This window comes from Notechis scutatus, chromosome Z, assembly GCF_049901735.1.
Source record: "Notechis scutatus isolate UNSWTSFEM ecotype Mainland chromosome Z, rNotScu1.2, whole genome shotgun sequence".
In the NCBI taxonomy this organism is placed as follows: domain Eukaryota; kingdom Metazoa; phylum Chordata; class Lepidosauria; order Squamata; family Elapidae; genus Notechis; species Notechis scutatus.
Window position 1 is genome coordinate 58,144,017 of NC_142025.1, and position 288,358 is coordinate 58,432,374.

Here is a 288,358-nt window from a genome sequence, read left to right on the forward strand (position 1 = left end):
CTTTCTGGCAATTCCCCCAAGGTCTGGCTGCACATCGTGGTCTGGTATCTCCAGTCTCCAGAGCCACTCAGGTTCAGCAGTCCCGTCATCCTCCATTCGAGGATTGTGGTCCTCGACTCCCTGGTTGAGGTCACTGGACGATCCCTCACCGACTCCTGGAATGAACCTTGGCTGCCAAGGTCTTCCTGCAATTCAGGTTTTTGGAGACAGGTTACTCGGTGCAGACTTTGGGCCATGCGCCTACCTAGTGCATGATCTCTGCCACCTCTTCTGCCACCCATTGGGTCTTTTTCGGTGACAGAGTGCTGCTGGAGGCTGGGGAGGTCAAAAACAGGCCAGGTGGGGTGTCCATGCAGCCCATTTTGGCTGGTAGAGTCACCATAAGCTGGACCTTTGATACTTCCAGCCAGTCCCATGAGCCAGATTTAAGCACCTTGTGAGCTGGACCATCCCATGCGGGGATTTGTCCCCTGTTTTATAGCATAAATAGCTCCAATTGTTTTCCTTACCTTTATAGACAAAATTTTAATTGTGACATTGAATGAAACCAGATTTTAAGGTGACTGTCAGACTGTGCTCCTTCTAAATCCCAAGAAAGAAATACTCAGACTCCATGCTGTAGAGCAGAATTTATCTTTTACTGGAAAATGAATGGTAGCAAACAGAATCAATTCCGAAACTAAAATATTAGGGTAAAATGCATATACAAAGGGATAGAATTGCTCCCTCCAGAGATCAAATGATTCTTCCAATTAAAACTTCTGAATAGGATCATGTGGTCATCTCTAGGTGATGATGAGGCTACTGTCAGTGACCTTGACATATTTTGATAAAAGTTCGCAGTTGCGCATATAAGAGGACAGAGGTTAGTGAGAAATGGAAAGTTACAACAAAGAATCCCCCTCCCTTTTCTTACCCAGCAAAGGAATGCAAAACACCTCCTGTCTTCTTCCCTTCGAAGATTCCCCCTCCCCCGTTTCATGACAGCCGAAAGAGAAGTAAAAAGCATAGCAAGAACTGAGCCATATTTAGGAGCGGAGATATCTTGATAGGTAGGGATGGATATCTCTTGAGGCTGACAGGTGACATAGTAGAATTATGAAATTTTTGCCATACTTAATTTCATTTTAATTTTGGAATCTATGATTTACTTTTACATTGTAATTAGAGATAAATGTCTGCAATGCAAGATTATATATGATCTATAGAGATTACAAAGAGAAATTAACTTTTGAAACTGTTGAATGAGGTCATTTGGTCTTCTTTTTTAATCTTTCCTGAAATAAGGATATCTTTATCCTTATTTCTGCCACAGTTATAGTTACATAGACCAGGGGTCTCTTTTGCTGGCTGAGGAATTCTGGTAGTTGAAGTCCACAAGTCTTAAAATTGCCAAGGTTGGAGACCCGACACAGACAATTCTAAGGAAATATCTTCTTAATCCTGGATGAGGAAGTTGATGAGGGCAGTTCGAGGAGATAAGAAAAACTTTGTAATTGTTCTTCCTTGAAGGTATTCACTCCCTAGTTCACTTTGAACAACCAGTTCACGTACTACTTCTGCATCTCGGGATACTTGTTGGGGTACTTTAACTTTACCACAGAGTTTATTGTTGATCTGAAGAGAAAGAAAAAAACAAAAGATGAAAACTGAAGAAGGAATCTAACATTTCTTACTTTTGTTTTAGCTTCAGTCAATTTATGTAAGGTAATTCTCAATTAATGACCCTAATAGGGACTGGAATTTCTATCGCTAAGCAAAGTGGTATTTAGGCAAAGCATAATTACTTTGGTAGTTAGATAGTTAGGCAAAGGATATATACATGAAATGCTGGTTCTGTTCTGTTCTAGCTAGGCCCAGTGAACTCCCTTCAGCATAAAAGATTCCACCACCCCGCCACATTTGCCTTCACTTCAGCTTTTCCACCATCCTATCTTCCCCACCATATCCGTCCCCTTGGATGTCATATCCTCCACTGCCACTGCCTACCCCTGCCCTCCTGATTTTTGCCATCTTCTTCCTTCCACTACTATCCTAGGATCTAGACCAGGGGAGTTAAACTCAATTTCATTGAGGACTGCATCAGCATTATAGTTGCCCTCAAAGGGCCAGTACCTGGGTCACCATGACTAGGTGAAACAAGTCAGGATGGAACAAGTTGCAGGATGGAACCCTGACACATCTCTGTAGAGCAAGAGGAAGAGGCAGGGGACCAGCACACCCTGGTCCTGCACGAGGGAAGCTGGTCCTTCTCAAAAGGGAATCCCAGTTTCCAAACATGTGTGATAAGGTTGCTGACCTGGGGCACTCTTCCTGCATGCAGCTTCCCCACCACCCCCTCCTCCTCTCCAGAGATCTGCCAAGGCAGAAGTTGGATTCAGAGGAAACCGCTTCCTGTAAACTTCCTTCTCCGTGTGTCATCCTCTGCTTCCTGTGGGGGCTAGACAAGGCTGGAAAGGGGGATCTGGAGGTTTCCAGCAGAGGAAGGCAATATGAGGGCAAACACCAAAACTTAATCCAACAGAGGAGTTTTGCTGTCCCTCTCAGGCCACGTGGAGGACTCCTGGATGGTGGCATGGGCTGCCCAGAACTCTGGGCTGTGGAGGGCAAGCAACTAGTATGATTCGCGAGCTCCTGGGGCACTGGGACTCCGCAGCCCAGCCCAGCCCTGCTTTTCTGAGAGGGTGCCCAGCTGCACTTACCTCCTCCTTAAGGCTGCTGCTGCTGCTGTGCTCATTCTCCTTGGCCAGGTGGGTGCGGAAGGGTCAGAGGGAGGCTCAGCTTTATAACCAAACAACCTATTCCTCAGCAATAGGATGGGAGACCACCAGGAAAGGCCAGGAGGAGGAGGCAAGGCATGACAAAAGGGCAGCAGGATTGCTGATGGCCAAGTGCTAAGGCAGGACTTTCCTCAGACTCTCTCTCCCTCTCTTTCCAATGTCCTTCCTTCCTTCTTCATTCTCATTCACATCTCATTCCTTCCTTTCTTCTTCCCTCCGTCTCCTTCCTTCACTGCCTCCCTCTTTCTAATTCCCATCTCCTTCTTTCCACTCTTCCTTCCTTCCCTTCCTTCCACCTTCATCTTCTTTCCTTTCTTCCCTTTATCTCCTTCCTACTCCTTCCCCCTTTCCATCTTCCTTCCTCCTTCCCTCCCTCCCTCCTATTGCATTTCTCATTAGGTTAAAGACAAGCCCCTCTTCCCCATCACCCACTCCTCCCTCCTTGCTGCGCTATCAACTGGTTAACCTGCCTGCATATTCTGACATAGCTGGTTAATCTGCCTGCATATTCTGACGTAGACAACTTTGAGAGATTGAGTCTGTACCATCTTGAAGACATATTTGTCTGAAAAGTCTTTTAGAGGACAGCCTAATATAAACGAAGGGAAATGTTTCTAATGACAACCATTGGTCTACCCTCCTGTTTGAAAGGCAAGCATTCACATATCTTATATATATATATTTTCTGAGGTTCTTGCGGGTATTTGTATGTGGATCTTTGGTTATTCGGGTTTTCTCCCGCGTAAGATTGGAAGTATCTAGGCAACGTTTCGATGAAGTCTCATTCATCATCTTCAGGCTTGTGTCTTCTGCTCTGTGCTTCTCAGAGTGATGTGAGCTTGCAGCTGCATCTTCCTTTTAACTGCTAGTGGGGTGTGACTTGATTGGGTGGGGGCTTGGCTGTGTTCTGATTGGGTGGGGTGTGTTCTCATTGGTTGGGGGTTTGGCGGTGTTCTGATTGGCTGGAGGTGTGTTCTGTTCAGGTGGGGGCTTGGTTGTGCTCAGGTTAGTCTTAGTTGCTGGGGGATTTGAGCTGGTGAGCTGTGATCTTGCTGTTTGGCTTCGAGTTCGTGGTCGTGCCGCATCTTCATGGTGGGGGTCAGTTCGCTTCATGTATGGCTCGGAGGGGTTTGAAGTGGGTAGTGATGCAGCTGCAGTGCTGCTTCTGGTCCGTGGTCGTGTCTCATCTTCTGTGTGGGTGTGAGTCTGCTTTTTACGTGGAAGTGTGGTGGTGGCATCTTGTGTGGCCCTCATGGGTGTGGGTCTGGTGTCATTTTTCATGTTACGTACTCGCCTGTTCATGAGGGCGGGTTTCCAAATGGCTGGTAGGCGGGAGGTGTCATCTCTTTTATTCATGCTGTGTGGGCGTTTTCTATCTCTATGGCTTCTCTGATTATTCTGTTGTTGAAGTGTTCGGTTTTGGCGATAGTTCTGGTATTTTTTAAAGTCAATCTCATGTCCTGTGGCTTTGAGGTGTTGGACCAGGAAAGAGGTCGGTTCTTCTTTTTGATTGAGTTCTTATGTTCTTCAATGCGTGCACTTATTCTTCTGTTAGTTTGTCCAATGTATGTGGTGGGGCAGGCGGTGCAAGGGATTTCGTATACTCCTTGGTTTTCTAACTCGATTTTGTCTTTAGGGTTTCTTAGGATGGTGGATATTTTTCTGTTTGTGCAGAATGCTGTTTTAATGTTGTGTTTTTGGAGGATCTTGCTGATTTTGTCTGTAGTGCCTCATTTATTATCTTTTATTTTATAAGATAAAAAATAAAATAGACTGTTTTTTATTTATTTTGTAAAATGAATTTGTATAGTTATTTATTTTAGTCTCATTTCATCTATAAAATTATTTTTTGAAAAAAGCTTTGCAATAAAGTCTGGAGCTACAGTTACATAGATGTGTCTTTCATTATGTCTACTGCACAAATCCAAAATTTGTGGCAACTTTTATTATACCATTTTCAGTAGGTTGGCTAAACTGTTAGCTAAATATGATCAGGGATAGAACCAACATCAAATGGAAATAATGGGGTATGTTATGCCAACTCAGACCAAATTACAATTGTCTAGGAAAGCAACATATCATTAGCCTGGGATACCAGATAAGTAGAGAGTTGTAGCCTAGAATACCAATTCCTTTTTGGAACCTTGTTAAAATCAATATTTGGATTTTCCTATTTGTCATGTGTGAAGAAAGAAGTCTAATCTTGTGTATGCTGCCAAAAAAGCAATTTGTACCAGATCCCATTGCCCACTCATAAAATGGAGACCTGTACTACTTCAAATTTTACAACTCTCAGTATTTCATTTGTTGCCCATCCAGGAATAACACTGGTGTCAAAGGGGAACTCTGTGTAAAGGTAGTCTTCACTTACCCATTCAACAATTCAACATTGCAACAGTACTGAATGAATGGTATTTATAACTGATGCTGAATCATGTGATTATGATTTGGGCATTTGGCAATAGGCTTACACTTAATGCTTGAAGCATAGCTGCATGATTGTCATTTGAAATCTTTCCAGCTGACAAAATTAATAGGGGATTGAGGAACCCAATTGCATCCTATAAGTGAAGAACTACTGGAACAAACTCTCTTCCCTCACCATAATAGATTGAAACAACCAATAGTGCAGTTGTTCGATTCCTTACTTTGTTGATTATTTCAGTCTGTTATAGTGAGGGAGGAAAGTCTCTCCCAACAGTTCTTCACTAATCAAAACAACCTTCCCTCAAAAGCACATCTAAGCACTTCCTTGGTGTTCGCAAGCCAATGCTCTGAGATTTCTCACATGAAGTGACTGCAGCAAATCTGTGACTTTGTTAGCAGAGTGCTGTACACAACACACAATGATGATGCCTCTCTAAAAATGCCCTAAACAGAGCTTCTGAATAAGTCTGTTGCTGGATACTTTGTGTCAAGATTGAACCACTTTGCTTCTTTCAAACCATAATGATTTTCTTCAAACTTGCCAATGAATTGGGGGGAAGGAAGGGAGAAATGGAATGCCTAGAATGTACGAGGAGATTGTGAGAGCATAGAAATCATCAAGGTCACCACTGAGCTGTTGGAGAAAGAGATAGATTGTTCCCATAACAAATGGACGTCTCATAATTGGACAATGTGATCACCCAGAGATGGGGAGAAGGGGAAGCTATTTTTTTAACTAGGCAAGCATTTGCATGGGGAAACCAGAGCTGGTTTTGCTTGTTCAGTACCAATATGGTATATCCAATAAAGTTTTACTTTTGGGAATTCAAAGCTCTTGAGAGTGTTTCCTTGTTTTGGGTTCACTGGTTGACATTAAACCAGCTTTCCCTAACTTAACGCAGCCTACTTGGATGCCTCAGAGAGAGCTGTAACCTAACAATGTCTGGAACAGAGCAAAAAACTGAAGCTGTAGCAAAACCTAGATTACTGCCTCCTTGGGAGGCACTGGCAGCCACCAAAGAGGGCTCCACAATGCAGACGGTGATGACCTGAGCAAGGTGACAATGGAGAAGACGGAAAAGCCATCTGTGCGTGAGGAAGGAGTCATGGCTGGATCCACTTGTGATGGTCAAGAGGAGTTGGGAAGGATCCATTTGTGATGGCTGAGAGGAGTGGGGAAAGCAGCTGAATTGGAGTTCCCCTTGGTCCTGCCCAAAGTAGTGACAGGGTAAATGGAAGGCCCAGAGGCTGCAGAATGGAAAGAATCGGGGGAGTGAAAATTCTTAACAGAATGGCTGTAGTTCTTCTGTGAAGCAACTGTGCGAAAGTTTTATCAGAATGGAAATATGGAAACCAGCATCTATGAAATCATCAGTCCCAGAAGCAAGTCTTGGGACGAGCCAACTGTTGGTGACCCTGTCCCTCTCTCCATCCCAACTGGGGAGTATGGCACAAGGAGCTGTGGTTCCCCAAGGGGTGGCTGCTGTCCCTCCTGCAGCTGCGGGAGAAGCCCAGGGGATCCCTGCAGTGTTAGGAGCCTAGGCTCAAGCAGTCCCAAAGGCAGTGGGGCTGTCACTGGGCTATGTGCTGGTTTGGGATACCAAGAGCCCCACCTCTGAAAGCCATGTTTGATATGGCCAGAGAGGCTAGCCTACTTCCTGAACCAGCTGTGGAACTATTTGAAATGATAGGGAGCAATGCACCTGGATGAAGTTGCCCGAGTGAACACGATCACTTCAAATCTAGAAGACAAGGCAGATTGGGTGATGTACCTCCACAATGAAGGGGAAGCAGAGTTGGCAAATGTGGATGCCTTCCTGGAGGAGCTTCAAGCCAGGTTTGGAGACCTTGCACAAGCCACACAAGTGGAATCCAGGATACATGCCATAAGACAAAGGAGTAAGTCAGAATACATTTGGGAGTTCTGCAGCTTGGCTGGGAAGTTGACAGGAATGCTTGCTAGTCTACCACTTCCAAGACAGATTAAACAAGGAGCTATACCAGCTAGCAACCACAGTGGATCTAGACCTGTTGGGAATACTGACAACATGTGGCTAATGAGGCTTGGCCCCGACTAGGCCAAGAGAGACATCAATGTGCAAGGGACCAACAGCTCCTCCTGCTACCCCAAAGAGAGCCCATGGTGCCTGCTTCTGATGTGAAAAAGAAAGTCATTGAGCAGCTAATTGCCCATGGCAATGCCAAAGGGTGCGAGCTAGCCAAAGGCCAAGAAGGCACTGAGGAAGGGAAAGGAGAAGATGTGGGTGGTGCAGTTGGTTGTGAAGGTTTCTTCCCCCTCCAGTGAGGGGGAAGGAACTCCAATCCCCAGCAAGCACAACCTGTTCTTCTACAAGAGTGATAGTGAAGGGGAGGAAAATCCAATGATAAGTGGAATCCTTGCCCCTTTGACTGCCCGGGTGCCCCACTCAGGAGTGAGGGGGGCCTTCAGGGCCCTGGTAGACTCAGGTTGCACCCATTGCTTGGTTAGCCTATGAAACTGTGGAAAAGATGGGACTGAGACTGAAAAAATCAGTTTGAGCAAGTTGATGGCTCCCTTACTGGGGTTGCCTGCTATGTGCAAAACATAACCAGTAACCCTGAAAGCAGGGAGCCAATGAGGAAACTACCTGGTTCATAGTAACCCCAAAACTGGCAGAGACCATGATATTGGGGTTGGCATGGCTGAAGAAGTAGAATCCAGATGTTGACTAAAGGACAACAGTTGGTGCTGGAGGAGTATAGTGGGCAGATTGCAACGCATGGGGGGATACGCAAAGGTAGCGAAACACCATTGGTGGGGAGGGGAAAGATAGAACCAATCCATGCACTAGCTAAGAGTGGCTAAGGGGAAGGGCCATCCCAAAGGAATACGAAGACCTAGCTGAAGCATTCAGCAAGCAGGAATCAGATGTACTTCCTCACCATCACCCCACTAACTGTGCCATTGAAATATTGTCAAAGGAGAAATTACCCAAACCAAAGATGTACTCATGACCCCAAGAGAAATGGAGGAGATCAGGAACTTTGAGGATAAAAACCTAGTTAAGGGCTTTGTACAACTGGCGAAATCTAGGATGGTAGCTCCAGTACTCTTCAAAGAAAAGAAAGATGGGTCTTTGAGTTTATATATAGATTTACAGGGCATCAATGGTGTCTGTGTGGAAAACATGTACTCCTTCCCCTTATGAAAGACATGCTGGGATACCTGGCCAAGGGAAGGGTGTTCATCAAGCTGGACTTAAGAGAAGCCTAATACTGAGTGAGAATAAAAGAGGGTGATGAGTGGAAAACCACTTTCAATTATCTCTTAGGGGATTTCAAATTCTGGGTGATGTCTTTCAAATTGCAGGGAGCACCTGTGGTGTCCACGCAACTAATCAATGAAGAATTGTATGAGCACCTGTGTTAGGGGACTTTGGTGTACCTGAATGACATACCCTTTTATTTTGCAACAATGGAAGACCATGCAAAGTTAGTGCTAAGCAAACTATTGAAAGCCAAGCTCTATGCTAAACTATCCTAGTGCGACTTCCACAAAACCAGTTTAGAGTACTTGGGGCATCGTGTGTCCAATGAGGGGGTGGAGATGGACCCCGAAAATGTGAAAGCCAACCTCGAGTGGGAAGCACACACACCCTTCCGGACTAGGAAGGAACTGCAGTTTTGGGGGCTTTGTCACCCAAACTAGGCAGCTAACTAGGCAGCAGTTGTAGTAGCCCAAGATGAAGGCAGATGTGGAGGACTATGTAAAGGGTTGTGCTACTTGCGCCACTATGAAGAGACCTGGGAAATCCCTAGGCCTCTTCCAACAAGTGGCTGACCCTGGGAATAAATTGCCATGAATTTCATAGTTGAGCCCTCAGAGAGTGGCAGAAACACAGTTATTTGGAATGCGTTTGATCTATTTTCAAAATAAGCCCATTTCATAGCCTGTTTGGGGTTGCCCTCAGCCATAAAACTAGCCAAGATGTTTATAAAGCAGATATATAGGCTACATGGGGTGCCCTACAGAATTATTTCAAATGGGGAGTCCAGTTCATGGCTAGGTTCTGGAGTGAGTTCCTATGGGAGATAGGGTCCACCCAGGGGCTCAGCTCAGTTTTTCATCCAAGCATGAATGCGGAATGAGCGAACGCCATGGTAGAAGAGTACTTTAGGTGTTATGTAGACTACTAGCAGACTAACTGGGCAGAATTGCTGTCTTTTGCAACAACGCGGTGCACAGTAGCACTGGTTTGATCCCTTTCCAGGTCACCAGCAACATGAAATCTGTCCCTATGAACCTCCCTCCTCCATGTCCCTGAATGAATGGATGGAATAATTAAAACAGGAGTGGGAAGACACACAGCAAGCCTTAGTCGAAGCAGCAAAAAACTACAAAAAGCAAGCCAATAAACACCATTCCCCTCACCCTCCTTTCCAGGTCAGAGACAACATATACTTGCCAATAAAGTATCTGAAATTAAGGTTGCCAAGTAAGAAACTGGGTCTGAATTCATAGGGCCTTTCCCAATAGTGAAAGTGATAAACCCTGTAACTGTTCTGCTTAGACTCTCATGCTTGCTAGGGAAAGTGCATCCAGTATTTCATAGCAGCCTGTTAAAGCTGGGTGCAAACTCCCAGGTAAGACCGATAGACTGGGCAGCCCCGAAGCCCATCATAGTGCAGGGAGAAACCCACTATGAGGTTAAAAAAACCTTAGACTCATGTATGCATTGGGGTCACTTGCAATACCTAGTGTCAACTCGCAAAACTTTCCTGACCTGCTCCTGAGTTGCCATAGGCAGGGGAATGGGAATCGTGCCTCACACCTGCATCAAGAAATTCACACCTCAGTCAAAACAAGACACAGCTTAGCCAGCCGAAGCCAAAACTATCTCCACAGAGACGTGCAAAAGCTGGAGGGAGGGACTTCTACGACCCGCAAAATTGCTTTGTTGGGGAATGTGACTGGTGACACACTTTGAGGGGGAGGGAGAAACAGGGTTAGAGGCAAGGTGCGATTGGGTGAAGCCAGAGCTGGCTTCAACAAGATAGTGCTGACATGGTGCTTCTAATAAACAACTGGATTTTTCTTGCTAAATGGCTTGGAACTCTTAATTTTATTAGGGCATTGGTTGGAATTCTGGCACCTATTCCACTGGAAGGGATACCCCTCTCTGAAGCACCTGGGTAAAAAGCTGGGATGTAAAAGCTGATAGGTTAATTAAGCAGTTCCATGACAAGTACCCTCACAAGCCTAAGGGACCAGCTGGGGGAGGGAAGGGGAGGTTGAAGATGATGCAGATTAAACTCCCTTTAATTTTCTTTTGCAGGAGGTCCTCTTCAATTGAGGGGGGGCAGCCTGTCAGCCCAGAAGCCATTTTGAGCTGAAACCATTTTGGGAGTGTCTTCAGGGCTACCATAGCAAGGGTGGTTGGAGCTGTGAGAACATAAGAGGGGAAATAGAGATAGCTGAGGATGTGTAGCCAAAAGAACATTCTTTCCTGTGGGAGCCAAGGATGCTTCACCAGGATGCATGGACCAAAGCCAGCCAGGATGGTGGGTATGACCTGGTTGGACCATGTGATGAATGTATGACCTGGGGGAAAAGAACTTGGGGGTTTGATTTGGGTGGGGAAAACCTCGGGTCCTTCAGAGTCAGGTTTTCCCAGATGTGCCTATATGACACGCCTAATAAATCTATACTTTGAGGAATATGCCTGCCTTGGAGTTTTGATTCCATTGAGTGCGTTAACTGGAACCCTGACAGTGTCAGGCATACTTTACACTAGAATTTCCTTCTGTAGAAGGTATATAAATATAAAGGACAGATCTATGTCTCTACATGCTTGAATGTTTACTTATCTCCATCACGTGACATATTTCTTGTAAGCGGACAAAACAAAAATGACTGACTAAAAGATGCGTTGTTCTGAAGGGACAAAATATTAAACACAGATTGCACAGGTGTACATATATGTAAATATATTCTATATCTATTTGGGTAAGAAAGTATATTTAAAAAGTAACTTCACTCATTATTACAGTTTTCTCTCTACACCTTGCTTTACATTCTGTGCTGTTGACCTTCTACATCAGGGCTGTCAAACTCCTAGCCCACGGGCCGGATGCGTCATGCGCTGGCCATGCCAATGCCTGATTTAGTGAAGTGGAAAAAAGTCCTGATATGTCACATAATGCTGCCATGACGACATGAGCTTGACACCCCGTTTCTAAGTGATGTCCCCCAAACAGCTCCTAAAATCATAAAAATAAGAAATACTTTCCAAAAATGTTTTGCATTTTGAATTTGCATTTAGGTACTTTACTAAACCTATTACTGCAGGGAGATACATTTTCATATTAATGCAACTTAAAAAAATAATATGCAGTAGTCAGAAAACAATAAATAGTTATTTAAGGCAATGGATTTTTAAGCACTCCTCACTCTCCTGAGCTTTAGCGGAAACATATATTTTGGGAGGTAACAAAGTCTAGTGGTCTCTATTCCAATCTGTCTGCTTAGCTTCAACAATTTGACAGTACTACGGTAAATTTTCTAAGACAACGAGCAACAAAACATATGTCCACATACTTCCCCACTTAATTTGAGGTGGTGAGTATTCAAGAATATTACACATAACTTGTTGGTCACTCTTAAAGTAAAAATACATTTACTCACCAGTACTGACACTTCTACTATGTCTGGCAGTTGAAAATATTCAGGATCTACAGTGGGCCAAGGCTGCTGCAGTACATCCATGTCCCAGTGATGATGAGTACACAGTTTGTCTGGAACATGTGATACTCCTGAAATGCAGTATCAATAGATTACTTACATTTAGGGAAACATATTTACAGTTTGTTTACTTATGTTTTTCAGATGCTAGAGTGAAAATGCTGATAGTTGTTTTATATTGATGGACCAAAAACTGAACATTCAAAGAGTATAAGATTACCATACATTTAAAAAGTAGGAGGTGAAAAAAATATAGAAACATTTTACCATTAGAAAATCACACATTTAGTTGATGACACTGTGTTTTTAAAAAAAGATTATAAAACATAACCACTAGATTTAATCCTAGAAGATAAGAAAATATGCATTCCTAAATTTACTTTCTCAGAGATATGGGATTAAATTAAATGGTATAAAAAGAGGCAAACTGCAGACCCAATACCTTATTTGGAGCTCTCAAGAAAGAGAGGGACCAAAAATGTGGACCATTTTTGCTTTTTAAAAAAAGTTTTGGAATATTTCATAGATTTAATGATTGTCTTAAGCCTTGTAGATTGTCTTCAGCCTTGCACAGCACTTAAAGAACAAAAAATCAACTAGAACAATAGAGGCAATTTTCCCCGTTCCTTTAAGATTCTGCAAGGGTTAAAGCATTAATTTTACTACTTCTGCAATCCAGAAGGAAAGATTAAAAGACGATGTCTTTCTATCTCCTTTTTTTGGCCCTTTCTCTCCTTTTCTTTTTAAACTATTATTTCATAGTACAGGCAATAAAAGGAAAAAGATTAAGGATAACCAGTTGGAATATTAGCAAAACTGAGGAAATTAGAGGCAGGATCCCATGTTAGGACATCCCTTTGGATTTGAGCACTCTGTGCCCCCACAGAAGGGAATTCAAACAATTCCATGCCTATGTGCCTTTAATAATGGAAGAACTATTTGCCTATATTATCAAAAAGTACTTTAAATATAAATTACTTCAGAAATATAAAGAATTTATTTCTTGTTAATTACTTTAACCTTTTAATTTAAAAGGTATGTTTCTCAACTTATTTTCTTTTAACCCCCTCCAAAACAGCTAGGGCTTCTTTTTGGGAGGGTATTATTCCCCCCCCCCATGTACCGGTATGAGGCAGACGGCGGGACAAGCGGTCCCTTGTGCCAGCTTCCCTAAGGGTTGCAGCAGGCCATCTCACCATCCATGAAACAGCTGTTTTGCAGTCACCGCTCAGGCCATCTTCAACAAGCATGGCCACTTTTGCAGCTGATTGTTGGCCACAAAAGCAGCAGGAGGCCAAGCAAAGCACTCCATGCACTTCGCACCCTCCTTATCTAACCATAATGGTCACAGCAGGCAATTCCATCCACGGAACAGCTGCCTCGTGAGTACCTCTCCAGCCTCCTCCTCCAGCAAACGAAATGTTACCGCAGCTGCAGAGGTCTCCTTGTGCAACACTCTGCCACAGCTTCGGAGCAAACCTCTTTCTTTCCTGCACAAGACTGGAGGCTCTGAAGTCATGGAGGGAGTGTTTTTTGAGGTGCGTCTGTCCTATCTTTGAAAGGACAATGTGCAGGAAATCTCCCCCTTGTAGATTGTCCTTTCAAAGAGGAGTTTCACCATGACAAAGAGGTGACAGGAGGCATCGGGTTGGGCTTTCTTTGCGAGGGGAACAATCTGGCAAGTGAGAGATATTGTATCCCAGGATTGCAACACTGAAGGCTCGGCAGGAAAATGGGGAGTGGGATTTTCCTGCTTATCCTCCTTTTCTCAATCTGTGCTGCCCGACGCAGAGCTGATAAGAGAACTGCAGCGCCTGCTAGGGCCTGAAGAGTGCTGGGCTCAGCATAGCTGTAAGCCTGATGCCTACAGCACTGAATAGGTATGTAGGCCAGTGCTCAGCAGCCCAAAGGTGGCAGCAGGCAAGACAGCACGGACAGCACGGCTCCTCATGGGATCTGCCACAGCCAAGAAGTGTCCCAGCAGCAGCTGGGCCAGCAGGAAGGGTGGGTGAGAAGCTCCCTACCAGCCAGGCACTGAAACTCCGCTACTGCTACTGGGGAGGGGGGTGGAGAGAGAGAGAGATCTGATCCAACCTTGGAGGGCTATGGTGATGTGTGCTCTCTCTCTCTCTCTCTCTCTCTCTCTCTCTCTCTCACACACACACACACACACACACACACACACACACACACACAGAGAGAGAGAGAGAGAGACAGGTCCCTCACCTCCCCACAGCCCCTCCAAGGCAGCCACATCCCTTCACTAACCTGCTTTCCAGCTCCATTCTACACTGCACATGCAGGGCAAGAAGTCTGTGGGATTATGGTAAAAAAAATAGTTGAGATCTTCCAACTTGATGAGTTTTTTTTTTTCATGAGAAGTTGGAAGGTCTGAATTATGGTTTTTTTTTAAAAAAACCAAAGTCCCACAGACTTCTTGTCCTGCATGCACAGAGGAGAACAGAACTGGAAAGCAGGTTAGTGAAGGGATGTGGCTGCCTTGGAGGGGTAGGGGTGTGAGAGAGACGTGTGTGTGTGTGTGTGTGTGTGTGTGTGTGTGTGTGTAAAAGAGAGAGAGAGAGAGAGAGAGAGAGAGAGAGAGAGAGGGAGGGAGGGGAGGGAGGAGGGGGAAAAGAGGGGATGTCATGCGATCCCAAATAAAGAACAATCAGTAGAAAATGCGGCGGGGGGGGATTTTCCTGTAGACCATTCTTTCTTTGGGATTGCAGCAAAGACGCACATCCCAGGAAGGCAATGCTGAAGCTTCAGATGGAGCATTTTGGGGACATGTGTCTGTTCTGCGATCCCAATTGGTGGGAAAAGGGGGGGAGGAATTTTCCTGTGCAATCCTGCGCAGGGAAGGAGGAGGTTTGCTCCAAAACTCTGGCAAGCATTGTACTGGGAGACCTCCTCGGGTAATATCGATATTGAATTGCACATCTTGCTCCAGTGAGAGGGGTGTAGGCAGGAGGCTCAGCAGCCATGGAAGATGGTATTTCGGGATGCAAAGGAGGAAGGGGTTATTTCTACCCTCTCCTGCTGCAGGGCCACTGTGGAACTTGTGCAGGGCAGTGCGACTGCTGGCAAAGGGACCCTGGCAGGCAGGCAGCTGGGGAGGTGATCTGGAGATCTGGGCTGAGTTGCCTGGCCCTTGCTGGCTCAGCTGATCTGTGGGCTGCAATTAAGGGGGCGAGCCTCCATGAGATGACTGGAGAAGAGAAAGGCTGTTTTCTGTGCTGGCCACACACACAACCCTTCACTAGGGCTTATTTTTGGGGGCAGGGCTTGTATTAGACCCACCCCAAAAATCAGGCTAGGACTTATTTTGGGGGTAGGTCTTATTTTGGGGAAAATATGCTACAACTTGGCTATAAACACACATAATTTAAATGCTGAATACTGTAGTAACAGTTTATAAATAAGTCAAATGAGAATGAAAAAAAGTGTAATCAATAGCTCAACTTCCAGAACATTAAAATAAAATATAGGTTAAATAATATGGAAAAAGTCTGGTAGAGATTAATCTAATTCAACCTAGTGGACTATAAAATAAATTAGTTGGTGAATAAAAAGTATATCTTCTGGTGAACCACAGATTGATTAGTAGTAGATTGTCAAAGAAGGCTGATTGCTTGGTAGCATGACTCATCAACCCGAAATCTTAAATTATACTGCTGTAATGAATCCTAGTGTTGTACTCCAACCCAATTGTTTCTTAATTCTCGGTGTATTTTTTTTCTTACCATGTTTCAATTAGTGGATTTGGCAGTTCTCCTTTTTTTTAGAAAGAGATTCTACAAGTTTATGGTTTGTAAGTCACCTTATCAGGGAGATGGGCTGCATCTATATTTAATAAATAATTTTGATAAAGTTTGACCACCATCTAATTCACATAAATTCCCTTAGTTTCCAATTTTGTCGATGTGCTGGAAATTTGTTTGGATATAATTGTGCAGTAAACATTTCTCAGCCACAAAATAATATTAAGACAGAATGACATTCATCTTGAAAGTAGTGCTGAAAAACCTAATATGAGATACATATTCTTTCTGTTTGTGATTTCTCTAATGCAACTGATTTTTAAATATAATTCGCAATTTGTACTGGAAAAAAACTAGTTGGATAAAACTTCATGCAGAGCTGTAATTCTTTCTAACTGCTTCCAAGGGCTATTCAAAGCCATAAATCACTTTGCACTAATTCACAGTAGAAAAGTAGGGGGGGAAATATTGCTATTTTTTTTCTTCAAAAAGTCAGAAAGAAATAATTGAACAGAAGAAATATAAGTAGAATTTATTTTGTCTTGTACATTTTATCTTGTTTATAAACCAAAAGCCTGGTTTATTGTTTTTATTCAACTATATTATATACCATGTGAAATTAAAGAATTACAGATTTGTTACTTGCTAATAGCTATTCTTCCCTCATGAAAAACAGTACATGTGACAATTTTTAGCACAATCTATGCCTCATAAACAATAGCCCTGTGGACAGACTCCTTCCAAACAGTATACATTTTAAGCTTCTTCTTTTAAAAAAAATATTTTTATTAAATGTATTTCATCATATTATATCACTTTTACAATCTTTGCAGCATTCCAGCATTGCTGATATTCATACACACACACACACACACACACACACACACACACACACACACACACACACAATCAATTACATTCCTTTTTCTTCCTTTAACTATAATACATTGCCATTAAGTTTAATATATTTCTTCAAATACCTTTATATTTAATTTTATTTCCATGTGTCCCCTCTTTCCTTTAATTCTAATGTTAGCCTATCCATCTCCGAACAATCTAACACTTTTTTATTACCATTCCCTCAGAGGGCATGCTGTCCTGTTTCCAGTTTTGCACAAACGCAATTCTGGCTGCAGTCATTATATGCAATATAATATATTGAATTTTCTTACTATAGTTTCCTCTTATTATCCCTAGTAGAAAGAGTTTGGGTTTTAATTCAATTCATTGACTCGTGATTTCTTTAGTCATTTTCTTATTTTGGTCCAGTACTTTCTAGCTCCCGGGCAAGACCACCACATACGAAAAAATGTGCCTTGGTTGTGTTTGCATTTCCAACATTCTGCAGAACTATTTGGAAACATTTTCGCCAATCTAACTGGGGGTAAATGCCAACGATAAAACAGCTTATACAAATTTTCTTTATAAGCTTGGCTGCCAACATTGTTCATTTATAGTTTTTTCCTCATAGTTTTTCCCAATGTTCTAATTCAATATTATAGCCAAAGTTCTTTGCCCAGGCTATTATGGTTTCTTTGACCATTTCTTCTTCCATTTTAAATCTCAGGAAATAGTTATATGTTTTTGTTATCATTTTCTCCTCCATCCCCTGCATTATTTTGTCGAGTTCTTGTTGTTCCTTATAAAAGCCATATTTTTTCTAAATCCTTTTTTTTATCTTGCCTGAATCTGCAGATATGGCCACCGATCTATACCTATTCCTTGTTGTTTTAACTCTTGGATTGTTTTTAACTTCCCTTGGGCATCTAATAGTTATTTAAAACTGGTATTTTCATATAAAGATTTTTCTTTATTTTCCCCCAAACTCTAGTAGAGTGCCTCTCACTTGGTGTCTCTGGAAATAGGTGTGTATTTTACTTTTCCCTTCCCAAATAAATCCATGCCACCCTAACTGCAAATTGTGGCCTTCTATTGTCAATATCCTTTTGTTGTTTAAATTTATCCAGTCCTTTATCCACATCACAGCCACTGCTTGATAGTATAATTCCCAATCTGGGAGTCCAAAGCTGCCTTTACTTCTGCTATCTTGTAGTAGTTTTAGTTTTATTCGAGGTTTCTTCCCTAGCCAAACAAATTTAGAGTTACCTAATTTTATTGGTACCACTTGAAATAAGCATAACATTTTTGGTAATACATTTATTTTAATTGTGGCAATTCTTCCAACTAATGATAATGGCAGTTTCCCCCAGGCATCCAAATCTTTTTTTATTTGTTGGAGCAATTTATTGTAATTGCCTTCTTTTATTGAGGGGCATCTTGCCATCAACCAAATTCCTAGATATTTAAACTTTTTAGTTATCTGTATTTCCAGTTTCCTCTCTAATTCCTTTTTCTGGCTATTCGTGAGGTTTTTAGCTATTATCTTTGTCTTATCCTTGTTTGTTTTGACTCCTGCCACCTTACCAAATTCTTCTATTTCTCATATTAAATTGACTATTGTTTTAAGCTTCATATAACTAGTAGTAGAGGAACTGAAAGTCCAAGAAACAGCCAGGAAACAAGCAGTTGGTGTTCAGAATTGAAACTAATCAGTTCTTGCTCTGTAAATTGCTTAGAAAATATTGGTGGGCAGTTTTGCAATATTTGGGGAAAAAAGCGGAGCATCAGAGCAATAATAAAAAGAACCTAGAAGTGTTCCCCTCGAATGCTTGAGTAAAAAGAATTCCAAAGATGTCAAGTAAAATTTTCACCTTGGTAGGAGAAACTATTTTTATACCTTCTTTTCAAAGCCTGGCCTAAATCAAGGTAAAAGCTGAAGAAAAGCCCCATTGGACATTTAAATAAAAGCCCACATTTCAAATTGAGAAACCTTATTAATATAAATGGGTTTGCTGCTTTGTTGTGGCTTTTAGTGATGGTTCTCTGTTTCTGAACCATTTTCAGGTATCTGACTAGGTTAATATCAACAGATAACATTGCCATGTTTTCAGCAGCAATATAATATCATTCCATATTTATACACGAAATCACCTACTACTATAAAGTTTCTCATTATACAGCCATCTCTTAATCAGCATCTCCGATCTGATATAGTCCATATTTATTTGAATAAAATGGCCATCATCTCCAGCTGATATAGTTAATAGGTATGCTAATCAGCATAATGAGATTTCTAAGCCAAAACATCTTCCAGGGACCAATTTCAGGCTAACTTATACAACCAACTGAATGTAGTTAATTCAACCACTGCATTTAGAATTTTATTCCTGTTTTTTTGCCAGTTAAGCAAATCAAGAGAATACTCCTCTGAGTGTTCTAATACCAATGGGAATGATCGTTGTCTTTATTCTTGTTTTATTGATTGTTGTGAGCCACCTAAGATCATTATATGAGATAGGTGGCCATACAACTAACTAAAAATAACTAACTAAATTCATAAATAAAGTTACCTTTCCAGATCTCTGAAGTCAGGTGTGGTGCCAATGGAGCCAGCATAACAAAGAGAGTTGCCAGAGCATCTTCAAATTCTGCACTGTGGATGATAAGCTGTTCAGAGGCTTGCTATGAAAGGAAAGAATGAAGAAAATGGATTTTGTTAACTGTGGGAATAAAATTAAAATATTAAGTTTGTAATAGCATACTGTAGCATTTGATATTAGATAAAAATTATCTATAACTTTTTTTTCATAATAACATGATGAAAACATTGTAGAATCTAGTTCACAGAAATGTCAGTATTTAGTAAATTTCAAAGAATGCTCCTGAGGACCAATTCATAACAATAAGGCTTCAAAAAGCAAGCCAGAAATAAGCAAATGTGAAAGATACATTAGGCAAAACGTGTACAACTGGCTTGGCCTGGGTTTTGTGGAATTAAATAGCTAGAATTGCTCAGCCGTAGGGAATTTGGGAAATAGAAAATTCTCATATCTTAAAGTTGCTAAAGTTGAAAAACACTGGTAGATAGTCATGGAATTAAAAAATGTGAAGGAAAAAGTTTCTCCCATTCCCAATATTGGAGGAATTAATAAACAATGACACATTTGAATCTGGCTTTCTCCTGCCCTAATCCTAGTGAAAGTGATGAACCAAGGACAGGAAGTAACAAATTAAAGCCAACTCTCAAGCAAAGCTATATTAATGGATCAATTTCTATTTCTCAGTACCACCTGTGTAAGCAGTGGACTTTTCCCCTTCAACTGAAAAGAATGAAGTTCTGAAAACTAGGTATTTCAAAAGGAATCCTTTATTAAAAGGAAGTGAATCCAGTACTAGTGAAAGCAGAGTCTAAGGTGCTTCCAGGCGTACAGGAATAGATAAAGGGAATTAGAACCTCTCCCCTTATTTAGATGTAGATTCAGTAAAACAAAGAACCAACATGTTAATTCCTCCCTCCCCTTTCCTGGGAACGTAACTTAGAAGAGTTTCCCAGGGAGTATCTTCAAGAGGTGGAATTTTTATGGTCCCTTCTCCTCTTGCTATCTCTCCAAGAGGTGACAAGTTTCCAGCCATCTGGCTCCAGCCCTCCAGTTGTATATCATGTGCAGTTATACAGATTCAATATAAGATTTAATATATTCAGGTTACATCAAAAAGGATTACTTGTACCAACTTCCATTGAAGAATGGCAGATACACGGAACTGACAACCTATCTTTCAGGAGAGTTGGGAGTACTCTACACACTGCCAAAGAACCCTTGGAGGCACAAGAATATACATCATAAAAGCACCAACTTCACATGCAGGCTTCCGCATAATTACATTATTTCACTTTTTGAGCATTTGTATATGTAAAAACAGAATAATTTCACATTTACATATTCAATATGGGTGGAAAGGAGGAAATAAAAAAGAAAAAAAAAATCTGCTTTTTTGAGACCAAGTGAGAAATGATGGAAGTCATAGAAATCACCCAGTCAGGCAAACAATTCAAAAGCTGGTAAAATATGTTTTTAACCAGCTACAGCATTGCTTTAACGGAATAATTTTATTTTATCTATTCAAATAACACTCAATGGACAAATTTACATTGTACTAAATACACACAAAATGGCTAGAATGGACAAAGCTGTATCATGTTACTAGCAAGAAAATAAGCTTTAATCAGTGAGAGCAGTTCAATTCCATACAATAATTAGAGTAGAAATAAAAATTCTAATTGTAGAATATTTCTTTCTAGCTGCTAAGAAAACATGAAGTTTTTCCAGTGTTGTACTTGAAATACACATCAGCCCTTTTCTGAGCTATACTGTGAGGCTGATGGTCTTACTACGAATCATATTATCAAATATTTTCAGCATGTCAATTGTCTCACTAGAGGCAAGAATACTTTAGACCAGTGTTTGCCAACTGGTGGGCCGTGGAAAATTTTTGGTGGGCTGCAGAAGAAATGGCCCCCGAAAACAATTAATCTGGGCTGCATGGGAAAACAAGGCTGCTCTGCCCACATGGCCCGCCCACCCGCTGATTCCCACTCTTCAGCCGAGAGCAAAACTTACCTTGACTGAGACTGAGCAGTAGAGAGCCACGTGAGCTGGAACTGGAAGGTAAGACCAACGGCAGGGGAGGGAAATCCACCCTGGGGTGGCTTGCTGACGATGGGAAAGAAAGGTGATTATGAACTAACTGAGCGATTACACTGATACACAGGGGTATCAGTGTAGCCGCTCGGTTAGTTCATAATTGCCCTACCCGGGAGAAGGGGGTGCTGGAGGAGGAGGAGGCAACAGTGGTGGAGAACAAGCCAGGCATTAAAGACCCGGGAAGAAAGGCAGCACTGCTGCTGCTGCTTCTGCCAGATGACTGCAGCAAGTACCCGTTGCCACTGGTGCCGAGAGGTGAGCATGCTAAGGCAACTTGGGCGCTACCGCTGCAGCGGCTTTGCCTGCGTCTCTGAGGCTTCAATGTGGAGAGGCAGCAAGGACTGGAGGAACCGAGAGATGCGCACGGATCTGTGTTCCTCTGTGTTCCACCTGCTTCCAGGTGGGCGGAAGGGAGAAGGAAAGAGAGAGAGACAGGTGGGAGAAATCCAAAGCTGGAGAATTAATGGGGAGAGCTGACAGGAGGAACTGAGAGATACGCATGGCTCTATGTCCCTTTCCTTGCCTCCTCCAGGCACCTTGTGGTGATTCTTTTGAATCCCAGCAGTATTAAATCCTCCCTCTTTCCCCCCAAAGAATGAAAGAGGGCCTTCCTTTCCCTTCACTCTGCTCCACAGTTCCCAACCTTGCCCTCCCAGGACAGCCCCCACTTGCCCCCTGCCCCACCCTCATTCAGCCAGAATGCTGCCTTCCCTCCCCAGATGGGCTGATCCCATATTCCAGAGCTGTAGTAGTTACAGGACTGACCCTTTGGTCATCCCGGAGCAGCTGCCCCAAAGGGCCAGTCCTGTGGCTACTACAACCCTGGAATATGGGACTGACTTTCCCACCACCATCAGTCTTCCCATCTTCATTTTCCTTCACTCAGACTGACCAAGCTTCTTGAGAGAAGGAACACAAAAGAGGTTCCTGGAAGGCTGTATGCCTGGAGCGGGTGCTTTCTCTCGGGCCTCCTGCCTGGAGGCCAAGAGAAAGTACCTGGTCCGGACACACAGCACCCCAGCGTCAAGCAAGGTTGAGGTAAGTTTGACCTTAACTTTATTTTCTTTAACTGTAATATTTGATGGCATCAAATAATTTGATTTTGACAACTATCATTTCTTATTTGGTTTTAGATTCAAATGGTTTCCATGATGAGTGAAAAAAAGCAAAGGAATATTTTACATTTCTTTAGCAATATAAAAGATAATGTTACTAATGATAATAGTAACAATAACAATATGTGTACTTCACTTAACCATGAGCTGATCAGAGCCTCCACAGTCCTCATCAGGCACCATTAGGAAGAACACTCAAACTGGAGGCAGAAAGAAGAAAAAACTCAAAATATTAAGAAAATATGATTTGGACTATTTGAAATTTGGATTTATTCAAGAACCTGGTAGTGAGCTGGATCCACGGCCGCTTTGTGTTGCGTATTCTGAGAGTTTATCCAATGAAGGCATGAAACCTTCGAAACCCAGAAGACATTTGCAAACAAACCCCTAGTTTTAGCCAACAAACCACTGGAATATTTTCAAAGAATGCATGAAAATATGCAAAAGCAACTAATTGCTTTAACAAAAATGAAGATAAGTCCTTATTAAAGGTTTCTTTTCTGATAGCACTTCAGACTGCAAAAAATAAAAAGCCATATATAATTGGAGAAGATTTAATTAAGCCTTGCATATTACAAGCCTGTGAAGAAATTTTGGGAAAGCAGGCTGTCCAGAAACTGAAAGCAATTCCTATGTCTGCTAACACTGTCAAACGCAGAATTGAAGACACGGCTGAAAATATTGAAAATCAAATTATAAAAATGGTGAAAAATGCACCATTTTATGCAATTCAACTTGATGAATCAACAGACATAAGTAACAAGGCACTTCTTTGTTTTGTGAGGATTGAGTGTGAAGGAGAGTTACAGGAAGAACTACTTTGCTTGCTCAACTTGCCAGGTAGAAAGCGCGTTGGGCTTACCTGAAATGCATCTTCTAGTTGTACAGGAGGAGAATCCAAAGTGTGGGCTGTCTCCTGCTTCCTTACTAAAAGACGGAGTCAATCAATGTTTAGTCAAGCCCCCTTTCCACTGCGCATGCCCAGTTTTTGATGAAGGCTGATGATTGACTTGGAGAGTTCTTTGGTGCTCGTTCTTGATCGTTCTGAGCTCGAGACTAACTATCTAAGGGTGGGATTTGGATTCTCTTCCCATACAACTAGAAGACGCGTTTCAGGTAAGCCCAACACTCTTTCTCAATTGTACGGGTTGGAGAATCCAAAGTGTGGGATGTACCCAAGCTAATTGTCCTGAGGGTGGGCCAACTCCTTGGCCTGAGCCCCCATCTCCATGTGAATTCTTTGTAGCACTCTTCTTCCAAAGGATGCTTCTACTGATGCAAATGTATCCAGTTTATAATTTCTGATGAATGGAGATGGTGATGACCACGTTGCTGCCCTACAGATCTCTTCAATCGAGGCCTGTGTGTTCCATGCCACTGATCTGGCTGTACTCTTGGTTGAATGTGCCGTTATGTTACCCGGCAATTGCAATGATTGGCTTTCATAAGCTTTTGTGATACATGTCTTCCATCTGCCTATGGTAGATGGTGAAACCCTTTGTCCCAACGAACTCGGTCTAAATGAAATGAACAATGCTTCCATTTTTCTAATGGGCCTTGTTCTCTTAATATAAATGCGTATAGCTCTCCTAATATCCAAGGAGTGCCACTTCCTTTCTAGGCTATGGACCGGTTCTGGGCAGAAGTCTGGTAGTACTAACTCTTGTGCTCTATGGAACGTAGAATTGATCTTTGGGATAAAGGTTGGGTCTAATCTTAATACTACCCTATTTGGGTGAACTATACAGAGGTCCTCCCTCATGGATAATGCTGCCAACTCTGAAATTCTTCTGGCTGATGTAATGGCTATTAGGAAGGCCACCTTAAGGTTGAGTGAAGGTAGTCCTACTGACCTCAGCGGTTCAAAGGGCTCAGTCATGAGCGCCCTTAGCAAGTCCCAAGTAGGGTAACTGTGTATCACTGGTGGCTTTAGATTGGTTGCTCCCCTGATGAACATGCGGATTAGGGGGTGTCGTGAGAGGTCCCGCAACCCAACACTGAAGCTATCGCTGCTACCTGCCTCCTTAATGTGTTAGGGGTTAAACCCTTCTCCAGGCCTTCCTGGAGAAAATCCGGCACTTGAGTAGCTAACACTGTGGTTGGATCTATTTGTTTCTTGGAACACCAGGTCCCAAATGCTCTCCAAGTAGCATCATAAATTCTGTTGGTTGATGGTCTCCTGGATGCCTGGAGTGTCTGTATTACCTTGTCTGAGCACTCTAAATGCTTTAGTGTGGTCCTCTCAAGTGCCATACGGTTAGTTGCAGCCATTGTGGCTCTGGGTGTCGTATGGCTCCCTGACTCAGTTCTACCTTGTCTGGGGAATTCTCCATGGTCTGGATACCAACAGATCTACCCAGATCCACATACCAAGACCTCCTGGGCCAGTGAGGTGCTACCATTAAGACCTCCACCCCCTCTTCTATCACTTTCTTGATTACCCTTGGTATCAAGGGGAGTGGGGGGAATGCGTAGAGCAAACCCCTTGGCCATACTCCTCGGAGCGCATTGGTTCCTTCCGCTCCCTGTGTTGGGAATCTTGAGTAGAATCTCGGGAGTTTTGCATTTGCTGGCGTTGCAAACAGGTCCAGGAGTGCTCTCCCAAATCTGTGCGACAGTTCCCTGAACAGGTCCAGGTGTAGGCGCCACTCTGAGTGGTTGACCGTTGTTCTGCTGAGCCAATCTGCCTGAAAGTTTTCCACTCCCGATATGTGATCCACCCTGATCGATAGAAGGTGCGTCTCCGCCCAGTGGCCCAATCGCTCTGCTTCTTGCATGAGCGCTAGGGAGTGAGTACCTCCCTGCCTATTGATATGAGCCTTGGCGGTCACGTTGTCTATCAGGATCAACACATGCTGTCCCACTATCACTGACCTGAAAGCTCTTAGAGCCAGATGAGATGCCCTGAGCTCCAACCGGTTGATGTTGTTCTCGAGGTCTGACTGAGACCACTGACCCTGTGTAATCTGGCTCTGACAGTGGGCTCCCCAGCCTACTAAACTTGCATCTGTTGTGATGGTCAGTCGGGTGGGTTCCTTGAACCCACATCCCCTCATCACTGCGGGTGATCTCCACCACTGGAGTGACTGCTTCACTCTGGGGGGGATTTGTACCTTGCTTCCTGTATTGCCCTTGCTTGCTCTTTGGTAAGGTAATAGGAACCACTGCAATGTCCTTGTGTGCAGCCTGGCCCAAGGTACTATCGAGATGCACGATATCGTCTTCCCTAGTATTTGTGACACCAAGTCCAGGGACACCTCCGGAGTTGTGCTCACTTGATTTATTGATGACCTTATGCTGTCCTACCTTTCCTGTGACAGGTAAACCTCGCAGGAGTTGGTATCTATTACAGCTCCTAAGTGTTCTAAGTGGCTCTTTTTGAAATTCACCGAAAAGCCATGCTCTATATCGTGGTTTCTAGATCTTAGAGTTGACGTTGACTGTATTAATATGTCATCTAAATAGCATTGGACCCGTATGGGCTTTGACCTGAGGAAAGCTGCTACTGCTGCCAGGCCATTGGTGAAAGTCCTCGATGCTGAGGACAGGCCGAATGGTAGAGGCCTGTACTGGTAGTGTCTCCCTGCGTAACAAAACTGCAGAAACTTCTGATGCCTCCTGGTAATAGGTATGTGTAGGTAAGCATCTGTGAGGTCTACTGATATCAGGACATCCCCCTCCCGGATGCTCCCTAGTAGAGCTTGCTGGGACTGCATGTTGAATCTCCTGTATACTATGTGCCTGTTTAGTAATTTGAGATCCAAAATTGGTCTCCACCCCCCCAATGCCTTCTGCACAACAAACAGGTTTGAATAGAATCCTTGTCCCTGTTCGTTCTCTGGCACCATTTGTACCGCCCAAATGCCCAGCAGATGTTGAACTGCTGTTTCCATAATTACCCTTTTGGTTCTGTCCCTTGGCATTGGGCATCTTCTGAATGAGCTCAGGGGTATGGAGATGAATTCCAAAGTAGGCCTTTTCTTAATGTGTCTAGGACCCACTTGTCTGTTGTAGTCGACACCCATCAGTTAGTGAATAGGCCCAGCCTCCCACCGATGGGCGCATTGTTCCGGCCATCGCTTTGTATGCCGGAAGGCCCTAAATCCTGATCTATCTGGATGTCTAGTAGGGGTCTGTGTGTAGTGTCTCTGTGTGCATGGGGAGTGGTTGAAGCCACCCCCTGAGATAGGAAAGGGCTGTTGCCGTGTATATGGAGAAGGTCGCCTATCTGCCTGACCAAGTTTCCTGGGTAAGACCTTCCTCTTGTCCTTGGTTTCAATCAGTAATGGCTCAATGGCCTCCCTGAAAAGTTTGTCCCCTTTAACTGGAGCTGATGCCAGTTTCCATTTATGTTTCAGATCTGCCTGCCAGTGGTGGAGCCAAACAAGTCGCCTTTCAGCCACTGAAGCTGCGATGGCCTTAGTTGCGTACTTGACCCCATTAAGTGTGGCGTCTGCTATGAACTCTGTTGCAGCAGTTATTTTGTTCAAATCCTGTTGCAATCGAAGATCGCCAGGTGGCATCCTTTCCTGCATCTGTTCAATCCATATCAGGACTGCTCTGCTGAAAAATGATGCCATGGACGGTGCCTTTACCACCCATGCCGTGGCCTGGTGAACTTTTTGTAGGGTCTGTTCTGTTTTCTTACTCTACCCTTTTAGACCATCCTCAGCTTTGTTAGCCAACACTGTAGCAGACATGGAGGCTTCCACAAGGCTGTCTATCATGGGAACTGGGAATAGGTCCGCTAGTTCTGCATTATAAAATTTCCTCTCATCCCCCCCTGGCATTGGGAAAATAACTGGTCTGTCCAACTGACCTTCCACCACTTCCCTGAACAATTCAGGTGAAGGTATGGATTCACTTTCAACCTTGGTTCTAGCAAAAAAAAAAAAAGCTATCTTTGGGATCAGATGATTCTAACTCAGACTCTTCTGTCCTTGTGATTCTCCCCAGGCCTGTTGCTATCTTAGCCTTCCCCAGCAGCATCTTAAACGAAAGATGGTGACGAAATAGACCTGTGAACATTGGGAGTTTCTGGTTCATTAGTTTCCTCATCTGAGAAAGCTGACTCCCTATATTCTTCCTCTCTTGAAACAGAGACCTCACTGTGAGTGTCTGATCTACTGGAACTGTCTCCCTGGAAGCCCAGTTCCTCCCTTACTCCTCCTGCTTGAGTAGAATGATGATGAGCATCCCATCTCCTCTCATTATGTATCAGGCTGGGTCTGTTACCCTGACTGTCCCTGAATTCTGCCATCATCTCTTTCATCATAGCCCTCATTTCCTCTTTAAAGGACTGTTCCCTGACTTCCGATGCTGTGGAGGAAGAGCTAGACCAGTGATGAAAAAGTGCTTCCGGTGAGCTTTCTACCCGGAAAAGCTCACCGGAAGCACTTTTTCATCAAAAAAAGATGGCGGCGCCCAGCAAGCCAGCGGCCCAGTAGGACTTGTTCCACGGACCGGTGGTTGGGGACCCCTGAGCTAGACTCTGTTGAAAAATCTCTTTCTCTTGGGGGAGGGCTCTTCATTGCATGCCTGAGAGCATTGTCTTTCTGATTCACTCAATCCTTCGTTCACACAAAGAGCAGGCTGAAAAGGCTGATCTTCAGTGCCCTCTAGTGTTGTGCTCCTTTCCTGATACTTTGCTTTCATTGGTTTGCCTGTTGAAGCGCAGGAATTTCCATTCTTCTCCGCCTCCTTTTCCGCCCTTGGGAAGCATTTTTCAATGGCCCTTTGCCTCCTTAATGCCTCCCTCTCATCTGCCTTGGACACCCTGCTGAGAGGCCTTTCTGAAGTTCTCCCAGCCTCTCTGGGTTCCTTTGTGTTTTGCTCTCTGTTCAAACTGGGGCAGGGGATTCCTGTTCCTCCAGGCTTGCCTCTGTTTCAGAAAATTCGGCCATAGTCTTTCCCTTTGGCTTTTGCTGATAGAGTATACTCAGACCGGCCTGAGCATGGACTCTAGCCTCCCTTTCTCCTGGGTAGGCTTGTGTGGCTGTGATGGAAGCTTGCTCAGCCTAAGACTGAGTTTGCCCCCAATTAAAGAGAGCGCTGGAGGCTTGTGTGGCTTCTGATTTGTTTAACGAAGGCTTTGGGAAAGCTGAGTTAATTTTCTCTCCTTCTTTGCTAGCCGATCGAGAGCCCGCCCGCTCTTACTGAGGCTGCTGTTGCTTATTCTCTTAACACCAAACAGCTATGTGGGCTTTCCCGTCTTGGGATGAGGTTCCGGCTCTTTCGCTTACTCACGGTTTGCTGACTTTCACTCTTTCTCTTTTCTCTCTTTTTTTCTCGAAGAATCCAAAGCATTGATCCTATATTTTCTGTCTTTCTTTCTGAGCACTCTCTCCTCGTGTCCTCTTTGCATGAAGACGGAGTCAAAAACTGGGCATGCACAGTGGAAAGGGGGCTGGACTAAACTTTGATTGACTCCATCTTTAAGCAAGGAAGCAGGAGACAGCCCACGCTTTGGATTCTCCAACCCGTACAACTGAGAACAACTAGCTCTGAGATTTTTGAAGCACTGAACAGTTATTTCTTTGAATACGGAATTGAATGGAAAAAATGTATTGGGATATGTAGACAGTGCCGCAAACATGACTGGACATCTTTCAGGAATTGTTGCAAAGGTTAAAAAAATTGGTCACCCATACATTTTGTCAACACACTGCATTATACATCTTGCGGTGAAAAATATGTCCCCAGAACTACATGAAGTATTATCAGATGTTATTAAAATTGTAAATGAAATTCAATACAAAGCACTCAATTCTCCAATGTTTGAGGCACTTTGTGAAGAAATGGGTTCCGAGTATACTCATCATCTTCTTCATGCTGAGGTGAGATGGCTGTCAAGGGGCAAAATACTAACCCGACTGTTTGCCCTGCGCGAAGAAGTGAAAGTATTTTTCTGCCAGCAAAATAATCCAAAATTTCAAGAACTCTTGACAACGATGAGTGGGTAGCCAAGCTTGCATACCTGGCAGATATTTTTCATTGTTAAATGAACTAAACTTATTTTTGCAAGGACAATTTCAGGACGTGTTCAAACTACGAGGTAAAATGGATGCTTTTCAAAAGAAAATATTGCTGTGGCAAAAGTGGTTGGCTGAAGAAGATCTGCATTTTTTTTCCAATTTTTGATGGGTATATGAGAGAGAAAGATGTCAACTGGCAGGTAGTAACCATATTTCAACAGCACTTACAGTCATTCACAGAATCTTTTGGTCATTATTACCCAAAGAAAGAAGATCCCAGACACGACAATATGTGGATAATAGATCCATTTGCGGCAGGCATTGAAAAATAGCAATTAAGTATGCATGAAAAAGAAACCCTCATCGATCTATCATATGACGACCGTCTCAAAGCTAAATTCCATTCATTCATCTCAAGGCCTCATTTCTGGCTCTCCGTAAAAAGTGAATACCTATTGCCGAGTGAAAAAGCAATGAAAATTTTGATTCAGTTTTCAACAACATATTTGTGTGAAAAGACATTTTCATCTGTCACAGCAATTAAAACTTGGTACCAGTCTTGTCTTGAAATAAAAACAACTCTCTGTCTTGCAGTAACATCATTGGAGCCAAAAATCCATAAACGTATTTCAAGCAAGATCCCTGTTTTGGATCATCACTACACAACATTAAAAGATGCTTATCAGTCTTTACCACGAGCAGCTGTGGGACACTCTGATCATTGTATGATTCACCTTGTACCTCCTTACAGACAAAGACTTAAAACCATGAAACCAACAATTAAATAAGTGAAGACTTGGACTGAGAAGGCAAAGCTAAAGCTACAGGTTTGCCATAATTGCACTGATTAGAATGTGTTCGAAGACATCTCTGCAGACTTGGATGAAGTCACAGATACTGTAACATCATATGTCAGTTTCTGTGAAGACCTATGTGTGCCAATCAGAAACCTGAGAATATCAGTAACAATAAACCTTGGTTCACTTAAGCAACTACGTCATACCAAAGACGAAGTCTACAGAAAAGTTGATAGAATATTGTACAATCAGGCCAGAAACGTATTAACAAGAGAGATCAGAGCAGCAAAATGAAGCTACTCTGAAAAGCTAAGGAATCAGTTCTCAACAAATGAACCAGCCAACATGTGGAAAACTCTTAAAAATATCACTGGTTACAGCAAATCTCCTTCCCATGCTGAAGGAAATCAACAACTGACAGATGACCTGAATGTGTTTTACTGTAGGTTTGAGAGAAAACTACTGCCACCCATCTCCACAATCCCCATCTCAGACAGACCAAGAGCCAAGTCTCCTACAACCTACCCCATCCCATTGGGCCCACTACCTCTGGTCATTACAGAGAATGAGGTGTAAGTCTATTTCACAGACAAAAGCCAGAAAAAGCCCCAGGCCCAGACAACATAACTCCTTCTTACTTAAAAGCATGTGCTGAACTGGCCCCCATCTTCAGCCGCATCTTTAATAAATTACTAGAGATGTGCTATGTTCCTTCTTGCTTCAAACGCTTTACTATCATCCCAGTGCTGAAGAAACCTTCTATTAAGAAACTGAATGATTTCATTCTATAAAGCTTTATATGCCAAAATCATTGAACTGGAAAGGAAAAATATTTGTATTATAGGGGATTTTAATGCTGTAGCAGATTATAAAAAAAGATTATAATGGGGGAATAAGAAGAGAAGGGAAAAAAAAGAAGAGAAAATAACCTAAAATTTGTGTAGAAATGATTAAAGAATTAAATTTAATAGATGTATGGAGAAAATTAAATCCAGATAAGAGACAATTTACTTTCTACTCAAATCCCCACCAGTCATGGTCGCGCATTGATATGGCATGGATGAGTGGAGATCTAGTAGAAGATATGACAGAAGTAGAAATTATACCGAATTCTTGGGCAGACCACAACCCTCTTAGAATCAACTGGAAAGGTAAGAAAAAATCAAGAAGGTGGACTTTAGATTCTCAACTATTAAAGGACGAGGAATTTATAAAGAAACTTAAGGAAGAATTAACTTTTTATTTTAAAGAAAATAATAACCTAGACACAACTATGCAAAATTTATGGGATGCTATGAAAGCCGTCATATCGGGAATTATAATATCTTACACTGCACAAAAAAATAAAGAAAAACATGCTCAACATAACAATTTATACCAAACAATTAAGAAACTAGAATCCGAATTACAGGATGCCTCACAAAATGTTAAAATACAAGAACAATTGATTCTCTATAAACATAAACTCAATTTAATGGAACAGGAAGAATTGATTAGAAACTTGAAAGCAACCAAGCAAATATATTTTGAACAAGCAAATAAGCCTGGCAGATGGCTCTCTTATAAGCTCAAAAAAGAGAAAGAGAAAAGAACCATCTACCAACTACAAGATGAAAGTGGAAATTATCAACATACAACAGAGAAGAAAAAAGAGATTGCACATAAATATTTTGAGAATCTGTATAAGAAAGAGACAGTAGATGAAGATCAGATAAGGGAATATCTAAGAGAAAAAAGAACTCGAGAAATTAACGATGAGATGAAAGAATTTTTGACGAAGGACATATCTATGACAGAATTAAAACAAGCAATTAGAACCCAGAAAAATAAAACCCCAGGCTCTGACTGCTTCCCAGCAGAATTTTATAGAGCAATAGAAGAATAAGTGGGACCAAGTGAATTTATATAATAAGATATTATTATCTGCTATAATGCCAGACACATGGAGAGAATCACTAATTCTGCTAATCCCGAAGGGGGATTCAGATGCCAGAATGATACAAAACTATAGACCAATTTCTTTGCTGAATGTAGACTATAAAATATTTACTATTATTGCTACTAGATTAAAGGAAATTCTGAATATTATATAAATCCAGACCAAAATGGATTTCTCCCAAATAGACAAATTAGGAACAATTTAAGAATAATAATGGATAGTCTGGATTATTATGAAGTCCATCCGTGGAAACAGGTAGCTCTTTAACTATTCCAGTTAAATTAGAAAAGACCTTTTTCGATAATCTTAATAAAATGACAGCAAAATTTATCTGGCAGGGTAAAAAACCCAGAATAAAAATGAAATTACTACAAGATATGAAGAGCAGAGGAGGCTTTGGATTGCCAAATTGGGAATTATATTATAGTGCAGAAACATTAGTTTGGCTAAAAGATTGGATTAATTTAAAGAATAAAAGAATATTAGCTATAGAAGATCATAACCTTCAGAGGGGATGGCATGCCTTTCTTTGGGACATAGGACCCACTAAACAAAAATATTTCCACAGACATCTGATTAGAGATTCGTTGATATACAATTGGATCGAGGTTAAAAAGAAACACTATATCAAAATCCCAATTTGGCTATCTACAATGGAAGCGACAATCTACCCAAATAATTTAGATCTGAACAAAATGTTAAAATATAAAGACTTATTGGATACAAATGGAAATTTAAAAACAATACAAGAGCTCCAAGAACAAGGGCTACGAGTAAACTGGTGGGCTTATCTCCAAATACAAAGTCGATATAAAAAGGATGTAAAGGAGTATGGAATATACTTGAAACCTCAACAATTAACACAAAATTTTATTAGGCCCAGATAAAAAAAATATTACCAAAATTTACAAGTATCTCCTAGAAGTAGAATTAAAAGAAGAAGTAGTGAAAGGATGCATGATCGCATGGGGTCAAAATATTGGTCATAACATAGTTATCAGATTGGGAGACTGTGTGGAATAGAAATCACAAATTAACAAAATCAGCAACATACAAAGAAAATGCATATAAAATGTTCTATAGGTGGCACTTATCCCCTTCGAGATTAGTGAAAATGTACCCTAAAATGAGTTCCATATGTTGGAAATGTTAAAAAAAAGAGGCAACATATTATCATATCTGGTGGTCTTGTCCAGAGGCCGAAAATACTGGCTCAAAATCCAAAATTGGCTACAGGAAATCACCAATGAACAATTAGATCTAGAACCAGAACTCTTCCTATTGGGGATCTTCAAAAAATAATAATACATAAAGAGTACAAAATTCTTATTATTACACAAACTGACTGCTGCCAGGATTGCCTTTGCCCAATGTTGGAAACAGCCATATACACCTGTAGAGGAACTGGTTAAACAAAAAGTTATGAATTGTGCTGAAATGGATAAACTAACGCTGAGTTTAAAAGACAAGGAAGCTTCACCATTTTATAAGGTATGGGAACAATGGTATAGCTGGATAGATCGGAGACAGATTAAGGATAAGTAATTATTAAATTTAGAATATAGATAGAATAAGAATATAATTATGCACAAATTAATATTTGTAAATATTGCACAAATGATTGTTATACGATAAGCACAACAAACAGCTATTATTGAATTATATATTTTTAATGTAATAAAATTCAATAAAGTTTATTTTAAAAAAAAGAAACTGAATGATTTCAGACAGGTTGCTCTAACAGTTGTAGTTATGAAGACCTTTGAAAGGCTAGTGCTGGCCCACCTGAAAACCATCACAGATCTGCTGTTAGACTCCTTGCAATTTGCCTCCCGAGCAAATAGATCAACAGATGATACTGTTAATATGGCTCTGCACTACATTCTACAACATCTTGAACAGAGGTGGTATTCAGCAGGTTCTGATCAGTTTTGGAGAACCGGTAGCGGAAATTTTGAGTAGTTCGGAGAACCAGCAAATACCACCTCTGACTGGAGATTTTACAGTATCCTTCCACTGCCATGCCCACCAAGCCACGCCCATAGAACTGGTAGTAAAACAATTTGAATCCCACCACTATCTTGAATCTCCAAAGACCTATGCAAGGGTCCTCTTTGTAGACTTCAGCTCAGCATTCAAAATCATAATTCCAAATATTCTTGTAACTAAACCAAATCATCTAGCTGTACCTGACCACACTTGTAAATGGATCATAAGCTTCCTAACAGACAGGAAGCAGCAGGTGAAGGTAGGCAAAATCACATCAGATATCTGTACAATTAGCACAGGAGTTCCCCAGGGCTGTGTGCTCTCTTTATTTCTCTCTCTATATATACCAATGACTGCATCTGAAAAAATCCCTCTGTTAAAGTACTAAAGTTTGCAGATGATACAACAGTGATTGGACTCATTCTAGACAATGATGAATCTGCATACAGATGGGAAGTTGAACAACTACCTTATATTGCAACCAGGACAATCATGAACTAAATACACTCAAAACCGTAGAAATGGTGGTAGATTTCAGGAAACACCCTTCTATACTACCACTTCTTACAATACTAGACAACAGTTTCAACAGTAGAGACTTTCAAGTTTCTAGGTTCTATCATATGTCAAGACTTCAAATGGACATCTAATATCAAAAACGTCATCAAAATAGCACAACAAAGAATGTTTTTTCTGCGCCAACTCAGAAAGCTCAAACTGCCCAAAGAGCTGCTTATTCAATTTTACAGAGGAATTATTGAGTTTGTCATCTGCACCCCTATAAGGGTCTGGTTTGGCTCTGCAACCAAACAAGACAGACACAGACTTCAACGGATAATTAGAACTGCAGAAAAAACAATTGCTACCAACCTGCCTTCCATTGAGGACCTGTATACTGCACAAATCAAAAAGAGGGCTGTGAAAATATCTATAGACCCCTCACATTCTGGACATAAACTGTTTCAACTTCTACCCTCAAAATGACACTATAGGGCACTGCACACCAGAACAACTAGACACAAGGACAGTTTTTTCCGAATGCCATCGCTCTGCTAAACAACTAATTCCCACAACACTGTCAACTTATTTACTAAGACTGTATTACTATTATTTCTCTACTACTAGATTATAACAACACTTCCTAGTACCTATCTCTCCCCACTTATGACTATAACTATGTTGCTTGTATCTTTACAATTTATATTGTTTTATTTGTTTCCTAGTATGATTTGATTGCTTACCTATGACTATCACCAGGGGTGGGATTCAAATTTCTTAACAATCGGTTCTGTTGGTGTGGCTTAATTTGTGGGCATGTCTTGATGGTCATGTGACTGGCTGGGTGTGGCTTGGCGGTCATGTGACTGGCTGGGCGTGGTCAACTTGACATCACTCACATTGAGGGGCACTTCTCTCCTGGCCTCTCGTGACTGTGCAGATGCTGCAACATCGTAAGTGTGAAAAATGGTCATGTCACTTTTTTCAGTGCCATTGTAACTTTGAATGGTCACTAAATGAACTGTTGTAAGTCAAGGATTACCTGCACAAAAATACAAAAAGCTTCTTTGCTTGTAAAAAGCTGCCCTAAATAGCAATCATTAGATTAAAAATACCTGCAAGCCAGAGTTACATATCAGGCAGGGTGCCAGAGCACCCTGAGGAATTAAAATAGTTAAAATGCAATGATAATTAAAATAGTTAAAATGCAATGACAGCAGCCAACTCCTGCTCATAAAGTGAAACTCTTCAGCAGAGAGGTAATTTAAGCTCTCCAGAAAGAGCATGCCCAGGAGAAGCAATCCTTAGACCCATTTGCACCACTTAAAGATACCAGCTGGTCTCACTCACCTCACAAGATATCCTAAGGAAATCATCCAGATTTAATGAAAGATCACATGTCCCCCAGAAAGGCAGTAAAAAAGATCAGTGCCAAGCTTGCATCCTGCCTCTTGGAAGTACACCCCAAAAAGACAGTGTCAGATATGCCCTCGCCCTTCTTGTCTTCTTCTTCCTCTTCTTTGTATTGGGTTGCCCCTCTAGCATACCGTATATACTCGAGTATAAGTCGACCCGAATATAAGCCGAGGCACCTAATTTTACACAAAAAACTGGGAAAACTTATTGACTTGAGTATAAGCCGAGGGTGGTAAATGCAGCAGCTACTGGTAAATTTAAAAATAAAAATAATTAATTTGGGAAACGATCTCACTATCATGAAAGGTTTAATTGATTCACTAACCCAAAAGAAGATGATGATGACAGCGGAGGCAGGAGTCACTCTCTTCCCCTCCCCGGAGGCCCCTGAGTCAGGAGTCACTACCGCCGGCGCGGCCCCAGTCCTGCCGCCTCGGGAAGGGAAAGGCAAAGCACTTTTGCCTTCCCTTCCCGGCTGGGGCTGTTGGGAGTCGCTGCCGCCGGAGCGGCCCCAGTCCTGCCGCCTCGGGAAGGGAAAGGCAAAGCGCTTTTTGCCTTTCCCTTCCCGGCTGGGCTGTTGGGAGTCGCTGCCGCCGGAGGCCGCGACTCCACACCATTTTTTCAGAGGGATCTGACTCGAGTATAAGCCGAGGGGGATTTTTTCAGCACAAAAAATGGGCTGAAAAACTAGGCTTATACTCGAGTATATACAGTAATCGTCCAGCTATTAAACTGGTATCTTCAGTATATTTAAGGTTCTTGATGATTCTCTCCATTTTTCATTCTAGTGTTTACTTCTTGGCTCCAGCATTTTTTGTCATGTATTCGGCGTATAAGTTAAATATGGTATAGTATCTAATGGTATCTAATTTTCTGTTCTGTTCCTTCAATAAGCAGCTGTCATGTGGTAAACCCTATTTTTTTAAAGGATATCTAGAATTTATTGTAGTTGACACTGTTAAAAGCCTTAATATATCAATAAAGCAAAAATAGAAGTTTTTTTTTTTCAAGAACTTTCTTGCCTTTCTCATTATCTGCCCTCTTCTGAATCTTGCAGTTACCTTTTCATAACGGAATCGTTGTATAATGAAGATGAATGACAGAAATGATGAAACTCTGTTTACTTTACAGGAAGGGCCTGTTGATTAGGACAGTATTTTGGCGATTCATCATCTTCCTAAAGGCACACTTGATATCTAGCATTGTTTTTGGCACAAAATTCCTTCATTCGAGTTTTCAAAAGATTGCTTAAGCTAGTCTGTATTCTATTTAACTGCTTTTATTGTTCCATCTTTTTAACATTTTAAATGATTTAATATTAATTCATTATTATCTACGCTAGCTGTGTATACGTAGAACAGTGGAGTATAAATAGTCAATACCACAAAACTTATTTCCAAATAGTGAACATTAGAAAATAATATTGATGATGCGCTGCTGTAAATTATCACACACTCTGATTAGCTTCTAGAATATGATTTACCACTTTTACATAAAAATAGTAATTTTTAAACTTTGCTTTGACATTTTATGCCTTCATTTTTTGATCATTAACTTTCTGTTAATGCCTCTGATAATTTCCAAAACACAACTTGCATTCTTTAAATAATAAGAAATAAATAGCCATTTTCTGAAAGATATCTGAAGTGTTATCTCTCTTCCTTTTTTAAAATAATGTTGAAAAATGCTAATAAGATCTAAGTGACTTTGTCAGAGAAAAACACAAGCAAAATATCACCATGAATTATCAATAACTCAATATTGGATTATTAGTTCCTAGGACAACAAATCAGCCCTCTACCTAGACTAATTCTGCTGGATGCAGTCCCATTGATTCAACTGTGGCTGATGCAATAACCAAAGACTACAATACAAACAAACAAGTAAATAAAGGAGAAGGATGAGAATCAAAAAGCTTGCAATTTTATGATGCTGAACTAATATAGCAAACATATTTCCTAAGTTTGGATTTAGACAATATTTTAATGACCAAAATAGTTATCTTTGATTTCTACAGTCCTGTGTTGGTTATTTTTCTAAAACCTCTTTGGTGCATTTATGTCCATAGCAGGACTGAAAAGCAACTGTAGGTAATTGTTACTTGTTTGATACCTTGTATTTCATTGAAAAACTCCAGGGGCACAAGGGATGATTTATCCTGCTATTGTTGCCTACGGATTTTGCAAAATAAACTTGAGAGAAAGAATGGCCAGATATCACACAGAGGGCTACCATTGAGGCTCTCGCCAGGAAGGCAAGCACGGAGGCAGCGCATCCCGGAATTGCCACTCTCCCCCGGGGAGCGGGGGGGAGGAGGGAAGAGAGCAAAGGGAGAGAAAGGCAATGGGGGGGATTAAAAGAGCGCAGCAAAGCAATAGATTGGAGAGCAGTGGGGCAGGGAAAGGAGCACACAGCGCAGAAAGCAATGGGGAGGAGTGGAGAGCAGTGTGGGAGGGAGAGCAATGGGAGAGAAAGGTGAGCAACAGGGGGATGAAAAGAGCACAGCAAAGTAATGGATTGGAGAGCAGTGGGGCAGGGAAAGGAACACACAGCGCAGAAAGCAATGGAGAGCAGTGGGGGCGAAAGCAATGGGAGAGAACGGTAACGGGGGGAAGAAAAGAGTGCAGCAAAGCAATGGATTGGAGAGCAGTGGGGCAGGGAAAGGAGCACACAGTGCAGAAAGCAACGGGGAACAATGGAGAGCAGTGGGGGCGAAAGCAATGGGAGAGAACGGTAACGGGGGGAGAAAAGAGTGCAGCAAAGCAATGGATTGGAGAGCAGTGGGGCAGGGAAAGGAGCACACAGTGCAGAAAGCAATGGGGAGGAATGGAGAACAATGGGGGGAAGAGCAACGGGAAAGAAAGGCAACGGGGGGATGAAAAGAGTTCAGCAAACAATGGATTAGAGAGCAGTGGGGCAGGGAAAGGAGCACACAACGCAGAAAGCAACAAGGAGGAATGCAGAGCAGTGTGTGTGAGGAGGGAAACAGCTCCTGGGCAGCAGAGAAGCAGCCCAGTTGAATCCTATTTCTCTCTGCTGCTCAGGATTGTTTCCTGAAGCGAGGGGGACTTCGAGCAGCAGGTGACAAAAGCAGCTGCTGATCTTTCTGGAGCCAACAGGAACCTCTCCATGTGTTCCCAGCTGGAAGGCAAGTGGTGGTGGTGGGGGAAAGATGACAGGCAGCAGCGGCAAAATGCAAGTGGTGGTAGGAGGAAGGGGCAAAACAAAAGGCAAGTGGTGGTGATGGGGGAAAGGTGACCGGGGCTTGCACTTACCCAGGGAGATTATCAGATCAGGCGGGGCCGCAGTGAAAGGCAAGCAGCAATGGCTGGTCTGGTGGGTAGACAAAGGCAAGCTACAGGCATGTCGCACAATGTTGTGCATGTGCAACAGGGACTGACTGGGCAGGGAGCAGAGAGTTGAATAACAAAAATACAAAGAAAACATAAGGTGACATTACTCACTATTAGCACATGGAACATACACATACTTCAAGAGAACCCTTAGCAGATCGACCAGAAAGAAGAACAGCCCTAGTTGCCAGAGTGCTCGCAAGATTTAAAATTGATATTGTGGCCCTGTGTGAAACTCGTCTAGCCAACAAAGGTCAGCTCACAGAAACAGGAGGTGGTTATACATTCTTCTGATGTGGACGCAGCAGTGACGAACACCATGAATCTAGAGTAGGTTTTGTGGTTAAGAATCATCTTGTCTGAAAACTTGCCAGTTTTCCCAAGGGTGTGAACGATCATCTCATGACATTGCATCTCCCACTACTGAAAGGAAAACAGGCCACACTGATCAGCGTCTATGTACCCACAACGATGAATCTGGATGAAGTAAATGAAGTGCACAAACAAGCTGATTTTACTTAGCGATTTTAACTTGAGAATAGGATCCGATCACGCTGCCTGGGATGGTGTCATTGGAAAAAATGGAATTGGTAAATGTAACAGCAATAGCCTATTACTACTGAAGACATATGCGGCATATGTTCTGATTGCCCACTCGCAAAAAGATATCCTGGATGCACCCATGCTCCAAGCACTGGCATCTTATTTATTATGTCATTGTGTGGAGGAAAGACAGACAGGATGTAAGGGTGACCAAAGTCATGCCAAGTGCTGACTGTTGGACTGACCATAGATTCATCATCTCCAAATGAAGCTTTCACATCAAGTCAAAGAGATGTCCACAGGGAAACAAAGCTGTGATGAAATGTATCAATGTCAGTAAACTGAGGAACCCCAATACAGCAGCTTCACTAGCAAAAGATCTTGACAACCAACTCTCAGAGCTGCTATTAGAGGGAAATGCTGAGAAGGACTGGGAACGTTTCTGGGATATTGTGTACTCTTCTGCACAATATCTTGGGCCCTTACACAGGAAGCAGCAGGACTGGTTTGACAAAAACAATGAAGAGATCAAGACCCTACTTCCTGAGAAGCACTGCCTTCACCGTGCTTATCAGAGCAACCCATTGTCAATAGCTAAGAAAAACACTCAACAACACTTGCAGGACCGTACTGAGCAAGCTTCGCAAGATGCCAAAGCAGATTAAATTCAGAAGTTTGCTGATAGAAACGATGCCTAAAGGTTCTACGAAGTCTTCAGATCCTTGTATGCACCTCAGCCCTCACAGAGCTCTCTTGTATTGCACTCAAATGGTGCAACAGTCATTACTGAGAAGACTCTGATTCTACAGCATTGGGCTGAGCACTTCTGATCCATACCGAACTGTCCATCTTTCATCAACAATGAGGTGATCGACAGAATGCCCTAGGTGGATACCAACCAAAGCCTGGACACTCCATCATCAAAGACTGAAACCCTACAGGCCATCAGACAGCTGTCCAGTGGCAAGGCCCCAGGATCTGACATGATCCCTGTGGAAGTCTATAAGGATGGTGGTGCAGTGCTTGTCGACAAACTCATTCATCTGTTTCAATCCTTCTGGAATCAAGGATCCATTCCTCAGGAATGTACACCTCTACAAGAGGAAAGGGAATCAATATAAGTTTGCAATAATCATAGAGGAATATCACTGTTTTCCATCGCAGGCAAGATCCTTGAACGAGTGTTGCTGAACTGCCTGACTGACCACCTGGGACAGGGTCTACTACCTGAGGTTTTTGTAAAGAGGGTGGCACTGTGGACAAGATCATTAGCTCCAAGAGAAGTGTCAAGAGCAGAATCATGAATTGTACACCACCTTTGTGGATCTCACCAAGGCTTTTGACACTGTCAATCGCAAAGATCTGCGGCACATCATGTTGAAGTTTGGGTGCCCTGACAGATTTATCCTGATGGTGCATCCGTTCCAAGACGGCATGATGGCTCATGTTCTGGACAAGGGAGAAGCTTCAGAGGCCTTTCCGATTACAAATGGCATCAAGCAAGGGTGTGTATTGGCACTGACCCTGTTCAGCATAATGTTTTCAGCTATGTTGTCATATGCCTTCCAGAACAGTTCCTTGGGAGAGCCTGAGATATAGGACCAACGGAAAACTGTTCAACTTGGGAAGACTCCAGGCTGTCACCAAGATAAAGGAGACTGTGCTACAAGACCTCCTTTTTGCTGACAACTGTGCCCTGAATGCTGGATCAGAGCAGGAAATGCAAGCCAGTGTGGATAATTCACAGCAGCATGTGACAACTTCAGCTTTTCATTAACACAAAGAAGACCAAAGTGATGCATCAGCCAGCTCCGAAAGCCCAATAAGACCCACCATCATAGTGAAGGGACAAAAGCTGCAAGCAGTAGACCAATTTACATATCTTGGCAGCACCTTCTCCCGCACAGTGACAATTGACATTGAGGTCAACTGCAGAATCACCAAGGCAAGCTCTGCATATGGCAGACTACTGATCAATGTGTGGGACCATCATGGAATAAGCCTTGTTATAAGCTCAAAGTCTATCAAGCAGTAGTGCTAACTACCCTGACGTATGCCAGTGAGATTTGGACTGTATATAGGAGACAACCATTTCCATACAACCTGCCTCTGCAGACTTCTCAGGATCCGGTGGCAGGACAAGGTGCCAGACACAGAAGTCCTGTCCAGAGCAGGCTTGCCATCAATCCACACCCTGCTGATGAAAGCCCAGACATGCTGGGCAGGCCATGTTGCAAGGATGCCAGACCATCGCATCCCTAAACAGCTCCTCTATGGTGAGCTGTCTCAAGGAAAGCGATCACAAGGTGGACAAAGGAAGCGATACAAGACACATTGAAAGCCTCCTTCAAGTCCCTGGACATCGACACCACCTCCTGGGAAACCCTGGTACAAGATCTATCGATCGATATGGCGCACATTGATCCACCAAGGCTGCCAGATATTTAAAGACAAAAGAATTACTATAGCACAAAAGAAGCAAGCACTCTGTAAAGCTACAACTGCAAATGCTACAACAATGGTGTCCACATATTTCTGCATGACATGTGCAACCCGTTAAGATGTCAAGGTCCTCTTCGAACATGATGGATGAACATCAACATACATACACACAAAACTAAACAGTATGCCACATGTATTGATACTATATATTACACTGGATCCTTATTGTACATTGAGGGAATAAACAGACTTTTTGTAAAATAAGCAAACTTGCATAGCATACTTACCAACAATATGTTACTGAGGCCCATCAGTCGAGAAATTATGCCATTAAACAAATAATCTTCCAGGAAGTATTCTGTTACCTAAAACACAAAAGCAAACATTTTCTTCAGTTAACTTAGATCACAACAGAAGTTCTCCATCAAAAGTTTTGTTCTCTATTTTTAAAAACATTTGACACCTTTTATAGACTACCAAACTAACAGCAGCATATACAATCAATGCCTCTTTGATTTTAAAGCAGTATTTTAACATTAAAAAAAACCTAAACCAGTTGAGTTTTGGTTAGACTCCCTTTAGACTAACTACTAAGGGCTATTGGGGAGAGGGGGACGAGACACAGCATTCTACATATTCCATAATTAATTGTAGTTTGTAGAATAAATGCGTTCATATTCTTCCCCCCTCCTTAAAATATTAGCCCTAAATTGGCTTTAAGTGGTAATCTTTAAAAGACAAAGATAAAATAAAATAAAGGCAACTTAATATTCCTGGCTTTGGAGCAAGACAAAGATGATTGCTATCTGGTAACATTTGAGATATCATTACAATTGTTCTTCATGACTATTTTGGGTGCTACAACATTATGGAAGAAATAGGAACATGTATGATATGTATGAAATAGAACATTGTTGTTATCTGCATCAACAACTACAAAGCAATAACTGATTTTCACAAAACATTCTCTAGTTTTCTCCAAAATAATGGTCTTCAGATGTTCTGGACTACCACTTCATGATGAACTGTGTGCTGGATTGTGGAAGGTAGCACTTCCTGCTATGTCATATCTAGCCTTGTTACATCTGTGACATTTTTATTGTCCATTATAGAACCAGACCAATTTCCCTCACTTTAGAGGGATGTTTTACTATAGAAATGCGCCCTAAACAAGTAAAAAAATTTACATCTCTGTTGCAGTTTGATTTTAGCCATCAGTTAAATATTGCTAAAATGTTTGGACTAGGCAGAATCTCTTTCCAACCTGAGAGACAGTGAAGTTCTTCTGTGTCCAAATATGTCTGGCATTCAGTTTATCTTTCTGGTTAAGTAAGTGAGGACTTGGTAGTGGACCAGAATTTCTGGCTTCTATAAATTTAGTTGCTAGGTGCCAGATGCGAGTTTGCCATCGTAACACTCCAGGGATTGCATCAGCTAAAAAAAAAATGATAGGAGACAGAAGCTTTCATTAGCTCATGTTAAGATAATGATTTCAGCTAGGGGAAAAAAAAAGAATAATTCTGTCCTTTTTTTTATAATCAGTCATTAGTGCCACTTTTTAATTTTAGAACAAGTAGAAATAGTCTTATTTAATTGGGATAAAATGATATTCAACGTTTAATAATAAAGCAGCTACTAATTGAATTTAAAATATTCTGATTTTTTCTTTCTTTCTTCAGGCTTATGGTTTAATGTTAGGAACCTTTTACCGGAGTTGTCCACTGTAAGTTAGATAAAAAGTGATGTCTAAACCAAGTGCTCTCTTACCTTGGAAATTACAAAGAAAAATACAGATTCAAGTAGTACTGCTTACAAAGAAGGAAGATAAGGCATTCCGCATTTTCTACAGAATTAAAGAATGTGAGCGTATAACAGTTCATATCCTCATATCTGAGTTGCTTTTTTATAGATCTGCTTCTTAAACATTTCTGCATAATTACTGAAAACAATGGTTCTCCTTCAACCCTCTAATTCTCACTATTGTACCCTCTGGGAGCATACCTAGTATGTAAATGTTGAAGATCCTTCTGCTTTTTGAATTAATGGCAAAGTGCAAAAATCTGTGGTCAACCAATCCCTATTTATACATATTTGTTATGCAATAAAAAACAACGTATCCTGTGTGGGGAACAGAGCCATCTTCAGATTGCTCAACTAAGATGAGGAAAGAATGCTGGGACTAATGTCATTAAGGCACTATGACCTCATGAAGAAAATAGTTCCAGAGGGAAGGGGTTGATAAGAAGTCAGTCATCAAGCAAATAATTCCTCTCCCCAGTTCCATGAGGATTATTGGGTTAACTTGCAAAGTTAATTGCTCATCTATGACCCTTGTATGGCTTTGTACAGACAGAGAAGCAACAATATGGTTTCAGATCAATGAAGGAGTTGTACATAGAAAGAATCTAAATTGATACATCCTGTCAGCAATCCAAAACACAAAATTTCAGGAACTACATTTATATATGAACAAATATTAATTTCTTCTTTCAAAAACACATCTACTTCTGTTTTCAGTAACATTCAAAATATCTTCAAAATAAAAATCACATACACTCTAATGACTTTTTTCCAGTATGCTGAACTGTATTTCCATGAGCTGGAATATTTGATGACAGAGAATTAAGGTAACTAAATTCATAGTACACCTGAAAGCTGCTTGGGGAAGCCTGATATAGAACATTTGTGTCTGGCAAATATTTGGAATGGAAAGGGCCAAGAACGTGTGTTTGGGCCACAGGTTAGAGAAGATTGCTAGAAAGAGAATTGGATGTCTTCTTATGGCAACTCCTAAATAACACAACTATAACTAACAAAGTATGAAAATAGCAAAAAGGTTTAATCTGGGGATTTTGTCAGCATTTTGAAAATATAAAAAGCATTTTGCAACAAAAATACCAATTTGATAGCGGAAGAATTTGGGTTTTGAGAAGGATTCTTACTCTTTGCTTCCCACAAGATATCCTGCTCTGGAGGGGCAGTAAAGAGGATGTATAGCCGGACTGTATCAATTCCATACTTCTCAATTATATCTTCAGGTTCAATTCCATTGTACTTGGATTTGCTCATTTTGTCCCATGACACCTGCAGTTTCTCTTTGCTTTTTGCATGAATAGGTTCAGGACCTAAATATATACACCAAGAAAAATATTAGATATAACCTCAGAAACATTTCACATTAAGAGCTGATTGCTTTAAATCCTTTGCTGTACCCATGTTCAAATTCAAGGTCATCTTCAGTTAAGCAGGTTGTAATCATATTGGCTGAGCTTAAAGAAATGACTGGAGGAATTAAGTTTTCAAGGCAGCTCTTTTGAATAAAAAAGTGGATTGTTTATTCTCTTCTAGGAATTTTTACTATGCAATGCTTAGTAATGCTTGTAATGCTTGCAAGCTACTATACACAAGAGATATTAATTTTTCTTACTTCAAATTCAATCATGTACAAAAAAGTTTGTATTTAGATGTAAAGATTATAATAATTAAAAAATGTTTCTTGCACATCATTATCACACCCACCTTTCCTGTGATGGGTAGCTCTCATATGAAATATATTACCCCATGTAATGATTGTCTAATGTCCCACTTATAACAATTCATATCTGGTTCATCCCTTGAATATCAGTCCCAATGATCTATGCTTTTAGCAAGATATAAAAACCCCACAAACTTCACAATTTAACTATCTGCAACACCTTGATCAACAATGGTATTACTTTTTTGATCCTATAGAAATATAACCAAATCATCAGCGAAGGCTCTCAAATTATTAACTTCTTTCTTAATATTTATACTTCTTATTTTTTCATTCTGTCCGATATCTCTATTCAAGATTTCCAAAAGCAAAATAAACAGTAGAGGGGACCAAGGACATCCTTGTCTTGTACCTTTTGAATTTTACATGAATTAGTTAAATCACCATTAATCAATTAATATTTGGATGGCATAGCTACTTATGGTATGACAAAAGTAAAGTTAATGTTGATTTTAATAACCATTTTGTTAGACTAAGAGTTTGTAATAAAAATAAAACAAGGCTCTCTACAAAGTTGCTTCTTTGGGTCTCACCAGAGGAAGCTATTTTTAGAAAAGAAATGGTGGCAAAGCCAGATTGGCTGACATATGGTAAAATGTTATCTTTTAATTCTGGTGACCCAGTACTAAAGCCGAGGAAAGAACTTGATTATGCTTGCCATTGGTTTACTTATCAGCAACTGAAAGAAAGGATTAAATTGGGATAAAAAGTGCTATGTTTTTTACTTTGTTAAAAATGAATTGGAACTTTCATTATGTGGCAATGATGAACATTTTATTGCTAATATTTATAAAATTTTATTGAAATTGAATTTGGAAAATGAACATGTAAAAAATACTGTATGATTCAGTGGGCAAGGAATTTTGGATATAATGTGATGCTTGAACAATGAGACAATATGTGGATGAAGGCTTTAAAATTTACATTAAATTATAATCTAAAAGAGAATTTCTATAAGATGATGTATCATTAGTATTTAATACCAAATAAGTTATCTAAGATGTGTCAGAGTATATTCATGAACTGGAATAGAGCTTAGTAACAAAGTCAGCCAATGAGAGCTGAATTGGGAACTGAGAGTCTGGGTGTGGCTTAGCTCCGTGCTCAGCTGGAAAGTGAAACTATCTTGCTTGCTTGCTGAAACTGATATCTGCTCTGAGCTGCTGCTGCTTTTGCTTTACGCTACTTTGAAAGAATCTACAAATGATATTGTAAACTTTACTCATATTATTATGTTTATCAAGAAGTAAATAGTCTTGCTAAATCAGTCACCTGTGTGTTTTCTGGACTTGAATTTATGCTGCAAACTCAAAAAGATTATGGGTCCAGCCAAAACCAGAACACATGTAAAGATTGAATTGTAATTTAAGCTGAGAGAGACTGTCTGTGTTTAAAAGGAGAAACAAGGCAGAGAAAAGCTTTGCAGGATGGCTGACAAAATTAAGGAGACCTTTCTGCCACATTTGGGTCAGAAGAATTATATTATTTGGGCTGCAAAGATGGAATGTTTCCCGAAAATAAAGGAATTGTGGGATATTGTTGAAAACCCACCCCAAGCACTCTTAACTGCTGCAGATCAGAGGCAACATGATAGAGCAATGGCTTATATCATCAAGTTTACAAGATGATCAGCTTATCAATGTAGCTGATTTAAAGACTGCAAAGGAGGTCTGGCAGAAATTAAGGACTGTACATGTGAGTATGTCAGCATGCAATATTGTGCAACTATCAAGGAAGTTATACAGAGCCAGTTTGCAACCAGAAGAATCCAATGAGCAGCATCTAGTGAATAAGCAAATGTTGTTTGTGGAGTTAGAACAGTGTGGAATGCAGTTTCCTGAATCTCAGAAAGTGCTTTTGGTTTTGAACAGTCTGAGTGACTTGTGGAATATTGTTTCTGCAGTGTTTGAATGCAAACCAGAGCAGGAACTGCGTTTAGAAGCTCTTAAAGCGTGTTTACTAGCTGGAGAGCAGAAACACCATTATAGAAAAAGCCAAGGAGCAGAATGGAAAATTCCAGACTGGCTGTCTCCAGAGAAGAGAAGAACAGCAGGGGATATCAGATTACAACTCAGCAACAGAAGAGGTGCTTCATTTGTAGACAAACAACTCATTTAAAGAGAGACTGTTTGCAAAGAAGCAAGTTGCAAAGAAAAAATTATTTGCAAGACAGAAGAAGCAATTTGCAAGGAAGATAATTAGCTGATGGACAAACTGCTGTGGCAAAAGCCAGCAATTGTAATGAGAGAAATCAATGGCTAGTTGATAGTAGAGCTAGTCAAACAATTCTTAGTAATTCTAAATTGCTTTACAGGATGGATGCAGCTGCTGGAGATGCAGTAGCCTTGGCAAATGGCAAGAAGGCTAAAGTCATTGGAAAAGGCAGTGTGCAAATTCCATATCTGGAAACAAGGTTCAACAATGTTTTGTGTGTGCCTGAAATGGAGCATAGTTTGCTGAGTGTCCCTAGTTTAGACAAGCAAGGATTTGAGACCACATTTGTAAATGGGAAGTGTCTCATAAAGCAAAATGGCATACTATTTGCAAAGGGCATAAAGCAAGATTACCCTATATGTGTTGCAGGAACAAAATGTTTGGTGTGCACAAACATTTAGCAATGTGGCAAAACATGATTCCTGTGTTCATCTTTTGCACCATAAGCTTGGCCATGTCAGCTTCAAAGTTGTTCAAAAGATGGAACAGTTTGTGGAGTTCCTCCAATAATGATACTCTATATGCAGTGCTATATGGGAGAAAGCCATCTCTGGCACATTTAAGGGTGTTTGGAAGCAATGCATGGGTGCATATTCCAAAAGCAATTAGAAGAAAGGGACAGCCAAAGGCTAGAAAGCTTAGGTTTATGGGCTAGGAGCCAGGCTCAAAGAGCTATTGCTTTAGCGATGGGGAGCAAAATAATAGTGATTTCAAGGTTTGCAAGCTTTGCAGAGCAAAATTGAAACATAATCGATGCAAATTTCTGGAATGATCCACTTAGTGATGGTGATCCATTTAGTGATGGTAACTCTCTTAGTGACAGTAACTCACTTAGTGACAGTATCAGCATTCAGGGAGGAGAAACTGAACAAGACATGAAGCAAGAGAAGGTTGAAACACAGGAGCAGTCAATGCCATGCAGGTCAGAGCGATGGAACAAAGTGATTCCACCTGACAAGGTATTCTGCTAGTAAAATTAAGGTGTGTAATGTATGGTATGAGCCAGTGGTGGTATTCACAAATTTTTACTACCAGTTCTGTGGGTATAGTATGGCTTGGTGGGCGTGGCTTGGTGGGCATAGCAGAGGAAGGTTACTGCAAAATCTCCATTCCCTCCCCACTCCACTCACCTGCTTTCCAGGTCCGTTCTCCTGTGCAGGGCAACAAAAGACAACCCAGCCAATCAGCTGGGACTCGGGAGGCACAGAAGAGATGGGGGTGGGGCCAGTCAGAGGTGGTATTTGCCGGTTCTCCAAACTACTCAAAATTTCCGCTACCAGTTCTCCAGAACTGGTCAGAACCTGCTGAATACCACCTCTAGTATGACCCAAAAAACTATAAGGAAGTATTGACATTACCTAAAATTGAACAAGCAAAATGGAAAGTCATGGACAAAGAAATGAAATCCATGGGAGACCATGAAGTGTTCACATCTGTGACTTTGCCACAGGGTAGCAAAGCTATAGGATGCAAGTGGGTATACAAGAAGAAACTACTGAACAATAATGAGATACAATATAAAGCAAAGTTAGTGGCATAAGAGTTTTCACAGATGAAAAATGTGCACTATGATGAGGTATTTGTGCCAACTGTAAAGCATCAGACTGACACTAGCGTTGGAAGCTGCACGTGGCCATAAAATTTGGCATTTTGACATAACCACTGCATTCCTCAATGCAGAATTAGAAGAAGAAATTTACATGGTTCAAGCACCGGGGTATAAAAGTAAAAAGCCTAACATAGTGTATAAATTGAACAAGGCCATTTATGAGCTGAAGCAGTCAGCCAGGAATTGGAATCTATGTTTAGATAAGATATTGAAAGGTCTTGGGTTCAAGAGCTGCAAGGCTGATGGATGCATATACACTGGAAAGTTAAAAGATGGGGATTGTCAGCTGTTAGCATTTGTGGATGATCTTTGCTTCATTGCAAAGTATGAATCACAAGTAAACGAATTAGCTAATAAGTTGAAGAAGAAATTTGAATTGAAGAATTTGGGAGAAATAAAAAAATATCTCAGTGTGGAGATACAAAAAACTGAGAAAGGTGGTTATATTCTCAATCAATAAAGAAAAATTGAACAGTTGTTGGAGAGATATACCATGAAAGATTGTAATACTGCTCCAACACCTATGAGCACTGATTTTCATAACAGTTTGGGTGAGGACAAAAGTGAAGCTTTCACTTTCACTGTGATCAAGAGATATATCAGTCAGCAATAGGGAACTTGTTGTATCCGTCACAATGATCCAGACCAGACATAGCTTGTGCAGTAAGCATTTTGACTTGCTTTACTGCTGCACCAACATAATTGCATTGGATGGGTGTAAAAAGGATTCTGAGGTATTTGAAGGGAACTGTAAATGTGGGTCTTCAAATACAGGTATCTGAAGAATATTAAAGGTTTATGTCTATTCCAGTTATGAAGGGAGGAGCGTCAGAGTATATTCATGAACTGGATACAGCTTAGTAACAAAGTCAGCCAATGAGAGCTGAATTGAGGGCTGAGAGTCTGGGTGTGGCTTAGCTCCATGCTCAGCTTGAAAGTGAAACTTGCTTGCTCTGAGCTGCTTCTTATGTTGTTTCTTATGTTTTTGCTTATGTTACATTGAAAGAATCTACAAATGGTATTATAAACTTTACTCATTTATTATGTTTATAAAGAAGTTAATAATCCTGCTGAATCAGTCATCTGTGTATTTTCTGGACTTGGATTTATACTGCAAACTCTAAAAAGATGTATAAAGGCACGTGAAATGAATGTTGGAAGTGTAAAAATAAATAAGGGACTTTTTATCATCTATGATGGACATGTGATAAAGCTAATTTTTTTTGGACTATTCATATTTTAATACAGAAAATTCTGAAAACGGAGATAAAAATGAAACCAGAACTTTTCTTTTTGGGTCTAATGGAAAAAGAACTGAACAAAAAATTGGAACTTTTTACTATATATATTGACAGCAGCAAGACTATTGCATGCACAAAAATGGAAGAAACTTACTACCATGGAAGAATGGCTGCAGAAGTTGATGGAGTTGGCTGAAAAGGCAAAACTGACTATTTGGATTAAAGAAAAGAACATAAGTACTTTTGTTTCTGCATGGAAACTGCTTCTGAACTTCGTGCTTGACATGGAAAAGAATGAAACTCTGACTTTGGGTTTTTACAGATTAGACTGATAGATCTTTATAGAAATGACTTGTTCATACTATTATGGAAAAGCAAAAAGTGATTTGATGTTAAGCCTTATTTTATTGTAACAGAGATAGTCGGAGGTCAATGCGTCTTTTTCTCCCTCCCCCCTTTTCTCCCTTCACTTTCCCTTCCCCCCATGCTCTTCTATTTACTTTTATATTTTGTATTTTATAATACTCTATAATATAACTTAATAAAAGTGTTTTTTTAAACAATGGTAGATATTATTGTGCATATCTATGGCAAAATGTTTCATTTGTACAACCCCAAAGTTGATATATTTGATTTAATGTGCATTATATTTAAATGAAGAAAAGATATCAAACTTTTATCCCTAGTCAGGTATTCAACAATTTTTCCTGATGTGCTTGTGCAATCAAAGCGTGATCAGAGCTGCTGTCTCCCTATATATACTGATGGGGAGGTTGGCTGTGTTGTCATTTCTTGATTGGTTCATGGAGTTGATGTTTGCAGATTGTCTGGCTTTTTCGTAAGAACATGTGTGGCTGAGGTATTAGCTGTGTGTCTATCAGCCTCCTGTGTTGTAACGACCTGGGTAATGGGCTGTGTGATGACCTTCTGAGTTCTATTGTTTTGACATCCTGGGTCTTGTGCTGTAATCTCCTGGGTCATAATGACCTGGGTCATGGGCTGTGGGATGACCTTCTGAGTTCTATTGTTGTGACATCCTGGGTCTTGTGCTGTAATTTTCTGGGTCGTTGGCTGTGTTGCAACATCCTGAGTTTTGTGGTGTAACCTCCTGAATTCTGTGATGTGATATCCTGAGCGGGTGGCTGTGATGTGATGTTCCGGGTTTTGGTTTGGCTCCGAGTTTGAGGCCTGGATATGTGTTCATGGCGTGTGTCCATTTGCTTGGTTTGGGGGTCAGGGTGTGTGGCAGCTGGTGATGCAGCTGTGGTCTGGTTTCTGGACGGTGGTTGTTTTTCATCTATGGGATGGGTTTGGGTTTGAGTCTGGTGAGGGAGAATGATGGTTGTGTCATATGTTGTTTTGGATCCGGTGTTGGTTTTTGTGGCCGGGACTCGTTTGTTGATAAGGGCTAGTTTCCAGATGTCTGGTAGGTGGGAGGCATCATCCCGTTTATTCATGTTTTGGGGGTGTTTCTCTATTTTGATGGCTTCCCTGATTATTCTCTTGTTGAAGTGTTCAGTATTGGAGATTAATTTGGTTCCCTCAAAATTAATTTCATGTCCTGTGGCTTTAAGGTGGTGGAAAAGGGAGGAAGTGTTTTCTTCTTTTCTGGCTGCGTTCTTGTGTTCTGCGATGTGTGCATTTATTCTCCTGTTGGTTTGTCCAATGTATGTGGCTGGGCAATTGTTGCATGGTATTTCATAAACTCCTTGGTTTTCTAGCTGGATCTTGTCTTTGGGGTTTCTTAGGATGTTGGCTATTTTTTGGTCAGTGCAGAAGGCTGTCCTGATATTGTGTTTGTGGAAAATTTTGCTGATTTTATCTGTGGTGCCTTTGATGTAGGGGAGGAGGGCAATACCGTTGTCCTGTCCTGTGTCTCGGTTTCTGGGGGGTGTCTCCCTTAGGATTAGGTTGGTAATTGTGCTTCTTTGGAATCCGTTGGAAATTAATACGTTAGTGAGGGTGTGTAATTCTTTTCTCGGGTGGTCTTTGTCGGCTAGGTGTTTGGTTCTGGAGATGAGGGTCTTGGCTACGGACTTGATCTGTGCAGGGTGGTAATGGGATTGTGCGTTTAAGTAGTGGTTGGTGTGTATTTTCTTCCAATGGATGGTGTGTCCTAGGGAGCCATTGGTTTTTTTGTAAATTAAGACGTCCAGGAAGGGAAGTTGGTTGTTGGCTTCTGTTTCCATGGTGAACTGTATTTTGGGGTGTAAGCTGTTGGGGTATGTGAGGAAGTTGTCCAGTTTTTCTTTCCCGTGTGGCCAAATTATGAAAGTATCATCTACATATCAAAGCCAGAGTTTGGGTTTGTGTTCGGATTTGTCTAGAGCATTGGTTTCAAAGTGTTCCATGTATAGGTTAGCGATGACGGGTGAGAGGGGTGATCCCATAGGTGTTCCTTCTATCTGTTTATATCTTTGTCCATTGTAGATGAAGTATGTGTTGGTTAGGCAGTGGTTGGTCAGATCTAGGATGTGCTTAGGGGGGTTGTATTTGTTTTGGATGGCTGTCAAGGCTCTCTCTCATGAAAGATATGCTGTCTCACCTAGCCAAGGGAAAAGTCTTTACTAAATTAGACCTCAGTGAAGCATACTACCGAGTCTGCATCAGGAAGGGAGATGAATGGAAAACAGCGTTCAACTGCCCCCTAGGGAGCTTCCAATTCAAGGTCATGCCTTTCAGACTACAGGGCCCCCCAGTGATGTTCATGCAGTTAATAAACGAGGTGCTACATGAACATCTTTATAAGGAGGTCCTTGTTTACCTGAACGACATCCTCATCTACAGTGAGACAATGGAGGACCGCATACCCCAGTCCGCCAGGTAGTGAAAAAACTTCTGGTGGCAAACCTGTATATCAAGCTGTCAAAATGTGAATTTGACACCAAGCTGTCAAAATGTGAATTTCACCAGACTACCTGGGCTACCAAGTTTTAAATGAGAGCATAGCGATGGACCCAGTCAAAGTATAAGTCGTCCCAGGCTGGCATCCCCCTCACACCCGCTGACAGCCACACAGTTTCCTGGGATTTGCAAACTTTTACATGCAATTCATCCCCTTCTTCATGAAAATTGCCACACCCCTGACAGACCTCCTGAAGGTGGGGACGGGACGAAGCTCCACCTGGGACAACCTCTAACTTGCCAAAAGGCATTTGAAACATTAAAAGAACTCTTTGTAAAGGAACCAGTGCTGAAGCATCCTGATCCCGAACAACCCTTCCTCACCCAAGCAGACAGCGTGGCAGTGGGAGCAGTGCTACTCCAAAAAATGACCAAGGAAAATTACAGCCCTGTGCCTAAACCTCCCATAAACTCAGAGTGGTGATGGGCTGCATGGAAAAAGAGGCTTTTGGGGTAAAATGAGCACTGGTAACATGGTGCCACCTACTGGATGGGGGAAAGAAACCATTTGAAGTCTAGACTAACCACAAAAATCTGGAGGCCCTTAGGACCCCACAGAATCTATCACCCAAATAAGTCTGCTGGGCTCAATACTTCAACCGATTCAACTTCGTGCTGAAACATATTCCAAGAGGGAGGAATTTCCTAGCTGACGCCCTCTCTTGCATGCCCCAGCACAAATGCAAATTGGAGGAGGCAGTTGTCGCCATCATTTCCCCTACCCAAACAGCAGTCCAAGTGATCACTGGCATGAAAAAAGATGTGGACAGTTATGTGAAAAGTTACACCAAATTTACCACTATGAAAAAATGATCAGGAAAATTCCCTGGACTGCTGCAACCGATGGCACAGTCAACGAGGCCATGGGAGGAAATTGCAATGGAGTTGCCAAAGAACGGGGGGAACATGGTGATTTGGATGGTGATTGACTTATTCTCTAAGCAGGCATGCTTCATACCCTGCAGTGGACTACTCTCAGCCCACCAGCTAGCCAAATTGATCCTGAAGCACATCCACCACCTGCATGGAATGCCATGAAGAATCATCTTATGCAGAGGTCCAGTTCACGGCTAAGTTCTGGAGGGAGTTCCTGCAGTCTCTTGGGTTTTCCCAGGGCCTTAGCTCTGCTTTTCATCCAGCTACCAATGGGGGGTGGGGGCCAGAATGTTTGAATGCCATGGTATAGCAGTACCTGAGGTATTAGTGAACTATCAGCAGTCCAATTGGGCGGACCTCTTGCCTTTCGCTGAGGTCACGTACAATAATGCTGTTCACATGGGACTCAGTCCATTCAAAGTAGTGAGCAGCATGGACTTCATCCCAATGCCAGAATACCCAAGGGATTCCCTCCTCCTCAATCAGCTTGACAGACTGGCTGTCAACGCATGGGAAAATGTCAAGAAGGTGCTAGCTAAAGTGGTGCAGACCTATAAGAAACAGGCAGACAAACACTGAGCCCCACAACAAACATTCCAGCTGGGGGGAAAGGTCTACCTCTCCATAAAATACTTGAAGTTAAAACTCCCCGGTAAGAAACTATCCACTATTGACCTCACCCCATTCCTAAGAGGTCTGTAAGGGGCATGTATAAATGCACAATCGTGCCTACAATCCCTGTCCTTTTGTCCCCATTTATTCATACCTATTTCCTGTATTCTTACTCATGTTTATACTTATACCTATTATCTTGTAAGCGATTGATAAATCAAATAAATAAAAATAAGTTCATCATTCCCCATAGTGAAGATTATCAACCCGGTCATCTTGCAATTAAAATTGCCCTAACTTCTAGGGAAGACCTAGTATTCCATAGTAGCCCCTTAAAATCCGTGGTCAGGTCAACCCTGAGATCACTACCCTGTGAGCTCCTGGACCCAGTTGTCATAGGGAGCCAAATGCAATGAACCCTTGACTTGAGGTGACACAGGAGACAGTTCCAACACCTAATCAAGTGAAAGGGCTATCCCTTATCAGAGGCGACTTGGGTAAACATCCAAGCTGACCACCTTCTAGCTAAATTCCACAAAGACAACCCAAACAAGCCTGGGGGGAGGTCACACCCCTAACATCTATACTTGTACTCAAACTATCTTTGCTTTGCAGAGGTTGCCTTCAGGAAGCCGAATGTTAACTAGTGAAGCATCCCTGACCTGCTCTTGAATTGCCATAGACAAGGGGGATGGGGAATCAAATCTCACACCTACATCAAGGAACTTGCATTTCAGTCAAAACAAAGCACATTCCAGCTGGCTACATCAAGGTTATCTCCATGGAAACCCACAGTGGCCGGAGTGACTTCTACAATTTGTGAAATTGCTTCATTGGGAAATGTGACTGATGACACATCTTGGGGGGAGGGGGAAACAGGATCAGAGCCAAAGCGCAAATTAAGTGAGGTCAGAATTGGCTCCACTTAGTCCATGCTGACATGAAGCTCCTAATAAATAACTGGATTTCTTTTGAAGCTTGGCCTGAGGCTCACAATTTAGTCATGGCATCTGTCAGAACATTGACAGTGGACTTGATCAGAATCATTTAATTAGCAAGTGTGTACTGACTTCTATTTAACATCAGTTCAAATGTAATTGGTTAATTCTGAAGACAGCTACATCCCTTCTTATAGGAAGATATACACACGTATGCAAGTAAGCTCATTATTATATGTTTTTTTAATTTTTATTTTTCCCACTAAAAGATTTCAGTTTGTTTTTTAAATTGAATTATACAACTTATATTAAAGGTTGAAAAATTCTGAATTGATTTATTTGGTCAGGTTTTTTTTTTAGATCTCAACAATCTGGCTTTTAACAGGGATTTTTTATACCCACTGTATCTAAAATGATATCATATCTGTACCAACATCACTAAAGGTATCATGAAATTAGAAAGCTTGTGTCAAACCTGGAGCAAACCATTATATCAGAGATGCTGTAAACCATTTCAGATCAACTATTGTTCAGCATGACTACTTTGCTTGTTTCAGATTTTACACAAAACAAAATCCAGACAGATAAGTAGGGCTTGCTAGCACACATTCTCTCTTCATTTTGTGCCTTCCCATATAAATTTCTAGCACAGAATATCCAACTAAACTACCACTGACATTTTTATCTTTCCTTATCTCCCTGTTAATTTCTATCAAAAGTCCAAATACACTTTTTCTTCAGAATCTACTCTCCCTCTCAGTTACTACCAACATCCCATGTGGCATATCACACTAGGCCCTCTGCTAACAATTATTTTGGTTCCGTTCTGCCCAAAGCAAGTGTCTCACGTATCAAACATGAATGTTTCAATTCAGGCCCACATCACGGAAAGCTAACAGTTCCCATGAAAAACACTTTACACATTGCTAAACCTCACTTACCAGAAAAATCAATTTCTTCTCTTTTCAAATACTTGCCCATTTTTGGTAGCTTGAATGTTTGATTCTTGATTAGTCCTTGAACTAAGAGCTTATGAAAAGGTTCTCTAACGACAGAAAAATGTTGAAGAGGTCAATATACATTTCAAGAATAATTATTTATATAATATTGATGATGGAATATCACAATAAGCATATAGCAAACAGAATTTTGGGTTTTCCAAAGTCAACTATACATCAATATATTTGAAGGATTTTGAACTGGGGAAATTAGAGAAACGTAATATGCTCATTAACTAATGATTAGAAACATAAATGCAAAAGTATAATAAAATTGGGAGCTATTCAACTATGATATACATTACCTACCTTTCCTAATTAGGTGCCGTGCAAGTCTATTGTTCTACAATTTCCATATTTCTTAGCCAACTTGACTAAAGATATTTTGTTACACAGACAGTAGTCTGCCCAATTTTTAGACAGTGAGCATTCCTTGTTGGATAATTCCAACTCTGAATAGCAGGAAAGACTCAAGACTCAAGTCATGAAAACTGTCCCCAAGAACTCTTTTAATCAGATATCCTTAACTCAGATTCTACTCCATTTCTTGCTGTCCAGTGCAAAAAACAGATAAGTCAGGAGATGAATGCTAAATATTGAAGGCATTTCAATGAATTCTTAAGTAGATAAAGATATGCAGTTGGATGATTTTAGTAAAATAATATAATATAAAATAATGCATGAAATAATACAGTACAATTTTCCAAAGTAATTAGTAATAATTGGTGGAATTGATAAATAGCAAAAGGAGAGATTTCTTTTTATACACAGATATTTTGACATTAAAGATCAATCTAAAACTTCCAACCTTTACATGGAAAAGTCAACTTAAGGTAAGATTTTATATATATATATATTTAGATAGCCAGTTTGGTCTAGCAGTTAAGGCATTAGCTTATAAAACAATAAATGATAGATCAAGTGTCAACTTAGCCAAGAAAGCCAGCTGGGTGACTGGCCAGTCAGTTTCTCTCAGTCCAGCATACCTCACAGGATTATTATTGTGGGGAAAATAGGAGCAGGAAGGTGGATACGTTTGCAGCCTTTGAATTATTTGTAAGAATACTAAGGGATGCAAATAAATAAATAAAATAACTCTTCCAGCTGTTAATTTTTCAAGAAATTTTTAACTTTTATGATATAGTGCAGATTCACATATGTTGATTCAAGCTAAGTTTTCAGTTTGTGTTTGCCTGAAGAAATTGTTACTTGTAAAAGGTCAAAATATTTTACTATCTTGCTATAAAAACAAAGTCTTGTTTGTAAAAACGAAGAAGAGAAAATAATGAACAACAGTATAAATAGAGTGCTTTTAAATGTATGAAAATCTGGAACCAGGTGAAACTGAATTATTAGAAACTCTGTTTCCTAGTCCTACTTCCATTTATTGTTTCATTCATTAGCAGTTATTTATTGATAATATTACAATTAGAGTTCCATTTCCTGGTTATAGGAAAAGCCACAAGCTAACTGCTTGGCAATTAATTTAGTGGAAAAAACTGCTTCCAATTTTAGTCATGTTATATACTTTAACACAATTCTGGACTACTATTATTTTTTTAGGTAGTTAATTTTGTATCACTGTTTATCCTTTACTAGCTTTGATATAGCATAGTAAATAACTGGGACCCCTTTTTTGCTTGTTCTCCTGAGTAACAAATGAAATTACTTAACATGGAATTTAAAGAAGGAAAAAAATAAAACAAAAGAAAAACTTATATATAGATGATACATTCTACGTATATGTAGAATGAAGGTACAGATTTTTATTGTTAAAGAGGAATGGAAATCTCCCATGTTAATCCTAGTTCAGAACAGTTAACCAGAATCTTTCCCATCAAGATACAGAAGAGGGAGATGGATACAAAGGCACCTCATTGGGCTCCCTGGATGATTTCCATTATAAAATATGAACTTACCATCTAAAGATATAACATAAAAGAAACAAAATGTGATTGGGCCAAAATAAAGACACTAATACCGTGTTTCCCCCCACACTCCTTTTTCAATGCCTTTCTCCAGATGATCTCTTTAGACAGTAAACCTTTGTAAAGACGAAGAGGAACTAATGAATAAAGAACATGAAGACTTTTTTTAAAAACCAAAAATGTACATTAACTATCCCTAGAGCTCTTCATGCAAAAGAATGGGCAAGAAATCCATTAAGAAACAAATTGTGTAAATGCAGTGAAAGAGAGAGTACTTTTGGCATAGTAGGCAATCTCCACTTTGCTTTTTAACCTCTGATTTCATGCCCTCTTTATTTCCATATAAGTCAATTTTGTTCTCCCCCCCCCCTCACTCACACATACAGAGAGAGACAGAGAAAGAGACAGAGAGAGACAGAGAATTTATATTTTGCATTTGCTGGAAGACAAATGTCAAGTTTCCAGGTGATGAAATCCATTTAAAAAGAAAAGAGCAAAGTCAGTCTTCCAAAACCATTTCTTTTATTTAGGAAAGCATCAAATTGGCAAAGTCATTACACATTACAAATTCAAAGGAATTACACCACATAATATTGGAAATTAGAAACAGCCCCCAAACATCACATTCCTCAATAGAAATGAATCAATGTTGCCTGGTGTCATCAATCTCTACCTCCAGGTTTCAGCCAGGTCAGTTTCTCTTCTCATGGGAAGGAAAAATCACCTAGCCTAAACAAACTTCACTATTTCCACTGCTCCCACCTTAGGAATGTGGCAAGCCTGAAACCCTCTCCCTCGTAACCAGCAAAGAGAAAGAGAGAAAATTAATATATAATAAGGCTAAATAAAATCGCTACGCATATGTCAATTTCGGTCTTGACAGGCTGCCCCCCCTCATTTGAAAAGAAACTCCTGCAACGACACAGAATACACAAAGATTGAAATTAGGTTAAACACAATAATACAAAATGCAATTTAACTTCCTCTGCCACCCGCAGAATTCATTTTGGGCTTGTGTGGATATTTTTCATGGAATTTTTTCACCAGTCTATCAGCATTAACTTTCCAGTTATTTATCCAAGTCGCTTGTGAAATGAGATTGCTTGTGAAGCCTTTCTAATAAATTAAATATTGAAATTTTCCTCTGAAAATCCTAGAGTCCAAGATTTTCTTAACCTCATAATGCTCATGCCCCACAATGAACAAAGGCTTCAGAGCCACACATTCTATTGACCTCAATGAGGAAATAACAAATGGCTTTAACAAGCTATTATGAAAAACCGGATGTACTTTTCCCAATAACCTAGGGAGATTAAGCTTGACAATTACTGGGTTTATTACTTTAATTATCTGAAAAGGGTCTATAAATTTTGGGCTCATTTTCTAGAAGGTAAGTATAACTTCAAATATTTAGTTGACAAATAAACTTTATCCCCCACTTTAAACTATGGTTGCTGTGAACAATGTTTCTCAACTTGCATTTGTGCTATCTTATTCAAAGTCTTTTTTGTGTTTTCCCAGGACTCCTTAATTGCGTCCATCCATTCAGTTGCTTACATGGATGGGGGTGGGTGGGGCAGGGTCCCTTGGCAATTCATGCATGGGAACGAACTCCATCCCAGTATTAATCTGGAAAGGAGTCAGCCCAGTATTGCTATGCACAGCACTGTTATAAGCAACCTCAGCAAAAAGCAGTAAATCAACCCAGTTGGATTGTTGGTAATTTACATAACATCTTAAATATTGACCAATAATTTGATTATTTTTTTCAGACAATCCATTAGTCTGTGGATGGAATCCAGAGCTTAATCCTTGAGAGGACCCAATAGCTTTTATAAATCCCCTCCATAATTTTGCGGTGAATTGAACCCTTCTATCTGAAATTATCCTGCGAGGTACTCCATGCAATCTAAATATATATCATTAACAAACTTTTTGGATAATTTCCTGGCTGATGGTAGTCCTGGACACGCAACAAAATGAGCTTGTTTGGAAAATAAATCCACAACATTCCAAAAGACTGTGTTCCCCCCACTCTCAGGTAAATCTACTATAAAATCCATCCTTATCTCCTCCCAGGGTTGGGATGAGTCTGCTACAGGTTGTAATAATCCTGGAAGTTTTTCTGGTCTGGTTTCATTGTGGCACAAGTGGCACAACTCTTTATATAATCCTCAATGTCTTGCTTCATTTTGGACCACCAAAACTGGTGTCTTCTCATGTGTAGAGTTTTTAAATACCCAAAGTGTCCTGCTTGCTTTGAGTCATGACTTTTCTGAAGTACATGAAGATGTAAAGTTTTGGGGGCATATAGTTTAGAATCCATCCATGCTACACCCTCCTGTATAGTTAATAGATCCTTATTTTCTTGATACCAAGTATCTGTTGTTAATTCATTTTGTAACTTCCTGGACATTTCTAATTTGTCTTTGATTTTTTGGGTTTGTGCTTGTGGCTGCATGATTACTTGAACTGTCTCTTGAGGAGATGGTGGAATAATTGGGTGAAATACTTCTCGCTTACTGTCAAATTGGGGTTTCCTAGATAGTGAGTCGGCTAGTAGATATTCCCCCTATGGTAGGTACTTCAATTGGAAATTGAATCTTTTGAAGTATTGTGCCCATCTATCTTGTTTAGGAGTTTTCTGAGTGTTTTTAGAGCTTCTAAGTTTTTGTGGTCTGACCACACTTTAAAAGGAATGTTGCTGCCCTCTAAAAACTGTTTCCAAGTTAGTAAAGCCCAATGAACTGCATAAGCTTCCTTCTCTCATACAGCCCATCTTCTTTCAGTGTCTATGAGTTTTTTGGACATATATGTGCAGGGTTACAGATCTCCTTTTCCATTTTTATGTAGTAGAACAGCTGCAACTGCTATGTTACTAGCGTCAGCTTGCACTATAAAAGGCAATGCTGGGTCAGGGTGTCTTAGAATGGGTTTCTGTGCGAAATGCCTTTTTAACAATTCAAAAACTTTTTGGCATTCTAGAGTCCATTTAAGGGGTTGTCCAGGTTTTGCCTTGGTTGCACCCCCCCCCCCCCAATTTTTAATAGTTCTGTTATTGGTAATACGATCTCTGCAAATGAGGGGATAAATTGCCAGTAGAAGTTTGCAAATCCTAGAAACTTTGCAGCTGTTTGCGATTCTTTGGTGGTTGCCAATCCAGGACTGCTTTCCCTTTTGCTGGATCCATTTCTATCCCCTAATTTGAAATGCAGTAGCCAAGATGATCAAGTTATTCTTTATGGAATTCACATTTGGATAATTTCACATACAGCTTTGCATCTAAGTCTTTTAAAATACTTTTCTCACTAATTTGATGTGTTCTTCTAAAGTTTCGTTGTAAATGAGAATGTCATCAAAATAAACCAGGACCCCTTTATACAGATATTGATGTAATACTTCATTTATCAGCTGCATGAAAACCCCGGGGGCTCCTTATAATCCAAAAAGCATTACTCTGAATTGAAAACTGCCAAAGGGGCAATTGAAAGCAGTCTTCCATTCATCTCCTTCTCTGATGCGGATTCGGTAATATGCTTCATGGAGATCTAATTTGCTAAACACTTTCCCTTTTGCTAAGTGTCCTAACATGTCTTTCATGAGCAGTGGGGGGGTACTCACAGAATTAATCCTCTTAAAATCAACATATAAACGTATCCCCCCCTCTTTTTCTTTAAAAAGCATGGAGGGTGGTCACTCTGAACTTTGTGGTTTGGATGAAACTTGGTTTTGGTAATTTCACCCCCTCTATAAACTCTATTGCACAGTCAGTGTTGCGATGGGGGTGGGTGGGTAGCACATTGCATTTCTCCTCACTGAAGACTTGAGCCAGGTCACCGTATTGGATTGGGATTTCAGGAATCCCTGGGGTTGATCAGCCAATGCTATTGTTGGATCATCCTGGCTCCTCTGTAATTTTGAACTATCCATTTGGCTGTTAATTTGTTCAGGAAGTGGCTTGAAACCGAGTGCTAATTTAATTCTCCTATAGCCACCCTCCCAGTTTATATTTGGGTGCCATTTGTCTAGCCAGGTGAGAATCAAGATTGCTGATTGGGTCATCTTTAGGACTACTATGAACCAGATTCTCTCCCAGTGCTTCCCTATGGTTAGTTTTTTTTCGGTGACTTGCGTAGCTGGACTTCACCCTATCATGGATCCATCCACTTGTTGGAATCGAATGGGGGTAGTTAACGGTTTAGTTTCTATGCCTAAACTACACAGTCTCGGGACTGATAAGGCACCGCGAACTGCCAGTGTCAATGATAATTTCTATGGGCCTTTCTATGCCTGTGTGGGTAACAGTCAAAGTCCCTTCAATTTTAAAAGGTTGAATGGCTCCACTTACCATCAGGTCATCTTCTTCGCTGTCTGCTTCTTGAATAATGGGCAATCCTGCTGCCAGAGTTCCCTCCCCAGTAGGTTGCTGGGGATTAGGGACCACAATGGCTTGGCACACAAATGTGCTCTTTTCAGGAGGTTTTCTCAGTGCCTTTTTCCCTTTAAGGGGAGTGGGTGCTCTCACTTGAGGTACTGGGGCTGGTGCTAAGCACTCCGAGGCACAATGCCCTTGCTGGCCACAATGGAAACACTTCATGGAAGTCAGGGGGGCTGCTGTTTGATGCCATTCGCCTTGGCGTGGAGCTGAGCCGAGCTGTTTTTCAGCATTGCTTCTTCGGTGCTGAGTGCGTTGTCCATTAATATGGCCATTCGATACCACTCATAGGTTCTATCCACGGGCAGTCCATGGCAAAGGGAGATTTTTAACAACTCCTCATGCAGGCTTTTTTGGAAATAGTGCACAAGTAACCTCTGAGATCAATGCCTGAGACTAGTACCCAGGCATTTGAACTCAAGCACTAGTTCCTTTCTGCCTGATGCTTTTTATTTCTGCTTCTGCCTCTTGGGCTCAGGAAGAATCCTCAAAATGTGACTGGAGCTCCCTCAGGAAATCATCCACATTGGTTAATTCAGGAGCACCTTCATCATTGAGTTGGATGAATCATTTGGATGCCGCCTCCTCCAAATTGTCTCCAAGGAATTGAACTAGTTGTGCATCATCATGGAATTCATCTCCAAGCCTGTCGATGTAAGACCATACTCTGTTCAGGAAAAACTCAAGTTTACTTGCTGTTCCATCAAACATGGTTTTAAAAGGTGTTGGGGTGTTTGTACATGGTGCTGATTGTGGCAGGAAAGGTGGGGCTGCAGCTTGGGCTGCCATCATTTGAGCTTGGTCTCGAACCCATCCTCTGCCTGGATAAAACACCCATCCCAGAGGGATTTGGTCAGCTGGAGGTAGACAAGGGGTGGAGATCGTTCCTCGATGGATTCTTTGTGGACTCCCCCTCCCAGTCACCCCTCTCCATTCCTATCTTGGGGGCAAACGGTATAATGGTGGTAGATCTCCAGCAGCGGTAGATCACCCTCTTCTGGGAGATAATTCTCTCAACAACTGGATTAGACCGAAATTGGACAGGCTGGAAGCTCATGTTTCACGATCTCTCTGGGTGGGCATTTGCCTCCTTTGCTGACTTCTGCTTTCCCATCCAATGAAGAGCTGCTCCAGCTGGTCAGGTAGATCCTTGAAAGTCTGGCTGCACATCGCCATTTGGTACTGCCATTCAGCCGGCTCACTGTGGTCTCCCATAGGTCCTATGGGTCCAGTTGCTGCTCTCCATTCTAAAATTGTGGCTCAAGACTCCTAACTGCAGTTAACAGCCGATCAATGAGCGGGTCAGGAAGGGTTGACTGGCCAAGCAGGTCTCTTTCCATCCGTTGGATACCTGCACTTCCAGACCATTCAACTGGGGATTTTGGGCAGGCCCCTAGTTGGCACGCAATATCCTCCACAACTGCTGTTACTCTGATCGCCTCCTGGGGAATCTGTTGGGAGGTCTGCTGCTGAACCGGCAACTTAACACAATGGCGCCTGCAGATTTTGCACTCCCGTTGCAGTACTCCTGGGTCCCGTCCTTCTGCCATCTTCCCTGAGTCTTTGCTGTTGCCCAATTCTCTAGGTAAACAGCCAGGGCTCAGGACCATGAATAACAATCCCCAGTTCAGGATTATGTTTTTGAGAGATCCGGAATAATGTCAAGTTTCCAAGTGATGAAATCCATTTAAAAAGAAAAAAACAAAGCCCATTTTCCAAAACAATTTCTTTTATTTAGGAAAGCATCAAATTGGCAAAGACTCTTGTAATTCCAGATCTGATACAACCTGGAATTACACCACATAATATTGGAAATTAGAAACAGTCCCCAAAAGTCACATTCCCCAATAGAAATGAATCAATGTTGCCTGGTGTCATCAATCTCCACCTCCAGGTTTCAGCCGGGTCGGTTTCTGTTCCCACAGGAAGGAAAAATAACCTAGCCTAAACAAATCTCCCTATCTCTACTCCTCCCACCTTAGGAATGTGACAAGCCTGAAACCCTCCCCCTGTAACCAGCAAAAAGAAAGGAATATACAATAGGGCTAAATAAAATGGCTATGCATATGTCATTTTCGGCCTTGACAGCAGATTGATGTCGAAAACACTGAATAGGTCAAAATTACTTTAAGACAGGGGTGAAATTCAACCACCTTGGTCCACCTCGGGCAAGATGGTAGGGACAATTTGAATTGGTTCGCTGAACCAATAAAAATCACCCTTGGTTGGCCCCGCCCACGCTCACTCGGTTACCCGCAGCGTACCTATGTCAACAATGGGGATGGGCTGGTGGCAGGTGAACTAATGTGCGCAGTGAGGGTAGCAGGCAGGAGATTGTGGCATTGATTGGAGCCCTTCCCGGGTATTCCCTGGCCTGCGGGGGGAAGGTGCTGTCAACCTTCAAGAATCTTTCTTCTGCCTGTCTTTCCGGCTGCCATAGTAATGGGGGTGGGGGGGGGAAGGAAGGTTACATTAGGCTTGGGGGGGGAAGTGTGCTGGAGGCTTGAGCTGGTAAAACTTGGGAAAGCTTTCTTGTTTATGCTTACTTGCTTACTGTGCAGCTGCAGCATTCTATCTATCTAGGCCAAGGTCCAAGGCCAGAAGTCTGCATCACCACCTGAAGATGCCCCACATGGCATTATACATATCTCAGATTGGATGGCCAGTTTGAACTATTGTGTGTGGGAATGTTGCCATAACTTTGTATATGTGATTCTCGTGCCTAATTTCTCAGATCTTGAATTACTTTGATGCTACCACTTGATTTCCAGTAAAAGTCCTTTTCTCTATTAACAATTGAATATAATGGTATATTTCTTGGATTTTGAACGGAGACAGCCTGACAGATGCGGTCTCCCGTGCCCCCCCACCCGACTTGCAATGCACTCACTGCCTCTCTAGCATCCGCCAAGCCTCCTCCCATGCACTTCTCTTCCTCCTCGTCAGAAGTGCTTGCACGCCCAGCAGAGAGGCTTGGCGAGTTCCAGAGGGGCAGTGAGAGTTTTGCAGCTCCTGGGAGTGGGGTTCGAGCCTCCCACTCGCAACATCTTTGACTGAGGGCATTGCTGGCAGCTACTTCCTGCAGCTCAGGAGGTCTGTGCTCTTCCCACTGCTGCTCAGCCTCAATGCACAGAGGCAGGAAGCAGCAGCCACAACACAGGTTTCTTAGGGAGACTGCGGGATTGCCCCACCTCCCCGCCGCATCTGGTCTTTAGTACATGGCCGCCGGATGTCAGATTCCCACCATCCAGCACCAGTTCAGAGGTTTCTTCCCCCCCCCCCCACGACAAGAGAGAGAGAGAGAGAGAGAAATGGAGGGAAAAAGAGAGGGGGGGGGAGAGAGAGAGAGAGATGAGGGGGGAGGGAGACAGAAAGAGAGAGGAGAGAAAAATGAGAGAGGAGAAAGACAAAGTTGAGAGATGAGATGAAATGAGGTGAGAGATGAGAGAGAGGCCAAGTGACATCGACTTGGCCACGCTGACCCACCCAGTCACATGACCACTAAGCCACGACCATAGAGCAGGTAGGGAAAAAATTTGAATTTCACCCCTGCTTCAAGAGTTTCATATCTGAATAGCATCTTCCCAGCCCTAGTCTAACATTAACAAATGCATCATATTGTGGTGAGATTAGACTATATGCTTTTCTTCATTACTACATTCTAGGAATTAGGACTGCATATCCCTCTCTTCCTAATCAGGTTTGCTTACTTTGCCTTTATCACCTCAATGGGACTAGTGGTCTGAGGAGAAACACTGCATATATATATATAAATCCAATATATTAAGCTTATATCTCATAGTTAGTTCCCTTGACTGTATGGTCAATGCCATGTACTTACTGTGCTTTTGTCAGCCTCTGCTGACATCATCAGAGTATTAAGCTACCATTACAGAGATCTTTGCCTTTATATACCATTAATCAATTTAGCCCTTGCACGCATAATAGGCCCTCTCAACTGCCTCCCATCCACAATTAGCTCTGTTGTTTTTGCTTCCGTCATGTTGGTCAAAGGAGGCTTATCTCTTGTTGTTGCTTTCTGCTATGCCGCCGACCCAGCCTGGAATGCTTATCTCTAGGAGGTGATGTTAACATGCCAGCTATTACAATTTGTTGCTTTGTTTGTGACCTTGTAGTTGGCCTGGCTCGTCCTTCCTTATTCCTGTCTGCTATAACTTGAGGCAGCTCTGCTGAGCTCCTCTGTATTTGGACAGGCCTGGCTGTGCCTTCATAGGATGACTCCACATGCCTAGGGATGGGGGGTGCCATTGGTCCCTGCTCCCCAATGGGAAGAGGTCCCTGCTCCTTCTGCAGGGTTTTTCCTTTCTTAGTAAGAACATTAAACATAATTTTAAGTTCCAGAGATTGCAGGATGTCTGCTTCTTCTTTTACAAGTATACCTGGAACTCATATATTTAGAATAGTTTGAATGATATTTTTAAATATTAAATATGTTTATGGATACGTGACAATAGTAGATGATAGACAAATATTTTGGAGGAGAAAAAAAAGACATCTTTTGATTCTCTGTTAAATACAGTAAAATTATTATGTATATTGTTGCATTCATCTGTGAGAAAGTGGGCAATGATTGGGCAATAATTCATTATGTGTGCACATGTGTGTATTGTATGCTCAATCAAGTGTGTAGGCATACGTACACATGAACATACTTTTACATGCATATTTAGCATATTTTCAGAGTTGCATCTGATTAAGGATAAAAGCCACAGGTATTGTAAGACTGACATTGCCCTGGCTGTACCACTTACTTGTGTTTAGTCATATTCTGATTATGACAAAAATGACTGAAAAACCTGGCAAAATACAAATGCAAAACTGCATGCTCCTTTCCTCCAATATACAGATCAACAGGCATCCAGTAATCAGCCAAATCTTTATCAAAAGGCCTAATAGAAAAAAACAGATTTCATTAAGAAATAAAAATTGTTAAAGAAGGTTAGAATCGTTTCAAGTCATAACACTTCCTAAAACATTATTATCCTGATTTAAAGGGTATTGTTAATTTGAGACTGCCATTAGGGGAAAACAGGAATATATATTACAACAAAATCTATTCTGAACATTCACAACTTCAGCTATAACTTCAAAGGATAGTACTTCCTTTTTAAGTCACACTCTGTATGTGGCCTTGAATAGTAAAGGAGGTCAAACAGTTCTGTAGGAATTATCCAGATCTATGCTTCTGGCAGGTGATCAATCTGCTCATTCAGGTAAGAATATTTATAGAAGTAATCATTTAATGCACAGGAATATGACTGTAAAAGTACTAATTTGATGAAAGGTAAAAATTTGTTCAGAATTAGACACACACACACACCAACAGTAAACTAGGATTAACTAAATATTAACACAAAATCATTTCATTAGAATAAGTACTCTCCTAAACATAAATGGTGCCTTGTGGATTAAGAACAAGTACCAAATCCAAATTATGTCAGAGAAAATTGAACAGATAAGGATAGATTTGGGAGATATTAAAATAAAAATTGCTATTACAAAAAGGTGAAAATCTGAACTCTCTTAAAGCATCTTTAGCCACCTGAAATTTGATACAACACATTCAGGCAACACAGCTACACAATATCATGTGTTTCTCTTTAAACTTGCTATACAAGGAAAACAGAACATGGAAAAAGATGAGGTTCTAGTTTTAGGATGAATAGCTCCAGTTTATTAAAGTTTTACTAGTTTCTTCAATAACGGTGTTTCAAGGGAAACCTCCTGAAATAATTAGAGGATTGTTCTATGTTTATCTGTTCTTCATTTGCTATTGATGGATTCTTTGAGATATGGCAGATTGTGATATGGAAGGCTGCAGGGGTGGGATTCTACCAGTTCGCACCTATTCACAAGAACCGGTTATTAACATTCTAAGCAGTTCGGAGAACTGGTTGTTAGAAGAAATTACTGGCCTAATCCTGCAAGGAAGGCAGGAAGGAAACATTCTGGTGTTACTTACAGAAACTGCCTCTCCATTAACCCTTATTGCATTCTTGGCAGGACTAGACTTCCTGTCTCAGGAACGTCTCTGGAGTTTTTTTCCTTCCTTTGCTGGTACTTTGCTTGTGTAGAGTGACCATTCAAAGTTACAATGGCACTGAAAAAAGTGACTTATGACCATTTTTCATACTTACAACTTTTGCAGCATCCCCACAGTCATGAGAGGCCAGGCGAGGAGATGTGTGCCTCATGTGAGTGATATTGAGTTGGCCATGCCCAGCCAATAACATGACCACCAAGCCACGTCCACCCAGTCACATGACCACCAAGCCATGCCCACCACCTAAGCCACGCCCACAGAACCAGTTGTAAAAAATTTGAATCCCACCCCTGGAAGGCTGGCTTGGAAAATGCTGGAAGTGTCTAATCCTTCTGCCTGTTCACTTCACACACATTATATGCTGCAATCTATAAATGCTACCAATCCAAAAAAGCTTTGAACTGTTTTTCATTTGCTTTGATAATTTTACTACTCTATTTATTCTGCTGAATATTTTTTACTAAACAATTCTATCAGAGGTATCATTTTCAGAAATGATCTCAAAATGGAGGTGGTAACATGTTTTTGAAATCTATCTCTGTGAAATTTAGCAGATGATAACTTGCTACAAATCTCATCCAATTCTATTTTTATTTCAAATAATTTCAAATATATTTATAATATTATTTTTTCTGAATTTAAATAAGTTGGGTCCAAAACACTTTCCCTAAATTAGCTCTTGAGAATCTGGAAAATTTTGACAACATATACACTTCCAAGGGGGAGAGGTCCACAAGAGATAAGATTATGACATTTAAAGCAGCCAGACTAATCCTTTTATATTCTGTGTTTGCACTGAAGCCAATAATAACAGACTCACAAAAGATTCTCCTAGAAGAATCATTTTTTTGAACTGTGCTTCACATAAGTTGAAGACAAGGAATAGAAATGTTAGCTTCCACCTGGGGTTATAAAAAGACTTACCAGCCTATATATAACTACATGTAAATGTAGAATGAAAAATATACAAATTACTTACCTTTCAGTATTATGAGGATCAGTGTACCTTAAATAATACCAAGCTGAATCAACAAAGGTATCCATTGTGTCAGTTTCTCTCCTTGCAGGCTTCTTACACCTGACAATAAATTATAATTAGTATTTCCAAGGATTTATTAAGATAAAAGGGAGTAGGAGTGGGGAAAGGGGTCTGTTTTTTAAGATGGGAGAAAATACATAAGATCCAGACTTTGGATTACTATACTCTTCCCCACCATCTAATTCTGCTAATATAAGCAAATGGAGATCTAATGAGATGTGAAATCCTCAGGTCCTTGCTGAGGAAATCGGTAATTCAAAAGTATTCAAAATATTCCTATTATGATTAACAAAATAATGGATCCCCATCTTGACATTTATTGTATTTTATTTATTAAACAAATTTATACAGTTGCCCAACAGTTTGGCAAACTGATTAATGTTCTGAAAAATCTGTATTTTCCGGAACACATCTTTCCAGGTGGGGGGAAAAAACCCTCCCCAAATTCCCAGTGGTGGGATTCAAGCCAGGTTGCAGGCAGGTCCCACCGCCTCCACAAAGGCCAAGACACTTCTCTCCCAGAGTGCAGTAGCCCCGCAGCCAATCCTGCACATGGCTCCAGGAACTGCTCTCCCGAACTGGCCCTGCAAGCTTGCTGAGTGCAGAGACAGCGACCCTTAGCAGGGGCTTTCTAGCAGGGGTGGGGGGAGAGATGCCTTCCTTGGGAAAAGCAGACTAAGCAGGGGCAGCCCTGTGGTGCTTCTTCCTCCCCATCTGGACTCTGCTGGATTGCGGACAAGGGAAGCCACCCCCCTAGGGAAAAGCTGGCCAGGGGAAATACCCGGAGAGGCAGGGGCATCCCAAGCAGGGAGAGTGGCCTTTCGTCGCCCCAAGTTGGCAAGGAGGGGCAGGCCCTGCTTTCCTCCTTAACGGGCAGGGGGAGAAAAGGAAACATGCTTTGCTGAACCCGCCTCCCCCTTCTTGTTTGTGCCACATCTGCGGCCGCCCTGCAGGCGGATCACAATGTTTTGCTCTAGCGATGCCTGTGTGAGCAACCCAGGTTGGGCAACCCAAAGCCCTCACCGTTGCTCCCTCCAGAGACAGCTGACCAAAATGAGCCTTCTTGGGCCTTCTCCTGCCGTCCATTATGGGGGTTAGGAGATCAGCAGCGTTCCCTGATTTCAAAGGCCTCCTTCTAATATCCAATCAACTCCTCTTCTTTGGGAGGTGAAAGACCACTTTGAGGAGGAATCCTTTAGTTGGGCTCTGTGGGCACAAGGGACTCACACGCACCCAACTGAGAGCTGCCCATTTGCTGCCTTAACCCTTCCTGCCCTACCTTGGCCAAACCTGTCATCAAACTCAGCAGAGGAATCAGGAAAGCCACTTTTCTCACTGGCTTGAGACTGGCTTAGCCGCCTACCCACTCCAGTGCCAGGGTAGATCAGGAGAGGGGGTCACATAGTACAACTGTCTCCAGTTCCGTTCTCAGGGGGAGAGAGAAAGAAGGAGGGAGAGAGACTTTTGGCTTCATGCTGGAAAGCAGCAGAAGCAGAAGTCTTTCTTTCTCTCCCCCAAATTTCCCCAGAAATTAGTCTTTGTGAGAATTGTCATGCCGGCACAGCCTCTTGGAGTGGGATGCTTTGCAGGATCCCAAAGATTCATTTCTGATGGAGTTTGGGGGAGAGAAAGAAAGACTTCTGCTGCTTTCCTCGTGTGCAGCCAAAAGCAGAAGAAGAAAGAAGCAGAAAGAAGCAGCCTGGTGGCCAGGCCAGGTGCGTGGGGGCAAATTTCCTCCATCTGCCCTTTCTTCCCTCCCCTCACTACATGCTGTTCACAATGCAAGCGATGCAAGCCTTGTGTTCCCATGGGCCATGTGGGTGGCGCAGCCTTGTGTTCCTGTGCAGCCTGGATTAATTGCTTTGGGGGATCCTTTGGGGGTGACATTTCTCTGCAGACCACCAAAATTTTCTCGCGGACCACCAGTGGTCCCCAGCCCACTGGTTGGCGACCACTGAACTAAACTAAATCAGCTAGCTGTAACTGACCACACCTGTAAATGGATTATAAGTTTCTTAACAAACAAGAAGAAGGTGAAGCTAGGCAAAATCACATCATGTACCTGCACAATTAGCATAGGAGTCCTGTTAAAATACTGAAGTTTGCAGAGGACACAACAGGGATTGGTCTCATTCGAGACAACAATGAATCTGCATACAGATGGGAGGTTGAACAACTAGCTTTGTGGTGCAACCAGAACAATCTTGAACTAAATACACTCAAAATCATAGAAATAGTGGTAGATATCAGGGGAAACTCTCCTATACTACTACCTCTTTACAATACTAGACAATACAGTATCAACAGTAGAGATCTTCAAGTTTCTAGGTTCTATCATATCTCAAGATTTAAAATGGACATCTAATATTAAAATTGTCATCAAAAAAGCAAAACAAAGAATATTCTTTCTGTGCCAACTCAGGAAACTCAAACTGCTCAAAGAACTGCTGATTCAGTTCTACAGAGGAATTATTGAGTCTGTCATTTGCACCTCTATAACTGTCTGGTTTGGCTCTGCAACCAAAGAAGACAGACACAGACTTCAATGGATAATTAGAACTGCAGAAAAAACAATTGTTACCAACCTGCCTTCCATTGAGGACCTGTATACTGCACGAGTAAAAAAGAGGGCTGTGAAAATATCTACAGATCCCTCACATCCTGGACATAAATTGTTTCAATTTCTACCCTCAAAACTATGCTATAGGGCACTGCACACTAGAACAACTAGACACAAGAACAGTGTTTTTCCAAATATGATCACACTGCTAAACAACTAATTCCCAGAACACTGTCAAACTATTTAGTAAGACTGTATTACTATTCTTCTTCTCATCCTTCCTATTGCCTATGTCTTCCAACTTGTAACTATAACCATGTTGCTTGTATCTTTACAATTTATATTGTTTTATTTGTTCGCTAGTATGATTTGATTGCTTATTAGTAATCTATGACTATCACTAATTGTTGTTTCTTATGATTCTTGATGAATGTATTTGTTCTTTATGTACACTGAGATCTTATGCACCAAAGACAAATTCGTTGTGTGTCCAATCACACTTGGCCAATAAAGAATTTCATTCCATTCCATTCTCTTGTTCTGTCTGTTGAGACCACTGCCACATAGACCATTAAAATCAATTAATTGTGTCTTGATAATTTTAAATAATCTCTCCATTAATCATCTTATTATTCTAGTAATAAATCAGCATCAGTTGCCATTGGATTTGTAATGGGAACTAAGTACAGCTAAATTAATATGTACTCACCCTTTTTATTGGAAAGGGCAGGCAACAAGATGCCTCCATATATTCTAATTTATTCCATGATTTCCAATTAGCATGGCCAGCAGCAAAAAACTTATGTTATTGTAGCCAGAGCAATTAGATTTTTTTTAACATCTTAAAGAATTGAATAAGAGAGTGCCCCTGGACTACAATTAAAGAAGTAAGGCACAAAGGGGAAGCAAATTTTTTTATTCCTTTTCCATCTCCAGAGAAAGCGATGAGGAAAGCGAAAATACAATAATTTACACTAGTTGAAAAAACTTTGACAAGACTTTATTTTAAGAAAACTGTACTGGTATTTCAGATATATCAAGCAAGAACTTTATAAAGTTTTTGTCCCCCCCCCTTTTTTTCTAATATACATACACATACACACACACACACACACACACATTTCATTATTTTCTTCACAACTTTCACTGGCTATACAATATATTCAGTGATGGGATTCAAAATTTATTACTACTGGTTCTGTGGGCATGGCTCAGTGGGCGTGGTGTGGCATGGTAGGGTGTGGCAGGGGAAGGATACTGTAAAATCCCCATTCCCTCCCCACTCCTAGGGGAAGATTACTACAAAATCCCATTTCCCCCCATCGCACCAACCTGCTTTCCAGCTCTCTTCTCCTGTGCAGGGCAACAAAAGAAGACCCAGCCAATCAGCTGGGACTTGGGAGGCAAAAAATTGATGGGGTGGGGCCAGTGAGAGGTGGCATTTGCCGGTTCTCTGAACTATTCAAAATTTCTGCTACCGGTTCTCCAGAACTGGTCAGAACCTGCTGAATACCACCTCTGAATATATTGGAAGAAGTGGAGAAGCAGAGCAATAGTGCCATCTAAAGGCAGGAATGAAAATTACAAGGCGAAGTTATAGAATAACACAGACAATAAATATAACCTTGGAGCTTGAGAACAAAGCGATAAGCAGCTGCTGTTGGACTAAAGATTTCAAAGAGAGAGCGAAACTCTGATACTGTTTTTTCTTCTTGTCTTGTTTGAAGAGTGTAGCTCTTGGAGCTTAAAGCAGCAGATAAAAATAATAGAAAGTGAATATCTCCTTTTTAAGGTTTGTGTTTTGGACTTTGCCTTTTTGCTCTGTGCACTCTCTCCTTGGATATAAAATAGCTGGTAGTGAGCTTTTGGGAATGGTGGGCCTTTTTGGATTACAATCTTTGGTCATACTTCCTATAAAAAATGGATTAGGGTTTGAAGAACCCGAAGAAAAGAAGAAATTAAAAGACTGATAGTAATCTGGCTTGATATTTGGATTATAAATTTATACAATTAGAACTATATTTTTTTGGAACCTACTGGGGGAAAGCAGAAAACAGAAGAGGAACCATCTGGATCTTTAGTGGATTATAACTATTGAAACACTCTGAAATATTTTAAAATGAAGAAAACAACTTCTGCACCATCCTCAACTTCATCATTGGCAGCCCAGATGGACAGAGAACTCTGGACACTCTACTGCAACAAGAGAAGGCAAATACAGTGCAAGAAGAATTGAAACAGAGAACATTGAACAAAGAACGTGCCTAAAGAACAGGGAAAACCGATGAAAAAGTCGAGAACATCCAACAAATGATGATGAAGTATGATGAGAGACTACTAAAAATTGAAGAAGATAAACAAAGAGATAAGAAGATTGGAGACATTGATACCAGATTAACTGTGGTTGAACAAGATAAAAGTGGTATGCTGAGATGGGAGATGGACAGATCAGAATTTTATCTTAGATTCCAAAACATAGAGGAAGAAAAAGGACAAAATCTAGCTGAGATAATGATAGAAATATTGGCTGAAGCTTTGGAAATAACTGAAGAGAAGATGATGGATGGAATAGATGAGGTCTATCGAGTCTTCACAAGATACGCAATGAGAAATAGCCTACCATCAGGTTTACAAAGAAAGCCATTAAAACGCAAATATTGCAAGTGGCAAGAAAGAAAACATTGAAATATAAAGATTAGGAGATTGTGGTTTTGAAACAAGTACCCAGAAGAGTGAGAGAGATGAGAAGAGAATACCGATTCTTGACCAAATTGCTACTTACAAAAGAGGTGAATTATAAATGGCTGATTCCAGAAGGTTTAATGTTCACATGGCAAGAACAGAGATACAGAATTGATTCAATTGAGAAAGCTGAATCATTTTATTCAGAATTTTTCAGAGGGAAAGAGGAAGAGGCAGAAAAAGAAATTTCACTAATTGAATTCCAAAAGGACTGCCAAATGACGACTGAAAAAGAGGAAGGTGCAATAGGTGGAAAGGAGGAAGCCAAAGAACAACGTGAACGTCCACGAGAGCTGCCAAACCTAATTATAAAATATAACCATGGAAGAGAAAAAATTGATTACAATTAATATAAATGGACAATTCAGCCGTTAAAAGAAGGAACTTTCCATAAATTAGAGAAATTAAAATTTGATATAATCTGCCTACAAGAAGTACATATTAAAAAGCAATATGAACAATTGTTGATACAGCCAAAACTAGGGAAAATATTTACCTCCTTGACACAATGCAAGAAAAGAGGAGAGGTTTTATATATTAAAGAGACCATTTCAGCTAAATTGATTTATACTGATGACGACGGAAGAATACAAATGGTGGAAATAATGGATAATAATACAAAAACACTCCTGATTGCAATCTATGCCCCGAATGACAAACAAGAAGAATTTTATAAAAAATTACATATGAAAATAATTGAACTGGACTATGCTAATATAGTTATGATGGGAGATTTTAATGGAATTGTAGACAACAAACTGGACTATACAGCACAGAAAACAATAAAGCAAAACAGAAAGACTCTCCCTAAATCTTTTTTTAAAATGGTAGATGAAATAAACTTAAAAGATACATGGAGAGAAAGAAATGCTAAAACTAAACAATACACCTTCTACTCAAATAGACACTTATCATGGTCCAGAATAGATATGATATGGATGTCAACAGAATTGTTAGCTTATATTCAAGAAATAAATATTGAAAAAAGTACTTGGGCAGATCACAATCCAATGACAATTAAATGGAAAGGACAAAGAAGAAGATCTAGATGGACGTTAAATAATACTATTTTAAAGGAAAAAGACTTCACACAGTGGGTGGAGAAAGAACTGCCTTTTTTCTTTAGAGAAAACAAAAAAAAAGATACATCAATCCAGAATATACATTGAAGGCATATGCCAGAGGCTTGATAATAGACTATACAAGGAAAAGAAATACCATGAAAAGATTAGCCTCTAAGCTTAGCATTAGAGGATGAGTATAAAGGACTTGAAAAAGAGCTACAGAAAATGCCACAGAAAAAGGACATTAAGTTAAAAATGAATATAACCAAACATAAAATGGGTCTAATAGAAAAAGAAGAATTAGCACAGAAAATTAGAGGTGCTAAACAGAACTACTTTGAAGATGCAAATAAACCAGGTAGATGGTTAGCATATAAATTGAGAAAGGAGAAAGAATCAAGGAAAATATTGCAATTAATAGATGATCAAGGCCAAGTTTGCTATGGTAGTAAAGAGAAGAAGGAAATCATTCGAGACTATTATGGGAAACTATACACACAAGAGAATATTGATGAGGAAAGAGTCAAACAGTACCTACAGAATGCTAAGTTACCCCAGATACCTAAAGAGATTGAAACAATGTTAGAAAGCAATATAACAATGATGGAGTTAACTGAAGCACTCAAGAAGCAAAATAATGGAAAGGCACCAGGCCCAGATGGACTTCCGGCAGAATTTTACAAAACATTACAAGAATCGTTGAATCTTCCATTGCTAGAAGTTATGAATGAAATTATGTTAAAGAAGAGGATACCTAAATCATGGTCAGAAGCTTATATTACACTTGTTCCAAAAGAGGAGACCGATCCATTACAAATCAAGAACTATAGACCTATTTCCCTACTAAACGCAGGTTATAAAATTTTTGCTTCAATATTGGCAGAAAGACTTAAAAAATACTTAAATAATTTTATCCATCCTGATCAAAATGGATTTCTGCCAGAGACAAATTAAAGACAATATGAGAGTAATCTTGGACACTTTGGAATACTACGAGGCACATCTTGAAAAACAAATGGCTTTGATATTTCTAGATGCACAGAAGGCATTTGATAATGTGAATTGGCGATTCATGTTATTACTGCTGGAACAGATGGGCTTTGCTAGAAAATTTATTCAAGCAATAGAAGCTATATATCATAAGCAAACGGCAAAGGTAATGATAGAGGGAGAACTGACAGACTCTATTGATATAAGAAAAGGAACAAGACAAGGGTGTCCACTATCACCTCTGTTGTTTGTGTTAACTTTGGAAGTGCTAAATAGAAATATTAGAGATGAAAAGAATATAAAAGGGATGAAAATTAAAAAGGAAGAATTTGCAGATGATCTGGTTTTTATCTTAGTGGGTCACTAGAAACAGCACCAAAATTGATAGAAAAGATAGAGACATATGGAAAGGTGGCTGGTTTGAAAATAAATAAAGATAAGACAAAGATCTTGACAAAGAATATGCTATCAAGACAAAAGGAAGAACTGGCAGACCTATTGAAAATTCAGGTCACGAATAAGATCAAGTACTTGGGGATATACTTGACAGCAAGATGCAGTACACTAAAAGAGAATAATTATATCAAACTTAAACAGCAGATAGCGCTAGATTTGGCGAAATGGGAAAATTTACAACTGTCACTAATAGGGAGAACATCAACAATCAAGATGAATATATTACCCAGAATTTTATACTTGTTTCAAACAATTCCAATTAGACTTGGAAAAGACTATTTTGAAGATTTAAATAAAATTGTGTTGAAATATATATGGCAAGGTAAGAAAGCGAGAATAAAGTTAAAACTTTTGCAAGATGCTAGAATAAGAGGAGGATTTGGTTTGCCTAATTGGGAGTTGTATTACCAAGCTACAAATTTGATGTGGGTTAAGGAATGGATAACATTAAGAAATACTAAATTGTTGACATTAGAAGGACATGATCTGCTGTTGGGGTGGCATGCTTTTTTATGGTATGAAGGAACTAAAACACAGGGGTAGTTTAGAAGACATTATATATGCGAGTCTCTGTGGTTAAACTGGGAGAAGATTAAAAGACAATGTTATTTGAAAATTCCAGTCTGGCTATCGACTATTGAAGCATTTTCTTATCCTATAATATACAAAAAGGAAAAAACAGTTAGATATGGTGAAATATTAAATGAAAAGGGTGAACTTAAATCTAAGCAAAAACTAGAGGAACAAGGTATAAAGATGAATTGGTTTTCATATGCGAAATACATTCAAGGTATGATAAAGATTCTAAAACAGAAGGTTTCTATGATAAACTGACTGATTTAGATAAGATTTTGACAGGTACTGTCAAAAGGTGATTTAAAAATTGTATGGATATTTATTAGAAATTAAACTAGAAGAAGAACAAGTAAAAGAAACTATGATTGCTTGGGGGAAGAATTTTGGATATGGGATTGATCTAGAGAAATGGCAAAAATTGTGGTCTCAAAATTATAAAATGACAATGTCAACAGCATATAAAGAACATTTGTATAAGATGTTTTACAGGTGGCATTTCCCCCCGACAAGAATAGCAAGAATGTTCAAGAATAAATCCAAAAAATGTTGGAAATGTCATCAGACACCTGGCTCATATTACCATATGTGGTGGACTTGTGCGGATGCTAAAAAATACTGGACTAAAATCCACATGTGGTTGGAAAAAATGACAAAAAAAACATATAGATTTGAAACCAGAGATATTTTTATTGGGAATTTTACCTGAAATATATAGTAAAGACTTGAAATACCTGATTGTAAATGTATTAACAGTGGCTAGGATTGTATTTGCTAAAAACTGGAAAAATGAGAAAACACCATCACAGGAGGAAATTATTAAGAAAATATTGGAATGTGCTGAAATGAGCAGAATGACATTTGAAATTAGAGAACAGGATGATAAACAATTTTATAAAGTTTGGGATCTATTCTATCAATGGTTAGACAATAAAGTATAGTAACAAAATATGTAGACTTTTAGAAAATACTAAATATATAAAGATGTATTCTTTCCTTATTATATCTACAAAATGATTTTAGGATAGATTTCGGATGATAATATGAATTGTCACAAAACAAATTAAGTAAAATATGACTATTTCCTAAAGCATGAATGAATAAAAGTATAGTCAAATGATTGATTAATAATGATACTAATGTATTTAGTATTGGATTGAAAATATGAGATCATATACAATGTAATTGTAATTGAAGACTACGAAATGGAAGCACAAAACAATTTGTAAACCAACTGGCACACTGTATGTACATATATGGAAGATGGCCGGATGTTTTTATGTTTTGTTTGTTTACGTTTGTTTTAAAAACCAATAAAAATTTAAACGAAAAAAAGAAAGAAAAAAAATAATAGCAGAAAGGTTGAAAAGATTTTTGAACCAATTTATACACCCAGATCAAAATGGCTTTTTACCTAAGAGACAGATTAAAGACAATATGAGAATAATTTTGGACATGCTGGAATATTATGAAGCTCACCTGGAAAAGCAAATGGTGTTGATTTTCTTAGACGCAAAGAAGACCTTTGAGAATATGAGTTGGCAGTTCATGCTGGCACAATTAAAAGAAATGGACTTTGGAGAGAGGTTTGTTAAAATGATTGTGGCATTATATCATAAACAAACTGCAAAATTTATGGTAAATGGTGATATGACAGAAAATGTGAATATCAAGAAGGGTATGAGACAGGGATGTCCCTTGTCACTATTACTATTCATTTTGACCTTGGAAGTATTAAATAGAAATATTGGACAGGATAGGGAGATAAAGGGCATGGAAATAAAAAAGGAAGAGTATAAGATACAGGAATTTGCAGATGACCTACTTTTTATTTTAGAAGAGCCACTGGAAACAAGACCTAAACTACTAGAAAAAACAGAAGAATATGGTGAAGTGGCAGGACCAAAAATGAATAGAGAAAAAACTAAAATGTTAGTGAAGAATATTATAGATAAACAGAAAAAGGAATTAATTAAGAGACTGGATATTCAGATTACTAAGAAAATAAAATACTTAGGGATTTTTCTAACAGCCAAATGCGTAATGATTAAGGAAGATAAGTATCAGAAACTATTGCAACAAATCAAGACAGATTTGGAAAAATGAAAGGTTTGGAATTATCATTAATAGGAAGAGTAGCAACAATTAAAATGAACATATTGCCATGGCTACTATATTTATTTCAAACAGTCCTGATAAATTTGGGGGGAAAATATTTTGAGGATCTTAACAAAACAATATTGAAATTTATCTGACAAGGGGAAAAAGCAAGAATTAGCTTAATTCCACAGGATGCACGAGTGAGAGGGGGTTTTGGACTGCCTAACTGAGAACTATATTACCAAGCCACGGCCTTAACATGGATGAAAGAATGGATAGTACTGAGGAATTCAAGACTGTTGACTTTGGAGGGGCATGATTTACAACTGGATTGGCATGCATTTTTTTAGTATGGGAAAAACAAGACACATGGTTACTTTCAGAGGCACTATATAAGAAGCATTCTAATGTTAACATGGGAGAAAATTAGAGAACAGCATTATTTGAAAGTACCAGTTTGGCTTTCTACCATGGAAGCACTTAATCATCCTAATATTTTTAACATGGGAAATACTGTAAGAGATAATGACATTTTAAATGAAAGGGGTGAGCTCAAAACCAAGCAAGAACTGGATGAGCAAGGGATCAGTATGATTTGGTATTCATATTTGCAAATACAGTCGAGATACGAAAAATATGTTAAAACATATAGCTTTTATAAAGAACTGACAGAATTGGATAAGATACTAACAGGAACAAAAGAAAAGCTGATAAAAATTGTATAATTACTTGGGTATTAAACTAGAAGAGGAACAAGTGAAGGAGACAATGATAGCATGGGCAAAGAATTTTGGTTATACAATAGCACTTGATTATTGGCAGAAACTATGGGATAGAAACTATAAGGTAACAATGTCAACCATATAAGATGTTTTATAGATGGCATTTTTGTGCCAGCAAGGTTGGCAAATATGTTCAAAGATATATCAGCAAAGTGTTGGAAATGCCACCAAATACCTGGCACATACTATCATATGTGGTAGACAGGTACCAAAGCTAAAAAATACTGGACAAAAATACGTTTATGGTTGGAAAAGATGATACAAAAGCATGTTGACTTAAAACCAGAAATATTCCTGTTGGGGATCTTACCTGAAACCTATAGTAAAGAGAATGTATATTTGATTATTCATGTACTAACTGCAGCGAGAATTGTATTTGCTCAAAACTGGAAGAGGGAACAGATTCCTGTTGAAGAAAATATGATTAGGAAAATACTAGAATGTGCAGAAATGAATAATTTAACTCTTGCAATTAAAGAAAAAGAGCAAAACTGAATATTATAAGGTATGGGAATCATTCTATCAATGGCTAGAGAAAAAAAATATGAAAACTAGATATAGTTAACAGACTAGTTAAGAATGTTGCAATATAGAAGATAGCTTAATAGAAATAAATAAGTTAAAGAGTAAAGGGATAGAGATATTAAGTATATTGAGACAAAATTAGAGAATAATACCAATGTAATGAATATGATTGTAATTATCAATTGTATTGCACAAGATATTTATTTCCAGATGACATGTCATCAAATGGAAGAAGATATGTTTGTAATAAAAATAAAATAAAAAACTTTATGTAAAAAAAGAATTCCCTAATGCTGAACTTCACCTCACTACCAGTATTAAAAGAAAAAAGCATTTTATGTTTTTGCTCTGCTTATTGTCTGGATTAATTATACCACTTTGATATATGGCAATTAATGTAATAAAGAAAATTACAAAAAAGAGTTTACAATTTTAGGTAAGAGGTAAGAGATAAGACCAGCGCCCCCAGCCCCATAGCAATTTGCGGTCATGAGAGGAAGCATGTAGAAGGTTGTTTAATACAATTTCTGAGCTGCAGTCTGAATTGATACAATGGGAGACATTCCATGAGAATGCAAAAGCAGTCTTCAAGGTAACTAAGGGCAAATAACAGCAAACAGCCTGCAACAGTTGTAACACTATTTCTTAACAAGGAACAGTTGTCCCCAACAATGCTCAGAAGAACCCTTTATTACTTCTTCCCAATCCAAGTTAATATCAGGGCCTGAAATCTGTTTTTCAAGTTAAGCATAAATTAATCCTCTTTTATAACAAAATTACTATGGTCTAGGTTGTCCAGTAACATTTTTACATTAGCTATGTTTTTAAAGGAAGACAGCTACTGACCATAAAAAATATGAATTTTTCAACATTGCCAGTGTTGGAACTTCACTTTTTATCTCAAATGCAAGAATAAATAATGAGTTGTATAGAGTTATTACCAGAAGGAATCTATTCAGAACCGCTTTGAACTATCAAGAGAAAGTGACAGGTTTACTGCCTCTGTGTTCTGAAGTGTGAATGGTCACTTCAGATCACTTACAGCTCTGGCAAGACAGCTTAACAATACCAAATTCATCATATCAGCTCTGCTGAGAGCAGTGTTCCATAATGCACATGATGAAGAAACAGTCTCCCAAGGATTCTAGTCTTTTCCACTCACCAACCTCATGGTCTTAAAAAGCACAGATTTAATTTCCTCAATGAATATGCAACGTTCTGAATCTGAATTATATTCTTATAGATCAAACAAACAAGAATTTTAAATGTGCCCTGTATAAAATCCCTTTCTAATTCAAATGCCCCTTATATAGAACAGCAGTAGGGGCTCAGACTGATTGTAAAAATATAAGGCAACTCATTCATTAAAATTTTCTAATTCGGAGACAGTCATTTGGAACACAAAGCAATAGCTTTTAGGTTCCTATGTTTGAAGAGTAAATACAGCAAATACATTTTTTTCTAGACACTCTAAAAATTGTGTTTGTAATATCTTGCTGCAAATAAATGAACGCAGATCTTTAATTTCTACAGTTAAAATAATAAAAAAGAAGATGGTAATGGTTCTTCCTTAAACTCTAAAAAAGATTTCTTCCTTTTTTTGACAGTTGTTTAACCTTCCAAAATGCAAAAAAAAAGTACAGTAGTCAACAATTTTCTCCTAGACAAACTATGGTTCAAAGATGTAATGTGTAAACATAAAACATAAACCTAAAAGGTCAGTGCATAATATGAAGGACTAGCTCGATACCCGTGCTTCGCTATGAAACTATGTGGTCGGGCTTAGTTTTTCAGGAGGAAAATAAGGGGAGGAAAAGTCTGCCTTTCCCTACCAGCATCCATTGGTATTCATCTGGCTAGCGTCCTGTCAGTATATGAGAGAGTTGAGGGTTGTTTGGACACTGAAACACGGAAACTGAAACAGTATTTGCTATGTGAGCAAGAAGGACATAGCAAGGAGCCTGGGCGTGGCTTAGCTCAACTATTCTGTACTAAAGCTGCTTGGTGCTATGAAACTGAAACTTGCTCTCCTCTGCTTGTGTTTTGCATTTGGAACAGATTTCTTTTCAAGTGGGGAGGAGGAGTAGAACTCCTTAGCATCAGAGCGTGTTAATAATAATATATGAAATACTAATGCTCTCATGGTCATTTTGAAAAATCCTTTCTTAGTGAGCACCTAGAAGCCAAGAGGAACATACGTGCCAAATTTCAAATAGGATTTACAGTCCTGGATATTTTGTGATGAAGCGTGAGTGGTATTTCACTTTTATATATATAGATTAACTTGAATGTAAACATTAAAACATTAAATATACAGAAAACATACTCACCTTGGACATGGACAATTAACCCAGTGTGAAATGGAAAGTAAAGGTGAGGCCTCTTTTTCTTTAAAGGAAATAATGTTGGGCAATTGCACAGGTAAATCATCATAAGGTACAGGAACGGTGCCACAATTCTGACAATGAATGATTGGAATAGGAGTGCCCCAATAACGCTGTCGTGAGATCAGCCAATCTTTTAGTTTATTACTTGTTAAGAATCCTCCTATGTTTTTATTTTTGGCTTGCTGAGTGATGGCATTTAATGCCTTTTCTCTAGTCATACCTGTAAACTGTTTTACAAAAAAAAAAGTGTGCGTCTTTACTCAACAATCACATTTTGTAACAAACTACTTCAAGTAACTAATCTAATTAAATATAAAGTACACACTACCATGAATAAGTATGTATTCACAATTGAATTAATTTTGTACATAATAAGAGATGGAATTTGTTTTAATTAATGGAAGGACAGAGGGAAGATTTTTCTATCTCAAAGGAAAGTTAAAAACTGAAGAAGGCAGCTTCAAATTTCAATATGTACCTTAGTAGTGAACATACTTTTCTTTATTAAATTTGGTACATCTTATCTCATACTGTAGTTCTAGAAACATTTGCTTTGAGATAACACACCTGTTTAGTTAACTTTTCTTATTATGGCAATGAAAAATAAATGTCTTTATTTTTTTAAAAAAACAGCCTTTCTCAGCTACTGCTTGATACTCCATCACTGACAAATCAGCAGAACTGCTTTATAGGACAATTGCAGGGTCTGGCAGTTGAAGGGAGTTGAACTTCTCGTATTCTGGTCAAAATAAAATCTACATTATTAGCACAATTATGGATCTGTCCTGACCCATCTAAAAACTGGTGTCCCTTTAAGACAGCAGCATGTCATGAACACTAAACAACTCAGAGCCATTGCTGCAGGTAATTGTGGTTCATTCAGGTAATTCCTGGTTTTTCTCTCCATGGCTTATTTCTATATTCAAATGAAGCATAAAGACACTGCATAATTTGGAAGCTATTTAATCTGAATAATTTAACACAGCCTGTATAGATGTGCATTTAAATTAGTTTCATTTATTACTGTTTTCTGCACATTTAAAAAAATGTCTGATATATTATAGTACAATACAATATGGAGATGAATACTATGCTCGAATTATTTGCAGGCATCATGGAAGAATGGGGAGATAAAGCAGAAACTTTTACTAAGATACCAACCTCTCCAGAGTTTATCAGTCTCTGTGAGCCATCTGGAAATGTTTCAATTACTTCAGCAAAAGCAAGGCCCATTTTTTTAGCAACTTCAGCATCATCTGGGCTAATGCAAGGGATTCCTGGAAAGAAAAAAATATGTTAAAAACAAATTTTCAACATAATTTTATTTATTTTTTATTTTTATTTTTTTATTTATTATTTTTGTCAATTGCTTACAAGATAATAGGTATAAGTAAAAACATAGTTATGAATACAGATACATATAAGAAAAATAAAAAATAAAATAAAAAAACAATAGGACAGGGACAGTAGGCACGTTAGTGCGCTTATGCACGCCCCCTACAGATCTCTTAGGAAAGGGGTGAGGTCAATAGTAGACAGTCTAAGGTTAAAGTTTTTGGGGTTTGGAGAAGAAACCACAGAGTCAGGTAGAGTATTCCAGATATTGACCACTCTGTTGCTGAAGTTGTATTTCCTGCAATCAAGTTTGGTGCGATTAACCTTGAGTTTGTATCTATTGTTTGCTCTTGTGTTGTTATGGTTGAAGCTGAAGTATTCATTGACAGGTAGGACATTGCAATGTATGATTTTATATACTATACTTAGATCAGACCGAAAGCGGCATAGTTCTAGGTTTTCTAGGTCTAGAATTTCGAGTCTGGTGGCATAAGGTATTCTGCAACAAGTAGAGGAGTGGAGAACTCTTCTTGTGAAATATTTCTGGACTTTCTCAACTGTGTTAATATCAGATACGTAATGTGGGTTCCAGACTGATGAGCTGTATTTGAGTATTGGTCTAGCAAATGTTTTGCATGCTCTAGTTAGTAGTGTAATATTACCAGAGAAAAAGCTACGTAAGATTAGGTTAACAACTCTTATCTCCTTTTTGGCTATGTAGTTACAGTGGGCTCTAGCACTTAGATCATTAGAGATGAGTACTCCAAGATCCTTGATAGAGTTTGGATCATCAATAAGGTCTTGACTATTCAGCCTGTATTTATTTATTTTTTTGCCAATATGTAGGACAGAGCATTTATTTGTTGAGATTTGAAGTTGCCATTTGTTTGACCATTCTGATACATAGTCAAGGTCTTTTTGAAGGGTAGCAGTATTGTCTGTGGTGTTGAATAGTTTTGCATCATCAGCAAAGAGAACGCAGTTGCTTTTGATGTGATCACAGAAGTCATTTATGTAGAGTATGAAAAGAGTTGGTCCTAGAACACTGCCTTGGGGGACACCACTTTTGACAGGTACAGAATTTGATAGGACGCTCCCAATTTTGACCATTTGTTGTCTGTTTGACAGGAATGCTTCTTTCCAGTTATGCAGGTGTCCAGAGATACCGTAAGATTTTAGTTTTAGGAGTAGTTTGTCATGTACCACTGAATCAAAGGCTTTATAGAAGTCTATGTAGATTGTGTCTATTGCTTTGCCCTGATCAAGTTGTGTAGTCCATATGTTTTTGCAGTGTAAGAGTGTAAGAATTTCCACTTTTGTGTGAGTGTACACAAGGAGCTTTTCTATTAAGAGTTTATCTAATGGTAGTAATTGTATGCTCCTGTGTCTACTTCTATTCCCCTGAAATCTAACGTGCTATTTCTTAAGCATTCGATTTTCAAATTCAAAGTGCCATCACTTCTTTAAACTAAAGTAGCAAATACTCCTTCCTTCTATTTTTTCCACAATAATCCAACTCCCTGAAATGGGTTGGGCTTAGAAAGAGTGACTGGCTCAGTCACCCAGCTGACCTTCAAGCCTAAGGCAAAGTAAAACTAATGATCTCTTGGTGTCCTCAAAATCTAAATGTGCTAATCATAATGGTTATGTCAAGTAAATCTTTAATTTTCTTTCAAGTGGTGGTCTTGTAGCCAAAGATAGATAGTTTTAATGTCAATAAAACTGAAATAAAAGTAACAGCGATGGTCTATTTTACTAACCTATTTTCAAATCAAGGCAGCCTTCAAACTCTGATTTTGCTGAGACGACTACAGGTATTTCCTGATTAGTGAGTAAATTCATAGCAGTCACTGAGGTAAGAGAATCTGTAAAATATACAGTTTGAAGCATTATTTCAGATGGTATATTACTCCATCAATAAATCTAAGATAAATAAATCATATAATAGATAATAGGCATTGCAGATGTCAGGAAGTAGAAAAAACTTCTTACCACATATGGTGGACATGTAAAAAAATACAAAAACACCAGAAATACATACCATGCACAATGCAGAAAATGTTAAAATTAAAATGAAATAACTCTTTTTATTAGAAATAATTAAAAAAAACTAATAAGATATATCATAGTTTCATGAAATAAATGTTTACAGGAGCAAGAATAAACTGCTCACTATTGAAAAAAAACATTTCTGATAATATCTGATTGGGAATTCTTGGAAACTTGGCAAACATAGCAATGGCAAAACTAATAGTTATTACTAAATTTAACTAAATTTAAGAATCATTCCATATATAAAACACATCATACAGCATAGCAAATTTAATAATTTACAGACTGTTTCAAAAGGGGAGGGAGTTTGAAAAAGAAGAAAATGTTTCATTTCTCATCCAAGAAGCTTTATCAATTATTCATCAGAAAAAAACAGTCTAGTTGCCATTTGAAAAAGCACTTTTGAGACATCTATGACCAGGATGACTGAGAATCTCCACAGACAAATCTACAGATTGGTTTTCAGGGGACCTAAACTCGTTAAAATATAGCAAACTAGCAGATATGTAAAAGACAGCAAGTTGGAAACTTACTTTTTTTTCTTTATAGTTTTAATTAGTTTTAATTCTCATTTTTGCTTTTTTTTAGTATTTCAAAATTGTTGATTATTTTTGTTTTGTTCTTGGCTTTCTGGCTAAAATCAAGTGTATTTTCATCAGTTTATCAAGATGTATCTAAACACATATACTATACACACACACACACACACACACACCAAGAAATAATACGATGCAGTTTTTAATATTAAGTCATTTAGCTTAAGATCAAAACTTAAGATCAAAACGAATGCTTTGATGTACGTTCTTCCTTTATTTTCTCACTTATTCCTAATGTTATATTTAATTTTGAAGAAAAGATTAAATAATGTCATTAACCCTGAAACTGTAATTAATATTAATAGACTACTTACTTATCTACAGTTATTATTCTAAGACTGTCAGGTCCCCATAGATCCCTATCGGGATGCTGCCATTCTGATGGTGACATTTTATGATATTTTCTTATTTCTGATTTTTCCTTTACTTTGATGTACCTTCCTGGGAAAAGGAGGGGGATTAGGAGGCCATCTGTTTTGTCAGATCCAGAGGGACTAGTAAGTGGTGCCTGAGAACACCTTCTCAGTTCAAAGTTCTCACAACAACTTCACATCTGTGGATTGGCTCTCTTGCCCTGGAAAGGGTTCCTACAACCTTTAACCTAACAGTTCTAAGCGGGAACTTCAGATCCTGCCTATTCTCTTTGCTATCACTATCTCCTAATAAAAGTTCTTTTTGAAATGCTGCCTGTTTCAAGAGTTCTGATTTCTTGAGGATAGGAGAGGCAAGTCCTTACAAAAACATTTAAATACAGAATTTAAATATATTATATAAATATCATTGTACTGAAATATACTATAATACTGAGAATATGGAGTAACAGACAATCTATATAACTAGATTTAATAATATGTAAGTTGACTGTCATAGTATTAATATTTTATGGGGATATCTCTTCAAAACTCTCTCAACTAATTACTATTTTAAATATTTTATTATAGTAGCAATATTATATTTTTGGTTTTACTTCATCATATATACTAATTTCTATACTTTATCATTAAAATGTTTAAATAAAAAATAAGTTAAAAAAGAAACATTATTTCACATTGTTATTTCAAATGTTCAATTTTACTAAGAATTTCTGTTCTTCTATTTTTCACAACTTCAGATTGAATTTGCTTTCCTAATTCTCAACAGTGTTCTAAAAGACTAATATGGATTAGACGTTTTGGCTACCTCAAAGGCATTTGAATTAATCTCTTACTTAAAAGAAATCATGACAGAATTAAAACTTTCAACATATCTCTACCAAAACTTTAACAATATTTTTAAAGTAGACATTTCTGGGATAAAGAATTTGATTCTCCAATAAAGCACTATGAATGAATTCAGGTTTTTAAAATATTAAAGTAGTATCTACAAATCTGAGATTATGGTTAATTCATCAAAAATGAATTTAGAGTGTATTTGAAGAATGCATTTGAAAGGATATCAATTTTCTATGCTTGAATATGTAAAAAAATTGTTACGATCGTATGATCTTTTGGTATTTTTTAGACACTTTATTAAGGTATATACCCATGATGGTGAACCTATGGTATGCTTGTCATGTTGGAAGTGGCATGCAGAGCCACTTCTGCTGGCACCCAAGGTCACTTGGAAGAGCCCCACTGTGCATGCGCGCATGCGCTGCCCGCCCAATAGCTGATTGTCAGGTATCTGGTGCATATGCACGGGGTGCATGGGAGACACACGCACATGTGTAGGATGTGGCCCCCCCGCACGCATTGCCTTCTGGGTGCTGGCATGTGAGCGCGCATACCAGGCATGATATTCCCCTCTGAAAAAAAAATCGGGCCGGCCAAAAGAGACCCCCCACCGCGCGCCAAGAAATCACTGCCCAGCTCCCTTTTCCTGCTGCTCAGCGGCCTCCGCCGCACCGCCCGGCTCCGCTCGCACCGCCTGCCCGGGTTCCGCCGCACCGCCCGCCCGGGCTCCGCTCAGGTATCCGGCTGGGGCTGTCAGGAGTTGCTACCGCCGCCGCGCTCGCTGCAGCTCAGTCCCGTTGCCTCGGGAAGGGAAAGGCAAAACCAGGAGCCGCTGCTGCCGTTGCAAAGCGCCGCCGAGGCTCTTCCTTTTGCCTTTCCCTTCCTGAGGCAACGCGACTGGAGCCACGCAGAGCCGCGCCAGCGGTAGCAACTCCTGACTCGGGCCTCCGAGGGGAGGGGAAGGAGGAGAAGAAGGGGGGGAAAGGGGGGGGCAATTCCTAAAAAAATCGGAATTCCGATTTTAATCGGAAGAATATGTCTGGCATACGCAAGCCCGCACACAATTTTCAGCATAGGAGCCCAAAGAGCCACCACTGGTATATACTGTAAACAATTATGTTAATGTAATGTTGACTTTTATGCAACAGCTTTGGAATTTAAGAGTTTATCAGGAATGAGGGGAATGGGATTAAAGAATTACTCTGACAAATTAGAAAACCGGATACTAAGGAATGATTGTCAGGAAATGTAAACAGATTCGAAAAGTCAGTAATATCTATTAATCAAAGGATGCTGTAATACATATTTTATGAAAAAGATTTTGTGATATTTTAAACAAAATTTGTTCTGTTCATATTATTTTAAAAGGTAAGAGACAGTGCAGATTTTACTCTGCTAGTTGTTGATCACTATAGAGGGCAGTGCTCATCTCTGTTTCAAGACCATTGAACCAGGGCTGTCCGAAGACAATTCCACGTGCCCAACATGACATGTGGAGCGCTGTTACCTTCCCACCGAAGTGCTACCTATTTATCTATTTGCATTTGCATCAGTGATGGGATTCAAATAATTTAACTGGTTCTCTGCCCTAATGACAGGCTGGGTGGACGTGGCTGGGTGGTCATGTGACTGGGTGGGTGTGGCCAATTTGATTGGTCTCACCCTTAGGAAATTTCTCCTTAATCCAACTCATAGTAAAACAGCACAATAAAATAGCACTGTTCCAATATTTAGAATATAATAGAATAACAGAGTTGGAAAGGACCTTAAGAGGTCTTCTAGTCCAAACCCCTGCTTTGGCAGGAAACCCTACTCCACTTCAGGCAAATGGTTATCCAATCTCTTCTTAAAAACTTCCAGTGTTGGAGCAGTTACAACTTCTGGAGGCAAGTTGTTTCACTGATTGTCAGGAAATTTGAGGGGCTCCTACAAAAATGAGGGAGTCAATCTATTTTCCAAACCACCAAAAGGTACAACAAGAAACAATGGATGGAAACTAACCAAAGAGAGAAGCAACCTAGGACTAAGGAGAAATTTCCTAAGGGTGAGACCAATCAACCAATGGAATAGCTTCAGAAGTTGTGGGTGCTCCATCACCAGAGGCTTTCAAAAGGACAGTGCCAGGAATCACTAAAACAATGCAGAAAACTTAAAACAGCCATTCCCCTTTTTAAAAAAAGTCAACCCCAAAGCAAACGCAGCAGCTGAGAGAAAAACTAAGAGCAGCCGCTCATGCTAATTGAAAGCCTGGGCATGTTGCCAAAAGCCATTAATCCTTCCAACTCTATTATTCTATGTTCTCTATATTCTAAATTGGGTGCTTCACAGTAGAAGCAATACAGATGGCTGGACCACACATGCATTAAATTCATGGCCTGTATGAGCAAGTGTTAGGGATATACACCCTAGCAGAATGTGCACGGCAGTCAGGCAAATATGTGAGATAAACGTTGTTGTAGCTTACACTCAGTAAAACAGATACAATGTGCTAGTTAAATAGTTTATTCCAGTAAGATTTATAGCATAGTCAAACAGTCCATATATCATACACTAGTTCAGTCCGTCCGGGGATTAATCAGTTGCAAAGTCCAGTGTCGAAAAAGAGGTCAGTAAACTTACAAATATCAGTCCAGTAATATATCTCTTCGCAGTAGAGATATGAAGAAGTCAAACCTCCTTTCTTCCTTCAGCAACAGCAAAGAACACGCAGTTAACAATCCATCATCGTCAGCAAGCAATCCAGTAAGCCAGCAAGCAATGCAGTTCTCTTGCTCCCTCTTATGGCTGATTTACAACCGCACCCAAAATTACATGCTTTGCAGTTTAAAGTGACACACACTTAAATTCACTATCATAGTTTATATATATTATTTTACCCAAACTACGTTAGGTAACCTATGTTATTCCTAACATGCATCATTGTCCCCTCCTGTATCTTTCCCCCCAGGAAGAAACAAGAAGTAGACAACACTGCAGCAGCTATAAAAGGGGGAACTCCAGGGAGTATCAGCTGATCACACAAGTGTTATTTAATATTCTTTATAATAAAAATGTTTGTGATCTTGTTCTTCCTGAAGAACAAGATGGGTGATTGATGGGTTTCTCTGCCCTAATGATGTTTCTGTTGTGTATTGACTTGATTCAGCATGTATGGCTGCATTCCAGCTGCAACTGTTAAATGGTTTTTGGCTATCTGCCTGGAGCTATTAACTGAAGGAAGAGAGAGAGGGGAAAAAAAACTATCTTGCACTTTATTTTTAGCTGGTTCTCTAAACTGCATAAGCAATCAACTAATGGTTAAGCAAACAGGTGATAACCAGTTGAATTGCACCTGTGATTTGCATGCTTTTGAAGGCTAGGTTGGCAGGAGCTGGGCTGAGGACAGGAACTCATCCCATTGCGTCGTGCTCAGGTTTCCAGCCAACAAGCCCAGCATCTTAATCACTGAGCCACCATGCCGTTCAGATCATATTATAACAATATATTAATTAATAAACCAGAGACTGTTGATAAGTATAAAATATAAGGTAGATTCTTCCATCTTCTTTTTTTGTATTTTTATTGGTTTGGGGTTGTCTTTCTTTCTTTCTTTTTATCCATACATTTGTGTATGAGGAAGGTAAAAAAAAGGAAGGTCTAATGTAATGTTTTGCTATTAACTATGCATAAAGCCATCTTTGAAGATCAAATATTTGTTTGAAGTGAGATCAACATTTTTGAACTTAATTAGCTTTTAAAGAATACCAAATCTATCTTTCATTATTTTTTCTCTTCAGTTAATTTTTCCCCTGAATTTATTCTCCAAGATTTTATGAATAACATCACAATGGAGATCTCCCTAAATTTTTATTATTACATTAAGAGATTTTTGTTCCCATACATAACTTTTAAAAGATTATTCCTTAAAAATCCATGTGTTGTCTATGTATGAGTATTTGTTTATGTTTTAGTTGTTTGACTTACCAAAAAGGGTTTGTTCTATTAAAAGGGACCACTTCTCTTTTCCTCTTGATTAACACAATAAAATGTTATATTCTGACTAATGGGAACAGAAGCAAATATTTTAGGGGAAAATTAACCATATACAATTGATAATCCTGAGTGATTACCATAATTCAGGTTATATATTGTAGTATTTGCTTGACTATGTTTTGTGATCATTTTGACCGATAACCATCAATTCAGATTACATATCTGTATCTATTTTTTGGTAGATGTTACCTCTTATGATGAAATATGGTATGTGTAAACTGACCAGTTCTGATTGACCAAAACAAGCAATGTTAAAATGGACAGTAAATTACCTTTTCCTTGAACAAATTCCCTCTGGAAAATTTCTTTGAGAAGGCTATTTCCATGTAACAATCGATGGTTAGATAAGATATACAAATGGGATGAGCCATATATAGCTTCAGGTACTGAGGCATATGCTGCTATTGTTTCTCCTGTTGGTTTGTTATTAATCTGTCAAACAAGGAAGTAGGATTATTACAATGTATTCAAAACATCATCCCTTTACAGGTATGTTTGAAACACTGAAGACATACCAGTTGTGTTTTGAGGACGATATGAAAATAGCATACCCTGGTTTGATTTGAATATATTGCTAAACATTGCTTTCTTTATATTGACTATGGTTTGAATTTCTGGATCTGATCAAGTTGGCCAATTATAGTTTTGTGATCATTAGCTAGAATAATAAATGGACTATAGTTACTTACTTTATGAAATTTGGCTTGTGTTCATTTCTTAGAAATTCAACAGAGAAAAGAAGAGTGCCCTGTTCATTCATTTCAGTGAAATTACTCACATAGCTTGAAATTTTTTTCCTGGGGTTTCACATAATTTCTTCCTTGTCTAAAAAGGCTTTACATTTTTTTACTAATATATTTTTGTTAAGGTGGCCATAGATGCTTTTATATTTTAAGAACTATATCTAATGTGGGCTACATATTGAAAGTTCCCTTTATTCTTAATAACTGCAACTGTAGCCTTCTCCATCATCAGAAACCATTTATTTTCTGCTGCCAGAAAGTACAACAGTGGGCATTTCAATAACTCTTCATACAATCCAATTTCGAAAGACTCTACTCATATTTCACAGATAAATTCTAACAGCTTTCAAACATTTGCAATTTATTGGGGAAAGGGGCGTTGGTTCTACCTGATACGCCTCTTCTCAGGGAGTCGAAAGGAGAATTTAGGCTGGGTTATCTCAAGCCTCGTAGCTCTACAGATCAAGTTGAAAAACTACAGACACCCCCCCTGGTAACGGTCCCCAGTTCTGAACGAAGTCGAGGCGAATTCCACTGTCCATTGTCCTCTGAAAGATAGTCCTCTTGATGGAAATACTTTTCCTGACTCTGACTAGACAGACTTCAGGATGGGACTGAGAAGAGGCGTATCAGATAGAATCAACGCCCCTTCTCCACTGAGCCGAAGGAAGAATCCAGGCTGGGACATATAAAGTTGACTGTCCTACAGGCGGGAATTGGTCTGGTCTGAGGTCCCTGCCTCTACATGTATGCTCTGAGCCAGTGACCCATGGTGGAAGATGTCACCCTGCAGCCCAAGGTTGATGGCTGAAAGGAAATGAACAGGACTCAGTCTTCCTGAGGGAAGAGATTAGCTTGATGTAAATGTGGAGTGCCCTCCTGACGTTCAAGGTGTGTCATTTCATCTCCAGAGCATGTTTAAGCTCTGGGCTAAAGTCAGGCAAAATCAACTCCTGTGAACAATGGAATAAGGAGTTCACCTTGGGCAGAAAGGTAGGGTCCAACTACAGAACCATGCTGTCCACAAGAAAAACACAGAGATCCATTCTAACTAATAAGCCTGCCAACTCTGAGATACACCTGGCCGATGTAATGGCCACTAGGAATGACACCTTGCACGTGAGTAGATGCAGGCTGGCTTCACACAAAAGTTCAAATGGAGAAGAAGTCAGCACCTGCAAGACCTTCGGCAAGTCCCATCAGAGGCTTCAAATTCATGGCTCCCTGAAGGAAGGCTCTCACCCTGGGGTGTTGGGCAAGAGTGTGAGTCCTCGAATGAAAGTACCGAGGCCAAAGTGGCCACCTGTCTCTTTAAGGTATTGGTGGAGAGACCTCTGTCCAAACCATCTTGCAGAAACTCCAACACATCTGCCACTGACACCGAAGTGGGCTCCAATCGGTGGCTAGGCCACCAACCACAGAAAATCTTCCACATGGCATCGTATATTCTGGCTGTGAAAGGTTGTCTGGCCGCCTGGATCATCTGAATGACCTTTTTGGAAAACCTCTCCCATTTCAGGAGCCAGACGGTCAACTGGAACCATTCTGGCTCGGGATGATCAATTGGATCCTGGCTGAGGGAGACTCTGTTTGGGGGAATTCTCCAAGGTCTGTCGACCAACAGGCCCACCAGATCGGCAAACCAAGGTTGCCGGGACCTGTAAGGGGCTACCAACAAAACCTCCGCCCTCTCTATCAGTACCTTTCTGATTGTCCCTGGGATCAGCGGAAGGAGGGATGGCATACACTAGCCCCTGGGACCACCTGCACCAGAGAGCGTTGACCTCTTCCACTCCCAGTCCTGGAAACCGTGCAAAATGAGTCGACGGGACCAGGTGGCATTTGTCCAGATTTATTGAGAGCCCGTGCTCCCGAAGTATCCTGATTTGTTGTTATCAAATCCTTCTCCACCTAGAATTGGGAAGAGAATTCTATCAGGATGTCATCCGGATAACACTGTATCCTTATGGAGGTATGCCACTACAGCCGTCAGGAGCTTGGTAAATGTCCACAGGGCTGATGCCAGGCCGAATGGAACAGCTCTGTATTGAAAGTGGTGGATTCCATAGCAAAACCTCAGGAACTGACGGTGGTCTGAATGGATGGGCACATGGAGGTAGGCCTCCATCAGGTCTACCAAGGCCAAAAAGTCTCCCTTACGAATTCCCTTGAGAATTGAGTGAAGGGAGTGCATCTTGAATCTTCGGTATATCAGATGCCTGTTGAATCCTTTCAAATTGAGAATTAATCACCACCACCCCGAGGCCTTTGGGATGACAAAATGGAATAAAATCCCTGTCCCCTCTGGCTCACTGGAACCGGCTGGATGGCGTGGATATCCAGCAAAGGCTGGATTGCCGATTCCATGGGTGCCCTCTTCGTTGGGTCCTTGGAGACTGGGTAGCACATAAAGACCGGGGGAGAAAGAAATTCCAGGGTGAGTCCTGATCGTATAATTGCCAGGATCCAAGTGTCCATCGTACTCTCTTCCCACTTCTGTCAGAAGAGACCCAGATAGCCCCCTATGGGATAGATGTCTCTGGCATCACTTGTTGTATCTAAATGTCCTACTGGAAGGACCTCTGGCCTCTGGCAGCAAAGGCTTGTCTATCAGCCTGAGAAGATCACTGAAATCACTATTTGGACGGGGAAAGCTCGCCCCAACCTTCCCCTGTCTAAAGGAGGGCCTCCTGAAATAGGGTGAAGGGCGGTAATCAAAACGCCTTCCCTGAGAAGAGAGGATCTTTCGCTTGTGTCTGGCCTCCATTAAAAAGGGATTCAGAGACTCCCTAAAAAACCTCCCCCCCTTAAAGGGGGCTGACGCCAGCTTCCATTTGTTCCTGGAGTCCATTTGCCAATTTCGTAGCCAAAGAATCCTACGTGCTGTTACAGAAAAGACAATGGCCCTGAATGAAAATTTGGCTGCAGTGAGCATAGCCTCTGCTGTCAATTGTGCTGTGGTTATTATCTTATTTAGATCCTGATGCACCTAAGGTCCTCATGTGGAATTCTGCCCTGCAATTGCCTCAGCCACCGCAGAGAGGCCTGTGTGAAAAAGGACGCAGTTGTGGATGCTCTGATGGCCCAGGTGTCGTCCTGATGCAACCTGCAGAGTGCCATCTCCTCCTTCCGGCCCTCCCCCTTTAATGCGTCTTTCACGTCCGGTGGTTTGACCAATGAGGATGCTAGAGCCGCAACTGAGCCATCCACCTTTGGCACCTCAATGATGTCCAAAAGATCTTGATTTTCATTAAACAGAGTCATCTCCGACCCACTAGGGCAAGTGTACACCCCTAGGGAGGCCCACTGCCTCTTGAACACATCCAAAAACATCTAGGGCACAGGAACAGCACACACCACTGATGTTTTCTCAGTGGAGATATAATCCTCCTGCTCTTCTCCTTCTTGGGCGACTGTGTCCTTCTTTAGACATGTTCTTAGCCTTAATCACCAGTCTTAAATAGAGCCAGCTGGAAAAGGCCCCTAAATAAGGGGGTGCCTGCTGCCCCTGTCTCATCTTCCGAAAAGTCCCTTTCCGGTGGGAGTCCATTTCGGAACACAAGACTGGCTCCTCCCCGAGGGAGATGGAGAACAATCTCTGTGGTAGGTCAGCTGCTCCCCCGAGGGTTGCCAACGTACCTAAGGAATGCCTCTGTCAGTGTCCAAAGATGATAACTGGCACTGTTGGTTCAATTCTGCTTGAATTTCTTGTCTAATGGCTTGGGAGATCCAAGCTTTCATAAAGGCTGGCATCTCTTAAGTCCGAGTCTCCTCAGGGCAAAATCCCACAGTTTAGGCATAAAAGTGACCTCTGGCACAGATCTTATTCTGCTGAAAGATTGACCAGCTGCATAAGCCCTTCTGACTGCTCAGAAACAGAATAAGCAGCCTCTGCCATAATTTGGAGGTTTCCCTGCAAATCTTGATTAACTAAGCCACTGGGTGACCAGGCTGTCAAATACTGTCTATTATTTGCTAATTGGTCTAGCTGCATGCTTTCCTGGGGAATCTGAGGAGATATGGCACTGCTGTCAGCCATCTTGGATCCCCTCAGAGCCTTGTTTAATTCTTTGTCTAAGGCCTTCTGTCTGCACCTGGCCTGTCTCTCCTCTGCCCTATAAGGTCTTTTAGGGGCTAGGGCTCTGGCTCTAATTCTGGCTGCTGTCTCTAAACCAGCAGACCCGGGATCATCTGGCAGCTTTCTCTCTGCTCTGCTGAGGTGCTGACAATTCATGATCAGCTCCCCTGGCCGCCATTTTGAGCACACTAAAATCAACTGTCAGTGGCAGAGAGAGGAAAAATATTTAAAAATTATTATTTTCTGCTGTCAGAAAGTACACCAGTGGGCATTTCAATTACTCTTCATACAATCCGTTACCAGGGGGGATGTCTACCCATATTTCACAGATAAATTCTAACAGCTTTCAAACATTTGCAATTTATTGGGGAAAATACTTTTCAGTGATTTCCCAGGAACAACTTACTTTCAGCATAAACTCAAAATAACATCCAGTGCAATCCCCAAGCCAATTAGCTTGCATTTCCTTTATTCCATACCATTTGGGGAGATTTGATAAACCGTCAAGCAGGGCCTGTAATAATGGTAAGAGGACATCTTAAATCATTGACATTAAAGAACAAGAACATTTGTACAGAACAAATTGTGTATGGCCTCTATATATCTAAGAGTACTTATGAAAAATACACAGGCAGTTAGCATCTGCAATCACCCCTAAAAGTAGTACAGGGATAGTATTCTTCCTTGAATTTAAATAACTTTTATCATATATAAAAGACTACCTAGGTTTTAGTATTACTTTTAATAGTGTAAAAGAATTCCCAGCTTGGAAAAGAGCTATCTGCACATTCCCTCTTTATCAGGAAGATGATGGCCTCTCTACTTTATGAATGGAGGGTTAGCAAGAAGATCAAGGAATCCCCATCCTAATGATAAACCCTAACCCTAACCCTATCCTCTTTTCAAGACTATTATAATCTAATCCCTTTTCTCCTTTCAATACATTTGTAATAAAATTCTGTGAAGATCTAGCTTTCTTAGTAAGCAGCTACCAGGACTTTGAAAAAAAACATAAAGCAAATACTGCATATTATTCTAAGGATTATAATAATGATATACACACACATGTAAGTGTGCATGTGTGTGTGCATGCACGCATACACACACACACACACACACACACACACACACACACACACGTATGTTAGGCTTATTATAAGTATTAGAATAACGTGCAGTATTTGCTTTATGTTTTCCTCTTGGAGTGTCTGAACTTTATCTATTGTCAAGCTAAAGATGGAATAGATGAACTCTTACATCAGACAAGCCCACTACAGAAGCAAAGAAAAAAAATTAAGTAGGGTTTGATGTAATTCTATCTTCAGATTTGCTTATTTATTTATCCTATCTTTATTATTTTTGTAAGTCAAGGTGATTAACATACTTAATACTCTTCCCTCGTGTTTTACCCATAACAATCAAAGAGTTCAGGGAACTCAATCAAAGAGACACAAGAGCCAACAGATGACAAAGACTAAGAAAAAAATTAAGAGGATGGGAGAAGAAATCAAACTATTATTGATAAATATAAATGGATTAAATTCGTCAATGAAGAGAAAAAAAATTGGCAAAACTAATTAAACCAAAAGTACACATAGTATGTTTACAAGAAACACATATCCAAAAAACAAACGAAAAATATTTAGAATGTCCTAAATTAGGAAAACTATATATAGCACCAGCAGATTTTTTTTTTTGGGGGGAGAGTAGCCGTATATGTTAAGGAGGAAATAAAAACAAAGTTAATCTTCGCAGATCCCAAAGGAAGAATACTAATGATGGAAATGTGGATAGCCCAAAAACCAGTACTATTAATAGTAATATATGCACCCAATGAAAATCAACAAGAGTTTTATAAAAAATTACACAAGAAGATTACTGAAACAGAACAAAGAGACATATGCATCATAGGAGACTATAATGCAATAGTAGATCATAAAAAAGACTATAGTAGCAAAAAAGAAAAATAGAAAGAAAAGATTATTACCAAAAACGTGTTTCAAAATGATAGCAGAACTCAACTTAATAGATGTATGGAGACAACTGAATGAAGATAAAAGACAATTCACCTTCTATTCTAACCTACACCACTTGTGGCCTGGATGGATTGGGAAATAGGAAAAGAAGTGGAAGACATAGAAATAATACCAAACACTTGGGCAGAGCACAACCCACTTAAAATAACCTGGAGAGGTCAGAAAAAAAACAAAATGAAGATGGACTTTAAACACACAAATATTAAGAGATAAAGAATTTACTCCGAAATTCAGAAAAGAATTAGAACTATTTTTCAACGAAAACACTAGACAACACAGATCAATACAAAATCTTTGGGATACTGTGAAAGCCTACATAGGCAGAATTATAATTTCATATACAGCCAAAAGAAGCAAAGAGAGGTGGAAACAACAAAATACATTACAAGAAGAAATTAAAAATTTAGAAACCCAGCTAAAGAAAACACCACAAAACACTAAATTTAAAGAACTATTGACTTTAACTAAACATAAACATTACATATTAGAACAAGAAGAAATGGTGAAAAACTTAAAAGCAGCTAAACAACCCTTTTTTGAGCAAGCAAATAAACCAGGAAGATGGCTTGCGCATAGACTAAAAAGAGAGAGAAAAGACTAATACATCAATTACAAAATGAGGATGGAGCAATGGAAGGGGGGAAAAAAGATTGCATACCAATATTTTGAAGGTTTGTATAAAAATGAGGAGGTAGATGAGAAGATAAGAGAGTATTTGAAAGAGGAAGGGAGCTCATTAATAGCAGAAGAATTAAGGGAAAGCCTATCTAAAGAGATAACCATAATAGAATTGAAACAAGCAATGGTAGCCATGGTGCAAAACTCAAATATGACACTATTCAATTTGCAGAAATATATGTACCGTACGATAATATAAAATATATTATTTTAAATTTATATAGGTACTGTCCAGTCCTGTCTGACTCTAGAAAGTGGTGCTTATCTCCATTTCTTAGCCAAAGGAGCCACCATTGTCCGAAGTTGCCCTCCCACTGAAGTGGTACCTAATTATCTACTTTCATTTGTATACTTTTTGGTTGGCAGCAGCTGGGGCAAGTAATGGGAACTCACCCAGTTGCATGGTGCTCGTGTCTCAAACCCTGGCTGTCAGCTTTCCAGCTGACAATCTCATTGTCTTTAACTGTTGAACCATTGTGCCTCCTCTTAAATTAAACTAGCGTATAAATATAATGCAATAGTCTATTGTGCTTTTTCTGATTTGTCACAAGTAACTGAGGCTTTAATGAATACAATGAGCAATAGGAAATAGGAAAAAGAGAAGCAAGGCAGACATGTACTGTACGGGCACATGACTTATTTCTGAGCCAATTGACTATCATTCGTTGGATTGGTTTGTTACATCTGTGCCCAATTACATGAAAATTATATGAGCAGGGAAAATAAAACCAGAAGACTTCTGAGGGACTACACGGTTCTTTTTTAAAAAGAGTTTAAATTTTAGATTAAAGAAAACAAACTGAATTCAACTTCCAGGTGGATAGCATATTTGCAATTTCTCTCTCAATAAAAGGAAGATAATTTGGTTTAGAATTAGATGATTAACAAGATGCAAATAAAAAAATCCAAAATGCAAGTTTGAATTTAGCCACAGAAAATGAGGTGATCCTGTTTTACAAATTAAAGAAAAATCCAGAACAATTACTTTGAGACAGAAACTAGAGTATAAGGTATTCAATGTGGGATATGTTTGATGAAAAATGTCACTGGTATATTTGAAATTAATTATTGTAAATAAACATAAAAGGAAACAACGTTAATTTCATAAAGTAAGCATACTAAACACAGGCATGATATTCCGCTCTGAAAAAAAAATCGGGGCCGGCCAAAAGAGACCCCCCGCCGCGCGCCCGGGGAGCGCCCGCTGCTTTCCCTCGCCAGGGCCGGGCGGCGGCGTGTTGCACGGAGGCTGGTCTGTGGCTGGCCCAGCTTCCTTTTCCTGCCGCTCAGCGGCCTCCACTCGCACCACCCGGGCTCCGCTCAGGTATCCGGCTGGGGCTGTCAGGAGTTGCTACCGCCAGCGCAGCTCCACTCCACTCCTGACTTGGGGCCTCCGAGGGGAGGGGAAGGAGGAGAAGAAGGGGTGGGGGGAAAGGAGGGGGCGATTTCCAAAAAGATCGGAATTCCGATTTTAATCGGAAGAATATCATGCCTGTAAACAAGCATATATATACCTTCATCTATTGAAACAGAGAGACAATTTTAACCAGTTTTTCATTTCTATCAGGCATTTTGATATTAAAATAGACAATGAAAATTAAGGCAGCCATTAAACAGTAATCCAAATGTCTTTTTGAATGTAAAAAGTGAGAAAGAAAAAATAAAGATACCTTCTTTTATTCTTTTTTACACTACAAACTAAGGTTTAAAGAAATATATCATTTATAATGCATAATTCTAGCGCTATGGGAAGCAATTTTGACATGGTTGGAAAGTGTCAGTCAATAATACTAGTTGCTAAGAGACAGTGAGAAAAGGGAATTATAGGGCTGGGTGTTTCAAGTAAAGTGATAACCTAGATTGAAAACTGATATGAGATTTGTTTATCTTGTACTGTGCTAAGAGAAGTTGGAAGTCAATGTCCCCTTTTCTTTCTTTCTCTCTTTCCCCTTGTATCTCACACCGCCTTTTCGCCTTTCCCGCTCCTTAACTTCCAATTTTTTCTTTTCTTCTTTGTATTTTATATAATAAAAATAAAAATGATAAAGAAAACTGGTAAGTGATGTTGCAAAGAGAAATTATTATTATCCAGAACATTTCCATTTTTTTCTCGCTGTCTTGCTCTTTTGCCTTCAAATACAATTTATATAGTTAAATTGTCCACTATTGAATAACAAAAGCAACATGCGAGTCATTAAAAGTAAGAATTAAAAATTATTCTTCCAACTTATGGAAAGCTACTAATAAACCATAGTATTGAAAAGATTATAAGTATAACATGATTTTTTTATAAGAAGCTATCTGATGAGCAATTTCTTTCTTATCATTTGTAATATGACCTCCCACCTGATTCACTAAGCTCTGAATCCCAACTCAAAGGAAAGGTCCCTGATAGAAGAGGGAGGGGGAAGATGGGTTTGTACATATAAGATCACTTCAGAATTTATATTACGGCAACAAATGTATTTAATAGACAGTTAAGGTCATAAAATAGAAAAAAAAATATTAAGTAAAATGTTGAATAATATTTTTAAAGGGAGGAGGTAATTCAGAAAAATGTCAAACGTGGAATCTGCATTTAGCTAAAAAATCTCGTGGAATGTGGAATGTATAAATTGTATACTCAATTATATTCTTTTGTGTAGCTAAATCAGGATTTAAGATATTTAGTTCATCTTTATTATACACAGAAATGTGCTTTGTTTGTGACTGAATATAAAAAAACTACCATAAAAGGACAATTTTTATTGGATTAGCATGACCTGTCATTTTAACACATTTGTTCACAAAAAAGACATTCTTTAGAGAAGCAAGGTGCCCTAAGAACATTACATTAATGCAACCCTATCCATTTTTGGAAGCAGCTATAAAGGTACCACAGAAGAGAAGACACTAATTCTATACAGATGTACTGATACTGATTTCTATTCCTACAAAGATCTTTGGGTTTGCTTGTGGTTTAGAATTTTTGATGACTACAGTATCTCCCTTCTCCAAAATCATTTATACTCACACCTTTGCATAAGCAGTTGTCTTAATGAACCACTGTTTAAGGTATTTTTTTTCCACCTTTGCTCCTGAACGCCATGAACAGCCGTTTTCATCAACTTGTTCGTTAGCAAGGACAGTCTGATCCATTGGGTCCCAATTCACCATTGCCTAAGTGATGCCCAAAAACAGAGAAAAGAAATACTAGCACGAGCAAACTCATTGGCCAATTTTTCAAGTAGGAGATTGGCACAAATATTTATACTTCATGAACCCTTAAACATCTACTAATTTTCCAAAGCCAGTTACCCCTTATACTCAAGCGATCTTTTACTCTCCTATGTTAAAATCACATTTTGCTTATTCTCTAATCATTTCCAGGCCAATGCAAGAAGTTGATGTTTAGCCAAATGTTCTACTGAGATTGGGACCAAAATGCCTGAAAGTTCATTTACAAACCTGCAAAGTATATAATGCTAAATCATGTGAATCCAGTTGTGATTATACCATGGTTATATCTAAGATATGTTTTTATTTTTCTGAATTGGGACACTATACCTTATCCAATAAACAATAATTAAAACAAACACTGTTAGAGTGCAATATGTGAATCTAGCTTACATTTTTTGAAACCCTCCTCCCACTGTAGCATTTTCTTTCTGAAGCGAGACATCCTCAGATGGACAGAAAAACCTTCTTTACTATGATAGCCCAGCATTCTCTTCAAAGAAGGTTGCCTGGCATACAAATTTATTTGTTCTGATGGAAATGTTTTTTTTAAATCTAACTCCTGTGATTCTTTAATGTTATATAATACATAATGCTATGTATCATTTTTACTGAGGTGTTATTAATTGTATTGTTTTATTTCTTTGTATAATGTATAATTTATCATAATTGTGGTAAAAACACTGAAAAGTAGTGGAAGAAATGTTTAAGTACAAAGCAAATAATCTTTCTCATTTCTTTTATGAATCTACAGTTTTTATCTTTTGAGCTTCATACCTGTTTCACAAGCAATCGTTACTGAAGTTTGGAAAGGTAATCTACAATATCAGTTTGTAAAACAATATTAAAACTTACTTCATTCTGATAGATTAAACCAGCTTCATAAAGCTTAATAAAAAGATATTGCGTCCACTTGTAGTACTTAGGAGAGCAAGTGATTATTTCCTGTAAAAATAAAAAAAATCTATCAAATCAACACAGTATGTTATTACCAATCATCTGATGCAGAACTCAAATGTTCTTTGTGAAAGGAGTCTAGCATTTTTATGTCACTCATTTCCCCTATAAGGTGACTCTAGGGAAGGACAGAATAGGGATTTTATTAAAATCCACACATAGAACTTTGACAGGTAAGCAAAAAGGCATTTTGTTAAGATACTGCAAAAGTTTTAATCAAACCTACAAAAAATATTTTTTAATCAATGCATTTCACACACACCCCACCACTGAAGTGTCCTTATCTTGAAATAACATTTGCTAAAAGTGCTTTGATCCTGTTCTGGCTTATTCCAATTTCTGTTTCATGGTCAAAATGGGATGTTTTAAGGTCAAACTATTTTCAAAGTAGGTGATCGCTTTTCCAAAATATTTTGAGGCTCTGAGTATTTTGTCCCCAAAATATTTGGTATACCTCTAATTTTGGTGCCAATAGTGAGGATCAAAGCATTGTTTTGGACACAAACAAAAGTAAGCAGCTTTCTAAATCAAAGCAAAGAACAGTAACAGGATTTGAGTACAAAAGTAATTCCCTACCAATTTTATTCTTTTCTTTCATAGCTCTGTTTATATATGTCTTATCTCTCAGGAGAGGATTTTATCACAGTTAATCTTATGGTATATAAAATATTTAATATTTATGTGCTTATGAAATATTTTCTCCAGCCTACCATACTGTATCTAAGCCTATAGTCACACAGTAAAATTAATATAAAAAAAATCACAGTAAAATTAATATAAAAGAAATCATAGAAAAAGAGTTGCTTCACATAGTTTTAAAATTATGAATCTGCACATTTTAGATAGTTTATAGGCAAATTACATGCTAAAATATATCAATTTCACTTTAAATATAAAATATTAATGTAAATATTTATTTATTTTAAAAAACCTTACCCGATCCCAGCTGAAAGACAAGCCTAATACATCAAGCTGCTCTCGCATATGTTGAATATTACTGCAAAGCAAAACAAAATCTTTGTGAAAATTTATCAATTATCCAATATGAACCATGATAGTTAGAACAGGAAGAGTTTCTCCAATCTGCACACTAGTTTTAACTATAATTTATTCTGCTAGAATATTTATGCAAGCTTATTACTTTGCTAGACAACTCAGTGACTTTCTCCATTCAATTTAAGAGACAAAATCAGACAAATATATGCATAATCCCAGGTTTTTGAGCAAAACCAATTTATACACAAATTCTAATAACATATATATTTACCGCATATATTATTAACATTGGGATTTTCTCTGTATCCTTCCTACAATAATTTACTTCTCTTTTTTAAAGTGCTGCATTAATTTCATTAGGGTATGAGCTTTCATGAGTTATATCTCCCTTCATCAGATTCATGAAATAACTAAACTGGTCACAGGGGTTGGAATGGACCTTGGATATCTTCTAGTACAGCCGCTTGCCCAAGTCAGGGGTTCTTATCTCAGATAAATGGTTGCCCAATATTTTGTTAAAAATCTCCAGTGATGAAGCACAAATTCTTGTGGGCAAGCTGTTCCACTGCTTAATAGTTTCTTCTTAGTTCCAGATTGAATCTCCCTCTGATGAGCTCTCAGCCACTGTTTTCTGCCCTCAGGTGCTATGGAGAGTAAATTGACATACTCTTGCCTATAGGAGTCCTTCAAGTATTGGAAGAATGTTATCATGTCTCCTTTAGTCTTCATTTAGTAGACTTTCTGCCTGAGCAGTCTTGCAGAATGCCTTTACTCTTTCTTTGCAGCCCTTGAGCTAGTGTTGGAAAAGAGCAACAGTTTTCTTTGAAAAGCAACAGTGGCTGTGTCCGTTGATTTCTGCCAGCCTCACTTCCTCTGCCTGCTCAGATGGCAATTCATTCAGTTGAATTTGATTGCTCCAGACAATTGACACCACATCTGAGACACACTACTGATTCATATTTAAATGGTCCATCAGAATACTTAGATCTCGACTTCCGGCTATACTTCTGCACAGTCGGAGTAAAGACCGCGATTGTCCATGGCTTCGCTTCGAGTTCTCCTTATTGGAGGGCCCCAATCGGGACTGGAACCACCTGGAGGGGTGGTGAAGAAAGGTTCAGGGGAGCCGCATCTCTCCTCCCTGGTGAGGAAAACCCCCTTCGAAGATGAGCTGTAGCGGTAGCCTAAAATGGCTGCCATGAAGACGGGAGACAGTCTGAAAATACTGCGAACTACAAAAGGTAACCCTGATAAAAATAACAGGAAAGAGATCTCACAAAGAACTGTACTAGCAGCAACCTTAAAGTTAGAGAAAAATTTGGGAAACATAAAGAACTTAATTGTTAATATTTAAACTGAAAGGAAATAATCCAAAGAGAAAAAAAGAATATAAAATTGGAATTGGTGATTGTACAGGATTTGGCACTGAATAGGCATTATTTAAAATGCTGAAATTGACTGTGGAAAAAAAGGAACATTTGAAAAAATTGGCAAAGTTAATGAAAGTTTAAAGAAACAGAAAAAAAAGATAGAAAGTGAAAACTGGATTAAGAACACTGTTAGGAATGTAAGTCACCTAACAGCTATTTGGGTTGGAAATATATAAACCAGGATAGACATTTTAATACTGTATCTTTAAGAAAATACTAAATCTGTAATTGGGTGTGGTTTCTCAAGCGGCCATAAGATGGAGCCAGAAACCTGGGTTGTCTTAGTCTTAGTCTCAAAAGAAGTCTCTGTGAGTCTCTGTTTCCTTCTGTTGGAGAGTATTGCCATTCCTTCTAATGACTGTTATTCTTGGAATTGATGTAAATCTGATACTGAACTGTTTTTGACACTGTACTTTGTTATTGGATTATCCCTGGACTGAAAACTGACTGATCTTACCTGTGAATGACTTTGGACTGCTTATCTTGAACTTTGCTTGAAAGTTTCTGGAAGTAAAAACCTACATTTACTGTACAGTGTATCTGTGTGCTGTGTGTGTATTATTCACTTATGTACTACTCTCAACTACATCTCCCTATATGCGCTCATTCTCCTAACAGGGAATTACCTCAACAAACACCACCTGCTGTTAAAAGAAAAATCCTGCAGATCCCATAAACTTTATGACCTGTATTATAACAAGACCCTAGAAAGTGGAAATATTAAAACTAAAACAGTGGAGGAATATATAAAGATACTATCCCTGGATTTTTTGGATTTTTTTTTATTTTTTGAAAAGGAATAGACTGATTAAACTTGAGAAATAAAGATTTAAGGATATTGGCTTCAAAGATCAAAGAAAGATGGTGGTCTAAAAAAAGATTGCAGGACAATCGGACAATTGAATACAAAAATAACACCCTGGCAAATGCTGGCAAAATTAATATTAAAAAGGGGAAGTATAAATTAAGAAGAATTCATGAATAACAAATTGAATGATATAATTTGATAAAATTTGCAAATATGACAAATACAAGAATATACATTAAAATGATTAAGAATATAGAGATTGATATAAAGTAACATATGAGAATATTGAATAAAAAAATTGGTAATAGGTAATGATATGATAAGAAAGATAGGAAAGCTGAATATGTAATTATGGTCACGTTTGAATTCAAATGTTAAAAAAAACTGGAACTACACTGCTCACTGTTCACCCAAAGATGTATCTAAAGAAATAAAAATAAAAATTGTATTTTTTTAAAAAAGAATATTTAGATCTCTTTCACAGGCATTACTGTGAAAGAGTCATTGATTATCCTGTATGTGGATCTTGTATCTGAAATCTGTTTTTTACTATTTAAGTGAAAGGTCTTATTTTTCTTGTCTCTAAACATCTTGTTAAATAGGACCCAATGTTCAAGTCTATCAACAGCCTTTTGGTTCTATCTTCTAAACTGTCCGAAATCTTCCCCAGCTTTGTGTCATCAGCAGATTTCATTCAATTTCTTCATATAGGTCGTTTATTTAGAAGAGCACTAGACTCAAGACAGAACCTTGAACTCCACTGTATATTGATGTAAGATTTAAATTGGGATGAGGTAATGAAAAGGAAGGAAAAATAAGTTGGTTATGCTGACAGAAGTTTCAGTCTTTGGATGTTGAACTAACCACCCAATGGAATTAAATTATTTCTCCAACAAGACCAGTAAACAAATCAATAGATCAATTTCCAGGTTTTATTAAGCTGCTCTGTTAGCTTGAACAGCAGGATGGGCAACCAATAAACGTGATAATAACAATAATTAAAAATCAGGCTACAAACACACAAGCACCACTAGTTGTCATCTACAACAGCTCACAATTCAAACCACTCAAATTCATTATTAATTCAGTGCAGCCCGTAATGGATTATTACATTGCACTTTCTCAGGAACTGCCCATACCAGCATACAGACTATTAACTAATCCGAAGCAGACTATCACAAACAACAAGAAACAATATGACAATGATGCTAACACTCCCATGTTAGCCTGCAACAAACCCAGATGTCTACTTTGACTTCACATCTACACCAATAGCACCATCACAGTCCTTAATAAATACCCACAAAATCAGAGGCACTTTTGCATGCCTCTATATAACATAATCTGCCAGCAATGTCCTTCTAGATTCTAAATAGGGCAAGCTTCATACAAAAGTTTGATAGCAAGACTCAAAATGAGGACAAAGTGATATAAGAGCATTTCAACCTCCCTGGACTCTGCAGATCACGAAGTGACGATTTTGGAAATAAGAGGCTTTAATCATATAACTGAGTAAGAAATTGCTGAAATCATGTATGTCAAAATTACAACTTAATTCAATCTGATTTAACTTTTTAAACCAGGAACTAGAATGTAAACCTTTTATTTTGGTTTTCTTTTTGTTTATTAAGAGGAACATATAGAACATTTTTCTTTTTTCTTTTTGATTTTTACTTTTTATATCTACCATTGCAACTAATTGGATTAAGGTATACAAGTGCCTGAAGATTTTCTTTTTCCTTTTTTCCTTTGGAGTGGCAATTGCTTGCCTTCGTTTTTTTTTCTTCATTTTTTTTTCTTTTTTCCTCTTTTTTCTCTCTCTTTCTTTACAGATAAGCATTACAAGATGAGTAGAAAGACAACAGCTCCAGCTTCTTCAATACCAACTCCCTTACCATCTGGAGGACAACGATCTATACAAACAATATTACAACAGGAAAAAGAGAAAGAGAAGGAAGTGACATTACAGACAATTATGCAAGAAATTCAGAAAATTGAGCAAAAAATTGAAAAGAGATGAAAAAGTGGAAAATATTCAACAGATGATGATGAAGTAAGAAGACAGATTCAAAAAAATTGAAGAAGATATACAAAGAGATAAGAAAATAGGAGATATTGATAATTCGTTTGAGCGATGTTGAGAAGGGCAGATGTGTTTGAGCGATGTCAAGAAGGGCAGATGTCAAGAAGGGCAGGATGGGAAATAGACAAATCAGAATTTTATCTAAGATTTCAAAATATAGAAGGAAAAGGTGAAACTCTTGCTGAAATAATGGCAGAAATATTGGCAGAAGCACTGGAAATAACCAAAGAAAAGATGATGGATGGGGTGGACGAAGTGTTTCGTGTCTACACAAGATATGCAACGAGGAATAGATTACCAAGAGAAGTTCACATTAGATTTGCTAAGAAGATTATTAAGACACAGATACTTCAGGTGGCGAGAGAGAAAACACTAAAATATAAACAAATTGTGGTGCTGAAACAGATACCAAGAAGAGCAAGAGAGATGAGAAGAGAATATTTATTCTTGACTAAAGAGTTACTTAAAGGAGGAGTAAACTACAGATGGCTGATGCCAGAAGGCCTCTTGTTCACTTGGCAGGAACAAAGACACAGAATTGACACAGTTGGAAAAGCTGAGCTATTCTACTTAGAATACTTTAGAGAAAAGGAGGAAGAAGAAAGAAAGGAAAAGTCACTAATTGAGTTCCAAGAGGATTGTATAGCAATAATTGAAAAAGAAAAAGAAGGTGCAGTAGGCAATGAACCCAGAGAACAACGAGAATTGAGACCTACTAGAGCAATAAAACCCTCTTACAAAGCTTAACATGGATGAAAGAAAATTGATTATGATTAACATAAATGGACTTAATTTGGCTACTAAAAGAAGGAAAGTATTTCATAAATTAGAAAAATTAAAATTTGATATAATCTGCTCACAAGAGGTACATATTAAAAAACAACATGAATATATACTAAAACAAGGAAAACTAGGGAAATTATTTACGTCGCTGGCACAATCTAAAAAAAGAGGTTTGGTATTATATATTAAAGAAACAATTTTGGCAGAACTAATTTACACAGATGATGATGGAAGGATTTTGATGGTGGAAATAACAGATAACAGTTAAAACACTTTTAATTGCAATTTATGCCCCAAATGATAAACAAGAAGAATTCTATAGAAAATTACATACAAAAATAATTGAATTGGACTATGTTAATATTTGTATGATGGGAGATTTTAATGGAATAATTAATGACTGGTTGGACTATAAAACACAGAAAACAACAAAGAAAGTTAGAAAGCCAAAATCCTTCCTTCGAATAACAGAAGAATTTAATTTAAAAGATGCATGGAGAGAGAGAAATGCGGAAAGTAAGCAATATACTTTTTATTCAAATAGGCACACATTCTGGTCTAGAATAGATATGATATGGATGTCAGCAGAATTATTGACTAATGGACTTCCGGTTTGTCGGCTTCGCGAGCGGTAGGGATTCGCGAAGCTGCACGATCCCTGCCGCGCTAGCCGCTTTTGGGGCTCGATCCGGACGGTGCACGGAGCTAGGCTGCCCTGCAGGGGCAGCTGAAGGTAGGGGGATCCAGAGAGGGTTTTGGGGTGTTGCAGACCCCCCCCGGCCGGCAGAACCCCTTTTCCCAGGACGGTGTAAGCGGCGGTCCATAATGGCCGCCACAAAGAAGCTGGCAGCCGGGTAAGAATGCGCAGGAGGAAGTGGAGAAAGTGTTTGATAGGAGAAAGTTTTTCTTGGTTCCTAGGACTCTAAGACATATTTAACAAAATTCCTGAAAAGTATGACTTTCTGAATGATACCTTCGAGAAGAGGAAAAAAGCGGCAGTTTGATGGTGCTGAAGGGAAAGCTTACCCTCTTTTCGTACGGAATAAAAAGTGAATATTAAGAAACCTATTTTTTTAGGTGAAAACTGGCTTTGAGCGATGAGTGGGAAAAGAGAGGACTAAAAAAAATATTTGTATGCTAAGACTTTGTTGGAGGAGATGCCTTAAGGATTGAAAGACTAAAATATATTGCAATAAGATTTTAAGAAACAGATTTGGACTTTCTTTTTCTCTGATTGATACTACCCTAGGAGGAGAAAGTGAGAACTCTGCCTTGGTTGGGACTGATTGATAACTTTGGGACTGTTTTATTTTTTCTTTGGAATATTCTGGTTGTTGTAAGAAGAAAGAAGGGGAAAAGAAAAGATTTATAATGGCTCTTTCTATTGAGGAACTGAGAAAAGATTATGAACAAGCAAAAAAAAATGGTAAAGCTGGTTTGAAAGAAGCCTTCCTTTTTTTAGAAATGGCGCTTATTAACTATCAACAAACATTACAACAGATGAAGACAGCAGAAGAAGAAGAAGGAGAGGAAGCCATCTTTAATAAATCTCAGAACTCGACCAAGAAAGAAGGAAGAGGGAAAGGAAGAGAAATAAAGGACTTAAGATTTAAAAAACATTTAAGAAAGGGAAAAATAAGGTGCAAAATCAATATAAGGATAGTAAACAAAAGGGAAAAGGAATACGACAGAGAAGGGAAGCCAGTAAGGCAGAGGCTAGAAGAAGGCGGGGTAGAAAGGTTTGTTGGGAGAAGAAAGAAAGGGAAAAGGTGGAGAAAAGCTACAAAGTTTTGAAATTAAATGGGAAAAAGGAATCTTTTTAGGGATAAAGGATAAAGTATAATTTCTTCAAAGAGATTTTGCAAGGTACATAAGATGATATTGTAGTATTGTATTAGAAATAGAAAACTTAAATGGCTTAAGAGTTGATAAGAGATTAAAATGTTGAAATGTTAATAATGATTGGTTTTAAAATTCAATAATATGAGGGGAGGTTTAGAATATTGAGTTTTAATTAAAGAGTTTAATAAGATTATGGTATTGATGTTATTATAAAATTTTTATTATAGTATTTGTTTTTAATATTTAGATCTATTGTTTAACTATGTATTTAATTATTCTGGATGTATTATTCAGATAGAATGTACCAAGCAAAATCGGATTGGGTATTGGGTGGTATTTTAAAGATTAACTTGATTAATTTAGTGGGGAGATAGAAAGACATCATACTCTGATTAGTGATTTCAGGAGAAATTTCTTTTTTTATATAAGGAATGAGACAAAGGTACAATAAAGAATGGACAAAATATACAAATATAATGACTCAAATTAAGATGATTAATTAAGATAGAATTAAGAAGAGTGAAATATGTGGAGAAGTTAATATAGAAGACTTAGGTAAATAAAATAAGTAATGACATGTAAGATGAGCATGAATACAGTTGAAGTCCATGAAGAGAGAGATACCTGGGTCCAAGTTACTTTCCAAAAAGATTTTTTTTATGTTTTGTGTGTTGTGTATATATGTTTTTTTTGGGGGGAGAATTAATAAAACCTTGCAGAAATATAGAATGAGAATAATGGTAATTAAGTCAGAAAGAAATAGATGAAATAATAATAATAAAATTGAATAAGAGTAAAGAGAAATAAAGAGAAATTGGATAAGAGGTTTTTGTATGTTTATATGGAAATGGTTTAAAACAGAATTATAGTTCATCTGACTTGTTAAATTTATAATGGAAAAAGGTTTAAATATGTAATGGATAATGATGACTTGTGTGTTTTGAAAATTAATAAAACTTGTTTTTTTTTTTTAAAAAAAAGAATTATTGACTAATGTACGACAGATTGAAATAGAAACAAGCACTTGGGCAGATCATAATCCAGTGTCAGTTATTTGGAAAGGACACAAGAGGAGATCTAAATGGACTTTAAATGATATGATACTGAAAGAAAAAGATTTTAAACAGAAAATAGAGAAATAACTTGTTTTCTTCTTCAAAGAAAACAGAAAAGAGGATACATCTTTACAGAATCTCTGGGACATGATGAAGGCCTACATAAGAGGCTTGATAATAGATTATACTAGGAGAAGAAACATAAAATGGAAAAAGACATTTAAGACATTAGAGGATGACTATAAAAGACTGGAAAAGGATTTACAGATGTTCCCACAAAAAAAGATATTAAAAATAAAATGGATATAATTAAACATAAAATGTGACTAATGGAAAAAAGAGGAATTAGTACAAAAAATTAAAAATGCTAAACAGAATTACTTTGAAGATGTAAATAAACCAGGCAGATGGCTAGCTTATAAACTGAGAAAGGAAAGAGAAGCAAGAAGAATTAGTCAATTGATAAATAAAGGACAGGTTTGCTATGGAAATGAGAAGAAAAAAATTATACAAGACTACAACAGAAAACTGTACTTTCAAGAGAATATTCAAGAAGAAAAAGTTAAACAATATCTTCAGAAAGCGAACCTACCTCAGATACCCCAAAACATTGAAACAATGTTAGAAGGAAGTATAACAATGATGGAATTAACAGAAGCCTTAAAAAAACAGAATGCTGGGAAAGCACCAGGTCCAGATGGTTTGCCAGTGGAATTTTACAAGACTTTTCAGGAAATATTGAATTTTCATCTTTTAGAAGTTATTAATGAAGTTATGTTAAAGAAAAGAATACCAAAAACATGGCATACATTACACTTATACTAAAGGAAGGTACAGACCTACAGCAAGTTAAAAATTATAGACCTATATCTTTATTGAACTCAGACTATAAAATCTTTGCTTCAATTTTGCAGAAAGACTAAAAAGATACTTAAATAATTTTATTCATACTGATCAAAATGGATTTCTGCCAAAGAGACAAATCAAAGACAATGTGAGAATCATTTTGGATACTCTGGAATATTATGAAGCACACCCTGAGAAGCAAATGCCCTTGATGTTTCTAGATGCACAAAAAGCCTTTGACAATGTGAGTTGGTGATTTATTTTACTGCAATTAATACAAATGGGCTTTGGTAAGAAATATCCAAGCCATTGAACAATATACCATGAACAAACTGTAAAGGTGATGGTGAATGGAGAATTAACAGAATCTATAGATATAAGAAAAGGGACAAGGCAAGGCTGTCCATTGTCGCCTCTGCTGTTTGTGTTAACATTGGAAGTCTTGAATAGGAATATCAGAGAAGAAAAAGAAATAAAAGGAATGAAAATTAAAAAGGAGGAATATAAATTGCAAGCTTTTGCAGACGACCTGGTATTTATATTAGAAGACCCATTGGAAACAGCACCCAAATTAATAGAAAAAAATAGAATAATACAGAAAAGTAGCATAAACAAAGACAAAACAAAGATATTAACAAAGAATATGTTAGCAAGACGAAAGAGTTGGAAGAAATTTTAAAAATACAGGTCACGAACAAGGTTAAATATTTAGGGATTCATATTACACCAACATGTAGTACACTGAAGGAAGATAACTATGTTAAACTCAAACAGCAGATTGCGACAGATTTGATAAAATGGGAAAAATTGCAACTATCATTGATTGGGAGAATATCCACAATTAAAATGAATATATTGGCTAGAGTTTTATATTTATTCCAGACAATCCCTATTCAATTAAGGAAAGAGTTTTTTGAAGATTTAAATAGAATTATGTTGAAATATATTTGGCAGGGTAAAAAAGCAAGAATAAAATTAAAACTGTTACAAGCTGCAGGAATAAGAGGAGGGTTTGCCTTGCCCAATTGGGAGCTACATTACCAGGCGACAAATTTGATGTGGGTAAAGGAATGGATAACACTAAGGAACAGTAGATTATTGACTTTAGATGGCCATGACTTGCTGCTGGGATGGTATGCCTTTCTCTGGTGTAAGGGAACTAAAACACAGGAGTATTTCAGAAGACATTATATTCGTGAGGCATTGTTTCTGAATTAAAAATTCCAACATAGATATCAACTATTGAAGCTTTTTCTTATCCAATAATATATAAAAAGGAACAAACAGTTAGATATAGGGAGATATTGAATGAAAAGTGTGAACTTAAATCTATGCAAGCGTTGGAAGAACAAGGTGTAAAAATGAATTGGTTTTCATATTTGCAAATACAATCTAGGTTTGATAAAGACTCTAAGGCAGAAGGTAAATTGACTGATTTAGATAAAATTTTGATGAGTACTGATGAAAAAGTAATTAAAAAACTTTATAGACATCTATTAGAATTTAAATTGGAGGAGGAACAAGTTAAAGAAACTATGATTGCTTGGGGGAAAATTTTTGGATATGGGATTGATTTAGAAAAATGGCAAAAATTGTGGTCTCAAAATTATAAAATGACAATGTCAACTGCATATGAAGAAAATTTGTATAAGATGTTTTACAGGTGGCACTTACCCCCGACGAGAATCGCGAGAATGTTTAAGAATAAATCAGATAAATGCTGGATATGTCATCAGATACCTGGTTCATATTACCGTATGTGGTGGACATGTTCGGATGCGAAGAAATATTGGACTAAAATCCACACATGGTTGGAAAAAATGATAAAACAACATATAGACTTTAAACCAGAGATTTTTTAATTGGGAGTCATACCGGACATATACAATAAAGAACTGAAATATTTGATTGTAATGTTTTAACAGCGGCTAGAATTGTATTTGCGAAGAACTGGAAAAATGACAAAATACCTATGCAGGAGCAAGTTATCAAAAAAATTATGGACTGTGCTGAAATGAGTAAACTGACATTTGAAATTAGAGAACAAGAAGACAAGCAATTTTATATGATATGGGATTTGTTTTATCAATGGTTGGATAAAAAGGCATGGTAATGTAATAGACTAGATAATTTTGTGATAGAAATTTAATAGACTGATATAAAACATAATATATATATAACCACTGGTTGAAAGTATAACACATATTTTAAGATAAAACTTGGAACATCTCTTATAAAATGATGGAATAAATAGTTTAGTCATGGATGATTAATAACTGATAAATATATAAGCATATGTTAGTTCGACAATGTGAAGACTTATATAAATTGTGAGTACAAAAGGATAGCACAAAAGATATGTAACCAACTGACACACTGTATGTATATAAAATGGAAGATGTTTTTATGTTTTTATGTTTTGCATGTGTATGTTTGTTTTTAAAAATAATTTTTTTTTAAAAAAATTACAACTTAATTCAATCTGTCATACAGATCTGTAACAAATCTAAAAAACATGTCTCTCCTTGCTGACCTACACACATTTCATCTCAATTAAAATTCTATATCTAGTTAAGCAACTCTAGGCATCTGAGGAAGTGAGCTCATGAAATCATATCCTTTTAACTAAAATTTACTTAATTTTGTTAATCAGAAAAAGCACTACCAGACTTCTATTTTTTGGCTACCCTATATCAACATAGCTTTCCCTCCTACTATGGCGGGGTGTCAAACTCAAGGCCCGCAGACCAGATGCAGCCTGCAATGTGGTTGAAGCTGGCCCATACAGCTGTCTTGGTCTACCCAATGCGAAGAAAAAAGATCGGCCTTATCTACCAAGTGCAAAGAGAGATCAGGCCAGCATAGCTTTGACCCAGTCTACCCATTGCAAAGAGGAAAGATCAGGCCAGCGTGGCTTCGGCCCAGTCTACCCCATGTGACAAGATCAGGCCAGTGTAGCTTTGGCCCAGTCTACCCAATGTGAAGAGAAAACATTGCCAGCAGTTTGGAATGTGGTGTCAAGATGGCCATGCCCACCCAGTTGGCCATGCCCACCCACCCCGAGGTCAACCACAGCCATGATGCAGCCCTCAATGAAATTGAGTTTGTCATCCCTGTACTATGGTGACTTCTGTACTGTCATATTTGACAAGGAGATGGGAAAACAAAAACCTTTGGGTCCACTCTGCTGGATGGAATCCATGCTCAATTGCTGCATTCTCTGCTGGTAGTCCAAATGCATCCCATCCCATTGGATTTATCACCTGTGCAAAAGCAAGAAATATTATTTTGGCATTTTCCAGAGCTTCATGGTTCAAAATAATGAAACATGTTTGCAAATTCAACATTTTCACTCTATCACAAAATCATACATATTATGCTTGTCACATACAATTTCACTTTAAATATAATGCTTAGGATTTTTTGTGTTAACTTGAAAACAGTCAAAACTGGTTGCATATGTCAAGCCCAAAATCGACATAAGTGTAGCCATTTTAGTTAGTCTTAGTATATATTCTTTTTCTTACTTTCTCTGTGGCAATCATGGGGGGAAGGATTTTGGGCTTGCCACATTTCTAAGGGGGGAGGAGTGGAGATAAAGAGAGTTGTTTTCGCTAGGTGATCTTTCTTCCCATAGGAAATGAGCTGTCCTTGCTGGGGCCCCTTGAGATGGAGATTTATGACATCAAGCAACATCGAATTACTTCTATTGGAGAATGTGACTTTTGGGGGTTGTTTCTAACTTGTAATATTGTGGGGTAATTTCAGGTTGTGTCAGATCTGGAATTACCATGGACTTTGCCAATTTGATGCTTTCCTAAATAAAAGAAATCTTTTTTGAAGATGGACTTTTTACTTTTCTTTTTAAGTGGATTTCATCACTTGGAAACCTGACAGTATATGCTATACTAGTGTACTTGTACATGCTAAGGTACATCCGGTCATTTTGATAATGTGCTATGATATTTACTACACATATGACAACAAAAATAATCCCTTCCTTCCTTCCTTTATCCTCCATCACTCCATATCCTGTTCAGCAAGGGTTTTTTGTTTAATTTAGATAGGGTGATTAGGAACTAACTTTGCCTTATTATTCCAGCTTCTTAAGGGAGAATATGCCAAAGAGCCAATTTGTGCATAATCCTAAAATAAGTTACAAAGGCCTTTTTATTTGTTTATTAAGTAATCCTCTGGAAAGAGAAGCCAAGGAAGCAACTGGAAAGCCATTAAAGACACCTTGGTCCTAATAAGCCAGGTGCTGAAGAACTGTGGCTCATTCTAAATTCCAAATCAGACTATTCTGACTTGATTTTCTGCATGTATGAAAGAAAAACAATTGAAAGAGATCATAGACTAATTAAAAGTAACCATGTCTTTACTTCTCAGTAGGTAGATGGATTTCCAAATTAACAGCGATTTAGGTCATGGGTCGCCAAACTTTTGGACCTCAGGGACCACCAAACTCATAATCTTAAATTCCACAGACCAGAGACCCTGGGAAAATCCCCCCAAAAGTCTGCAGGAAAATTCCCCACCCCGTTTTCCTACTGATCAATCTTCTTTATTTGGGATCACAGGATACTATCTCCAGCTCTGTTCTCAGAGGGAGGGGAGGGGGAGGGGGAGGGGGAGAGAGAGAGACTGAGAGAGAGAGAGAGAGAGAGACTGAGACTGAGACTTTCCTTCATGCAAGGAAAGCAGCAGAAGTGGCAGAAGTCTTTCTTTCTCTCCCCCAAACTCCGTCAGAAATGAGTCTTTGTGAGACTTGTTGCACCGGCACAGCCTCTTGGAGCAGGATGCCTTGCAGGGTCCCAAAGACTCATTTCTGGTGGAGAAAAAGAAAGACCTTTGCTGCTTTCCTTGTGTGCAAGGAAAAACAGAAGAAGAAATGGAAAGAAGCAGCCCAGTGGCCAGGTCAGGCCAGGCGCGTGGGGCACGTTCCTCCTCTCCGCCCTTTCCCCCCTCCCCTCACTACCTCATGTTGTTCACAATGCAAGCAAAGCAAACCTTGTGTTCACGCGGGCCATGTGGGCAGCGCAGCTTTGTGTTCCTGCTCAGCCTGGATTAATTGCTTTGGGAGGTGACATTTCTCTGTGGATCACCAGTGATCCCCGGCCCACTGGTTGGCGACCACTGATTTAGGTATCAGACATTATTAACAAATGAACAAGATCTTACTTCTTATTTTTGGAATAAAAACTGAACCTTCTTATTTTTACTATCAGTGGCTACAGGACTATGCCATTTGTAAATGCAAAATAAATGAGCACATTTTTATAGCTATCTTGATGGTATGATATTATGTTTGTTATATAATAAAGCAAGTGTAAAGTAGAGAAGGGATGCAAGAGTTCCTTATCTGGGAAAATAAATTAATTGTCGAACAAAAAAGGGAAGTGGAATTCTGTAAAATGTGTATGTTATGCGAAATAGAACACCAAATGTTTACTCTGCATAATAAGAACAAAATACAAAGAAAAGATAAAATAGTTATAGAACCTCCTGCTTTTAAAGTATGTTCAACATAATATCATTTAACAATATTTAAAGTATTATCATTACACAGAACTCTATATCAGATAATAGAAAATAATTCAGGTAAAACTATTTCAGAGTTATCAGAACAGTTTTTGATGGAGAAAGTCAAATCAATCTGAGGACATGTCCATTAAGTTTGGAATTTCTACAACTTATTTCATTTTTTAAAATAAACTTTTATATCTTTAAAAACCAAACCAAAAATATACATATTATTACATTAACAGTATGTGACATCTATCTCATAAACTTCTATTTTGTGCTTATTTACAAATATATACAATTCATGTGAATGTAAACCTTTAATCTATAGGTTGCTTATCATTAATTCTTTCATCATCCATTTGTCTTACTTCAATCCAATCATACCATTTTCCCCAAATTCTATAATATTCAGAGTCTCTCATAACATCAGGGTTAATTTATCCATCTCAGCACATATCATTATATTTTGAATGATCAATTCATCTGATGGTATATAATTGTGCTTCCAACATTGAGTGTAGGCAATTCTAGCAGCCATTAAAATATGTAATATTACATATTTTATATTTTTCCCACATTTCTTTTTAAATATCCCTAACAAGAATAATTCTGGTTGCAATTCTATTTGTTCCTTAAGGATCTCTTGCAACCATTTTTTAAATTTTAAGCCAGTACTTCTGGGCTTCTGAACAAGACCACCACATATGATAAAAAGTACCCTCTTTCTTCCAACATGCCAATCTTGCAGGAGGCAGGTACCATCTATAAAACATCTTATAGATGTTCTCTTTATATGAGGCTGATTTTGTTAATTTACAATTTAGGTTCAAAATATTCTCCCACTCTGTCAAATTTATATTGTGTCCAATGTTTTGAGCCCAGGCTATTATACATCCCTTAACGACCTCTTCTTCCAATTCTACATCTAACAGATATTTATAGATTCTTGTGGTATATTTTTTTATCTGGACCTGTTAAAAATTTTATCCAATTGTTGTAGTTCCAAATATATTCCGAACTCTTTTATGTCTTTTTAATACCTGCTTTGTAGCTGAAGATATGCCCACCAGTCGATGTGTACCCCTTGTTTTTGAAGGTCCAGGATAGATTTTAAGTTTCCTTGTACGTCTAAAACATATTTTGCCATTTTACATAAGTCTAAATTGTTTGGGTGTATTATAGCTTCCATCGTAGATAGCCAAATTGGAATTTTCATATGATGTTTCTTTCTAATTTTAATCCAATTTTGTAGTACAGAATCTCTAATCAAATGTCTGTGAAAATATTGTTGTTTTTAGTTCCTGATTTCCACAAAAAGGCATGCCATCCTCTTTGCAGGTCGTGGCCCTCTAAACTTAATATTTGCTTATTAGTTAGATTAACCCATTCTTTAATTCAGATTAACACCGTCGCATTGTAATACAACTCCCAATTTGGAGGTCCAAGTCCCCCTATTCTTTTAATATCTTGTAGTGCTTTCATCTTTATCCTAGGTTTTTTGCCTAACCAAATAAATTTTGCCGTAAGTTTACTAATCTAACAAAAAATTTCTCTAATTTAATGGGGATCGTCTGAAATAAATACAGGAATTTGGGTAAGATGGACTTTTTAATGGCTGCTATTCTTCCTAACAGTGATAATTGTAATTTAGCCCATAATTCTAAGTCTTCCTTTGTTTGTTGTATGAGTTTATTATAATTATTCTCCTTTATTGTTATACACGGAGCAGTCAACCCTATATATACCTAAATATTTAATTTTCTTTGTTATTTGCAGTTCCATTACCTTTTCCAATTCTATTTTTTGTAATTCCGTTAGATTTTTGGTTAGAAATTTTCTTTTTTGACTGTTAATTTTAAAACCTGCTACTTCCCCGTATCTTTCCAATTCTCTAATTATCTTTTCCCCTGTCTCTATCGGATCCTCAATAATATCATCTGCAAAGGCTTGCAGTTTGTATTCTTCCTTTTTGGCTCTAGTTCCTTTTATTCCCTGGTTCTGTCTGATTCATCTTAGTAGGGTCTCTAGTGACAAGATAAAAAGCAGAGGTGACAGAGGGCAGCCTTATCTTATTCCTTTCCTTATTTCAAACCTCTGGGTGTTTTCACCATTTATCATAATATTTGCCTTTTGGGTGGAGTAAATTGTTTTTATTATATTCTTAAATTTACTTCCTAGGTTCATGTTTTAAATTTGTTGTATCATAAGTTTCCAATTTAATTATCGAATTCCTTCTGGGCATCCAAGAAAACAAGGGCCACCTGTTTCTCCAGGTGGGCTTTGTAGCATTCCAGAATGTCTAATACTATCCTTAAATTATTCCTAATGTATCTAGATGGCAAAAATCCATTTTGATTCGAACGAATATATTCATTCAGTAGTCTCTTCAATCTGTTCGCTATTATGGTCGCAAATATTTTATAATTGGCATTCAATAAAGATATAGGCCTATAATTTTGGATTAGTGTCCTCCTTTGGGATTAGCGAGATGTATGTTTCCCTCTATGACTCTGGCATCTTGGCTTCTATCAAAACTTCATTATACAGATCTAACATCAGTGGTCCTAATTGTTCTTCCATCATCTTAAAGAATTTTCCTGGGAAACCATCTGGTCCTGGTGTTTTGTTATTTTTCTGATTCCTAATTGTCTGGTTAAGTTTTGTAATGGTTAAGTTTTGTAATCTTTAGTTACGTTTTCCCTCAATTCTTCTGCTATTAATGGACTTCCTTCCTCTTTCAAATATTCTCTTATCTGTTCTTCGTCTACCTCCTCATTTTTATACAAATCCTCAAAATATTGGTATGCAATTTTTTTCCTTTCTACTGAGTGTTGGAATTCTCCATTTCGTCCTGTAATTGATATATTGTTCTTTTTTCTCTCTCTTTTTTGAGTCTGTATGAGAGCCATCTTCCTGGTTTATTTGCTTGCTCAAAAAATGTTTGTTTGATTGCTTTTAAGTTTTTCACCATTTCTTTCTATTCTACTATATTGAGTTTGTGTTTAGTTAAGGTCAATTGTACTTTAAGTCTGATATTTTGTGGGGTATTCTGCAATAGGATTTCTAGGTTTTTAATTGTTTCCTGCAAGTTATTTTGTGGAGTCCACCTTTCTTTGTTTCTTTTAGCAAAATAAGATATTATAATTCCATGCATGCAGGCCTTCATAGTATTCCATAGATTTTGTGTCGATGTGTGTTGTCTATTATTTTCATTAAAAAATAATGTTAACTCTTCTCTGAGTTTCAGAACAAGTTCTTTATCTTTTAATATAAAGGTCTATCTTTGTCTTGTTTTCTTCCAGCCTCTCCAAATTATTTTGAGCGGATTGTGGTCTGCCCAAGAGTCTGGTAATATTTCTATATCTTGCACTTCTCCTTCTATTTCTCCACCCATTCAGGCAATATCAATACGTGACCACTTATTAATATTTTAGAATAAGAAATTTATCCAATTATAGAAATGTATATAAATATATGAATAGATAGATATAAATATAAGCTATAAATATATTATGATTATAGTTATCTCCCCTATTTGATGTTCTCCCTTTATGATGACTTTATGATGACTAGGTAGCATGCAAACAGAAGCTGATGGCATAATTACAGAAGGAGGACATCCCCCCTTGAATTCCGAAGAGGAGAAACCTCCATTGGAGGGGAGAAAAACAGATAAGTCCCTGACAGAATCCCTGGGGAGATCCTTAGAGCAGCTGAGGGAGGAATTTGAATAGGCCACCATTTGGGATGGTGGCCCGTCCTGTCGCCCAAAACAGAGGGGAGCTTTTACAGAGACCTTTGAAGTGGGGAGAAGCAGGCGAGACCACAGCCCTCCCTCTCTACCCACCAGAAGAAAAAAGAGCCCACTGCGACAGCCAGTGCTTCCCCATACAGCAGGCAGCCCATCCTCCTGTGTGCATTAGAGCTGGGGATGAACGTTAGCCACCTCAAGAGCAGGCTTAGAGAATGACCGGGAGAAGGAGGAGAAGGTCAGTGAACTGCCCCGGTTCAGGGGAAATTTTGATGGAGAGCCAGACCAGCTAGCTTTATTCCTTGACTCAGCTGAGATCCCCCTGGAATGCTAAGGACACCTCTACACCTCCTCTAGAGCCATGGTGAATGCCGTTTCTGAGGGGCTAGAGGGAGAAGCAAGAGGATGGCTAGCAACACTTCACAAGAGAAGGGCCCTCCAACTACATGACATAGATGACTTCCTACAACTGCTAGAGGCCAGATTTGAGGAGGCAGAGGAAGACCCATATGCGGAAGATGAGCTCATCAACGTAAAGCAGGGAGGGTGACCCATCAAGGAACACATCCATGAATTCAAGAGAATCAGTGGGAAGCTACCCCTTTTGCCTGAGTGGATGCTGGTTCATTTTTTTAGAACCAGCCTGGACAAGCAAATTAGCAAAGTAACCGTCTATTGGGATATCCTGAACTGACTCTCCAAGTGGTTCCAAGTTGCCATAAGTCGACAGGGCATAATGCACTAACGACATGAGAAAGCCACTGGGAAACAAAAAGAGTGGGCAGCCAGATCAGAGACTACCCAGCCGATGGGACACCACAACACCATGACTGGCCCCAAAACCAGCCCTCTCACAAAGCCCATTTAAATATTACCGATGTGGGGGAGTAGAGCACAGGGCAGTGGCTTGCGCAACCCCAGACCTGAAATCAGGTCCAGAACCACCACCCAGAGCACGACCGGAACAAGGCCCCAGGTGTGCTACCAAGGCGTTCCAGAAGGCTCTTCAGACTGCAGAGGTCCCTCCTCACCCAGCCAAAGAGGGGGGAACCCCAGACAACGATAATCAGTCGCCAGATTCTTATGACAGCAAGGATGAGGGTGAAAACAACCCAATGGTGAGTGGACCAGTTCTCCTTTTTATCTTCCCAATATGGCTCACAGCCCCCAAAACAGGAATTCGGGGGACTTTCCAAGTCCTAATAGATTCAGACTGCACTAGGTGCCTGATCAACCTAACCATGGTCCTGAAACTGGGGATCAAAGCAAAAAAGCTGTTCCACCCGATCCGGTTCAAACAAGTAGATGGCTCCCTGTTGGGAGGAGCCTATGCCACTCACTTTAACAGAACCAGTGAGACTAGAGCTAGTGGATCACTGGGAAACAATTTGATTTGTAGTGGCTCCCAAAATGACAGATGCAGTCATACTGAGGCTTTCCTGGCTAGACAAGTGGGGCCCTACCATCTGATGGCAGGGGATAGCCGCAGACTGAGGATAGCAAAGGAACCCCAACCTCTTCCTCACCATCAAATAAAAGCACCGCCCACACAGGGAACCCTCCCAGAGGGTTCCCCAGAACAAATGGCAGCCACTTCCAACAAAACCCCAGAAGCCGGACAGATCCCAAGAGAATATCAGGACCTCGCTGAAGTATTCAGCGAGACAAAGTGTGACATCCTACCTCCCCACCGTGAGACAGACTATGCCATAGAAATCATTCCAAGGCAAAACTACCAAAACCCAAAATGTATGCCATGATGCCCTGGGAAATGCAAGAAATACGCAAATATATACACAAATACTTAGCAAGAGGGTTCATTGAGCCAGCCAAGCCACAGGTCGCAGCCCCAATCCTGTTCAAAGGAAAAAAAGATGGAACTATGAGATTATGCGTGGACTTTAGAGCTATCAATGGACTGTGTGTAAACAACCTATATCCCCTCCTGCTCATGAAGGACATCACACCTGGCCAAAGGGATGGTCTTTATCAAACTAGATCTCAGAGAAGCATACTATCGAGTCTGCATCAGGGAGGAAGATGAATGGAAAACAGCATTCAACTACCCCCTAGGGAGCTTCCAATTCAAAGTCATGCCTTTCAGACTACAGGGCCCTGCGGCGGTGTTCATGCAGTTAATAAACAAGGTGCTACATGAACATCTTTATAAGGGGGTTCTTGTCTACTTGGCAACATTCTCATCTACACTGAGACGATGGACGACTACATACCCCTAGTCCGCCAGGTACTGGAAAAACTTCTAGAACCAAACCTGTACATCAAACTATCGAAATGCGAATTTCACCGCACACAGTTGGACCACCTGAGCTATCAAGTCTCCAATGAGGGCACAGAGATGGACTCAGCCAAAGTACAAGCCATTCTGGGTTGGCAGACCCCTCACACCTTCAGATAGCTACAAAGCTTCTTGGAGTCCATAAACTTCTACTGACAATTCATCCCCTCTTTTGTGAGGATTGCCAAACCCATGATGGACCTCCTAAAGACAGGGAGTCCAGGAATGAAACCCCGCCCAGGATAACCCCTACAGTGGGACCTAACCTGCCGAAAAGCATTTAAAACATGAAAGAACTGTTTGCAAAAGAATCAGTGCTGAACTTCCGATGGCAAGGCAAGGACGAGCAGAGGTGCAGAAGCCTGTCTGTGGTTTCAGTTTATCTCTTTTTGCGGTTGGTGCGATCCATCGAGGGAGCTCGAATCCCGGAGAGATTCGTGTCAGTGTGGGGGAAACTCTGGCTGTAGTGTGGGGAAGGCAACCCCCCGGCAGCGAAGAGGAGCCCTCCAGAGCCCAGTGAGCAAGAAACAGCCTCCTATCAATGGCGGCTCTGAAGTCTGGACTGCCTCCGATGTGAAAAGAGAGTAAGTGACAGTTCGTAAGATCGGTGGAGAAAAGGGTGGCAGGAAGAGCTCAACGGTGGAGAGGAAGATCGGCAAGTTATAATCTTTTGTACTAGTGTCTGTCAGAAGCCTGAAAGCAAAGCGGCTAAAAAGCGGAGGCTAGACAAGCGTGGGCGAAAAGGTCCGGCAGACCGAAGTGAAAGTGTGGATTAGAACGAATAAAAGGGGAAGTCTACGAGGTCAGGAAAATACCGCTTGGAAAGAGTCGGGAAGCTGTGGAGAATTTTGAACACTTGATTTGATTGTTACTTTGATGGACTTTCTAGGATAAACATTACTAAAGCAAAGACAAGAAGAGGAACGAGATAGATGATAGATTGCTAGATAACTCGTATAGCGTGGCGCTATACGAGATACTTAGAAACTCCGAAGTCATTGCAACAAAATATCGGATATTAACTGTTTAATAGACCTCTTAACTGATCCTGGGGAGAATTCTATTTTATTTTATACTAACTGAAGAGGTGGTCGTACGCGAAGGAAATTAATGTATTGAACTTAGGAACACTTTAAAAAAAAAAAAGTAACTTGTAAGATTCGGAAGATACTGATTGATGGCAGTCATTATTCAGCACTTTTTACTTCCGGTGTGTTTGAAGAAAAAGTGCTTAAACCTAGAAACAGTGGACTAAAAACTGACTTTAAAATCCCGTTTTCCTATTGCTCTCCTTTTCCTTTCTCTTTTTTCTCTTTGTATAAATCTGCTTAATCCTTTTCTTTTGCTTTCATTTACTGATTTTCTGGTGGTATGAAGAATTTTTTCTCTCCTTTCATTTTCTCCTTATAACGACTATAAATTTATTCATTGAGGAAAGGAGTACTGATCGTTATATTAGATTGCTAGATAACTGATTTAATTGTTTTGATTAATTCACAAATAACAGGGATAGTTATACTTTGACCAGATTGACAGAGAAAATAGCAAGAACGTTAAGAACTATTTAATCAATAAGTATAAGGCTTAATATTTAATATTTAATATCTTAATAGTATAGTGTGTGATTATAACCAATCTATTGGGGAAGGAAATAATACTGTTTATGTTTAAGAATACTGGTGACTAAGAATATTTAGAATATCTAATACTTAAAATAGGGCCAGATAGGGTTAGATAAGAATACATATATATTTACAATACTTACAAACTCATAAAACCTAAACTTGGTTAGATTTGATATATTATTTATTATATATATTTATTTGATATATTATTTATTATATATATTTATTATATGGAACCTTATATAGTGCTATATAGTGTTGCATAGAACTTGAACACAGACTTCATAAAATTATATATGTGATTTAGAATTAGGATTAAAAATAATATATATTCATATATTTCAGTAACCAGTTAAGAATACAGAATACAGCTACCTAGTAGATAGGTGGACTAAGCAATTAGATACTGGATAATTCTAATATAGGGGTTATAATACTGAATGGTAATTTGGGATAATATAACTAATATAATCCAACGACAGAAACAAATATTAAAAGAAATGACTTCTACAATGACTACGGCTCTGAAAACTGGAAGGAAGGCTACCCCGACATTAACAACTACCCTGGCAACAGCTTCGCCCACGGTTCAAAAAACCATAGAAGAAACGCTACCAGTGGGAAAACAAGCTAATGTCTTGAATGCCAATATTCAATCAACTTTGCTAACCCTACAAGAATCGATGATGAAACTACAAGAAATAATGATAAAAAATCATAACAAAAAAAGAGCAGATATTAGTGAATTAAAAAAGGAGATGGGAAAATTAAAAGCAGAAATGAAAGCGGACATCTTCAAAGTAGAGGACAAAATTAACACGAATTAGACAAAACCGAGAGATTAAAGGATTAAAGGTTAAGAAAGAAGAATACAAATTGCAAGCGTTTGCCGATGATATGGTTTTTTTTATTGAGGAACCAATAGAAAGAGGACAACAATTGATAAACGAACTAGAACAATTTGGAGCGGTAGCAGGACTCAAAATTAATAGGAAGAAAACAAAATTAATGACTAAAAATTTAACAGAAAAACAGAAAAAAGATTTAGAAGAAGTTATGGGAATCCAGGTGACAAAGAAAGTTAAATATTTAGGAATATGGCTGACACCATATCGCAAGACACTTAAGGAGAATAATTATGACAAACTGTTGCAACAAGTAAAGAAAGATCTAGAATCATGGGGCAGGCTGCAACTTTCATTATTGGGCAGGATTGCCTCTATTAAAATGAACATTCTTCCAAAAATTTTATACTTATTTCAGACAATTCCAATTAAACTACATATAAAATTTTTTGAAGAACTTAATAAAATGACATGCGGAGTTCAAAAACAGGGTGCATGGAGGCCAAAAAAGGGGCACATGGAGGCTGAAAATGGGGCTCAATGGAGGCGGCAATAGGCAACGGTGGCGATAGGCAGCAACAATCCCCGCAGCCAGGAACAGCTGATCAGCGGTATTCCTGGAGACCAATCCAACTGCCAATCAGCTGCTCATGCTCAATCAGGCTGTGCTGAAGCGGAGCAGGCTGTTTGCTGTTTGCTGCAAGGAGACAAATTGCTAGGAGGCAGAGGCAGATTTTATTTTCTTCCCCAAAAGCTAGATACATCTTATGGTCTGGAGCATCTTATAGTGCAAAAAAATATGGCAGTTCTTTCCTCTGGCCTTGGGCCACAATGATTTATTATTATTATTATGTACCATCAAGTTGTTTCTGATTCCCAGCAACGATACAGATTTTCCCCAAGACCATCCAACTTGGTCTTTCATTTCTTCCAATGGTGCACCCATTACCACTGACAATCCATTCACCCTGCTTCCTAGTCCGTCCTTCCTTCCTTTCTTCCTTCCTTCCTTCCTTCCTTTCTTTCTTTTTTTCTTTCTAACATTAGAGTCTACTACAAGGAGCTATGCCTTTTTATAATGTGTCTAAAGTAGCATAATTTAAACCTGGTCATTTGCATCTCAAGTGAGAACTCTAGAATGATTTGTTTGATGATCTATTTGTTTGTACTTTTGGCTATCAATGGATAATCAAGAATCCTCAAGAGACTTCTTTAAAAACAAAGTTCAAAAGTGCCCATCCTCTCTCTATTCTGCCATTTGAAAGTCCAACTTTAACTTCTCTCAAATGTCACAGAGAATAGTATGATTTTCACAATTTTGAACTTGTAGGTACAGACAAATCACAGCATTTTAATATCTTTCCAATCCTTTACAGTTGATGGTTGAACCTAAAAGGGTTGCTACCTACCACTTCAAAATCTTCGTTGACAATTCTAAATATGGTTGTTCTACGTATTGTATTTTACATTTAACTTTAGTCTCATTTTCTTCACTTTGCTCCTTAACTTTCATTACTTATTACTAGATATTATTATGAGAACTTGCAAATCCTTGCATTTGGGGTTAGCAGAGTTCTGTCATCAACATATTAAAGGTTGTTTATATTTCTTCCTCTGATTTTAAAAATAGCTTTAAAAAACTAGTTTCTCTGAATATATATTCAGCATATGGGTTGAATAAACAAGGGAAGGATAAAGAGCCTTGTCACAAATCTTAGCCAATCTGAAGCTATTTTCCCCCCAAAGTTTTTTATTTTTATTTTACATACATATAAATGTGTGAACAACATAGCACCTGGGTGTTTTATATTTTACATCCAATAACATATTAGTAATATATATTTTTCCCTAATCTTATTTCATTCTAGCATTAATACACATCCTTATATTCCATTATAGTCTTCTATTCATGTATACATTCAATATTTCATTATATTGGTTCTTTTATGTTAATCTTCATATTATTCAAATATAATATCACCACTATATTGTATACCATTATTTTCCCCATCTCCAATTCTATCCCAGTTCTAACTTTTAGTTATGCCACTACAGTTCCCAAGAATATTCCCTTTTTTAAATATAATATTTCATTCCTCAAATATATCCTTCCTTTTGCCACAAATGAAACATCAGTAATCATATTTAGTGCATTTGACAAGTCCTTGTAACTCTATTAATAATAGTCCTATTCATATTAAATCACTACTTTAACAATCATTCAAGTTCCATTTAATTAATATTTCAATACATTGTTTTTATACTAATCACTACTTTAATTATCATTCAAATTCCATCTCATATATTCCATTAGTCCCTGTCTCACTAATTTTCAACCTTATTCTAAATTTAATTATATCTTTACCGTATTAAGAGAGAAAAGAAAAAGAGAAAATAAATTTAAAAAGAACAAAGTTTTTCTTTAGTCATCATCTCTTATTTGTTTTAACATGTTAAACATTCTCTTCATAGCTCGTCTCCCATATTCCTTTCTCAAATCTTTGTCCCTGTCTGCCTCCATACCGTAACCTGTCATTTTAAGCTGTTCTCCCTTCTCCACCCTGTTCCATTGTCTAACTTTCAAAATGTCTGCTCTTGTTTTTATCTCTCTCTCTCAGGGGAATCATTTTGCAATTATTCCCTCTTTTCATTCCACACTCTCTGCTTATTACAGCCATTATTATTATATTTGTTGTCTTCTTTCTCATCATCATAGTCTATTTATTGATTTTTTTCTGTGTTCTCTTCTGATCCTCTAATTAATTCCTCTTCTTCTTGTGTGTCTCACTCGCTCCTTTCCAGCCTTTCCTCTATGCTCTGCATTTTATTAAGAACTCCCTCCCAGCTGTCCTTAATAGCCTTAAATATCAACGCCATTTCTGCCCAGTTTCCGTTTTGTTCTTGCTGGTAAAACATCTCATTTAACTTCTTTTAATGTTTTTTTTTTTAAATCCAATAATCTAAACATCCAAAGACAAATCAAATATCCATGACAAAATCAGTTCTCATATCTTATTTCTTATATCTTATTTTCAATCCTTTTGTTAAAACTTTCAAAGTCACTTCAATATTAATTTCTGCTTCCTGGGAATATCTTGTTCGCTGGTGACGCAGTTAAATTCTGTTATTTTAGCCAGTTTTCAATTTTAAAGTATCATAGTAAAAAATCCAAATTTTAAAATATCTGGTTCCAATATTTTAATATGCTTCCAAAAAACAATTTGTCCTCTTTGAGATTCCAATTTTCTGTATTTTCTATGTTCTGAAAATTACCTTCTCTCCTCCCCCCCCCTTTCCATTTTTAGAATTTTGCTCTTGGTGCTTATACCGCCGCTTTTAATGTAACAGTGAAATCCTTTTTTCCTGGCATAAACTTTTTGGGGTAAATTTTAAATAGTTTTTCTTACCCAGTTCCATATATCATCCACTTTCTCCTCTCCTGCACAATGCTTCGGTGTTCACAGCTGTCGCGACTTGGTGGCAGCCATTTTGATCAGCCTCTTCTCACCATCATGGCAAAGAAAAGCTCTAGGGTTCCACAGAGGAGTTGTGTTCTCCTCTGAGACCTCACAGAGACCTCACAGAGCACCCCTCCACAGCTTCACTGCCCCTCCAAGGCGGTTTTCAGCTCCTTTCGGAGTCCACAAACAGCTGAAGACCAGTGCAGGAACGGAGCTTTCCGTTCTCTGCTACTGGGTTTGTCGCGATGTCAACTGGAAGTCCCAATCTGAAGCTATTCTGTTCCACATGAATCTACAAATAATGAAGCACACGGTGACTTCTTTTTTTGGAATCTGTGGGCTTTCTCAATTATCCAGTGTGTTTAGCAATACTTTCTTGTGCCACTTGACCTTTTCAAAGGCAGCTTGAACTTGGCTTCTCTTTTTTATGTAGGGCTTTAATCTGTGCTGAGCACTATTTTGCTAGAATGTGTAGTTAAGGATAGTGTACAATAGTTTGCATACTGGATCACGTCTCCTTTCTTTTGAATTGGAATGTAGATCAACCTCTTCCAATTAATTGACCCTTGTATTATTTTCCAGATTTGCTGCCATAGTTTAGTTAGAATCTTTGCTACTACTTCTGTTGCTTGCCATATTTCAGTGGACATTGGTTCCTATAACTTTTCAACTTGGTAATGAGCAGAGTGCTGACCACACTGCATCTACTAGATCTAGATGTATGAAATATCTTCTAAGGTATCTTGGATGTTGACATCTCTATAACACAGTGTCTCAGTATACACTTTCCATCTTAGTTTGATCAATATTAAATCAATTACTAATTGTCTACTGGCACCCTTTAACATACCAATTTGAAGTTGGAACTTCCTTCTAAGTTTGAACCTCCTGTAAGTATATGTCATATTTTGTTTGCTGCTGTGAGAGTTTAACCTTGTTCGTATTGCACAGTTACTTTGAAAGTAGGTTTATATACATTGAATAAATAAGTGAAAAATGAATAAATAAGTGAAAAATGCACTTTCAGTATTTTGGACAAATTTGCCTGCTTCTACCCTAAGAAAGGAAAGATATATTACTGTATTAGAATTGTAGGCTTATATCAAAAACCATTATTCTTTCTCAGTGTCTTCAAATTGTAATGATGCTCTTAAATAACCTTTCCCCACATTCTGACATTATTATTACTTTGCATTTCCTTGTTTGTCTCCAATTATTGACTATAGGTAACAGGATTAAAGAAACTTGTATTGAATTTTTTTGCTAAGCCACAGTGTGGTTTGTTTGTTATTGGTTTAGTATGATGTGTGAATTCAGTTACTGTGTTAAGCCACAGTGTGATTTGTGGCAACTGTCCCCAATTGTGATATGTGGATCACAAGGATTCTGCAAGGAAAGTTGAATTTGTTGAGATTTTGGCAATTATTTTTTTAAATCTTTCTGGCCATTGATTGATTTGGAAGCCCATTTTTTAATTACAATTTTAATCCTAATTTCAATCTATCACTAAATTTATATGACAACATGCAAATATTGTGATGTTTTAGAATCTCTAAAGATTTTGGTCAATTTTTTAAAATGCATTTTTATTTCATTTTGACGTTTTGTGGATGCCATGCAGGGTATCATATGTTTGGTTGTTCCTGCAAAATCCTGCATTGTCAATTCTTATATGAGGGTCCTCAAAAGCTTTTGATGCAGCTGTAGTGGTTTCATTAATGGAAGAAAACAGGGACCATAGTTAATGGCTCAGTCTTATATATGAACAAGTCACCATTGCTATTTTAATAAACCATTATTATAAAATAGCACAAATCTCTGTGGGAGCAGAGAAAAACCTCTCAGACCAGTGAGGAATGATAGGCAGCCATTATGAGCTACCAGAAGCTGAGGCAGCCAGACCAGAAAGTTAAAAGAAGATCATCAAGCAGTGTGTTTGTTCTAGGTGAGATTTTTCTAACCTCTGCCTTAAAAGGAAAGACTTGGTTCTCCCTCAAAAGTGGATTTAATTGAGAGTGAGACTAAAGAACAGGAAGTGGGATTTTAAACCTTCCACTTCTGGATTTGGTGGCAAAAAGGCGCTCAATCATTAATAATAATTAAAAATAAGACACAGAAGAACTAATTATTTTGCTACAAAAATATGGAAGAGATAGAAAGGAGAGATTAAGGCACTACTGGGGTGAAATTCTGTTGTCCTTTTTTTTAATTAAAAATTGGAAACTTTTCACTGTAAAAAGGAAAAAACTTCAAGCTTTAAATTAAGGAGTGATGGGACTAAAATAGATGAAACAGATCAAGTGCGCCATCTATTAGTACTTGCTGGCAGAGAACATGTTTAAGAAGTGAAAGGACTTTTGAATAGACATGACCTCGGGATGTTGATTATAGTGAATGAATCAAGAACAATCTTTTGATATCTGCAACTTGTTTTGCCTGGAAGACTGGAGCAGAGAGTGGAAGAACTATGACTGTGCAAAATTAGCAGCTCTCTGGCTTTATCAGATAATAAACAAGTAAGCAGGCTGCTGCTGGGAACACTGTGAATAGAACACCTTTGGATTTTCTTTTTCCTTCTTTTGTATTTTCCTGCTTGCCTTTAAGACTCTCAAAATCTAGAAATTGGGAAAATATAAAGACTTGTCAAATTGGACTGGATTATAATTCTCTTTCATGGAACATGACTAATTCTTGATATCATAATTGGAGAAGGAGAAGAAAGGAAGAGACTAAAATCGTTCTACAAGAACTCTTGAGATGTTGTGTGAAAGATTGTTGGGGACATTTGTGGGCCTAAGTGGATTACAAATAAATTTTGATAGCCTATACACCAAAGAGGAAAAGAAGAAGAAACAAAGATGACCTGTGAGAGATATTTTGGTTTGCCTTATAAAATCTGTGAGAGGCAATATTTTGGATTTGGAGGACTTTAGGAAACTAATTAGTATTCATATTCTATTTCTACATAACATTGTTGTAAAAAAGAAGAGAAGAAGGTTGAAAAAACTATACTTAAAAGTATCTTTGAATCGATATATTACAGGCTATTTGGATAGAAGGGGTAAAAAGAGGGATAGAGGAATCTACTAATGGGAATTTGGTTACAAAAAAGTATATTGAAGTTGGGAGACAACTGGGAGGGAATAGTGGAATACTTGGAAGTGTGTTGTGAAGCTATTATCTATTTCATGTGTTAATATTGAAAGATGAAGAAAACTACTTCAGCTCCCTCTTCAGCAGCAGCATCTGCTGCCCCAAGTCCGGCAAGCCAGAGATCCTTGGACCATTTTCTATTGCAGGAAAGAAACGCAATGCAGTCGGAAACAAAAGCGATGTTCAAATCAATACAGGAGTCAATGACCAAACTACATGAAAGAATACAAAAATGGATGATAAAGTGGAAAGTATCCAACAAACAATGATAAAAAATGAAGAAAGAATTTAGAAAGTAGAGGAAAAATCAGAACAAACTGAGAAAAAGATGGTGGAAATGGATCAGAGACTAACCCAAGTGGACAAGAGCCTGGAGGCCTCAATAATATCCCTGGAGATGGAAAAAGCTGAATACTTCCTAAGATTTCAAAATATAGAAGAGAAGGGAGAAGACCTCCCTGATAAAATGGCAGAGTTGTTGGCTGAAATCTTGGAAGTGAGCAAACAGGAGGCATTAACAGAGATGGATGAAATATTTCAGGTCCATACAGGCTATGTAAGGAGGAACAGACTCCCCAGAGAAGTACACATTAGGTTCCTGAAAAAAATGACCAGAATGGAAATACTTCAAAAAGAGAAAGGAAAGCCAATGGTGTACAAAGAGAAAGAAATAATTATCCTAAAAGAGATACTGAAAAGAGTGTGAGACGTAAGAAGAGAATACCAATCTGTGGCAAGAAAAATGATCAAATATGATGTACATTTTAGGTGGCTGATACCTGAAGATCTATTGGTGACTTGGCATAAAAAAGATATAGGCTAGATTCAATAGATAAGGTGATTAAATTTGATTAATACTTTGGCATGGAGGAAGAAAAGGAGAAAAGAGATAAAACAGATGATAAGAGACAAAAAGTATCGGATGAAGAGGAACCATTACAGCTAAAAGGGAGTGAAAGGGAGCAAAAAGAAAGAGCGGAACAGGAAGAAGCTAGAACAAAAGAACAGAGAGAAATAAGAACCACTAGAAGAACTAGACCGATCTACAAGTAAAAAGATGGAAAAAGAAATTATGTTGATGTCAGTCAATGTTAATGCTCTGAACTCTGCAATGAAAAGGAAAAACGTTTTCAATAATTAAAAAAAAATGAATTCAGATTTGATTTGTCTCCAGGAAGTACATATTAAAAAAGCCCATTATAAACTATTGGAAAATAGGGAAACTATATGTCTCATTAGCACAACAGAAAACAAGAGCCCTCTTCATCAAAGAATCAAAACAAATTTACAAACATGAAGAGGGAAGAATTTTGTTATTGGAACTAATGATGAATTATAAACGGACATTATTAACAGTAATATACGCACCAAATACTAACCAAGAAGTTTTTTATAACAACTACATAAAAAAAATTATAGAAACAGAATATGATAACATCTGTATTGTGGGAGATTTCACCACAATTATGGATGTAAAATTAGACTATAAAAGTAGCAAAACAAACCAAAAAAACTAGGAAAACGTTACCAAAGACCTTTTTTAAAATGATAGATGAATTAGGTCAGCAGTGGCTAACCTTTTTGGGCTCCCGTGCTGAAAACAGCACATGCACTTGCACGCTCGTATGCCAGCACCCAGAAGGCAATGCATGCAGCACCCTGCCCTCTGCGCATGTGCACGTGACCCCCCCGTGTACCATGCACCTCTGCACATGCGCATGAGACCCACACATGCACCCCACACATCTCTGCGCATGCACGCGTGTCTCCCCCCCCCATCAGTCAGATACCTGACAATTTGGCAGGCCAGCGGCACGCAGGCATGTGCAGTGGGACTCTTCCAGGCAACCTCTCACGTGATGGCAGAAGTGGCTCTGCATGCCATAGGTTCGCCATCACGGAATTAGGAATTAAAGATGCTTGGAGGAAATTAAAACGAGAGAAAAAACAATATACTTTCTATTCAAACATGCATAAATCATGGTCTACATGATATAAATGTCATCGGAATTACAAGAGAATATACAAGAAGTAGATGTGGAGTCAAGTATTTGGGCAGACAATGAAAGTTAAATGGAAAGAACAAAAAAGAAAACCAAGATGGACATTAAGGCAGTCAGCATTAGAAAATAAAGAGTTGAAACAGAAAACGGAGAAGGAAATGGAGTTCTTTTTTAAAGAGAATAAAAATGGAGAAACGTCCCTGCAAAATGTTTAGGATACTGCCAAAGCATATTTCAGGTGATTAGCGATCTCCTATAAAAGAAGAAAAAATGAAGAGGAGGAGGAGAAAACATGAAAGGTATTAAAATAATTAAGAGACTTGAACTGGAACTAGAGAGAGACCTGCAAAAACTAAATGATAAAAATCAAATGGAACTAGTAAAATATGAATTAAATATTCTAGAAAGAGGAAATTGTTATGTCTGCACAGGTGCGAGCAGAGGCTTTTCCTTCTGCCTTGCAAGTGTGGATGTATTTTAAACTTATTGGTTAACGGATGACAGCTTCCCATAAAAGGGGCTGTCAGCCGGGAGCTGTATGTTGGTTTATTGTGAGTTCTTATATTGAATGAGTGCTACTGGAATCTGAACCCTCATCTGTTGCCCACGCCAAACATTGCATTGGCAATGAAGTTGGGATGCCTTGGCTCTGAACCAACACAGACAATTGTTGATAAAGAGGCCACAGAGATTAAGGGGTGTTAGGAATGTAAGTCACCTAACAGCTATCTGGGTTGGAAATATATAAACCAGCATAGACATTTTAAAATTGTCTCTTTAAGGGAATGCAAAAATTCTAATTGGGTGTGGTTTCTCAAATGGCCATAAGATGGAGCCAGAAACCTGGATTGCTTAGTCTTAGTCTGAGTCTCAGAAGAGAGTGAAGTCTCAGTGAGTCTGTTTCCTTCTGTTGGAGAGTTTTGCCGTTCCTCCTAATTGACTGTTATTCTTGGATTTGATGTAAGTCTGATACTGAACTGTTTTTGACACTGGACTTTGTTATTGGATTATCCCTGGATTGAAAACTGACTGATTTACCTGTGAATGACTTTGGACTGCTTGTTTTGAACTTTGCTTAAACCTTTCTGGAAGTAAAAACCTACATTTACTGTACAGTGTATCTGTGTGCTGTGTGTGTATTATTCAAACACTACTCTCAAATACATCTCCCTGTATGCGCTCATTCTCCTAACGGGGAATTACCTCAACACTGGTTATGGGCCCAGGCCATACCAGGCTCAGATAACTGAGAGTTAGTGTGAATACACAGTACTGTATACAGACAGCTGTTTACTGTTTAATTGTGGGTTACTATCCTGGTAAAGATGGCACAAGTCACTTCAACAAGTCTATCACTGATAACCCAGTTGGATGGAACAAACTATGTTTCCTGGTCTATGAAATGCAGTCTACTTCTTCGTAGAGAAGGTTGATGGAATGTAGTTCAAGACCCACTGGATGTAAATGCTTGGAATCCAGCTAATGAGGACGATGCCAAGAAGCTTGCTGACTTTAAACAGAACAATGAATGAGCTCTTTGTATAATTGGACTAACACTGAGTGACCAGCAGCTAGTCCATATTCGTGGAGAAGAGTCTGCTGCTAGGTGTTGGGAGAATTTGAAGAGAATTTATGTTCATGACAGTGTAGGTGCACACATGCATCTTACACGTAAACTGTTTAGAGCACGTCTTCTGAAAGGTGGAGATATGTTAGCTCATTTGAACTTCATGAAAAGAACTTTTCAAGAGTTACATGAAAAAGAACTGATATTTTCAAAACTGCATCAAGTTTACATCATTCTTTCCTCATTGGATGAAAGTTATAATGACTATGTATCTTCTGGAAGTACTGCCCAGAGATAAACTGACATTGACTGACATAACTGGAAGATTGTTAGAAGAAGCAAGAAGATGGCTGGATAGGGACCAACTGAGGAAGGAACAACCACAAGAAGAGGATTTGTCTTCAACTGCTGTTAGGAAATGTTTTTCTTGTGGGGCTAGGGGACATATAACTAGATTCTGTAAGAAGGGAAAACAACAGAATACTGGTAATCACCAGAAGGCTAAGAAGAATGTTAGTTTAGCTCTGTCTAGCAATTCAACTGTAAACCATGATTTATGGGTTGTTGATAGTGGAGCATCACAATGCATTACTAAAGATAGAGAGAGGTTTGTAAAGATGTCCACAAGTAAGCAACATGTATCATTGGCAAATGGATGGAAGATGAAAGCATCTGGTGAAGGTACTGCATATTGTTCATGTATAAATGAGCATTTAACTATGTTATATGTACCTAAACTGAAATTTAATTTGTTATCAATAAGGGCTTTAGTTAATATTGGTTATGTAGTAACCTTTAGGGGAGATAACTGTATAATAGAAAAAGAGGGTAAAAGTGTTACTGCTACTTTAGAGAATGATTTATATGTGATACATGATGACCAGTTGAAGATGGCTAACTCAGTTTATAACAATGTTAAGCCACATGATGAATGTATACATTTACTACATAGACATCTGGGGCACATTAATTTCAAAATGCTCAAACAAACTGGTGAATTGTCAGAGGGAGTAAAATTGAAACCCTGTAGCAAGTATTTAAACTGTAATGCTTGTAGCCAAGAAAAAAGTAAGGTTATTCCTGCAAACAGACTAAAGGGGTTTAAGACCAAAGAACCTTTAGAGGTTGTTTTTGCTGGCATAATTGGTCCTAAGAAACCAAGTTTAGGAGGTGCCTGTTATATTTTGAGTATTATGGACCATTACTCACGATATGGTTTCTGCTATCTTATGAAAAACAAAACATAAACATTCCAACGTTTTCTTTAACTGGCTAATGTTTGCTGAGAGAAAAATGAAAAGTAAAGTAATTACTTTAGTTACTGATAATGGGACTGAGTTTGTTAACAAAAGATTCCGAACAATGTTGAAATTGGCTGGTGTTGCGCATAAACGTTCTGCATCTTACAGACCACAACATAACTCGTTTGTAGAACGAAGAGGGCAAACATTACAAGCCATGGTTCATACTATGTTATCTGATTCAGGTTTGCCTGAAACACTGTGGGGTGAAGCCATAATGTGTAGTAATCATGTATTAAACAATGTAGTTAATACAACAACTGGAGAATTGCCATTCACTCATTGGCATGGCAGAAAACCAAATTTAAGTTACCTACACACATTTGGAGCTCCAGCATGGGTGCATATTCCCTCACAAGTAAAACTGAAAGGGCAAGCTAAGAAGTTATTTTTTGTAGGTTATGAGGCTAACCATAGATCGTTTAGATTTTGGGATCAAGGCACAACTCATGTTTATTATAGTGCTAAAGCAAAATTTCTTGAGCACGTTGGATGGGATAAACTGGAATAGGAATCCAGCAATGGTATCATTATTGACACCCAAATAGTCCCTAAAGATAAAATCAGTAAACCACGAATAGCCATTAAAGAGGAAGAACAGGAGGAAGTAGGAGAACAGGCACAGGAGGAGATAGAAGAACAGGAGCAGGTGGCACAGGGAAGTCCACCTTACTGGATTACCAAGACGTTCAACCCATGTAACACGACCACCTGATAGATATCAGGCTAGTGTTGTATGCCAAGTGAATACAGTTTCAAGTAATTATAATGAACTAAAACTGTATCCTGCTGAGGATTAGGCTGCTTGGCAGGAAGCAATGGATAAGGAACTAGAATCATTTAAAAAGTTGGAGGTATATGAAAACGTTAAGTTACCACCAGGTAAACATGCCATAAGATATAAATGAATATATAAACTGAAGACTTGTGTTGATGGGACTGTCACCCATAAAGCCAGGTTAGTAGCACAAGGGTTCAATCAAACAGCAAATGACTATGATGAAGTGTTTGCACCTTGTCTGAAGGCTACTAAATTAAGGGCAGCATTAGTGGGGCAGCTAAAGAGAAATACATTATAAATCATTTGGATGTAGAAACGGCATATCTGCATGCACCGTTGCAACACACTATTTATTTAAAGAAACCTTTAGGTCTCAAAAATGATAATACAACTGATTATTGGAGATTGAAAAAGAGTCTATGGTTTGAAGCAATCAGGATATGAGTGGAACCAATGTATAGTTAAAGAATTAACTAAGGCTTTGTAGCTGGCATGGCTGATCCATGTTTGTTTAAAAGAGAAAATAATGGTGTCATGTCATGTCATTATTGCTATTGTTTACTGCATTAATCACCAAAACTGAACAAGAAGCTACTAAAATAATCTCACTGTTAGAAAAGAAATTTAAGATAAATAGTTAGGAGAAATCAAACAATATCTTGGTTTAAAGATAGATAAAACTAGGGGAGGATACAAAATCTCACAGGCAGATAAAATTAACCAATTACTAAAAAGTTTTAAAATGGAACTTTGTAAACCAGCTAAAACACCAATGAGCCAGGAGTTTAGCCATAGTGATGTTCAAAATCCTATTTTTGATAAGAATATTTATCAGTTCTTGATTGGTAGTTTATCTTACCTCAGTAATTGGTCAAGGCCAGATATAGCATACAGTGTTAATCAATTAGTGAGATTTAACGCTGAGCCGACTGAAAGGCACTGGCAAGCTGCTAAATGTGTGTTACGATATCTGAAACAAACAATGCATTATGCATTGTATTTGGAGCCTAAAGATGAACTGAGCTTAACTGCATATGCTGATGCAAGTTTTGCTACAGACATAAATTCATGAAAATCTACATCGGGTACTGTAGTATTATTGGGAAAGGCATTGATTGGATGGAGATCTATTAGACAGAAACATCTAACAATGGAGGCTGAATTCTCATGTTTGTCTTTACTATATACAGATTTAGTTTTGTATAAACAATTATTGATTGATATGGGAATTAATGTAACAGATTCTATTGCAGTTTACGAAGACAACCAATCAGCAATACAGATGGCTTCAAATATTGCTGTTAAAACAAGAACGAAACACACAGATTTAAGATATTTAAATGTGATACAATGTGTGCAAAGATGATTAAGCTAGAATATTGTATATCAGAAAACAATATAGCAGATCATTTTACAAAGGCCCAAGGCTCTATAAAGCATAAAGCATTCTGTGAGGATTATGGACTTAGAATGTAAGGTTGTATATATTGTCCTACCCAAAAGGGGAGAATGTTACGAATGTAAATCACCTAACAGCTATTTGGGTTGGAAATATATAAACCAGGATAGACATTTTAAAACTGTCTCTTTAAGGGAATGCAAAAATTCTAATTGGGTGTGGTTTCTCAAACGGCCATAAGATGGAGCCAGAAACCTGAATTGCTTAGTCTTAGTCTTAGTCTCAGAAGAGAGTGAAGTCTCAGTGAGTCTGTTTCCTTCTGTTGGAGAGTTTTGCCATTCCTCCTAATTGACTGTTATTCTTGGATTTGATGTAAGTCTGATACTGAACTGTTTTTGACACTGGACTTTGTTACTGGATTATCCCTGGATTGAAAACTGACTGATTTACCTGTGAATGACTTTGGACTGCTTGTTTTGAACTTTGCTTAAACCTTTCTGGAAGTAAAAACCTACATTTACTGTACAGTGTATCTGTGTGCTGCGTGTGTATTATTCAAACACTACTCTCAAATACGTCTCCCTGTATGCACTCATTCTCCTAACTGGGAATTACCTCAACAAGGGGCACATGTGAGTAGCAACTGTGTTGTTTTGGAAAGCGGATGGCAAACCCACCACAGTTTGTGCCATTTGACCCTGAAACACAGACATGGGATTCTTACTTAATCTTTTTTGACTGCATATTGGAAGCTGACGACTATACAAATATCACCGATAACTGCAAATGAGTGCTTTTCTTCAGCATTTGTGGGAAAGAAATGTTTGAGATGCCAAGGGCTCTCATTGAGCCCTTCAGACAGTTCCTTGGGACACATTTTAAGCAAATTGCGGGAACATTATGTTCCCCGACCATCTTGTATCACTAGAAGACATGCTTTTTATCATAGGAACCATGATAGGAGTGAGTCTATGAGTTGTTATGTGGCGGCCCTCCAGAAGGCAGCTACTTACTGGGAATTTAGCAACCTAGACGAAGCCTTTCGAGACAGATTGGTCTGTGGGGTTCTAGATGTCAGGTTACAGAGATGACTACTGGCTAAACTGACATTAACACTACAGACAGCATTAGAGGCGCAAGCCACCGAATCATCGAATAGATTGATGGAAGAGATACAGAAGTCATCCAGCCCCCAGGTGGCTAGAAGGGGGGCAACTATCCATCTGGGAGAGGCGGAATTACAAGGGGACACAGAAGATGAGGAAGACAATTATGATTGTGTCCATTGGTTAAGAGCAGCCAACAAGGATTAACAGAGGATCAGAAGCTGTCCTCCTCATGTATAGGTTGTGGCGGAAATCACTCAAGGGCTATGTGTCGCCATAAAAACACTATTTGCAGAACAGTGTGTGAAGAAGGGTCATTTAAGTACAAATTTGCTGTGCTGCGCTGCCTGCCACCCCAACAGGACAGACCCCAATTCACAATGCTGGGGGGAAGCGAGGCCTGCCAAAATCTATATTACCATCTGCATTGCGGGATCACCTGCCAGATGGAAGTAGATACGGGGTCAGCAACAATTGTGTCCTGGTAGAACCTAAAGAGATTGTGCCACACGGAGCCGAGCGGAAGCTTACTCATAGCCATTGCCGCGTGAGAGATTATCAGGGGAATAACATCCCCATTAAAGGAAAAGTTTTTTTAAAAAAGAAAAAAGTGAAAAGAAAGGGTGGAACGTGGAAACAGAACTGAGAGCGCCACCTAATGGTAAAGGAAAAATTTCAGTGACTCTTTGAAAAGTGCTTGGTCTTTTTAAAATTGGAATTTGAAAGGAAATAAAAGGAATTCCATTACAATAAAATAAAAACCCTGAAAAGTTAAATACTAGAATATTACAAGGAAAAAAAGATATGTGAAGAAATTGCCCTGGGATTATATGGAGACTTTGGGAAAAAGTTGGAAAAGAAATTAACAAGAGGAACCTGGAAACAAAAATTTATGGATACTGACTGTTGAAATTAAATATAAAAGATGCTGGTTGTGATAAACTACTGAACAATTGGACTGGACATAAATATTAAAGAAAGAGGGGGGGAGAAGAAGAAAAAGTGTACAAAATGGGAGAAATATGTGTGGAAATAAAATTGGAACTACAAAATATGAAGGAAATGATGAAAGAAAGCTTGGAAATGTGCAGTATTAAACCACAAAAATTAGAAATGTCGATGCAGATTGAAGAACAACAGAGAACCAGAGGGGGAGGAATTAAATAAAGAGGAAACCAGCCTTAAAGAACAAGTGGAACAACGAACATTAAAACAGGGGGGAAAAGAATTAAAGCTAAAAACTTGAGGTTTGATGTATTAATTAAAGGGGGAATTGTTTGGAAAATTAAACAAAAGGAAAGGAAACAGCAGAAGAGGAGATTACAGAGGAAAAATCAAGAGAGGGAGTGGGATAAAATAAATAATTGGAATAAGAAATTGAGGAAAATAATAAAGGGAAAAAAGGGAATTAAGAGAAAGGACCAGAAAATGATGGGAAGCAGAAAGCATACAAAAATTAAAAGAAATTAGGGTGAGAGGGTGAGAGATAATGGGTAGAAGAAGGACAGGAAAGGGGATTCTGCAAGGTAACGTCTGGTGATACATAAGAACATAGATTTAAAAATAGAAAAGAATGGAACTGATTTTTTTTCATAAGGATTATTATTAAACCAGATATAGATTTAATTGAAATAGATATGGAAATGGGAATTTATTATTAAGTATATTAATTAATATTTAATAAAGTGATGAATAAAGTTAAAATGAGCTATGAGAATAAAGCGATGAATAAAGTTAAAATGAGCTATGAGAATTGTAATGGAAAGACCATTATCAGTTTCTAAAATAGTGGTTCCCCAAGTGGGCCCCCTGGAGGGGGTGGGATGCCTTAGGGGGGTGCTAAGAGGCAAGGGGGGCGGCAGGGGGTGCTAAGAGGTGGCAGGGAAGTGTTCAAGGCGTTGGCCCTGCAGGCTCACTGAATGCCGGCCACGCAGCCCATTGACTGTTTCATCGCTCCGTAGACGGCTCCTTGAATGCGGAGCCCGCACGGGGCGAGCCTTGCCAAGCCCGGGGGGGAGGTGGGAGGTGGCGGAAAGGGGGCTCCTTAGCCTGAAGGCTGCCCTCTCCGGTGGAAGCGGTGGAGGTGCACTAGAAGGCCCGAAAGCAAAACCCTCCCAAGGCATGCAGTGAAAGGGGTGGGTGGTCCAGCGTTAGGGCCCCCTTCCCTGGAGAACAAGGAAGCGTGCAGCGCCTGCCTGGCCTCCGCCTCTCCAGCCAGCCGGGCTTGCGCGCAGGATGCAGGTGGGTGCAGCTGCAGCTCTCCAAGGCACATGGCTCAATTTGGTTCGGCTCTACGTGGCTGGCCTGGACCTAGAACCTAGCCTCCCTCTGCAGCCTAGTTCTTCCGACCGAGCCCTGCACTTGCTTGCTTTCCAAGTGATCGTTCCCACCGCCACCACCGGTCTGGGCTGCTTCTGCACGCCTTCCGCCTCCTGGGCAGAGCATTGCAAAATTGGATGCCAAAGAAAGAACTGGCAGGGGGCTGGAGAAGGGGCAGAGGGGCAACTGCATTAAGGAGCAAGAAGATCTTAGCCATGGTTTATTGACTAAGCCGGAATCAAACAGCATGCTAAACTCTAAAGAAAATGGCTGGGTTGATATATTCAGCCTGTGTTACTCAACCTTGGCAACTTGTGTGGAATTCAATTCCCACTCTGGCTTTGCTCTACTTTCCCAAAGTGCTGCCGCTGTCCAATTCTGTCTGTCTGTCTGTCCATCCATCCAAAAGGTCTGCCTGCCTGCCTGCCTGCCTTCCTGCCTACCTACCTACCTGCCTGCCTACCTACCTAACTATTTACCAATATAGATCTATCTATCTATCTATCTATCTATCTATCTATCTATCTATCTATCATCTAACTACCTACCTACTTATCTACCAATCTATCTACCTACCTACCTATCCATACATTCAACCAAAAGGTCTGCCTGCCTGCCTGCAATCTATCTACCTACCTACCTGTCTCTCTCTCTCTCTCCCTCTCTCCATCCATCCATGTTCGAGGCGCCGGCCCTGCAGGCACATTGGGAAAGTAGAGAAAAGCCAGTCTGTGAGGGAGGGAGGGAGAGGGAGAGGGGGGAGGGGGAGGGGGAGAGGGAGGGAGGGAGGGAGGGAGGGAGGGAGGGAGAGAGAGAGAGAGAGAGAGAGAGAGAGAGAGAGAGAGAGAGAGAGAGAGAGAGAGAGACCTGAAGCATCAGATTGAAATGAGGCCTAGTTTAGACTGAGGCCTTTTTCCACATTGAAACATCTTTCCCAGCATCTTTGCCAGCACATTGAAACGTCTTTGGCTTCTATTAAAGGTTTTGTGGACAAAACATAGTCAACACTATCAGAAAGCTCTCACATTTTGTTGAGGCTTTAAACAGGATCCATTGGACCAGATCTCCACCCTAAAAATTACTTTTCCCCAATGTATTACAGTGCCAATTCTGAAGAAGGCAAAACCAAAATGTACTGGTAAATTGTGAGAAAACACACACACACACACACACACACACACACACCCTTCTAACCCTGCTGGAGCAGGTGATTGGACTAGAATAGATATCTCATTATCCTTCTCCTCCCTCCCTCCTTCTTTCTTTTTCTCCATCCCCCCCTCTTTCTTTGTCTGTCCCTTTTTCTTTCTTTCCCTTTTTCTTTTTTTCCTTCTCTCTCTCTCTCTCTTTCCCTATCTCAGGCTCACCCCATTGACTTACTTGACTTGCTTGGGCAGGTCCCTCCAGTGCAGTGGGTTCAATGTGGTGGACCTGCGGGGCCGGCACCTTGAACACGGCAGTGGCGGCGTGTTTGAAAAGTAGAGCAAAGCCAGAGGTTGGTAATTTTTGCTGCAAAGAATCACAAAAGCTTCTGGGTTGTGCACAAGAAGGGACACACGTCTGCGGCTTTGCTCCGCATTTGGAAGGCTGCCCACTGGGTGGTCGAATGCATCAAGAAAGACACCAACGCTGGTTCTATCTCGGGTAAGCTGCCCCGATCATCAGCTCGGGGAAGCTCTTTTATTAAAAACACATAGTGATACGTCATAAGCGGTGAATTCTATCCAATCATTATGTTACATGAGCAGAAATATTAGTGGACACATAGTTACATCCAATTACAGTGCATAAGGTCAGTTTAGAGGGTACAAAGTAGCCAATTAGCGTTTGCAGTCCAGTTATTAGCCCATGGTGACGTGTTGTTGATTGATGTTTTTTGTTCCTGGTACGCTTTCAGCCTACGTGAGGCCTTGAGGCCTTGAGGCCTGGTATGTACCGAAGCTATTTATTACTGCACATGTCAATGCAATTCAGCAACATAAAATAAAGAGATACAAATAAAACAAATCAACAAGAATCGGCAAAGCATCTCTGATTAGATTTTATTCACTCCTAGAATCTAATCAGAGATGCTTTGCCAATTCTAGTCCAATGACCTGCTCCAGCAGGGTTAGAAGGGTTAGAAGGGAGTGTGTGTGTATGGCTGTCAAAACTCCAAAAACAGGTCAAGTATCTCTGAGGAGGCCAGTCATAAATTAGAACACTTGCTAAACAACCGGCCATTAACTGAGGACCACTTGTATTTGGTTTGCCAGTCACCTGGCCATGCCCACCCAGTCACATGACCACCAAACCACACCTACCCGGTCATGTGAACAGCAAGCCAGCCAGCCAGCCAGCCAGCCATGTGACCAGCAAGCCACGCCTACCCAGTCACGTGACCAGCAAGCCACACCCTCAAATTAGGCCACGCCCACAGAAATTTGAATCCCACCCCTGGGTGGGGGGCACTGACAATGAGTTTGTAGCACCAAGGGGGCGGTGGACTGAAAAAGTTTGGGAACCACTGATTTAGAATGTAATTAAGTAAAAGAATACAATGCGGAATCTGACTCAAATATATATAAATGCATATGTGATATTTAGTAGTTAGGAGATTATTGTTATTAATGTAGAATGTGCTAATTAAAAAATGACTATATTATGATAAATCTTTATAAAGATTTAAACAGAATAAATTGGGGGAGTGTATAAGGCAAACTCAAATTGACAATTAACGGGGACAACTTTTGGATTATTAGAATTAGGATGAAACCTATTGAACAATGAATGGAATAATAGTATGTGATAAAAGTATAAATGTGACAAATAAGAGTAAATTTGTGTAATGAATATAGAAATAAGAATCTTAGATAATATATAAAACAAGATATGAGAATATTTAAAGAAAAATGAAATAAGTTATGATATGAATTGGAATTGGATAAAATAAGTGTAATGAATATAAGAATATCTGAGAATAAAGGAAACTGGAATAAGTAATAATATGATATGAAATTGAATACGAAAAATGAATATGTAACTATGATCATGTTTGTATTGAAATCTAAAAACCTGGAACCACACTGTTTACCAAGAGATGTTTTTTAAAACATAAAAACAAAAAAATTATTGGGAATAAAAGAAGAAAACATACTTTAAGATAAAATTAAACAATATATGGAAGAAGCCAATCAACCTAAAGTTCCGGAAGAAGTGAAGACAATGTTGAATGAAAGAATAACAATGAATTAAAGGAAGCAATTAAGAGGCAAAAAAATAACAAGACACCAGGACCAGATGGCCTGCTGGCAGAATTTTATAAATAACTACAAGAGATCTTAGGTCCATCTATGCTTGAAATCTACAACGAGGCATTGTTCGAAGCAAAGATTCCTAAAATATGGACGGAGGCAATCATAACATTGATACCTAAAGAAGACTCTGATTTATTACAAATAAAAAACTATAAACCAATACCATTGTTAAATGTAGATTATAAAATTTATGTCTCAATAATTGCAGAAAAACTGAAAAGATTCTTGAACGACTTTATACATGTAGACCAGAATGGCTTTTTACCTAAGAGGCAAATAAAAAATATGCGAATAATTCTGAACACACTGGAATACTGTGAGACACATTCAGGAAAGCAAATGGAATTGATCTTTCTTGATGCACAGAAAGCTTTTGACAATCTGAGTTGGCAGTTTATGTTTTTACAACTAAAATACTGTATATGGACTTCAGAGAGAAGTTTATTAACATGATTAAGACGTTATATCATAAACAAACAGCAAAGGTAATTATAAAAGGTGATATGACTGAGAATTTTAACATAACGAAAGGTACAAGGCAAGGTTGTCCCTTATCCCCATTGTTTTTTATATTAACCTTAGAGGTATTAGCCAGAAATGTTAGACAAGATAGTGAAATAAAAGGCATGAGAATTAAGAAGGAAAAGTATAAGCTACAGGCCTTTGCTGATGATTTGGTGTTTATTCTAGAAGACCCACAGGAAACAGGACCTAAATTAATTGCAAGGATAGAAGAATATGGGGCTGTTGTAGGATAGAAAATAAAGAGAAAACAAAAATATTGGTTAAAAACTTTACAGATAAACAGAAGAATTTACAAGAATGATGAACATGCAAATTGTAAAGAAAGTTAAATATTTAGGGTTTCAATTAACAGCAAGATGTGTATCTCTCAAAGAAGATAGTTATGATAAGCTGAAAAAACAAATTAAAACAGATTTGGAAAATTGGAAAAAACCTACAATTGTCCCTATTGGGTAGAATAACTACAATTAAGATGAATATCCTACTGAGATTATTGTATCTATTTCAGACAATCCCAATAAAGCGGGGGGAAATAATATTTTGAAGAACTAAATAAAATGATATTAACATTTGTATGGCAAAGTAAAAAAGCAAGAATAAAATTAAAAATATTACAAGATATAGAGGAGGTTTTGGCCTTCCGGACTGGGAGCTATACTACCAAACATCAGCACTTATGTAGGTGAAAGAGTGGATTAATTTGAGAAATACAAGGTTATTAATACTGGAGGATCATGATCTGCAATTGGGATGGCATGCCTTTTTATGGTACGAGAAGGGTAAGATACATAGCTACTTCCAGAGACATTACATTAGGAATGCATTGCTGCAAGTATGGACCAAAATTAAAGAGCAACACTACCTGAAAGTGCCAGTTTGGTTATCTATAATGGAGGCATGGATATATCTTAATGTTATAAATTAGGATAAAATTACAAGATACAAGGACATACTAAATGAAAGGGGAGAACTAAAAACAAAACAAGAACTAAATAGACTAGGGATTGACCTATCATGGTGGCCACAATTACAGACACAATCCAGATATGAAAAAGATAGGAGGGAGTATGGGTTTTATAACAAATCAAATGAGTTACATCCGATTTTAATGGGAACAGATGAAAAATTAATTAAGAGGATATAATTATTTATTAACTAATAGATTGGAGGAAGAACAAGTAAAGGAAACTATGATAATTTGGGCTAAGGGTTTTGGCTATACAATAGAATTGGACAGGTGGCAGAAATTATGGAATAGAAACTATAAGCTTACAATGTCAACAGTATAAAAATCTCTAAAATGTTTTATAGATGGCACCTTTTATCTGCAAGAATAGTGAATATGTATAAAAATAAATCTGTGAAATGTTGGAAATGTAACCAAATACCAGGTTCATATTACCATATGTGGTGGACGTGTCCCAAAGCAAAAAAAATATTGGAAGAAAATTCACATATGGCTGGAAACTATGACAAAACAACATATAGACTTGAACCCTGAGATATTCCTGCTGGGCATGCTACCAGAAAATTATAATAAAGGGAATACATATTTAATGCTACATATTCTAACAGCAACCAGGATTGTATACGCATAATACTGGAAAAATGAAGAAACCCCTACAGATGATAATATAATAAAAAATAATAATACTGGAATGCAGAGAAATGGATAGGTTAACCCTAAAAATTAAAGAAAAAGAAGAGTCGTAATATTTTATAACATGGGAACTTTTTTACCAATGGCTAGTTGATAGATACAGAGGTTAGATGAGTAGATTTATGTGAAAATATGGACTACATGGAAAAGAAAACTGACTAATATTTTGATGACTATATAATTGATGTTAATATGGAAGATAGTATACTTTTTAAAAATGATCGATACCATCTAATATATGATTATATGTACATGATTAGAACAATTTGTGATACAGAAACAATAAAAATATTTTTAAACCATTATTCAAATAAATTATTGCTTAATGACTATGACTGAAATTATTGCAAAATCAAAATTCAGACAATCCTGAATTAATTCTCTTGAGCCTTGTTTTTTGTTCATTTTAGGTTTGAAATGGAAAAAAAATCACTTTTAATTTTCAAATTGCCAGTGATTTGAAGTATGTTAACGTTGCTAGATACGTGAAATGAATACTGTATTATTATTTCTGGAACTGTTACTATTATTACTATTATTATTTTTATATTACATTGGAGACACATTTTGCACTAGAGGTCCAGTTGCCACTGGGACAAGAATAGGTAAAAGCAATTCGTAGACAAACGATCTCTGATAAAGAATTGTAAATTCGCATCCAGTGAAGACATGGCCAGTAGCTGACACACCCAAAAAAACTCCTATCTCTGGACAGTCATTTTTCTTATTCAACAACAAAAGGAACAGGTTTCATTTTGTTTATTTGACTTTTTGGGATTAAGGAAAGTCTCAGAATCATCCCTTAAGATCCTCTGATAACAGCAACATCTGCAAGCAGTTTTAGAAGCCATGCTTCCAAAATAGTTGGTGAACTGAAGCTGGGGTTGGTGGGGCTGAAACCACATCATTGTTGGATAAAACAGTTGTTTTGGAATCTATTCTTCAAATGCACAATAAGCTTTGCTCTTCATTTCTTATCTCTATTAATTAAAAGAGATTCTCTTTAGTACAGCTTATCACTCCTTTTTCGAAACTGAACAGCATTCTAAACGACAAGGAAAAAGGTTGCTAAAGGCAGCCAAAATAAGGAAGCGTGAAGTATTTTTTCTTTTGAAATATAAGGATAAAAGTTGTGGTCTTAATTTACTACTTTTAAAATAATCTGTAGCCTTGTACTGTTTTGTTGTGGGTGGTTGAAAATTTCCAATTTTCATGAACTCTGATTAGCTAGAAAAAGATAAAAATAAAGAAATAACATTCTTTGACCACTAGAGGGAGCTACAAAGATGTTTTACTCTGAACTGGAATCTCTCATTTTCAAGGAGATCCTTGAAAAGTCCATACAAAAAATTGTTTATACCATAAATCAATTAGAATCCAAATATATTAATTATACAGAGGATATTTAAAAAGAACAAGAAACAAAATTAGGTATAGAAAATTATCAACCCACTGTGCCAACTCTACAAATACTGGACAATGCAAATACCTAACTGTACCCTTGGAATATATATCTGATATTAGCTTTTATTATGATGATGGTTTGAATATAACCCTCCCAGTGCCATTGAAACAAGAGTGCCAAGTAAATTCACAACTCTCAAGAGGTCAAGTTTGCAACTTTTTCTTTGTGAATGCTAACAAGATCAAGAATTCTTTGAGGAAAAAAAGATATAATAGACATCTTAGGGAAAGAAACTTTATTCTATGAGGATTTGTTCCAGTTTAATCTACCACGTCCAACAGAACAACTTTGGGACATTTTTTTCATGAATACAAATAAGGCTGAGAACTTTTTGAAGAAAAGAGACTTGATAAGACATCCCTGAGAAGAAAAAGATTTCATTCTATGAAGATAAGCTGGATGGAGTGGCTTAAATTTGACTTAATTAGTTAGAATGGATTTTTATAAGTGTGATATATGTATTGAAAGACAGCTTTAAGATAGTTTTGTATATATAATGAGTTTATTAATGCATGTCTTCTGTCTTTTTACATAATAAAGAATAATTCCCAAGTTTGTAAAATACTATTGATTAAATTTGGAAATAAGAGAAGAAAAGATCTACTCCATGAGGATAAACTGGAGGAAGAGATTTAAATTCAATAAGCTAATTGGAGTTAATTGGATTTATATTCATGTGATATATTTAACTGAATGAAAGTTCTAATGTTTTGGATTCTGGGTTTAAAATGAAAGATTTTTTTCATCCCTTTATATAGAATACTTGAGTATTTTTAAAGTTAGTAGAATAGCAAAACTAGAAAAAGTGTTTTCTCCCTTTAGGGTTAAAAAATGCTGAAATAATATAGAGGATTCCCTTAATATAAATTATGATAAAGATTAATGAGTTAACAGAAGCAAAGAGAAGCAGAGATGGTCAAAATGATTTTTTTATCTAAAAAAGAGAATATATCTAGCCTTATTTCTATTCTGAAATTGCTTCCGGATTTTGGCTTTAATAGAAAAAAATGAAACTTTGATTTTATTTTTGTTAGATAACCTTGTTGCTATAGAAATGACTTGTACATACTGTTGTGTAAAAGTAAAAAGTTGTGGTTGTAATGTTATCTTCTACTGTGCTAAAAAGTTAGAAATTGGTGCCTTTTTCTTCCCCTTTTCCTTCTTTACAACTTATTTCTTTTCTTTTCCTTTCCCTTCTTCCTAGTTTTCCATTACTTGTTTTAGAATTTCTCTCTGTATTTTATATTTTGATAAACCAATAAAACCTTAATGTTAAAAAAAGAACTGTAAATTCAACCCAGCAAAAATACCTGCAGGAATATAATTGGGATACAGTAACTTCAACCAGACTAGAATCTTAGCCAGCTCTTAATATATTCCATTGGGCCTTTACACTGTAGTGCTTCGATGGTTGTCCCAATAATAATAGGAGCCCTTGGAGCAATATCCAAAGAGCTGGCTAGATACATGGAGTTTTTGAACTTATTAGACCTAAATATTCTTTGCAAAAAAAACTTTCTCAGAAATGCCTATATACTCAAGATGCTACCTTAATAGCTCTTAGGCACTTGGTTAGAACTTGAACATTTTTACCAGTCCCAGACTGTGAATCAAACTGAAGATTAACAACAACAATAAACAATAATAATATTACCCCAGGTCCTTGGAAAGAACTTGGAAAGGATAGGTAGATAAACCCAGTCTGAACATCTGACTGTGCAACAAAACATAATAATACAAATGGAGAGACCAAACTGGTCTACGGGAAAGATCAAATGAAGATCAGAATGGAGGCATGGCAAGACAAAGCATTACATGGCCAGTACATTAAAAAAATAGAAGGGAAAGCAGATAATAACAGTATCTGGAAATGGCTAAGAGCAAGAAAGTTGAAGAAAGAGACAGAGGGGCTAATTCTGGCTGCACAAGACTAAGTCTTAAGAACAAATGCATATAAAGTCAGAATTGAAAAGACAGCAACGAATAGCAAAAGGTGAAACAATAGACCACCTGATTACCTGCTGCAAGAAGATCACCCATATTGACTACAAGCAATGGCATGACAAAGTAGCAATAATAGTGCAATGGAAGGTCTGCAAGAAATATCATTTGACTGCAAGCAGGAACTGGTGGGACCATAAAATAGAAAAAGTTATAGAAAACAAAGAAGCTAAATTGCTCTGGGACTTTAGAATACAAACAGACCTGCACCTGTCACATAATACTACAGATTTAAAAACTGTCAATAAGAAAGACAAAAAAAATCTAGATAGTGGACATAGTATTACCTGGAGACAGTAGAAGAGAAAGAACTGGAAAAGTTAAAATGCAAGGATCTGCAAATAGAAATAGAATGACTGTGACAAAAGCAAGCAAAAATAGTATAAACTGTAATATATACCTTAGATACAATCCCAAAACATCTGGAGTACCACTTGGTACTTGGTACAAATTCACCATCAGTCAATTGGAAAAGACAGCTTTACTCAGAACAGCTTACAGTACATCCTGTGACAATAGCTGTAATACCATCAAACACCCACATCTGCTTATCCCAGGTCCTTAGATAGATAGATAAAAATGCCAAAACACCTGGCTCACTGTGCAATGAACCATAATATAAATAAATAACAAAAGAATATACAAGTAAAAGATCAGAAGAGTGACTTGGAAAATTTTCTTATATTGGACTTACAAAAGAAGTTTCCTAAAGCTCTGAAGAAGTTTGACAATCTGTCCCTTTTGTGGGGATAAAAAAAAAATGAAAAGAAATCAAGTTCTAAAACATTATTTTAAGAGATTAAAGATCAAGATTATCAGAAGGAAGGATTTGGTTTATTTGATCAATGTTAACATGTTATTATCTTTTATAATCTTTCTTTTAGATTATAGAATACAGACATAGAAAATCTAAAAGATTTTCTTTTAGAAAAGTCCACAGATTTTTGTGACGTCTGGACTGAAAGGAGGTTTTGTATTTATTTATAGATAAGCTATAGGATATGGGAAGATATCATTGAGAAAGTGATAAGTTACAAACACAGTTTATGCTAGGGGGGAATTATCTTTTTTTTCTTTTTCTTTATAATATTCTTATTTTTTCTTTCTTTTCTATTTTTCTCTTTCTCTTTTGGCATCTTCTACTTTTTAAAAAGTTGTATTAATTTTTATTGCAGTAATATAGAAACAAAATTACTATATATAAATGAAACAATCATTTTTCACTTTGCTTTTTAAATAGCAATAGCACTTAGAATTATACACAGCTTCACAGTGCTTTATAGCCGTCTCTAAGTGGTTTACAGAGAGTTAGCATATTGCCCCCAATAATCTGGATCCTCATTTTACCGACCTTGGAAGGCTGAAAGGCTGAATTAATCTTGAGCCGGTGAGACCCGAACTGCCAAACTGCTGGCAGCCGGTGATCAGCAGAAGTAGCCTGCAGTCTGCATTGTAACCACTGCGCCACCGCAGCTGTAATCATGTGCATTTGATTATATCTGCTCCAATACCTTATAGTATAATTATATACTGTGATATTCTTATATGGGGTTAAATAACAGTTAGGTATACTTTTAAGCAGGGGTGGGATTCTACTGGTTCCCACCGGTTCTATAGAACCGGGTGTTAAGATTCTGCCCAGTTCGGAGAACTGACAAATTGTGCCCCTAGCTGGCCTGCCCCTTCCCCTCCCGGCCACTTATCTCTGATGATACGTTGCTGGAGCTGCAAGAATACTTTTCTCTCCTCCTCCCCCCCTCTGTGCCTATTCCATTTGGAAGATATTGAGTTAGTTTTGCTGTTGCTGACTACCTCCTCCATGCTTCCTAAATGAGGTAGATCGAGTGGGAGGTGGCTGATGTGTGTGGGTGTGAAATTAAGCCTCCTTCCTATAAAATCCATTCAGAAAACAAAGGAACAGATATGGTTTAATTCTGCTTCATACCCAGATTGCTGGAGAGAAAGTTGTTTAACATTATTTGACTAATTCATTGGAAATTGCCGTGTTATGGTTTTTCACGGGATGTAGTGCTTATGATGGGGTATAAACAAGTAATACTCAGCCTTAAAATTATGTTATGTAGGTAGAAAGGCAATTAGATTTGTTGGCCTTCCTAGGTATGATTTTCAGTAGTCAGTCTCTGCTGCTTTACGCTAATATAATTAAACCAAATACCTACCTCTAAATTTAAGACAGCACTAACCCTAGAACATTCTAATGGACTAGGAACAGCCATCCTGGAAGAGATATTTTGGGGGGCGGTTACTTTACTCTTTAAAGCTGTGTCCTTGTGATGAAGGGGCAGTTTATATTACATTTTATAGATTAATCCACCAGTAGAAAATAGGTAATATCCATTTGACGTCAATCCATGCATTTAGTGAGAAGGAGGCAATATTAAATCAGAGCCTTGGTACAAGGGGCAATCCAGTAGAAGTGCCTTGATGGTTCTGTCCAAGCAGAGACACGAGCATGGTAAGTATGGAATCGTATTAAATCAATTCATACAGAGATACAATGCTCAGTATCTTTAAAGTTGGTAATTCTTTCATGTTACTGAGTTGGAAGTAATCAAATGATCAGGTCTCATGCTGCCTGGGGAATTGAAGTCCATATGACTTAGAGTTGTTAAACTTGAAAAACACTCAGAAGTACAATTTCTTGTGAGCCTGGATTATTTTCCTACATTTTGGGAATAAGGAAATTATCCTATTGTGCCTGGTGCAGAGATGCAGCTGAAACCTAGTTAGATGCTAATTGGAATGTTAAAGCAGATACAGATAGTCTTTGACTTACAATTATTTGTTTAGCCTCCATTTAAAGTTACAACAACACTGAAAAAACTGACTTATAGTCATCCCCCCCCAGAGCCGGACAGAGTTGAAGTTTACCCATTCTAAAGCTGCTTAGATTGAAAAATTTAAATGGTAGAATTTAAATGGTAAAACTAATGTATATTATTAAAGCTTCTATACTGTGCAATTTGGATTTCTTTTTATCTTATCATAAGCAATGCAAGGCTTATTAACTCCATAGAGCCTAGCAACAAGACAGAAAATATCATTCTCGTTCACCTAATCTGATGTGTGGGAGAGTGAAGGCATGGCAACTTTTAAAAGCTGACTAATTAACTGTGCCCAAATGTTTAGTTATCTGTAAATACTATATTTAAAATGGTCTTTCAGGAAACATTTCTTTAAAAAGAAACATTCACTAGGAATGCAATGTAGAGAGAATTGGTTATTAAGATAAATGTATTGCATGAGATAAAATTAGTGTAAATAGTTTCAATTCCACTGTCAATTATTAATAATTAATAGATTAATCTCAGAAACAGATATATTTTTCTGTTACCATGGTGACTAATGTACCATGGCTTCACATTACATTCAGGAAAATCCTTGCTTCAGTTCCTTTGTCTGTTTATAAAAATGTGTTTATAAAAATGCACTTTTCTTTAAAAAAAATATTGATTTTTAAAAAGATAAACAAACAAAACATAAAACAAAAACATAAAACATCTTTTTTGAAATCAGCTTGATCCCAGGTTACATCTCTTCGTACAGACACAAATTCAAGTTGATGCTCATTTTTATATACCATTCCATATCTTATTACCATTCTACATTTTCTATATAGCTTCTCCCCTCTTTTAACTTTCTTAATTTTATTTTATTTCATCTCAATTCAGATCATTATACTTATATTCTTTGTCTGTCCTGTTTCAGCTGTCTATTATCTTTTCTCATTAAACAAAATTTCTCCTGTAATCACTGATAGGAGTATGACGCCTTTATATCTTTTCCTTAAATTTATAACGCTTAATATAATACATAACTTCCATTCGGATTCTGCTTAGTACATTCTAAAGCTACACACTATATTTTAAAAAGAGAAAAAAATATAAATATATAATATAATTAAAACAACAATCCATACCAATTCAATTCTATCATTAATATTAATATTCATTTAAATCTTAAACATTTTACACATTACTTTTCAAATAGGTATCATGCTTCTATGGGAACACTTATAAACTTTCCATAGTTACTTCCCCCCCACTTCACTTATATTTTAAAACATTGTGTCATTCAAATGTTCCCATTCCTCCCTAATTCAATTCTCTCATTTATTTCATTTCATTTATTTTGTTCACAAAAGTTTCACTGAATTACACTGACTATTTTATCCCACTTTTTAATCATATGTTGTTTCCAATTTTCTAACATTATTTCTAATACAATCTTATGTACCTTTGCAGAATTGCTTTTTCAGTTAAATTTTTACCCATTATCTCTGAATAAGTCTGTTTCTTTACATCTTGCTCCACACCTTTGTAGCTTCCCTTCCTTCCTCCCTTGCTTCTTCTCTCTGCCCTTTTTACCCCCTTGTCTCTCCACCTCCATTTCCCTCTTCTGTGTTCCCCTTTTCTGTTGCTTTCTAACATTATATCCACTTTTCACCTTATTTTTCCCTTTTTTGGTTGTTTTTTTAGGTCTTAAATTCTCCATTCTCTTTCCCCCCTTTCCCCTTTCTTCCCCAAGTAAAGTTACTTGTTCATTAAAGATGGCTTCTTCTTTGTCCCAATCTTCTTGTTGCGCGGTCTTTTCTTGTAGTTTCTCGTAGGTACAAATCGCCATTTCTAAGAATTGAAAAATGGAGCCAAGAGAGCCCTTCCCTTCTTGTTCCTCTTCTTTATATTTTTTAAATTCCACTTTCAGTTCATCCACAAGTGATGCCATTGTAAAAAAAATTTAAACAACCACCCAAGTGTTTTTAATCATTCAAATATAATTTCCAGAAGTCCCAAAGTTACCAAGCAATCCAAATACACACAAGCTGTTTCTTTTAACACTTTCTTCTTTTTTCACTTTCTCTTCCTGGGGTTACTATTTAGTTACAAAGTTCCAGTTAAAATGTATCTTTTAGAAGTCTTGTTAAGATTTAATTTTAGATTCTTTTGAATTCCAGGCAGCCTCCTCCTTCCAAGTCCTGCTCTTATTCTTTTCCTCTCCCTTCCCACTTACAGCAAAACAAAACAAAAATTTAGTGTTCAGAAATCTTTATTGTCCATATCAAACAATAAAGTATAAGTACATATCAAAAAACAACATGAACAATTGTTAGTACAACCAAAATTAGGGAAAATATTTACTTCTTTGACTCAATGTAAGAAAAGAGGAGTGGTTCTATACATCAAAGAGGTCATCCCAGCAAAATTGATTTATACGGATGAAGACGGAAGAGTATTAATGGTGGAAATAATGGACAATAATATAAAAATACTCTTGATTGCAATTTATGCTCCGAATGATAAACAAGAAGAATTTTATAAAAAATTACACATGAAAATAACTGGACTGGACTATGTTAATATAATTATGATGGGAGACTTTAATGGAATTTTGGACAATAAACTGGATTATATAGCAAAAACAACAAAGCAAAATAGAAAGACTCTCCCTAAATCTTTTTTTTAAAATGACAGATGAATTAATCTTAAAAGATATTTGGAGAGAAAGAAATGTTAAAGCTAAACAATATACTTTTTATTCAAATAGACATTTATCATGGTCCAGATTGGATATGATTTGGATCTCATCAGAATTAATATCTAATATTCAAGAAACAAATATTGAAACAAGTACTTGGGCAGATCATAGCCCAATGACAATTAAATGGAAGGGACAAAAAAAAAGATCGAGATGGACGTTAAACGATACTATTTTAAAGGAAAAGATTTTACACAATGGATGGAGAAAGAATTGGTTTTTTCTTTAGGGAAAATAAAAAGAAGATACTTCATCGCAGAATGTTTGGGATACAATGAAGGCATATGTTAGAGGTTTGATAATAGATTATATAAGAAGAAAGAACATTAGGAAAAGGCAAGCCACTAAGATCTTGGAAGATGAGTATAAGAGACTTGAAAAAGAATTACAGAAAATGCCACAGAAAAAGGAAATTAAATTGAAGTTGGGTATAACTAAACATAAAATGGAATTAATAGAGAAAGAAGAATTGGCGCAGAAAATTAGAAATGCTAAACAGAATTATTTTGAAGATGCAAACAAACCAGGTAGATGACTAGCATATAAATTGAGAAAAGAGAAAGAATCAAGAACAATATTGAAGTTAATAGATGATCAAGGCCAAGTTTGTTATGGTAACAAGGAGAAAAAGGAAATTGTTCGAGATGTTTATGGGCAACTATATAAACAAGAGAATATTGATGAAGAAAAAGTTAAACAGTATTTACAGAATGCTAACCTACCGAAGATGCCTAAAGAGATTGAAGAAATGCTAGAAAGCAACATAACAATGATGGAATTAACTGAAGCACTTAAGAAACAAAATAATAGGAAAGCACCGGGTCCAGATGGGCTTCCGGCAGAATTCTATAAAACATTTCAAGAATCATTGAGCATTCCATTGCTTGAAGTTATGAATGAAGCTATGTCAAAGAAGATGATACCTAAAACATGGTCAGAGGCTTATATTACACTTATTCCAAAAGAAGAGGCTGATCCACTGCAAATTAAGAACTATAGACCTATTTCTCTATTAAATGCAGACTATAAAATTTTTGCTTCAATTTTAGCAGAAAGACTTAAAAAATACTTAAATAATTTCATCCACCCAGATCAAAATGGATTTCTGCCAAAGAGACAAATCAAAGACAATATGAGAGTAATCTTGGATACTTTGGAATATTATGAGGCACATCCTGAAAAGCAAATGGCTTTGATATTTCTAGATGCTCAAAAGGCATTTGACAATGTGAACTGGAGATTTATGTTATTACTATTGGAACAGATGGGTTTTGCCAGAAAATTTGTCCATGCAATAGAAGCCATATACAATAAACAGACAGCAAAGGTAATGATGGAGGGAGAACTTACAGATTTTATTAATATAAGAAAAGGCACAAGACAAGGATGTCCCCTATCTCCTTTGCTATTTGTATTGACTTTGGAAGTGTTGAATAGAAATATTAGAGATGATAAAAGCATAAAAGGAATGAAAATTAAAAAGGAAGAATTTAAACTGCAAGCTTTTTGCTGACGACTTAGTCTTTATTTTGGAAGATCCGTTAGAAACAGCTCCAAAGTTATTGGAAAAGATAGAGATATATGGTGAGGTGGCTGGTTTGAAAATAAATAAAGACAAAACAAAGATTTTGACAAAGAACATGCTACTGAGACAAAGAGAAGAACTGGCAGACCTGTTGAAAATCCAAGTTACGAATAAGGTTAAGTATCTGGGGATACATTTGACAGCAAGATGTAGCACATTAAAAGAGAATAATTATATTAAACTTAAACAACAGATAGCTATAGACTTGAAGAAATGGGAAAACTTGCAACTGTCATTAATAGGGAGAATTTCAACAATTAAGATGAATATTCTACCCAGAATCCTATTTCTCTTTCAAACAATACCAATTAGGCTCGGAAAAGACTATTTTGATGATTTAAATAAAATTATGTTGAAGTATATATGGCAAGGTAAGAAAGCGAGAATAAAGCTAAAGCTTTTGCAAGATGCTAGAATTAGAGGAGGTTTTGGCCTGCCCAATTGGGAATTGTACTATCAAGCTGCAAGTTTGATGTGGGTTAAGGAATGGATAACATTAAGAAAGACTAAATTGTTGACATTAGAAGGTCATGACTTGCTGTTGGGTTGGCATGCTTTTTTATGGTATAAGGGAACTAAAACACAGGGTTATTTTAGAAGACATTATATACGGGAGTCTTTGTGGTTAAACTGGGAGAAGATAAAAAGACAATGTTATTTGAAAATTCCAGTTTGGTTATCGACTATTGAAGCATTTTCCTATCCTATAATTTATAAGAAGGAACAAACAGTTAGATATGGGGAACTATTGGATGAAAAGGGTGAACTTAAATCAATACAAAATTTAGAGGAACAAGGTATAAAGATGAATTGGTTTTCATATGCGCAAATGCATTCAAGGTATGATGAAGATTCTAAAACAGAGGGATTCTATGATAAACAGACTGATCTAGATAAGATCTTGATGGGTACTGATGAGAAGGTGATTAAAAAATTATATGGTTATTTACTGGGAATTAAATTAGAAGAACAAGTTAAAGAAACTATGATTGCTTGGGGGAAGAATTTTGGATATGGGATTGATTTAGAGAAATGGCAAAAATTGTGGTCTCAAAATTATAAAATGACAATGTCAACAGCATATAAGGAAAATTTGTATAAGATGTTTTACAGGTGGCACTTTCCCCCGACAAGAATAGCAAGAATGTTCAAGAACAAATCTGAAAAATGCTGGAAATGTCATCAGATACCTGGCTCATATTACCATATGTAGTGGACTTGTGAGGACGCTAAAAAATATTGGACTAAAATTCGCATGTGGTTGGAAAAAATGACAAAGAAACGTATAGATTTGAAACCGGAGTTCTTTTTATTGGGAATCTTACCAGATACATATAGTAAAGATTTGAAATATCTGATTGTAAATGTGTTAACAGCGGCTAGGATTGTATTTGCTAAAAACTGGAAGAATGAGAAAATACCATCACAGGAAGAAATTATTAAGAAAATATTGGAATGTGCCGAGATGAGTAGATTGACATTTGAAATTAGAGAGCAAGAGGATAAACAATTTTATGAAATTTGGGATCTTTTTTATCAGTGGCTAGATGACAAAATACGATAATAGAATATTTAGAAAGTTAGATAGCAAGGAATACCTTTATTTTTTCTTTTGCCTATGTTATTTGACATTATATCTATAAAGTGTTTTTAGGATAGATTTGGTATGATTATATGATTTGTTATAGATTAAACTGTTTAAAGTATTGTTATCTCATAAAGCATGAATGATTAAAAGTATAGTCAAATGATTTATTAATAGCGATATTAGGATATATAAGTTTGGATTGACAATATGAGTTGTTATGTAATATAACTGTAATTGAGACTACGAAATGAATGCACAAAACTGATGAACCAACCGACACACTGTACGTACATAAGAGAGTTGTTTGTTTGTCTTGTTTGTTTGTAAAAATCAATAAAATTGTTTTCAAAAAAAAAAAAAAAAAGAAATCTTTATTGTCCCCTTGGCATTTAATTTTCCCATTTAATTACCTATTGATGGCAAAGCGGATTTTTCCGATTTCTCATTCATCTCTGTTCACTGTCAACGTAAGGAAAGAGAGTGAAAAAAAAAACCTTTCCCTTTCCACTTTCATTCGCTGCTTCCGAATCTTCTTTGGGAGCGATGTATCTTTTAAAATTTAAATTCCAGGATACCTTAGTTGTTGCTTCTTATCCCGGTCAGCCAAAACTTTCACTTCTTAACTTCCTCCTGCACTTTCTTTTCCGGATGAGTGCTTTTTGAGGCGGCCATTTCTGACCGCCGCTCTTACCGCCTTCGGGAAAGGGAGTTTAGCCAGCTGAGGAGGAAAGATGCGGCTTTCCTTGACCCTGCTGGAATCTCCCCCTCTTCACTACCTCTACAGGGTGGCTTAGCCCCGAAGCCAGCTGGCTCGGGGCGCTCCAGTGGCAAGCCCAGGCAGAAACCACGCACAATCATGGATTCCTGCCTGCCGCCGAAGCCCTGCAAACCGGAAGTCCCCTAAAAATGCACTTTTCTGAAGTTGTAGAGATTTACCATTATTCAAAGAAAATGCAAAACTAAGTTTGAATAAAAGCAGTAAAAGGGGAGAAAAAAAAGGAATTGGTAAGGATAGCATCAAATAAAAAATATATATCTTGGCACAATTAAGAGAGCCATTTCTTATAAATTTTCTTGTAATGAAACAAGGAAGAGAGGAATACAAATATGGAATATAACATATGAATACACCCATTGGTTCTCCAGTTTCTGAATCATTTGTTCTTTGCTATTTTGATATATTATATAAAACTACTGAATTTGAATCAAAGCTCAAAAATATAGTTGATATGTTAAATAAAATTCATGAACAATTCTATGTTTATAAAGCATCTGATAGTACATGCAGCTTTTTTTGTAAAATACACAAACAGCAAAATCCATCTCAATAAAAGTATATTGTTAATAATGAAAGTGGGGAAAGGAATCTGTATAGTATAGACAGGCTTCTCTTAAAAACTTGTCCAGTAACAAACTTTCAACCCAATTATCATATAAGAGAATTTTTTTTGTCAAGGGGTCTGGGAGTTAAATCATACGTTGAACAGCTAAGGGAACTAAGTACTGTATGTTTAGCTAATGAGGAGAAGCTTCAGAACAGACATAATAGCATAGAATACTTAAGGACTGCCATAGGGAAAAGGGCGTCGATTTATTCTTCATAGCACCTGACAAGAAGCTATGGATGGAAGCTCATTGGGGGAGATTCAACTTGAAAATAAGGATGTATTTCCTGACTGTACAAAAGATGGGCAAGTGCATATGCTCACTGCTCATACAAATAGAGCATGCATGCGCTCATCCACTACTCACACAAGTTGGGATGTGTGTGCATGCATCGGCTGCCACTTCCGCAGCCCTTGTTCTGAACAGCTCAAGGTCTGGTAGCGAGCCGCAGCCTGGCAGCCTGCTTTAGTGTCTCCATATCCCTCTTAGTTGGGAGGATGACTTAGTGTACCACTAATGCATTGGGATCAACTCTCCAGATTTACAACTAACATTGATATGCTTTAAGTTTATCATCATTAATACAATAGCTATTACATAAAGAAGAATTTCCCTAAACTAATCAGAATTAATTTCTCTAAACTCTTAACTTTATCTAAATATCAATATGAAAACCATTCTCAGATGATGGATGGATGGATGGATGGATGGATGAATGGAAGGAAGGAAGGAAGGAAGGAAGGAAGGAAGGAAGGAAGGAAGGAAGGAAGGAAGGAAGGAAGGAAGGAAGGAAGGAAGGAAATTCTAAAATACGTACCTGATATCCTCTCATTTTTTGAAACCATGCTACTGTGTCACTTATGGTGTATACTCGAACATGGCCCATGTGAAGTTTTCCAGAAGGATATGGGAACATAGACAGGATGTAATACTTTGGCTTTGATTTCTAAAAAAAAATTTAAAAAAAACTCACTTTGAGCAGAAGTTATATAGTATTTTTTTCTTTTTTTAACCCTGCTTATTTAAAAAGGAAAGCTAAGATACATTTTAATAACTACAGATTAATTGTAATGTGGATCACAAAATGTTACATACAGCTTTTCCTTCCCATGATAAACATTTTTTGAGAATAATATGAATTCTCATCTTTCTCAAGAGGTCAAATTTTACTTATTAAGATTTTGGAAATAATGAGTTTGTAGTGATCCAGCTAGCACAAAAACGAATAATTCTGCAGGATTCATTATATAGAAGAAATTTCTTTATATACAATAATAAAAATGATGCATGTATACAATATCCATGCAGCTCTTGCAACATGCTAGAGAGAAGTAGCAAGTACAAGAAGCATTAGAACTCTCAAGCAAAGACAAAATGAACTCTTTTATACACAGAACAGTTAAGCTAAGCGACGCCTAGTCTCCAAGCCGTCTCGCATGGCTCACACAACAACTCCTGTGTCTCAGTCACCAAACAGTCCCCATTGGCTTACTTGTTGCCATGCCTATTCCAGTTCATGAATCCTTATACACTGACACTGTTCCCTTTATGAGTGGAATAAACACAAAACCAAATAACTTAATATTCTTCCCATAGTGCACTCCACCCAATGGCTTGGTCATTATATCTGCCAGATTGTTCTCTGAAGAACAGTGAAGCAAGCTAATTAATTTATATTTGATGGCTTTTCTTGCATTACAATATTTAATATCTACATACTTGCTTCTTTTTTTACTCTGTCACCTGTTGCCATTTTAATGCAAGCAGCATTATCTTCAAACACTGTTACAGCTTCATTTACCTTTATGTTTAAATCCTTTAACAGTTGTACATACCAAGTTGCCTCTGAACAAAGTTCAGATAAAGCAATAAATTCTGCTCCACAGTAGAAATTGCTACAGTTGTTTGTTTTCTGGACTTCCCAACCAATTAAAGCTCCTCCAAATAATACCACAATCCCAGAATTGGACTCCCTGGATTTTACATCATTGGCATAATCATTGTCAACATAACAATTCAACTTTAATTCTTCAGAGATCTGTATTTGAAGACCCAAATTCACAATTTTCTTCAAATACTTGAGAATCCTTTTTACACCCATCCAAATGCAATTGTGCAGCAGTAAAGCTACTTAAGATGCTTACTGCACACGCTATGTATGGTAAGGAGCACTGTGACAGATATAACAAGCGCCCTATTGCAGACTGATATATCTCTTGATCACAGGCTTCACTTTTGTCCTTACCCAAATTTGTATGAAAATCTGTGCTCATAGGTGTTGGAGCAGAATTACAATCCTTCATGTTATATCTCTCCAACAGCTGTTCAATTTTTCTTCTTTTGACTGAAAACATAGCCACCTTTCTCAGTGTTTTTATCTCTACACTAAAATAATGTTGTATTTCACCTAAATTTTTCAATTCAAATTTCTTCTCTGACTAGCAAATTCTTTTACCTGTGGCACATCTTTTGCAATGAAACAAAGTTCATCCACAAATGCTAATAATTGACAAACCCCACCTTGTCACTTTCCAGTATATATAACCATCAGCCTTGCAACCCTTGAACCCAAGACCCTTTAATGCCATATTTCTATTGAAACAGATATTTCAATTCCTGGCTGACTGCTTCAGCTCATAAATGGCCTTGTTCAATTTATAAACAGTATTAGGCTTTTTATTTTCATACCCTGGTGTTTGAACCATGTAAATTTCTTCCTCTAATTCTGCATTGAGGAATGCTGTGGTTATATCAAAATGCCAAATTTTATGACCATGTGCTGCTGCTAACACTGGTGCCAACCTTAAGCTTTCGTTCTTTACAGTTGGTGCGAATACCTCATCATAGTGCACATTTTACCTCTGTGAAAAACCTTGTGCTACTAATCTTGCCTTATATTAGACCTCATTGTTGGGTAGTGCTTTCTTTTTTTTACCCATTTACATCCTATAGCTTTGCAACCCTGTGGCAAAGTCATCCATGTGAACACTTTATGTTCATCCATGGATTTAATTTCTTTGTCCATAGCTTCTTTCCACTTCACTCGTTCAGTTTTGGGTAATGCCCATACTTCCTTTTTTTCCCAATAATTTTTTTATTTTTATATTTTAGAAAACATCTCTTTTGGTGAACAACATGGTTCCAGGTTTTTACATTTCAATACAAACATGACCATAGTTACATATTCATCTTTCGTATCCAATTTCATATCTTATTATTACTTATTCCATTTTCCTTTAAATATTCTCAAATATTCTTATATTCATTACACTTTTATTCAATTCATATCATAACTTATTTCATTTTTCTTTAAATATTCTCATATCTTGTTTTATATATTATCTAAGATTCTTATTTCTATATTAATTACACATATTTACTTTTATCTGTCACATTTACAATTTTATCACACACTATTATTCCATTTATTGTTCAATAGGTTTCATCCTAATTCTAATAATCCAAAAGTTGTCCCCGTTAATTGTCAATTTGAGTTTGCCTTATACACTCCCCCAATTTATTCTGTTTAAATCTTTATAAAGATTTATCATAATATAGTCATTTTTAATTATTACATTCTACATTAATAACAATAATCCCCTAACTACTAAATATCATATATGCATATATATATTTGAGAGAGATTCTGCATGGTATTCTTTTCCTTAATTACATTCTAAATCATCTATTTAGTTTCAAAAATATTAATCAATTCAATTAATTTTAGAAATTGATAATAATCTTTCCATTACAATTCTCATAGCTCTCATAGCTTTAACTTTATTCATCACTTTATTAAATATCAATTAATATACTTATAATAAATTCCCATTTCCATATCTATTTCAATTAAATCTATATCTTGTTTAACAATAATCCTTAGGGGGGAAAAATCAGTTCCTTTCTCTTAATTCTCCTTTTTTCCTTTATTATTTCCCTCCATTTCTTATTCCAATTATTTATTTTATCCCACTCCCTCTCTTGATTTTTCCTCTATAATCTCCTCTTCTGCTGTTTCCTTTCCTTTTGTTTAATTTTCCAAACAATTCCCCCTTTAATTAATACATCAAACCTCAAGTTTTTAGCTTTAATTCTTTTTCCCCCTGTTTTAATGTTCGTTGTTCCACTTGTTCTTTAAAGCTGGTTTCCTCTTTATTTAATTCTTCCCCCTCTGGTTCTCTTTGTTGTTCTTCAATCTGCATCGACATTTCTAATTTTTGTAGTATAATACTGCACATTTCCAAGCTTTCTTTCATCAATCCTTCATATTTTGAAGTTCCAATTTTATTTCCACACATAATTCTCCCATTTTGTACGCTTCTTCTTTTTCCTCCCTTTCTTTAATATTTATGTCCAGTCCAATTGTTCAGTAGTTTATTACAACCAACATCTTTTATATTTAATTTCAACAGTTAGTGTCCATAAATCTTTGTTTCCAGGTTCCTTCTGTTCCAGTTTTTTCCCAAAGTCACCAAATAATGGAATTCCTTTTATTTCCTTTCAAATTCAAATTCTAAAAAGACCAAACACTTTTCAAAGAGTCACTGAAATTTTTCCTTTACCATTAGGTGGCAGTCTCAGTTCTATTTCCATGTTTCACCCTTTCTTTCCACTTTTTCCCCTTTTTAAACTTTTATTAATTTCATTAATTCCAGTTATTAGCTATTATTTCTTTTTAACACATTCAATTCCAGAATTTAATTATGCCTATTTAGTGCCAAAATCCAAACAATTATCCAGTTTAATTTCCAAGTCTTTTGTAATCCAATATTTTCCTTTGAATTTTCCACCTCCAAATTAATTATTTTCAAAGTCCAAAGCCAATTTCACAATTTCACAATTTTTTTTACTCTCTCTCTCTGGTCAGCGCTTCTACAATCTTTCATAAAATGGGCGTTGGTTCTTACCTGACACGCCATTTCTCTGGAGCCGTGAGGATCATCCAGAGAGTGGGAGGTGCTTCAGTCTGCATCGTTGTAGGCTGAGCTTAATTACTGAGGATTGCTCCGCCCTTCACCACGTGGCTGCCTTGCAATCCCCAGTTTACGCGAAGTCGAGAGTGAATAGAAGATCTTGCTCTCATCTTACTATGCTAAAGGGTTCATTGGCGAAACAAGACCCCACCAGACGGAAAACTTAATAAGGGTGGGGCTGGATGATCCTCACGGCTCCAGAGAAATGGCGTGTCAGGTAAGAACCAACGCCCATTCTCCTGGGAGCCGTTCGGATCATCCAGAGAGTGGGACATACCAAAGCTTGGCTGTCCTGCGGAGGGAGTCCGTCTGGTCCCGCAATCTCTGCGGTTCCTTGAGGACTCACTGGAGGACTCGTCACCAAACGAAGCCTCCGCCTGAAGCAAATATGTCGATCTTATAATGTCTAATAAAGGGAGAAGGGGAGGCCCAAGTGGCCGCCCGACAAATGTCAGCAATTGGAGCCTGGGTGGCCCAAGCAGCAGAGGTAGCAGCACTTCTGGTGGAGTGTGCCGTTATTCCGCTGGGAATGGGCAGGGCCTGGGACAGGTAAGCTTGGGAAATAGTAGCTCTAATCCAGCGGCCGATGGTTGACAGGGACACTTTGTGGCCTAACGATTTGGGCTGAAAGGAAAGGAATAGGGATTCGGATCTCCTGAAGGGCTGGGTACGTTTAATGTAAATGTAGAGGGCCCGTCTTACATCTAGGGTGTGCCAAAGCTTCTCCCTTTCCCGCGAGGGATTGGGGCAGAAGTTCGGAAGTGTGAGTTCCTGTGCCCTGTGGAAGGCTGAGTTGACCTTGGGCAAGAAGGTAGGATCCGGCCGGAGAACTATCCGGTCGGCATGGAAGATGCAAAGGTCCTTCCTCATCGACAAGGCCGCTATCTCTGATATTCGGCGAGCCGAAGTAATGGCCACCAGAAACACAACTTTGAATGTTAGGAACTGGAGAGTGGATTCCCTGAGCGGCTCAAAGGGGTGTTTGGTAAGGGCCACAAGGACCTTATTGAGGTCCCAGGTGGGGTATCTGTGAACTGATGGGGAACACAGGTTAGTGGCTCCCCTGAGGAATGCCCTAATGCGAGGGTGGAGGGAAAGGGACCCCAGATTGCCACAAGCAATGACGGTTGAAAAGGGCTGCGACCTGACGCCTCAGGGTGTTCGGAGAAAGACCTCTCCTCAGACCCTCTTGGAGGAATTCCAACACTTGAGCTATGGATGGTGAAAGCGGGTTGACCTGGAAACCCTGGCACCACTTGCAGAAACTATTCCAAGTGGCATTGTAGATTCGGGTTGTGGAGGGTCGCCTGGCGGCTAGGATGGTATCAATAACCTGGTCCGAAAACTGCTCCTTTCTTAAACGTTCCCGCTCAACCTCCAAACGGCTAGCTGGAGCCACTGCGGGTCCGGTGCTGGAGGGGACCCTGAGAAGGGATATCCTGTTCGGAGGAATTTCCCAGGGAGGGGCCACCGATAGGTTGCGGAGGTCCGCGAACCATGGGCGTCTGGGCCAGTAGGGTGCCACCAGAATCAGTTCTGCTGTCTCGGAGATGAGCTTCTGGATGACCCTGGGTACCAGGGCTAAGGGAGGGAGTGCATATAGAAGCCCTGTGGGCCAGGGGCAACGGAGGGCGTTGTAGTTCTCGGCCCCGTGGGAGGGGTACCTCGAGAAAAACCTGGGGAGTTGTGTGTTGAGGGGGGATGCGAGGAGGTCCACTGACGGGAGGCCAAACAGCCCGGTCGCCTCCCTGAACAGTGACGGTGGAGGCGCCACTCGGACTGGTCCCCCGTGGTCCTGCTCAACCAGTCTGCTCGGGTGTTTAAGTCCCCTGAGATGTGCTCGGCTTTGAGAGAGAGGAGATTGCGCTCCGCCCAACGGCAGAGGCGCTCGGCCTCTCTCATCAAACGGATGGACTCGGTGCCCCCTTGTCGGTTGACATGGGCCTTGGCGGTGATGTTGTCCGTAAGTATAAGGACATGCCGCCCACGTACCTGAGGGAGGAAGTGGCGTAGGCCCAGGTGGATGGCGCGGAGTTCCAACCAGTTTATACTTCATGCCCGTTCTACCTGAGACCATCTGCCCTGTGTCGAAAGCGAGTGGATGTGAGCGCCCCCTCCGGACAGGCAGGAGTCTGTGGTGAGGGTGAGGCGTTGGGGCTCCTTGAGGCCATGTCCCTTGTTTATGGCGGGACTGGTCCACCAGAGGAGAGACGTGAGGACCTTTGAAGGCACCTTGACCGTGGCTTTTGAATTGCTACTGCCCGGACCGTTGGAACGGAAGCAGGAACCACTGTAGGGACCTGGTGTGTAACCGGGCCCAGGGAACAATGGAAATACATGAGACCATTTTACCTAGTAGCTTAGACAGATCCAAAAGTGTTACCCTTCTTGAACGTCTGATGTGTTTGATGGTTTCCTGAATGCTAAGGAATCTTTCCGAGGAAGGGAAAACCTTTCCCCAAACTGAGTCAATGACGGCCCCCAAGTGGGTGATCCGTGTAGATGGTAACAGTTGGCTCTTTTTCCAGTTTACCAGAAACCTATGGTCTTGGAGGGCAGAGAGGGTAGCTCTGACATCCTTCTCTGCTTGGAGTCTAGAGTGGGACAGGATGAGGATGTCATCCAGGTAACAATGGAGACGAACCGGGAGGTTCCTGAGGTGGGCCACCAGAGCCGCGAGGACCCTAGTGAAGGTCCTCGGGGTAGAGGCCAACCCAAAGGGAAGAGCCACATATTGGAAGTGGTGGTGGTTGTAGCAGAATCTGAGGAATATGGAATGGGAGGGCCGGATTGGAATGTGGAGATACACCTCTGAAGGTCTATAAAGGCTAGCCAATCCCCCTGTCTGATGCCCAGGAGAATGGACTGTAGGGTGTGCATCTTAAACCTGCGGTAAATCAGGTAACGGTTGAGGCGTTTCAGGTCTAGAATAGCCCTCCATCCCCCTGAGGATTTGGGGACCACGAAGAGGTGGGAGTAAAACCCCTGCCCCCGCTGGGATGGTGGGACGGGTTGTATGGCCTGTATGCTAAAGAGATGCTGAACGGCTGAATCCATTAAGTTGCGTTTAGTGGGGTCCCTCGAAGGGGGGGATGCCATAAAGAAGTCATTGGGGGGTGCGCTGGAATTCAAGCGCGAGACCAAGTCTGATGGTGTCCCGGAACCAGGCATTGGAAGTGGAGGAATCCCATCGGTCAGCGAAATGCTTGAGGCGTCCGCCGATGGGAAGGGAGGGACGAGGTCTATCTGGTGCGCCGGAAGGGCTTCCCTCTGGAGCCCCTGAAGGGACGTCTGTAGCTGCCGCCCCTCCTGTTCCTGTCACCTGGATCGGCTCGATCCTGGGGCTGGAATGGCCGGAAGGAGGGGGGTCTCGGATACCTGGGCTGGAAAGGTGACTGGTAGAAGGGTCGGGAGGGACCTCTCCGAAAGGGCTGGGAGGCTCTTGACTCTGACCTCCGAAAAAGGGGGAAGAAATTTTTCTTACTTCGGGTTTCGGATAGCAATGGCTCAGGGCGGCGCCAAAGAGTCTGTCCCCTTAATGGGGGCAGTGGCCAGCTTAACCCTGTTTTTTATGTCCGCCTGCCAGTGCTTGAGCCAGAGCAGGCGGCGAGCTGTAACGTGAGAGGATATCGCTCGGGCGGAGAACTTCACCGCGTGGTAGGTGGCGTCGGCCGAGAATTCTGCTGCGCCCCAACTTTGCGATGTCCTGATGTGCCCTTGTGTTAGAGGGGGAACATGCTGTTTCAGTTGGTGGAGCCACCGGATCGAGGACCTGGTGAAAAAGGAAGCGGCCGTGGCCGATCTAATGGCCCAGGTGTCAGCCTGATGAGCCCTACGTAAGGCCAGTTCGGACCTTTTGTCCTCGGGTTTCAGGGCTTTCAGGGGGTCACTGGGGGAGGACGAGGATACTAAACCAACGATGGGCTCGTCTACCTCGGGAGTGTTAAGCAAGTTGCAAAAGCTCGGCTCGAGGTTAAAAAACCTCTTGTCCTGGCTGGATGGGGCAGGGGGGGCTCTTGTAGAGTCCAATTGGTCTGAAACTAGGTCGTGGAATATGGGTGGGGCCGGAATAACCTCCGCCTCCACCACGGGCTGCCTAAAAATGGCATCCTCTTGTCCCTCTGCCGGGGCGGGGAGAGCCGGAGAGGACTCTACCAACAGGCCAGAAATGTTCTTGGCCTTAAAGAGTAGTGATTTAAGCATGTGTGGCTTGAACAAACCCAGAAAGGTGGGTTGATCGGGAGTGAGGCCCTCGTCCTCGGACATGTCTCCTTCCATCGAGTCTATCTCCGATAGGGGTTCCCCTTGTGTAGACCCCCATTCAAGATCCTCCTCCTCCCCGAACTTATCCAGGTCCTCTATAGCCTCCTCCATTTCTCCTTCTGGGAGGAGGCTGTGCCCCCATAAAGGTACCTGACCATGGGTAGGGTCCAATCTAGGCGAGGACCTGACTGATGGCGAGTCGTGTTCGGGCGCCATCGAGGGGGGACCGGACCTGGACATCTGTTGAAGGCCCTCTGCTATCCCCTGGCGGATAGCCCGTTCCATCCATGCCTGCATGTGCGCAGGGATCTCGACAGTGGCGGCCTCCTCCTGGCGCAGACCAGCGGCCGTGGGCGTGAAAGTAGCTTCGGGCGTCCGTCTGGTCGTTGGTTCGGGGACCTGGTGTCCCTGGGATAAGCTGCGCCTGGAGAGGGAAGAACAATCTGGGGGAGGGGGGGTGTCTGGAGGTAGAAGGAAGGGAGGGTGGGAGGGCTGGGGGCACTGGTTGTGCCTCTCTAGATCGCCTGTCAAATTCTTTCTCCAGTGCCCTATGACGCCTTAGGGCGTCTCTCTGAGAAGCCTTGGAAGTTTCCTTAGGGGCTTCCTTAGCCTGTCTGCGCAGGTGGTAGGACTTAGATCTGGCCTTCAAAGAAGAGCCTGTAGCAGAATTGTCATCTGCCATTATAGAAGAAAGGACTATAGCTCCAATTTAAGGCGGTTGACTCGCCAAGGGTTTGGCCTACAACAAGGCCGGGTGTCCTTTCAGCCGGCCCGCGCCCCCTTTTGGAATTTAGATATATAAATTCTACAATATTATTGCTGTTATAATTATTGATATAAATATACACGTGCGTATAGACAATGTATATGAAATCCAATCAGTATTGGTAATGCGTTATTGCCAAGTACCAATAATATATATGAAAAAATATATATATATATATATACCTCAGAAAACATATATACTGTGTTTCTCATATAATAAGGCCGGGTCTTATTTTGTTTTGAGCCCTGAAAAAATGGCTAGGGCGTCTTTTCGGGGGTGACTTAATTCCCCCCCCTTGCATCTTTGGGTGGGCGGGCGGCGACGGCTTGGATGTTGACCTCGGCGTTGGTGGGGCACTTCGTATCGGGGTCAACGTAGGCAGCACCATATCCAGGTGTGCAACAAAAGTACTTCCTAATGGCAAGCCCCCCCCCCCACCATTCCCCCCCATTTTGCATGTTTTAATATAGGCCTTAATTTGGGGGGAGGGGCTTAATTTCATTTTATGCTTATAAAATATGCTGGGACTTCCTATTGGGGGAGGCCGTATTTTTGGAGAAACAGGGTATGTATATGTATATATTTATTTATTTATTATTATTATTATTATTATTATTATTATTATTATTATTATTATTATTATTATTAATACTTTTTGACAAGTAATAAACCGGGACCTGTTCAGCGCTCCCAGGAGGGAGTGACCCCAGATACGGTGTTAAATTCTCCAATTGTCCAAATGAACGCCTGAGGCTGGAGTGAGGCCTCTGGCAGCTGGAGCTCCCAGGCAACCATCGGGAGGGATAGGCTGCAATTCCCTGCCCTGAGCTGCTGCGGAAAGCCAACAATTTGCCAATATCTAAGAATGCAGTAAGTTCTCACAGGCTGGGAGGCCTATGATTAGAAGACTAGTCTCTTCGCAGTCGCAGAGGCCTGTTAGAAAGCGCCCGAAACACGTGGCGGCGCCCAAAATGGCGGCCGCCCACGATCCCTTTAAAAACGGGCCGCTCAGGGCAAGACTAAGCCTCTCCGGCAAACCTGGAGGCCGAGAGGCAGCGAGACAATTTTTCGCCCCTTTTTGGGGCGATCAGCGTTCACGGTGGGGGGGATCACCAGCTGCGCTTATCAGCGCGATCGAGTGGAGCCGCTACAATAGCGGCGCGAAAAGCGGCAGGAAAGGAGCCGAATGGAAGGGGGAGGATTGGCGCCGGAGCGCGAAGCTGCCCGCTCCCTATCCCCCCTGGGGGCGAAGAACGCACTCCCCTGCTATAGCCACCCCAATTGCGCAGAGGCTAAGGAGAACCGAAACGCAAGGCAAACCTGAAGGGAAATTTTCTTTTCTATAGTTGTTAAAAAGGAACTTGAATCGGCCAGAGTGGAGAAATGAACAGCCTAATCTCACGAAGGCTGAGCGTAAACTGGGGATTGCAAGGCAGCCACGTGGTGAAGGGCGGAGCAATCCTCAGTAATTAAGCTCAGCCTACAACGACGCAGACTGAAGCACCTCCCACTCTCTGGATGATCCAAATGGCTCCCAGGAGAAAGTATCTTTTTCTTAATTCCTGGGTACCATGTATTTCGCCTGGTTCACACACCGCTCACAACTTCACCACTCCAGCACAGTCTTAGTTTCCCAAACTGCCTCCTGTCTTCATGGTGGCCATTTTTGACCACCGCTAAAACTTGTCTTTGGAGAGGATTTACCTTGTCAGGGAGGAGAGATACGGCTCCCCTCAACCCTCCAGGTGGTCCTTCTTTTTTCACCACTCCTACAGGGTGGCTCTGGTCCTGTTTGGGACCCTCCAACAAGTGAGCACAGTGCAAAACCACACACAATCGCAGATTCTGCTCCGACACGACGGAAACACAACTGAAAGTTCCGCCAATAGTTCCTGATAGTTTCTTGTCTCATACCACACATTACACACCTTTACTTCACTAGCAGAATACCTGTCAGGTAGAATCCCCTTGTTCCATCACTCTGACCTGTGTGTCACTGACTGCTCTTGTGTTTCAACCCTCTCTTGCTTCATATCTGAGTCATCATCTTCTCCTGATTCCTTTTCTTGTTGTTTTTTTTAGCTTCTCCTCCCTGAACGCTGACACCATCACTAAGTGAATTAAGTCACTAAGTGGATCACTGTCACCAAGTAGATTATTCCAAAAATTGGCATCAATTCTACTCCCTGTGATGGAACCTCAAGACCTTCATAGCCCTACAGTACCCTTTCCCCGACAAAAGTGTGGTCTTTTAGCAGATGCCACATCTCTGACCAGTGGGTAGAACAGATTATTTGGTTCTCTTATCCCTCAATTAGGAATTATTATGCTGTGGGAACAATGCAAAATATTGTCTCTGCTTCTTAAAACCACTGACAATACCACTGCCATAGGATTCGAGATAATAGAAGCTGAAATCTCTGCAATGAGAACTACTGTTTTACAAAACAGATTCGTTCTTGATATGGTGCTTGCTAAGATGGAATTTGTGAACAAGTAGGATCCTCATGCTGTGTATATATTCCAGATAGAAACTTCATCTTATTTGCCAACATCAATAAACTTTGCCAGGCTGTTATTGATTATAAATCAGGTCCTGTCACCCCTTATGGATCCTTCGCTGAAGGAGGATTCTTAGAATTACTCAGCGGAGTCTTTTCTGGTATAGCAGAATTTTTTTTTACTCTTCTTAATATCTATTTTGGCTGTTGTGTTCCTGTTATGTATCATCATTATTATAATGAAAATATGTATCTCCACCATAATTGCTAAAGCCACTCCTCTTCCTCTTATAACTATCATTGCTCATGCAGTAGCAGGTGAAATGGGGAGTTCCTCTTTGTTGGAAGTAAGCAGAGCACCTTCAACTAGGTCCTTTTCCTCTGAGAGGGACAATAGGACACCTCACAATACGCTCAGAAGACCACAAATATGCCACTATGAAGAAACGCCTTGATTTCTATCCTGATTAAATGAACCCTTATTTCAGCCTGCTCATTTGCCATGCCACTAGAATATTACTTTGTAACAATTTAATCAAAGTAGCTGTCCTCTTTCATCTTATATGAGGGATGTATGACCTATATCAGGAAATCTGGCAACCTTATAGCCATTATAGTGTTGTCCTGGAAGGACAAACAGGAGGGAGTGTGAGGTGAGATCCTTAACTCTCTGTGTCTATGCTTCCTAGCTCTGAACCTGGCTTTTACTGCTTCTTATATGATAGTATATTAAAGCATTAACTTGGTAAAAGATGCAAACTAAGGGAAAATTTATAATCTGCAATTGTGTAAAACTAATAGTTGCAATTCAATTCAATATTTTGGATATAACTGTCTGGAACATTACAAGAATACGGAACCAAAAAGTGCAGATGGCAAGAGATTTTCAAATAAATGCCAAGCAACAGGATGGCACAGTGAATGAGGAAGTTGCCCTGGTAATCTTCCAGATGAACAGAAGAGATGTAGAGAAAAGACTATATAAGAAGGCGTTTTTATCTCAAATCATGGCCACTGAAGGTAGCTGCTCCTTGCTGGATCTAGCTATTATCTCTGGACCTCACTGCAATGAGCTGTTGATGTAAGTATTATCTTACTGAATTGTTGTTTGTATTTTGATGGCTTTCATGTTCCAAATTGCTCATGAAATAAACTTTTGATTCAAAGCAAAATAAGGTTGCATACTTGTATTTTCTGTTCTGCTTGTCTTATTTCATGACAACCTCTATTCTACTCTTTAGGAAATAGCAGAATCCAAACCTGTTGTAGTATCTACAACGGTGGTTCCCAAAGTGGGCAGTACCGCCCCCTGTGGGCGGTGGGATGCCTTAGGGGGCGCTAAGAGGCAGGGGGCTGGCAGGGGGCGCTAAGAGGTGGCAGGAGGGCGCCGGTCCCGCCGGCTCACCCCATTGACTGTTGCACTGCTCCAGAGCCGGTGCCTCGAATGTGGCAGAGGCGGCACATTGGGAAAGTAGAGGAAAGCCAGAGTGGCTTTGCTCTACTTTCCCAACGTGCTGCCATTGCTGCATTTGAGGCACCGGCTCTGCAGGCTCAGCCCATTGAGCCCCGTGCACCACTCCAGTGTAACAGTCAATGGCATCCGTGGATCATCTGGGGGGAGGCAGAGGAAGGGGTTTTTTGACAACATGCCCAATATCTAGGATCCCACTCAGCCAAGCCCGCCCCTCTTTGTAGTTGCCATGCCTGACAGCAAGTTCATAGGCTGCCCCTCCCGCCAGGGATCAGCCTCCCAAGCTGCCCCCCCTGGGGCACTCAAGTAGTAGAGGGCGGTGCTGTTCCCTCCTTCCTGGAGCCAGTACAGGGCAGGGTTTTGGAAGCCCAGGGCAGGCAGCGGCGGCAGCAGCAGCACGTTGGGAAAGTAGAGCAAAGCCAGAGGGGCTTTGCTCTACTTTCCCAATATGCCGTCGTCGCTGCATTCAGGCTCACTCATTAACTGTTGCACTGGAGTGGTGCAATGGGCTCAATGGGGTGAGCCTGCAGAGCTGGCGCATTAAATGCAGCCGTGGTGGCATGTTGGGAAAGTAGAGCAAAGCCACTCTGGCTTTGCTCTACTTTCCCAACGGGCCACCGCTGTTGCATTCTGTCTGTCTGTCTGCCTGCCTGCCTTCCTATCTACCTACTACCTGCCTGCCTGCCTTCCTGGTACCTGCCTGCCTGTTTGTGTGCCTTTCTATCTACCTACCTACCAATATATCTATCTATCCATCCATCAATCCAAAAGGTATGTCTGTCTACTTACCTACCTACCTACCAATATATCTATCTACCTACCTATCTACCAATATATCTATCTATCCATCCATCAATCCATCTATCTATCAATCTACTTACCTATCTACCAATATATCTATCTATCCATTTATCCAATAGGTCTGTCTATCTGTCTACACACCTACTTGCCTACCTACCTACCTACCAATCTACCAATATATCTACCTACCTACCTACCAATATATCTATCTACCTACCTACCACTCTATCTATCCATACATCAATCCATCTATCAATCTACCTACCTACCAATATATCTGTCTATCTACCAGTATATCTATCTACTTACCTATCTACTTATCTATCCATACATCCATTCAAAAGGTCTGCCTGCCTGCCTACCTACCTATCCATATTCATCCAAAAGGTCTGCCTACCTGCCTGCCTACCTACTGATCAATATATCTACCTACCTACCTACCTGTCTCCCTCTGTCTCTCTCTATTTATCTATCCATCTACCCATCCGTTCATTTCGAGGCACCAGCCCGTAGACACATTGGGAAAGTAGAGCAAAGTTCAAGACTATATCAGGAAGCTCTCACATTTTGTTGAGGCTTTAAACAGGATCCATTGGACCAGACCTCAACCCTAAAACACTACTTTTCCCCAATGTATTACAGTGCCAATTCTGAAGAAGGCAAAACCAAAATGTACTGGTAAATTACGAGAAAACACACACACACACACACACACACACACACACACTCCCTTCTAACCTGCTGGAGCAGGTGATTTGGACTAGAATACATGTCTCATTATCTTTCTCCTCCCTCCCTCCCTCCTTCTTTATTTCTTTTTCTTTCTGTCCTTTCTTTCCATCCCCCCCACTCTTTCTTTGTCTGTCCCTTTTTCTTTCTTTCCCTTTTCTCTTCCTTTTCTTCCAACAGCATTTGGAAGAACTGATATGCCTTAAAGATTGCAATGAAATGCAGAAACAGTAAACAGTAGGTACAACTTGTTGTACCAGCCTCCCTGCTACATTGCAGTTTCCCACCTAGGCTCCTGGACCTCACTACAGACTGTAAGTAGAGTTCCTCAGGCTTATAGTTCTCGGAAACTTCAATTTGCCATCCCTGGGGGTGGGGTCAGAGGTAGCTTGGGATGTCATGGAAAATATTACTTCCATGAGCCTATCACAGGTCATCCAGAACCTGAGTAAGAATAATAGTTGCATACATGATTTGGTGTTCTAGTTGAAGCAATGCCTACATGATCGGGAATTGGTGGACCTATCTTTGGTCCCCCCTGTCCCATACAGATCACTGTCTGGTACTGATGAGTTCTCTAGAACTATACCCTCTGTTGGAGGCAGGACCTATGGTGACTAATGGACTTGGATGGGTTTCAGAAAGAACTGGAGGTTATTACTGAAGGTATGTCTGAGGTCTTAGTCACCACTAGGAATAGGAACGTGATTGAGGCTATGAATAGGATTGCATCCATGCAACCTCTCCTAACACATAGACATGTCCCCTGTGGTTTATGAAAAAATTAAGAAGGATGAAAGAGATAAAGAGACATTCTAGAGCACTGTTGGGAGAAAACAAGGGATGAATTTGATCGAACACAGGTAATAGCTGCTATTAAAGCCCACCTCGCAGTGATTCAGGAAGCAAAGTATAAGTACTTCTCTGCACTAACCGAATCTGCAGATAATTGGTCAGCAACCCTCTTTGTGAGCCGTCTCCTCCAAGTGAAGGAGGACAGAGGTTCACCTGAAGGGACACACTGAGGATTTTGCTGATTTTCTGGAAGAAAAAATAGCTCGGATTGTTCCCATTAAATGTCAGTATGGCTGCTGATCAAATGGAGGCATCTGGGGCAGGTTCCTGCTCAGGTATCTGGGAACAGTTTGATCCTGTTGCACCTGAAGAGTGCACAGGATCCTAAGGAGTATATGTGCAAACCATTTGTATTTTAGATCCATGCCCCTCCTGGCTTGTGAAAGTTTCTCAAGAGGTGACATGTAAGTGGGTTCTGGCAGTAATTAATGCTTCCTTGTAGGAAGAGGGATATGTCCAGGACTTAAAGACATTAGTCGACCCTCTTCTTAAGAATTCATTGCTAAACTCTAGTATAATCTTTGTCCCGTCTCCAATCTTCCCTTTCTGGGGAAGGTTGTTGAGAAAGTGATTGTGTGGTAGCTCCAGAGGTTTCTGGAAATGGATTATCTAGATCACCCCCTAGGGGTGCGAGACGATATTCCAGGGGGTGCGAGAAAAGTCCAGGTAAATAATAGGATATTGGCTATATGTTGGCATTTTTATTTATTATGCAATGGATTAACTTTGTTTTCATTTTAGAGTTAAGTATCGTTATTTAGTGGCCCTCACATACATAGCTGAAAAGATTCAATTCTACCATATATTTAACGCGTTCAGTAGTTCCTAAAGTCTAAATTTCAGGGGGTGCGAGGTTCGAGTGAAATTTCTTTAGGGGTGCGGGGCGAAAAAAAGGTTGGGAACCACTGATCTAGATCCTTTCCAATCAGGATTCAGGACATGGGATGGAAAACAGCATTGGCCACTAGAGGTCATTTTGATGACTTCTAGTGGGAGTGGGATGGGAATAATGCATCCACCCATACTCTACTTGACCCCTCAGTGGCCTTTGATATTATCAACCATGGTATTTTTCTGGAGTAGCTTTGGGGATGGGGGTGGGGGCTCTGTGTTGTCCTGGTTCACTTCCTTCCTCTATAGTTGCAGTCAGTCAGTGCTGATAGGAAACAAAAGGTCTGGACCTCATCTCCTGCTTTGCAGTGTTCTACAGGCCTTAGAAATTTCTCCACTTCTGTTTAACATCTACATGAAGCCAATGGATGAGATCATCCACCACTATGGACTAAGACAGGAGTCTCCAACCTTAGCAACTTTAAGACTTGTGGACTTCAACTCCCAGAATTCCTCAGCCAGCAAAGTCTTAAAGTTGGGCTAAGATATCATCAATGTACTGGTGACATTCAACTATGTGTCTTGGCTCACACTGAGTTAAGCGATGCCATAATCTTTTTTTCACAGTGCTTGGAGACTATTAAGGCTGGATGGAGACAAACTGAAACTGAACTCTGGCAAGATGCAATGACTTGGCATTTTGAGTTCTTTGGTCCATAGAAAATTTCATCTTTTGATCTTGGATGTGGTAGCACTGCCCCAGTCAAGCCCAGTGCATAATCTGGGCATTCTCCTGGATTCACTAATCCTGTTAAGGAAGCAGACAGCAGTCATGGCCAGGAAGGCATTTGCACAACTGCAACTTATGCACCCGTTACAAACTTTTCTGGCTCAACAATCCCTGCTTACAATCAATCATGCCCAAGTCACCTCTTGTTTTGACTATTGTAACACACTCTATATGAGCTACCCTTGAAAAGTATCTGGAAACTTCAATTGGTTCAGCAATCCACATGGTTTTGCATAGGTCTATGTGTGCACATGTGCCATCTCTCCTGCAGGAGCTGCATTGGCTGCCAATTTGCTTCTGGGTCCAATTCAAGGTATTGGTTGTCACCGTTAAAACTCTATAATACTTGGGACCTGGTTATTTGAAGGAGCATTTTCTCCTGGTACCTGATTCACAGAATGGAAGGCAAAGAATGCTGTAGGTCCCCTCTCCTAAGGAGGTCTCTTTGCAAGACCCTGAAGACCTGGTTTTGCCAATGGGCCTGGGGAACCCAGAGTGGGATGAAGCACATAAGTAGCTTATTGACTGACTGATTGTTGCTGGTGGGGGGATTATTGCTTTTTATTATTTTATATTGGATTTTTATCTTTGTAAGCTGCCCAGTCACTGAGAGTGAGTTGGGCAGCTGTATAAATTTTCATAAACAAACACATTTAATACTTTTGAATCAGTGTTGACTCCTGGAAATGAATGAATGAATTAAATTAAATGTGTTTGTTTTTGTATTTCCTAATCAGTGTTGACTCCTGGTGGCTACCTTGACTAATTCCTGTAAAGGGGGGGGGGGGGGTTGACAAGGTTATTTGGAAATTGTGTGCCATTTCTTCTTCCTAGGGGTAAGAAAAAGGGACTAGCCCAAATCACACACCTGGTTTGTGCCTAAGAAGGGAATAGAACTTATAGTCTCCTGGTTTTCTAGCCTGTTGCCTTAATCACTAGACCAAACTGGCTTCATATGTAATTGGGAGAAGAAAAACAATATCTTTTAAACATGTAATCTTGATTGTTGTTGCAACACTTACATCTGTTTCTGTGATTTTGCTGAATGATTCCTTTATTCTTGAACACCACCAATTTTCAACTTTCTTCCTGGTCTCTGATGTATAATTTTGTTCCCACTTTCCTGTTTCACTAAAAATAGTTCTGCTCCATCTTAGGATTCGCCTATTCTGCCATTTAGTTGGGTCTAGTACTCCATTCAGTTGTCTTCTCCAACATGGATACAAAAATACCGTATTGCAACGGAACATTCTGTGCAGAATATGTTGGCAATCCTATTGAAGACAGGAAGTAATTTTTATTTCAGTAATAATTAGGTCTTAGGAGAAGATGGATTCATTTAGTTTTTAAAAAATATTGTACTTTTTGGAGAATTTTTAATAGCAAAACTTTTTTCAAATATATCATAGGTTTACAATCTATCTATACATCAGTCTTTATTAATACTTTGATTGGGCTAGATGGAACTGTGTTATTATAATAAAGCATATTTGAGTCAAAAGGCAACAAAATAAGCAAACTGATGTTATAAGTTATTGCATATTTTCTAAACATTATTGCTGTGCAATATTTTCTATGGAAATGAGAATACATTTAAAACAAACAAAATAATTAATTGCAGGCATATCAATACAACTCTACTGTAATTGTGCTTTCATGAAATTTGTTCACCTATAATCCTGTAAATATAATAAATATTGGCAGTGTGCCACAAAATGCAAAGGAATGTTTGTTAGTTAAAATTTACATGTTGAGGACACCTCTTGAAATGAGTTTAACACTTCAGAATCACAAATTGAAAAAGTATAAATGATAATTCTCATATTAATTGCTGTTGAAATCTACCTTTAAGTTTTTACTCTACTAAAAGATTGTTTGTAAATATAGAGAATTCACAATTGAATATTGAATTTCCTAGTTATACAACCCTTTTTCATTACAGCAGAAAATAGAGACAAAAGTCCAGCAGGAATATAGCAAGTACACAGATATATATGAAAGGAAAAAATTGCAGGTGCCATTTGCGTCTGTGAGACGCATTCAACCGATCACTGAAATTTGATTTCATCTGATTTACATTCATGACCATTTTAGTTAATCTGCTTATAATGTACTAAACAGCCATATATATTAAGCGCAGTTGAATGTTATAATACAGAATAATCCCACAGGCTATAAATTACTTTTTGTGTCAAATTTAGAATACATGTCCTTATAATTATATTAATACTTCCGGGCCTCTTCAACTAAAAAATTAAATTGCAGTACTGTCTTGAGCAGGAGTAGGAAACCTAAGGTATCTAGAGCCGCGATTCTTAAACTTGGTAACTTGGGGTGGGAGGAGAGAATGTTGCAAGTAGAGGAAGAGAAGCAACGTTTTTAGAGCAGTACTTACAAAGGAATAGGAAGGAGCGTGGTTCACATGTCCAGGAACACATCAACCAGTATGGGCGCTGCCATCTTACTTTGTGCTCCTCCTTCGGCGAGTAATAAAAGGCCGGCTCGCGCAGGCGCACAACCACCCCAGTAACTTGATAGGAGGATTAGAAAACCTGTGCTCTTTGAGAAAGGGTTGGGCCTTGATTCGACTAGATTGGAGTCTCGGGAGACCTAGGAAAAAATGTGGTTTGAAATGTTTAGCTTGCTCTCCCCCCTCCTTTTCCTCTTTTTCCTTATTCTAGGGAGAAATACTTCCTAAAGGAAAATGCTTTCTAGATAGTTCAAACTGTTTCCCCTACTTTATTACGTTTCTGTTCTTCGAAAATACTTGTGTACGTTCTTTCTTGCCAGGATCCCAAACTACGTTTTAATTGCGGAACTGCCCAATTTTTTAATGGAATTGAGTACTTTTTATAATTCTGCAATTACAATCTTAATGGGTTTTTTTCTTTATTGGATCGGTTATAAGATGATGGTAGTATCTCAGTGGTATTACACAGTCTTATCATTTATTATCTGATTATATTTTTGTTTTTCCTCTACAAGCTGAACGGATAAACATTAACAACATTCATTATTTCTGTTTCCCACTTTATCATCCTTGGAAAAACGTGGCATTGCATTCTGGGATAAAGTTGAATCCGGTTGTGTGTTAATTTTTCTTCCAAAGTTCGAGGGGGGGGGGAACAAAAGACAAATCAGACTTGGAAATTTGCACTTCTCTGGAAAAACAAAAAATTGTATTTTTTTAGCAACTGAATATGGCAAAACAATATTGCCACTTTAAAAAATAAAATGTTATGCAGAGTAGGATGCCATATACATTATAGGTTTCTATTCTTCCGTTCTCCCCCCTTTGGCATTGATTGTGTTAGTTTTTTTAGAATATATTTTTATTAAAAGTTTTTTTCTTAATAGTCCTCAACTTATGACACAATTGAGCCCAAAATTGCTGTTGCTAAGTGAGAGATTTGTTAAGTGAGTTTTGTCCCATTTTGTAATCTTTCTTGCCACAGTTGTTAAGTGAATGTTTGCAGTTAAGTTAGTAACATGGTAAGTGAATCTGGTTTTCCCGTTGACTTTGCTTGTCAAAAGATGGCAAAAGGTGACTACATGACTTCAGGACACTGCAAAGCATCTGAATTTGTGACCATGGATATGCCACAAAGGTCGTAAGTGTGAAAAATGGTCATAAGTCACTTTTTTCTATGCTGTTGTAATTTTGAACGGTCACTAAATGAACTGTTATAATCCTCATGCAGGAGGATTTCCTGCATGAAATAGAAAAATAAAGACAATGGAAAAAGAGGGAATGAAAGGACAGAGGAAATAAATTGTGGAAAGAGGAAAAAGAAAAGAAGAGCTTCTGGGGGATTTTCAGTGCAGTAAAAGTATACAAGGTACACAATAAAATTATAGTACCAATTTTTTACTTATATCAAATGGTAATTACTAGCCATTTTTATAGCAGTAACCCAAAAATATAATTTTAATAACCCAAAACCCAAAAATATAATTTTCATTTTTTTCTCTTTCATGTGGAAAGGCCCAGAAGCAGTTTCCAAGTAACCATAAAGCTACTTACATTCCTATCCCTACTCGTGCAATCAACTCTGTCTGCCATTTCCATCATTTTTCATTTTTTTCAACTCATTCCTCCATTGTGGACGTTAACACTTCCCATTGTTGGGCATATAAAATTCTTGATGTAGCAACAAAGTTCCATTTTCCCCAATTCTTTCTCTAATAATTCTAGAAAAACAGTTTTCGGTTTCCATTGTAAGTCCTTTTTTAAAATCTTCTGATTAAACTATGAATCTATTCCCAATACGTCCACCACATATGATAAAAAGTACTTAAATTTCTAATAAACATTAAACACCACTGACACATCACTTTATAGAAGTTTTCATTAAGTTTATAATTCAGCATAAATTTCAGTCCTTTAATCCACATATTTTCCTATTGCTCTAACATAACAATTTCTTGCCCATTGAATCAAGCGATGTTTAACATTTTCACTTTCTAAATTTAACTAAAAAGTTTTTTATAAACTTTAGCTGTAAGATTTTCATCATGGATACAGAGTATTGATTTAAAAACATTACAATAATTTCTTGCCCATTAAATCATGCAGTGTTTAATGTATTCACTTTCTAAGTGTAACTGTAACTGCATTTTATAAACCTTAGCTACTTATAAGTACAGAGTATTGATTTAAATTCATTTTTAGCAAATTCAAACCGTATTTTTAAAAAAATCTGAAGTAAACCTTTGTTTCAACTGTAGATAGGTAAACCACTGATATGTATGAACTTCAAACTCCATATCTTCTTTTTATTTGAGAATAGGTTCATCTTAAACAAAGGATATTATTTCACTGTATCTACCACTTGGAGTTCACTATCATTTCCTTTCTAAAGAGGTTTTTTAGGTAACACCCAAAGAGATATTTTAAGAAAAAAACACTTTATATTTATTCCAAATTCTATAAATGGCAATGTGACCCTTGAAATCTATAATCATTTTAATTTTACCATAGATAGCTGTGCCATCTATGGTAAATTCATGACCTTCTATATCCAGTAACATCTATTCTTTAGAGTTACCCTTATTCCTTCAGCAGAATCAAACAACTTACCTCAAAATACAGTTTTAAATCTGGAAGACCCAAACCCCCTCTTTTTTTCGCATCCTGCAACAATTTATACTTAATTCTTGGGGTTCTTTTCCCTCTTGCCAAATAAATTTAGAGGTGTCCCCTTGCCATTGCTTAAATGGACCTTTGATCATCAATATTGGCAATATTGATTGTATTAGTTATATACGGTAGATAGTAAAATAAATTCTTCAGTTGAAAGAAAGTTTTTTCTCAAAACAGATTTTAAATCTTTTTTTTATCTATCTAGTCATTGTGTTTATTAAAAATATTTACATTTTTAAAAGCAAATACATTCACAAGTTACCATGCTCAGTAAAATCTGCTCCAATAGAAGCACTACAAGAATAAAAGAGCAATGCTGATAAATCCATTAATGCCAATAATCAAAATATCCAGCATCCAAAAAATGCTAATGTTGGAAAAAACATCCATCTGATTCAGTTCCAAGCAGGGAGAAAGACTCTGGAAACATGGAAGCTGATTGAAAAGATGGTTTATTGATGAACAGGACCACATGGGTTTGAGGCTGTGGGCAGCTGACCACATGGAGTTGAGAACGGATAGCTTTTGGGCTTTGAACTTGAGCTTCCTGTTCCTGTGCAAGAAAATGTATTCTATTGGTTGCTGTCAGACTCCCATGGGACTATGCAGAGGTCATAGCTGAGGTCTGAGATAAGTTGACACTCTTGTGAGCTGATGGGTGAGGGGCCCTTCTGCTCCTCGCTGAATGAGGGGGGCAGTGTCCCACCCCCCCATAGCTAAGCGCCCCTACTGGATTCCTACGATTGTCCTCTGGACCCTCCCTGCTTTATTGTATTTGGAAGAGCGTCTCCCTAATGGGACTTCTTCATGCATACTTCTAGTTACATGAACTTCAACTACGTGGACAATGGAAGAAGCATAATCACATAGTGGGAGGAAAAGTTGCTACTAAAATAAAATAAAATAGTAGGAAGAGAGGTAGAAAGGGAAAGATAAGTCATAGAAAAAGAAAAAAGACTGGAGAAAGGAAAAGAGGCAGATTGGAGAAATTAAAAGAGAGAGATGCTCAGCTGCACCCACGAGGCCTGAGAGAAGCCCAGCTGTACCGGAGGGGCCTACCCAAGAGACTGGAGTCCCATCGAAGTGAGGCAAGCAGAGAGGCAAATCGACTGCAGATAGCAAAGCCAACTGGTGGAGGATAAAGAGGCGAACGAGTGGGGCCAGCTGCGAGGCAGGTGTTCTGATCCGGCCTTTGCAGAACCAAGAAACAAGACTCCCTACAAAGAAAAACCCCTCTTTATTTAGACCAGTGGTTCCCAAAGTGGGCGGTACTGTCCCGGGGCAGTGGGATGCCTTAGGGGGCGCTAAGAGGCAAGGGGGCCGGCAGGGGAGCGTTTGAGGCGCCGGCCCCACAGACTTACCCCATTGACTGTTTCACCATTTGAATGTGGAACCACTGCGTGGTGCCTCAAATGCAGAACCTGCATGCAGCGAGCCTTGCCAAGCCTGTGGGGGGGAGGTGGCGGAAAGGGAGCGCCTTAGCTTGCAGGCTGCCCTCTCCAATAGAAGTGGTGGAGACGCACCAGAAGGCCCAAAAGCAAAACCCTCCCAAGGCGCGCAGTGGAAGGGGTGGGTGGTCTGGTGTTAGGGCCCCCTTCCCCGGAGGAGAAGGGAGCGCACAGCACCTGCCCAGCCTCCACCTCTCCAGCCAGCCGGGCTTGCACACAGGATGCGGGTGGGTGCAGCTGCAGCTCTCCAAGGTGCGTGGCTCGGTTCGGTTTGGCTCTACGTGGCCGGGCCGGACCTAGAACCTAGCTTCCCTCTGCAGCCCGGTTCTACCGACCAAGCCCTGCGCTTGCTTGCTTGCTTACTTTCCAAGCGATTGTTCCCTTCGCCTGGGTTGCTTCCGCACACCTTCCTCCTCCTGGGCAGAGCGTAAAGATGGGTGGAGCGCTTCCCCAAAGTTGGGAGTAGCTGAGATGTGCAGAGCTCCTCCCCTTGTTTGGTCTGATGGAAGTGGACCTTGGATCGAAGCAAAGAGGGTGAAGTCGGCTGCATCGCTGCCCTGGGGAGGTTGTCATTGCAAAATTGGATGCCAAAGAAAGAACTGGGGCAGGGGGCTGGAGAAGGGGCAGAGGGGCAGCTGCATTAAGGAGCAGGAAGATCTTAGCCATGGTTTATTGACTAAGCCAGAATCAAACAGCATGCTAAACTCTAAACCAGAAGGCTGGCTTGATAAATTCAGCCTGTGTCACTCAACCTTGGCAACTTGTGTGGACTTCTATTCCCACTCTGGCTTTGCTCTACTTTCCCACAGTGATGCCCCTGTCGCATCTTATTTGTCTGTCTGTCTGTCTGTCTGTCCGTCCGTCCATCCATCCATCCATCCATCCATCCAAAAGGTCTGCCTGCCTGCCTACCTGCCTGTCTTTCTGTCTACCTACCTATCTACCAATATAGATCTATCTACCTACCTACCTACCTACTTAGCTACCTACCTACTTACCTATTTACCTACCTATCTACCTACCTACCTACCTATCCATCCATCCATCCATCCAAAAAGTCTGTCTGCCTGCCTGCTTGCCTGCCTGCCTGCCTGCCTACCTATCTACCAATATATCTATCTATCTACCTACCTGTCTCTCTGTCTCTATCCATCCATCCTTCCATCCATGTTCGAAGCACTGGCTCTGCAGGCACATCGGGAAAGAAGAGCAAATCCAGTCTGGGAGGGATGGAGGGGTGGGGGGGAGAGAGAGAGACTGATGCATCAGATTGAAATGAGGCCTAGTTTAGACTGAGGCCCTTTTTCACATTGAAACATCTTTGCCAGCACATTGAAACAACTTTGGCTTCTGTTAAAGGTTTTGTGGACAAAACATGTTCAAAACTATCAGAAAGCTCTCACATTTTGTTGAGGCTTTAAACAAGACCCACTGGACCAGATCTCCAACCTAAAAATTTACTTTTCCCCAATATACAGTATTACAGTGCCAATTCTGAAGAAGGCAAAACCAAAATGTACTGGTAAATTACAAGGAGAACGCACACACACACACACTCCCTTCTAACCCTGCTGGAGCAGGTGATTGGACTAGAATAGATATGTCATCTTTCTCCTCCCTCCTTTATTTCTTTTTCTTTCTGTCCCTTCCGCCCCCCTTTGTCCCTTCTTCTTTTCTTCCTTCTCTCTTTCTCTCTCTCTTTTCTCTCTCTCTCTTTCCCTCTCTCAGGCTTAGCCCATTGACTTGATGCACCGCTCCGCTCAGACTTGCTTGGGCAGGTCCCTCTGGTGCAGCGGGCTCAATGGGGTGGACCTGCGGGGCTGGCACCTAGAACGCAGCAGTGGTGGCACGTTTGAAAAGTAGAGCAAAGCCAGAGGTCGGTAATTTTTGCTGCAAAGAATCACAAAAGCTGGGCTGTGCACATAAAGGGACACACATGCCAATGCAATTCAGCAACATAAAATAAAGAAATACAAATAAATCAACAAGAATCGGCAAAGCATCTCTGATTAGATTCTATTCACCATTAAAATCTAATCAGAGATGCTTTGCCAATTCTAGTCCAATTACCTGCTCCAACAGGGTTAGAAGGGAGTATGTGTCTATATGTGTGCATGGCTGTCAAAACTCCAAAACAGGTCAAGTAGCTGTGGGGAGGCCAGTCATAAATTAGAACATTTGCTAAACAACCAGCCATTAAGTGAGGACCACTTGTATTTGGTTTGCCAGTCACCTGGCCACATCCACTCAGTCACATGACCACCAAACCACACCTACCCGGTCATGTGACCAGCAAGCCACACCAGCCAGTCATGTGACCAGCAAGCCACACCCTCAAATTAGGCCATGGCCATAGAAATTTGAATCCCACCCCCGAGTGGGGGGCACTGAGGATGAGTTTGTAGCACCAAGGGGGCAGTGGACTGAAAAAGTTTGGGAACCACGATTTAGACATTGGGAATTTACTACATTCCCCAACGGAAAGTCCAAGCAAGAGTCCTGCAAGAAGTTAACTGAAACAAAAACCGTTATCAGCTCATTATGATAAATGTAAGGTTGTGAGCTCCCAGCATGGAGGCTGCAAATTAAGTCAGTTCAAACAGAGAAATAGACAAACCTCAGTTCTGTCAAGGCAGTCTTTGTTGCACAAAACACACAAAGAGCAAACTTTCCAGAAATGTGAACAGTTGTCTGTGACACTCCCCTTTCCTCCTATTTATTCCCCAGCCAGGGAGGATCCACTCAGTGTCCACATTTGTTTTGCTTCCCGAGCCAGCTCATTGTTCTCCGTTCGCCTCTCCTATCTGCTCTGCATATACGTTCATCTGGAACAGGCCCCAGCTGCTCCTCCTCGTTCATCTCTGATTCTAAAGGCAGCTGCTTCTCTGGCTGGGAAATGCTGGATGGACCTGGCTCTATCTCTGTGTCTGATGCTGAGCATCCAATAGACCCTTCTCCAGGCTCCAGAACTGGCCCAAGTTCTTCCCCAACCTCCTCATTGTCCAAGTCTGCCACCAGCTCTGCTGGCAGCTGATGGGCAACAACAGCAGGGAAGAAAAATAACTGTAGCGGAGAGGCCAGCCGACCAAGGGCAGTGCAGCAACTGGCAGAGAACAAAGAGGTGAGCTGGTGAGAGAGCTGTTCTGCTTGCTATGAATCATCAAGCTGGTGAGAGAACAGAACAGGAGGGAAGGGAAAAGAAAATAGACAAGGGGGACCATCCAGACAGTCCTGTTTTCTGGTGGAAGTAGCATCCCTGGCATGATAGACAGCAAACAGGAGCCACATGGCTCCAGAGTGGCAGAACAGCAGGGAGGAGAGAGAGCCAACAGCAGCACGGGGCAACACGTGAGCAGAGCCTGAGAGCATCGCAAAGAGCAACCGGAAAAGTGACAGTGGAGCAGACCAGACAGCAGAGCTGAGCTGACTGGAAAGCTGCACAGTAGGCCGAGAGAGCTGACCAGAGCAGGGACGAGTCTGAAAAGACCGGAGCACCAAAGGACAAAAGGCAAGAGACTGGAGCAGCTACTTCCAATTCCTTAAGTTGTTCCTGTAGGGCTTCTTGTTGATTTTTTTTTCTTATTTTTTCTTGCCACGTATGCTATTGTCAATCCTCGGATGTATGCCTTTGCTGTGTCCCACAACATTTGTGGTGTTGTTCCTTCTTTCCTATTTTCTTTGAAGAAGTCCAACTCCCTCTCCATCATTTGTACATATTCTTTATCTTTCATTATTGCTTGGTTCACTGTCCTCTTTTCTTCTGGCCTCTCCATATCACTTTTATTGGATTATGATCAGCCCAAGTGTTGGTTGTTATTTCTATTCCCTCTATATCATTTCTCAATCCTGATGTCATCCATGCCATATCAATTCTTGACTATGAACAATGTGCATTTGAGTAAAAGGTATACTGCCTACTTTTTTCATTTCATTCCCTCCATATGTCTTGTAAGTTTAATTCTTTTGTCATCTCAAAAAATATGCTTGGAAGTATTCTCCTCTTAATTTTATTATTTTTACTACTTTTATAGTCCTTTTTAACTTCCACACTGCATTGAAATCACCTATTAAGCACACATTTTCATATTTGGTCTCAATTATTTTTTTGCGTAGTTTCTTATAAAAAAAATTTTGGTTATTATTTGGTGCATATATTACAGTAAGCAAGATTCATTTTAAATTTATTATTATTTCCATCATTAATACTCTTTTGTCTCCATCTGTATATATTTGTTTCATCTTTATCCTTTCTTTAATATACACAGTGATTCCCCTCTTCTGTTATGCTAAGGATGTGTAGAGGTTCTCCATTTTTGGATTTTCCAGTATTTTAGCATGATGTTTCTTAATGTGTACTTCCTGAAGACATATTATATCTAGGTTCAATTTCTGTATCTTAATCAACATTTGTTTTCTTTTTGCTGGGGAATTTAGCCCATTGATGTTAATTGAGAGCATCTTTATTTCTTCCCCCATCTTGTTATTTGCATATGGGCCTCACCCTTCTAGTTGTCCTTATTTCTCTTTGTATTTTGCTTTGTGTATCCTATCTTCGTTTCCCCCCCTTATTCTTTCTTCTTTCTCTACCTCTTTCTCTTCTATTAGTTGGCTTTTATTTTCACTCTCTTCTGTACTCTCTTGTTCCTCCTTGTCATAAAATACTGGTCAAAAAATGCATGTGCTTTGTTGGATGTATCAATCCTAAATTGTTTATCTTGCCATGTAATCAAGATACCTTCCAGGAACAGCCATCTGAACATCACATTATTATATTTATCAGTAGGGCAGGGGTCTCCAACCTTGGCAACTTTAAGACTTGTGGACTTCAACTCCCAGAATTCCTCAGCCAGCAAGCTGGCTGAGGAATTCTGGGAGTTGAAGTCCACAAGTCTTAAAGTTGCCAAGGTTGGAGATCCCTGCAGTAGGGTACTTAAAAATTGGTAACATCTTCTCTGTTCTCTGACCCTTCTGGATATCTGTCAATATATGAATCTCTCTTCCTTTATATATCATAGACTCCTCCCTTGTTCTCTGGTACATTTCCTCTCTTATTGTCTTTCTTGCAAATCTTACGTCTACCTCTCTTGGCAATCTATATTTCTTTGCATAATTTGTGCGTATCCTGTACACTTCACCTAAGTCTCCTTGTAACTCTTGCGTTGTTCTCTGTAACTTATCTGCTAACAGTTCTATCGTGATTCTGGGTAGATCTTCCTTCTTTTCTTCAATTATATTCTGGAATCTTAGAAAAAACGCAGGCGTTTCCATTTCTAGAAAGACAATTGATTCTTTGAGCTTCTTATTAGCTAGGGTGAGCTTTTGTTCCATTATCTCCATTTTCTTCTCGCATCTGTTCTGCTTTTGCCTCCGCCAATTGTATTCTCTGTTCATGCTTGGCAATTGCTTCTTGAATATTTCCTATTTTATTCTAATATCTAATATTTTATTCTAATATCTTCTAATATCTCCTTTGATTTCATCCATCTCAATATTAATCTCATGATTTCTTGCCATTGATTCTTGTGTTTTCATCATCAAGAGAAGTGTTGCTTTCATACTTTGTAAGTTCATTGCTGAGTTTGTTTTCTCAGCACTCAACATGCTCTCTATCGTGCGTTGCTTAGATGGAAATGTTGCAGATGAAGGATTCAACAAGGTTTTCTTTTCAATTTTAGCAATTGTTGTGGTACTTGTCATCTTCACTACCTGTACAATATTTTTCCAGAATAACATACGCTACTTTGTACCCACTGTTTTTCTCTTTTCTTTTACCGTAATTTCCAATCTACTATTAGTCCAGTCTATTTTTGTATAACCTGATATCTAGTACTAATATCTAATAATATAATCACACATATAATAATTTGTCTATAAATTAATACTTTTCTATAATTATATAAATACTTATTGAATAATGAATAAAGTAAATATAAATTTAAATAACTATTGTAGATATATCTATTTTTGCTTTGTCAATACTAATAATACTGATTATTATTAATAATACTTATAATACTTACAATAATACAATCACCTCTAATCACTTCTAAACAGTTATATTCCAATCTTCTCTAATACATTCTACTACATGCTACCATAATTACATATATCTCTCTACTATATAACAATGCCAATATTATAATCTTTTTGTTGTTGAGGATATTACATCAGCTTTTAAGTTAGTCCATTGGTCTTTTCTTTTTTCTGCCACATGATGGTGCCTTTACTATTCCCTATGTGGCTTCTCACAGTTTTTTTTTTAAGTCTTACTACTCAATTCAGTCCCATTCTTTTAATTTTGATAAAAAGTTAAAAGTTAAAGTCCTTCACTGACTCATGTTCCAAATCACGTTCCATATGCCTATAAAAGTATGTTGTCAGTACAAAGCTCTTCTATCTCTCCTGTCTTATTTTCTCTTATCAGCTGTTCTTTACTGTCAGATGCTCCCCCTCCTTCTTGCTGCATCTCCTGGAGCAAATTCCTTCCCCACTTCTGCCATCTCTCTCTCTCTCTTCTGCTTTTTTTTTTTAAAAAAATCCACTCTTGCTGTCAGCTATTTCTGGATCATAAATTTTCTCACTGTCTCCAAAGCATTGTCTTCTATTTTCTCTTGCTGCTGTCTCTCTGGCTGTCATGACTCTGGATCCACCATTGCTGGCCAATTTCTTTCCTGCTGGAGTTCAGAGGTTTCTTCTTGTCCATCAGGGAGATTGCCTTCCCCCTGCCTTCTCCAAAGCTTCCCCTTTCTTTTGCCACTCCCTCCAGGATTCAAGCCGCCCTTTAAGAGCCTCCACACAGGAAAATTTGGGCCATCAGAACAGAGCCCTGTTCCTTGAGCCAATTCACCGTGATGTCACCAGAAGGAAGTCCTCATAATCATGTTCCTAATTACATCTGTTATCTAAAACATGCTTGACAAAACAAACAAATAAATATAAATAAATAAAATATAAATAACAAGGAAAAAAATTTAGCCAGTGAATTTGTTATCTGTTGATATTTATTTATATTAATTTGATTTCTTCTTCCACTCTTCTATTTGTCTGTTTGTCTTTGTCTTCTATTAGCCCTTGTATCTCGTTGTATTCTTAGTCTTGATCTTGAGCCTTCTTCTTGTTGTTGTTCCTTTTCTTCCTTTCTTCCTTCCTTCCTTCCTTCCTTCCTTCCTTCCTTCCTTCCTTCCTTCCTTCCTTCCTTCCTTCCTTCCTTCCTTCCTTCCTTCCTTCTTTCTTTCTTTCTTTCTTTCTTTCTTTCTTTCTTTCTTTCTTTCTTTCTTTCTGTTCTCCTTCTTTTGGTTCCTGTTGATGCTCTTCCTGGCTTCTGGACTCTAGTTCCTTTCTGCTGCTCTGTTCTCCTTCTCTTCCCAGAATTGGATGATGTTTACAGAGTGAATACTAACAATGCCAGAAGGCACAGATTGCTGAGGGAAGTGCATATAAGGTTCGCAAGAAAAAAAGTGAGAGATATAATTTATAGAATAATGAGGGATGACCCAATGATGTACAAGGAAAAAGAAAGAATAACTCTGAAACAGATTCTGAGGAGAGTGAGAGAACAGAGGAAGGACTACCAATTCCTGGTGACACTATTGATGAAAAGAAATATACTATTCAGATAGTTAATACCCGAAGGGATGCTAGTGTCATGGCAAGAGAAGAAAATCAAAGTGGACAATCTAGAGAAGGCTCAAGACTTATATGACTCAGAAACCATCTTGCATGGTTAGCACATAAATTGAAATAGGAAAAAGAAAAAAAATGATACACCAATCATTAGATGAAAGGGGGATCCTTCAGGAAAGGGCTACCTGCGATCCTGGAAGAGACTAAAGAAGAGATAAAAGGGAAATAACATTAAAAGAACTGCAAGAAGCAATCCTGAAACAGAAAAACAATAAGACACTGGGACTGGATGGTCTCCCAGGGGAACTGTATAAAACACCCCAACAAAAATTAGAAATGCAATTATTAGAACTCTATAATGAGGTACTGACGACAGCAAAATTACCCAAGTCATGGGGGGAGACATATATAACATTAATCCCAAAAGAAGATTTGGACCATCAATTAATTCAAAATTATAGGCCCATATCCCTTTTAAATGTTGACTACAAAATATTTATGTCCATAATGGCAGAAAGATTGAAAAAAAAACCCTTAACCAGGTCATTCATAGTGACCAAAACGGATTCCTACTGAATAGGCAAATTAAAAATAATACCAGAATTTTGATGAATTTCATAGAATATTATGAAGCAAGCCCAGGAAAACAATTGGCAATGGTCTTCCTCGATGTGCAAAAGGCATTCAACAATGTTAATTAGCAGTTCATAATACAACAATTAAAAAGCAGGCAATTTGGCAATAAATTTATCAAACTGATTTCGATAATTTATACAACACAAACGGCCAGTGTAATACTGAACAGTGACAGACGGAAACATTTAAGATCAACAAGGGAGTAAGGCAGGGATGCCCCCTTCTCTTCATCCTTACTTTAGAAAACTTATTGGAAAACGTTAGGAAAAATGAAGAAATCAAAGGTGCTCTAATTAAAAAGGAGCATTATAAGGTACAGACATTTGCCGATGATATAGTATTTTTTCTGGAAGATCCAGAGGATACGAGAGTAAAATTAATAAAGGAAATAGAGGAATTCGGCAAGGTCACAGGCCTTAAGATAAATAAAAAACAAAACAAAATTATTGACTAAAAATTTAAAAGATAAGCAAAAAAAAAAGAATTAGAAGGAAAATTGGGAATGCAAAGTGTGAAAAAGGTAAAATATTTAGGCATTTGGTTAACAACAAGGTGCTCTTACGCTGCCGTGGAAGATCCTTCTACTCGACAAGCAGTGTGGGTTCCAGCGCGCTGTGTTCGTCCGTATCATGGCATGGAATCAGGCCCTTCACAACCCGATTCCGGATTTCAATCTTCATCTGAACAGGGAAGTCCGTCTTCCAAGGTCGACACGCCCGCAACCCATCACTTGGGGCCAGGTTAAATCTACTACATATCAAGCTCAACAACAACTGCAACAGGCCTCATTACCTCAGACTCCTGAAAATCTTGTTGCTGCTGTTTTTGCTATTATTACTGCTAACTCTGTTACCATTTTACTTTGTATTTTCTTGTTTATGGTTAATGGTGTTTCTGCTCAAAATGACACTTCTGTGGTTTGTCTTAACCCTAATTTGTGGGTTCGTCATGCCCAATACATGTTTATGACCCATGGTACAAATATTACTTTATACTATGAGCCCCCAATGGCATTTGGTCAAATTTCTTTTACCCCTAACTTGATCATGTCTTCTACATTTATGGTCTCACAACTACAATCTATTTCACACTCCTGGCTATTTTCTACACCCCCTATGCAATTGAATTCTGTCCGTTGGCGTTACTTGAAAGTTAGTCAATTTACAAGGGGTCTGTGTTTCTGTTGTCACGCTAAACACACTTGGCTTCATAATTGGTCTGATTATGATGCTGCTCAGCACATATTAAAAATGCTAGGGAATTATAGTTATTGTTCTGATTACTATTGGTTGTCAGGTACCTTTAATTCTTCTTTGCATGGAATTAATATAGCTCCTGATATGTACCCTGACAATTTTCCTATTTTTAATGCCTCTGACAATCTAATACAGGATTGATATGCGCTGGTTGGCAGCTTAAGGATCCTAATATGTGGTTCTTTTTTTTTTTTTTGAAAACAATTTTATTAGTTTTTAAAGACAAAACAAAACAAACAAAACATAAAAACATCCAGCTTTCTTTCATAGATATACAAACAGTGTGTCGGTTGGTTTACCAGTTTTTGTGCATTCATTTCGTAGTCTCAATTACAGTTACATTACATAATAACTCATATTATCAATCAAAAATTATATACTCTAGTATCACTATTAAACAATCATTTGACTATGATTTTATTCATTCATACTTTGCGAGATAACCATAATTTACTTAATTTATTTTATAACAAATCATATAATCATACCAAATCTATCCTGAAAACATTTTATAGATGTGATATCAAAGAAAAAAGAAAAAAAATCTCTTTATATATTCATTATTATCTAAGATTCTAAATATTCTATTATTGTATTTTATCATCCAACCATTGATAGAAAAGGTCCCAAATTTTATAGAATTGTTTATCCTCTTGTTCTCTAATTTCAAATGTCAACCTACTCATTTCAGCACATTTCAATATTTTCTTAATAATTTCTTCCTGCAATGGTATTTTCTCATTTTTCCAGTTTTTAGCAAATACAATCCTAGCCGCTGTTAATACATTTACAATCAGGTATTTCAAATCTTTATTATATGTATCAGGTAAGATCCCCAATAAAAAGATCTCTGGTTTCAAATCTATGTGTTTCTTTGTCATTTTTTCCAACCACATGCTAATTTTAGTCCAGTATTTTCTAGCGTCCTCGCAAGTCCACCACATATGGTAATATGAGCCAGGTATCTGATGACATTTCCAGCATTTTTCAGATTTATTCTTGAACATTCTTGCTATTCTTGTCGGGGGAAAGTGCCACCTGTAAAACATCTTATACAAATTTTCTTTATAAGCTGTTGACATAGTCATTTTATAATTTTGAGACCACAATTTTTGCCATTTCTCTAAATCAATCCCATATCCAAAATTCTTCCCCCAAGCAATCATAGTTTCTTTGACTAGTTCTTCCTCTAATTTAATTTCCAGTAAATAACCGTATAATTTTTTAATCACCTTTTCATCAGTACCTGTCAAGATCTTATCTAAATCAGTCAATTTATCACAAAATCCCTCTGTTTTAAAATCTTCATCATACCTTGAATGTATTTGCGCATATGAAAACCAATTCATCTTTATACCTTGTTCCTCTAAGTTTTGCATCGATTTAAGTTCACCCTTTTCAACCAGTATTTCCCCATATCTAACTGTTTGTTCCTTCTTATAAATTATAGGATAGGAAAATGCTTCAATGGTCAATAACCAAGCTGGAATTTTCAAATAACATTGTCTTTTAATCTTTTCCCAATTTAACCACAAAGACTCCCGTATATAATGTCTTCTAAAATAGCCCTGCGTTTTAGTTCCCTTATACCATAGAAAGGCATGCCAGCCCAACAACAAATCATGATCTTCTAATGTCAACAATCTAGTCTTTCTTAGTGTTATCCATTCCTTAGCCCACATCAAATTTGCAGCTTGATAATACAACTCCCAATCAGGCAAACCAAAACTTCCTCTAATTCTGGCATCTTGTAAAAGTTTTAACTTTATTCTCGCTTTCTTACCTTGCCATATATACTTCAACACAATTTTATTTAACTCTTCAAAATAGTCTTTTCCAAGACTGATTGGTATTGTTTGAAACAAGTATAAGATTCTGGGTAGGATATTCATCTTGATTGTTGAGATTCTCCCTATAAGTGATAATTGTAGATTTTCCCATTTCTTCAAGTCTAATGCTATCTGTTGTTTAAGTTTAATATAATTGTTCTCTTTTAATGTACTACATCTTGGTGTCAAATATATCCCCAAATACTTGACCTTGTTGGTGACTTGAATTTTCAGTAGGTCTGCCAGTTCTTCTCTTTGTCTTAGTAACATATTCTTTGTCAAAATCTTTGTTTTATCTTTATTTATTTTCAAACCAGCCACCTCACCATATGTCTCTATCTTTTCGAATAACTTTGGAGCTGTTTCTAAAGGGTCTTCTAAAATAAAGGCCAGATCATCCGCAAAGGCTTGCAATTTAAATTCTTCCTTTTTAATTTTCATTCCTTTTATGCTTTTATCATCTCTAATATTTCTATTCAACACTTCCAAAGTCAATACAAATAGCAAAGGTGATAGAGGGCATCCTTGTCTTGTACCTTTTCTTATATTAATAGAATCTGTGAATTCTCCCTCTATCATTACCTTTGCCATTTGCTTATGGTATATGGCTTCTATTGCTTGAATAAATTTTCTGGCAAAACCCATCTGTTCCAATAATAGTAACATAAATCTCCAATTCACATTATCAAATGCCTTTTGGGCATCTAAGAATATCAAAGCCATTTGCTTTTTGGGATGTGCCTCATAATATTCCAAAGTGTCCAGGATTACTCTCATATTGTCTTTGATTTGTCTCTTTGGCAGAAATCCATTTTGGTCTGGATAAATAAAGTTATTTAAGTATTTTTTAAGTCTTTCTGCCAAAATTGAGGCAAAGATTTTATAGTCTGCGTTTAGTAAAGAAATAGGTCTATAATTCTTAATTTGCAATGGATCAGCCTCTTCTTTTGGAATAAGTGTAATATAAGCTTCTGACCATGTTTTAGGTATCATCTTCTTTAACATAGTTTCATTCATGACTTCTAGCAGTGGAATGCTCAATGATTCTTGTAGTGTTTTATAAAATTCTGCCGAAGCCCATCTGGACCTGGTGCTTTCCCATTATTTTGCTTCTTAAGTGCTTCAGTTAATTCCATCATTGTTATATTACTTTCTAACATTTTTTCAGTCTCTTTAGGTATCTTAGGTAGATTAGCATTCTGTAGATACTGTTTGACTTTTTCCTCATCAATATTCTCTTGCTTATATAGTTGCCCATAGAAGTCTCAAATAATTTCCTTTTTCTCTTTATTACCATAGCAAACCTGGCCTTGATCATCAATTAACTGTGATATTTTCCTTGATTCTTTCTCCTTTCTCAATTTGTATGGTAACCATCTACCTGGTTTATTTGCATCTTCAAAATAGTTCTGTTTAGCACTTCTAATTTTCTGTGCCAATTCTTCTTTCTCTATTTGGCCCATTTTATGTTTGATTATGTCCAATTTTAGTTTAATGTCTTTTTTCTGTGGCATTTTCTGCAGTTCTTTTTCAAGTCTTTTATACTCATCTTCTAAAAATTTAGTGGCTTGCCTTTTCCTGATATTCTTTTTTCTTATATAGTCTATTATCAAGCCTCTAGCATATGCCTTCATTGTGTCCCAGACATTCTGAATTGAAGTATCTTCTTTTTTATTTTCTCTAAAGAAAAAGGCCAATTCTTTCTCCATCCATTGTGTTGTGAACTAAAGAAATATATTAATAAAGATTCATTTGCCTAGCAGGATCGTAATCCTGCACATCCTATTGGCCCATATAATGGCAAGTTATGATTGGTTCATTCCGAGCAATCTGACTGGCTGTTGGCGGGCCGCGCCAAGATTCAAACGCTATAACAATATCCATTGGTTATCCGGATAGCAGCTTACGCTATAAAAGAGTGACTGCTAGCCGGGGTTTTTTGTCTCTGTTATGCTTGTGAATAAAGAGCTGAAGTTCAAGGTTGACAGTCTGGTCTCCGTTCATTATACCCATGCCTCAAACATAACACTGGCGACGAGGATGGGATACGGAGACAATAGAGCTGACTAAACCCTACAGAGCACCAACCGAAGCACGTGGCTGAGAGCGCATCTACATCGGCAGGATGTCAGGTGGCGCTATACCACCCGCTCCTTTTGACCCGGAAAAGGAAGACTGGGAGTCGTATATGGATCGGTTTCAAATGTTTCTAGAAACCAACAATTTGAAAGACGCAACAGCCGGAAAGCAGTGGGCGGTGTTCTTGACCCATTGTGGACCAGCCGTTTTTAGAATGGCGAAGGCGCTCGCGAAACCGGCTGAGGTGACAGCAATGGATTGGGACAACCTCCAGCCTATCCTACGGGCTCTCTATGCCCCTGCCGTACCAACGTTGGTCCGGAGACACGAATTTTATTAACGGGATCAGCGGAAGGGTGAAAGTATTGCAGACTTCATCGCTGACCTTAGAAACCTGGGAGGCCTCTGTGGTTTTTCAGACCTAGAAGAAGCTATGCGAGACCGCATAGTTCTGGGATTAGATGACCACACAGTACAGAGCAAGATCATGGCAAAAGGGGACATCGATCTTGCAGACGCCATTGCTGACGCTACTGCAGCAGAGGCAACCAAGAAGTCGGCCGCTCGAATGCGCCGCACCAACGCGCCACTCCGTCAATTCACCCACGAAGCCTCGCCTCAACCAGTAAGACACTCAGCAACAGCGCACCATGAGGACCTCGAGTCCCAATCCGAGAGTGATGAAGAAGAGGTTAACAGACTTCGTGCCGAACGAGATCAACAAACTCTAAAACTTCAGCGCCCATGTGCGGGTTGTGGGGAAACCACCCGCGATCCGGTTGCAAATTCCTCGACGCAATCTGCCGTTCCTGTGGGAAGAGAGGCCACATCGCACGGGTCTGCAGAAGTAAGAGGGAATTCAACACAAATAGAAAGGAGAACAACCTCCGCCAAACCACAAGGAACCTCCCTGCAAATCGGGATCGTTTGAATAACCAATGGAGCAACCATGCCTACGGCAGCAAAACATCTGCTCTTCCAGCACGACGAGAAGAGACACACCAGACTATTATTATCGGCCACTCTTCGTCATTAGACAAACAAAAGATCCGAGTGGAAGTGGCGATCGAGAACAAACCTTGCCTGATGGAAGTCGACTCCGGATCGTCCCTCTCGATGGTTTCCTGGAAGACCCTTAAACAACTGATCCCTGCCATCCATCGGCAAGACCTCAGAACACAGAAAATCATCCTCAGAGATTACCAGGGGAACACGATCCCAGTCGTCGGAGTGAGTCAAGTCAAAGTATCTTTTAAAGATCGTGCCGTGTCACTTCCATTAACTGTCGTCGATGGTGACCGGCCCAGCTTACTAGGCCTACAATGGTTCGCCCCACTCGGGATCGAGGTGGCCGGCATTCACCAGGCCGGAAGTGACGATTGAGAAGAGAGCATCGTCCAGGAATTCCACGACGTGTTTTCGGACAACTTAGGCAAGTACAAGGGGAGCCCTATATCATTTAGCCTCAATCCAGAAGTAGCCCCTATCCGCCTTAAGCCTCGTCGGGTTCCGTTCGCCCTTAAACCCAAGATTGACGAGCAACTTGATAAGTTAATAACCCAAGGGGTGTTGGAGCCTATTGACCACGCCCGTTGGGAAACCCCAATCGTAACCTCCATCAAACCGGATGGGTCGATCAGAATTTGTGGAGACTACCGCGCCACTCTGAACCACGCACTCCAACAGAGTGCTTATCCGGTGCCGGTAGTTCAACATCTTCTCCACTCCCTGGGCTGTGGGAAGATCTTCGCAAAGTTAGACTTAGCACAAGCGTATCAACAACTACCCGTTGATGCGGAAACCGCAGAGGCACAGACTATCGTTACACACCGAGGTGCCTTTAAATGCAACAGACTCCAGTTCGGAGTGAGTGTAGCCCCCGGGATATTTCAGAGTCTAATGGAGAGACTTCTACAGGGAATAAAAGGGGTTGTACCATACTTCGATGACGTGTTAATTGCTGCCCCAAATAGAGAAGAGCTTGAAAGGCGTCTCAGATTGGTTTTACATAGATTTAAGGACGCCGGTCTCAAGGTTAAAAAAATAAATGTCAACTATGCATTGAAAGGGTAGAGTTTCTCGGATACCTCCTCGATAAAAACGGTATCCACCCTACCGAAAACAAACTCACGGCAATCAAGAACGCCCCAAGACCTAAAAATAAGACTGATCTCCAGGCTTTCCTGGGACTTATTAACTTTTACAACATCTTCTTGTCCCAGAAGGCGACCGTAGCTGAGCCCCTAAATAGACTTCTCGACAAGAAAGCCACCTGGGTCTGGGGACATCGAGAAGAACACTCTTTTCAAAAAGTGAAAGACTTATTAACATCCGATACTGTTCTAATGCAGTACAACGAGACTTTGCCATTAAATATTACGTGCGACGTATCACCGTTTGGGGTTGGAGCCATTTTGAGTCACGTGTTACCAAACGGGCATGAAGCCCCCATTGCGTACTTTTCGCGAACATTATCGAAGGCTGAACGAAACTATAGCCAACTTGACAAAGAGGCTCTTGCTATTGTATCGGCCATGAAGCGATTCCACGAATATGTGTACGGGCGGCCCTTTACTCTAATTACAGACCACAAGCCTTTACTTGGCATTTTAGCAGGTGATAAACCAACCCCGTATATATTATCGCCTAGAATGACTCGTTGGTCAGAATTCCTAGCAGCCTACAACTACGTACTGCAGCATCACCCGGGAAAGCCATTCCCCACGCTGACGCTTTGAGCTGTTCCCCACTTCCGGAAACTGTCAGCGACCCAGCTCCAACCCTCACCACGCTGCAAATTGAAACCCTCAACTCGCCGCCACTAACGGCAAGAGATATCGCTGCCGGCACAAACGAGACTCTATCCTCACAAAAGTTCTCAGTTGGGTCGAGCGCGGGTGGCCAGTCGAAGAAACCCCGCTATTTTTGCGCCGTTCAAGAACCGGCAAACGGAACTATTCTCCCAGAAGGGCTGCATCCTATGGGGAGATAGAGTCGTCGTGCCAGAGAGACTACAGCGACTCGTGTTGCAAACCCTGCACGAAGGACATCCGGGCATCGTCCGCATGAAGGCCCTCGCTCGAAGCTACGTGTGGTGGCCAGGCATCGATAAACAAATTGAAGCCTGGGTTACCACGTGTAAAAACTGCCAAGAAGTCAGCAACGCCTCACCGAGAGCAATTCCCACCGAATGGGAAACTCCTCGAGGCCCGTGGTCCCGCATCCACATTTATTTCGCTGGACCCATGAAAGGACACACGTTTCTCCTAACCGTGGATGCTTACTCCCACTGGCTCGAAATCCACAAGATGAAAAGCACAACTACTGACTCTATTATTAGAAAACTAGATAGATTATTTGCAACACACGGTTTCCCGGATGTTCTAGTTTCTGACAACGGACCCCAGTTTACTGCTCTCACCTTCGAACAATACTTGGCGGACCGGGGCATCCGCCATGCCTTAACTTCGCCGGCTCACCCTGCGGCAAATGGTAGGGTGGAACGGATGGTACAATTCCTTAAAAGACACTCCAAAAAATGGATCCGGGGACATCGACGCTAGATTGAACAAAATACTCTTACTACAACACATTACCCCCCACAGTGTCACCAACAAGACCCCAGCCGAACTTTTAATGGGGCGGAAGCTTCGCTCCCACCTCGACCGACTACACCCGTCTTACTCGCCAGAGAAACCTTGTGGATCCAGTGGAACGTATCGCCAATTCAAGGTAGGCGACTTGGTCTCACACAAAAAAACCTTTCCGGCGAACCGTTGTGGGTCCCAGCCACCGTAGTCTACCTCACTGGCCCTAGATCTTACCGCCTTAAGACGACAGACGGCAAGATATGGAAACGCCATATTGATCAACTCCGATCTCGCTTACAACCAAATATCCGCGACCCCTCTGACTTCCAAACTCAAGGGGGAGGGAATACCGAGGGGGACGAAGGCCGTATAGACGACGACGTAATCGAGGACAGACGGCTGCTAAACCGAGTACTCGCGCCACCTGAAGAAGGTCCGGGATCGGGGGCATCCTCCCCACGGAGGAACACCGTAGTGGAGGCGTGCCCGCCCGATCCAGGAATGGACTTAAAGGACCCTGATAGTGCCGAAAACAGCACCGCGGAATCAACCCTGGGCGAAGACGAGCCTTGCGTTCCACAGGAACCGAACTTTAAACAAAAACCGGTGGAACAGCGAAAATCAAATAGGCAGGTAAAACGACCTGCATACCTGCGTGATTACGTCACCACGGCCGTCAAACGAAACCCAAGGGGGAGGGGTGTTGTGAACTAAAGAAATATATTAATAAAGATTCATTTGCCTAGCAGGATCGTAATCCTGCACGTCCTATTGGCCCATATAATGGCAAGTTACGATTGGTTCATTCCGAGCAATCTGACTGGCTGTTGGCGGGCCGCACCAAGATTCAAACGCTATAACAATATCCATTGGTTATCCGGATAGCAGCTTACGCTATAAAAGAGTGACTGCTAGCCGGGGTTTTTTGCTTGTGAATAAAGAGCTGAAGTTCAAGGTTGACAGTCTGGTCTCCGTTCATTATACCCATGCCTCAAACATAACACATTGTGTAAAATATTTTTCCTTTAAAATAGTGTTATTTAACGTCCATCTCGAACTTTTTTTTTTTGTCCTTTCCATTTGATTGTCATTGGATTATGGTCTGCCCAAGTACTTGTTTCAATGTTTGTTTCTTGAACGTTAGATATTAGTTCTGTTGAGATCCATATCATATCTAATCTGGACCATGATAAATGTCTATTTGAATAAAAAGTATATTGCTTGGTTTTAACATTTCTTTCTCTTCATATATCTTTTAAATTTAATTCATCTGTCATTTTAAAAAAGGATTTAGGGAGAGTCTTTCTATTTTGCTTTGTATGTGGTTCTTTTTTGATAAATATGCCACTAATGTTCATCCTCAGAATTATCAATATGCAACTATAGGTTATTTTACTCTACCTGTTCAAATAGGTACGCTCCCATCAACTTGACAGCGGCGTTCCTCTCTGGGGCCTACATGTAATGATGAAGTCATTATTGACACACAATTGTCTTCTGGTTCTACATTTGGCCATGCATTGGCAGGGGCCGTTACAGGAGTCCTTACTCCAGGCTCTTATCCTGGCATAATTGTTCAAGAAAACAGATGATCTATTCTTGGTCTCACCTGCAGACTTAAAAAATCCATCAATGCTACCGCTGCTATTATTCGTGATTTGCAGCATGAAATAGAAGACTTAAATCAAGATGTCTTACAGCAGCGTTTTGCCATAGACTATCTTTTAGCCCATCAGGGAGGGTTCTGTACGTTAGTTGGACACTGTGGATGTGCTGTGCATTTTCATTCTTTGAATAAAACTATTGAGGATGAGCTTGCCAATTTACAATCATACATTCAAAATAATATCCATGCTCATTACTCACCTTTTGAGTGGCTAACCAATTGGCCCCCTGATTGGTCTTGGCTCAGACAGTTTTTCTTTTATGCTATAATTATTATTATTGTACTAATTGCAACCTGTTGTTTTATTCAATGTATTCCAAATTTATTTGCATTGTTTCATCCTGCTTCCCCCTCTCTTAATCCTCTACAATTGCGATACATTCATAAATCTTTGAATCCTCCATTTAAAATAAAAAACGAGGATATGTAGAGTTGTAATTGCAGGAATGTTCCAATCTCGGATGGCAAACCTCAGATAAAGAATGTTTCCAAGCAAATACAACTCAGGTAAACAAAGTCACTAATCTAAAGGAGGATTAGAGAGAGGAAGTAAACATATGTTAGACTTTAACTAGAGATAATTAATTGTATGGATTACTATGCTAAACAGTAATGAAAGTTAAGCAGTAACCAAAGTTAACCAATGATGGAGGATAATTAAAAATGTGTATAAATGCAAGACTAGACTCCAATAAAGATCATCATGATTCAGTTGTTCATGATCAAACAACTCGACTGCCTCGTCATTACAACAAGGCTGCGGCTATGGTATGGATTAAAGATTGGATCAACCTGGAAAATAGAAGAGTATTGTCGAGTATTGAAGAGTATTGCGGTGGCAGGACTTAAAATAAACAAGGAAAAGACCAAAATATTTACAAAATAACTTACAAATAAACAGAAAATTGAATTGACAGAAAAGATGGGCATGCAGATAACTGAAAAGGTCAAATATCTGCGAATTTGGCTAACAGCAAGATGCATATCCATCAAACAGGACAATTATACTAAATTCATGTAGCAAATAAAGTTAGATTTGGATAAATGGAAAAACCTACAGCTGTCACTGATTGGAGGGATAGCTACAACAAAAATGAACATTCTACCAAAATTGCTATTTTTATTTCAAACAACTCCGACAAATTAGGAAAAAAGTTCTTTGAGAGCCTAAACAGACTGATTTCTAAATTCATTTGGTAGAGCAAAAAAACAAGAATCAAAATGCTACAAGACACGAAAAACAAGGGTGGGTTTGGGCTCCTGGATTGGGAGCTGTACTATTAGGCTTCAATTCTCACATGGGTGAAAAGTGGATAAATTTTAAAAACAAAAGAATATTGACAATAGAAGGACATGATCTTCAACTAGGGTGGCATGCATTCATATGGTATGGGAAAAATAAATCACACAGATATTTTCTTTTTCTTTTTTTAAATAAATGTTATTAAGTTTTCAAATTTTAAAAACAAAATAAAACACAGTTATTTTCAAAGACACTATATTAGAAACGCTCTGGTGTCAGTATGGGGAAAAAAATCAAACAGAACCACTACATGAAAATACTGGTCTGGTTATCCACGATAGTTAATATACCCTAATGTTCTAGATTCAGATAAGATTGTAAGATACAGACATACTTAATGAACAGGGAGGTTTGAAATCTAAACAGGAAATGAAAAAACAGGTAATTGATTTGGACTGATGGTCATATACCCAAATCCAAATGAGATTTAGGAATGTATGGATTCTACAAGGAACTCCAAGAACTGGATAAAATACTGTTAGGAACAGATGAAAAATTAATAAAGAAAATGTATAATTACCTATTGAATGTATCAATGTTGGGCTCCATAGAAAAGTTATACAAATTACATTATATGTTCAAATTGATTGCCATTTTCTTCTAAATACTTCCTTATTTGAAGCATGCTTTTGAACATTGCTAAGTACAGTAACATTTTGTCTGGAGAAAAAAGTAAAACATATTGTGATTTATACTCTGGGACTGACTTTTGATATATCCAGGGTGGGTGTTGCCAACCTGCAGCTCTGGAGCCACATGCAGCTTTTTTAGCCCTCTGTTGTGGCTCCTGATGCCACTGTTGCTGCTACCTTCATGGCCTGCCCACCATGCGCAGCACAATGAAAGTTAGCGTGCTTCACAATGGGAGAGATGGGGTCCCCTCCTCCTCCTCCTGGAGCCCATTGCAATGCAGAGCCACAATGTGACCCTTCCCACTCGCTCCTGATGGCACAGCACAGGGCAGTCCAGTGTCTTGAGGTGAAGAGCAAGTCACATATCCAACACTATTCAAGGCCAGAAGTAGCTGCCCGCCATTTCTTGCTGCAATGGGGCAGTGAGAGAGACAGAGAAAGAGAGATAGACAGAGAAACAGAAAGAGAGAGACAGAGATAGTGAGAGAGAGGGTGGGGGAAAAGAGAGAGAGAGAGACGCAGGGAAAGAGACAGAGAAAGAGAGAGGGAGGGAAAGAGAGACAAGAGACACAGGGATACACACACACAGAGACAATCATGTGAGAGTATGACTGTGGGAGTGAGTGATGTTGAGTTGGCTACACTCATCCAGGTTTTGTGGCTCTTGGTGTTTTCTGTGGGAAATGGGGCCAAATGGCTCTTTGAGTGTTTAAGGTTGCAGATCCCTGATCTAGGAGAATGTGTCTCTGCATGTGTGTGTGAGGGGGGAGAGGGAGGGAGGCAGAGCTTTTAGAACAAAGATTTTAAGTGCTCTTCATTCTTTTATATTTTGTGATATAAAATATCACAAAAATCATTATACAGATTTCTGTACCATTTATTATAGCACATATGCAAACATACAGTAGATATAGTCATATAATATTTTACTTTGTTTTACCCAAATCTCAGAATAAATAAACGTGTGGGCAACACTTTCTCCACAGGTTCTCCTTCCATAGGGAATACCAGTTTTGATGTTTTGTCTTCTCCGTTTGTCAATCCCTAAAAGTGATACTGCCATTCAATTGGGAGAAGGGGGGGGCTTGGATTTGATTCATTAGTATTGCCTGTGACAACAGGTATTTTATAACTTGTATCCTGGAGCCGAAGTGCCCTGAGATTTTCTCATCTCTTGAGGAATGTATAGGAGAGAGGGCCATGTAGGTTTTTCCACTTTAATAGCCAAGGGAAGGTGGCCATGAGAATGTATGCTTATCAGTTTCTCAGAGTAGCTGGTACAATAACATCTTCACACCTGTGGATTGGCTGAATCCACATTTGGCTAAAGGGAGGGGTCTCTATTGCTTTAATTCTACTTGTCTTGCCTAAGGGTATTCAGATGTTGCTTTGAATGTATTGCTGTCACTTCTGCTTAATAAAAGGTTCCTTTTGAAATACTTCGTTTCAAGAGCCTTTCCTTTTTTAAGTTAGGAGGAGAGGCAAGCTTTACACTGTTATTACTGTGTTCTCATCTCCTTTGCATTATAGTGTTCTAAAGATAACTGTCAGGAGTGCTGGTTTATTAATTATCAGAATAATACTGTTCAGCTAAGCAATCTCCTGTGCCACACGGGAGGATTTGTTGAATCCTAGATTTAATGCCTATATAATAAATACTGCTATCTCTAGGTGTTTAAAGTCTCAACACAAGCTTTCTTCTGTATCACTGAATAAGTTTCATTAGAAAATATGTGCATTTTTAAAAATTAAATGCCAGCAAATCCATATTTTTTGTTCCCGCAGATTTTCAGGATATTTTTACCCAAACGATTTAAGGATGTGATGTTCTCTCAAATCTATTGCCCAGGGATCTAGAAATCAATGGAAGCCTTGTTATCTGACAGAATATCAAGTACTCATTTACTACAAAAGGCTAATTGGCACTCATGCAGAGAGGAAGAACAGAAATAACAGGAAAGCAAGCTACAATAAGGAAGAGAATGGGGATATTTATGAAACTTCTTGGACAACTACTGTTTTAGGCTGAGCGTACATGGTTTGATGATAGATCTGAACATGGTATTTTTGAAACTTCTGGAGGTCCCAAGATTTCCTCCCTATATCCACTTCAAATGAATTTGTTAGGCAGAAAGAAAGGAAAGAAAGAAGGAAAGAAAGAAAGAAAATCCATTCCATAGACTTCACCAGCACAGAGAACAATTAAATGTGTCAGGGAAAGTTGGCAGAGAATGGCTACTCAATTTTTTTCCAACTTTAAAAATTAGAACAAAGAGGTCTACTAGCTAGTAGCACTAGTGGCATTAGGAAACCCCATGTTGTAATCCTGCCTTAGACAGAGAAGCTCAATGGGTGAGTTTTAGCAATGTCTCTCAGACCAATTTGCCTCAGAGTCATGGAGAAAAATAGGAGAAAATGATATACATGCAGCTTTAAACTTCTGAATAAAAGGCAGGATATAAATCAAATTTATAAAAATAGCCCTGATCTAAGTTCATGACTGGGAAGGAAGTGGAACACAATTTAGACTAAACTGGAACCAGTTATATTCAAAGCTACTTCCCACCATCTTTTCTCTAGGGCTGCACTGAGGAAAGGTTTTTGTTTATTGTTTGTTTAATCTTTTTCCTCTTTGCATCATTCAGACAAATTTAATATCTTTTAAAGTGAATACTGACATGATCTCACTATCCTGGTGTCTGTCAAACTTTCTTCTCAAAGACGTTCTGAATGTTTCCTCCTCTGATACTCAACTCAAAGCAATGGTTGAGATTTGGTCAAAGTTTTGACTATGGCTTGTTGGTTTGCTTCAGATTATTTTATTCTGTATAAGTTGCTACAAATCAAAACAGCTTACAGTAAAATTGGGGTTTTTTGATACCAGGAACTACAGATAAATAGTCAATTTATATGGGGCAATATGCTAAAATGTAAACCATTCAGAGTGTGCAGTAAAGCATTATGGGGCAATGTATTAAGTGCTATTGCTATTTTGTCCCAAAACCTATTTCATAATTGAGATGCTATTCTAGAAGATTGATGGCAAGTTTCGTCTGTAGGCTGATGACACTTAGTTCATTTTTTCCATACATCTGAATCAGGAAAAGGTGTTTATGAATCAGTACCAACATGCATGGATGAATTGGATAGGGGTTAACAGGTTTAACCTCATCAGATAGTATGTAAGTGATCAGAAACAGTGAATAGGAAGAACATATGTGATTGAATAATTATACTTTGAATAATACAACCTGAAGCACAATGAAATTCATCTCTGTATTTTCCCACGTCTAGTTTGGCAACCTTTGTATTTTTTACACATTTTTATAATTTCCTTTTTATACTTTTTGTGTGTTTAAATCCTTTAATTTTTTTTACAAAGAGCATAAAAACTAAACAAACTAACAAAAGTTATAAGCAAAAAAGAGAGAAGATAGACTTTTTTTCTATCTTCTTTTCTCTCTTTTTTGCTTATAAAGTCAGTGACAAAAAGTGCAGAAATAAAGAATAAAAATTAACTGAAGCTCCTAATTTTCTTTGAAGCAGATATAATTTTAAAGTATAGCTTACTTTACCAGTACAAAAAAAGTTCAGAAAGTGTTTTATCATCTTCAAAATCACAAATGCTTTTTTCTATTTTATGCAAAAAGTATATAACAGGTCTGCAATCAACCGTAAACGTATAAACAGCTTTTTCTCTAGCCAAAGAAGTTTATTTAAGTCTATAATTTCCATCATTTCACTTACCATTCTTTCATTATGGATAATGTCAAACTTTTTTACTTTTGAGCATATAGTGGTATCACTGCAATTGTCATATGAAAAAACCAAGTACCATGACTTTTTTCTAGTTGTTTGTTCATTAGTCTCAAAAGAAAGTATCTGGTTTCAATTGTATTTTAATATTTAAGATCTACTGAATTAAGGTATGTATTTGTGTCTAAAGTTTTTAGTTTCTTTATATTCCACCAGTCTTTTCATTCTTTTGTAAAATAGCCAGGATTTTCTTGTTTGCAACTAATAATATTTACTTTTATGCTGAATTGGGTGGCCGTGACAAGGTGGAGATAATTCCTTTCTCACCTTTAATAAAAGCTGAATAATCAAGCAACATACAAGTGATTCAAAAGATTCTTGTTAAATCGGAAAAATGATAATTGGCATGGAAGAAAAGCAGCTATTTTTTAAAAAACTATTAGTAGTAGGCACAATAATTTTTCTATTCTGACTGTGATGCTGTCCTAAAATACAAAGGAGCTATCCAAATGTTCTGTCTGAGCACGTTTTCAATATTCTATAGACATTGCATGCTTAAAATGTCCCTCCCAAACAGAAACGGTCGTGATTCTAGTCAGTGCAGAACATCAAACCATACTGTTATCGTGCTTGGTTCCCAACTATGTGATAAAGAACAATGTGGTCATATCAGAAGAAGATGAAGACTTCATTCCTAGGTTTCCTATTCAATTCTTCCAAATCACCATTTGACTATAAGGCTTTCACCTTAGCCAAGTTGGACACATTGCCCTCAGCAATCCTTTTTGAACATCTTGACAGTACCCCTATGTCTCTCTGGTTATTTCCATGGGGTGATGGTTCAATAGAAACTCCAAGGCCATTTTGCTGCTCTCTCTGTAACAATTCTAGACAGATCTTCATTTATCTAATCTTGAGAAAATTTTCAGGTAGGAAGTGTGGTTTAGAATAGAATAGAATAGAATTCTTTATTGACCAAGTGTGATTGGACACACAAGAAATTTGTCTTGGTGCAAATGCTTTCAGTGTACATAAAAGAAAAGATACATTCATCAAGAGTCAAGAATCATCAGGTACAACACTTAATAATAGTCATAGGGGACATAGTCATAGGGTTTCTATTTATTGTTACTTCTTTCAGACAAGGACTCAAAAATATTCTCCCAAGTTGTCTAGTTTTGTCCCATCCTCTGTACAATATATGACTCTATTAACTGTCTGGATATTATTCATCAATTTTTATATCATTTTTATTTTATCATTTATTTGTTAATCAAATTCAGGGAAATTCAGCGAATTCAAATTCACTCTGTGATATATAACAATCCAATAAAACAGTAAATGACTAAAGTCCTATCCTGCAAACTCGGTGGGTTCCTGTGCCTGCTCCCCGGACCCAGAAAAATCTTGTCAGGAAACAAGCGGAGCACTGGGTCAGGTTTACACAGGACTCAAGTCACGTCCTGCAGATGTGGATTCCGGACCCCCTTGGCATTTGATCCTGGTGGCCCAAGAGTTCCTGGCCAATAGTTCCCAGGGGATTCTGGTGCCCACTCTGGTAGATTCCGGTGCCACCATGAACTTCATGGATGTGGTCTTTGCAGCACAGTATGCAATCCCTCAGTGCTCTGCAGAACCTCCTCTGCTTGGCTGGGTGCTTTTGTCTGGGCCTATAAAGGCCGCCACTCAGCCCTTGTGCCTGTCGGCTTGCATGAGGAGGTGATCCAGTTTTACCTCACTTCTGGATTGCATTTCCCTGTGGTCTTGGGCTTGGCATGGCTCCAGACTCATGATCCCCAAATCTATTGGTCCCAGACATGATCACATTCCTGAGCCTGCAGTGTGTGGACCACACCCGTCAAGTCAGAAGGTCTGTTGGAGTACGAGGTTGCTAGTATTCGAGACTCTTGGTGGATGAAAGGGTGATTCCAATACCTGATCGAATGGAAGGGGTACAGACCGGATGTGTTTACTTGGGAGGATGTGACTTCCATCCATGCTCCAGCTTTGGTGGATGCATTTCACACGCAATTCCCATCCTGGCCTCATCCGGACTGTCAGGGCCCTACGATGAGGGATAGTGTTGTAGTTAGCTGGCAGCAGGTGCAGATGGCTGAGGAGAGTGAGGACTCAGATGAGGGGCCAGGACCATTAGAGAGTGGACTGCTGCCTTGTGGGGGCTGACAGTAGTGATGAGGAGGTTCCCAAGGAGCCTGTGCCAAGTGTGCGTGCACGCAGGATTGTTTGCAGAAAAGAGCAGCTGCAACAGCACGGGCAACTCAGGAATAAGGCTGCAAGCTCATGGTCCCTTCTTCAAGAAGATAAAAGAAGTGAATGTTCTTTGCAGGAAGCAAAGACGTTTTGAAACTCAGCCTCGTGGACATTACAGTATCTTAAGTTGGTATTTGAAGACTCTTGTGTTGTAAAATATTTCTTATCTGTGATTCTTGGCAGTCTTGCACAATTTTGGTGAGGTTTGTGCTTATCAAAGTTAATTAGTTTGCAACAGCATTTTAACTGGGGATTCGTAAGACTCCTTAAAAGGTTTCTGTTCCCTTTGGTTATTGTTTGTTTTATTGGAAAAGGGTTTGGGTCAGAACAGCCTCAGAGGAGTTTTAGGGGAACAAAAATGTCGTCCCCCCCGAGGCTCTTCTGAGGCCAGGAAGCTCCCAAAACGGAGCTTGTGCACCCCTCCCATGCTCTGTTTTTTTCTTCCTGAGACTCAGAGGAACCTTAGGGGAGCAAAAATGCCCACCCAGAGGCTCTTCTGAGGCCCAGAAGGCCCAGAAAATGGGTGGAGGCTGCAAAAAAGCAAAAAAAAAAAAAAAGCCATGGCCACCCAGTCACATGGCCATGCCCACCAAGCCACGCCCACAGAACCGGTAGTAAAAAAATTTGAATTCCATTACTGGGAAGGATACTGTAAAATCTCCAGTCAGAGGTGGTATTTGCTGGTTCTCCGAACTACTCAAAATTTCCACTACCAGTTCTTTAGAACTGGTCAAACCTACTGAATATCACCTCTGAACTCAGTCCATTCTTCTTGCTGGTGGTTATCCATTTTTCTTTCCTTCCACCTTCCTCAACATTTGGAATAATCAGGATTATTCAACTCAGTTGAATAATTTGAGATGTTTTGTGCCTATAATAAGGTGTTGTTGCTTCCAGCAAATATGACTTGATTTGTTAAATGATCCATTGCTTTCTTGTCCAATGTATTCTCAGGAGTCTTTTCTAACCCTGAAGTTTTAAAGCTTCAATGCTCTTTCTATCCTCCTTCAAAATCTTAACTTTCATTTCCACGGAATCACAGGAAATGCCATTGCTTGCACAATTCTGTTATTTTGCAAAGTGAATAGTTTCTAAAAAATAGATATGCATAACTAACAAGCAATGTTTTATTGTTAATCATAATATTTTAATTTTCTTTGATGATTGGCTTGCAGTTTTGTGAATTGATAGTACTTCCTCCCTTGTTTTGATAAAAAATGTTGTTAGCTGATTATGGCAGAAAATACTATTTAATCTTAATACACAGTTAATTTCTTCCATTTATATGGATATTAGATATCTTCTAGATAAAGATGTGGTACAAATACATAAATATATAAATAAACAAACATGGGAATCATAATTTTGAAGTCCTACACATCTGCAAGCTATGGTTTTGGGAAGATTATATTATTAATCATCACAGCAAGAAAATCTACAGTACAAAGGAGGTACCAATTACATCTTAGATCTTGAGAAATATGGACCATCCTGCTATTGGTCCAAAATAATCCAAACAACCACTACATAGAAGTATAAGCTTCAATATCTTTGAGTTTCCTTCTAGTTCTCATCTGGATTTTTGTAGGCCTGTACCATAGCCTTTATTTTAGTTTTAATTCTTTCTAGACATCAACCAACTATTCCATTAGATCCATTTGCTTTTTTTAAGAAAAGCATTTGGGTATGAATGTTTTATGGAAAGAAAGGGGGAGAAGATATGCATGCATAGATTTGCCAATAACCCCTTTCAATTATATATTTAACTGTAACAGTTAACTTTACATCTAATTTTAGATTTTAATTGATATTTAAAAGCAAACCCAGAAGCTGAGATTAGAACTATATTAAAGCTAGTGTAATATAGTTCTTGGGTTTTTGTTCTACATTGGGGGTGGGGGGGAAACAGTACATACCAAACACATAAGTGAGAATGAATCTAACTGGATTTGTGTTAGAATAGAGTTTTTCATATAAAATTATGGCATTTTCTTATTTATTTTTATTTATTTATTTATTTATTTGATTTGCCAATTGTTTACAAGATAATAAGTATAAGTGTATACATAGTTGTGAATACATGAAATGGGTACATATAAGAAAAATAAAAGAAGAATAAGAGAAACAATAGGACAGGGACGGTAGGCACGTTGGTGCACTTATGCACGCCCCCTACAGACCTCTTAGGAAAGGGGTGAGGTCAATAGTAGACAGTCTAAGGTTAAAGTTTTTGGGGTTTGGGGAAGAAACTACAGAGTCGGGTAGAGTATTCCAGACATTGACCACTCTATTGCTGAAGTCATATTTCCTGCAATCAAGTTTGGTGCGGTTAACATTGAGTTTGTATCTATTGTGTGCTCTTGTGTTGTTATGGTTGAAGCTGAAGTATTCATTGACAGGTAGGACATTGCAATGTATGATTTTATATACCATGCTTAAATCAGACCGAAGACGGCGTAATTCAAGGTTTTCTAGTTCTAGAATTTCAAGTCTGGTGGCATAAGGTATTCTACAACGAGTAGAGGAGTGGAGAACTCTTCTTGTGAAATATTTCTGGACTTTCTCAATTGTGCTAATATCAGATACGTAATGTGGGTTCCAGACTGATGAACTGTATTCGAGTATTGGTCTAGTAAATGTTTTGTATGCTCTGGTTAGTAGTGTGATATTACCAGAGAAAAAGCTACGTAGGATTAGGTTAACAACTCTTAATGCCTTTTTGGCTATGTAGTTGCAGTGGGCTCTAGCACTTAGATCATTAGAGGTGAGTTGGTCCTAGAACACTGCCTTGGGGAACACCACTATTGACAGGTACAGAATTTGATAGGACGCTCCCAATTTTGACCATTTGTTGTCTGTTTGCCAGGAATGCTTCTATCCAGTTATGTAGTTGTCCAGAGATACCATAGGATTTTATTTTTAGGAGTAGTTTGTCGTGTACCATTGAATCAAAGGCTTTACAGAAGTCTATGTAGATTGCGTCTATTGCTTTGCCCTGGTCGAGTTGTGTCGTCCATATGTTTTTGCAGTGTAAGAGTTGCAGATTACAGGATAGTTTTTTTCTGAAACCAAATTGTTTATTGGAGAGTAGGTTGTTTGTCTCTAAGTGGAGGATGATGGATTGGTTAATAATTGATTCCATGACTTTACAGGTGACGCAGCATAAGGAGATTGGTCTGTAATTTTCAACTAGGCTTGGGTCTCCCTTTTTGAAGATGGGGATGACTGTGGCTTGTGACCATAGGTTAGGCAAGGAGCTGGTCCTGAAAGATTTTTCAAAGATTATGCTTAGAGGTTTGGCTATGGCAGTGGATAGCTTTTTTAAGAAGTAGGCACATATTCCATCCGGTCCAATAGATAGAGATGGTTTTAGATTGCGTTTTAATATGATGTCACTTCTTGCAGATGCTTTGCTTTTTAGAAACTTTATTTATTTTATTATTTTAATTTAATGAAGCATACAATTCAAAAATATAACAGCAAAATAGTTTCAGTAATAGAAAGCAAAGCAGAGTAAATGACATCAAAGAATATCAATCAAGAGACAGCATAATTGTTGTTTACAACTCATGATTTGATATGAAGACAGAGGTAGAGAGAGGAATTCTTCATTAGTTTCAGTGATCTGTGAATAGGTTTTCAAATCAAGAGCAAATGTGATAAAAAGGCAGGTTGATAACACGTATTTTATTAATCAGCATATTGTTTGGGATGTATGGAAATATCTCGGAGATTCCTGATACTACTACAGTACTTACTACTCAAGCTTGTAGAAGATTCTATATTCTGCCATGTTGCTACAGTCAGGTAAAAGGATAATAGTGGTGCTATAAAAATATAATTGCCTTTCAGTAAATGTAGAGGTGCTTAGGATCAAGTGATATGGTAACTTAGCAGCTGCTATGTGCTTAATTCTTTCCATCCCCTTTCTTTGATTATTTTGCTGGAAACTTTTAGTTGGTTCCTAAAAGAGCAAGGATGGATTGCCATATAGACAGCATTTCACTCAATGTCAGTCAACTCAGAACTTGTTATGTTGAGATTTACATTTCATTGGTACAAGACTGAGAATCTCTTGTCACAATTCAGCTTTAGTTGAATCTCAGTTGAACCCCTGAGCCCTGTCTGTGGTTTGCCACCTTTCGGAATCTCTGGAGTAAGATGGTAGCAGAGCTAGCCCAAAATATTTTACTAGTGGAGAGGAAATAGAAAATGTTGTTCTCAATTTTTCATTCCAATTAGGGAAATATGGCCAAGCCAGCCACATTGCTTTTGGTACATGTTACTGAAATAACAAAGAAATTCCCTATCTCTGTATTTATTTTTATTTTGTTGATCTTCTTTCATTATTCAACCCTAATCTCTGCATTTATTAGGGTTAGGGTTAGGGTTAAACAACGTAAGAAATATTATTATTGAATTGTATGTGAATATAGTATGAAATGCACAAAATAAGAACTGTAATAGTATATTATAGTAGAATTAAACAAATAATAGTTATAATTCGGATGTATAACACAATGTAGTCAAAAGAGATTATGCTGTATGATAGTTGTAACTAGGATGTATAATATGATGGGGGCAAAAAGGGGATTTGATATAATCAGTACACGATGACATTGTATAATTGGCACTGCTATATATATTAAGGCAAAATGTACAATACAAATGTATTTAAAAAAAGAAATAACAAAGAAATTAAGTAACACCTGTAGAACGTTAGCACCCATCCCTCTCCTAAGGTAAAGGTAAAGGTTCCTCTTTACCTTTATGTTCCTATGTGCATACATGCTAGTCGTTTCTGGCTCTAGGAGGTGGTGCTCATCTCTGTTACAAAGCTGAAGAGCCAGCACTGTCCAAAGACATCTCTGTGGTCATGTGGCTGGCATGACTAAACGCCAAAGGTGCACGGAACGCAGTTACCTTCCCACCAAAGTGGTCCCTAGGTGCACGGAACGCAGTTACCTTCCCACCAAAGTCTCTATTGCATTTTTACATGCTTTCAAACTGCTAGGTTGGCAGAAGCTGGGACAAATAATGGGAGTTCACTCTGTTACATGGTGCTAGGAATTTGAACCGCTGAACTGCCAACCTTTCTCATCAACAAGCTCAGCGTCTTTGCCACTGAGCCACCACATCCCTTACTCCTCTCCTAGAAGAATGAAATATTATAGGAAATATTAAAAAGGCAGAATATTATATTTCCCTGGATGAGAAATGGAGCAACATGTTTTTTTTTTAGGCAGGAAGCAGACTCACTTTTAATAGCCCCCACCCTCAATAACCCACAGCAGATGTCACACTTAACAGATAAAGAGATGGCTAGGTCTATTCATTAGCAAATACCCTAGCTGAAGATTCAACAAAGGTAGGATTAACCCTCAGCCATAATAGGAATTGTTTGTCTGAATTATTTGTCTGAATTGAGTTTGGTTGAACCTTGCTGGGTGATGTAATGAAGGGGCTTTGGCACCTCCATTACATTACTCAGCAAGGTTCAACCAAACTCAATTCAGACAAACATGACTCCACATGGGAGTCTGAAACCAATAGGATACATTGAAACCAATAGATACATGCCACAGCAACAGGAAGCTCAAATTGAAAGCCCAAGAGAAGGTATAAATAACACTCACTCTCCACTCCATGTGTTCAGCTGCCCAGGACCTAAAACTCATCTGTTCACTATTAAACTATCCTTCCAAGTAGCCTCCATCTTTCCAGTGTCTTTCTGCCCACTTGGAACTGAACCCAGATGGACTTTTCTTCCAACACACCTGTAAGACATTTATTCTTTCTAATAATAAGACTTGTCCTATATGTCAGATTTGGCTATTTTTCTGCTACTCATCAGAAACATATTTAAAATTAAACTAACATAAAAATATAAACTCAAATAAGTTTAACAGAATTCCATAAGGGGCAATAAGGAAAAGTAACAGAAGGATAAACCTCTGCCTAAGATTGCCATGAGCAGAGCAGAAGACAATCTCTACTACATATTAAAGTGAATCTCCATTGATAATCTATGAGCAGAAAGTTAAGTCACATTATTATATGAACTTCTGTGTTTATTTATTTTTTGGAAGAGAGAGATAGGAACAATAGGGTAGTCAGATATGAGACCGCCAGACAGAGCTTTCAGACAGTATGTCTGCTTCGTCTATGCTTCCAGAGAGAGGCTATTTTCTCAGTAGTGATTTATACTGTCTTTAGAGCATCACTCAAAACTGTCTTTGTTACTGTTATATTGGAGAACTATTGTATTAGCTACTGTACTAACTCTTGTAGTATTGTATTAGCTGCTGTACTAAAAAGGGACCAGAGAACTTTAAAGCTATCATTTGAAAGCTACTATGCGGTTAATCTGTGCAGCAGTTTTTTTGGAAAGAGAAATGGGAAATTAAGGTAGGGTTATGAGGCAAGAAAACAGAATAATAAATTCCTTGTCTGAAAGTATCTCTAATACACTGCAGCTTTCATATAAGTCTTTGCTACAAACTTTCTTTTCTATTTTATGTAGCCTGGAGATATATCAGAAAATGCTTTTGCCAATGCTTTTTATATATAGGAACTTGAGCAAAAATAGTCTTAACATCCAAATTAAAATTGAGAATATTTGTAAAGATAATTGTTCAGCCAAACATAAATGGCAAACTTAATTGTTGAATAAACATTAAATGTGTTATTTCTGAAATATTTAATACCCAGATGCTCCATTCCAAAATATATCCAAGATATATTATACTATACAGATTGATACACATTTTAGTAAGTCAGGACCATCAACATAGCACCCATGATGCCAGCATAATTGTTACATCCCTAAATGGAATGGATATCATCCTTAAAATTAATTCTAAATAGGTTTTACATGAATAAAGCTAAAACCATTAAAATACAGTACTTCATATCAAAGCTGAGGTGGATTTAGATATTTAGGAATAACTATTGCAAAAACCTGCTATCAATTAAATGATGTAATCTCTTTTGCAAGTTTGAAATTAATCCTGAATAATGACAACATCTTTCTTGATTGTTGCTTGGTAGAACACCCACAACTAGTATAACTATTCTATTGTATTCCTCTTTCAGATTTTTGCAATCTTATTGCCTATTGCTTGGATTCATAATGCCATTTTTTCACTGATAAAAAATGGTAAACTGTACAATTTAATCAAAAGTTTTCATTCTGGTATTCAAAACAGAAATAGCTGCAGAGGAACAGATCCCAGATTCCCATAGAAAGAATAAGAAAATTTGTCAACGGAACTGTTGTGGAATACTTTGGCTTGGCTTCAGCAGCATGATGGCTCTGACATAGAAACTCTGTGGTGCAGACATCTACCCAGTGAATAAGCAAGCTGGCCATAATGGCACTGGGACAAGAAGGACATAGGAATGAGTTTTAACAATGATAGCAAATCAAACTGAAACAGCATGGAAAAGAGAAAAATATTTCCACCCTTAATCCTTCTATGTCACCCCATTACTTGATCTGTTAAAAATTTAAATATATGAAAAATATGATTAGTAAAAGAATTGAAAAAAAAAGTCTTTATAGGATTAGAGACTTGGTTATTAAAGGGAAATCTCTCTCTTCTGATAAGAAGTTGCAGTACTAATCTTAAATGTTTCAAATGATACAAGTTAAATAATTACCTCTTAAAGTTTTAAACTATTCCAGATCAAGAAGAATGATTAATATTCCACATTACTTAAAATGAAAGGAATCTCTTCAACAGTACAGAAGAAAATCAAATACAATGTTTTATCTTTAAAGAATGAGAATTCTGGGTACAAATGTAACTCGTTTTTGTTATTGCAGTTAGCTATAAGATTTACTGTGGCACCTTATTGGAAAACACTGATCTTTGGATCAATGAATAGAATAGAATAGAATAGAATAGAATAGAATAGAATAGAATAGAATAGAATAGAATAGAATAGAATTCTTTATTGGCCAAGTGTGATTGGACACACAAGGAATTTGTCTTGGTGGAAATGCTTTCAGTGTGCTTTCAATGGTATTTAGAAGTGTGGGAAACAGTACTGGCTAAAATAATTAATGAAGCAGCAGAGAATTTTGAAAAATCATTCAGGTAAGGGAAACTTTTTAGATGATTCAAGTTCTTTGTGCTATTTGTTTTCTTAAGTTTTCGTGGGTATTTGTATGTATGGTATTCAGCTTTGTTCAGGTATTTTCCCACATCATTATAGTTGTGCTTTTAAAGTTTTAGCAACATTTCGGCAGAATCTCATCTGCCATCATCAGGCTTCTGTAATGTGTTCATCTGTGAGTTAGACTTTCACAGCCGTTTCTGTTTTAAATTTGGTGCTAGCTATCTAGCTATTTGGTGCTAGATGAAACCTAGCTTCCTAATAAATGATAGCCGTCCGTTTACTCGGAGCCAAGCCGCACTAAAAGCCTCCAATACAGGAAACACAATGTTGCCAGCCAATCAAGACAAAAAAAGCCACAAAACAGACAGAAGATATTAGAAATACCAATCAAGCAGAACACAGCAAACTCCAAGACCAATAAACACAGATCAAGACTCCCAACCAATCAGGACGAAGAAAAAACCATTCTGGCACAGCAGATAGCTAGCACCAAATTTAAAACAGAAACGGCTGTGAAAGTCTGATTTACAGACGAACACAATACTGATGATGGCAGTCTGCCTGATGATGGCAATCTGCCTGATGATGGCAGATGAGATTCTGCCGAAATGTTACTACAACTTTAAAAGCACAACTATAATGACGTGGGAAAATACCCGAACAAAGCTGAATACCATACATACATACATACATACATACATACATACATACATACACACACACACATATATATATATATATATATATGTTTTCTTAAGTTTTCAGGTACTTACATGTATGGTGTTCGGCTTATTCGGTATTTTCCCATCATTGTAGTTCTTTGTTGTAGCAGCGTTTCAGCAGAATCTCATCTGCCATCATCAGCTTCTGTATTGTGTCCGCAGACGGACACAATACAGAAGCCTGATGATGGCAGATGAGATTCTGCTGAAACGTTGCTACAACTTTAAAAGAACTACAATGACGTGGAAAATACCCGAACCAAGCCGAACACCATATATATATATATATATATATATATATATATATATATATATATATATATATATATATATATATATATATATATATGTGTGTGTGTGTGTGTGTGTGTGTGTGTGTGTGTGTGTGTGTATGTTATATATGTACTTTTATTAAAAATATTGAAAAATGGTTATTAAAATACCTCTTTAAAATTATTTTAAATACCTCTAAATTGTGCATTTTTCTCCTCAAACATAAGTTTAAGCTAGTTTTGGGACTGCCAGTTTTCTCATTTTGTTTTAATTTTTTGCTGTATTTCACTTCAGGGAGCGAGGAAGGATGGGAGAGTGGGAGGAAAGAAGGAAGGGAGAGAAGGAAGGAAGGAATACATTAAAACATCAAAAATACTTTAGAAAACATTTTTGCTTACCAGAACCTCTAGTTCTTCTGCACAGTATTTTAGTATATTCCTTTCACATTTGTTTGATCTTCTTTTAATTGGTTACTACCTATCCATTGACATTCTTTTGCATTGGAGTTTGGAGTTGGAATCTCCTTCTGAATTTAGATATCATTTGGAAGATTTTCCTCACTTTTCCATTTCTCTTTTTAACTTCATTGTCTTTGCAGATATTGTAATACTGCTCCTTGTTTAACATTTCTCTGAAAATCTTTGTGGTTGTAAGATAAACTTGAATGTTTATCATATTAAAGGATTGTTCATGTAGTCTAGTCATTATATTTTATCACCGATTGCATTATAGCAAGCAATGTTCTTGCTAATTATAACTTCCTTTTTTGTTTTTCATGTTCTAGTAAAGTTTTTATGTCCTTATAATCCGCATGATTTTTTGTAATTAAATGTGATCATCCCCAGATTATTTCAAAGATGAAATTATAGTTTTCTCACTTCATCTTTCATTGTGTTGAGCTTTTCCATGTATAGAAAGTTAGCACACATCCCTCTCCTAGAAGAATGAAATAGTATAGGAAATATTAAAAAGGCAGAATATTATACCTCCCTGGATGAGAAAAGGAGAAACATGCTCAGCCCCACCTTTGTTAATAGCTCCAGAAAGACTGGGCCATCCAATCTACAAGACATTCTATCAGCTTCAGAGTGATTGGATTAGCCTTCACTCAAGATCCAAACCAGGACAAAGCCATTAAGCCATAATAGGAATTGCCCAACAACCTTTCATAACACAACCTTCTTCATTACATCATCACCCAGCAAGATTCAACCATGCCTGGGACACAGACAGCCTACAAGGTTAGCTGGACCTCCGCATAGCCCCCTGGGAGTCTGACAACCAATAGAATACATTTCGTGCAAGGCCCAAGAGAGGTTATACATATATCTCACTCTGCACTCCACTCCATGTGTTTATCTATCTAGAATCACACATGCTTGGTGGTTCTGCTTCACCATTAACCCATTCTTCCAAGCAGCCTCCATGTTTCCAGTGTCTTTCTTCCCAATTGGAACTGAACCCAGATGGACATTTCTTCCAACAATTTGACACCAAAGATGGGACTGCAAGCTAACCTGACCAGCAGGGTAAGCCTCCCTTGCTGGCATAGACCCCATTGAGTCTGTGTTTGGATTTTTCCCAGACTTCTCAACTTTAAACTGGACTGGTCTTTTTCTCTAATTTTTCATTTTTTAAATAACCTCTTTGAAAGTCTTTTTTGATTAGGAATTTTTTTTTGTTTTAGTTTTTTCATTTGAGATCTACTTTTTTCTTTTTCTCTAACGACTTTACTTTTTTTTATCTATTCCTGGCTTTGGATATATGAGGGGAAGTGAAAGTGAAGGGAAATAAGTAACACTGCCATCTAGAGGCTTGGATACATTGTTTTCTTTTTTGCTTGTTTATACATTGGAGTTACATTCTGAGCTTTTTACTGAAAAGATAGTGGGATGAGCATGGCAGATTGTTTATACAGGTGCTCCTCTGCAAAACTATTGATAGCTGGAGTCTAGAGTTGAAATTGAAAGAAAGAAGATTGAAATGACCTTGAGAACTGGATAGAGAAGATAAGAATGTTGGAGAGGCTTGTGTAATTGACAGTAACAAAAAAAGAGGAAAGAGTTTAACTTTTGGAAAGTGTGAGCAATTTGGATTGCTGATATTTGGGAAGATTGGATTAACAAGCCTGAGACCGGGGGGAAGATCGGAAGTGAGGAAGTAAGCAAAGTTACTGTATTTCTATAGATGATACGTAACATTTTACTGGAGTTTTTCTTTTGGACTATTTACTTGGAGGTATAATAAGTGGAGGAAACCTGTTAATTGAGGAGACCAGAAGATTGGACTGCAAGAGTTTTGAATGAAAGGAGGAATGGCTATAGTGGAGGGTGCGATGAGATTGTGAAACCAGAGACATTACTCAGCAAGGCTGTGCTTCCGGTGTGTCCGGAGACAGAACTTTCTAACTTTAGAAATGAAGAGTTGAACAGTTGCAGTAAGATACTTCATGCCCTGTGGCCTCTGTTATTTGGACTAATTATTTCTCTGATATCAATTTTCTGCTCCCCCCCCCCCAGGTATTTAATTGTGGTAAATGTGATGTATATCTGATTTAGCTGATATAGTAGTAATATTGAGATTTATTTTTTGCTTTAATGTATAAGGGAAATGAGGGGAATGATAATATTTAACTAACTAAGTATTGATATTGGATTATATTTGTTGATTACATTAGACTAAATAATTAATTGTGATACCCATATTTCAAATAATTAACTGTTGTATAGTAAGGTCAGCTTACCTCTACTTAGATTTGTAAACACTGAAAACACTATTTTATAGCATTCATATATATTTAGACTGAGGCAATAGGACTTAGATTAGAGTGATAGGATTAAATACTGTTTATTAGGATCACTTTGAACCTATGTATAGAGTATTAGTAACCATTAGTAACAAAGTTTAGGCTATATATAAATTATATATGTGATATAAAATTCAGATTTGAAATTATATTGGGTCAATACTCCTGTTTATAAGAGACAGCACTCTACTAAATATATACAGAGTTTAGACATCTAAGAGAGGGATAGATTAATTAATTGAACTATTGATCAATTTTAACATTTACTATTGACTGTTACTATTGAATGTTAATTTGGGACAACATAACTAACATATTACAACAACAAAAACAAATCTTAAAAGAAATGACATCTACAACAACTACAACTTTGAAAACTGAAAGAAAGACCACCTTGATGCTAACAACTAGGTTGGCAACATCTTTGCCCATGTCACAAAAGACAATTGAAGAAACAATATCATTGGAGAAACAAGCTCCACCTTGAATGCTAATATTCAATCTATCCTGCTTACCCTACAAGAATCGATGTCAAAGTTGCAAGAAACAATGATGAAAAATCATGAGACGAGAGCAGATAAAAATGAATTAAAAGAAGAGATGGGGAAACTAAAAGCAGAAATGAAACCAGATATTTTCAAAGTAGAGGAGAAAGTTGGAATAATACAGCAGGCTTTGGAAAAAATGAAGCAACAATAAAAGAGGTAGAGAAAAGAACAGAATTAACTGAAAGAAAATTGGAAAGGGTAGATGAACAACTAAAGAACGTGAGCAAGGAAATGGAGGACTCCTTGATCTACCTAGAGATGGACAAGGCTGCTACATACCTGAGATTCCAGAATATAGCGGAATCAAGAGAAGAAGATTTGGAACAGGTAATGGCAGAAATATTGGCGGAACTATTGGAAAAGGACAAAGATGACATCTTGAGAGAGTTTGATGGAGTCTACAGAGTTAGTAAAAATTTTGCGAGATGCCATAAATGCCCAAGAGAAGTACATATACGATTCGCAAGAAGGAATGTCCAGTACATTATATATAAGATATCAAGAGAAGAATCAATTATGTAAAGAAGTCTTGGTTCTCAAAAAATACCAAGAAGAGTAAGAGATCAGTGGCCCACTTAAATCAAAAAGGAATTGTATTTAAATGGTTGATCCCAGAGGGGATGTTATTTTCATGGGAGGAAAGCAAAATTAAAATAGATTCTATGGAAAAGGCCCAGGAATTTTATGAATGGTTGGTAGGCCTGGAAGAACAGAGCAGTAAGGATGAAATGGAAACAAACTCCCAAGAAGATCAAGACCAACATAAGAACAGATATGGAGCTTTAGGAAACCAAGGAAACAATCAACCACATCAAGTGAGAGAAAAAGATAGGATACACCGTCAGGCACAAAGAGAAACCAGAGCACTCACAAAACAAAGAGCGAAACAAAATTATGTAATCGAAGAAGAAAGGAAAATATTGTCAATTAACATAAATGGTCTAAACTCTAAGATAAAAAGGAAAAGGACAATAGCCAAATTAATCAAGCAAAACGCTGACATAATATGCCTACAAGAAACCCATACAAAGAAATCAGATGAAAAATATTTAGAATGTCCGAAATTAGGGAAGCTATTTACCGCACCGGCAGATGCGGGGAAAAAGAAAGGGATAGCAGTGTATGTGAAAGAGGATATGAAAGCAGAGTTAATATGGTCGGACCCTGATGGAAGAACTCTGGTTTTGCAGATCTGGATTAATGCTATTCCAATCATTTTAGTGGTAATTTATGCCCCGAATAGAGAGCAAAAAGAGTTTTTTAAGTATTTATATGGAAAAATAGTAGGATTGGAAAAAAAAGAAATATTTGTATCATAGGGGACTATTGCTGATTACCTATTGCTAACACTATTGCTGATTACCAAAAAGACCATAGTATTGGGGGGAGAAACAGGAAAAAAAAGAGAGCTTCCAAAAATATGTATGGAAAAGATGAGGGAGTTAAATTTGATTGATATATGGAGAAGGTTAAACCCTGAGAAAAAACAATTTACATTCTACCCAAACCCCCACCTAATATGGACACGAATTGACATGGCATGGATGAAATAGCAAATGAAATAAAAGGGATTGAAATTTTACCCAATGAATGGGCAGACCACAATCCAATTCAGATAATCTGGAAAGGTAGGAAAAAAACCAGGAAAAGGTGGACATTAAATACGCAGTTAATTAGAAAAAAGAATATACGAATAAACTTAAGGAGGAATTAAATTATTTCTTAAAGGAAAATAACAATGGAGCAACTACGAAACAAAACATTTGGGACACAATGAAGGCAGTAATAAGAGGTATAACAATCTCTTATAATGCCAAGAGGAATAAAGAAAAATATGCCCAGCAAAATAAACTACAACAAAAAATTAAAGAATTAGAAATTCAACTACAAAGTACCCCAAAGGATTTAGGATTGCAAAACCAGATGACAATAATTAAACACAAATTAAATTTAAGTGAACAAGAGAGAATGATTATAAATTTGAATACAACTAGACAAACTTATTTTGAGCACACTAATAAGCCAGGGAGATGGTTGTCCTGTAGACTTAAAAAAGGGAAAGAAAAAAGATTGATTTACCAATTAATAGATGGAAGTGGAGATACGCAACAGGGGATAGAACAGAAAAAAGAAATTGTCCATAATATTTTGAAGATTTATATAAAAAGGAGGAGGTCAATGAGGATAGGATAAGAAACCATCTAGATAAAATGAAGGATAAAGTAATTGGGGAAGAGATGAAAGAATTATTAAACAAAGATATTACTTGGTTTGAATTGAAAACAGCAATAGAGAACCAGAAAAATAGTAAATCTCCGGGACCAGATGGGATCCCAGGGGAACTATACAAGGCAATAGGAGAACTAACAGGACCCCTTATGGTGGAAGTTTTTAATGATGTCTTATTGGCAGTCAGAATGCCAGACTCATGGAGGGGTGCATTGATTTCACTGATCCCGAAGGAAGACTTGGACTCCCGATATATAAAAAACTACAGGCCAATTTCCTCGTTAAATACAGACTATAAAATATTCGCTTCTATTATTGCAAACATATTAAAAATAATTTTGAATGACCTGATACATCAAGACCAAAATGGATTTCTCCCAAACAGACAAATCAGGAATAATTTAAGAATAGTATTAGATGTTCTGGAATTTTATGAAGCCCACCCTGAGAAACAAACACCGTTATGTTTTTAGATGCAAAGAAGGCCTTCGATAACTTGAATTGACAATTTTTAATCCAAAGAATTTATAACATGAATCTAGGCATCAAATTTGAAAATATTGTAACTACTATCTACAACACACAACAGGCGAACATTATGATAAATGGGGAATATACCCACCCAATAAAAATAGAGAAAGGAGTCAGACAGGGGTGCCCACTCTCATCCCTGCTCTTCATATTATCATTGAAAACATTACTAACATACAGTATATTAGACAGAATCCAGACATAAAAGGATTAAAGGTTAAGAAAGAAGAACATAATCTGCAAGCGTTTGCGGATGACATGGTTTTTTTTTATTGAACTGATTGAATGAGTTAGAACAATTTGGAGTAGTTTCAGGATTAAAAATTAATAGAAAGAAAATGAAATTAATGACTAAAAATCTAACAGGAAAACAGAAGTTAGAATTAGAAAAGGTCATGGTTTCAAGTGATAAAAAAGGTTAAATACTTAGGAATATGGCTGACAGCACATTGCAAAACACTAAAGGAAAATAATTACGACAAACTATTGCAACAGGTAAAGAAGGATTTAGAAACTTGGGGTAAACTGCAACTTTCACTATTAGGCAGGATTTCAACGATTAAAATGTCTATTCTTCCAAAATTTCTTTATATATTTCAGATGATACCAATTAAAGTCTGCAAAAAGTATTTTGAAGAACTTAATAAAATAATCGCAAAATTCATTTGGCAAAGGAAAAAACTGAGGATAAATTTAAAGGCAATGCAAGACATGAAGAGTAAGGGAGGGATGGCCCTTCCAAATTGGGAGTTGTACTATAGTGCGGCCTCCTTAGTATGGTTGAAGGAATGGGTGAACTTAACAAACAAGAGAATATTAGTTTTAGAAGGCCATGACCTACAGAGGGGGTAGCATGCTTTTCTATGGGATATCGGGAAAACCACCCAGAAATACTTTCACAGACACTTAATTAGAGATGCATTATTGACTAAGTGGAAGAAAATAAGGAGAAAACATTATTTAAAGATACCAATCTGGATTTCAACAATGGAAGTGATGATCCACCCAAATAATTTGGATATTATTAAGATGATTAAATACAAGGACTTATTGGATACACAAGGAAATTTGAAGTTGTGGCAAGACCTTCAAGACCAGGGAGTACAAATTGATAGATGGGCATATCTTCAAGTACAGAGTAGATACAAACAGGATAAGAAAGAATTTGGAATCAATAATAAACTTCAGCAACTAGACAAAATTCTATTAGGCCCAGACAAAAAAAAATATAACAAAATTTTATAATTACGTACTAGAGGCAGAATTAGAGGAAGAAATTGTCAAAGGGAATATGATAGCCTGGAGTAGGAATATAGGACCTAGTATCACTTTAATAGAATGGGAGAAGGTCTGGAGTAGAAATAATAAAATCACAAAATTGACACCCTACAAGGAAAACGCCTATAAGATATTTTACAGATGGCACCTTCCCGCCTCGAGATGAATGAAAATGCACCCCAACATGAGTCCGAATTGATGGGGATGTAAAAAAAAGGAGGAAACTTTCTTCCATACGTGGTGGTTGTGTATAGAGGCACAAAAATATTGGAAGAAAATTACAAAATGGTTGGAGAAAATGACAATAGAATAGATTGAATTTAAACCAGAACTCTTTCTATTAGGGATCTTCAATTATCAAATCTCAAAAAAAGTGAAGTATACGATAGTACATATTTTGACAGTGGCCAGACTGGCCTTTGCACAATGTTGGAAGCAACCTCATATTCCATCAGAGGAAATGATTATTCAAAAAATAGCAAATTCTGCAGAAATGGACAAATTAACTTTGGCATTAAAAGGAAAAGATACATCAATGTACAGCTGGAATTGCTGGTACGAATGGATAGAACAAAGATCGATTAAACAATAAAGGGCAAAAGAAGATATGTTATAAATTGTAATAGTGAAGATAGATAGATAGATAGATAGATAGATAGATAGATAGATAGATAGATAGATAGATAGATAGATAGATAGATAGATAGATATGCAGGTCTTGGCATGTTCGGGTCTTACCCGTGTAAGATTGAGAGCATCTTGGCAATGTTTCAATGAGGTCCCACTTGCCATCTTCAGGCTGGTGTTTTCGGCTTCATGCTTGTGCGAGCAAAGTGTGATCGGAGCTGCCGTCTCCCTATATATACTGGTGGGGAGGTTGGCTGTGTTGTCATTTCTTGATTGGTTGATGGAGTTGATGTTTGCAGATTGGCTGGCTTTTTCGTAAGAACATGTGTGGCTGAGGTATTGGCTGTGTGTCTATCAGCCTCCTGTGTTGTAACAACCTGGGTAATGGGCTGTGTGATGACCTTCTGAGTTCTATTGTTTTGACATCATGTTCAACTTTTGTACGAGTGAAAGCTATGCTAATGAGATCCTGTCCTGTAAGATGTAAGGCTCATTTACGACCTTTAATAATCAAATCCTCTAATGCTGATTGATAAGGATAAATGTTTCTAGGCGGAGTAGCTGACAAATTAATCCATTCATGAATGTTGACCGCTTGCGGGGACGCATTAGAATAAAGACATCCCGTGGGTAAAGGTGTAGTGGGAAGAATAGCTAAGCAAAGTCCTATTGTTAAGGATGTTATCCTGTCCACATATCAATGCTTAAACTTATTCAATATTTCTTGAAGGCATTTTCTTTGAGGACCAGTTAATACAACTAGATCTCCTGGTGATTGTGCTCCCTTCAAAGACTGAAATAAGGGCAACATATCACATACCAGTTGTAATGTAGAAGAATGGGTGTGCCCAATTAATAATGCCAAGTAATTTTTGCCATTGTACTAATGTATATGATTTCTGTACTTGTAATTCAGGAAGAATTGGAATGGAGGAATTGTGCAACATTCTATGTCCTAAGTAGGTATAAGGTTCTACCTTTTGAATTTTGTCTGAGGCTATATACAATCCCTGTTATGCCACAATATCCGTTAACTCTTTTAACAACTTAGATTCATCAAAATCCGGGGCTGCTATCAATATATCATCCATATAATGATAGACTAAATAGGAAGGAAATTTATTCTGAAAGGGTTGAAGGGCATTATCCATGAAATATTGACAAAGTGTAGGGGAATTAAGCATTCCCTGAGGCAACACTCACCAATGATATCATTTTGTGGGCATGCTATTATTAAAAACTGGAACAGTAAATGCAAATTTTTCTTTGTCTTGAGGCTGCAAAGGTATAGTAAAAAAAAGCAGTCTTTAAGATCAACTACCAATAATTTATAAAAATTAGGAATTAAGTTAGGATTTGGTAGACCACACTGTAAAGGACCCATGGGTTGGATACATTTATTAATTTCTCTTAAATCCTGAAGAAGACGCCATTTCCCATTTTTCTTTTTTATAACAAAAACAGGAGTATTCCAAGGACTAGTAGAAGGTTCTATATGACCAGCAGCCAATTGTTCTTGAACCAATTGTTGTAAAGCAGCGAGTTTTTCCCTTGATAATGGCCATTGTTCCACCCAAACTGGCGTAGAACAGAGCCATTTAAGAGGAAGAGCCATCATCAAGAATCAAATGGGCATTAAGAAGAGAAAGGATATCATGGCCCCAAATATTAGTATGAATATCTAGAATGTATGGTTGTAGGAAAAAGGACTTACCAGCAGATGTTGTAACATTAATTTCTTGAACACTCTGCCAAGCAGCTGTAGAACCTCCTATTCCCCACAATGAAGAAACTGTCGTTTTTGGCCACTGTACTGGCCACTGTAAAGAGGAGATGACAGTAACATCGGCTCCAGTATCCAATAACCCTTGAAATGGTTGTTTATTAAGGAAGAGCGTTAACAAAGGACGAGAGGAGTTCAGCTGATGAAGTAAGCCTACAGATAAAGAAGTTGATCCAAATCCTGCATCCCCACGATTACCTATACCAGGAGATGGATTTTCATATGGAAGAAGAAGCAATTGAGCAACAGAAGAATTACAAGGAAGAACTTGAGGAAGATTCACCCAAATCTGAATCATGAGGATACCAGTGTAATCTGAATCTATTACCCCAGGCACAACAAAACAGCCCTTTTGTGTGCAGAAGAACGAGGCAAAATTAAGCCAACTAATCCTGAAGGAAGAGGACCTTTAAATTGAGATGGAACTATTTTAACTTCCATGGGAAATTTAAACTCAATTTCCTCTTGAGTGATTAAATCAATCCCAGCGCTACCGGCTGTGGCTGGGGAGGAGTGAGAGAGACTGCTGGAGGAGTCAGAGTGATGGGAAAGGCACGCTTTGGATTCTGGGTGGGTGCCACACCCATTGGCAAGTTTCCCGACCAAAACCGACATTGATTGGCCCAATGAAATCCCTTTTTACAAATAGGGCATTTCTTAGAAGGACGATTCTGAGGCATAGAAGGTGTAGAACGACAGTTCTTCTGAAAGTGGCCAGGCTTCTTACACTTAAAACAGTTACCAATTGGTCGCTGTCCTTTCTGAATAGCAGCTGCTAACATATGCATTTTATAAGTTTGTGATCCAATATCCTGGCAGACTCGCAGCATATCTGCCAGAGTGTAATGAGCAGTAGCCTTTAATGGCTGTAAAGCTCTTTTACAATCTGCATTAGCATTTTCAATAGCTAATTGGCGAAGAAGTCCACCAGCAGCTTCCTGATGATCAAACTGCTGTCTAATTGCTTTGGACAGATGCTCAACAAAGTCAGCATAAGGCTCATTGGCATTCTGTCGAATGTTTGAAAAATTTGCTCTAGGTTCTCCAGCTTGGGGTACCTTAAGAAAAGCACGAAAGGCACATTCAGAAACAATAGTTAACGTAGCTGGAGGAAGAACAACTTGAGTAGGAATTGTACCAAATGGTCCAGAACCAAATAGTTGCTCAACTGTATATGCTCCTCCCCCTTCTAAAGCAGCAGCTTGAGCATGTCTCATATATTCACTCTTTCAAACCACATATTGCATGGATGTTAAAATCATGCGAAATATTTGCTTCCAATCTTCAAGGATCATTGTATAACCATTTTTTATTCCTTCTACAAGTCCTCTTGTAAAATTACCACTAATCCCATAACTGCCTTTTTTAATTCTCTTAAGATCTGATAAGGCAGACCCTCCCATTCTGCTACTTGCAGTCCAAGCTGTGGCCCCTGACCAGGACGATATTGTACTGGACAAACAGACAGTAATTCTGCAAGTTTTGTTCCTGAGACAGAGGCATCCCTTTTACAAGTCTCAACCATTTTCTGAAAAGAAGACTGAACAATAGAGTCAGGAGGCTTTTGCCCTGTATCTGCAGGAGCTGAGGGAATTGAAGACATATATTCAGGTGAAGAAGGGGGACAAATGACAGCATTAGTATAACGTGAAGGTGGAGGTGTTAAAAGAGAAAGTTCATTGTGACCAAATTTTTCAATTGCATGCCTACATAAATGCCACACATGCAAAACTTCTATTTTTGCTCGAGGTTCAGTATGCAATGTTTTCCCAATACATTCTCAATCAGTTAATTTTAAAGACCCCTTTTCTGGGTACCATAGGCACTGAGCTGCAATCTCCTGGACCAGCCTTAAGAGATTTCTCTGTGGTACCTCGGTATTATTTTTCTTCAACAAATAGCCTAACTCATCTACATGCTTCCTTTGTTCCTCAGAAAGCGAAGACCCCATACTTACAGAAACCAAAAGGTTGAAGAAACCATAAAGGGTTGAAGGTGCACCAAATCCTTGCCAGACTAAGTAAGAGGGTCCCTGTTCATGCGCCACTTGTTGTAATGACGAGGCAGTCGAGTTGTTTGATCATGAGCAACTGAATCATGATGATCTTTATTGGAGTCTAGTCTTGCATTTATTCACATTTTTAGTTATCCTCCATCACTGGTTAACTTTGGTTACTGCTTAACTTTCATTACTGTTTAGCACAGTAATCCATACAATTAATTAGCTCCAGTTAGTCTAACATATGTTTACTTCCTCTCTCTAATCCTCCTTTAGATTAGTGACTTTGTTTATCTGAGTTGTATTTGTTTGGAAACATTCTTTATCTGAGGTTTGCCATCCGAGATTGGAACATTCCTGCAATTACAACTCTACACTGGGTCTTGTGCTGTAATCTCCTGGGTCGTAATGACCTGGGTCATGACCACTAGCTGGTTTAGTTTAGTTAGAAGAATGTCTGGAATGATGGTATTGAATGCTGAACTAAAGTCTATGAAGAGGACCCTTACGTAGGTCTTTGGAGATTCAAGATGTTGTAGGATGTAGTGCAGAGCCATATTAACAGAATCATCTGTTGATCTATTTGCTTGGTATGCAAATTGCAGGGCATCTAGCAGTGGATCTGTGATGGTTTTCAGATGGGACAGCACTAGCCTTTCAAAGATTTTCATAACTACAGATGTTAGAGCAACTGGTCTGTAGTCATTCAGTTCCTTGATGGAGAGCTTCTTTAGCACTGGGATGATAGTAGAGCATTTGAAGCAAGAAGGAACATAGCACATCTCTAGTGATTTATTAAAGATTCAGGTGAAGATGGGGGCCAATTGGTCAGCACAGACTTTAGGCAAGAGGGAGTTATCTTGATGCTGGTGCTTTTCCTGGCTTTTGTCTGTGAAATAGATCTTGCACTTCTTTTTATGTGATCACTAGGGGTTATGAACCTAATGGGTTAGGGTCAGTTGTGGGAAGTTTGGCTGTTGTTGGTGTGTCTGAGATGGGGTCAGTTGTAGGAGGCTTGGCTGTTGTTGGTGTGTCTGAGATGGGGGTTGTGGAGATAGGTGGCTGTAGTTTCTTTTCAAACCTGCAGTAGAACACAATCAGGTCATCTGCCAGTTGTTGATTTCCTTCAGCCTGGGAAGGAGGTTTGCCATAGCTGGTGATATTTTTAAGAGTTTTCCACATGTTTTCTGGTTCATTTATTGAATAATGATTCCTTAACTTTTCAGAGTAGCTTCTTTTTGCTGCTCTGATCTCCCTTGCTAATACATTTTTGGCTTGATGTATACACACACATATATATTTGCATACAAACCCAGACACACTCATGCATGCACACCTACAATGGAAATCATTGTGCATATATTTTACATCTTATACCCCACTACAATACTAAGTAACTGTTGCAAATTACATTATTTTTTTCACAAAATAAGTCTTAATAATGATCTTAAGTTGTTCCTAGCTAGGAATGTAGTTGTAAGCAAGGAACCATCCTATATTTTACAAGGCTAGTATTAAGAACCAAAGAGGTAATTGCTTGATTCTGGAAGTATACAGGTGAAACTCAAAAAATTAGAATATTGTGCAAAAGTTCATTTATTTCAGTAATTCAACTTAAAAGGTGAACCTAATATATGAGATAGACTCATTACATCCAAAGCAAGATAGTTCAAGCTGTGATTTGTCATAATTGAGATGATTATGGCTTACAGCTCATGAAAACCCCAAATCCACAATCTCAGAAAATTAGAATATTGTGAAAAGGTTCAATATTCTAGGCTCAAAGTGTCCCACTCTAATCAGCTAATTAAGCCATAACACCTGCAAAGGGTTCCTGAGCCTTTAAATGGTCTCTCAGTCTGGTTCAGTAGGAATCTCAATCATGGGACAGACTGCTGACCTGACAGTTGTGCAGAAAACCATCATTGACACCCTCCATAAGGAGGGAAAGCCTCAAAAGGTAATTACAAAAGAAGTTGGATGTTCCCAAAGTGCTGTATCAAAGCACATTAATAGAAAGTTATGTGGAAGGGAAAAGTATGGAAGAAAAAGGTGCACAAGCAGCAGGGATGACCGCAGCCTAGAGAGGAGTGTCAGGAAAAGGACATTCAAAAGTGTTGAGGACTTTCACAAGGAGTGGACTGAGGCTGGAGTCAGTGCATCAAGAGCCACCACACACAGACGGATCCTGGACATGGGCTTTAAATGTTGTATTCCTCTCGTCAAGCCGCTCCTGAACAACAAACAACGTCAGAATCTTACCTGGGCTAAAGAAAAACAGACCTGGTCTGTTGCTCAGTGGTCCAAAGTCCTCTTTGGATGATGAGAGCAACTTTTGCATCTCATTTGGAAACCAAGGACCCAGAGTCTGGAGGAAGAATGGAGAGGCACACACTGCAAGATGCTTGAAGTCCAGTGTGAAGTTTCCATAGTCTGTGTTGATTTGGGGAGCCATGTCATCTGCTGGTGTTGGTCCACTGTGCTACATTAAGTCCAGGGTCAACGCAGCCATCTACCAGGAGATTTTGGAGAACTTCATGCTTCCTTCTGCAGACGAGCTTTATGGGGATGCTGACTTCATTTTCCAGCAAGACTTGGCACCTGCCCACACTGCCAAAAGCACCAAAACCTGGTTCAATGACCATGGGATTACTGTGCTTGATTGGCCAGCAAACTCGCCTGACCTGCACCCCATAGAGAATCTATGGGGCATTGCCAAGAGAAAGATGAGAGACATGAGAACGAACAATGCAGAAGAGCTGAAGGCCCCTATTGAAGCATCCTGGTCTTCCATAACACCTCAGCAGTGCCATGCCTCATTGAGCTTCCATGCCACGCCTCATTGAGGCAGTAATTACTGCAAAAGGGGTACAGACCAAGTACTGAGTACATATACATGCTTATACTTTTCAGAGGTCCGATATTGTTCTATGTACAATCCTTGTTTTATTGATTGCATGTAATCTAATTTTCTGAGATTGTGGATTTGGGGTTTTCATGAGCTGTAAGCCATAATCATCACAATTATGACAAATCACGGCTTGAACTATCTTGCTTTGCATGTAATGAGTCTATCTCATATATTAGTTTCACTTTTTAAGTTGCATTACTGAAATAAATGAACTTTTGCACGATATTCTAATTTTTCGAGTTTCACGTGTATGTATATTAGGAAACAAACTGGGATCCTGCATATATTATACAGTTAAGCTGAATATATTCAGTACCCAAGGGTATTAATGTGGTTAACTTTATTTTTATTACACAGCATTTTTTGTTTTTAATGCTATATCATTTATAAACAACCCAAAGAAATTGTGCAGTGTACAACATTAGCAACAAGTAAACTAAAACCTTACTTATTTAATAAAAACTAAATCAGAGCAATATAAAAGAAATCATGAAAAGCAAAGATAAATCCCAATTAAATAATAAACACACCAAGATAGGTGTCTACAGTCAGTCAGTTGGAACTGAAAACCTGTTGAAATATCTTGTTCTAACTTCTTTCCATTGAATTACAGCAATAGCTCAATTGGTATAAAATTTGAATCAGAATAGAGCTGGAAGGGACCTTGGAGGTCTTTTAGTCCAGCCCCCTGCTCAAGCAGGAGATCTATTTCAGATAAGTGACTGTCCAGTTTCTTCTTGAAAATCTCCTGTAATGAAGCACCCACAATGACTGAAGGCAAGCTGTTCCACTGGTTAATAGTCCTCACTGTTAGGAAGTTTCTCCTTAATTCCAGGTTGCTTCTCTCCTTGATTAGTTTCCATCCATTGTTTCTAGTCCTGCCCTCTGGTGCTTTGGAAAATAAATTGACCCCCTCCTCTGTGGCAGCCTCTCAAATACTGGAATGTTGCTATCATGTCACCCCTAATCCTTTTTTTCTCTAAACTAGCCAAACCCAAAGCCTACAACTATTCTTCATATGTTTTAGTCTCCAGGCCTTTAATTTAATTGGTAAGAAAACACCTATCTGGCCTTGACTAATATAAATCACTGGGACCTGATCAATTACACCCCAGAGTTCTGAAGGAGCTGGCAAAAGTTATCTTCCAGCTTCGGACCCAAGGTGGCGGCAACGGAGGAAGCATAGTTACATTGCAGGGAGTAAGAAGGAGAGAAAAGTTGCTATTATATTAAGATAAATGATAGGAGGAGAGGTGGAGAGGAAAGATAAACTGTAGAATAAATCATAGAGAAAGAAAAAAATGGAGAAAGGAAAAGGAGAGGAAAGATTGGAGAAATAGGAGGAAAACAACCTACAGCGAACTTTACCTGCTGAGAGAAGTACAGTTACACCCGAGAGGCCTACCCAAGAACTCAGAGACTCATTGAAGTGAGGTGAGCAGAGAGGCAAAAAGAACCAGTGGAGAACAACGAGGAAAGCTGGTGGAGCAGGGAGGCCCAGCTGTGGAGCAGGGAGGAAGAGAGGAGAGCCGACTGAGGGCAAAGCAATAATCAGCAGAGAAGAAAAAGCTGAGCTGGTGAGAGAGAGAAGCAGGGAGGAGGAGGAAAACTGGCTGTGGAGAGGAAACAAGAGGCGAGCTCACCATAAGCCATCCAGGTGGTCCTGTTCACTGGGAGAAGTAGTGCAAATGGGAGACACTTGGCTGGGGAGCCAGTAGCAGCAGCAATGCAGCAGATGGGAGAGGCCAACAGTGAGGTGCAGCACAACAAAGCAGATCATGAGAGGAGTGTGGAAAGCAATGGGAGGCTTCAGTGCAACCGGAGGCTGCCAGTGTTGGTGGAGCCTTTCAGCAAAGTGAACTGGTGACTGAGAAGCGGCAACAGAATAGCATGGGAGATCGACAGGCGGGGGGTGGGTGGGTGGTAGCCATGAACTGAGAAATTGGGGAGAGCTGAGAAAAGCAGGGAGAGCTGAATACCCAGTAGTGGCAGGAGAAAAGCAAGTAAGAAAGGAGGATAAAAAGACAACACAGGACACAAGACTAAAAAATGAAAGGCAAGTAGACAACAAGCAAGGAATATATAAAGGCAGAAAAAGAAAGAGATAAATTAAGCCTACCAGAAGGCAGGAGGGATCATAAGAAGGGAGGAAAGGGGCAGTCATAGAACATTCCAGTACAGGCTAAGAACAAACTTCGCACTTAAGCCCACTCAACACTTAAAATTTTTAAAGTGCACAATTTAAATGATCTGCTGAGAACTTCAAATTTATAAATTAGACAATTTTGAACTATAGGACTTTAAATCCTTAAACTAAACATTATTTTGTTGAAAGGTGTCAAAATGCCTTTCCTTCGAGGATTCGATTTTCCCGCTGGCAGAGCTTTGGCTCAAGGATACGGACAACTGCTTGAAAGCTGGATCTTTTTATTTTTAGGAAGGTGAGGACAACGAAAGTCTGCATTCCTGGGCTAGCCTAACTTCTTATGATAAGTCCCTGGTTTTTATACCCTTTTCTCCTTTGAGTTGATTTCGTGTGAATGTTTGTATTTGTGCTTAATGTGTCAAATCCTGTTTTGAGTTTGTCTTTATTCCTGCCGGAGGGTAGCAAACTCCATGGGGTGCAGAAGGCAAACTCCGTGGGGTGGTTAGATTGTATTATCGGTTTTTTTCCTAATCTCTTTTAGCTTTATAATGGATTTTCATATTTGTCTTGTGGCAATCTCCCTGTCTGTCTCTTTTGTAATTTATATTTTTTTGTGTCTTTTGTCTGTTTGTTTTGCTTATTTGGTATGTCCTGTGTTTGTAAGGGTTTCCTTTTCTTATTTGTCTAGTTTTCTTAATACTTAGGCTTTTGTCTATAGGGATTTTTTTGTCTATAGGGATTCTTTAATACCTTTTATTTGATTCCTTTTCCTATGTAAGTTTGTTTTATGGCTGGCCTGATATTCCCCTTTGGCTTTTCCGTTTAGGTGACACTACTGTCTTTGTGAAGTTCCCTTTCCACAATCCTTCATTTATTTATTTTTAGAAGGTGGTCTCTGATTGAATGTCTGGGTATACTTGGTATTCGTGATCAATCTGGATCATCATCATGGCAGCCTGTCTCCCCTTTAATTTTCTCTTCTGAGAGGGAATACAGGCCTTTGGGCAACTAAGGCAGGGTGGTATGCATCAACAGAGCAACACATGAGGGCTCCAAAGACACAAATAGTGACTATGGTTGTTGTAGGATTTTGAGCCAATGGAAATCTGGCATCCACGAGAAGAGCCATGAAAAGTCCAGGAATGATTGCTCATGACCAATATTTTGAGCTAGTTCTTTCAGGTGGTGAATGTCCCTCCCTACTTGAGCCCTGTCTGTCTCTTTTGTAATTTATATTTTTTGTGTGTCTTTTGTCTGTTTGTTTTGCTTATTTGGTATGTCCTGTGTTTGTAAGGGTTTCCTTTTCTTATTTGTCTAGTTTTCTTAATTACTTAGGCTTTTGTCTATAGGGATTCTTTAATACCTTTTATTTCATTCCTTTTCCTATGTAAGTTTGTTTTATGGCTGGCCTGATATTCCCCTTTGGCTTTTCCTGTTTGAGTGACACTACTGTCTTCATGAAGTTCCCTTTCCACAATTTAACTGCTAGAACCTTAAACTTTTAGCTACACTTTTCCCTTCAAATTTGAAACTTAAATGATCTGTTAGAATATATACACTGCTCAAAAAAATAAAGGGAACACAAAAATAAGACATCTGAGATCTGAATGAATAAAATAGTCTTATGAAATACTTTGTTCATTACATAGTTGAATGTGCTGACAACAAACTCACACAAAAATTATCAATGGAAATCAAATTTAGCAACCCATGGAGGTCTGGATTTGGAGTTACACTCAAAATTAAAGTGGAGAAAAACACTACAGGCTGATCCAACTTTGATGTAATGTCCTTAAAACAAGTCAAAATGAGGTTCAGTATGGCCTCCACATGCCTGTATGACCTCCCTACAACACCTGGGCAAGCTCCTGATGAGGTGGCGGATGGTCTCCTGAGGGATCTCCTCCCACACCTGGACTAAAGCATCACACAACTCCTGGACAGTCTGTGGTGCAACGTGACGGTGGATGGAACAGAGACATGATGTCCCAGATGTGCTCAATTGGATTCAGGTCTGGGGAGCGGGCGGGCCAGTCCATAGCATCAATGCCTTCGTCTTGCAGGAACTGCTGACACCTCCAGCCACATGAGGTCTAGCATTGTCATGCTGCATTAGGAGGAACCCAGGGCCAACCGCACCAGCATATGGTCTCTGAAGGGGTCTGAGGATCTCATCTCAGTACCTAATGGCAGTCAGGCTACCTCTGGCGAGCAAATGGAAGGCTGTGTGGCCCCTAAAGAAATGCCACTCCACCCACTGCCAAACTGGTCATGCTGGAGGATGTTGAAGGCAGCAGAACATTCTCCACAGCGTCTCCAGACCCTGTCACGTCTGTCACATGTGCTCAGTGTGAACCTGCTTTCATCTGTGAAGAGCACAGGGCGCCAGTGGCAAATTTGCCAATCTTGGTGTTCTCTGACAAATGTCAAACATCCTGCACGGTGTTGGGCTGTAAGCACAACCCCACCTGTGGACGTTGGGCCCTCATACCACTCTCATGGAGTCTGTTTCTGACCGTTTGAGCAGCCACATGCACATTTGTGGCCTGCTGGAGGTCGTTTTCAGGAGCCCTGGCGGTGCTCCTCCTGTCCCTCCTTGCACAAAGGCAGAGGTAGTACGGTCCTGATGCTGTGTTGTTGCCCTCCTACGGCCTCCTTCATGTCTCCTGATAGTGCCTCCATGCTGATTGTCAGATATCTGCCATGCATGCATGGGGGGCAGGGGGCAGAGGAGATGTGTGCGCATATGCATAGGCATGCGGCATGTGCAGGGGGTTGTGTGCACATACACAGAGGTGCGTGAGCACGGGGGTGTTCACATGTGCATGTATGCATTACAGGCGTGTGGTGGCAGGGATTAAGTCCTGCGCATGTACAGGACGGGCTGTGCTGTCCAGACAGTTTAGAATTAATGGGTTTGGGGATAGTTAGAAATTGAGAGCTGTCCCCTTAAGGGGTGCATCATGGTAGAATGTAATTAAGGTATCCTGGGAAATGTAGTCCATGTCTTGGGGTCACATCTGTAATCCTGATTGGTCACTAAATTGACCCTTGTTGGGTTGGGGGAGGCTCCCTTACTCTTGCCTGAATCCTTTACCATGCAGCTGCTTCAATCATCATGGGGATGAGAGTTTATTATCTTTCTACACCATAATGCCAGATATGCAAATGATTGGACATTAAGAAGAACCTCATCATAACTATGAGTTGATAAAGATGCCCGATGAATCAATAAAAAATACTTTGTATGGATGCTTTGTGGAGTTGCTCTGTCTGCTTTATACCCATCCAGAGAGTAATAAGCAGAACAGGTGCATGTGCATTATGGTGCAGGCATGTGTGCACATGCGCGCGCGCACACACACACACTTTCAGCATGCAGTGACAAAAATGTTAGTCATCACTGGTCTAGAGGAAATTCTAACTACTCTGAAACTCAACCCACAAAATGAGACACCCCAAACCTTGCAAAAGAGTATGTCCATATTAAACATAATAATGATCAAACAACTTCTAAAAGAATTGGCCCCTTAGAGGAGAAGACTGATGGAAATACGTCACCCATGAAAAAACACAAACCTAGTACAAAACCCCTGTCCAAACCAACCCACTCTGATTCAGCCCCACTAGTGCTAAGCAATCAATTTCATGGACTCTCACTAGAAGAAAACATGCAGACACATAGTAAAGAAGCACCATCAAATGTCCCTATAAAGTAACACCATCAAATGTTTCTGTGACAGATAGAAAAACACCCCAAACCTCCCTAGAAAAAGGGCAAGTTCTGGAGATAGGAGATTCAATTCTCAAGAGAACAGAACCTGCCATCTGTAGACCAGTCTATTCAGAGGAGGTATGTTGTTCCCTGGAGCTAAAATCAAAGATGAGGCTGAGAACTTAACCAAAATAATAAAACTCACAGACTACTACCCCTTTCTATTATTATATGTAGGGATGAATGACACGAAAAAGAAACAATATTGGATGATTATGAGCAACTAGGCAAGAAAGTCAGGGGCATCGGTGCACAAGTAGTGTTTTCATCTGTACTGCCAACAAAAGGATAACATCCAATAAGAGAACAAAGAACTCTAGAGAATGAACCACTGGCTAAAGAGTTGGTGTGCCAAAAAAAACTTTGGATTCCTGGATCATGGTCTGTACTATCTCCATGATGAGCTTCTGGCAAGGATGGGTTGTACCTCACAAAGATTGGGAAGAATGTTTTCGGAAAATGTCTCAACTTATCAGGGCTTTAAACTAAAATTAAGGGTGGAGGGAGACCAATCTTTAGAATCTCCAAAACCTAATTCCAAGCAAAAACCCATAGAAAGCAAGTCAAGTAATGAAGTAAAGAGGAATGGGAAGGAAGACAAACTCAAACACCAAATAAGAGACATAGGAAGCATACCCAGCATCAGACATAAAGATCTCAAGTGCCTATATACTTTATTTATTTGTTTGTTTGTTTATCAAGAGATTATAAGAAAACAGGTATAAGTATAAACATAGTTATGAATACATGAAATGGATACATATAAGAGAAATAAAAAGAAACAATAGGATAGGGACAATAGGCACATTGGTGCGTTTATGCACGCCCCTACAGACCTCTTAGGAAAGGGCTGAGGTCAATAGTAGATAGTCTAAGTTAAAGTTTTTGAGGTTTGGGAAGAAACCACAGAGTCAGGTAGAGTATTCAGACATTGACCACTCTGTTGCTGAAGTCGTATTTCCTGCAATCAAGTTTGGTGCATTAACCTTGAGTTTGTATCTATTGTTTGCTCTTGTATTGTTATGGTTGAAGCTGAAGTATTCATTGACCTGCAGGACATTGCAATGTATGATTTTATATACTATACTTAGATTGGACCGAAGCGGGCGTAGTTCTAGGTTTCTAGATCTAGAATTTCGAGTCTGGTGGCATAAGGTATTCTGCAACAAGTAGTAGGAGTGTAGAACTCTTCTTGTGAAATATTTCTGAACTTTCTCAACTGTGTTAATATCAGATATGTAATGTGGGTTCCAGACTGATGAGCTGTATTCGAGTATTGGTCTAGCAAATGTTTTGTATGGTCTGGTTAGTAGTGTGATATTACCAGAGAAAAGCTATATAAGGATTAGGTTAACAACTCTTAATGCCTTTTTGGCTATGTAGTTACAGTGGGCTCTAGCACTTAGATCATTAGAGATGAGTATTCCAAGATCCTTGTCAGAGTTTGGATCATCAACAAGGTCTTGACTATTCAGCTTGTATTTATTTTCTGATTTTTTTGCCAATATGTAAGACAGAGCATTTATTTGTTGAGATTTGAAGTTGCCATTTGTTTGACCATTCTGATACATAGTCAGAGGTCTTTTGAGAAGGGTAGCAGTATTGTCTGTGGTGTTGAATAGCTTTACATCATCAGCAAAGAGAGTGCAGTTGCTCTTAATATGATCACAGAGGTCATTTATGTAGAGTATGAAGAGAGTTGGTCCTAGAACACTGCCTTGGGGACACCACTGTTGACAGGTACAGAATTTGATAGGGACGCTCCCAATTTTGACCATTTGTTGTCTGTTTGACAGGAATGCTTCTATCCAGTTATGCAGGTGTCCAGAGATACCTTAAGATTTTAGTTTTAGGAGTAGTTTGTCGTGTACCACTGAATCAAAGGCTTTACAGAAGTCTATGTAGATTGCGTCTATTGCTTTGCCCTGATCGAGTTGTGTAGTCCATGTTTTTGTAGTGTAAAAGTTGCAGATTACAGGATAGATTTTTTTCTGAAAAAAAAAAAACAAAGTCTGGGGAACAAACAGGGTGAACTTCAACTACTAATACATGAAGGCAAATATGATATAGTTGGAATAACAGAAACTTGGTGGGATGAAACCCATGACTGGAACATGAAGATGAAGTCAGGAAAGCAAAGGCTCAGAATGAATAAAGACTTGCAACACAAGTCAAAGATAATAAAAAAAGTTTCTTCCAACATATATATAATAAGAAAAAAACCAAGGAAATAGTCAGTCCACTAAATAGAGAAGGAAGTAACAGGCATTAGAGAGAAAGCAGAGCTGTTTAACTCATTCTTTGCACCAGTCTTCAAGCAAAAAGAAACTACAGCCCAATCTACCAAAAAGATAACTGTAAATACAGACTAGAAATAACAGTTAAAATAAGCAAAAAAAAGTAAGTGAACACAAATCACCGGAACCTGATGGATTAAATCCCAGAGTTCTAAAGGAGCTGGCTGAGGTCATCTCAGAACCACTGTACCACATCTTTCAAAAATCTTGGAGCACTGGGGAACTACCAGAGGACTGGAAAAGAGCTGATGTGGTTCCCATCTTCAAAAAAGGAAAAAAAAACCAGACCCAGGAAGCTATAGACCAATCCGCCTAACATCAATACCCAGGAAGATACAGATCTGCCAACATCTAGAAACAAGTAAAGTAATAACTAGCAGTCAGCATGGGTTTGTTAAGAACAGATCATGCCAAACCAATCTTATTTCATTCTTCAACATAGTGACTAAATTAGTACACCAGCAAAATTCTGTGGACATAATATACTTAGACTTCAGTAAGGCATTTGACAAAGTAGACTACAACCTACTTCTTGGGAAGTTAGAAAAAAATGGGATAGATAGAATCATCTCCAGATGGATTCACAACTAGCTGACAAACCGTACTCAATGAGTAGTCCTTAATGGGTCTAAGTTTACATGGAAGGAAGGAAGCAGTGGGGTATCACAAGGTTCCTTCTTAGGCCCAGTACTCTTGAATATCTTCATAAACAACTTAGATGAGGGAATAGAAGGGGAACTTACCAAATTTGCAGATGATACTAAACTGGCAGGAATAGCTAACACCCTAGAAGATAGGCTCAAGATCCAGATGGATCTTGACAGACTTGAACACTGGGCCATATCTTACAAAATGAAATTCACTGTAGAGAAAAGTAAAGTCCTACACTTAGGCAAGAAAAACCAAAAGCACACATATAGATTGGGTGAAATCCAGTGGTGGGAGTCAAATTTTTTTACTACCGGTTCTGTGGGCTTGGCTTGGTAGGCATGGCTTAGTGGGCGTGGCAAGGGAAGGATACTGTAAAAGCTCCATTCCCACCACACTCCTGGAGGAAGCTTACTGCAAAATCCCATTCTCTCCCCACCCCACTAACCTGCTTTCCAGCTCCGTTCTCCTGTGCAGGACAACTAAAGAAGACCCAGCCGATCAGCTGGGACTCAGGAGGCAGAGAATAGATGTCAGCGGGGCCAGTCAGAGGTGGTATTTGCTGGTTCTCTGAACTCAAAATTTCCGCTACCGGTTCTCCAGAACTGGTTAGAACTTGCTGAATATCACCTCTGGTGAAACCAGGCTTAATACTAGTAACTGTGAGAAGGATCTTGGAGTCTTAGTGGACAACCAGTTAAATATGAGCCAGCAGTATGCAGCGGCAGCCAAAAAAGCCAATGCGATCCTAAATTGCATTAACAGAGGGGTACAATCAAGATCAAGTGAGATACTAATACCACTCTATAAAGCCTTACAACATCTAGACCACACCTAGCATACTGCATCCAGTTTTGGCCACCACGCTATAAAAAAGATGTTGAGACTCTACAAAAAGTACAGAGAAGAGCAACCAGGATGATTAGGGGACTAGAAACTAAAACATATGAAGAACGGTTACAGGAACTGGACTTGGCTAGTGAAGAGAAGGACCAGGGAGACATGATTGCAGTGTTCCAATATTTGAAGGGCTGCCACAGAGAGGAAGGGGTCAAGCTATTTTCTAAAGCACCTGTAGGCCAGACAAGGAATAATGGATGGAAACTGAACAAGGAGAGATTTAACCTGGAAATAAGGAGAAATTTTCTGACAGTGAGAATAATCAACCCATGGAACAGCTTGCCTTCGGAAGTTGTGGGAGCTTCATCACTTGAAACTTTCAAGAAGAGATTGGACTGCCATTTGTCAGAAATGATGTAGGTCTCCTACTTGGGCAGGGGATTGGACTAGATGATTGGAAAAAGACTGATGTAGTTCCCATCTTCAAGAAAGAAAGAAAAAACAGACCTAGGAAACTACAGACCAATTAGTCTAACATCAATACCTGGGAAGATTCTGGAAAAAATAATAAAAAAAACAGATCTGAGAACAACTAGAAGCAAATAAACTTATAACTAATAATCAGCACTGGTTTGTTAAAAACAGATCATGCCAAACAAATCGTATTTCATTCTTTGATAAAGTGACTAAATTAGTAGATCAGCAAAATGCTGTGTGCATTTTACAAAGTAGAAACTTACTTCTTGGTAAGCTAGAAAAATTTGGAATAGACAACATCATCACCAGATGGATTTGTAGTTGGCTGACAAAATATACTCAATGAGTAGTCCTTAAAGGTACTACATTCAAATTGAAAGAAGTAGTGGGGTACCACATGGCTCCATCTTAGGCCCAGTACTGTTCAACATCTTCATAAATGACTTAGATGAGGGAATACAAGAGGAACTCATCAAATTTGCAGATGTCATTAAACTGGCAAGAATAGCCAACACCTCTGAAGACAAGTTCAGGATCCAAAAAGATCTTGACAAACTTGAACAATGGACCCTATCCAACAAAATGAATTTTAATGTGGAGAAAAGCAAAGTTTTACATTTAGGTAGGAAAAAATCAAAGTAGTCACCATACTACCCCAAAAAATGTTGAGACTTTGGAAAAAGTTCAGAAAAGAGCAATTAAGATGATCAAAGGCCTGGAGACTAAAACATATGAAGAATGTCTGCAGGATTTGGTTTGGCTAGTCTAAAGAAAAGAAGAAATGTGTGTGGCATGATAGCAGTATTCCCGTACTTGAGGGGCTGCTACAAAGAAAAGGGGGTCAAATTAATCTCCAAAGCACAGGAGGGCAGGACAAGAAACAATGGTTGGAAACTAATCAAACAAATAAGCAACCTGAAATTAAGGGGAAACTTCCTAACAGTGAGGACAATTAACCAGTGGAACAGCTTGCCTCCAGAAATCATGGGTGCTCCATCCTGGATGTTTCTAAGAGTTTAGGCCAGTGGTTCCTAAAGTGGGCAGTACTGCCCCTTGGGGGTGGGATGCCTTAGGGGAGTGCTAAGAGGGAAGGGGGCCGGCAGGGGGTGCTAAGAGGCAGCACGTGGGCATTCGAGGCACGGCTCTGCAGGCTCGGTGCAACAGTCAAAGGTCACCCCATTGACTGTTGCACCGGAACCCTGCGGAGCCGGCATCTTGAACGCCCCTGCTTCCTCTTAGCGCCCCAAAGAAGCGAGTAAAAACACATGCTTTTGTGTTGCAGGAATTACGTACGGTGGGCCTTTCGGCATGTTGAGCATTCCTGATCGAGGTGAGTGTCAGGAGGTTTTGCTTGGTGGGCCAAGGCCTAGAAGTTGGTGCAAAGCGATGTGGGTGATTACGGGAGGTGGGATGGGCTCTGCTCGGAAGTGGCTGCTGAAGGGGGGGCGCTAAGAGGCAGCAGGGGGGCATTTGAGGCACCGGCACCGCAGGCTCATCCCATTGACTGTTGCACCAGAGCTGTCGCATCGAACGCAGTGGCAGCAGCACGTTGGGAAAGTTACTCTGGCTTTGCTCTACTTTCTCAAAGTGCCACCACTGTCACATTCTGTCTGTCTGTCCACCCATCCAAAAGGTCTGCCTGCCTGTCTGTCTGTCTGCTTGCCTGCCTGCCTTCCTGCCTACCTACCTAACTGCCTGCCTGTCTTTCTGTCTACCTACCTACCTATCTACCAATATAGATCTATCTACCTACTTACCCATCCATCCATCCAAAAGGTCTGTCTGTCTGCCTGCCTACCTGCCTGCCTACCTGCCTGCCTGTCTTTTTGTCTATCTACCTACCTATCTACCTATCTATCAATATAGATCTATCTATCTACCTATCTATCCATACATCCATACAAAAGGTCTGTCTGTCTGTCTTTCTGCCTGCTTGCCTGCCTGCCTTCCTTCCTTCCTATCTATCCATACATTCATCCAAAAGGTCTGCCTTCCTTCCTGCCTACCTACCTACCAATATATCTATCTATCTATCTATCTATCTATCTATCTATATCTATCTATCTATCTATCTATCTATCTATCTATCTATCTATATCTACCTACCTACCTACCTACCTACCTATCTATCCATCCATACATACATACATACATACATACATCCAAAAGGTCTGTCTGTCTGTCTTCCTTCCTTCCTGCCTACCTACCCATCTACCTATCTACATGCATCCAAAAGTCTGCCTGCCTGCCTGCCTACCTACCTACCTACGTACCTACATACGTACCTACCTACCTACCAATATATCTACCTACCTATCTGCCTGTCTCTCTCTGTCTCTCTCTATCTTTCTATCCATCCATCCATGTTCAAAGCGCCGGCACATCAGGAAAGTAGAGCAAAGCCAGTCTGGAAGGGAGGGAGGGAGGGAGGGAGAGAGAGAGAGAGAGAGTGACCTGATGCATCTGATTGAAATGAGGCCTAGTTTAGACTGAGGTCTTTTTCCACATTGAAACATCTTTGGCTTCTATTAAAGATTTTGTGGACAAAACATGGTCAAGACTATCAGGAAGCTCTCACATTTTGTTGAGGCTTTAAACAGGATCCATTGGACCAGTTCTCCACCCTAAAAATCACTTTTCCCCAATGTATTACAATGCCAATTCTGAAGAAGGCAAAACCAAAATGTAAATTACAAGGAGAACACACACACACACATACACTCCCTTCTAACCCTGCTGGAGCAGGTGATTGGACTAGAATAGATATCTCATTATCTTTCTCCTCCCTCCCTCCCTCCTTCTTTATTTCTTTTTCTTTCTGTCCCTTCACGGCAGTGGTGGCACTTTGAAAAGTAGAGCAAAGCCAGAGGTCGGTAATTTTTACTGCAAAGAATCACAAAAGCTTCTGGGCTGTGCATAAGAAGGGACACACATGTCAGTGCAATTCAGCAACATAAAATAAAGCAATACAAATAAAACAAATCAGCAAGAATCGGCAAAAGCATCTCTGATTAGATTCTATACACTACTAGAATCTAATCAGAGATGTTTTGCCGATTCTAGTCCAATCACCTGCTCCAGCAGGGTTAGAAGGGAGTGTGTGTGTATGTGTGTGCATGACTGTCAAAACTCCAGAAACAGGTCAAGTAGTTCTGGGGAGGCCAGTCATAAATTAGAACATTTGCTAAACAACCTGCCCACGCCCACCCAGTCACATGACCACCAAACCACACCTACCCGGTCATGTGACCAGCAAGCCATGCCCAGCCAGCAAGCCATGCCAGCCAGTCACGTGACCAGCAAGCCACACCCACCCAGTCATGTGACCAGCAAGCCACACCCTCAAATTAGGCCACACCCACAGAAATTTGAATCCCACCCCTGGGTGGGGGGCACCGAGGATGAGCTTGTAGCACCAAGGGGGTGGTGGACTGAAAAAATTTGGGAACCACTGGTTTAGACTCTAGACAGTCACTTATCTGAATTAGTATAGGTTCTCCTGCTTGAGCAGGGGGCTGGACTAAAGGACTCCAAGGTCCCTTCCAGCTCATTCATTCTAATCTAATCATCTTAGCTGATCTTCTTTGCACCTTTTCCACAGTCTCAACATCTTTTTGTAATATGAGACCAAAACTGGTTGCAGCATTCCAGGTGTGGTCATACTAAAGCTTTATAAAGTGTACTAATACTTCATGTCATGCCCCTGTCAGAATCTGATTCCAAGGGGGAGGCCGAGCAGCCAACAGGGAGTGGGAGTGTGGCTCTGGTGGCTGTGGAAGAAACTGGGGAAGGGCAAAGTCTGGCTGGGCAGAGCAGGGGAGAGGTAGAGCAAGGCAGAGGGAATTCAGGGGAAGATCCAGGTCCACTCCCTCTTCATCCTAGGGCACGCAGGGAGGAATGGAGAAGGGAGCAACTTGAGTTGCATGGCTTATGTGGGAGGAAAGGGCCCTGATTCCTTTCATTAGCTGCAGCTGGGAACACAGTGCTTAAAAAGGGAGTTTGTGCACAGCAACTCGTGGGAAGTAAATCGTGAATTATCTTTTATGGTCAAAGCTTATCGGGATTCCTGGCATCTTCCCAACTGTGTGTGCTTTGTTGGCCTTTGAAGTCTGCAATTCCTTATCCTGTCCTGTCCAGTTAATTGCTGCAGCGTGGTTTGTGTGGATTTTTATTTACAGTTTGTATGTACTTTGTTTTCAGAGTGAATTTCCTTCATTCAAAGACTGTTCTTGGGAGAGTTTTTTCTCCAGCCAAAGGTAACTAGACATTGGGGGCAAAGTTGGAGGTATTAAAGGGACTTTTCTTACTTATGTGACTGTATTGCCTTTGTGCCATGCCCCGGGTCATCACACTTCACACGATTTTGCTTCTGTGCCTCTGTTTATACAACCAAGGATTGTAGTAGCTTTTTTTTTTTTTAACAGACTTTATTCAGTTTTTCACATTAAAAACAAAAATCTCTTTTTAGTGGACAACATATTTCCGGGTCATCATCTTTACATACAAATATGACAGCAATTATACATTGATATATGCATACTTAATTCTATTATTACCTGTTCCATTCCAAATTTTCAGTAAGGAGAGAAACAAACACATTAATTCTAGCCTCTTTCATTAATCTCAATCAATTTTGTTTCATTTCAATTATTTCAAATATAATCCTTTAGTATTTGTTTTTAAACATAAAGATAAACAATGTGTTTGCCTAATAATAATAATAATAAAGTTTAATTCTAAGTTATTTCATTAATCTCAATCTAAACATCTTTTTATTTCATTTCAATTATTTCAAATATAATCCTTAATATTTATTTTAAAAATAAAAATAAACAATATATATTTGCCTAATAGTAGTAATAATGAAGTTACCAAAGTCTCTCCTTGCTTTTAATAATCTATATTAAACTTATTAATTTAGCTAGTTCTTTAGTCTGTCATATTCCCTTTCCATTACACTTTTTTAATGAATTCTAAATTAATACAAATTTTAACACACCCACACAAAAAGAAAAAAGAACAAGTATAAGTTTCCCCTCTTTTACTATTTTGAGTGTGACACCTTAATGATTAGAATATACCTTTATTCCCTCATCTTAATTCCCAATAAACCATTAATCATTACATCTTTTCAATTGGATTCCACAGCATATTTCCCCCTTTAATAAGAGTTATCAGTATCTATATTACCCTATTTTCTAAATATTTTTAATTGCAGAAATATTCTTATTACCCCTTGTCACCCTGCGGAATCCCTTTTTAATTCATCAACCATTATCTCTGAAAAAGCAATTTCTTTTCAACATTTTACTAGTTCTGTGTTTCTTTCTTTCACATGCCTGTTTCTTACCGCTTCTCCTCCCCTCTTTTCCCCATATCTTTTCTCATTCAGTTTATATCCCTCTCTTTCTTAATATCTTCCTTTCCCCTTTTCTGCTGAATCTTCCTGCCTTTTCTGACTTCACAGGTATTCCCTCTTTTAATTGCTTTCTTAAAACTCAACTTTTTAACCTTCCTTCTTTCCCCACTTCTTTGTAGCGTTCTTTGTGTTAATTGTCTATTTAAAATGTCTTCTCCTTGAGTCGATTCCTCCTCCTCTGAGAATCTTTCTTCTTGTTCTTCAATTGCCATTTCCATTTTTTCTAGCACAGAGCAAAGTGTAGTAATTCTCTCATATTTTTAAGTTCCATTTTTAATTCCCTAAGAGATATAATCATTCTTATATTTTATGATAGTTAAAGTCCACAAAAAGAAACCACTTTTACTTTCCTTCTTTCTTTTTTCAGTTTTTAAAGTTCTCAGTTATTCCAGTCCAGGGTTTATACCAAAAACATCAATCAGTCCCACAAACAATCTTTCCTTGCTTTTCCTTTATTCTGGTTCTGCTTTCACTTTCTAAAATTCTTACTTTGTTTCAATATTTCTGTAATGTTATATCCACACCAGTTCATTCAAAAACAGGATGCTTTCCCTTTTATTTGTACCAAATTTTTATCAAAAGGTGACACTCTCCATTATACAAAGTCTTCACTTTCCCCCCTATTTTTTTATTTAAGGTTTTTCGAACCTCAATATTCCAACACAATCCAGTCTCCAATTTGTAAACTTTGTTATTATTATTCTTTGACAATCTTAAGTCCAGCTTTAGTTTTATACTTGTTTATTCCCAAATTATTTTAGTCCAATTTCATTAAATCTTTAATCCCAGCTTCTTCCTTTTCCGGTTCGAAGCCCCATTTAGCTGTCAAAAATATTTTTTCTTTTTTTCTCTGTCCCTTTGTAATTTAGCGCTCACTTTTCTTTTCTTAAAAATTCTTAATCCGGGGTACTTTTATTTGGTTATATTGCCCAGTTGTCCCGGTTCAGATGTTATCCACCTCTTTCTTCCCTCCTGCACAAATCTTAATCCAGCTGAGTCATCCTCTTCGGGATGGCCATTTTAGACCATCGCTGCAGTCGTCTTCGGGAGGAAAAAACCAAGCCCAGGGGGGAGATGCGACTCCCCACAATCAGGCTTGCTGCTTCCTCTTACTCCGCTGCCCCTCCAAGGCAGTTTCAGCCCCTAATCAGAATGATTGGGGCTCTCTGACGAAAGAGCACGAACGATAGCCGCAGAGAGTTGCGATCTACCGTCCGTCGGCGAGGAGGCTCTGCCTTCCACGGATTGTAGTAGCTTTTTTGACAGCTGGTCTACTAATATAGTCAAAGAATGAAAAAGACTGGTTTGGATGATCTACTACTAACTTCATATGTTTCTAGATGTTCACAGATCTGTTTTATTAAATTGTTTTTTCAGTGGTGGGATTCAAATAATTTAACAACCAATTGTCTGTCCTAATGACTGGCTGGGTAGGCATGGCAGGGTGGTCATGTGACTAGGTGGACATGGCAAACTCAACATCACTCACATTGAGGGGTGCCTCACCTTGCCCAGCTCTACTCACCATGCCTGGATCCGCCTCAATTCTCCCCTCCTTGTTTCACCTGTTTCACCATTGAGCTCAAAATGTATTTTGCTAAGTTAGAAATTTATTAAGTGAATTTTGTCTTATTTTGTGACTTTTCTTGCCACATTTATTAAGTGAATTGCTGCAATTGTTAAGTTAGTAACATGGCTGTTAAGTGAATCTGATCTCCCCATTGACTTTGCTTGTCAGAAGTTTGCAAAAGGGGATCACAGGACCCTGGGAGACTACAACTGTCAGTCTGTGCTCCATTCAAAATCCAAGAAAGAAATACTCAGACTCCATAGATTTGAGCAAAGTTTTTCTTTTACTGAAGTTCAAAGTGGAAGCTATAGGTAGAATTCTGAATCTAAGGAATTTGGCGCGCAGATCACATATACAAAGGGATGGAATTGTTCCCACCCCCAAAGTCCAAAAGACTCTTCCAATTAAAAGTTCTGAATATGATCATGTGAGCATCTTCAGGTGGTGATGAGAGCCTCTGTCCGTTGACCTTGACATATTTTGATAAAACTTCGCAGCTGCGCAAAGGAAAGCTAGCAAGGAAATAGAAACTTAAGAGCAGGAATTTATACCCCCGACTCCTCATTTATACAAGACAAGAATGTAACACCTCCAGTTCTCTTCCCACAAGATGCAACCCTCCCTCCCCCGTTACTCATGGCAGCCGAAAGATGCAAAGCAGTAGAAGCAATAGAAAAGTAGAAAAGATCTTGAAGGCTGACATTCGGCCCCCCCTAGAAAAAGGACGTTAGTCCTGTAAGAGAGAACAACATAAAAACATTGATTAGCAATCATATACATTTTCTAGGGTTTATCAGGATACTTTGCATGAAAGTCTTTGATCAGATTAGGGGCTCTAACATCTTTCTCATTCACCCACTCGGCTTGGGAGGACAGGAAATGTTTCCAAGCCACAAGGTATTGGAGGCGACCCCTCCATTTACGAGAGTCCAAAATCTCTTTAACTTCAAAGTGTTGTTCACCCTCAATCAGCAATGGTATAGGAGGGTCAGTCTGGGTTGGTCTCAAGACAGAAGTGTGTTCAGGCTTCAACAAACTAACATGGAAAACTGGGTGAATTCATCGAAGAGTTTTTGGTAGTGTCAATTGGACTGTTACAGGATTCACAATTCGTTCAACTGTGAAAGGACCTACATACTTAGGGCCAAGTTTCTTTGACTTTTGAGTGGTTTGTAAGTATCTGGTAGACAGGAAAACTTTGTCTCCCACCTGATAGGTTTTCTGTGGAGCTCTCTTTTTATCTGCAAATTTCTTATGGGACTGATGGGCGTCATCTAACGCTTTACGAGCAACTGGCCAGTTGAGCTGGAGCTGAGATAACCATTCGTCTAGTGATGGGATGTTAGGTTTTTCACGAGGAAGTTCAGGTATGGGTACAAAATCTTGTCCCGACGCCACTTTAAAGGGGGTGAACCCGGTACTACTATGAACAGAATTGTTGTATGCCACCTCAGCAAACGGCAATAAGTCAGCCCAATTATCCTGGTGATAATTTATGTAACACCTGAGGTATTGTTCTAGCACAGCATTAGTCCTCTCACAGGCCCCATTAGTTTGGGGATGGTGAGCGGAGCTTAAGCCCTGGGCGGAGCCTATCAACTTCAAGAACTCCTTCCAAAAATTCGAGGTGAATTGAACTCCCCGGTCAGAAATTATATGTTCAGGGAAACCATGCAGTCTATAAACGTGCAGTATGAACAGCTTAGCTAACGACTTTGCAGAAGGAATCTTAGAGCAAGGTATGAAATGTGCTTGTTTGGAGAACAAATCGGTTACTACCCAAATAACCGTGTTTCCGGCACTCTCAGGTAACTCTACTATAAAGTCCATAGAGATTTCCTTCCAAGGAGCTGTTGGCCTGGCCATATTTTGTAGCAGACCTGCTGGCTTACCAGGGGGCCTTTTTGCTGAAGCGCAGACTGAGCAGCTAGCCACATAAGTCTCAATGTCCTTTTTCAATGAAGGCCACCAAAATTGTCGCTTAACGAGATGCAATGTTTTCACAAAACCAAAATGACCAGCCGCTTTGGAGTCATGGGCCTGTTGCAATACTTGGCTTCTCAACGACTCTGGCACATACAGTTTCGCCCCCACCCGGGCCAAGCCATCTCTAACTGTACAGTTATTCGAATTCACCAGGAACCACTTATCCAACTTCAGGGCTTCCTTTAATTGTGCTGTTAAATCACTCGACAAATCCGCCTCTTGCTTCTTCTTTTGCGCTCTAGTGACCACCGGAGCGGCCAGCTGTTTGGCAGAAACAATCGGTCGTATTACTTCCGGACGAACACTTTTGTACTGAGGCAATCTAGATAAAGCATCCGCCATAAAATTCCTCCCCCCGGAATGTATTTTAGTGAGAAATTGAACCGTTTAAAGTACTGGGCCCACTGAACTTGCTTAGGAGACAGCTTCCGAGGCGTTTTTAAGGCCTCTAAGTTCTTATGGTCAGTCCATACCTCGAAAGGGTGTTTCGCTCCTTCCAAAAAATGTCTCCATGTCAGTAGAGCCCAGCGAACTGCAAAAGCCTCCTTTTCCCAGACAGCCCATCCCCTTTCGGTGTCAGTCAGTTTACGGGAGGTGTAAGCGCAGGGTTGCAAAGTTCCCTTTTCATTGATTTGAAGTAAGACCGCCCCCACTGCCACATCACTCGCATCAGCTTGGATCACGAACAGGGCATCCATGTCCGGGTGTTTTAGTACTGGTTCTGCAGTGAACAGTCGCTTTAGCTTTTCAAAGGCAGCTTGGCATTCCATGGACCACTCCAGTGGTTTGCTAGGCTTTGGTTTCGTCTCCCCCTTTGTCTTTAGGAGATTGGTGATAGGCTTTGCTATTTTAGCAAAAGACGGGATGAATTGCCGGTAAAAGTTGGCAAATCCTAAGAAGCTTTGAAGTTGCTTCCGGGTTCTCGGTGGGGCCCAGTCCAATACAGCTTGCACCTTCCCTGGATCCATTTCAATGCCCTTGTGCGAAATGCGATACCCTAGGTAGTCAATTTTCTCTTGATGGAATTCACATTTGGACAGTTTAGCATACAATTTGGCGGCTCGCAGTTTGTGTAGTACTGAGCGTACCAGTTTCACATGTTCATCCCTAGTTTCCATGTAGATAAGGATGTCATCAAGGTAGACCAAAACCCCCTTGTATAAATGTTCGTGGAGCACCTGATTGATCATTTGCATGAATACGTCCGGAGCCCCCTGTAGGCCAAAAGGGAGAACATTGAACTGGAAACAACCCATCGGGCAGTTAAACGCGGTTTTCCACTCATCCCCTTCTTTAATTCGGATTCGGTAATACGCTTCCCTCAGGTCCAACTTCGTGAAAATTTTCCCTTTAGCCAGATGAGCTAACATGTCCTTCATCAGGGGGAGGGGGTACACGTTTTCCACGGAAATAGGGTTCAGATTTCTATAGTCGACCACCAAGCGTTTGGAGCCATCTTTCTTTTCACGGAACAACACTGGGGCCACTACCCGAGGCCTAGTGGGTTGGATGAAACCACATTTCAGATTTTTATCAATAAACGATCTCAGCTCTTCCAACTCCTGTGGTGTCATCGAATACAGCTTTGGTTTCGGGAGCATCACCCCCGGCAGAATTTCAATGCTACAATCGGTTGACCGATGAGGGGGGAGCTCATCTGAAGCCTTTTCGCTGAACACTTCTTTTAAGTCCCAATACTCTTTCGGAATTTTTTTCCTCCCCCTCCAAGCTTTCGGTACCCGTGGAGGCTAACTCAGCCAGCTTTTGAAACTCCCGCTTGGATCGGTCCTCCCCTTCCAGCCGCTGATTTGTGCGTATGCGCAGCGACCCCTTCCTCCAGTTCACATGGGGATTCCATTTGCGGAGCCAGGGCAATCCTAGTATTAACGGTTGCTCCATCCCAGGGGCCAAGATAAAACACAAAGTCTCTTTATGCTCCCCCATGGTCATCTCTAGGGGTTCCGTTATGAAGTGTGCAGGGCAACCTCCCGCCACTGATCCATCCAATTGGCAAAATGCTATGGGCGTTTCTAAAGTTCTCAGTCTGATGCACATTTCCTCAACCACTTTCATATTGATTACACATCTCGTGCACCCAGAGTCTAGCAAGGCTAACATCTCCCCTTCGGTACCTGAAGTGGGTGCCCTTAACTTTACTGGAATGGTCATGGGGCCCTTAGTTGGACTTACCAGGAAGTCATCTTCCGAGTCGGAATCACTCTCTTCCAGGAAGGTCGGAGGTCCCAGCTCCTCCCTTGCCGGGGGGGGGCGACCTCTACAACCTCCCCCGTCTTTAGTGCGGTTTTGCGAGGTTTGGCTGGGTTTTTTTCAGGTTTTCTCCCTCCTCTCTGCGCCCCCTTTGGATCCAACTTGACCCTGCAGTCTGCAATCCGGTGGCCCTCTTTTCCACATCGAAAACAGGCAGTGGATCTGGGTCTTGCCATTACTCCTCCCTTCAGAGGCTTTGGGGCCTCTTGGAGACGTGGGGGGGTGGTTTGCTCCATGCCGAGCCTCCTTTGCATCTGCTTCAGGTCAAATCTATCTCCACTTCTTCTGCTAGCAAGTACCACAGTTGCAGATCATATGGATCCCTTCTGGAGATGCACATGTGGTATACATCTTCATTTAGGCCATCTTTGTAGGCTTCTATCAGGGCTCCCTGGGACCAGCCTTGGATGTGGCATGCCAGCTGTCTAAACTCTTGGGTGTAGTCAGCTACTGATCTCCCCCCTTGATTTATGGTTTTCATTCTGATCCTAGCTTTTCTCTCCGCTAGAGGGTCGTCAAACCTTCTCCTCAATGCAGTCATGAATACATTGAAATTCCGCAGTTGGGGGGAGTTATCATTATACAAAGTTACCATCCACTCTGCCGCTATTCCCTCCAGGGCCCTGGTAACACATCTCACTTTGGCTGCTTCAGAAGTGAACTCTCCCTCATATTCTTCCATATAGCTCCAAACTTGTGCTAGGAAGAAACCCAAATCCTTGGGATTTCCCCCAAATTTCACTTCCAACGGAGGCAGCTTGAGGGCTCTGCGTCTTCTAGGGATCACACCTCCCGCTGGGGGCCCTGGAGCTGCAGCCGGTTGCTGCGCTGGTGTAGGCTGAGCTAGGGGGGTGGGGGCAGCCCGGCTGCCTCTGGCTGAACTTGCTCCCCCTTCCCCCTCATACATTGGAGCGATGTGAGGCTTCCCGAAAGCATCATTGAGGAATTGTCTGGCTTGATCCAGCATGCATTCCCTCTCTTCCCTTTCTTGCCACAGCTGCTCTCTCGCACGTCGTCGGGTTACGTTGATTCCTTCGGGATCCCTCCAACCAACACCCAATGACCATCTGGGCCTCTCAGCTGGAACTTCCTCCAGAGTAAGGTCAGCTAGCAGATCGGCGGCTGGCACCTCCGGTAGCAGCAAAGACTGCCCCCTCCCCAGCTCCCTGATCCTCTTCTTCACTAGCTGGCTATGACATGATGTCAAACCCCCTCGGTAGAAAACTGGATATTTTATCTGGGTGGGCTGGTGAGGGAGATTCAGAATAATGTCAGTCTGTTCTCCATTCAAAATCCAAGAAAGAAATACTCAGACTCCATAGATTTGAGCAAAGTTTTTCTTTTACTGAAGTTCAAAGTGGAAGCTACAGGTAGAATTCTGAATCTAAGGAATTTGGCGCGCAGATCACATATACAAAGGGATGGAATTGTTCCCACCCCCCAAAGTCCAAAAGACTCTTCCAATTAAAAGTTCTGAATATGATCATGTGAGCATCTTCAGGTGGTGATGAGGCCTCTGTCCGTTGACCTTGACATATTTTGATAAAACTTCACAGCTGCGCAAAGGAAAGAAAGCTAGCACTTATAATAGAAACTTAAGAGCAGGAATTTATACTCCCCCCCCCCCGACTCCTCATTTATACAAGACAAGAATGTAACACCTCCAGTTCTCTTCCCACAAGATGCAACCCCTCCTCCCCCCGTTACTCATGGCAGCCGAAAGATGCAAAGCAGTAGAAGCAATAGAAAAGTAGAAAAGATCTTGAAGGCTGACAACAACTGTCATAAATGTAAGACAATTGTCAAGCATTTGAATTTTGATCACATGACTGTGGAAATGCTGCAACAGTCGTAAGTGTAAACATGATCATGTTACTTTTTTCAATATCATTGTAACTTTGAATGGTCACTAAATGAACTGTTGTAAGTCAAGGATTACCTGTACAAAAAAGCTTTGTTTGCAAAAAGCTGCCCTAAATACCAATCATTAGATTAGAAGCGGTGGAATACACACTGAAGATCTATGACAGGCACAGCCATTATGGAATCCTAAACCTTTCTGTCCAAATACCTTCCTTTTCATCAGCAATACCTGCAACCCAGAGTTACAAATCAAGCAGGGTGCCAGAGCATCTTGAAGAATTAAAATAGTTAAAATGCAATTATAACTATCAGCAGCCAAGTCTTGCTCCTAAAGTCATTTAAACTCTCCAGAAAGTGGGTGGGCATATTTGGGCTACAAAATGCTGAGCTAAAGAGACAAATTAACAAAGTATATAAGGGACCCAGGTTCAAGTCTCTGACCTCCCAAAATTGTCAGGAACATAATAAAATTAGTACATGCCACAGATTTCTAAATAAACTTCAAGCTTATGTTACTAAGTCTTATTATCATGAGAGAAAACTAAAATGAATTGGAGTGAGGATCCATACCTCTACTTCCTTTAAAAAAATATATCTTACTATCAGTGAGCAATCATGTGCCTTGGCTACTCTGAAGCAATGCAAGGGATTCCTGTCCCAAAGGTGCTTTTTCAAGAGGCAATGGACTTTCTGAAAACCAAGAAAGTCTAGTTGCCTCTTGAAAAAAAGCAACTTTTGGACAACCATGACCTGGATGACCAAAGAATCACCATAGACAAGAGACTCCTGTGCTCAGTGAACTGACAAAGCACCCTTTCCCACCCAGGAGAAGCAATCCTTAGTGTCAGCCTTGAGAGCCATATTTTACTTGGAAGCTTTGAGGCTGCCACATTTAGTGCCTGGGAATTTGGAAGAGGGAATTTCATAGAGAAATGGAAGATTAGACTCAACAACATTCTTTCTCAGAAAGTCAAGGACATGTTACCCTGCATCTGGAGAGGAGTGTCTGGAGGAATTTCTCCAGTTGGGACAATGTTTTGATTGGGCCATGTGATGGATTGGTGGATGCAGGGGATGGATTTTTGAATTTCTTTTGGGGAGGGAAAACCCGGAAGTCTCAGATTCAGTTTTTCCCAGATATGCCAATATGACAACTTAAATAAAATAAAACTTTGAGAAAATGCTTGTTTCGGAGTTTATTGGTTTGGAGTTGGTTAGTTGAAACATTGACACTTAGATCCATTTGCACCACTTAAAGATACCAGCTGAGCTCACTCATCTGACAAGATATCCTAAGGAAATCATCCAGATTTAGGGAAAGATTCATGCCTCCAGAAAGGCAGTAAAAAAAAAATCAGAGTGGCAAGCTTGCATCCTGCTTCATAGCCATTGCTTAACTCAATCAGGCAGGCAGTGGCAGTCCAAAAATATTATTTTGTTACTTCCCATCAGGGGGTGAGTGGAAAACCTCCTGAAGCCCCTTTTTGTAACAAAGAAGTTACAAAAAGAAGTTGCTTCATTTAGAGAAGACTACGGATCCAGGGAAAAAAGAGGCCCATGATCACCCCCTCCCACCCTTCATTGGGGACAGGCAAAGAGTGGCTTGGAGGGGATTCAGCTGTGTTGGAAGTACATCCCAAAAAGGACAGTGCCAGGAACCACTAAAGCAGTGTAAAAAACTTAAAATAATCCTTCTCCTTTAAAGAAAGTCAAGCCCTTCCCCTTTAAGAAAGTCAAGAATAAAAGTACTAGCAAAGGGGAAAAAACCTGCTATGGAAGCTGCTATAGAAAGTCTGGGCATATTGCCAAGAACCATTAAGCTGTTAAATGTAACAAGGCTTAACAGCAGTGGCAGTTTCTGAAAACATTTAAGCAGGGCAATAAAGATAAGCAAGATTATGCTAGAAACAACACACAGAGGCACATCAGAAAGCCTCCTTCCTGCCTTCCTTAAAGGATTAACCCGGTAAGGTGGGAAAAACAAAAGGCTGAAGATTCCTTCCAACTGCTCAGAAAGTTAATTACTGGCTTTCATGAACCGGTACCAACTGGCTGAATCCCATCACTGTGTTTTTTCCAGTATCATCCCAGGTACTATATTAAGCTGATTGGTAGGTAGGTAGTTTCCTGAGTCTGCTTTTTCTTCTTCTCCTTTTTTGAAAACCAGAACCACTCTTTTCTGATCCTCTGGTAGTTCCCCAGAGCACCAAGATTTTTGAAATATATGATACAATGGATCTGAGATAATATCTGCCAACTCCTTCAGAGCTCTGGGATGTAATCCATTAGGTCCTGGTGATTTATATTCATCAAGGTCAGACAATTGTTCTCTTACCATTTTCTTGCTTATTTTATTTTTTATTTCTAGTCTGTCTTTTACAGTTATGTTTTTGGTAGGTTGGACTATAGTTTCTTTTTGTGTAAAGACTGATGCAAAGAATGAGTTAAGCAGCTCTGCTTTCTCTCTAATGCCTGTTACTTCCTTGCTATCTTCTCTCTTTAGTAGACCTATTGTTTCCTTGATTTTTTCTTGTTATTTATATGCTGAAAGAAGCTTCAAAAAAATATTTGACTTTTGTTGCAAGTCTTTGTTAATACTGAGCATTTCCTTTTATGACTTCATCTTTGCAGAGTCAGGCTATCTGCTGATGTTCTGCCTTAGTTATGCATCCCTCTTTCCATTTTTTGTACTTGTCCTTTTTGTCTTTCAGTTTATCAGAGAGATCTTTCGGCAACCATGCTGGTTTCTTCTTGAATTTCTTATTTTTCTTTTTTTAGTGGTATTGTGTTGGACTGGGCTTTTAGGATCATATTTTTCAGTGCTTCCCATGCTTTTTGAGTTGTTTTCCCCTTTAGGATTTTTATCCATGAAATTTTGCTTAGGCTCTCTCTTAGTTTCTTAAAATTAGCTTTATTAAACTTTAATAAAGTTTAAGGCACTGGTTGGATTATATCTATTGCTCGTGTTTGTATTATATTGAATTCCTGTATGACATGGTAACTCTCACCCAAGATTCCGGCAACTTCCACTCCCTCTACCACTTCTTCTCTATTAGTAAGAATTAGGTCCAGTATAGTTTTTCTGCTAGTTCCTTCCTCTACCTTTTGGATGACAATGTTGTCTGCTAAATTGATTAGGAATCTATTCAATCTCCCATTTGCTGCAGTGTTTGTCTCCCAGTTGATATTAGGTAGTTAAAGTCTCCAATTTCTAACGTATGTTTCCTACATATATTAGTTAATTGATTAGCAAAGAGTTTATCTATTTCTTCTGCTTGGTTGGGTGGCCTGTAGTATATGTCTATAGCAAAGTCATCTCCCTTCTTTTATATTGACCCATATGGATACTAGGAGGTTTTCATCCTTGGTTTCATATATTTCTGTAGAGATGTAGTGATATATAATGCAACTCCATCTCCTCTTTTGTTAGATCTGTTTCTTCTGATTAGCTGGTATCCTTCTATCAGTACATTCCAGTCATGAGTTTCATCCCACCAAGTTTTAGTAATAGCAACTATATAATATCTGCCTTCATATACTCATTCTTCAAGTTGAAGGTCAACTTCAAGATGACCCTGTTTGTTCCCTAAACTTTGGCCATTAGTGTATAGACATTGGAGTCCTTTATTGGTTTTGGGTATGTTTCTTATATATCCTACTTTGTAACTGGGATTTGCATCCTTTCTATCACTCTCTATTTCATTATGTTTTTCTTTTTTATTTCTTCTTTCACTTTACTCACTTCTTCTTTATGTGATTATGATTGTTATCTAATGGTTTTTGCTTGGAATTAGGTTCTGTAGGTCAGGAAGATTGTCCCTCTCCCCCCTCAATTTTAGTTTAAAGCTCTTTGGATAAGGTGAGCCAGTCGTTTTCCGAATATATTGTTTCCAATTGTTGTGAAGTGCAGTTCAGCTCTTGCCAATAGCCCTTCATCTAGGTAGTGCAAACCACGATTTAGGACAGCAGTCACCAACTGATGGTCTGTGGTCACCGGTGGTCTATGAGAAAACTTTGGTGGTCCGCAGAAAAATCTGGACATAATTTGCATTTTTATTATTAATAAAACAAAAACAATATTCTAAGAAATTCTTATATTCTGAATGACAATTTTTGCCTTTATATTGCACTAAATTTATGAACTGTACTAGAGAGGGGGAAATAATAGAGGTGCAGCGTGATATCAGGGTTGTCTTAGGTTGTATGAGGCAACTGTTGCTGAACCATACACTTCAGTATTGTTTCGACTATTACAACAGTCACCCTGCTCCATGAATACCAATTCTCATCCTATTGTTTTATTTTATTTGTTTATTTCTCAGATGCTTATTAAAGGTAAGTTTAACCTTAACTGTATATTTTTTTAAACTGTAATATTTAATAGCACCAAATAGTTTGACTTTGATAACTATCATTTCTTGTTTGGTTTTAGATTCAAATGAGATAAACCCAAAATGAAAAAAAGCAAAGGAATATTTTGCATTTCTTTAGTAATACAAAAGATAATGTAACTAATTATAATAGTAACAATAGTAATATATGTACTTCACTTAACCACAAGCTGATCAATGAATCATTATCAGAGCCTCCACATTCCTCATTAGGCATCATTAGGAAGAACATTTGAACTGGAGGTGGAGAGAAGAAAAAACTCAAAGTATCAAGAAAATATGATTCAAACTACTTGAAATTTGGATTTATTCAAGAATCTGGTAGTAAGCTGGATCCAGGGCCACTTTGTGTTGTTTGTTTATCTAATGATGCCATGAAACCTTTGAAACTCAGAAGATACTTGCAATCAAAACAGCAGGATTTAGCTAAGAAACCACTTGAATATTTTCAAACAATGCAAGAAAATATACAAAAGCAAGTAATTGCTTTAACAAAAATGACTGCTTCTTATCTGATAGCACTTCAGATTGCAAAAAATAAAAAGCTGTATATGATTGGAGAAGAATTAATTAACCCTTGCATGTTACAAGCCTGTAAAGAAGTTTTGGGAAAGCAGGCTGTCCAGAAACTGAAAGTGATTCCTATGTCTGCTAACACTGCCAAGCGCAGAATTGAAGACATAACTGAAGATATGGAAAATCAAGTTATAGAAATGGTGAAAAATTACCTTTTTATTCAATTCAACTTGATGAATCAACAGACATAAGTAACAAGGCACTTCTCCTTTGTTTTGTGAGGGTTGAGTGTGAAGGAGAGTTACAAGAAGAACTACTTTGTTCGCTCAACTTGCCAGGTAGAACAACTAGCTCTAAGATTTTTGAAGCACTTAATAGTTATTTCCTGGAACATGGAATTGAATGGAAAAAATGTATTGGGATATGTACAGATGGAGCTGCAAACATGACTGGACATCTTTCAGGAATTGTTGCAAAGATGAAAAATATTTTTCACCCAGACATTTTGTTTATACACTACATTATACAATGTGAGCAACTTGTGGTGAAAAAAATGTCCCCAGAACTACACAAAGTATTATTAGATATTATTAAAATTATAAATGAAATTTGGCACAAAGTGCTCAATTCTCTAATGTTTGAGGCATTTTGTGAAGAAATGGGTTCCAAGTATACTTACCTTCTTCTTCACATTGAGGTGAGATGGCTGTCAAGGGACAAATTATTAACCCAACTGTTCATTCTGTGCGAAGAAGTTAAATTATTTTTCCAGAAGCAAAATAATCCAAAATTTCAAGAACTCTTGTTCGACGATGAGTGGGTAGCCAAGCTTACATACCTGGCAGATATTTTTTTCAGTATTAAATGAACTAAACATATATTTGCAAAGACCACTTAAGGATGAGTTCACACTATGAGGTAAAATTGATGCTTTTCAAAAGAAAATATTACTGTGGCAAATGCAGTTGGCTGAAGAAGATATGCAGATGTTTTCAAATTTTGATGAATATAGAGAAGGATATCAACTGGCACGTGGTAACCATTCAACAGCATTTACAATTACTCACATAATTTTTTGGTCATTATTACCCAAAGAAAGAAGATCCCAGACATGGCAATATGTGGATAATAGATCCATTTGCAGCAAACATTGAAGATAATAATTTAAGCATGAATGAAAAAGAAAACCTCATCAATCTATCATGGAACGACAGTCTCAAAACTAAATTCCAGTCATCCATATCAAGACCTCATTTTTGGCTCTCCATAAAAAGTGAGTACCTATTAGTGAGTGACACAGCAATGAAAATTTTGATTCAACTTTCAACAACATATTTGTGTGAAAAGCCATTTTCATATATTACAGCAATCAAAACTCAGTACCAGTCTCAGCTTGAAATAAAAATGTCTGTTTTGCAGTAATGTCATTGGAGCCAAAAATCTATAAACTTATTTCAAACAAGCAGGAACAAATATCACACTAAAAATGTGTAATACTTAATTACACTAGCGGAATGGGAAAAAGTTTGGGGCAGGAATAATAAGATCACAAAATCGGTAGCATACAAGGAAAATCTTTATAAAATGTTTTATAGATGGTATCTCCCTCCTTCGAGACTAGCGAAGATGCACCCCAACACGAGTCCGTATTGTTGGAAATGCAAGAAAAAAGAAGGAACCCTTTTCCATATGTGGTGGACATGTACAGAAACCCAAAATTACTGGAAGAAAATCAAAACTTGGTTGGAAGAAATTACAAAAGAGCAGATCGAATATAAACGAGAGTCCTTCCTACTAGGGATCTTTGACAAACAAATTTCCAAAAAAGCTAAATACATAACAATACACATCTTAACCGCGGCCAGATTAGCCTTCGCTCAATATTGGAAACAACATCAAATTCCACCAGATGAAGTGATTATTGATAAAATTTCAAAATGTGCAGAAATGGACAAACTGACTTTGGCACTAAAAAACAAAGATACTTCACTATATTATGATAGTTGGAATTGTTGGTATAATTGGATTGATCAAAGATAAATTATATACCATAAGGCATAAGAGGAAAGTATTAACCTATAATAATGAGATAGCGATATATGTATAGAATAGGTGTGTGTATATGACATAAATCAAAGGCTATGAAAAAAGATCTTGCAAACTGTAAAAATAAGAATGCTTTTAACTTTTCTTCCTTCTTTTTCTTTCTTTTTTCTTTCTTTTCAATCTTTTCTTTTCTTTCTTTTCTTCTTTCTTTTTTTCTCTCTCGTTGATTTTTGTATGTATCATTGGTTGTTTTTAATTGTAAAAACTAATAAACTGTTTTAAAAAAAATGTGTAATACTTAAATAAGCTTCAATTATTTTGTAATAATTAAGCTGACTTTAATAATTTTGTTACAATTAAACAATCTTTAAAGATTTTGTTATGATTAAATAAGCATTTACAATTTTGTTATAATTAAATAAGCATTTATAATTTTGTTATATTAAATAGGTGCATTTCATATTATTAAAATGGAAGTTCTCTGATCATTATTTTAGAATAAGTATTTATCTTTTTAAAAAAATCATATTAGTGATCCACAGGATTTAAAATTATGAATTTAGTGGTCTGTGAGCTCCAACTGCTTATCTAGGAAGCCGAAGTACTGTTAATGACACCAGTTCAAATCAAATCAAATCAAACATTTATTGTCAATGTACAACAAGTGTACAATGAAATTGAAATGAGCTCATTTAATTTTTAAGCTAGCTGTTCATTTCTAAAATCCTTTGCTCTCTCATTGGATGTTGACCTTTTGTTGGAAGTATAGATGAAAGCATCACTTGTACTCCTAATTCTTTAACTTTCTTTCCTGTTTGTAATCTCATTATTGTTTTCAGGTTTATTGTGTCATTAGTTCCAACAGTTTTAGTTACAAATTGATTTCTTGGACCTTACTTCATATTTAAGAGGTCTGTAAAGGGTGCATGCATAAGGGCACTAATGTGCCTATTGTCCCTGTCATTTTAATTTTAAATTATTAGTGTTTTCATTTTTGTTTGACAAATTATAAATAAATAAATGTAGCAGCAGAAATGGGTAGTAATCTGTGGGGTTGATTATTTTAATAAGGAACTCAGTTACATCTTTGATTTTCGGAGACTATATAATTCCCTAGATCAGGGGTATCAAACTTGATTTCATTGAGGGCTGCATCAGGGTTGTGTTTGACCTTGGGTGGCCAGGGTGGGGATGTGGCTGGGATGGGTGTGGCTGGGGTGGACAAGGCCAGCTCGACATCACTCGTCGAGGCTCCGTTTTCAGCTGCAACAGCCTCCTGCAACCCTCTGCCTGTGAAAATGGGCTCCATTTTCACTGGCAGAGGTTTGCAGGAGGCCATCATGCCTGAAATGGAGCCTGGGAGGGCAACATGTGGCCCTTGCAAGCTCCGTTTTTGTTTGCAGAGGCATTGTGGGCCAGTCCTTCACTGTTTCCAGGGCAACTCCATGGACCAGATCTGGTCTGTGGGTCTTGAGTTTGACACCCCTTCCCTAGATTGACTGCCTGGTCTGCAGACATATAGTTTCTGTTCCCCTAAGAATTGAATCTCCTATCACCAATATTCGCTTTTTTCCCTAGGGAAGTCTGGAATACTTTTCTTCCTGTCCCAGGAATATTGGGTTGTGCCTCTTTTAAAGAAACTATTGATGAATGTTCTTTTGTGAGTGTCCATATATTTTCTTCCAGGGGGAGGATATGAAAGCAATTGTTCAGTTCCAAAAGGGCTTCATTGGAGTGGGCTAGGGTAGATAGTAGGGGCTTTGTTCTTTGTTGTTTTCCTCTTAAGGGTGACATGTTTCCATCAGTCTTGCTCTTTAAGTACATATGTAGGCCCATTTTTTATGCAAGCAGATTGTTCCCTATTGTGTTCAATTTTGGTATATAGGTTTCTTCTTTATGTTCATATATGGGATCATCATTTGTTTAGAAGCTGTTTACTCCCTATTGTGTTTTATTTTGGTCTAGTCTTCTTGTTTAGGCTGGAATTTTGCTCATTGAGTTTCAGAGTAGCTATAGTTTCTTAGAAACCCTTTACTTTTTCTTCTTGTAATACAAGTAGTTTACATTTGATCATAGTTTGGCTCTTCTATGGGCATATATATGGCACACTTTGCAAGTCACTATAGTATCAGACATCTCCATGACTTTTTTCTTTGTTTGTTTGCTAAAAAATTAAAAATTTCTAAACATTTAAATATTTTCCATGTTGCAAAGTATCAGTTTACAATAGTTTACAAGAGTGCTTAACCTTTTGTTTGCTGTCTTGAAAAATCCATCAATATCTTCTCTGTTTTAAGTGTCTGTCTCTTTTTTCTGTGGTTTTTTTATTTGTTTCCCTCTTAGATCATTAAGAATTTTAAAATGTATAAAGATTTAAAATAAGTAAACTGTTTTTTAAAATGTCTAGTTAAAAAAAGAACTTAAAAAATATTTTTATACAAAATTGAAAAAATAATTTTAAAATTAAAAAAGATTTACAGTTCATGAACTGGAGGTTGGGGACCCAGCAGTAGGGTATGAATATCCTAGAAAAGAACATTTCTGATTAGCTCTAAGTGATAAATCATGATCATAGTCATCATAAAAATACATTCATCATAATAAGATATAACATTTAGTGATAGTCATAGGATACTAAATAAGCAATCAACATAAATCATACTAGGAAACTAAGTACAACAATATAAATCGTCAAGATACAAGCAACAAAGTTATAGTCATAGTAGAAAAGGAGATAGATACTGTAATAGGAAAGATGAGAAGAATAATAGTAATACAGCCTTGCTAAATAGTTTGACAGTGTTGTGGGAATTAGTTGTTTAGCAGAGTGAGGGCATGGGGGGGAGGAACTGTCATTATGTCTAGTTGTCCTGATGAGCAATGCCCTATAGCAGAGGTGTCAAATTCAAGGCCCATGGACTGGAACCGGCCTGCGCCACCCTGAAAACATGGAAGGACCAGCCCACGGTGCCTCAGCCTGGCCCAGGCCAATGGGGCACTGATCTGCAACCTGGTGAAAGCCATCCAGGAAGGACCACAGCCAGCCTTAGATCTGTGGCACTACCTCAGCACAACCCTTGGCGTGTGCATAGGAGGAGGCAGGCCCGTAGGGTCTGGCGTCTCTGGGGACTGTGTTCTGGGTGTTTCTCTTTTACCCAGGATGCCAGCCCTCATGTGCTCATACACCCAGGGGACGGGGCACAAGGCGACACTGCAGATCTAAGGCCTGAAGGGAGAGAAATGTGCAAGGCTTTGTGGGCTTGGCATAGGACTGAGCAACCTGCCCCCTCCCCACCATTTGTTAGAGATCTGGGCTCTGTTCAGAGGTATTTGTGGCTTGATGAAACAATTAAAAATTAGCATGTTTTTCTAGATCTGAAGTGTGGGAAGTTGAGAAATTCCAAGGGGTGTGTGTGTGGTAAATTGGTGGCAGAGTGTGGGTGGGAGGTTGAAGTGGCAACTGCTGGCAAAGGTTGCATGTTACGGCTCCTCTTCAAAGAGGAATGAAGAGTTTTAGCGGCATGGGGCAAGGACTTCAAGTAGTTGGATGTGGTGTGTTGCTACTGTGTGGCTGGTCTTGCTTGTTCTAGCTACCCGCTGATGCAAGGGAGCCGGGCAGGCAAGGGATGGGTATGACAGCTGTATGTTTGGAAATTCCTCCTTTGGTGCAGTGAGCTCTGGCAGGCTGGACACGGGTGTTAGAGGCCTGGCCCCATGGTGCCTCCTCACTCAGTTGAAGGCTTTGTTTCTGCCTTCAAACAGTAATGTTGGCGCATACAAGTAAGCAGTGCATGTGGGCCAAGGACAGCATTGGTTCCTGCACCCAGCCAATTATAATTCCACAGCCAGCCTTATATTTGAGTGCAGGAATGAAGCTTTCAACTGAATGAGGTGGCACCGTGGGGCCAGCCCCTCACACCCAAGTGCAGTCCACAGGAGTTTGCTGTGCTGGGGAGAAATGAGACCTTGCTGTGCCACGGAGCCCACTGCCAGAGGTCACCATGCCAGGGGAAGAATGAGATCCTGTCTCATGGAGCCCACTGCAGCTTGAGCAGGGAGGAGGAGGAGGCTTTGCATTGGCCAGCTGGCCAGGCAAGGAGTAAGGTGGTGCTGGCTGGCTAGGAAGAAGGGATCATGGCTGCTTAGATGGCTGCTGCCACCAGTAGCTTGGATGCCCTGACTGCATCAGAGCTGAAGAAAGTGGAGGCACAGCAGCAGGCTCCAAGTGCCCCACTTGCTTGCAAGCATGCACTGTGGGACAATGGGGTCTCATTCCTCCCCGGGTGTGGTGAACTCTGGCAGGCTGGACCCAGGTGTGTGGGGTGCACTCAAACAGTAAGGCCTGCACATGCAAGTGAGCAGCGCACCTGAGCCACAGCAACATTGGGTCCTGCACCTGGCAACTTTCCTGGCAGTGGTGGAATTCAAATTTTTTTACTACCGGTTGAGACCAATCACTGTTGTATCATCTGCAAACTTCAGTACTTTAACAGAGGGATCTTTTGAGATGGTATATAGAGAAGAGAGAAGTGGAGAGAGCATACAGCCCAGGTGGAGTGGGGTGGCTGTGTTAATTGTACAGGTATCTGATGTGATTTTGCCTAGCTTGACATGCTGCTTCCTTCTGTTAAAAAGCTTATGAGCTACTTACAAGTGTGGGCAGGCACAGCTAGCTGATTTAGTTTAGTTAGAATATCTGGAACGACAGTATTGAATGCCAAGCTGAAATCTACAAAGGGGACCCTTGCATAGGTCTTTGGAGATTCAAGAAGTTGTAGGACAGACGTGTCAAACTCAAGGCCTGTGGGCAGGATCCGGCCCATGGGCTGCTTAGATCTGGCCCACAGGGCTGCCCTGATAACATCAAATGACTGGCCCATGGTGCCTCTGTCAGCAAAAATGGAGCCCAGGAGAGCCGTGCACAACCCTCCTGGCCCGTTTTAGGCTGCAATGGCCTCCTGCAGCCCTCTGCCAGCAAAAATGGAGCCTGGCTAGCAAAACAAACTAAAAACAAAACAAAACAAGAAATGTTTCCCCTTTTGCATTTGAGCATGCAAGGAGGGCCAGGAAAAGAAAAAAGATGGGAAGAGAGCAAGGTAAGAGGGGAAGGAAAAAGAAAGGAGAATGAAGAGGGAAGGAAAACAAAGGAAAGGAAAGGAAAGGAAAGGAAAGGAAAGGAAAGGAAAGGAAAGGAAAGGAAAGGAAAGGAAGGAAGGAAGGAAGGAAGGAAGGAAGGAAGGAAGGAAGGAAGGAAGGAAGAAGCTCACCCTGGCCACCACCACCCCCAATGTCAAACACAACCCTGATGCAGCCCTCAATGAAATTGAGTTTGACACCCCTGGGCTAAGCAGATTAGGTAAAGAGTGATCTATAATTTTATAAAATTGTGCCTGCTTCAAAGGTGGGGAGGCATTATTAGCTTTGAAGTATAGTTATCAGTATTCAACTAATGGGCACAATTTATGTATATTCTGATTTTATCACTCTTCTTTATCACTCCTTGTTTAGTTGTATTTTGTTTTCCTTTGGAATTTGTATTTTAATATTTTGAATGAAATTAAAAAGATTATTTAGAAAAAAACCAGCCACATAGTCATATGCAGTAGGCAATGAGTATCCTAGACCAGGGTATCAAACTCAAGGCCCATGGGCTGGATGCAACCTGCAATGTGGTCAGATCTGGCCTGCAGGGCTGTCCTGGTCTACCCAATGTGAAGAGGAAAGATTGGGCCAGCGTGGCTTCAGCTCAGTCTATCCAATGTGAAGAGGAAAAATCAGACAGAGGTAGTATTCAGCAGGTTCTGACCAGTTCTGAAGAACTGGTAGTGGAAATTTTGAGTAATTTGGAGAACCGGGGGTAACCTTCCCCCTGGAGTGGGGAGGTAATGGAGATTTTACAGTATCCTTCCCTGGAATGGGGAGGAAATAGAGATTTTACAGTATTCTTCCCCTGCCACGCCCACCAAGCCATGCCCACCAAGCCATGCCCACAGAACCAGTAGTAAAAATTTTTGAATCCCACCACTGAGATCAGGCCAGTGTGCTTTCAGCCTGGTCTACCCAATGCGAAGAGGAAACATGCCAGTGGTTTCGGAAATGGCATCAAGCTCGCTACACCCACCCAGTCGGACATGCCCCCCCCCAAAGTCAATCACAGTCTTGATACAGCCCTCAATGAAATTGTGTTTGACACCCCTGTCCTAGACCCATCTGTTCTGGTCCTTGAAAGACCAACCTAGGAAACATTTTATTTTTATTTTTTAAATATAGCTTCTTGGTTTATAAGTCTGAAGTGCAATTCCTTATACATAGAAGTTATCTCATTTTCATTTTTAAAATTCTTTCTAAATTTGTTTGTTTAATGATATTGTGTATTCTTGGGTTAAAAGCATGAACTGTAAATGAAAAAGCAGGTAATTTTGCTCTGTTCATCTTTTTAAAAATATACTTATTCAATATATATATTATATATATATATATATTCTTAAGTTTTGGTACTTACATGTATGGCTTTTCGGCTTTGTTAGGGTATTTTCCCACGTCATTGTAGTTGTTCTTTTAAAGTTGTATAGCGTTTCAGCAGAATCTCATCTGCCATCATCAGGCTTCTGTATAGACTAACACTATACAGAAGCCGATGATGGCAGATGAGATTCTGCTGAAACGCTATAGTGCTAACAAAAGAACAACTACAATGACGTGGGAAAACAATCCGAACCAAGCTTCGAACACCATACATGTAAGTACCAGCAAAACTTAAGAATATATATATATATATATATATATATATATATATATATATATATATATATATATATATATATATATATATATATATATATATATATATATATATATATATATATATATATATATATATATATATATATATATATATATATATATATATATATATACACACACACACACAAAAAATATACTTATTCAATATATATATATATATATATATATATATATATATATATATATATATATATATATATTGAATAAGTATATTTTTTGTGTGTATATATATATATATACACACACACACACATACACATTTTACAGCATTGTTTGAGCAATAGATACACTTGTACTTTCCTTCTGATAGCGTGTTATACATTGTCATAATAACTCCTTTGTCCTTTAAACAATATATATGTATACATATAATTTATTTACATTTATTTACATATCACCCTTATTTTCGAAATGTTACCGGGTCATCAGATATCACCTTTTCTTTAGCCAATCATACCAGATATCCCATGTTTTGTAATATTCACTGTCTTGATTATGTTTTAGCAGTTTAGTTAGTCTATCCATCTCCGCACGTTCATATATTTTATTGATTATCATGTTTTCTGTAGGGGTTGTAGCCAATTTCCAATTCTGAGCAAAACTTATTCTAGCTGCAGTTATAATATGCAAGAGCAAGTATTGGTGCTTCTTTTCCATATTTGGTTCTTAACATGCCTACTAAAAAAAATTCCAGTTTGAATTTTACTTTCTGTTTTGTTTGCCCTCTATCCAAATTCTAATTTTTTGCCAAAATTTTCGTACATGCGGGCAAGTCCACCACATGTGGAAATAAGTTCCCTGATTGTAATTATATTTCCAACAATTGGGTGTCATATTAGGGAACATTTTGGCTAACCTCGCTGGTGGTAAATTCTCTTTATAAGAGTCTGACATTATTAACCTATAGCTTATCTGCCAAATATGTTCCCACTGGTCTAAGTTAATATTGTGGCCCACGTTTTTAGCCCAAGTTATCATGCATTTTTTGACAGTTTCCTCTTTCATTTTATAGTCTAATAGATACTTATAGATTTTACTAATTTTTTTTCTTCTCCTTCCCATATCTTATCTAGCTCTTGTTGGGTTATATAGAAGCTGAATTGTTCTTTGACCTTGTTGTAATATGCTTGTACTTGTAAGTAGGGCCACCATCCTATCTCAATTCCCTGAAGTTGTAGTTGATTCCTAGTTTTTAATTCTCTTTTTCATTTAACAAATCTCTGTAATTTATTATTTTAGTACAGTCCAAAACATTGGGATGTATTATTGCTTCTATTGTTGATAACCATAATGGCACCTTTACATAATGATTCCTTTTTATTTTTTGCCATGTATTTAGCAAATCATCTCTCACCCAGTGTCTTTGAAAGTATGAATCATGTTTATTCTTCCCATCCCAGATAAACACATGCCAGCCAAGTTGTAGGTCAAAACCCTCTAATGTTAGTATCCTTCTGTTTGTCAAATTGATCCAATCTTTAAGCCATGTGGCTATTGCCGCCTGATAGTACAATTCAAACTCTGGGAGACCAAAGCCTCCTTTCTTTCTAGTATCTTGTAATAGTTTGTATTTTATTCTGGCTTTTTTCTTCTGCCATATAAATTTATAAATTTGTTTGTTTAGATCTTCAAAAAAAAATTCCCCCCAACTTGACTGGCACCATCTGGAACAGGAATAGCAACTTTGGTAGGACATTCATCTTTATTATTGCTATCCTCCCTAATAGGACTGTTGAATTCTGGCACAATTGTCTAAATCTTTTGATATTTGAGTTGTCAATTTATCATAGTTATCCTTTTTGGTTGAGGAACACTTAGTTGTCAACCAGATCCCAAGATACCTTGTTTTGTTTACCACTACATGCATAATTTGCTTGCTAATTCTTCCATTTGTTTTTGTTTTTTGTGCAGTTTTTTGTTATTAATTTGGTTTTTTCTCTATTAATTTTCAGCCCAGCCACCTTTCCAAATTCTTCTATTTCATTCATTAGTATGGTACTTGTTTCTTTTGGGTCCCCCATTATGAATGCCATATCATCGGCAAAGGCTTGGAGTTTATATTCCTCTTTTTTAATTTTTAATCCTTTGATATCTCGGTTCTGTTGTATTTGTGTTAACATCTCTTCTGCTCAGAGGTGCTATTCAACCAGTTCACACCTATTTGGGCGAACCGGTAGCGGTTAATTGGCATGGGTCGCCGAACCGGTGGCAATCCCTGGCTGGCCATGCCCCCAACCCGGTCGCCCGGTCGCTCACTTGTGATCGCTCTCCTAGCTTTCCGTTCCCCACATCCTCTTTCTCCCCAAGGAAAAGGAAGAAAAGCATTGTTAGGAATGTAAGTCACCTACCAGCTATTTGGGTTGGACCAAATAAAATATAAACCAGGATAGACATTTTAAAACTGTATCTTTAAGGAAATGCAAAAATTGTAATTGGGTGTGGTTTCTCAAACGGCCATAAGATGGAGCCAGAAACTTGGGTTGTTTAGTCTTAGTCTCAGAAGTGAGTCTCTATTTCATTCTGTTAGAGATTATTGCCGTTTTTCCTAATTGACTGCTATTCTTGGATTTGATGTAAGTCTGATACTGAACTGCTTTTGACACTGGACTTTGTTATCGGATTATCCCTGGACTGAAAACTGACTGATTTTACCTGTGAATGACCTTGGACTGCTTGTTTGAACTTTGTTTAAACCTTTCTGGAAGTAAAAACCTACATTTAATGTACACTGTATCTGTGTGCTGTGTGTGTATTATTCAAACACTACTCTCAATACGTCTCCCTGTATGCGCTCATTCTCCTAATGGGGAATTACCTCAACAGGCATGGACACTGCAAGTATCACTTTCCCCGTGTGAGTTAAAGTGTCTGGAGTGAGAAAGAGTGCGGTCTGACAGAGGGGGTGGGGGTGAATTGAGCCTTGGAGCACTTTTGCAATGTAAAAGAAATGCATTTTGGAAACAAGTCCTTTAAAAACTTCTCCAAGAATTCCCATGGATGCTGCAAGTATCGCTTTCCCCTTGTGAGTTAAAGTGTCTGGAGTGAGAAGGAGTGCGGTCTGACAGAGGGGGTGGGGGGTGAATCGAGCCTTGGAGAAATTTAAAGGAGCTGCTTCCAAAATGCTTGTCTGTTAAGTGCTCTCTCTCTCTGTGTGTGTGTGTGTGTGTATGAGAGAAAGAAAGAAAGAAAGAAAGAGGAAGGTAGAGAAAGAAAGAAAGAAAGAAAGAGAGAGAGAGAGAGAGAGAGAGAGAGGTAAAATTCTGTGCTATTATTTTTAATTGTTCCATTATTTATCATGTGTTAATATTTTACACTGTCCCTACACCTAGAGTGATTTTTCTGCCTTTCTTTTGCCCAGGGCTACCACATATTTTTCATGGTTTACATGCATTCAATGTCAATAGTCCAGAGCATAAAATACACATGTATTTAACAAGAGTTGAAAGGGACCTTGGAGGTTTTCTAGTCCAACCCCCAGCTCAGGCAAGAAAACTGAGGATGCCAAACTCTGAGTAGAAATCTTAGGAAAGTTGTCAGAATAATACTTAGAAGGACCTTGGGGTGAACCCGATACCATTTCAGAGAAATGGCTGTCCAGTCTTTTCTTAAAAACTTCCAGTGATTGAGCACCCAGAACTTCTGGAGACAAGCAGTTCCACTGGTTAATTGTTCTCACTGTCAGGAAGTTTCTCCTTAGTTTTAGGTTGCTTCTCTCTGTTCAGTTTCCATCCATTGCTTCTTATTTGCATTCTGCTTCTTTGGAAAATACATCCCCCCCTTTCTTTGTGGCAGCCCCTTAAAAGCCTGTTGCCTATCACACTCTTGAGTAAAGCATGTGAGCCATTTCCTCCTTTCAGTGGTCCATGAAAGTACATCTATAGTATGCAGATAATAAAGTCAAAAAAGGTGAACATTTTTACAGAACTATAGATAAGTTGAGGCTGGGTGACAAGGAATGGCTGGGAGGGGAGGGGCCAGGTGAGGCACCCCTTGATGTGAGTGACATTGAGTTGGTCACGCCCACCCAGTCACATGACCACCAAGCCATGCCCACCCAGTCACATGACCACCAAGCACGCCACCCAGTCACATGACCACAACCCACACCCACCAAATAAGCCACGCCCACAGAACCAGTAGTAAAAAAATTTGAATTCCACCACTGCTTCTGCTAGTATGTACAGCAATGGGGCCAGGGGACACCCTTGCCTTATTTATCTTTATACTATCCATAATTTCTCCATTCATTATTATTTTTGCTGTTTGTTTCTTATAGATTGTCTTGATGAATCCCAGAAAGTTTTCACCAAATTTCATACCAATCAGTTGATTAATAAGAAATCTCCAATTCAAATTATCAAAAACCTTTCTGGGAGTCTACGAACATCAGTGCCATTATTTTATTTGGGTGCATTTCATAAAATTCTAAGACGTCCAAAATTATTTTTGTATTTGTTTTCATGTGTCTGTGCGGAAGAAACCTGTTCTGGTCAGGATGGATGATTCTACTTAATATCCTTTTTAGCATCTTGGACATTATCGTGGCTAGTATTTTGTAATCCACATTTAAAAGGGAAATTGCCCTATAATTCCATATTTGTTGTAGGTCTGTCTGTTCTTTATGAATGAGTGTTATATATGTCTCTATCCATGATTTTGGTATATTGCCGCATTTGAGGGCTTTGTTATACAGGTCCACCATTAGTTCCTCTAATTCTTTATAAAATTCTTTATAAAATTCTGATGGAATTCCATCCAGACCAGAGGTCTTATTCATTTTCTGTTTCTCAATTGCATTTCTGATTTCTTCTATAGATATTTTGTCATTTAAAATGTCTTTTTCTTCATCCATTATTTCTGGTAAATTTTTCCTCATTAATATTGATTAATGAGCTTTTCTGGGGTTTCTTCCTGCATGTATAAATTTGCAAAAAAAATGGGCAATTTCCTTCTTTTCCTGCATCTGGGAGCATATTTTTCCTTCTTCATCTCGGAGCATATTTTTCCTTCTTCATCTCGTAGGGCTACTATCATTCTTTTTTCCTGTTCTTTTTTAATTTGTGGGCTAGCCATCTCCCTGGCTTATTTGCGTTTTCAAAGTAATTTTGCTTTGCTAGTTTAATTTTCCTAGCCAGGTCCTCCTGTGTACTCAAGTTTATTTTATGCTTCATCAAATCAATTTGTCTTTTAATATTTCCGTTACTCGGCTCTTTCTGTCTGATAGTTTCTAAATCTTTCAATTTCTCCCGTCAGTCTTTCTGTTGTTGTCTTTTTTCTTTGTTCCTTTTTATATCATAAACAATAGTTAAACCCCATACATAAGCCTTTGTTGTATCCCATAGATTCTGTTGGGATGTGTGTTCTCTCTGATTAATTTCAAAAAATATTTAGTTCTTTTTCTATCATATTAATATATTCTTTGTCCCTTAATTTTGTTGTGTCCACCTTCCAATCTTCTTCTTTCTTCTCCATTTAATTTTAATCAGGTTGTGATCAGCCCATGTGTTTGATAAAAACTCTATGTTTTCTATGTTCTCCATTAAACCCAAGTCCATCCATATCAGATCTATTCTTGACCACAAGTGGTGAGGATTGGAAAAGAAGCTGTATTGTCTTTTAGTAGGGTTCAATTCCCTCCAAGCATCTTTCAAATTCAATTCTATCACCATCCTATTGAAAGTAGATGGAAGCACTTTCCTCTTTCTTTTGTTCTTTGTACTGCTTTTATAGTCTTTCTCTATGTCTGAGACTGCATTACAATCTCCTACTATACATACATTTCTACTATCTTTTGATGGAGCTTGGAATATAAATCTTTTTGATTTGTGTTTGGGGCATATATTGTCACTAATAGAATCTTTTTCTGATTTAGAGTAATTTCTATGAATAACATTCTCCCTTCTTCGTCCTTATATATCTGCCTCGGGTGCAACCAATCTCAAATTAGGGGATTTTTAAAATCTACCTGATTCTCTGGGATATGAACTTCTTGCATGCATATAATATCTGCATTTTGCTTCTTAAGTTTTTCAAGTGTCTGCTTTCTTTTTGATGGTAAGTTTAAGCCATTTATATGACAGTAGGGTGGTTTCTTTGTCCATGTTACTGCTTGTATAGAATGGTTCTTGTCTCGTTTCTTGTTCTTGGTTCTCTTCTAGGTCTATTGTCAACTTCTTCCTCTCTGCTCTGGTAGTCTAGTTGCCATTCTGTTTCTTTCTCTTCAGAGGCTTGTTCTTCCTGACTTCTGGTATTTAGCTCCTCCCTGCTTTCCTGCTCTTTTTCAGGTCCTCGGTATTGGTTACAAAATTCCTGTGCTTTATCTAACAAGTCAATCTTATATTTCTTGTCCTGCCAAGATATTAGAAGTCTCTCCGGCATGAGCCATCTGAACGCTATTCCATTCTTAATCAGTTGAGATGATAAGAACTGATAATTTATTCTTTGCTCTCTGACCCTCCTAGGTATTTGTTTCAGAGTCACTGTCCTTTATATACTAGTGGCTCATCTCTGGTATTTCTGTAGAGCAGGTCTCATGTTGTCTTTCTTGCAAAATGGATATGGACCTCATGGAGTAGTTTATGTCTATGCACATAGTGTGTGTACTCCCCGTAGACCTCATCAATGTCATTGCAGACCTCTTGTTTATTTTTCTGAAGGGCCGCTATCAAATCTTTCATTATTGATTGTACATCTTCCTTTCTATTCTGAACGACATTTTGGAATCTGAGGAAGAAGGCTGCTTTCTTCAATTCCATGTGGACCACCGAATCCCGGAATTCACAATATAATACTTTCCAGTTCTGTTCTGATTCCACTAGTTTTTTTCCCACCAGATCCGTTCTCGCCTCTGTTGTGGTTAGCTTCCGTTCATTATTCACCATCACCTCTTGCATCATTCCAATTTTGTTGTCTAGTTTCTGTATGTCATTTTTCACTTGTCCTATTTCACTTTTCATTTCTAATTTCAGATCCTCATGGTTCCTTGCTATCAGTTTCTGGGTCCTCCTCATCATCTCTTGAATCATGGATAACATTGTCTGTACCGTCTGTAGTGTTAGAGCAGGGCCTGGCTTTTCTGCTATTAACATTGTGTCTAGGGACCTCTGTCCCAAAGGGGATATCATTGCTGTTCCTTTCTTCCCTGTTTTTACTGTTGTAGTTGTCATTGCCATTTTTACTACCTGTAGAAGGGACCTCCAATCTACCATAAATTATCACTATTATTTGATCCTTTTCTATCAAGCTGTATAATAGTAATATCTTTCCTATCTAATATTTAATATGTGTGTTGTTAGTTATTATTCTTCTATTTTAGGGACACTGCCTCAAATCTAAGTTCTATTCTTTAAATATCAATTACATCTGAATATTTAGTTACTAATCAAAAACCAATAATCAATAATTCATATACTCTTAATTAATATAAATATTAGAATACACAATTCATTATATACAAAGCTTAGATCAACACCTAAATATTATTAGATACTATTTAGATATTATTTAAATCAATTCATATAAATTTATCTACTCTATTTCCTAATTTAAATATATAATAGTTTTAAGCACATACAAAGAAAGGAGGAAAGAAAAAGAAGGGGAAAGAGAGAGAAATTTGAAATAAATTAAGGAAAAGGCAGAGGGCAATTATTTAAACAATCAGTTTTTCAATATTCAATGTTCAATATTCAATATTCTGATGTAGTAGTTAAGTATATTAAGAATAAATTCTACAAATATTATTTAGATAGTTTCCAAAATCCTTTTACTCTTTACTCTGTTGAGGACTCATATCTCAAAATGTCTTCTTTCAGAAGTGCATAGTCACAGGTTTTTTCCTTCTGTCTGCCCTTAGTGCTGTAGCATTTTCACAGTCTCAAATAATCTTTCCACTCAATAGTCCCAGACAGACCAGATCTTCCCTCCTTTCACTGCTACGATTGTCTATAATTAATTCAAAAATCCTTCAGTTTTCTTTCTCTGATATTTCAAAATGTCCTCTCTTAGATATGCACAGTCAGTAAAGGTTTTCTCTGTTCTTTACTTCTCCACCATTCTAGTTGTTTACAATCACTTGTTTTCCTCGCTATTCACCAGAATAATATAGTTCCACCATCTATATCTATAATCAAGAAAAACAATATACTGTCTTGTCTTTCTTCCCCTCAGCTTTCACCATTTTATTATTCAATATACAGCTCAGTCTCTCGATCCCCAATCAGCACTCCTACCGGTACTTTTGCCTCTTGTTGACACCACATGGTTTGGAGCCTCCCTTTTCTCCTCTTGTCATCAGATATCCTGGTACTCTTTCTTAATCGCACTTTCCCACCACTCAACTTGTTGTTTTCCACTTTCTGCTTCCCTCTTTAGACAGCTAGGCAGCCACATCTCTGATTCCAATCATCACAATCTTCCTCTTCCACTGCCAGTTTTCGGGGCTTCTCCTTGCAGTCTCTGGGATCGTGGCACTTCCCCAAGACCTCCGTATCTTCCCCTTTTCCCTGTCATCCCCTCCAGGGTCCGACTCACTCCTAGGAGCCACTAGGCATGGAACTTCAGATTTTTCAGAGCGGCAATCTGCTCCTCTACTCCGCATCGACGTGGTGCCTTAACTGGAAGTCCCCTCTCTTTGTTCATCTTAAAAAGCTAATTCTCAACAAATGAACCAGCAAACATATGGAAAACTTTTAAAAATATCACCAGTTACAGCAAACCTTTCCATGCTGAAGGAAATTCACAACTGGCAGATGACTTGAATGTGTTTTACTATAGGTTTGAGAGGAAACTACTGCCACCTATCTCCACAATCCCCATCTCAAACACACTAATAACAGCCAAGCCTCCTACAACCTACCCCATCCCATTGGGCCTATCACCTCTGGTGATTACATAGAATGAGATGCAAGGTCTATTTCATAGACAAAAGCCAGAAAAAGCACTAGGCCCAGACAAGATAACTCCTTCTTAAGTTTGTGATGACCAACTTGGCCCCATCTTCACCTGCATCTTTAATAAATTACTAGAGATGTGCTATGTTCCTTCTTGCTTCAAACACCTTACTATCATCCCAATGCCGAAGAAACCCTCCATCAAGGAACTGAATTATTTCAGACTGATTGCTGTAACATCTGTAGCTATGAAAACCTCTGAAAGGCTAGTCCTGGTCCAGTGGTGGGATTCAAATTTTTTTACTACTAGTTCTGTGGGTGTGGCTTGGTGGGCGTGGCAGGGGAAGGATACTGTAAAATCTCCAGTCAGAGGTGGTATTTGCCAGTTCTCTGAACTACTCAAAATTTCTGCTACCGGTTCTCCAGAATTGGTCAGAACCTGCTAAATACCACTTCTATGTGGCCCACCTGAAAACCATCATGGATAGACCCTTGCAATTTGCCTACCAAGGAAATAGATTGCAGATGATGCTGTTAATATGGCTCTGCACTACATCCTAGACTCTTCTTAAAAACATCCAGAGATGGGACTTCCGGTTTGTCGGCTTCGCGAGCGGCAGGGATTCGCGAAGCTGCGTGATCCCTGCTGCGCTAGCCGCTTTTGGGACTCCGATCCGGATGGGTACAGAGCTAGGCTGCCCTGCAGGGGCAGCTGAAGGTAGGGGGGATCCGGAGAGGGGTTTGGGGGTGTTGCAGACCCCCTCCCCGGCCGGCAGAACCCCCTTTTCCCAAGACGGTGCAGCGGCGGTCTGGCAGCCGGGTAAGAATGCGCAGGAGGAAGTGGAGAAAGTTTTTGAAAGGAGAAAGTTTTTCTTGGTTCCTAGGACTCTAAGACATATTTAACAAAATTCCTGAAAAGTATGACTTTCTGAATGATACCTTCTAGAAGAGGAAAAAAGCGGCAGTTTGGTGGTGCTGAAAGGAAAGCTTACCCTCTTTTCCTAAGGAATAAATAAGTGGATATTAAGAAACCTATTTTTTTTTAAGTGAAAACTGGCTTTAAGCGATGAGTGGGAAGAGAGAGGACTAAAAAAAATATATTTGTATGCTAAGACTTTGTTGGAGGAGATGCCTTAAGGATTTGAAGACTAAAATATATTGCAATAAGATTTTAAGAAACAGATTTGGACTTTCTTTTTCTCTGATTGATACTACCCCAGGAGGAGAAAGTGAGAACTCTGCCTTGGTTTGGACTGATTGATAACTTTGGGACTGTTTTATTTTTTCTTTGGAATATTCTGGTTGTTGTAAGAAGAAAGAAGGGGAAAAGAAAAGAAAAGATTTATAATGGCTCTTTCTATTGAGGAACTGAGGAAAGATTATGAACAAGCAAAAAAAAATGGTAAAGCTGGTTTGAAAGAAGCCTTCCTTTTTTTAGAAATGGCACTTATTAACTATCAACAAACATTACAACAGATGAAGACAGCAGAAGAAGAAGAAGGAGAGGAAGCCATTTTTATTAAATTTCAGAACTCG

The 288,358-nt window shown here is 39.1% G+C and overlaps 1 protein-coding gene and 1 long non-coding RNA gene across 6 annotated transcripts; one reads left to right on the forward strand and one right to left on the reverse strand.

Annotated features, from left to right (window-relative positions):
* Positions 1 to 1,087: 1,087 nt before the first annotated feature.
* LARS2 (leucyl-tRNA synthetase 2, mitochondrial) lies at positions 1,088 to 186,310 on the reverse strand. 5 transcript variants are annotated; one of them, XM_026678478.2, is made up of 21 exons: positions 186,218 to 186,310; positions 184,845 to 185,096; positions 166,660 to 166,788; positions 118,819 to 118,910; positions 106,741 to 106,801; positions 105,703 to 105,792; positions 104,647 to 104,790; positions 99,324 to 99,431; positions 94,369 to 94,528; positions 87,966 to 88,070; positions 86,032 to 86,147; positions 84,814 to 85,097; positions 70,632 to 70,730; positions 68,361 to 68,498; positions 57,169 to 57,272; positions 45,241 to 45,423; positions 43,563 to 43,732; positions 42,586 to 42,663; positions 19,100 to 19,211; positions 11,872 to 11,999; positions 1,088 to 1,617 (listed from the first exon to the last, which is right to left on the reverse strand). In XM_026678478.2, the coding sequence occupies exons 2-21, from the start codon at positions 185,070 to 185,072 to the stop codon at positions 1,438 to 1,440; spliced, it is 2,709 nt and encodes a 902-aa protein (XP_026534263.1). In that variant the 5' UTR covers positions 185,073 to 185,096; positions 186,218 to 186,310; the 3' UTR covers positions 1,088 to 1,437. The 5 variants fall into 5 exon arrangements, with proteins under 5 accessions (XP_026534263.1, XP_087801694.1, XP_087801695.1 ...); XM_087945568.1 differs by lacking the exon at positions 42,586 to 42,663; XM_087945569.1 differs by lacking the exon at positions 184,845 to 185,096 and having other exon boundaries at positions 1,312 to 1,617; positions 186,218 to 186,302.
* Positions 142,122 to 143,885, forward strand: LOC148128886 (uncharacterized). The gene is made up of 2 exons (XR_015746002.1): positions 142,122 to 142,179; positions 143,460 to 143,885. It is a non-coding gene; the product is annotated as an uncharacterized LOC148128886 (long non-coding RNA).
* Positions 186,311 to 288,358: the final 102,048 nt, after the last annotated feature.

Bases quoted from the DNA above. Each gene is read 5' to 3' on its own strand.
- LARS2 (XM_026678478.2), bottom strand. From the start codon at position 185,072: ATGTTCCGTTGCAATACGGTATTTTTGTATCCATGTTGGAGAAGACAA. The intron at 118,911-166,659 runs GTACGTATTTTA...GCTTTTGCACAG, and splicing joins AAAAAATGAGAGGATATCAG to GTGATAAATCCAATGGGATG. The intron at 86,148-87,965 runs GTTAGTAAAATA...TTTTCTTTCCAG, and splicing joins CTGCCTTGATTTGAAAATAG to GAATCCCTTGCATTAGCCCA.